The sequence below is a fragment of the Panthera pardus genome, unplaced genomic scaffold (assembly GCF_024362965.1).
Source record: "Panthera pardus isolate Hobbes unplaced genomic scaffold, ASM2436296v1 HiC_scaffold_24, whole genome shotgun sequence".
NCBI lineage: Eukaryota > Metazoa > Chordata > Mammalia > Carnivora > Felidae > Panthera > Panthera pardus.
Genome location: NW_026526810.1, coordinates 98,574,058 through 98,835,780, shown reverse-complemented (window position 1 = coordinate 98,835,780; position 261,723 = coordinate 98,574,058). Strand labels below are relative to the sequence as shown.

The 261,723-nt window shown below is 39.9% G+C and overlaps 1 protein-coding gene, 1 long non-coding RNA gene and 1 pseudogene across 3 annotated transcripts; 1 reads left to right on the top strand and 2 right to left on the bottom strand.

Moving 5' to 3' along the window:
• Window positions 1–21,030: 21,030 nt before the first annotated feature.
• On the top strand, window positions 21,031–248,196 carry RTN1 (reticulon 1). Of its 2 annotated transcripts, XM_019451653.2 has the most exons (9): window positions 21,031–21,450; window positions 142,632–143,405; window positions 151,377–152,105; window positions 237,787–237,994; window positions 240,652–240,790; window positions 242,237–242,306; window positions 243,062–243,108; window positions 243,194–243,252; window positions 247,371–248,196. In XM_019451653.2, exons 1-9 carry the CDS (start codon window positions 21,210–21,212, stop codon window positions 247,411–247,413), a joined length of 2,310 nt encoding a protein of 769 aa, XP_019307198.2. In that variant the 5' UTR covers window positions 21,031–21,209; the 3' UTR covers window positions 247,414–248,196. The 2 variants fall into 2 exon arrangements, with proteins under 2 accessions (XP_019307198.2, XP_019307199.1); XM_019451654.2 differs by lacking the exons at window positions 21,031–21,450; window positions 142,632–143,405; window positions 151,377–152,105 and adding an exon at window positions 222,565–222,765.
• LOC109268392 (uncharacterized) lies at window positions 205,618–218,064 on the bottom strand. The gene is made up of 2 exons (XR_002080626.2): window positions 217,952–218,064; window positions 205,618–205,777 (listed from the first exon to the last, which is right to left on the bottom strand). It is a non-coding gene; the product is annotated as an uncharacterized LOC109268392 (long non-coding RNA).
• Window positions 248,197–251,597: 3,401 nt separating the features above from the next.
• Window positions 251,598–253,335, bottom strand: LOC109268393 (phosphoglycerate kinase 1-like; annotated as a pseudogene).
• Window positions 253,336–261,723: the final 8,388 nt, after the last annotated feature.

Genomic DNA, 261,723 nt, shown 5'->3' with positions numbered 1-261,723 from the left:
AATTGGATTGTTTGGGGATTTTTTTCTATTCAGTTGAACGAGTACTTTAAATATTTTGTATATTAACCCCTTATCAGATATATGGTTTACAAATATTTTCTTTCATTCAATAAGTTGACTTATTTTGTTGATGGCTTCCTTTCCCGTGAAGGTGAAATCAAGTTTAATGATTTTTTTACCCAAAATATAAAAATATTTTCATTTCAACATGTAATATAAAAAGTCATTAATGGCTATTTTTATTCTTTTCATATGAAAATTTCAAAATTCAGAGTATATTTTATCCTTTCTGAACTCAGACCAGCCACATTTTAAGTGCCTGTGAATTGTGGCTACTGTATTCAATTGTATAGTTCTAAATGATTGTTTTTAATGTTTTCATTTAGAATTTGGATGCATACTAAACTTAGGCTTGGCTGCACTGAAAGAAAGCACAAAATAATCATAGCTTTATAAAGAAATTTATTTCTCTCTTATACAAAGTTTGGAGATAATGCTCTAGTGTTAGTAAGGTGTCAGGACCCAGCTTTTTCACCTTGTTTCTCTGTTGTGTATGGCCTTTATTAACAGGGTTGCCTCATGGTCTAAGATGCTTGCCTCATCTCCAGTCTTCACATCTGCTTGCCAGCCAGCAGATAGGAGGAGAGAGAAGGAGAAGTTTTATATAATAATCATATACCGTCAGCTTAGTCACAAGTCTACAGATAGCAGCAAGAGAGACTGGAAAATTTACTGTAAATTCAAGTTAGCCCTATGTCTAGCTTAAAATGGAACGTTCTTTTACTACAGAAGAAAAGGAAATGGGGAAGGAGGGGAAACTAGTAATCTTTGTTTCAAGAGGGTCTTTGAAAACTCAATGGGTTTCTGAAGAGATTGTCTTTTTCTTTTTTTTTTTTTAAATTTTTTTAACGTTTTATTTATTTTTGAGACAGGGAGAGACAGAGCATGAACGGGGGAGGGTCAGAGAGAGAGGGAGACACAGAATCTGAAACAGGCTCCAGGTTCTGAGCAGTCAGCACACAGCCCGACGCGGGGCTCGAACTCACGGACAGTGAGATCCTGACCTGAGCCAAAGTCGGACACTTAACCAACTGAGCCACCCAGGTGCCCCGAGATTGTCTTTTTCTTAATGTTTATTTTATTTTTGAGAGAGAAAGACAGAGCGCGAGCAGGGGAGGGGCAGAGAGAGAGAGGGAGACACAGAATCTGAAGCAGGCTCCAGGCTTGGAGCGGTCAGCACAGAGCCTACACGGGGCTGGAATTCACGAACCAGGAAATCATGACCTGAGCCAAAGTAGGAGGCTTAACCAACTGAGCCACCCTGGCACCCAGATACAGTAAAATTCTTAAAATGAGTTCATTTGTTTTTAATTTAGTAAGTGAACGCATTAGTAGACAGTTTGGGATTGTTTGAGAAGAGGAAGGACAGAGGAAACAATGAAGGGAAGTAAAATGTCATACAACCAGATAAATGGGAGAGATTCACTATGTCAGTTGGAGCCTCACTGTTATTTTCTTTACTAGACTGGGCCACTCTCAGGCAACAGGGTCGCTCTCTCTGTCTCTGTCTTCAGGTCTTAGAAGTGCACTTGCCACATCGTGGTTACTTGACAAGTGTGTGTTGTGAAGTAAAGGAGCACTCTTCCTCATTATAGAGACCCCAGGAATGTTGCCAATATTCTTTGACTAACCTAAGTTGGTTGAGTTAAAAAGATACTTGAGTAAAAGTGGTGATTTTAAAGAAATCACATCAAACTCTTTTAAGTTTAACCATGATTGCGATTCTCATTTACAACTATTTCAGCAGCCTCTCAACTGGGTTCAAAGAGGGAAAATAAACTGGAAAAGATATAAGCCCCTTCTGAAGTTGTAGATGAGAGAAGGGACACGAGAGAATAACTGAGATGCTTGCAGGTGAGATCTTTGTGTTTCACAGTCCTAGACATTTCTCCTTCCCTCGGGTGCACTTTATATTTTTAATTCTTCACGTAATCACTTTTACTTCTCATTCAGTTGAAGCGATTACTTAATTCATCTGCAATCATTGTTTTGAATGCCTCAATTCTTTAGATTGCCCTTAAGAATTTTCCAACTGGATATTCCATTTGAAGAAAAAAAATGTTCATTTCTTCAAGGATTTTCAAAATATTCTTAGATTTTTGTCACTAATCTTCTTCCCTTTGGTTTTATTTCTAAGTTCAGTTTAAGTGAGTTGCTAAGCATTAGGAGTGCTATATGAGCCAGAAATACAGGGACTCAAATGAGAGTCACCCTAGACATTGATGAACAGCTGTAATGAGTAACTGACAGGTACTTCAAATTATAAGCTTATCATGTTTCCTTTTTTTTTTTTTTTATAATAACAACACACTGTCCTAATTTGTAGAATATCTCAATCTTTCCCAGTGTTCTAGACTATCAAAGCATATCTACAAGGGAGGGCTTTAAATTTAGAATTTCATTACAAAAATCTCTTGATTAGAACAACTATTCTCAAGGTTTTGGTCTCCTTTATACTCTTAAAAATTATTGAGGACTCCCAAAAGCTTTTGTTTGTGTGAGTTATACTAACTGAGACTTACCATATTAGGAATTAAAACTCAGAAATTCAAAACATGTTTATTTTAAAAAGAATAAATAATTACATCTTAACATAAAAAGCATGTTTATACAAATAATTGTAGTTTCTGAAAGAAAAACTTTAATGAGAAACAGCATTGTTTTACATGTTTTGAAAGTCCTTTAGTGTCTGACCTAAGAGCATATGTTTTGATTCTTACATCTGCTTTTGTAGTCAGCTGTTGCAAAATCTCAGCTTACGGAGTTTCATACACTTATGAGAGAATGGGAGTATTACAGTGTAATATTATGAAACTGGTTTTGACTTCACAAACCCTGAAAGTCATTGGCCACATATTGTGAACCATTGGTCTTGAACAACATTTGGTGTATGAATAAAAAAGGTTTAATATTCATAATTGAGAGTAAAGAAGTTTATAATTCTAGGCCTAGAAGTTACTCCATTAGTCATTGGGACACAAGTTTTAAATATCTTTTTTTTAAAATTTTTTTTTTAACGTTTATTTATTTTTGAGACAGAGAGAGACAGAGCATGAACGGGGGAGGGTCAGAGAGAGAGGGAGACACAGAATCTGAAGCAGGCTCCAGGCTCTGAGCTGTCAGCACAGAGCCCGACGCGGGGCTCGAACTCACGGACTGTGAGATCATGACCTGAGCCGAAGTCGGACGCTTGACCGACTGAGCCACCCAGCGCCCCTTAAATATCTTTTAAAATAATTTCTTCACTATTTAGGTGTAGAGGTCAAGATAAGCTTTAAAATTCTGAAAAATTCCACATATGTGTTTGACATTATTCAGTGTTGACATTATTGACATAATATGAGGGTATATATACATATTGAGCAGAACTTTAAAAAGTCTTTAGAAGGGGTGCCTGGATGGCTCAGTTGGTTAGGCCTCCAACTTTTGATCTCAGCTCAGGTTCTGATCTTGGGGTCATGAGTGCAAGCCCTGTGTTGGTCTCTGAGCTGGGCTTGAAGACCACCTTAAAAACATGTCTTCAGAAGTTGTCACTTGTGATCTTGCCTTTTTAAGCAGTTAGCACCATCATATTGCCTGGCAGAGTCAGCATGGCACAGTAGAAATAGCTCAAGGTTCTGAATTCTAACTTCAGAATTGACTGACTTTATGAATGTAGATGAGTTACTTCACTCCTCTAAGCCTCAGTGTTCCCATTTGTGAAATGGGAATACAAGTACCTGCACTGGAGAACTGAAAGGACAAGGGCCGGCAAGTGTGGGATGCGGTTAAAGAGCTAATAGCTGTGACTATAAAGATTAAGTCTCAATCTCACAATGTAGCATGGATTTTGATGGACAGCCATGCTGAATTCCACCTGGAAACAGGTGGGGGCAGTGGTGAACTGTATGAGTAGGAAGGCTTTGGCACACCTTAGCTGCAGATAGACTGCAAAGACCCTACTGAAAGAACAAGAGACCCATCCAAGCAAGATGCAGCTGTGGCATCAGAGGAGCACGCAGATCAGAGTTAGCACGAGGTACAGAGACACGGAAGCCAGAAGCCAGAAACCAGGGTGAACCCAAGCATGAAAACCAAAGAGCAAGCCACCAGGTCACCAGAGAGGAGAATCAGATCAAGGTCAGGAATTAGGAACAATTAAGGACCTGGAGAGGGTGCAAAGAATATTGAGAGAGAAATTTCAGGGCCTGGTTGAGTCTAGTGAGGGATGAAATCCTTTGAGGTGGTAGCCTGGGCCAGTCACACTAGCCCAGCCTGATCCAAAAGACAACCTGCCCCAGTGTGGTCATAGAGAAGGGATGGAGGCTTTTACCATGATTCTACCCAGATACCAAATGGATCCAGCCTGAGTGAAGTGACTATTCCCCCTACTTCAGCCCCTCTTCCTCTTCATCTTGTAACAGAAGTGCTCTTTCCTGTGGGGAAAAAAGTAAGGTGACCAGTTTTCCTGGTTTGCCTGGAACCGAGGGGATTCCCCAGGACATAGATTTTTTTTTTCAGCTTTAAAACTGGAAGAATTCCAGGCAAACTGGGATGTGTTGGTCACTGTGTCCCACAGTACAACCAACCCCCCCCCCCCCCCCCCCCCGTAACGCAGTGCACGTATCACAAGTGAGGCTGATGGAAGTCCTCATGAGGGACATTCTTCTCAAAGCTATCAGTAAAGACAATGCTATTGCTCCTGGCTGGACTAAGTTAGTGGGATGGATGTTAGTGGGATGGATGTCATGATCTGCCAAAGGTCATTTCAACCACTACAGGGAGAATTTCTGTCTGAGAGATAAAGATAAATCCTCATCCCTGATGATCATCTTGATCCAGCTGAGCCTAAAGCAAGACTACTTAGGGACCTTTCAGTGACATGAACTTATAAACTTTTTCTTCTGCATAAGTTTGGATTTGGCTTCTAGCCTGGCTTAATATAGTGGGTACCTTGAATAGAAGGCAGCTTGTAAATCATGGCATACACTTAGCTACTAGAAACCTTTCTCATTTTGTGAGAAATTAGAGCTGACTAGGTTAAAAGCTGTAATACAGGACTCCTAAAATATAAATTGCTCTCCTCTGACCAATGTCATATGACTTCCTGTCTTACATTGGTTTGATGTGTCTGGTAACATGGCCTTTATTAGAATAGCCTGTTTCTTTTTTCTTTTCTTTTGTCTTTCTTTCTTTTGTATTGTCTTTCTTTCTTTCTTTCTTTCTTTTTTTCGATTAGCTTGTTTTTTGAATTCTTCTGGGTATTTGTCAGGGATATCTTCTTGCCATAACTGTGTTCAGTATCTCCTCGCCCCCTCTGTCTTAGCTCTTCTAGCACTATACCTTACTTTAAATATCCAACCACATTTCTTCCAGCTCCTTGCCAGTATTTAATGCTCTCAGCTCCACCAGTCTTTCTGGGTTCCTGGCTACCAACACTTCTCCTTGACCTACTTGACTACACCTTGGCCATGGTTTGCTCTAGTCCTTGTTTAACCTGGCCTGACCTTGGCACCAGAAGGGACTGAAAACCAGTGAATGGAACTTTGGCTTAATCTTTAGACACTTGAATGTTGATCTTGGTTGAAACAGCCTGTTTTTGTCATTATTGGAAACATGGTCTATTTCCAAATAATTCTTTTGGGCTTTATGCTGCTTTAGTGGTCAAGAACTTCCTCTCCCATATTATGTAACTTTGGGTGGATGGTTAGGGCAGGGGATGGAGAGTGGTAAACTTGCAGAATAGATTTTTGAAAATGATGACTCAGGGCTGAGTTAAGAAGGATGCTGCTACAGCTATAGTTTTCAGATTTTGTGGATATAAGAATAACTTCAGGGGCTTATTTAAATTGCATATTTCTGAGCCTGTTTCCAGTGACTCTGACTCAGTAGGTCTGGGGTAGGGCCTAGGATTAAGCATGTTAAGTAAAAATATCAAGTGATTCTGATGTAGTTAGTCTCTAGAGGATACTTTGGGAAATACTTCTCCACGGTGTGTTCAGAACATTTGCTTGGGGGAGGAAAGACCCTGATAGTCTGGGTATACTAGAATAGATATAGGGTATATCATCTTTGTGATTTTCAAATCCTTTTGGGTCTTTTATGATGCTTGGCTTGTTTTCCTTAAGCAGTCTGGAAAGTTGGAAGTCAGGATGGAGAAATATGGGTGTATATATATATAATATATATATATATATATATATATATATATATTATATATATATTAATCAGAATATGATACTGTAAATGTCAGTTCTCTAGAATCATCTCCCCTTAAGACATCAATGATGTACGTGCATTAGGCAGGTATCTGTCTCAGAGTCCCTACATCTGTATTCTGGGAGGGATGAACATAGCCCATTAGAACCAGGGCTCCCAGCACCAAGATGGCAGTTTCCATTGTACTACAAGTTCACTGGAAGTATTGATGCTTCTAGCATATCTCAAGAAGGCTTTGCTTGGCTGCTGGTTTCTGGACAGAGTCCAAGAAAACCATAGACCTCTCTAGGGGAGCAAAGTGCTAAGTCTAAGGTGGACCACAAATTCTGAGACCTATAGGGAAAAGAGGGATATATATTACATTAAGGGTTAGAGTTGTTTAGTAAAATTGAAGAGTTACCATGAGTAGCTGGTTTCTCAAGTTGGCCATCAATGGTTTCAATTTCAGTGGGGCAAAAAAGGCTGCAGCACTATTTGGTTTCTGAAGGTGTCATTCACATAGAATGCAATGGGCATGGAGCTCCATGGACTATTTTTAATATAGTAATACTGGGGACAACATTGTATAAAAATAGATGTGGTCTCTAGTTATCAGGCAAAGTTTATAGTTCCTGAAACTACTTAGGTTTGTAGACCTTTTGAAGCATGTAGATTGACAGATGTAGGTTCTGGGATTGTTCCATGATGATATTCATCCTTTAATAAGGGCCTCATTACTCCAGAGCTGATTGTTTTTCCACTCTCTCTCCACTGGGGGCTTGTAAATGGTATAGTGCCTCACCTGCCCAAGTGCAAAGAGGAAGAGAACGTTGGAGTCAGGTTAGCTTAAGTGCCTCAGTTTAAGATGATCCTTAAGGAAGCCACCAAGTTTGAGAATAGTGAAGATACCTGAGCTGGTATTTAAGGGGGCATTGAATCAGTTTCAGTCAGTAGGCACAGTAATCTGCACATAGTCACAACTATTTCCACTTCAGTGGCCCAAATGGACTGACTATTGAGAACTTCCTGAAACTCATTTAGAATGGCTTTATTCCAGACCAAACTGAGTAAACTAAATGAAATTAGCGATCTAGGCCAAGACTAAGATATAGCTCTGGTGATTACCATTGAAACTTCCAGACCCAGTCAACCACCTTTAGGCATCCTTCAAAATCCACCACAATTGAGCTGTGGATTATCCAAAATAGTCAAGCAGGAAACTGTAATTATTATCACTAGAGGCTTTTATCGCTAACCCTCTTGGATTGGAGGTTTATGAGGAAGTCTAAACTTTAAGGTAGCTGTGCTTACGTTTATAGGTTAAAGATTTTAGCTAAAACTAAAGCCATGCCAAGAGGCTGGACAGATTCTTGTTTCTTTCAAAGGTATTTGGAAGGCTAAGGAGAAAGATTTTAGGAGAAATAAGAGAATTAGGAGATGGACTTCAGTTTTCAAAATATTTAGGAATTCAATGGCCTTCAACGTGGCCTTGAGCTGGGGGTGGTATTCCTCCATGCATATTTGGGGGGTAATGGGCAGAGTAAGCACTACTGACAGAACCCATGAGGTTAACTTCAGAGCTTTCAGGTACCCGGAGTTGCATAAAAGCCTCTATCCCATGGGTAAGAGATGTAGAGAGCAGAAAGCCAAGAAGTGAAAACCAACGACTTGGGTTTAACTGGGAAGTGGGTGGAGACTTGCAAAGTAAAAGCAAGATGAAATGAAACTAGGAAAGGGCAAGTCACCAGAATTGAAGCCACATCTAAGGGAGAAACCAGGACAAGCAGGGACTGAAAGCTTAAATCTAAGCCAGTCCATCTCCATAAGGCAAATATTGGTCAAAGCCAGGACCCAGTATATTACAAGATCTCGAGGTGCCTGGTGGAGACATCTGAGAGTTGGGATGAAAGAGCAGTGTCCCTTGAAGGAGGTGACCCTGCTTAGTCCAAAGGATCCCCAATGTGTCTTCTACTGGGACTCCGCACTTCTTCCTTCATTTATACAGACATCATATATTAAGTACCTACTATGTGCTAGTCACTGCTATAAAATGTCCATATAAATCAGTGAGAAAAAAGACATCCAAGAAATCAGCGCTACCCTGTTCAACACAACATATAGGAAGAATTTCATTTTTACACAACCAAAATAACTCTTAGTCAACATGTATCCATCTTCCCAATGCTCTTTCACATTGGCACTCTTGGCAGCGGGCCCAGCTGGTCAGCCAGCACTGCTGTTTCCTAGCATTTCCTAACCAAGCAGGGGCATCATTGCCTGTGGCTCTGCATTCATTGATTTTTATGGTGTTTCTTCAACTAGAAATTATTTCACGTTTTTGTTCTTGTTAGAGCAGCTACTTCAAGTCTTGAGAGCATTCATGCTTTATATATGTATGCTCAGGTGCAGTGTTAAATGCATCCTTATTTCTAATATAATTTAATTTTCAAAGTCCAACTTCCTACAACTGTGTAAAAACATATTCCACTAGTGGTAGTTGGAATGCTGGCATTATCAGTTGGGCTTTAGGCAAACCAATGTTTATTATTGATCAGAATCATCTTGAAGAGACACTAAAAACATTCCTTTTAGAATAATTTGAAACCATTTATTGAGTGCTGACTATATGTCAGGCACTGTGCTGACTATATCATAATAATAGTGTTTATAAAGAGCTCACTATATGTCAGACACTATGTTAAGGGCCTTGTATTATCATGTCACTCAATATTCACAGCAGTCCTGTTGAAGAACAGACTATTATTCCCATTTTTGAGTTGAGAAAATGAAGACGCAGAGAGTAGCTCACCTAAAGTCTCACAGCTAGACTGTGGCAGAGCTGGTATCCAAACTCAAACAGCCTGATTGCAGAGCTCATGCTCTTAACCCTAAATATATGACCCACTTCATGTAATGTTCACAATAATCCTATGAGGTCTGTCTACATTGTGACTGCTCTTTTACAGGTTATAACATCAATATTATAGATATTAGAAATGGGGCTTGGGGTGCCTGGGTGGCTCAGTTGGTTAAGCATCCGGCTGCAGCTGAGGTCATGATGTCACCCTTGTGGGTTCAAGCCCCGTGTCGGGCTCTGTGCTGACAGCTCAGAGCCTGGAGCCTGCTTCAGATTCTTTGTGTGTGTCTCTCTCTGCTCCTTCCCTGCCTGCTCTCTCCCTCTCTCTCTCTCTCTCAAAAATAAATAAACATAAAAAAATTTTTAGTAAAAAGAAAAGAAACTGAGGCTTTATGGGAATCATTTGCCATCATTGAGTAGGTAGGTTTGGACCCAGGAAGTCTGATGCCACCATGCCCTTTTGCTTTCTTGCTATACTATACTGCCAGTATGTAATACAATTGGAATTCGAATCCCATCTGATTTCAGAATCCCTAACCAATCCAGTTCCAGTCAATCTCACACAGTTCTCTTTGTTTGTCTGTTTTGATTAATGATTTATACTAAGGTTTAGAAGCAGTGGGATAACTATTGTGCCATTTAACTCCACTGGAGTTATTGAGGAACTTTTAGAAACAGAATGTCTTAAGATGCTTTTTGTATGAAATCTTATGTTGATTATTCATTTGCCTTCCAGAGAGAGATATTAGAATGCCTTTGGTAAAGAGCAGTTAGAAAAGTCTTTGATAATATTGGAATTCTCCATTTGGAGAATTAGAGTCTAGTAGATCTGAGTAATAATGTGCTGTAATATTATAATAGAAATCAATTGGAAAAAGCGATACAAATTACAAATATTAGGCTTACATGCAACCTTTCCTATCCTTCAGAAACTCTGCTATTTCCACCTTCATGCTTTAAAGATGACTCTGCCTTCTACTTCACTGAAAAGTTACAAGCTCTCTGATATGAAGCCTCCCTCATCTCCAGCTCAAACTTTTTCTCAATATTCATCTCTCTTGTGTTCTCTTTTCTATTTCTGAAAAAGAAGTCAATTTCCTACATTCTAAATTTAATCCTTGCTCTGAAGGGCCTGTACCAGGTTGGGGTCTTATGGAGAGACTAGATTGGGTAGGGTGTTTTCCTACACTAGATGGGAGCTGGCTAAATTCTAGGGGTGCACATGAGCTGTAGACCAAGAAGAAGGCCAATATCAGTATTGGAGGTAAGTATCAAGCACCCACAGCAAGGAGAGACTTCAGGGCTACAGGGAAGCAGTCAAGATCCAAGAGAGGCAGGAAGAGACCAGAAAGTGGAGTTATGGTGGGTCCACCTAAAATGGTTTAAAACATAAGCAAGAACAATGGGAACTTCTTTGGGTGATGAGTATAGTAGGTGAAGAGAACCAGGTGCTCATTCTATCCTTATCCACTGGCTTCTTCAATATCTCCTCCTTTTCTTGAATCTACAATTTTTCTTTCTATATTTTATCTTTCCTCTTAGCCTATACACTTTTTCTCTCCCTTTCCAAAAGGCACATTCCCTTAATCTCTTTATTTTTTAAGCAAGTGTCATCTTTCCCCCCACTTCCTTTCCAGTGGGCAAATTCAATGGTGAAATTCAGTTGCCAATTGAGTTATCATCACCATCAGGCATTAAATATTGTTGAAGATGCCCATACTTGAAACTCCTCCCTCAACTGTGCTCTCTCCCTACCTCCTTGGATGCTGTTTTTTCTTCTTTGGGCTCTTAAATATGTATTTCTTTTTTTAATGTTTATTTCTTTATTTTGAGAGAGAGAGTAAGTGAGCAGGCGGGTGGGGGGGGGGAGGTGCAGAAAGAGGGAGAAAGAAAGAATCCTAAGCAGGCTCCATGCTGTCAGCTCAGAGTCCACTATAGGGATTAAACTCACAAACTGTGAGATGAGGACCTGAACAGAAACCCAGAGTCAGATGCTTAACCGACTGAGCCACCCAGACACCCCTAAATATGTTTTTCTTAAGGATATATTCTTTGCCTGTTTCTTAGCCCTCTACTATCTCCCCTGGTATACCTATCCAACTGTATGACTTAGATTATCCTCTCTACCCAGGTGACACCTCAATCTGAATCACCAGCTTTGACCTTGATTGACCTTTCACATTTCAGTATCCAGATGGATACCTTCACTTGTGTCTCATCTGCACATTAAATTCTGTGTGGCCAAACATTAACTAATTATTCTTCCACAACCAGCTACTCTTCCTGTGTTTTTAAAAATTCCTGTTAATGATATTTATGAACTCTACATTCCCCCAAATTCTAGACCTTTTGGTCAATCTTTACTCTTTCCATGTTTAATCAGCTATCAAATTCTGTTGATTGAAATATTTTTAATATATGTCCCCTAATTTCTATTTTTACTTCCTCTTTCTAGTGCTCTTCATCAAAACAACTTTAATAGCCTGATAGCTGACCTTTCTACCATTAATTTTCTTCCCTTCCAAACCCACTTGAGTTGCTACTATCTTTTCCTGAATAACATCTTTCATACCTCTCATTAAGACTCTTACCTTTAAAAAAAATCTAAGCATCTTAATATAGCATTCTAATTCCTTCACAATCTGAGACCAACCAATTTTTCTATTTTTATTTCTGACTTTGTCAAACCTTTGCTCTAGAAAAACACTTATTCTTCTCTGTAAGTGTCCTATAATTTCTCTCTTCCAGGCCCTTATTGTTTCTTAGACCAGAATGATCTCTAGTCATCAGCTCCTCATGTACAAATCCTACAACTTTCAAAGCCTACCTCAAATACTTATCCCATGTAGCTTTTTTGACCTCTCCAGATAGCAGTAATCTTTATGTCTTCTGATTTATCATATGACTTTATCTGTACCTTGTTCCTAGTGCTTATCACCTTCTGCTTTGGATTTTGATTATTCACATGCTCATTTTATTATCTCCATGATTTGATTGTACACGTATTGAAAAACGGATTCATCTTTGTATTCCCAAAGTGCCTGGTATAAACATTTGAACAAATTTGATTGGACTCACCGGATATTCCACGTACTTCTTTATATTTTCCAGGATCCTTTGCCATTAGACTTGGGGCATGTAACTAGTTCTGGCAAGTACTCTGTAAGGAGTTATGTGTAACACTTGGAGTTTGACATATTTGGGAACAGATGAGAATTCTCCACTCCTTCTCCCTTCTTATCCTTCTGTGACATTCTACAAGGCCATGTGTTCCAGCTACAACTTGGTGGAGTTTCTATGTCTGAGTCTCTGATAGTGTAGATCAGGGCTTCCTCTGAACTGTACTAGTTGTATGTCTAAGCCTCTGAGATTTCAGAATTAATACTTTACTGCAGCATAGCCTGTCTTAGCCTGACAAATAGAGGAAGTATTCAGTACATTTATGAATGAACAAATGAAGAAGGTGTCTATTGAATAAATTGTGTCGGTGGAATTGCTCAAGAAGCATGATCCACAGCCCGTAGGAGGTTCCAGTTTCATAGGTGTCTGCACAAAAAAGGCAATATCATCAGATTGTAAGTAGTCAACCATTTGATTCATTCTTCCTACAAATATCTTATAAACCTTTTGCTTTAAAAAATTCATTTTGTAGTTTACTTTGTATGTAGTTTCATGGTTTGTTTTCTTTTGGGGGGGTGTAGCAAAATTTGAAGTTAGGTATTAGACATGCTTGCTCATTGAAAGCTAACATGAAGTTTTCTTGATGCAGTCAAATGCATAATCCTTATCTTCCTCTGGTTTATCAACAGCCTATAGCACTCCTTTAATGAATTGATTTTTGATGCTTAAAACGACTTTACATGAAAAATTTATAAGCAAAACTTACTAGTATCCAAAGGATGCTGGTTGTTTACCTTTGAGATATTTAATATAACTTTTTTTTCTTAGAGTATTCAGAAAAGATGAAAAAAGTTTAGGAAGAAAATAAATGTTTTCACAATCCCAGAGATAACTTCGGTTACAATATTACAATCTGTAAGGCTTGGTGAGCAGGGTTATAGTTTGTTGAAATGAATTCATCCCCGAAGAAGTTAAGCATATTCCTCTGACGCTCAAGGGCATGCCATTGCAATTCTGTGGGCTGTCTTCCCTGGGCAGGCCCTTGACTTCTCTCCTTATCAAAATCTAAGCTAAGCTTAATTAGTAAAGCTGTCTGGTAATTGACTATGAGATGTCAGTACTATGAATGCCAAGTTATCATTTCTGGGGATACTGCCATTTACAACAGTGCTGACCTGACAAATTTATAAAGTCAAAATGTTGAATTTCCAATACCAATTACAGGCTAGAGTAGAAGCAACTTTTGGCAGAAAGATCTATCTAAATGCTCCACAGTTAAGCTGCATAACAAGTTATAATAATGTTAAAGAATAACATTATTTCATGCATCACCAGTTAGTTAACCTACAATGTGATATTAGTTTCAGGTATAGAATTTACTGATTCGGAGACACAGAGTTTTGTGTGGTCCCATCTGCTCTACGACACCAGTGGTCAAACTTGTGTTACAGTATATATGTAATCTTAAATATGGTCTGGCTCTGGGCACTTTTACATCAGTATTCCCCTCAACTCTTCTTGGAACTCTCATGTAAACTTAAGCCAAGTAATGTTTCAGGACCCCACTTACAGTGGAGTTCCTGGGAGTCCCTAACTTTGATGAAAAAGCAGCTTTAAGGATAAAGAGCTTCAAGCAAGGAGGGAGAGAAAACAATTTCTCCTCAGACTGACTAACCCCACGGAAGCCCCGGGGATCCGGGATTTCTTTCTTTCTTTCTTTTTTTTTTTTTTTTTTTTAACGTTTATTTATTTTTGAGACAGAGAGAGACAGAGCATGAACAGGGGAGGGGCAGAGAGAGAGGGAGACAGAGAATCAGAAGCAGGCTCCAGGCTCCGAGCCATCAGCCCAGAGCCCGACGTGGGGCTCGGACTCACGGACTCACAGACCGTGAGATCGTGACCTGAGCTGAAGTCGGACGCTTAACCGACTGAGCCACCCAGGCGCCCCCGGGATTTCTTAACGTATTTGTCAGGCTCAAAGATGAGGCCATGCCAGTTCATAAAGACTACAGACTCTTGGAAGATGGTATGACACTTTCCTCAGGATATGAATAAGACCAGTGCCCTTTAAACTGGAACTAACCCCATAACTGTGGCCGAACCATGAATCTGGAGTTTCAGTAATTACCGTTTAAAGTTAAAAGAAAACTGGTTTTGCCTAATGCTCCTGCTGAGCTGTCCAGGGTTCTGACTTCCACACAGGCCATCAGTACCTTTCTCATCCTGGTCTTCATGCTGATGATTTTGCTTCAGACTCAGAATACTTTGGATGTAGTCTGTAATTACTAATCTTGAATACCACTGTGGTCTATATTGAGCTGTATAGTGGCATAAGAGCTCTGCTGGACTCTTGTCAATGGCATACTATGTACATACTGAAAAATTGATTATACTATGTGAGGACTTTACATTTGGAGAGCTTAAGTCATAAAGTCAGAAGGCTTAGACTTCAGTAACAGCTGCTTTAGCCTTGTGACTTTGATAAAATCTCTGAAGTTTGTTCAGAACCTTAGTTTTCTCATTATCCCTGCACAATAAAATGTGATGAATATCTGCAACATAAATGACAAAAATACAAAACAAAGAGCATTTAAAAATAATTAAGGAAAAATACCTGATTGGAAAAGTAAACACTGGACACAAAAGGCAATTCACAAAATAAGAAAAACAAATTACCCACATGGTATAAAAGTTAACTCAAGGGGCGCCTGGGTGGCTCAGTCGGTTAAACATCCGACTTCAGCTCAGGTCACGATCTCACAGTCCGTGAGTTCGAGCCCCGCGTCAGGCTCTGGGCTGATGGCTCAGAGCCTGGAGCCTGCTTCCGATTCTGTGTCTCCCTCTCTCTCTGCCCCTCCCCCGTTCATGCTCTGTCTCTCTCTGTCCCAAAAATAAATAAACGTTAAAAAAAAAAAATTAAAAAAAAAAAAAAGTTAACTCAAAGTGGACCAAACACCTAAACATAAGATGTAAAACCATGAAAATCTTAGAAGAAAATTTAGCTGTAAATCTTTTGACCTAGGATTAGGCAATGGTTTCTTAGATATGACACCAGACCATAAGCAACAAAAGGGAAAATAGATGAATTGGACTTCATAAAAAGTAAACATATTTGTACTGCAAAGGATGCCATCAAGAAAGTAAAAAAGACAATTCACAGACTGGGAGAAAAAAAATTGCAAATCATATATCTGATAAAAGACTTATATCCAAAATTATAAAGAACTTTTACAACTAAATAATAAAAGACAAATAACCCAATTCAAAAAAAAGCATAGGAATGAGCGGACATTTCTCCACAGTCTGAAGCTATACCAATGACCAAGAAGCACATGAAAAGATGCTGAATGAATATCATTAGCTATCAGGGAAATGCAAATCAAAACCACAATGTGATATTACTTCACACCCACTAGGATGGCTGTAATAAAAACAAGAAGATAATGACAAGTGCTGAGAAGGAGGTGGACAAATTGAAACCCTTATACATTGCCAACAGGATTTTTAAATGGTGCAGTTAATTTGGAAAACAAAATTAAAAATTGACAATTCCTCAAACAATGAAACACAGAGACCCTATATGACCCAGCAATTCTAATCCTAGGTACCTATGCAAGATAAAAGAAAACATGCTCGCAAAAAAACTTGTACAAAAACATTTATAGCAGTAGAAACAACCTAAATGTCCATCAACTGATGAGTGGTTAAACAAATTATAGGGTATACATACAGTGTAGGAGAATCCATACAAAAAAAGGAATAAAGTACTGATCTGTGCTATAACGTAAGTGAACCTTGAAAACATTATACTAAGGAAAATAAGCCAGTCACAAAAGGGCACATATGGTATGATTTCATTCAAATGGAGTGTCCAGACTAGGCAAAGTTATGGAGTCAGAAAGTAGATTAGTGATTGCCTAGGACTGGATTTAGATTGTGGGGATGGAGGGTGACTGCTAATGGGCACAAAGTTTCTTTTTGGAGAGATGAAAATGTTTTCTAGTTGATTGTGATAATGGTTGCAGAACTATGTGGATATACTTAAAATCGTTGAATTAGACACTTTATATTGTATGCAAGTTATATCTCAATAAAGCTATTATTGAAACAAAAAAATACAAATTACGAAAAGCGCATTTGAAATCTCCTAATTCATTGGTCATCACATTAGTATAAAACTTACTGTGAAGATACCATATCTCTCATCAGATTTTGGAAATTAAAAGTATGCATGTGTGTGTACTCAATGAGATCTGTTTACAAACTGCAAAGAACTATTCAATTTACTTCCATAATGTATATTTTGGTTTTCTCCTCAAGCTCAGAATGTCTTAAAAGGTGTTTTGTGAGTCCAAAGCATGGAGAATTCATGTTACAGATCTCCTAATTCATAATTTCACCCAAAGAGAAAAAAAACTTTCCAGTTTTGTTCAAAGGCACAAATTCTATAAGGAAACCAAAACTGGGTTTAGTGAAAAGTGATCAAGTCTCTTCTTTCCATCCCTACTAGAGGACATTAGAAGCATCTATGTTTTATCCCCATGGATGGCAGAGTAACAGCAGCCACTTCCTATGGACAGAAGGAGGCCAGTGCATTCCAAATGCATTGTGAGACATTTGTGAGTGTTGTAGTGGAGAAAACACAGCGGTCTTGTGCACCAGCCTATGGTCTCTATAAATTAGTTTCAATCTAAGTATTCTTTCACTGCAGTAGGAAATGGAGAACTGTTTTCCATATAAAATTCAAGAGCTTCCACTCATTGGGGTAGAGTAAAACCCATGTTGCAAAATGAGCTAGATGCTATAGACAAAATAAGCTTTGAACCAACCCCACACACAATGATTTCAGAAAAATCTGAGGCTGCAGAATTAGTCTCATCTTGAGTGAAACACTTTATCTTACTAAATTAATGGGAGTGATTTCACAGTTGCATTCTTTTCTAAAAAGTTTCAAAAGTAGAGCCTTGGCTTGGGTGCTAATAAACATATATAATCCAGAGAAGGAAAATACTTGGTATGTGTTGCCATATCTCCTTCACTTGCCTGCATGTAGATATTATCTTTCTAGGCACTTTTTCCTACTGAATCTGAACATGGCCTAAGACTCTCAGCACAGTGCCCCAAGCACTCATTACTAATCAGTCAATGAATTGTATTTGCCATTCCTGATATAGGCTATTCCAAGTTGAGATGTATTTGTGTGTGTGTGTTACCCAACTACTTGAAAGAATCTTTGAAGGGGACACCTGGGTGACTCAGTTGGCTGAGGATCTGGCTCTTGATTCCAGCTCGGGTCATGATCCCAGGATTGTGGGACCAAGCCGTGCATCAGGCTCCACGCTGAGTGTGGCGTCTCCTTAAGATTCTCTCTCTCTCTCTCTCTCTCTCTCTCTCTCTCTCTCTTTCTCTCTCTCTCTCTCTCTCTCTCCCTCTGCCCCTCTCCCTCATGATCTCTCTCTCTCTCTCTCTAAAATAATAAGAACAGAAGCATTGAAATATATTTATTTTTATGTAAGGTTTGCCTTTCAGAATTATAGGACTTACAAGTAGAAACAGACCAATGGTCACTCAATATCGGGGAACATTTCTCATCTAATTTGATTTAAATGCCTTTAAATTTGTTTGAAATGAACTCTTTGATTCTTTGGCTTTGACTCTTTCATCTTTGCAAATATAAATACCCAGGCAGAGCTTTTACCATTATAAGCCATTCTCTGGAAGTAATTTGGCATGTGCTATTATACCTTAATAATATAACTACTTATGTAGTACCCATTTGGTGCGCCCCCCCCCCCAAACCCAGTGCAGAAGATACTATTAAAATATCTAGGTTACAGTTAAGGAAACTGAGGCACAGAACTCTTATGTAACTTTAATATTGAAGCTGGAAAGGGTTTCATATTGGTTAAAGTTTGTTACTTGTAGTGCTTTTTTTGCATACTCCATGCTCCCTTTCCCCATGATATAAGAGTTGGTCTAAGTTAAGAAGCTAGCGTTAAATAAATGCTCTTCACTAGATTCCTTCTTTTGAAATAATGAACAAAACTTCTTTTCCAGAAAACAATAGCAGGAGACAAAACCTGACAGTTCTTTTGTCTCGACTCTTCTTGCCCAGAATTCTTTAAAAGTGCCAACCTTATTATTATTATTTTTTTTTTGTATAAAAAGCATGTTAGAGCAATTCATAACTTAGAGCAACTATGCAAGCCCTGCAATTCCACAGTCGACTGTATCATGCCCATAAATCTTCAAAGTAGTCAAGCTTTGTCAGTCTGCAAGGGTGCAAATATAACATTGATAAACATTGGTAAATTCACACCAAAGCACAAGCCTGAGGGGCACCTGGGTGGCTCAGTCAGTTAAGTGTCCTACTCTTGGTTTGGCTCAGGTCATGATCTCATGGTTTGTGAGTTTGAGCCCCACATCGGGCTCTGTGCTGACAGTGTGGAGCCTGCTTGGGATTCTCTCTCTCCCTCTCTCTCTGCCCCTCCCCTGCTCATTCTCTCTCTCTCTCTCTCTCTCTCTCTCGCTCGCTCGCTCAAAAATAAACTTAAAAAAAAAAACCCAAAAACACAAACTTGAAGATTTCTTCACCCAAATAGACGATGATTTGTGTATATCCAGAGGAAGAACCTAAAACATAAAGATAGTTGTGAAAATTGCTACAACAGAAACAGCGAATGAACCTCTTTTCAGCAGGGCAAAATAGAATTATTTATTAAAATAAAATTTCCATCAAATTGGAAATGAAAATGGAAATTTTCAGTCACAATGGAAATTTTCAATTTCCTCTAGCAAGTAAAATCTAAATATACTTAACTGGCTATTTTCTCCTCACATTCTCAATTAGAGTACTGATCAGCATCTGATGAAATATGGAAAATAATTAGAATCATATTCCCAAATTATTTATCTATTTAGGCACAAGGAAGCTAAGAGGCTTGTGTTGCTATTGCAATTTTTTAATGATGACTTTCATGAGTGTTTCTCAGGGAAATAAAATAACATATTCTGTGTAATTCTGTATGAAACTGCCCTACCAGAACAATTCTCAAATATTCAGTACCCATTGATAACCACTTAATGTTATAGAGTTAGAGCTTTCTGTGTTCTTGGCATGTTATAATAAAACTGGGAAATTCCCTTCTGGTATCTCTGATGGCTTCAAGGGGTTCTAAACAATAGATTTGAAAAAAATCTCACAAGTGCCCCCTGATTACACAACAGGATTAAGCTACACAGAAAGACCGCAGCGGAATAGCTTTTTGTCTTAAAGATTTCTTAAACAGGCTTGTTTTACCCATGGAAAGATTTCAAAAACCACGATGATTCATGATAACCAAGAATTTTTTGGTTGTTGTTGTTGGAGGGGGTGATTTTTTATAGCTTTATTGAGGTAAAATAGATATCCATTAAATTGCACATATTTATAGTAAACAATTTGATGAGTTATGACATGTATACACCTATGAAGCTATCACCATAATCAAGATTATGAACATGTCCATCATAATTTTTGCAGATAACATTAATGTAAAATTTTCGTGATCATCATATCCCCAGGGACATCTGGCACTAGTAGGCCATATCTATGGTCTACTGAGTGAATACATTTTCTCTAATTTGTCACCGAACATCTTTTGAACAATAGTGTACTAGAAGAACAAAGAGTTGGACAGAATCCAGGCTTTTAATTTTCAGCATTTTTGAAGAGCATCTGAATAGCCTTTGAATATAAAAATCAACAAGTGGAGACCCTTGACAGGCCTATGGTGGCTTAGCAGTCCCACAAAGCCTCAAGTAGTTCTAGCCCTACCATTTTTAGAGAAAAAGCAGTGGATAAGCCTATTCCTCTACCCTGTGTGTTGGCTTGAACCTTATTTTTTTTCCAGCTTCATCATTTTATAGACCATTTATGAACCAATAGCGCACAAGTTTTGTTTGAAAAGATGGGTCAAAATATGGGAATGACACATTATAAGCCAACTCCTCTGACTTTTGGTTTTTCTCATGTATCGTTCCACCTTGTCAGAGACAGCTGTAAAAGAAAATAAAAAGAAGCAAGGTTCCTGAGATGTCCACATTCTCAAATGAAATAGACTGCGCAGACAGCTGGTAATCAGTATGGCTTTGGCTCAGTGTTTCTGAAAGGAAGCGTAGCTGCTTTTTGTCCTGCCTAGTGACATCCTATTTGCTTTCGTTGCTGGTACGGATGAGGTCTGGTAAGCTTTTTTCTGGGACTCTCCTCATAGTTCTTTCCTGCACTCCGCTGTGTTCAGCCCGGTTCTGGAAACAACAGTTTTTAAGAACGCAGTATTTAACTTCGGGGTTGCAGTTGCCTCCCTCTGCCAACACCCATCTTCACCCCTCCCCGCGCAGCCCCACATCCCTTCCACCGCTGAGACTGGTCACCCTCAGAACCGTGGCCTTGAGGTCTCTAAGCTTCCCTTCTTTGCCTCAGGTCCCAAGACGCCAGTCCCGGCTTAACTTTAGGAGTTGGGAGGGCAGCTTGCCTAATCAGTCACGCTTCAGCTGGGGACTGCTTCTACCTGCTCATCTTCTCCTTGGATTCAAGGAAGACTCGAGTGGATTTGGCACATCCCCTAATCTGGGCCTGCCACTAGCAGGCCGGGGGCTGGCGTGGGCCGAAGGAGCCCAGGACGAGACAGGCCATTTCCACCTGCGTAATAACAGGCTTAGGAGTAGCGAGGCGGCGGCGGCGGCGGCGGCTGGAGTAGGAGGAGGAGCGCAAGCAGCGGCCGCGGCGGGGCCGGGAGGAAGAGGAGGGGGAGGAGGAGGAGCTGAAGCGGGGAGAGCGGCAGCCAGCGGCTCCGCCGGAGTTGCAGCAGCAGCGGCGGCGGCGGCGGCGCTGACACCGCAGCCTCCCCGAGCCCCGAGTCCAGGCGGGGGCAGCAGCAGGGAGCGCCCGGCCGCCCCAGGCACCGCACCTCGGCCCCGCCACACCGCCGTCGCCGCGCCGGGGGCACCGCCAGCCATGGCCGCGCCGCCCGATCCCCAAGACGAGCTGCTGCCGCTGGCAGGCTCCGGGTCCCAGTGGTTCGGGGACCGGGGGGAGGGGGAGAACGAAGCCGTGACGCCGACAGGGGCCAAGCCGGCGCCGCAGGCGGGGGAGCCCGGCCGGGGGTTGGGCGCTGGGGCCGGGGACGCGGCGCCGCGGGAACTGGACTCGGGCCCCGCCCGGCCGCCGCCCGTTGCCATGGAAACTGCATCCACAGGTAAGGCGGGCGACGGGCGCCGCTGCCCCGCAAATGGCGTCGGGGACCCGGGTCCCCCAGCCGGTCCCTTGCTCCGCAGCTCGGCTCTGCACCTCGCTCGCGCTCTCTACCTGGAGCACCAACCTCAGCCCTGCTTCGTCGCCACGGGCGACTGAATATTGGCGGACTGTAGAAAACAGGATTTTTTTTTCTTCCAAATGCTCCGAAGAAGTCAAAATACTATTAATTCTTTTTATGTCGTTATCATTGTTATGTGGGCTTTAAAAATTGTCCTCAGGGGCAAACGGCAGCATCCTGGCTGCCGGCGCGCCCGCGTACAAGTTTCTTCCTTCCGCCAAGGGGTTGGGGGCCGGAGGGCCCGCCCGGCCAGTTGCGATGATTTTCTGGGGCGTGTTTGCGCTCCGCGTGCGCGCGGGCTCCCGGGGACGCTGACAACAAAGCGACGGGCAGGCCGGCTGCCGCTACACCGGGCTCGGTCCCGGGCAGGGATGTGGCTTAAGTCTTCCTTACCCCTTCCCTCCACACATCGCCACACCCTACTCCCTCCCAGTCCCCTCTCCCGGCCTCCACCTCCTCCTCCTCGCCACAGAAAACAGAAACCCCAAGGTGTGTGTGTCTCTTTCTGGAGGGGCAGCGTTGCTAGAGGGTTGGGAGTTGTGGCTGCCCCCGCCCACAACCTTTCCTTCCCAACTGCCCAGATGCCCCCATCTTGCAGGAAGCATTATTGAAACTTGGAACCCCTAAGAGCGGCCGGCCTGGCTGCGGTGTGAGAGGGCTTGAGTGGTGGTGGTGAGTGGACGAGGTACAGTTTACAGGCAGTATGGACGGCCCGGGCATTTGGAAATTGCCCTGGGCTCGGCCCCCCTCAGCCCGACTCCCCCTTTCGAGAACCGGAGCGCTTGGGTGCCCAGCTGGGACCAGGGCCTTGGAGCATCCCGGCCAAAGGATGCGGGAGGCGAGATTTGAGTAAGGGCTGCCGGCCTGGGCAGCCCTGTGTTTCCAGGCAGGAGGTTCGAGAGGGGCCGTGTTGTGTTGTTTTCTGAAAAAGCTTTGTTGTAGTGGAATGGGAGTTGTGTAGATTTGGACACGTAGCCCTCGAGGATCTGGGGTGATGGGTGCTTCCGGAGGAAGGAAAGGGGGTGGAATTGGCCTGCGTGCTTTTGGCAGCCGATTTAGGGGAACCCCTTTCTGAAACCAGCAGCTCTCTTAAGGGTCATGTGGAGTGCATTAGGTAGTCTTAACTCTGATCTAGTTAGTATAGAGATTTGAGCTGAGGAAAGGAGGTTTGGGGAATGCGTTAACTAAAACATAAACATTCGGATGGAAAGAGAAAAAATGGGGACCATAATCAGAAAAAAAAAAAAAAGAAAAGGAAGAAAATAAAACTCCATTTGTCCTATATTGATTGTTAACTCAGGCTGTGGGGGTGGGAAAGATTTAAGACTAGGAAAGACTGCCTTGCCTCTCTCAACTTCTTCATCTGAATGAAAAGAAAACAAAACTCTTTATAATTGCAAAGGAAGGTAGAAAAAGATAATAGACAAAGGGAGGCACCTTTTTTTTTTGTTGGTTTACCATTATCATTCTTTGTAACTCATAGTTCAGAACCTTTATCCACTGTCATCAAAGTTAATTATTTCTTTTTAAATATTGCCCACCTCCCATTAGTGTCACCAAGGTTAGGGAAACCGGGGAAAGGAAGCTAAGTGCCCCGTGTTCAGTAACTTACTATACACTAGAATGAGTTGCTATATATATGCTTAGGAGAACTCCTGTCACAAAGCAGGCAATTGTAATTTTTAACATTATTATTATAGAAATTTAGAGAAATATTTTGCTTTGTTGAATGTGTTGGGGGTTTCCTATCCTAGACCATAAATACACTAATAAAATAGAACATGATGATTCTAAGTTTGGATGGGAGGAGAATGAAGGGAGGGAAAAGGAGTACATACTTTGCGTATTTACATAGAAAATTTTTAGTTTATTATCACTGCTTGAAGGACTGTCTCATATAGTTGTTGATTGTTTAATGTTTTAAATCTTTATGTTTCATATTTCCTATACTGGAGAGACTACTGTAAGAGACCTAGATGCTAGAAATGATATCTAAATAAACAACTAGGTCTTGAAAAATCCAAACAAAATCTGGGCCAGCTTCCTTGTCTGTTATTATGACAGTTTTAACCTATAAGCAAAGTCAGTAAGTACATCTTTAACTTTATCAGAGACAAAATCTAGAAGAAGCCTATTACACTGATTTACTTTTTTGAAAGAATGGTGCTCTTTGGGACTCAAACTAAGAAGTAACTTAGACTGAGCATGAGGCACTGTAAACAGATTTTGTTTCTTTTACAGATAGAATTATAAAGTGTAAGACAGATACTGATATTTTAAAAGCTTTTTTTTTTTCTGAAAAACACCACTAATCATGCCATCTGGACAGAAATTCTGTTATTTATTTTTATACATTGATGGTAATTAAAGTTCCTAAAGAAACATTTCCAAAAATATTTCTTAGTAATGTCCTGCAATGAATGTGTTTAAACATCACTAAAACTGCACTGTAGTTTCTAGTATTCTCATTGCTTCCGTCCCTTTTGTGGATTGGACATGTTCTTAAAAAAAGTAACTCTTAAAGCTACAATTTTTCATGTCTAAAATTGATAATGGGCATGCAAAATGATGTCTGTTGCCAAGGGAACATTTAATACACCGTGTGTAGGCTACAACATGTTAGAGTTGTTAAATCATGAATCAGTGCCATCATCTAATAACTTTATACAAAGGATGGTAAGAGCAACTGTTTTGTTTTTTCATGATCAGTTATTTTATTCCTGGAAACCATTCAAAAGGAGCATACAATAACACAAGGATAGAAGAATGGCCCTTTGTTTAAAGGAAGAATTTAAAATAGAACATTTGAGCAAAATGCAGTGGTAAGAAGTTAACTCATGGTTGCTTTGGAAATTAACTCATTGACCGCTTCATGCATGCAAGGCAAAATGAAGAACAGAATGGAGAATGGTCCAGATAAATAAATATGATTTCCTTCTGTAATATTGACTTATAGATAATTTGACTTAAATTACTAGATGATTGGAGAGGGAGAGAAGAGAGAAAGATTTTTACTTTACTTGGATCACAGTGCTCATAAATTTACATTTTTCAAATGCTCAATGTGATACTCTATGGGAAAAACTATAAATTGTCTATCATGATTTAAATAACTTCAGAGTTTTTATATATCCTGTGTTCTGTTTAATATAGTAAATTACCATATACATTACTGATCATCTTCTAAAATTCACATGGAGGCTGGATTGACTGTCTTAACCTGTGGGTGTGTTTGATAGATGTGTGTACATTTTTTTATTTGGAGTCATTCCCAGTAATCCCCTTCAGAAGGTGTAAATTTCAGTTTTCTGTTTTCTTTCATCTTTTGAGAAAGCTACAGTTCTGTTGAAATGAGAAGAAACACTGCACATGCTTTTACAATATTTTACAGAACATGTAAGAAGAATAAAAGAATTTATTTTTTAGTTTTTATTAGCATTCTGGTTCAAATAAGAGTTTCTAATGTAATTTATTTCTCTGGACATAGTCTCTGGTTATAATCAATATTTCTGCTAGAAAGTATGTATATGTCCTTTCATATAGGGAATTCAAATCAGGTTACATTAAAATTTAGAAACACTTACATACCCTAAAAATACATTGATTATAAATTTTATCAAGGCAGGGTGCCTGGGTGGCTCAGTGGGTTAAGTGTCAGACTTTGGCTCAGGTCATGATCTCACAGTTCGTGGGTTTGGCCCTGTGTCGGGCTCTGTGCTGACAGCTCAGAGCCTGAAGCCTGTTTTGGATTCTGTGTCTCCCTCACTCTGCCCTCCCCCGCTTGTGCTCTGTTTCTCTCTGTCTCTCAAAAATAAATAAATGTTAAAAAAAAGAATATTATGATAAATTTTATCAAGGCTTCCAGCATAACTTCCTCTTCATGAGCTCACTGTTCTGGAAACCCATCCTGGTCATTGCCCCTCAAATCTTCCATAGGCCTTCTTGCCATCTTTTTTCTAGTGTTCATCTACTTCTTATTCTGATTCTAGTGTTCATCTACTTCTGATTCTGCAGGCGAGTTGTGTATTATCTTGCTCCTTATACTGTATCCTGAGTAGGATACAGATCACAAAAAGTTTTATTATCTACAAAGTGAGAAACCATTGCGGTTCAATCCAATTTAGTAAACATTCATTGAATGCCTACTTTTCTAAGTATCGTGGTTTCCTAGAATATGTACATCTTTCTGTGTCACATTAATATTTAGTTTAATGAAACAATTCCTTTGGTGTCATTTCTCATTTTCCTTATTCCCAAGTCATTGCTGGAAGCTTGTCTAGAAGAGGTTATGATCATCTACCCACATGGGCACAAGGGCATGAATTAGTTTTCCAAGGTCAACACAGGATCAATAAACATGAGCATGACTTGCTCAGACCACACAGCTGTGGGAAAACAAAACCTATGTGTCTTTGTGTCAATCTATGGGATTGAGGTCAAGAGAAGGGAAGGTTTTATTTATTTTCTTACTATGGGAGACTTTAAAGCATATTAGTAAAGTAATACGTGAGACACCTGGGTGGCTCAGTCTATTGAGCCATGATTTTGGCTCAGGTTATGATCCCACAGTTCATGAGTTTGAGCCCTGTGTCGGGCTCTGTGCTGGCAGCATGGAGCCTACTTGGGATTCTCTGTCTCCCTCTCTCTCTGCCCCTCCTTTGCTCTTGCTCTCACTCTCTTTCTCTCAAATATAAATATATAAATAAACATTAAAAAATAAAGTGATACAAATAATTCAGTAGGGATGGAAAGATGGATAAAGTAGGAGAGAGAGTGCATTTCTTGCAACTGAGTAGGTGAGGGGAAATGGATCCAACGCACAGTGGAGGGTTGATGTTAGATGGACTTTAGGACAGTTTGTGGATATAACTGGAGGAAAGACAGAGGAGGGGGGCACAGGTACAGGGATGGGTCTGAGAACAGGTTGGGGTTCTCTTCCAACTGCTTCTATTTTCGATGAAATAGGAAGCAAGGTCAAGAGCACATGAAGGCAGGAGTGGAGCTGGAAGTTTGAGGGGAGGGGAGAAAGTATGAAATGGTGTAAAATAGCAGAGTGAAAGGACTAGCGGAAGCTGGGAATTCTGAGAAGCCCTCAGGCTCACTTGGAATTTGTGGTCATGAGCTTGATGTGAGACTAGTTATCATACACGTTATCTTTTTTTTTTTTCAGCCATGTCCAGCTGTCTGGGCATTGGTTTGGATTAGGTGGATGGTTGAACTGGTTTTGATTTTGAGAAAAAGAGAGGGTCCATGGAGGAGGTGAGCTGTGTATAAGGCAGTGAGGATACTGATGGGTTATGGAATCCGGGGAGAAAGGAAGGAAGACAAGAGGGGGATGACGCACAGTGAGAAGATGATATAAATGGGTTGCATGTGCTGGCAGGGCAGAAGAACAGATGGGCCAGGGTTTCCCGAGTGAGGGAGCTGAAAGGATAAGAGGTGGTGCTTCCAGAGTGGGGTTGGAGACAGATTAAGGAGGGGGCACAGTTATTGAGGGGAGTAGGAGACTGAGCGGGAGTGGAAGACAAGGTCATTGGAGGAGTGGGGTCCAGAAGAACGGCAAGGGCAGGAGTGAAATAGTCATCTATATGATTACTGAAATCACAAGGAACCATGGCAGAGATTGGAGAAGGACGGTGAACTCAGTGCTGATATCTTTAGGAAAGGTCATAGTGGTCTCAGCTTCAGTGCTAGGGGTTTTTAGAGGAGAAGGAAGAGCAGTGTCCTATAAAATTATAAATGTAAAGTCCTTATTGTAGGTTCTGCAAACTCTACTTAATATGTACAGAACGTAGGAGATGCAACTTAAAATAGTTCATGGTGGGGGATGGGAACTTTGAGGGTTGTAATTAACTAAATATGAGCTAGTGGTACGGTGAAATTACTAAAATCTCTTATGTAATTTTAGATCATATTAATAGAAAGTCTTGGGTACACATTATATGAGGTACTAATTCCTCTAGATTCTGCTCTAGGCAGATTTGGAGTCCTGTACTAAACAAATGGATACTATGCTTTGAGAGACATTAATGGATTATAGAATAGTGATAGAAGGGTGACCAGATTGTGAGGCTTCTAGAAAAAATGCCACTTGAGAAACAGTTGAAGAAATTAGTAATTTTTAGCCATAATAAAGGAGGAATTAAAGGAGATCTGAATATTAAATTCGAATACTGGAAACACTCTTATGAAGCAGAGATGTGACCCAGGTGGTTTCACAGGGCAGAATTGGAATGGTGGGAAAATTAGAGAAGCAGATTTTTACTTAGTGAAGGAGAAAGTTCTAATAATTAGAACTACTTGGAAAAGAGATAGATTGCCCATCAGTTACTGATATTCAAGCAAAAGTGAGGTTGTTTATTGGGCGAAACTTTGAAAGGAAGGTATTATAGCTATACCAAGAACTTTATACCTTCCTAAAAGAAAACAATGTGCCTAACTTTACATTGTGGTTGTTAACAGGAACATATTTCTCAAAAGCAAACAGCACATTAATGAAACCAGAAACAGAGTCCATCTCAAAAACCATGGTTAACTCCAAATTAACTACCAAAATGCACTCTCCACAAAATTGTGGCCTTCTTGCAACTCTGTTGTTCTCCATTGTCCAGAAAAACTCCAGGGATGCCTGGGTGGCTCAGTCGGTTAAGTGCCAGACTTCAGCTCAGGTCATGATCTCATGGTTTGTGGGTTCGAGCCCCACATCGGGCTCTGTGTTGACAGCTCAGAGCCTGGAGCCTGCTTCAAATTCTGCGTCTCCCTCTCTCTCTTCTCCCCTCCCCCACTCACGCTGTATCTAGAGTCTCTCTCTCTCTCTCAAAAATAAATAAACATTAAAAATTTTTTTAAAAAGGAAAAACTTCATATTATAACATACTTGCTTAAGAACTACACACACACACACACACACACACACACACACACACACACACACACAAGAACTACTCAATTTTATCCATTTGGGGTTATTAACCTAAACATGAAGCATGATATTTGCAACCATCTCTTTTATTTATTCTTTTTCCTGGACTTTTTCATTTTTTGCTACCATATCTAATTCCATAAATATTTAGCATATTCTAAAATATTTTGGGAATTCACTAAATAATTCTGTGGTGCTAAAGCATCATATAAATCTCTCCTTAGTCCTCTGTATATTTTTGTGAGATTATTCATTGTAAAACCATGTTGGCTGGGTTTCTTAATGAATTACATTTTTAGTTAGAACAGTTCTGCATTCTGACTTCCACGTCCAATCCTCAAATGGATTTTCTAATTCATCTACTGCATGAGATTATTATAAAGCCAGTAATAGACCAAATTATTGCTTCTTGCATGTGAGGAATTTGTTGTATATCATATCTTTCAAAATACCTAGAATTTTGTTTTAGGCATAGCAAATCTTGATGCATTTTCAAATAGCAACCCTTGGATAACCAAAAATTATGTGTGTTCAAGTTATTGTTGATCTGGTTGATGAGCATAAGAATAAAAGCCAATGTCATGTCTATCTTTGGCATGAATTTTGCAACTGATCCTGAAAAATGAGAGGACTTCTCAAAATGTTGTCTGGAGGTTGTCTGTTTCAAGATCACAGGAGGTGATACATAGACCTCAAACCAGGGAAACAAGTCTGCCAGCTGCATATTAAAACTTCAAGAAGCACAGATTTATTGGAGCCCCTCCTTACGTTCAGCATTTTGTTAGGAGCTGTGAGCTCCCCATTCCCCATTCCTCTGAGCTTACTGTCTAGATGGGAGATAAGACTAACTCACACAAAACAAAGGTGAACAAGTCAGAGTACAGCCTGGTGCTTGGATGGATGGTACGAGCTTTAAGTGCTGTGCAAACTTCATGATTTTATGGGTCTTAGAGTTACTGGTCTTTTGAAAGAGGTGGGATGTGACTTTGACCTAAATTATAGATAGAATAGGAATAAGCAGAAGTGAGCAGAAAGGCAGTTGGGGTGAGGGGAGAAATATGGGCAATGGGCGATGACCTGGGGATGACCAATGACTAGGCTGGTTGAACCTGCCCAGCTGGGTGAGGGGAGACAGATTCTGGGGGGCTTGAAAGCTACTCACAGGACTCTAGACTCCTTGTATATGTATTCTGGGACCTTTGAAAGCTTGTGGATGGGGCATGTGATATTATAAAGCTGTGTTAAACTGTATAAAACTGTTGCACAGTGGCATAGAAGATGAACTTGGTGGGGAAGCCTGATCCACTGTCAGGGTCAGGGCCTTGAATAAATAGCCATGGGAAGGAAAAGGAAGAAAGATGAGCAACTCCCCAGGAACATTCCATAGGACTTTGGACTGACAGAATACAGGGGGTGAGGAAAGGAATAATTCAACTCTAAAGTTCCATGTCCTATGGCAGGGAGGATGTTGATATAGAGACATAGGAGGAGGAACTGGTTAGAGAGATGAGGGTAATTGATTCATTTTTAGTCATGTGGGGCTTGATATGATGACAGAGCACCTTGAGTTGAAGTCTCCCCTTGGTGCTGAAGATAAAAGAATGGATTTTAGAGATGAAAACAGGATTGTTGATATAGATATAGAAAGTCAGAAGAGAAGCCCTAGAATACGTTCAGTTTGTGAAAGAGAGTACATTGTATGGGAAGAACAAAGGGCCAAGAACAGAGCAAGAGCTCTTTGCCTCTTACTAGCTGAGTGGCATTAGGTAAATTTTTGAACCTCCCTGAGCCTCAGATTCCATAGCGATGTATATGGTACTAGGGGTTGTAGAGAGTCTGGCAATCAAATGGTAAGTATTCTTATTATGAGAGTATCACGAAAGCCAAGATGGCACGGTATAGAATGAGCTCTGACTGGGAAAGCAGATTTGTCTCCTCTTGGCTCTGGCACCTAATACCATGTCAATGTGGGCAGCTCTGCTTTACGACTCAGTTTCTTCATATGTAAAATGGGCATGATACTGGCTATCTTACAGAGCTGTGTGAAGGTAAAAGGAAGTAACACAGGGAGGTAAATGCAAATTGGAAAGAACTAATTATCTGTAAGGTGCTATTAATAGGAAGCCCGGTCAGCACTGTCAGATGCAGAAGAGAGGTCTAGGAGAACAAAGACGGAGAAAAAGTCATGTTACCTTAGCCTTAGGCTTTTTAATAGAAAATGCTTGCTGTGCTTACCTGGACCTCAGCCAAGTATCAGCAAGGAATGGCAGGAGAGCAAGGAAGAATGGGGGTGGGGAGAAGTGAGTTCTGGTGGAGCACATTGGAAGACATTTTGGCTACGGGGAGTGCATTTTGGCTCCATTCCTCCTGTCCTGATAAGTGATCTGTGACTGACCAGGGCTAAGGTGTGCTCATGGGGGCCTGCTGGAGTGAGTGAGGGCAGCAGACGGAAAGGCAATAAATGTAGGAAGCTGTCTTAGATGTGTGTGGGAGTGGGTCTGGAAGAGGCTGCTTCTCTCACCAAAGAGGGTATTAGAGTGAAAGCCAGCTCCTGCCACTACCTATCGCGCCCACCTCTTGCCCCCAAGGGCAAGACTAAATCAGCTGGTCCTGTGGACTTGTGGGTATCTGCAAGCAAGTCTCATAGCTCTGTAGGTTAAAGTCTTTTATAAATAGACTAATGCTTCTGGAAAGATGGAACAAATATGCTTTTCTTTATCTTTCCTGCTAAGTAGAGCTAAAAACCCTGAACACACACACACACACACACACACACACACACACACACACACACACAAAACATAAAAAGACTCTGAAAGGTGGAGAGAGGAAGGCAATCTTACTAGGGACTCTGGGACTGAGGATGACACAGCAGTGAGTTCTTTGGGTTTTCTTTTTTCCTTACGTACCTCAGACTGGGTATGGGAGAAGGCAGCAAGTGGGCAATGCCAATGGGCACAGAAAAAAGCACCCACAAGAAAGCCTGCTCTCATCAGATGACCAGGAAAGGGACAGCCTAACAAGACATAAAATGTTTTGACAATAACTTCTCTGCTCCAGCCAAACACCACAGAATAAACAGCTGCCCCCACCCCTATCCCACCAGCAAATGCTGAGTGGGGAGCCTAGACTTCCACCCATGAGAAGCTGTGAGAGGCACCCCAGCAGCCCTGCCCAACAATCCCAGTGCCAGAGGAGACCATGTGGGAGTCCTGGGCTTCCGCCTCCACCCAGGCAGGAGGCTGGGACCTAATAGGCCTGCCAGCTAGTGTGGTGACAGAGGAAGCCTAGAGGAGAGGTATGAGTTTTAACACTGCTCCCCAGTAATGAGATGGAGTGGAGAGCCTAAGCTTCCACCTTCCTCTGGCAGTGATATGGCAGTATACCCCTTCCCTATTAGTGTGGCATTTAAAAAGATCTTTGTCTCATAACAAAACACCTCAAATGTCCAGATTTTAACTGAAAATCACTTGTCATACCAGAACCCAGGAAGATCTGAATTTCAATGACAGAGGGATGATCAACACCAAGATGACACAGATATCTGAATTATCTGACGAGGATTTTAACTTATTTTTAATGTTTATTTTTGAGGGAGAGAGACAGACAGAGTGTGAGTGGGGGAGGGGGGCAGAGAGAGAGGGAGCCACAGAATCCAAAGCAGGCTCTGGGCTCTGAGTTTCAACACAGAGCCTGATGCAGGCCTCGAACTCATGAGCCATGAGATCATGACCTGAACTGAAGTCTGACGCTTAACCAACTGAACCACCTGGACACCCCTGTCTGGGGAGGATTTTAAAGCAGCCATCACAAAAATACTTCCATAAGCTATGATGGACACACGTGAAACAGTAATAAAATGGAAAGTCCCAGTAAGGAAATAAAAAGTTTCAGTGAAAAAATAGAAGATATCATGAAGAACCAAAGGGAAATTTTAGGAGTGACCAATACAGTAACTGAAAGAATTGAAGAAAAAGAAAAACCACAGAAATTCAGTGGATGTGCTAACAGTAGAACGGAGAGGATAATGGAAAGAATTGGCGAACTTGTAGATGAACAACAGAAATGACCAAGAACAACAGGGAGAATCAACTGACAATAATAAATAAATAATACATAATTATAAATGATAATAAATAATAAAATGCTTCCAACTGTGCAGCACAGGCATACTGACCGGGACTTGTTCCCTTTGTCAGATGTTCCCTCCGTGTTCATGTGAACAGACTTTAGTGAAAACAGACTGAGAGGTGTGTGCCTCACATTTGCTAAGTGCGTACAATCTAAGCTGTGTTGGTCTAGATGCGGGTTTTAGGGAGAATAACCGAATAGTACTGTTTTAAATCCTTGAGCCATCTTTTTACATTTACAGTACTCACTGATTTGTGACCCTCTAGTACTTAGGTATTTGTGACCCTCCAGTATTTAGGTAACTAAATATATGCACATATTAGCTAAAGTATTTATCTAACAGGCACTTATGTAGCATTTACAATGTGTTCTGAGGGCACTAGTTTTACAATTCAGTAAAATCTCACTGAATCATCCATTTATTTATCCAACAAATAGTTATTAAGCACTCTCTCTCTATGTGTGTATACAAGGTATGTACTAGGTATGAGTAGGTGACACTTAACTACATACCAGGATATAAAAATAAATGCAGTGGGAGAAAGAGTGTGTACTTAGAGGCACCATACTGGATTCTAGCCAAGCTCTTCCAAGGGCCAGTAGCTAGTCTCCACCTCCGTGGGAAGGGCTAAATGGTGGCTCTAGGTGGATCTTCAGTGTCCATGTAAATGAGGTAACATTTGTTCATTTGTTGCTTTTCTGTATGCTGTAACCTTCTGTGTATACTTCAGTCATTGCTAAAGTTTTTGGAACCAGTTTTACTTAAGGCAGCATCCCTTTAGTGTTATTATCAGGAGATGCTTGAAAGTAAGGTAGGAGAAGATGTTACTTCTCCCTCTAATATTTCCACGGGCCATCTAATGCCACAGTAAGGAAATAAATAAGCAAACAAACAAATAAATAACCTCTGATGTGGACAAGTAATGTGTCCTCAATTTTATGTAAAAAGTGCATATAATATTTTAAAAATTCTGTACTACTTTTATTTGTGTCTGGATACATCGTCAAAGTAAAAAACAGGGTTATTCTTGCACAAAGGCAGCTTCAGAAGACATCTTACCAGCCTCTGGCTCCTAAGCACTAGAATATAGGAAGTTTGGAGTGGCTCCTACTATGAGTTTTGTTTAACAGACCTTTTACTGTAGATAATACAAGGGTAAATTGTAACCCAGCATGTTTGCATTACCGGAACTGAACTCATATGAGTTTATTTTATTTACTCAAATCCATGGTGTTAGAGAAGTCTTTATATTTTATTTTACCAGAAATGTGAAAAAGAATGGACACCTAGTACTGTTCCCTAGAAACTGCATAATCTTTTAAAGGCCAAGCAGTTTATAATTTGGATGTTTGCACATTAGCAGTCCAGAAGTATCAGCTTCATTTCTATAAATAATGTGGAACAATCAAAATTTTTTGAAGAGAGGTAATATACTTCTTTCTAAAGAAATGAGCCCCAGAAATAACCTGTCTTGAAGGTAAGTAAATATGTATTAGGAGTAGGGAATAGTTTGCAGTGGGCTATCGGGCCCTTTGTGTTTGTTTGTTTGTTTGTTTTCCTTTTTAAGTATCATACTGTGCTTTGTGCTCAGTACTTATTTAACCATTATTATAACTTCCAGGAACATTGGTTCCTAAATGAAATCTCAATCAATTTGTTAACAAGAAAGCTCTGCCATTCTGTCAGACAGGAGACATCAAAGTCAACCTTTAACTGTATCACTTAACATGCAGTGATTTGGTTTCCCCTGTGATAGTTTGTGTGAAAATGTCTTTTGGGTATTGAATTGATATTGATATGTTCCATTGTATAATGAATCTTGTGAAGCAGAGTTTTCAGTTCATAAAAGGGAAAATTGGTACATAGGTTGAATATAAGAGCCCAGAACTTCTTTTCTTCTATGAAGGGCCCTGTCCTGCAGGGAAAGAAGATACCAGCAGATGACTGTGTATGAGTTAACTGGAATATAATTTAATTGATTTTTTAATGTTTATTTATTTATTTTGAGCAAAAGAGAGAGAGAGAGGGAGGGAGAGAGAGAGAGGGAGAGAGAGAATCCCAAGCAGGCTCTGTACTGACAGTACAGAGCCCGACTCAGAGCTCGATCTCACCAACCATGAGATCATGACCTGAGCTGAAATATAGCTTACGACACTTAACTGGCTGAGCCACCCAGGTGCCCCAATTTAGTTGATTTTCTTTGTCATGGAAGTATTTAATTCCACGGTCCTGTTTTAAAATTATAAAAACAATAGGGGCCCCCGGGTGGCTTAGTCGGTGTGGCATCTGACTTTGACTCAGGTCTGATCTCACTGTTTGTGAGTTCAAGCCCCACATCGGGCACTGTGCTGATAGCTTGGAGCCTGGAGCCTGCTTCAGATTCTGTGTCTCTCTCTCTCTGACACTTTCCCTCTCACACTCTGTGTCTCTCTCTCTCTCAAAAATAAATAAACATTAAAAAAATTTAAAATTATAGAAACAATAAATGTTTGCAAGAGAAAAAACTTACCATCTCACCCTCTTTGCACAATCCTTAGTGCCAACTCTGTATAGTAGTTTTAGGGTTCAATGAAATATTTGTAATGCTTGACACTTAGTATGGACCTTATAAATGTTTGCCATTCTTATTATTGTTTTAATTCCCTATTAATTTTTTCATTTGCACAATAATCATTAATCTTCCTTAAGTGCTTTGGAATGGATGGAGTGCTGATATCATTTATCTAGTGATCCTCATTTTACAAATGTGGAAGCTGAGAAAGGCCAAAGCTGCATCTCTGCCTGGGGTGATGGTGATAGAGGGAGAAAGCTTGATGCTTGGAATGGACCCAAATAGACTACAGGGATGGGAAGGTGGGGGAATATATTGGATGTGTAAAAAATCCAATATATATGTATATATGGATTTCTAAAAAAAAAAAAAAAAAGGTGGGGGGGGTGAAGAGAGATAGGTAACAAAGCTTTCCTAAAGTCTAGAATTAGGGTCTTGGCCTTACTTTCCTCTGCAGTTATAATTTGCATCTTTTTAATTGTTTAGATTAAACCTTGGCAGAGGTTTTCTAAGTGGGGTGACCTCAGTAGGCCCCAGGGCCTAGGGAAAGAAGCTTGGGGTGTTCTGTGCAGGGCCACCCAGAGCGTTCTCACCTTCAGGCTGAATGAAATCAAGTAGTGGGCTGAGTCAGGCCTGTGGGCCCAAGTGGTCCTTCTTCCATCTGGGGATTTTCCAAAGGATTCACAATTAGCCTGGTCTAAATGGAGAAAAAATTAGCTCAGAGTTTTCTTTCAGAAATAAAGGATTATTTGTAAACTTTTCTCCTCTGCACAAGTAGCCCTGAGATTCATAAATGCAGTGGTTTGGATAGCAGTATGAGAGAGTTACCTGGGTTTTCTTTACCGTGCTCAAATGTAAAGATGTACTCTATACCTTGACTGAGAAATGGGAGTAGTTAAGGAAAAGAGAGGAAAGAAAACAAAGTAAAGAAAGTTAACATTTATTTAGCACAGAGTGTTATGCAGGCAGCCCTTGATACCCATTTTATGTATCTTCTTAGGTTAGTTGTAGTATCCAGTGGCCTTTGAATGGGTGGCAGACAACAGCACAGTCATTTGGTTAATCTGAGTAGCGGTGACCACTAATTTTCATAATTCCCTTTATTTACTTCTAGCCAAGGCCGGAAATTAGACACATTTTCATAATTCCCTTTATTTACTTCTAGCCAAGGCCGGAAATTAGACACAGAACAGGAGTCTTCCAGTGAAATCCTGCTAGGCTGATTAGGAGGAGGGACGAGATATGGGGGTTTAAGTCCTAGCTGGTAACAGGTGTATATTTTCAGGGATGTTTATTTAAACCACATTCTTGGGGCGCCTGGGGTAGCTCAGTTAGTTAAGCATCTGACTTTGGCTCGGGTGATGATCTCAGGGTTCGTGAGCTCGAGCCCTGTATCAGGCTCTGTGCTGACAGCTCAGAGCTGTGTCTCCCCCTCTCTCTGCCCCTCCCCTGCTCACACCCTGTCTCTCTCTCCCAAAAATAAACAAACATTAAGCCACATTCTTTTTGGGGGGCCTACTGAAATAGCCAGCTAAGGATTTGGGATCCTCCCTATCCCTTCATCAATGATGATTTACGTACGAGTACGTGTTCTTATTGCATCAGATATATGCATGTTGTTTTTTCTTTGGATGAAAGTCCCTCGAGGTAAGTGTAAAGTCTCCAATAGTCTATAATCCCTAGCCGAAGGTCAAATATATCTGTGTCAGAATTTCATCATTCGATGATTTATTTCATTCTTTGATTACATAAAAAGATCTTAATATCATATTGGGATCATAGCACGTTTTCATAAGCTTTCAGAGTTCACAGAATCGATAACTATTCAAAGTATTTAGAAGTAGGATTTGGATTTTTTCAAAAACATTTTTTTAAGTTTATTTATTTATTTTGAGAAAGAGAGAGGGAGAGAGGGAGAGGAGAGCAGAGAGAGAGGGAGAGAGAGTCCCAGTCAGGCTCCGTGCTGTCAGCACAGAGCCCGATGTGGGACTCAAACTCACGAACTAGGAGATCATGACCTGAGCCAAAATCAAGAGTCAGATTGGCTTAACCGACAGAGCCACCCAGGCACCCCAGGATTTGGATCTTTTATGTATTACTCATGTGACCACTATTAAATCAATTACAGTGTAAATTCTTGCTCCTGTTTATATGAGTTATAAGACTAATCAGCAAAAAAATTTCACATGTCATACCACTTTGAATGTCTTTAAAACTCTAAAGTGCTAACTTAAAAAATAAGAATTCTTGTCAGTTATGATTAAAGATGATGATCAATGAATTCTGTTAATATTTTTTAAATTAACTAAGTGGGTGCCTTTGATAAGGTGTTCAATATTCCTGAGAATTTACATAATAAAATGCAGTAGTTTGCACTGAGATTAGTTTGGCACAATTGTCATTAAGAGCTCCTCCTCGGCCCCTGGCAGGCTCACCTGGCAGCCTTGTCTTCAAACAGGGGATGTGGCCTTGAGGTACTCACTGGTACAGGTTAGATCCTCATTTTCTATTCATAGGAATAATAATGGTGAATTTCGTAGGTAGCAAGACATTGCCGTCTCTTTCCAATTCAATTCTTGGCCTTTGAAATCTGGGCATTCACTTGAGATGAAGGAGGCTGCCCTGGAAGGCAGCTTGAGGACAGGTGTGGGTCTGCTCAAAAAAAAAAAAAACAAAAGTTTTCAGGTACCCCAGCAAAGATGGCCAGGCTAAAAGTCTTCACGTGGGATTTGTAAATCGGTTCGGGCCCTGGGCCCACTTCCTGACTGCCAGGTGGGGCGGCCCGTGCCAGCTTCCTCCATGGCTACTTGGCCTCTGTCTGCTGCTGTCTCTTCATGTGGCAGGAATAGTCTGTGGGTTCAGGAGTTAGACTTGTTCAAAAGCAAATGTAGCATGAAGTAGGGCACTCTCCGTCCCTGGAAGGTTTGAGCAGAGACTGTGTGATCTCTTTTCAGGGATGTTTAAAAGGAGGCTTATTTTCAACAGGGAAGTTGAACTAGATTACTCGCAATATTCTTTATATTCCTTTTGTCTTAGGATTCCATGATTTTACAGCAAAAACTGAGGTTTGTTATGTGCTAAGTCCTGTGAATGACTTTAAATTGACACATACGTTTTTAACATTGGGGTTGTATATCCTTAGCTAAAACTTACATGAACCCACATGAGCAAACCAGAAACCAACAATCTAAGTTATAACAAGTAATTTTAATACTGAGAAACATTTTTCACTTACGTTTATGGCATAGCCAGATAAAAGGTCTTTGATTAATAAAATGGAAACATTGGTTAATGGTTTTGTTCTTTAAAATGCTCATGGTAGGGACGCCTGGGTGGCTCAGTCAGTTAATCATCTGACTTCAGCTCAGGTCATGATCTCACAGCTCGTGAGTTCAAGCCCCATGTCAGGCTCTGTGCTGACAGCTCAGAACCTGGAGCCTGCTTCAGATTCTGTGCCTCCCTCTCTCTCTGCCCCAACCTACTCGCATTCTGTCTTTGTCTCTCTCAAAAATAAATAAACATTAAAAAAAATTTTTTTTAAACACTATTGGTAGACAATATTTTATAAGGTAGTGCCCATGAGGGACAGTGATGAAAAGATGGGCACTGATTATTTGTTATTATACACTTACATGCCAGGTGTTATGCTAAGTGTTGATAGAACATTTTTATTTATTTATGTTTTTAATGTTTATTTATTTTGAGAGAGAGAGAGAGAGAGAGAGCGAGCATGAGCTGGGGAGGGGCAGAAAGAGAGGGAGACACAGAATCCAAAGCAGGCTCCAGGCTCTGAGCTGTCAGCAGAGAGCCCAACATGGGGCTCAAACTCATGAACCATGAGATCACTACCTGAGTTATAGTTGGCTGTTTGACTGAGCCACCCAGGCACCCTAATAGAAGGTTTTTAAAAACCTCTTTTCTCAAGAAACTTATAGTCTAATAAAGGGGATATATAAAGCAACAATTACATTTTATAGTGGAAAAATATGATAGACCTATGTACATAATGCTATGTCAAGCATCTTAACAGAAGGGAAGGTTGGAAAATGCTTTTTCTTTCACTTTGACTGAAAGTGGTTCTGGAACTGAGTTTTAAAGAATGAGAAATTAGCAAGAGAAAGCATGGAGAAGACTATTCAGAACCTGCTTAAAACCATATTTCTTCCTTCTTGTTTTTCAAAAAGGAATCCTTTTTTTTTTTTTTTAGTCTCTCAGAGTCTAGGTTTCTAGAATGGTGATGAAGGGGTATAGAGCTCTTTATTCCCCTTTGTCTTTAAGCCTCTAGATTATAGCTGGTTCATAAGCAAAATCAGCCTCCTCAAAGTGGCTGCTTCTATGAAACTGCATATGGTTTTCAGAATTGGACAGACTATGCATCACAAACAGATGTGCAGGCACCTGGCTAAGGACCAAGGAAACTCAAATCCAGACTAGACCAAGTCAATTTTCTCCAGTAGTAAGCTTTTAAATCATTAGGTTTTATTACAAAATAAATGGATGCATTAGGGAGGAAATTCACATGCAGTTTTCAAATGTGAGACTTTAAGCTTCCTGCATCATGCATCTAGGTTACATTCACAGGCCCTTGGGATACAAACTTACTCTTCTTTATGATGCTTACTTAATTGGAAATATTTGAGAAACACTAGGCAGAAAAATGTCTGGGTAGGTGCTCCGGGTGAATACTGAGGACCTTGAGAACAAGGTGGCACAGAAGTGTGTAAGTGTGTGTGTCCTTGAGAACAAGGTGGCACAGAAGTGTGTAAGTGTGTGTGTGTGTGTGTGTGTGTGTGTGTGTGTGTGTGTACATGTGTATACCAACTTCTAGGTATGGGTGCTGGGATGAGAAGAATGGTGTGGAAAAGAATGCTGGGCTTGATGAGTGATGTCTGCCATGTATGAAAAATGAGAAGGGAGAGAAGCAAATTTGGGCCAGGATTTATCCCTGAGATCACTCTATTTCTCCTTCCTCGTAAAAGCACCCGTGAACCTGTAGCCAGGAAGGGGTAGGAGACATGTCACTATTCTAGTCCTGATTCTTTCCTTCCATCTTCCTCGTACTGTGATGTCACTGCCATTCTCTTATATCCCAACCTGGTTCATGGCCTTTAATGGCTCACCCCAGACTGATGGCTTACAGACATCAAAAGTATTATTACAGAGAGTTCTCAGCTATTTTGCAGTTGTTCTAAATTCAGAGTTTTATATAGAGAGCCTTGATCAACTCTATGTTTATCATTTCAACTACTGCTGTTCCTAATCTACGATAGTTCTGGCATGTGTATGATGCTGGAGTTCAGGGAATTTTTTTTTCTCCTCTAACATGTGCTCTATGGAGTTGTCCATGGCACCTGCATGAACTAGCTTCTTTCTCTGAGTCTAGAAGAATTTCACATGCTGGAAAATTGTGCGGGAGGATCTTCTAGGGAGAGGGTTCAGTGAGTGCAAATGAATACACTTGTAAAGCTGACATGAGGGGATACTGACAAGTGGTTCTGTGTGTGCTGAGACCCTCCTGGGAAAAGGGGAAGGACGAGGGAAAAGGTGGATAGGGGCTGGGCTGTGAAACACTCAAAGCTGCTGGGTGCCATACTGAGAACTTCAGCTTTTATTCTCTGTTGATAATGGAGAATCATTTGAGGTTTTCTTCATCAAGACAGGAGCTCTTTCAGATTGGTGTTAAGAAAGCACTCTGGCAAATGTGGAAGGTCAGAGTGGGGAGCAGGGTGATGGGTGGGAGGTAAGTTAGGGGGCTTCCACAGCAGTCCTTTGAGACATGGTGAGGCCAGACCTTTGGCCAGTGGGTAGCAAGAGGGGTTGGGATGCAGAGATTTTACAAAGTACAGTGGGTAGAACTTGGAGATGAAAAAGACTTCAAAATCATTTCTGTTTCTGGCTTGAACACGTGGGTGCATGGTGATGCTGTTAAGTGAAATGCGGATATAGAAAGAGACAATCAATGTAAAACACTTTCAGAGATAATAGCACTCCATTGCAAATGTAATGTATTAATATTAAAATCACATTTCACTGAACTTTTCTTTAAGGAAATGGTCATACACAGTATTGATTATACAGATGTAGAGAAACCATTAGGAATCACAAAGCTAGTGCTTTTGTAAAAACCGTACAAAAAGTGCAAACGATAAGCGCTTTTAATTTTTAATTGATGCAGGGAATCTGCAATGTCAAGTTCATGTATAAGGTGATTAAGTTTTATAGATTTTACTTTATTAGCAATTTATGATAGGGAGAAGCACTAACCAGTTCTGACTGAATATAGGTTGATTGCATAACTGCATCCTTATAATATCATTATTTAGCATCCATAAACGTTAATGAAGTTTTAAACCTTAGAGAACAAAATAAAAGCTTGACAAATTCTGATAAGATGTATCAAAAAGATCCTTGATAATATATTAACCTATTTGGTAATTTATTAAAGCAACAGGAGGATTTGCTATTTATTTAACTTTTACTCATGATTGTCTTTTTTAAATATTATTTTAAATTGTGGTAAGAAGCACATAATGTAATATTTACCATCTTAACCATTTTTAAATGTAGTTTAGTGATGTTAAGTGCATTCACCTTGTGCAACCATCACTGCCATCCATCTCAAGAACTCACTCTACCCATTAAACAATAGCTCCCCATTCTCCCTACTCCCAATCCCTGGCCACCACCAATCTCCTTTCTGTCCATGAATCTGAGTACTCTAGGAGGACTCATTATTTCTTCAGCAAGAGAAAATAATATAGTTTCCTATAACCTCTAATTGATGCTCTGTGTTGGCTAACATGTGACTGACTCATTGTCAGAATAACTTTTGAAAGGTTTTAAAGCAGCACAGTGCATTGGGCTTGGTAGAAAAGTAGCATATTCATGATCCTTGGAAAAGTCCTTGAGATGCTGTCCAGTTCAGATCAGGAGCTAACCAGCAGTGGCTGACAGGCAGTAGTCTGAGAGTATAGAATCTGGAGTTGCTTTGTGTTTGAACCATGGGCCACCATTTTCTAATTGTGCAGGGCTGAGCAAGTTGATTGAACTAGGCGAGTCTCAGTTTCTTCATCTGTAAATCAGTAGACCCTTCCTTACAGTGTTGTTATGAGGCTTCAATGAGTTATTATGTATGAAAGCACTTAGAACAGAGGCTAGCTTATACTATAAGCATTTAATCAATATTAAATACTATTATTTCTCAGGTAAGTTGCTTTCCTGATACCTTGTATTGTCAGTCTGAGCTGACCAGGGAGCACAATTGAACCATGGTTATAGAATATTTTAAGACATCGCTGCAGTCAATGTATTTGAAATCAGCTAGAACTGGTATATAAAATATGGTCATGGTTAGTAAAGTTTATGGAGTTCTACTTTGGGCCTATGTGTTTCTATAGTTTTGATAATGGAAATATGAAGTGTGAAAATTACTAAGGCTTTAACATGGTGACTCACAACCCTGACTACACTGTCTACTATTCAAAAAGATTGTGAATCAAAGCATCAAGGGTTGCCCAGGTTCCTCTGTATCACGACAGAATCTGGGCATGAGGTGGACTGTGGCTCCAGGTAGGGATTTTCTTCCTTTCCATTAGTTGGAATCCTCTTCCGCTTCCCCCAGGACATAGTGGAAGAAATTGATTGGTTCACTTGAAAACTCAAGAGGTTCCCCCCATTCAGCCCTATTCTTTAATAGTTTCCTTCCTATTATTCCACATTCACAGGCTAAAACAGGGTTGTTCTTTCTCTAAGGATAGAGGTTTTGTCACTTATTTACAATATTTTCTGATTGATATGGTAAGGCAAGAAGGATTATATCAGCAGCTCTGTATTCAGAAACCTGGTGATAGCAACTCACTTGTGAATACCTGGTTCATTTTTCTTGTTTGAAAACTTTGTGTTCTCTGAAGTCTGATTCTCACTGTTATGTCTCCATGGCCCATAACAATGCTTGGCACGAAAGAGTGTTCAAGGGGTGCCTGGATGGCTCAGTCGGTTAAACATTCAACTCTTGATTTTGGCTCAGGTCATGATCCCAAGGTTCTCGAGATAGAGTCCAGTGTCTGGCTGTGTGATGACAGCATAGTGCCTGTTTGGGATTCTCTTTCTCTCCCCCTCTCTCTCTCTGCCCCTTCCCCACTCACGTGCTTGTGCTCTCTCTCTCTCTCTCTCTCAACATGAGTAAACATGGAAAAAAAAACTTTAAAAAGAGTATTCAAAACATATTTTTTGAATGAAAGAATACATAAATGAATCAGTGAATAGCTAGTTTTCTCTGGTGGAGAAGTGAGGAGATCACAGGGAGACATCTAGAAGCAAAAAAGTCTAAGCCCTGTGTACTTGTGCCTGTGAGAACACGCACAAGTTTTCCTTGTTCTTTTGCCAGACAGGACTCCTCCATTGCTAAACCAGCCTGTATTCTTGCAGAGAGCCTGGGAGTAAGGGCATCCCAAGAGGATGCTGAGATTCCCAAAGCAGCTTTTTTCATGGAGCAAATTAAGGACAAATACAAATCATTGTGGGATTTTGACCTAAATCTTAACCCATTTATTTTCTTAAAATAAATCCCTTTTTTTTCTAGTGCCTTTAAAATGTTTGTAAAAAAAAAAGCACCATGCTATCATTGTTGCTTTCTAAATGGAAGACTTTGAAAATAAATGGTACGAGTGACAAAACTCCAATGGCTTGTAATTAATGAACATTTTATGAAGTTTATCTAACCATTTGTAAGACAATAGGCTCTACAAGTTTTGCATTTTTTTCCAGTGTCTCACTTTTGTGAAATTGCAACTCACAATTTTATTTCTTTTTAAATTTTTAATGTTTGTTTGTTTTTGAGAGAGAGAGAGAGAATGAGCAGGGGAGGGGCAGAGAGAGAGGGAGACACAAAATCTGAAGCAGGCTCCAGGCTCTGAGCTGTCAGCACAGACTTGATGTGGGGCTTAAACTCATGAACCATGAGATCATGACCTGAGATGAAGTTGGACGCTTAACCCACTGAGCCCCCCAGGGGCCCCTTCACAATTGCACTTCTTAAATCACATGTGCCTTCCTTTTTCAATTTGTTTTAGCTTATCTTTCCAAGTGCATACAGTTACACTTGCTTAGCAGATGTTAGTAGCAGGTATTTAAGTTCGTATAATAGTGATATGCATAATCTGTTAAACATCCTCCACATGTCAGGCTGACTTTTAATTTAATTTCATTATACTATTTAATTTTTTAAAAATACTGAGATGTAATTTACATATAGAAAAACAAACAAATCTTATTTGTACTGGCAGGTAGATGCACATCAGGTACCAATTCCCTAAATCAAGAAAGAACATTTCATGCAGGAAGGCTCATTCATACAACTGCTCCCAGTCAGTCCCCCATTTCCAGAGGCAATCGTTATTCTGGCTTCTATCACCACATAATAGTTGTACCTGTATGAAGGGAATATTTTTGTATCTGACTTTTTTTCCTTCTCTCCTTTTAAATTTTACTTTATTTTAATTCCAGTTAACATACAGTGTTATATTAGTTGCAGGTGTAAAATATAGTGATTCAGCACTTCCATACATCACCTGGTGCTCATCACAAGTGCACTCCTTCATCCCCATCACTTATTTCACCCATCCTCCCACCCACCTCCCCTCTGGTAGCCATCAGTTCCCTATAGTTCAAAATCTGTTTCTTGGTTTGTCTCTCTCACTCTTTTTCCTTCTCATTTGTTTTGTTTCTTAAATTCCACATATGAGTGAGATCATACAGTATTTGTCTTTCTCTGACCGACTCATTTTGCTTAGCATTAGACTCTTTAGCTCTAGCCATGCTATAGCAAATGGCGAGCTTTCATTCTTTTTTATGGCTGAGTAATATTCTCTGTGTGTGTGTGTGTGTGTGTGTGTGTGTGTGTGTGTGTGTATAAACACACACACCCCACATCCTCTTTTTCCATTTATTAATGGATACTTGGGCTGCTTCCATATCTTGGCTATCATAAATAATGTTGCTATAAACATAGGGGTGCATGTATCCTTTTGAATGAGTATTTCTGTATTTTTGGGGGTAAATACCTAGTGGTGAGGTTAAATTTCTGAGGATCCTCCATACTGTTTTCCATAGTGGCTGCACCAGTTTGCATTCCCATCAAAAATGTGAGAGGGTTTCTTTTTCTCCATATCCTGGCCAAAAATTGTTATTTTTTGGTGATTTGATTTTAGCCATTCTGACGGGTGTGACATGATATCTCACTGTAGTATTGATTTGCATTTCCCCAATGATGGGTGATGATCAGCATCTTTTCATGTGTCTGGCTTTTTTTTCTTAATACATGCTTTTGAGATTCATTCATGTCATTATATATATTAAGAGTTTGTTATTTTTGGGGCGCCTGGGTGGCGCAGTCGGTTAAGCGTCCGACTTCAGCCAGGTCACGATCTCGCGGTCCGTGAGTTCGAGCCCCGCGTCAGGCTCTGGGCTGATGGCTCGGAGCCTGGAGCCTGTTTCCGATTCTGTGTCTCCCTCTCTCTGCCCCTCCCCCGTTCATGCTCTGTCTCTCTCTGTCCCAAAAATAAATAAAAAACGTTGAAAAAAAAATTAAAAAAAAAAGAGTTTGTTATTTTTGTATTATTGTGAAATATTCTACAATGTGAATATACCACAATTAACATTTACTTGTTGATAAACATTTGGGTTCTACCCTTATTTTTTGGCTATGATGAGTAAAGCTGCTAGGCACATTATTGAACATACCATTTTGTGGACCTGTAGAAACATTTCTCTTAATTATGTACCTAGAAGTATAATGGAAAGGCATCGGGTAGGCCTCTTTTAGTTTTATTAGAATTCTAAACAGTTTTACAGTGTAGTTCTGTCATTTTGTACTCCTATCAACAACACATGAAAGTTGAAGTTTTCCATATCCTCACCATTACTTGCTATTGTTAGACTCTTTAATTTCAGACATTCTAATGGACTAATGGAACCTCCTAGTGCTTTTCCCCCCACTGAAGTGTATCAAAATATAATTTACATATAATAAAATGCGCTCATTTTAAGTGTACGAGTTGATGAGTGTCCAAAATTGTATAAAACCACGTAACCACCATCCCAATCCATTTTTAGGTATAAGTGTTCTGTAATTGCCAATTAGGTCACATTAATATCTTTTTTTCATATTTTCTATATCTGGGGTTCTGCGATAACTCATAATGCCTAATGCATGCATTTTATGGATGTGGAATGGTGCTAGTTATATATCATATTTGGAAAAATTGGAAAAAATAGTTATTCAAATCATTTTTTAAGTTAAATTTTTTTTTTCACAACTCTAGTTCAGGAAAGCTGTTCTATATCCTTACTGTTTTTCTGTTTTTTGTCTACTTATTTTAACTATTTTTTTTTAAGTTTATTTATTTATTTGAGAGAGACAGAGACAGCATGAATGGAGGAGGGACAGAGAGAGAGAGAATCCCAAGCAAGTTCTGTGCTGCCAGCATAAAGCCAGATGTGGGGCTCAAACTCACAAACTGTGAGATCACGACCTGAGCCAAAACCAAGAGTCAGACACTTAACCGATTGAGCCACCCAGGCACTCCTTAACCATTTCTGAAACAGGGATTAAAAACAATTTTTTTTAAACATTTATTTATTTTTAAGAGACAGAGAGAGATAGAGCATGAGCAGGGGAGGGGCAGAGAGAGAGGGAGACACAGAATTCAAAGCAGGCTCCAGGCTCTGAGCTGTCAGCACAGAGCCTGATGCAGGACTCAAACTCACAAACCGAGAGTTCATGACCTGAGCCAAAGTTGGATGCTTGCTCAACTGGCTGAGCCACCCACGTGCCCCTGAAAGAGGGATTTTTAAGTCTCCAATTATGAAAGTGGATTTTTTCTATTTATCCCTTTAGTTTTTTCAGGCTTTGCTTGATATAATTGAAGCTCTGTTATTTGTTGCATACACATTTATGAGTGTTATATCTTTGTGATAAATTGTCTCTCAAGTAATTATAAAAGTATGCTAATACTCCTTATTTTGAAGTGTACCTCATCTTCCTTTCTTATGTTTATTGTTTGCATGTATCTTTGTCTACTCCCCAGCTTTTAGTTTATCTAAATCTTTATAAAGCATGTCTTTTTTTTTTTAATTTTTTATTTATTTATTTTTTTCATGAAACTTATTGTCAAATTGGTTTCCATACAACACCCAGTGCTCATCCCAAAAGGTGCCCTCCTCAATACCCATCACCCACCCTCCCCTCCCTCCCACCCCCCATCAACCCTCAGTTTGTTCTCAGTTTTTAACAGTCTCTTATGCTTTGGCTCTCTCCCACTCTAACCTCTTTTTTTTTTTTTTTTTTCCTTCCCCTCCCCCATGGGTTTCTGTTACGTTTCTCAGGATCCACATAAGAGTGAAACCATATGGTATCTGTCTTTCTCTGTATGGCTTATTTCACTTAGCATCACACTCTCCAGTTCCATCCACGTTGCTACAAAAGGCCATATTTCATTTTTTCTCATTGCCACGTAGTACTCCATTGTGTATATAAACCACAATTTCTTTATCCATTCATCAGTTGATGGACATTTAGGCTCTTTCCATAATTTGGCTATTGTTGAGAGTGCTGCTGTAAACATTGGGGTACAAGTGCCCCTATGCATCAGTACTCCTGTATCCCTTGGGTAAATTCCTAGCAGTGCTATTGCTGGGTCATAGGGTAGGTCTATTTTTAATTTTCTGAGGAACCTCCACACTGCTTTCCAGAGCGGCTGCACCAATTTGCATTCCCACCAACAGTGCAAGAGGATTCCCGTTTCTCCACATCCTCTCCAGCATCTATAGTCTCCTGATTTGTTCATTCTGGCCACTCTGACTGGCGTGAGGTGATATCTGAGTGTGGTTTTGATTTGTATTTCCCTGATGAGGAGCGACGTTGAACATCTTTTCATGTGCCTGTTGGCCATCCGGATGTCTTCTTTAGAGAAGTGTCTATTCATGTTTTCTGCCCATTTCTTCACTGGGTTATTTGTTTTTCGGGTGTGGAGTTTGGTGAGCTCTTTATAGATTTTGGATACTAGCCCTTTGTCCGATAGGTCATTTGCAAATATCTTTTCCCATTCCGTTGGTTGCCTTTTAGTTTTGTTGGTTGTTTCCTTTGCTGTGCAGAAGCTTTTTATCTTCATAAGGTCCCAGTAGTTCACTTTTGCTTTTAATTCCCTTGCCTTTGGGGAGGTGTCGAGTAAGAGATTGCTACGGCTGAGGTCAGAGAGGTCTTTTCCTGCTTTCTCCTCTAAGGTTTTGATGGTTTCCTGTCTCACATTCAGGTCCTTTATCCATTTTGAGTTTATTTTTGTGAATGGTGTGAGAAAGTGGTCTAGTTTCAACCTTCTGCATGTTGCTGTCCAGTTCTCCCAGCACCATTTGTTAAAGAGACTGTCTTTTTTCCATTGGATGTTCTTTCCTACTTTGTCAAAGATGAGTTGGCCATACATTTGTGGGTCTAGTTCTGGGGTTTCTATTCTATTCCATTGGTCTATGTGTCTGTTTTTGTGCCAAAAGCATGTCTTGTATAGACTGCATACCTTTGAGTCTTGCTGTTTTATTCAGTCTAACAATCTCTTCTTTTTTCCTTCAATTTTATTTTTAAAATTAATTATTATTTTTTGTTGCATGTGTGTGTGTGTGTGAGAGAGAGAGAGAGAGAGCACATGCAAGTGGAAGAGGGGCAGAGAGAGAGAGAGAGAGTGAGAGAGGGAGAGAGAGAATCTTAAGCAGGCTCTATGCCCAGTGCAGGCTCTATGCCCAGTGCAAAGCCCAATGAGGGGCTTGATCTCAATACCAGGAGATCATGAAATGGTCTGTTATTTTTAATAGTTGCTATACAGCTAATATCCTTAATTTATCAAATTTTACTTGGAATTGAAATTTAGCATCTTTAACCACTTAATCTTTACATCTGCTCTATGAAGTATGTATTATTATCCAGACTTTGTAGACAGATGAATAAACATGCCCAAAGAGGGTACGTAAGTTGTTTAAAGTAATATATGGGAATATGTGGAACAAAGACATCATCTAAAGAATGGTAGGTACTCAAATGGCCCTGATGATATTTAGTTCAGTGTTTTTTTCCATATAGTCATTGCTTATGCAAATGACCTTTATGAATAGCATCAAAAAATATTTGCACTAAGGACTTGGTGAAATATCATCAATGCTTCTCATGAAAGAAATTGACATTTTGAGACTATAAGATTGAGTTGCTTTCTTGTTGAAAAATTCTTTAATTACATGGAAATATTATTGATAAGTTTCCCCAGGAGAGCAAGTCGAGGAATTACAGAGGGAAAATAATGAATGTTTTAAACTTTGGAGGTGGAAGAATATTTTAACTTTGGGTTTATTATGAGAATGAAAGGCTGAAGTGATATAAAATGAAGGTAGCCTACATTTATTGATCATATACTATGTATTAAGTGCTTTTCAAATATTATCACATTTTTTTTCTCTTTATTTCTTGGCATATGTTGACCAACCTCTTCCCAAACCCTCTACCTCCTAGCCCCTGGTAACCACTCTTCTACTCTTTGTTTCTATGAGGTCAACTTTTTTAGATTTCACATTGAAGTGAGATCATGAAGTATTTATCTTTCTGTATCTGGCTTATTTCACTTAGCATAATGTCCTTCAGATTCATTCATATTGTCGTGATTCGCAGGATTTTCTTCCTTTTTTTAAAGGCTGAGTAATATTCCTTTACATACATGTATATATGTCATTATATATTATGAGCATGGAAATGCAGATATGTCTTTGAGATATTTTCTTTGGATATGTACCCAGAACTGGGACTGCTGGATCCAAATATTAGCACATGTAATTCTTACAATAATCATATGTGGTGGATATGTTTTCATATCTAATTTGCAGATGAGGAAATTAAAGCACAGAAAGGATGCAACGTGCCCAGGATCACATACCTGGAAAAAGAGAACTAGTCAGGTCAACTTGAAAGTCTTTGTTCTTAACCACTATACAAGCTGAAGGTACAGAGGAGAGGATGGTTTTCAGTTTACAGCTCTTCTGGACTCTATTTTGTGTAAGCCTCACAACAACTTTCTGAAGTCAATAAATGTAGTTATGATTTTAATGATGGAAAGATGGAGGCAGTGGCTAGGCAATACATCTAGTATTGCCATCAGGAAAGGTCTGCTGTGTCCAAGACTCCTCCAAGTCACCAGATGGACCTATCCTGGAATGGAATAGAATCAGAAGGGGCAGAACCAGATCAAATGAAGTACAGAGCATGTAGTGGGTTCCAAAGGCTGAAAGTGGAAGAGTTTGAAAATGATTCTGGATACCTATTTTGAAAAGTTTGAGAGAACAACAAAAAAAGCAAAACATGGCAAGAAATTTCCATTCTAGAATACCGAGAAATCAGGTAATCTTAGAGTCTAGGAAAGGCTAAGTTTACAATGCAGAAAAGATCCAATTAAAATTTTTTTTCTCCTGCAAGTTTCACACCAAAAACAGATTTTCACTTGTTCTCTATATGAATGAGAATTCTGCAAAGGAAGTTCACTGTCTAAAATTAGTTATATGTATTAGAGAAAAAGCTGAGTTTTCCCTGTGGGTGAAGCTGAATTTGTTGGAATTTTTATCTTCATTTATGGAAAAAATTTCCTACTTCAGAATTGGACTTAGTAAAGGTTTTGAATCACTTTTGATATATTTCCATTGGTTTTCTTGTAAGTATATAGATTCATACTTTGCAAAACCACAGCACATTTTGCTAATGGCCTGAACTTTTTCTTTTTAAGCCTATAAAACTGAAGTAAAGTAAGTGCTTTAGAGAGTGCCAAAGGACAACAGCCAAACAGTTAACCTTGGTTCCTCACTAGAATGGATTTATTGAAAGAAGATTACCAGCTCTTTCTTTTGATTGCTCCAATTTGTTTGACAGGTTACAATAAGTAGGCATCACTTTGAAATAGCAATAATTATAGTAATAATGAAAGGAAATCATAGTATATTTTATGAGCTAATACTAAAGACAAGCTAATGTGTGTTTTGAGCTTCTGAGAGGAAGAACAGGGTTGCTTCCTGAAATCAGAAAGTATTTTTGTAGTCATAGATATATTGAACTTTGATTTCTAGTATAAACTGAGTTACATCTACATGTGTTTGTTAGGGACTTGAACAAAATAGTAGAAAGCAAAAAAAAAAATCTATTATCCATTCAAATGAATTTACTTGATAATCCAATTTTATTGATCATTTTCAGTCTTTCTCTTTGATTCATAATGAGGAATCAGTGAGAAATCTGAAGGATTTTGTTAGTAAAGTAGTCTGGAGAAAGCTTTTCTTTATTTTTGCCTGATGCTGTTTCCTTTTTAAGCTTTAATGATATATATTTCACTAGGGTCCATGAAAAGGGCTAAGTACACAAGACTGAACCATTCTAGAGAAAAATGGCAATATTTGAGATGAGCAGAGACAGATTTAGAGGAGATTTTATAGGTGAGAAACACAGCTGTATATCAATGATCTTAATATCCTGAATCACATATGTCTGTAACGGCCAAAATATAACATCAGGTTTTTTTGAGCCCACTCAGGTTTCACATGGAATTAAATCTTATGGTTGCAGTGCCCACCTGGAGAACTTCAGTAGATGAAATAAATTAGTATTTTGTTATATACACACAAATGTACATATATGCCAAAAATATTTGGGCTCGTCTTCTACATACTGTATACTGACTTGTTTTTTTTTTCACTTTACTGGATATTTTCGACATCTTCTAATATCACTGTTTTTTATCAACATGAAGTCTGTCTAGTATACCATTTTGTAGATGCCCTATAAGCATCAAGTTTTCCAGCACTGAAACTTTGTGGGGTTTTTTTTTTCCATTTTTTCACTACTGAAATACTCCTTGATTTTGAACATTTTTGTATTTGAGTCTTTGGTCACTTTTTTTTGTTATTTCCTTTGGATGAATTCTTTGAAGTGAAGTTCTGGGTCAAAAGATATGAATGTTCTTAAGACTTTTGATACAAATTCCTTTCAGAAAGGAAATTTCCTTTCAGAAGGATTGACCTAATATGTGTTTCCACTGTGTGAGATTGCCTGTTTATCCAAAAAAATTAGGTATTATCCCTAAAATAATTTTTATCAATTTTAGAAACAAAGACATACTTATTTAATTTTTTGAATACTAATGAAGCCAGTGTTTTTTTTGTTGTTATATTTGTTGCCATTTGCATTTACTTATGAATTCTTAGTTCAGATCTTTTACTTGGTTTTCTACTGTAATATTTCTCTTGGTAAAAAGTCTTTATGCAATAAAGATGGTAACTTTTTCTGTTACGTATATTTTATTAATATTTTTCAGCTTTTTATTTGATGTGTTTACTGGTGTTTTTGACATATAGAAGTGTTATTCTATGTGTGTGATCAAATCTATTACTAATTTCCTTTCTTTACTTTTATGCATAAAAAAGATTCCTTTACCTTGAGATTGAAAAATACTCATTTTTTTTCTATTCCTTGAATGTCATATTTTTTTATATTTCAACATTTAATCAGTTTTGAATTGGATATGGAAGCCCATCTTTATTTCCAACTTAACCAATCACTTTAGCATCATTTACTGATTATTTATTATCATCCTCTGATTTGAATTACTACCTTTACAATCTACTAAATATGTATTTTTACTTATATTGCTTCTGAACTTTCTGTTCTGTTACACTGATCTGCTTATTAGCATACTAGTTCTACTCTATTTTAATTATTGTAGCTTAGTAATATATTTTATTGTCAGGTAGTATGGTTTCCCCTTTATTTTTGTGTTTTTTTTAAACATGTACTTGGCCAGGGGCATCTGGCTGGCTCAGTTGGTAGAACATGTGATGCTTGATCTCAGGGTCATGAGTTCAAGTCCCACGTTGGGTGTAGCGCCTACTTAAAAAAAAAAAAAAGTAGCATTAAAAAAATGCACTTGGCCATTCTTTTGTCCTTATTCATGAACCTTAGCATTTTTTTCTTGGGCTACAAAAATAAAAGACAGCAAATATTTGGTTGAGATGGATATGCTCTCCATTTATTCAGGTATTCTTTTATGTTTTTTCAGAGGTGTTTGACAGTTTTTCTCACGTACTTTCTGTACACTTTTCCTTCTTCTTTGCTCCCTTTTTTCCCCAGTTAGTCTTCTGGACTAATTTGCCTGAAGCATTCCTAAGGTTGTTGTCATCTCTGCCTCTGTAATGGCGACTTTCCTCCTTGACATATCGAAGTGTTTACCTATATAAGTCCACCTTTACCTGTCTAAGTCCAAATCCTGATCCCTTTAAAATCCAGCTTCCACCCCCTCCCCTTTCCAATTTTATCTCCTGTTACTCCCCAACACATGCCTTTTGCCCAGAACAATTTGGCTTTTTTGCCTTCCCTCAATGAAGAATTTTAGTTTTCTTGCCTCTGCTCCTTTGTTCACATAATTTTCTCTGTCTGGGTTGTCATCCCTTCTGTTTTTCCTAATGGTAACAAGTATAGCAGGATGTCTACTGATGAGAACAAGAGACTAAAACCTCTGGAAACCATGTGTTATGAAGAGGAGTTGTGAGAACTGACAAAATTAGGCATATGGCCTGGGAAGGCCCTTAATGCCTCTGAGCCTTAATTAATCTCTCTGTAGAATGAGGACAAGAATAGGACCCACCTCATAGGATTGTTGGAGCGATAACATGGGGTGATGCAGGTAAAGCACTCGGCAGCATGCTTGAGGCATAGTGAATGCAGTGAATGCTAAAAAAAATTAACTGACGTGGGAGGTGAAATAAAGTGTTCTCCATCCAAAGATGTCCATGTACCAATCCCAGCAACCTGTGAATGTTACAGGGCAAAAAGGACTTTGCAGATGAGATAAATAAGGACCTTGAGATGGGGAGATTATCCTGGATTATCCAGGTGGGCCCAGTGTAATCACAATGGGCCTCATAAGAGAGGGACTGGAGGGTCAAAGTCAGAGAAGGAGATGTGATTACAGAAGCAGAGGTCAGAGTGATGGGAGGAAGGAATCGAGGCAAGGAAATGATTCTCCCCTCAGAACCTCCAGAACAAATGCAACCCTGACCACAACTTGATTTTAGCCCAGACTTCTCAGCTGCATAAATGTAGGCCGATAAATATGTGTTGTTTGAAGCCCTTAAGCGTGTGGTAATTTGTTATTGCACTAATAGGAAATGAATACAATGTTATAATTAATTTTACCATCATCATTAGAGTAATTATTAAACCTGGAAAAAAGAAGCCTTAGGATATGATCACAGTCTTCATACAATTAAGGAATTTTCATATGGAAGAGTGATTCTAGGTGGTCCAGGTGGCAGAACCAAGGTCAATGGTTGGAAGTTATAAGGAAAGACATTTTGAGTAATTAAAAAAAAATCACTTCCCGAAAGTACAATAAAAGTAAATTACTGCTATTTTGGAGTAGTTGAAGCAGCCACTGGATGACCTCTTATTGAATAAGTTGTTCATGCACCCTGTAGAGATTGGGACAAAATTTCAGTCTTTGAACCTAGCTTGCATGCCTTTCCTTTTGGTGTGTTTTCATTGTCATGCCAGCAAAAGTGATTGCTTATGCACATTCTCTCTGTGTTTTGTTCCCATTACTCTTGGATGTCCCACCTCCATGGTATTTATCACATATGACCTTATGTTAAATATTTAGATTCCAGGACTCTTGAGAACCTGGTCAGTGTCTTGCACAACTTAGTAACTTTCACATGGCTTGGCATGGTTTCTCGAGCTCACCAAAAATATGTTGAAGGAAAGATTAAATTCATCACAGTTCAAGTGTATAAAATATTCATATTTTCATCCATCTTCCTTTGGGTTGGTTCATGGAATGAGAGACTATTTCTGCAATTATTTTAATGTTGATTCGGATTTTTATTTTGATGAAGTTATGAAACCCAGGACATGTGGGTAATACCCGTTGAAAGGAATGTCTACTTCTCCGCCTTAAAATCTCTAAGATAATTAGTGTTGTTTTAAGACCCTAAGTTTGTAGGCTTCCTATTACTAAATGCTTTCCATTTGTCTTTTATACAATTTGCCTACAGGATTTTTGAAATCCATGCAGTCTCTTGGAAACTTGAATTCTATTCCTGATCTGTACCAACCTTAAACCCAGGCCAGAGGGAACTCTGTGACCTGGATCTTGTTCTTAAGAGGGCTCTGTGTATCACAAACACTGAGACCCAAAGATTTAAAGACTTAAAAACTCTCCCTTCTTGTAAAACTTATTTTTTTCCAAGTTCAGAAACCAATTGAGCAAATGAGACCAGGCAAGGACTCAGAGGTGAGATTGTGGGAGTCCACAAGGAAGAAGGAGAATATTACAGCTTCTGTCCTGGACTCCAAAGGGTGCTGAGGCTGCCCGGGCTCCCCAGGTAACTGCACTCCTGCTCTCTGCTCTGCTCAGGCAGGCTTGTTTTGGGAGGCCTCTGGAAATCCCAAGTCTGGGAATTGGGAGTTGCAGGAGAAGCTTGGTTCTGTGAGTCCTCTCAGGGTTCCCGGAGGCCCAGCTTCTGTCCTGCCCCCGCATTTTCATGCCCTCGTTCAGGCTTGCCAGGAGTAGGGAGGGCCCTGTAAGAGCGGCTCCTTAGCCTCTAGCTCTTGGGGCCCAGGAGAGAATGTGGGCTGGGAAGAGGCACAGTGTGATTTATTGCTTTTATATATGAAATTTGTGCTGTAAGCCTCTATTTGCACTCTTGCCTCAGGCCCAGCAAATGTTAGGGGAGGACCTTCTTCTGACTCTACCAGCTTTTAACTTTTATCTTGGACTTAAATAATTTTTTAAAATAAAAAAGAAGATAATATTTTTGTTTAGAGGTGACCACAGAATGGCTTTTTGTCTAATTTGTTCACTGTTATATCCTATACCTGTAGGGGTGCCTGGTACAGAGTGGGTGCTCAACACATTTTGGTGAGTAAATGCATAAAATTACTATTTTCTTCTTCAAAAAACAATTTTATTGAGGTATAATTGACATACAACAAACTGCACGTATTTAAAGGGTGTATTGAGTTTGACATGTATAAATCTGTGTAACCATCATGACAATCAAAATAATGAACATTCCCACACCCGAAAAAGTTTTTTGGTGCCCCTTTATATTCCATCCCTTCCACCCCTAGCCCCCAGTCTGATTTCTGTTACTATACTAGTTTTCATTTTTTAAGATTTTATATAGGGGCGCCTGGGTGGCTCAGTCGGTTAAAGCGTCCGACTTCGGCTCAGGTCACGATCTCGCGGTCCGTGAGTTCGAGCCCCGCGTCGGGCTCTGGGCTGATGGCTCAGAGCCTGGAGCCTGCTTCCGATTCTGTGTCTCCCTCTCTCTCTGCCCCTCCCCCGTTCATGCTCTGTCTCTCTCTGTCTCAAAAATAAATAAATAAATGTTAAAAAAAAAATTAAAAAAAAAAAGATTTTATATAAATGTAATTATATAATATGTACTCCTTTTTGGTTTAGCTTCTTTTATTCAGTATCATTATTATAAAATTCATCCATATTGTTGGGTGTGTCAATATTTCACTCCTTTTTTATTGCTAAGTCCACTGCATGGAAACACCATAATTTGTTTACCAATTTTATCTGTTGAGAACCACTTGAATTGTTTCTGATTTGGGGCTGCTACAAATGAAGCTGCCATGAACACTATGTACAAGTCTTCATATGGACATATGCTTTCATTTCTCTTGGGTAAATACCTGGGAGAGAATGGCTGGATCATAAGGTAGGTATAGTTTTAAGTTTGTAAGAAACCACCAAACTTTTTTTCAAAGTGCTTGTGCCATTTTATATTCCCACCACCTTGTGAGAGTTCCAGTTCCTTTGTATCCTCACTGACATGTCGTATTGTCAGTCTTTTTAAGTGTGGCCATTCTAATAGGTGTGTAGTGATTTTTCATTGCACTGTTAACTTGAACTTCCCTGATGACTCATAATGTTGAACATCTTTTCTGTTCATATTTGCCATCCACATATCTTCTTTGATGAAGTATCTGTTCAAATCTTTTGCCCATGTTATTATTACATTTTTTTCTTACTGAGTTTTGAGTGTACTTTATATATTCTGCACACAAATCCTTTCTCAGATATGATTTACAGATGTTTTCTCTCATTCTGTGGCTTGTCTCTTCATTCTCTTAACGGTCTCTTAGAAGAGAAGAAGACTTATTTTTTATTAAGTCCAATTAATCGATTTTCTCTGTTATGGATTACTGTCTTTTATGGATTTTCCTCTTGTATCTAAGATATCTTTGCCTAACACAAGGCTGACGAAGGTTTTCTCCTATTTTTTTTCTGGAACTTTTATAATTTCAAGTTTTGCATATAAGTCTAAGATCCATTTTGAGTTAGATTTGTATATGGTGTGAAATACGGCAAGAACTAACTTCCTTCCCCCTTTCCTCCCTCCCTCCCTCCCTCCTTTCTTTCCTTCCCTCCTTCCTTCCTTCCTCCCTCCTTAAGTGGATAGCTGTTTTTTCTGGTATTATTTGTGAAAAGACTCTCCCTTCTCTCCTGAATTGCCTTTTTTGAAAACAAGTTGTCCACAAACTCTCTTGCACTGTTAGTGGGAATGCAAACTGGTACAGCCACTCTGGAAAACAGTATGGAGGTTCCTCGGAAAGTTAAAAATAGAAGTACCCTATGAGCCAGCAATTGCACTACTAGGTATTTACCCAAAGAATGTAAAAATACTAATTCAAAGGGATACATGTACCTCTATGTTATAGCAGCATTATATATAATAGCCATATTAGGGAAGTGGCTCAAGTGTCCATTAATTGATGGATAAAGAAGATGTTATATATATATTACTTGTTATATATATATATATATATATATACACTTATATATTATATATATGTTATATATATATATTACTTGTTATATATATATATAACATATATATATAACATTATGCTAAGTGAAATAAGCTCAGAGAAAGACAAACACCATATGATTTCACTCATATGTGGAATTTAAGAAATAAACAAACAAAACTAGCAAAGAGAAAAAGAGAGGGAGAGAGGCAAACCAAGAAACAGACTCTTAACTATAGAGAACAAGCTGATGGTTATCAGAGGGGAGGGGATGGGGGATCGGTGAAGTAGGGGATGGGGATTAAGGAGTGCACTTGTCCTGATGAGCACTGGGTATTGTATGGAATTGTTGAATTGCTATATTGTACACCTGAAACTAATATAACACTTTATGTTAGCTAATCAGAATTAAAATAAAAACTTAAAAAAAAAAGTTGTCCATGTAAGTGTGGGGCCTATTTTTGGACTCTTTATTCTGTTCTATTGATCTGTCTTTAAGCCAGTACTATATTCTCTTGATTATTATAGTTTTACAATAAGTTTGGACATTAGGTAGTGTTTGCCTCCAACTTGAGTCTCCTTAAAGAAATGATTTTTGAATCAAAGGGAAATTCTGAAGTATTATTTAGAAGAATCTTCAGTGTTTCAGAGCTAGAATTTGTTTTGGGGAGCAAAGATGTCTATATGACCTTTGTTATTGTTTGTGCTCTGAAAAAAATGGAGTTACCATATTATTTACTGGAGCATGCACAATCTCTAAAGCTAATGTATAAATCATGTCACTAACTTTTTAACTATTATTTAATGTTTTCCGGCAGTTTAAAATTTTACATTACTAGTTTGAATATTTTCCAATCACAACGAGACAGTCAATATTTACTCTATTCTTTTTCAATCTTTCTCTACCCCTTAGATTTATATCACCCATGTGAATCCATGTGGATATAAATGTCTTGTTTTCAGATAAATCTTTGAGTTATGAGCTCTTTTTCTAGGTTTGTAAGCTCTGCATCTTGGAAAATATTTGTTCAAGCTTCAGTTTGGCAGTTACCCAGATGTGTCTTGTCATTTATTTTTCTCCTGAGGCCCTTTGTCGTACTCTCTTCCAGATGTGCTCTGTGTACCTCATTTATAAAGATGCTTCCTGATGTGTAATCTTTTTAGAGTGCGGTCTTGACTTGCTTTGCATAGTTTTTTTCTTGACTACCCCTGCTGTAAAGGGAATGAGGGGGAAAGTGACAAAGTGGGTTGATTGCCTATTAAAGATAAATGAGAAGAGAAAAGATAAATACATTGTCTATAACTTATTATAATTATAAAAAATTATTGTAAAGTGGAGAACAAATATAATTATAAAATATATCTTTATAAAAGATACTAATCTTTTTATCTTAAAAAAATCTAAATATAATTAATTATATTTATAGGTAAATATAATGACCCTGTTCTGATCCTTACAACCCTGATTTCAGGTTATAGTTTTTCCTGTCTCTGCTCTTTAGGTGCTTGGCATGAACTGTGACTCTCGGAAACCCATGGTTTCGAATCTAAGCCAGATTTGCCAGAGTTAAGGGGGATGATCTATGTGATGCCAGGGAAATGCTGCTTCAGAAGGCCTCAACTAGAGGGGCCATCTTCTGTTCTCGAGAGGGTGAGGCATGAACGGTGCAGAATGTTGGCTGTGTAAAGGCAGGTGGCCCTTCTTTAGAGTATAGTGGAAGGCAATTGGTGTTTTCTAATGTCAAGAAGCTAGCACAGTCATAATTTAACATTTTTTCTTTTGATTTATAACCTATAACTTTAACTTTTATCTTTAAACCCATACTTGCTGGGAAACTGATCTAAAACACCCTTGTATCTTCTTATGAACTTGTCCAGGACACAGAGCTGAGAATTCTAAGTGTTGCATCTGTGTCTTCCACCTTGATTAATAATAGTAATAACAATAATAATGGTAGGTAATAGTTATTTAGCCCTTACTACATGCCAGGCACTGTTCTAAGGGACTTACATATGTTAACTCATTCATTCATGACAACCACCCTGTGGATGAGGTCTATTTCTATCCTTATTTTACAGAAAATTGAGGCACAGAGAAGTTAAGCGCTCGCTGAGGTCACACAGTTAGGAACAGAGCTGTTACTTAAACACAAGTGATCTGCTTCTTAGTTGGGAGGGGACTCAATCCTCTGATTTTAAATGAAGAGAGGACTGAAGAGGGTAAATGATCTGCCTCAGAGGCACCCGCTGTCTAGGAGCCAGAGCAGGGATTTGTCCTCAGGTACTTGTCACTCCCTCGTGGGTGCTTTTCCACAGTGCTTTTTCCCTGCTACCCTCTGTTGCCTGACTATAATCCCCTTTCCCCTGGGCTACCCTTTCTTCAAGTCTCACAGAGCTCTCTTTCTGTTATCCCTGCCTGGGCTGGAGAACTCCCTAAGCTTCCTGACTTAATGAGCAGTGCTGGTGTTGCAGGCTCTGTGGGTGAGAGGGTTGGGTCGTCCCTTGTGGCTTGCTGTTTGATCATTTTCTTACAGCATGCACTTGAAGAGTCAGCACAAAGCATCTTTAATGCTGGCACTGAAGAAGTTTGGCTACTTTAATATTCAGACTCATATCCGATGAAGCTGGGATTGCTTTCCAGCAGGCATTACCCACATCGATCCAGATTCCCTATAATGCCTTCAGGAAGGCATCGTAACAGCTGTGTGCTGCTGGTGGGCAGACAGCTGACCATGCAGAGAGGGCTTCAGAGTTGCCCATTCTGTGGCTGACCTATTTGGGTGACTGTGTTCCAGTTAAAATCCTTTTAGAGTTTACTCTGCTGTCACAAGAAAATCATACGTAAGAGTAAACACATGCCAAAAATACTATTTTTGAGAGAAAACTCTTCAAAAACCAGTGCCCGATTGTACAGTTTGTGTATACAAGGTACAGTTGTGTACCTTGGGATACCATAGTCATTAGCGTTATTTGACAAGTATTTTTGGTTTTCCTCTGGGCACACTCCCATTCCCTGGAAATTAGGAATGGCCGTGTGATTTACTTTGGTCGATGGAACATGAATGGCAATGTCATGCACCTCACTGAGGTGAAAGTTTTAAGAGCTGTGTGCTTGGCCACATTCCCCTTGCCCTGCTTCCTATAGGTGGAGAGGTGGGGCCTTTCTCAGGCTGGTCGGCGTGTGAGGACTGTGGAGCCTGCCTGGACAGGCCGCACGAGCAAGAAATGAAACGTTCTGTACCCCTTTGCTTGCCTGTTTGTTTGTACTTTTCATATGACAGTAATTACAGATTTATAAGAAATTGCAAAAATAGTACAGAGAGGTCCCTTGTACCCTTCACTCAGTTTTCTCCAATGGTTCGATCTTACATAACCATAAAACGCTGTGTTAAGTCACTGAGATTTGGAGGTTATCTCAGCATTATCTATTCTATTTTGATTAATAGAGATGCTTTCCTTTTTAAAAGTACGTACCTTAATTGTAGGGACATGAAACTCTTTCAGACTCACATCATATTTTAATTTCCCCTCTTTTATCAAACAGTATATATATATATTTATATAAATATATATATTTATATACACACATATATTTATTCTCTTTCTGTCAGATCACAGGCTCCCTAAGAGAGCACATCTGATTTACCTTTGAATCCCTCCCAACACAGTAGTGTGTGTTGTGCACTCTAAAATGCGTATTAGTGAATGAATGATAGATTGCTGTGTAGTTGCTAGCTTCTTAGGTAGAAAGGATGGGAAATAAGAAGCTCATCTGGGGACCTAAAAGGTGCTAAATACCCTGAAATTCACCATCATCCAGCTGCTTCAATATTCAGCTATGAGATCAAGCAGAGATGTGGTGAAAGCCTAGGAGGTTGCATAATACAATATTTGGCAGAAGTGGGACTGGCAGAGAAGGCACTTACCATACAGCTTTATTCATTAGGCATAGAATTCTGTCTTGCACCATTTTTAGGCCACCTTGGTTCCTTATTGCCTATAACTTTTTAGTGGTTTAGAAATTTTATCTGTGAATGTATGTCTTTAAAAAAGTTTTTTTCATGTTATTTTTGAGAGAGAAAGGGAGAGAGAGGGAGGAGGGGTGGGGGAGGGGAAGAGAGAGAGGGGCAAACATAGAATCTGAAGCAGGCTCCAGGCTCTGAGCTGTCAGCACAGAGCCCGACGTGGGGCTCAAACTCACGAACCATGAGATCATGATCTGAGCCGAAGTCGGATGCTTAGCCGACTGAGCCACCCAGGTGCGCCGAACGTGTATATTTTTAGAGTCATGGTTTTCATACTGAAATCGTGATACCTCTCTCTTCCCCCACTATTAGATTTTTCCACCATCTACCTTTGGCCTATGGGACCCCAAAATCACACTGCCACTTATAGTTAGCAGTGCATTTACCCCTGTGGCATAGCAGGGAGGAGCTGGCCAGGTGTTATCAGAGAACCCTTCTGTAGGTGCATCTTAGCGAGCCATTGTCTGAGACAAGAGCTGGGACATATTTGGACCACTGGTGTCTGGATTAAGGCAGTTTGCAGTTCCTGTGCTGCTGGTATGCAAAAAGATGCTCTGCAGCCTTCACTGCAGGCCACAAAACACCCACTCATCCTCACCAATCTCTTCTTTCAGGCCTCTGTCATCTTCCCTCTGTGTTCCTATCTAGTGTCTTCCACAATCCTCTTAAGGTGGGTTTTGTCCAGCCCAGAAATGAGCACAGCTCTCCAGGGAGAGTCAGGCTTGTCGGAACATAATCCCTGGCTTCGGTTTAGGTATTACAGCCAGCCTCTCTCTCCCTTTTTTCCTCTTGCCCTCCCTCTTCCCCTGCACCCCCTCCATTATAATGGTTCTACTTAACCCAATACTTCAATACCGAGAAAATGATTCCATCATGGTGTAGACTTGATCACATTTAATTCTTCAGCTCTCCTTTTAGAATAAAAATGAAGGACAAATGTTTGAAGGCCTTCAGGAAATAATTGAAAAGATACACACCAAATGTCCACGTCAGGAGAGATGATTCTGAACTATCGTTAAAGATGTAAGGTTGCATTTGCCAAGCTACATTCCAATGCGAGACGAACGAAAGTAAACAAGCCTCCTGAACTCATTCCCAGGGAGGTAAGTAGGGTGATAACTTATTTTGGGCCTATATGGCTCATTAAACACCCAAACACCCTGTCCATTGGCTTGTATGGGAGAACTTAGAGCAGATACCAAGATGAGTGGAAACAAATCATACCTAGGCTGCAACTTCTGGAAGTATGTCTTAAAGAACTATTTGAGATCAAAATACTTGTCTCAAGTGAAAATATATCCAGAGGAAATCATAAGGAAGTTTGACACAGAGCAGAGGAGAGAAGGCATCAGACAGGGCTATTATGGGTTACTTGGGGTGGCTGACCTGAGCCTTTTGTTGAAAGCAAGGTAGAAACCGATTTGAGAAGGCTGAGCTTCTTATTTGTGAAGGACAGACAATGACTGAGGCTTTCTCCTGGGATGAGGCTGCCTGACTTATTTTCAGTTCCAGCCGGATAGTCCTTGGAGCGGATGTAAAGAGTTATGGAGTCTATTGTTTTCTCAATAATGTTTCCATGACTAGTTGCTAGGACTGCGTATGCAATGAGTGTGGGCTGGTGAATGACTGGGTGGGCAAAATAAAATGGTCTGCTCAGGTTGCTATGACAGCCAACAGGAGGGCAAGTCCGGTGAGAAAATGAACCCAACCGATGCAAAGGAGAAAAGTGCAGTAAGAATCACACATGTGCATGTCCTTTGTTGGCTGTAGATTCATTTAGTGCCCCCAGATCTTCATCTGGTTGCATGCTTCTTGCCATCCAGATACCAGCTGGAACGCTGCTTCCTCAGAAGGGCCCTCCTTGACCACCTGCTCTAAATACCACACCCCACGTCCCAGCACTCTCTGCCAGTCAAGTCTGTTTCTTTTCTTTGTACTCATCATTAGCTGATGTTGTGTTTTGGGTTATTTGTGTATTGTCACTAGCATGTAATTACCATGAAATCAGGTGCCTGTCCTTCCCCCATGGTATCCTCAGAGCCTTGCGTGGATCCTAGCACCGAGTAGGGGCTCAGTAAACATTTGCTAGACGAAAAACGCGTACTGCTTGTGGGGAAATCCTGTATGACTCATCTTTGAATTTTAAATTTCTGGCTCCAAAGCATTTTTTGAGCAAATGTAGGCTACTGTAAAGCAGGGAGATAATTCCTGTGACCTTTGTCTTCCTTCTCATTTGGTCCCAGGAGCTGTCAGCCAAAACAAAGTGTGGAAGGAACTCAGGGGCTTCCAGTGAGCTGCTCAAAATTATGGTTTTATGGTCAGACTGGGATTGGAAACGTGGCATTCTGAATATGGAGATGAAACAGACACAGCTTGCTAGAACATAGAACAATAATCACTAATAGTTATGAAGCACTTACTATGTGCCAGCTCTTGCACTGAGCTCTTTATATACACTGTGTCACTGAATCCTTACAACAGAATAAAGGAGTGAGTTCTATTATTGTACCCATTTTACAGATGAGGAAGCTGAGGCACAGAGCGTTCAAGTGACTTACCACACATCACCTAGGTTTTCAACGGTGGAGCCAGCACTCAAATGTACATCATCGGCTCATGCTGAGAAGTGAGATGGTTACTTGAAAGTGTACTTTCTGCTCATAAATGTGTGTTTTCTTCATCCCTCCTCTTTCTTTCTCTTTCTCTCTTCTTCTTGGTGCTTTTCTAATCCCTTGATATTGTGGTTTAATGCTTTTATATCAGCTTCCCTTTTTTTTCTGTCTGGTGGGGAAATATAAGTATACCGTGACATGTTCAATCGTTCAAAATGTGCAGGTGCCCATAGAAAAGCCAGTGCTGAAGAATGAACTGTGTGAGCCAGGCTACAGAGCCTGGCTACCACAAACTGGCGGGTGTTTAACTCCACCAGGCCTAGAACGAGCGGCACATGATGAGGTTACAGGCTTCTGGCCTGAATTCCGTGGCTAAATGGCTTGGTGACATTGTGTGTGCCCTTTAGCCTGTACAGCCTCTGTTTTGTTTTGTCTAAAACTGAGGGTAAGATGGGGCATCAAGGCAGGTTGAACTTAAACTTCTTTGTAAACGCTAAGAACACGTGATAACTTTTCTGCATGGCCTGTTGTGCTTTGTGTGGACTCAGTGGTCACGGCAGGCTGCGTAGTGGACAGCTCCCCCTCAGGCTGATAAAACTTTGAAAAATCAGAAAACGCATTTTAATGACTTAAGTATTATTTGACAGCAACTTACTCTGAGTTAAAGCACTTTTCCTGGACCCCCCTGCAGGCTTTCTAGGGGGAAGCTAGAAGGAGAACAAGAACAGTGTGCCTAAAACATTGTAGAGCGGCAGGCAAGGGTCAGAGGTCAGATAGCCCAGAGGTCAAGTTCAGGAGAGTTACATCACTTTCTCAGTAGGGGGAGCAGTTTTTCCCTCAGGGAACGTTTGGCAATGTCTGCAGGTAATTTTGATTGACATGACTCAGGAGTGCCATTGGCATCTAGTGGGTAGACGCCAGGGATGTTGCTAAACGTCCTACAGTGCATACGACAGCTGTCCACACAGAATTATCTGGCTCTAAATGTCAACAGTGCCAAGGTGAAGAAACCCTAAACTAAGGTGGGAGATCACACAAAGAGTCACATCCAGAAAAATCTGAGATCAGAGATCAGAACCCAGGTTAGAAGCAAACTGAATAACAGCAGGCAGGCAATGCAAAGTTGGAGGTTTGGGCCACAGAATGTTAGAAACCCAGCTAAGGATTAGGATTCAGGCCAGACATCTGGAAATAGGCACAGGCCACCAGCAGCATAAAACATCTAATGTGCCATCTGCTTTCTGAAACAGGAGCCTCTTTATGTTTGTAAGGACCCTCCTGATGCAAGCTTCTTGCTTTGGATCAAGTCTGGTGGGGGCGCCTGGGTGGCTCAGATGGTTAAGCGTCTGATTTAGGCTTAGGTCATGACCTCACGTGAGTTCAAACCCTTCGTCAGGCTCTGTGCGGACAGCTCAGAGCCTGGAGCCTGCTTGGATTCTGTCTCTCTCTCTCTCTCTCTCTCTCTCAACAATAAAAATTAAAAAAACAAAAAAAGGAAATAGGCAGGCATACTTGTAGCATCTGATCCTCACTACAGCTATTTGAGATAGGCATGGCCGTTATTATTTCCATTTTACTGCTGGGCCTTCTGAGGCTGTGAGGGGCTATGTGATTGCCGCTTATTACACAGTAATTAAGTAACAGAGTCGTCAGCCCCCAAGTCTTAGACTTGTTTGACTGAGAAGGGTGGAGGCCAAAGTCAGGTCACGTGGGCCAGAATAGGCAAGGCCCGGGGTTAGGATAAGGATAGTTCTCCAGAGTCTCCTTCATCAAAGCTGAAAGATGGAAAGGAAGTGGTCAGTGAAGGAGTGTGCGGTTTATGCTCAGATGTTAGCACATGGGAATTTGGGAGAATTTTGTCATCTTTCATTGAACAGACGTCATTAATGAAATCAGGAATTTCACATATTCTGACGATGTTAATTTTAATGATGCTTGAAGTTGAGGATCTAGACTTCTCAGGTGGTGAATAAAAAAATTATAAAGTAAAATACAAGCATAATGACTTTTTCATCTAGTTGCTGGCCAAAACTTCTTGTTGCTACAGTTCCTTGAACTATATTTTGAAAAAATTAGCTACCTCTTAAAGGGAAGGACTTCAGTATGGGAGCTGTCACCACATTTTCCTTCAGAACAGCATGGGGGCGGTGGGAGGGGGGAGGTATTTCCTAACAACAGATTTAAAGGATCACCACAAATACAAACATTTGCATGGTAAATACTATACAACATCTTATTTTTCTAGAAATCACATTTTGGGCAACTTTCGGAAATGTTTATGAACCAAAGAGTGAACTCTCTACCCTACCCTCAACACCCCCCCCCCCCATAAATTTAAACCATCAAAATAAGTGTCACAGCATCCAAAATAAAGCTGAAATATTAGCAGAGGTCCATGGGCTCTCCTTCAAAATGTATGTATTTTACGAAGGCTTTGCACGACAAAAACAAGCAACATTGAAATAATAAAGAAAATGTAGAATGGGAGAAAATATTTTCAATCATTTTGCCAGGTTAATGTTTATTGCACAGAATATAATGAGTATGTCCAAATGTAAAAGTACATCGTTAAATTGATAATGGATAAATAGACACAGCCATTATCTATTGAATGTTTGCTACATCCTAGATACTGGGTTTAGCATTTTAAGAACATAATTTCATTTGATTCTAAACAGCACTGCAGGGACAGGTACTATTATTATCCCTATTAGATACATAACGAAGGTTAAGCTTCGAGAAGGTAAGTAATTTGTTCAAATGACATAAAAGAAAGAAACCAGTTAATCAGCTTTTTGAAAGCTGTTGAACCTCACAGCAAAGAAGCAAGAATTAGGCATTGGTTTGTAGCTATGCAGCCAGCAAAAATAGAGAAGACACTGAAACAGGCTGCTGACAAAGCTGTGGGCCGTCAGGTGCACTCCACCATTGAGCGCTGCAGTGTCCTGGGCTGGCTGGGTATTCCAGGAGGCATGGAAGTGCGTATACGATTCACCAGCACTCCCACTCCACAGAATTTTTCTTAAAGAAAAAAAATGAAAGGGAGAATAAATATGTAGGTAGATAGATGTTTTAGTATGTTAGCAATCGCCCATTAATAAGGAAGTGGTGAAGAGCATTGTGGTGGGTTTATAAAGAGGGCCACATGACAGTCTCTATAAACAAGAAATGTGAAGAGTTTCTTCTTCAGGATACCCACTTTGTCAGGATCTTGGAAGGTGGGGTTATTTTTACAGACAGGTGGAGGAGATTATATGGCAACTTGATGGCTTTTTAAGAAACTGATGCAGATAGGCTTTTTTTCCCTGGCCGTTTGTTTTAGAAATGCAGTTTCCCACCTATGAAGCATCATCTTGGTTCTGTATAAAAGCTCATAGCAGCCTTTATTTTTTCTTTATAGCCCTTGACACCATTTGCAATTACATTTTTATTTTCTTTATTACTAGTTCATACGTAACCCTTTTCCCCACTGGCCTATAAGAGGTCCCTTAAGGATATGAACCATCACTCTTGTAACCCTAAGGTTTGGCTTGATGCATGTCACACATAGACCCTTAGTAACAATTTCCTGCATAAGGGAGTGCATATATATTAGAACTTGAGCTCTATGTTTGACTATTGCCTTCAAAACAGAAATATTTCTTAAGATGCTCTCTCCTGTTTTCTTGTAAGTTCACCATATACTGTTCATCGTACTGGGATTTGCCTTTATTTTTAAATTTTTTTTTAACATTTATTTGTTTTTGAGAGACAATGAGAAATAGAGCATGAATGGAGGAGCAGAGTGAGAGGGAGACACAAAATCCAAAGCAGGCCCCAGGCTCTGAGCTGTCAGCACAGATCCTGACGTGGGGCTCAAGCTCACGAACCGAACCGTAAGATCATGACCTGAGCTGAAGTCAGATGATTAGCTGAGCCACCCACATGCCCCTTGCCTTGAAAACGTACCTAAAACAACCTTTATTAGTTCTGGGTATTTTATAATTTGATCCTTCACAATATTATTATTTCACAGTTCCCCACCCCCAACTCCCGGCAGGTCTTAATTTTATCCTGGGTGCTGATAACAACCTGGTTTGTGTCCTCCGTCTCAAAATTCATTTCTACATGCAATAAATATTCATTAAGCCCCTGTTCTGTCTCAGGCAGTGTGTGAGGGCTGGAGATACAGAGCTCAATCTGATTCTGTTCTGGTTTCCTAGGAGGTACTTGGGGATCAGAGAAGGCAGACAGTGCACGCATTACCATGTGGTCGGCTCTGTAGGGGCAGGGAAATGGACAAGGTGCTAGTGGAGATGTGTGAGGGTGTACAGTGACTTCCCAGGGAATGGCTATTTCGTTCTTTGCAAAAAATCTGACTCACTTGTTAATGTTTGTATTTACGTTTATGTATGCGTGTATATTTACATACTTTAGTTTCTGAAATTATGCATGTCGTATTAAAGATAATCTTAAAAGAGGGGCGCCTGGGTGGCTCAGTCGGTTGGACGTCCGACTTCGGCTCAGGTCACGATCTCACAGTCCGTGAGTTCGAGCCCCGCGTCGGGCTCTGTGCTGACAGCTCAGAGCCTGGAGCCTGTTTCGGATTCTGTGTCTCCCTCTCTCTGACCCTCCGCCATTCATGCTCTGTCTCTCTCTGTTTCAAAAATAAATAAACGTTAAAAAAATTTAAAAAAAAATAAAGATAATCGTAAAAGAAATAGGAGACAAGAATCCTACACTCAAGCATCAGGGACAAAGCATCAGGGATGTTGAGTAAAATAACTGGTGGGAGGATTAATCAGGGAAGGCCACATGGTGGGAGTTAATGTCTCTAAGAACAGGTGGCACAAATGACTTCTCAGTGGCAAGGAGAAGCAGCACTGCTAATGGAAGTGGTACCCTGAGCAAAGGCATGAGGAGCTGGTAAGCAACACAGGAAATAGCAGATTAACTGGGTTACTGGAAAAGGGTGCAGATACAAAAAGGGCCCAAGTGGGGATGGGGGATGCTTCAAGTCTGGAAATCAGAATTATGGAAATGAGGTAGACAGGAAGACTCTAAGAAGGGAGGTTGGGTATTGAACAGGCTGACCCCAGGATTGGGAAGGATGGGTGAAGGGCTGAAGGATGGGGAACTGGAATGAAGAAGGAAAAACCACCAGGGAACGCCTTTCTGTCTCTGCGAGGCCACAGAGAAGGTAAGGGTCCATGGATACCTTCTGCAGAAGAGCCTGCCTTGCTCAGTAGGCACTAGTTGATGGACCTGGAGCTTTTGATGATTTGAGAAAGCAGGAGTTGAGAGGTTAAGACAGTATAGATGACCCACCATCTGAAATTGAGGTGAAGAGATGAGATAAGGAGCCCATGGCAACTTCAGGGGTTTGTAGGATTCAGGGGGCGGGGGGATTGTTAAAGTCAGGAGGGAGATTTCAGTATGAGAGACAGAGGATGAACAATGGAGTGATATCTTCAAGGAAGCAGCAGAGAGGGCTCCTATGGGCTGGGAGGAGACTTGGACTCTGTACTCAGGGCTCCAAATTCAAGTTCTTCCAGACCTATTGATGCGGTTTTGGAATGGGGGGGGGCGTCCAGAGCTGATGGCCAAGAGAGAATTCTTGGGACATCTTTGGTGCAGAAAGGTGATTTTGTTAAAGCATGGGGACAGGACCTATGGGCAGAAAGAGTTGCACTGGGTTTATAAGGAGTGACTGGTTATATACAGTGGAGTTGGGGGGAGGTAGAGGCAAAAGGGAGACCTCCAAAAGGACTTTCATATGCTAAAGAGGACTCCTAAAATATGGGAGGCCTAGCTATTGTCAAGCTAAGGTTGTTTTTTTCCACCTAGTAAAGCATTAACTTTAAGACAGTAGGGGGTTCCTGGAGAAAGGTTATACTCTGCCAGTCTCAAGTATTTGTCAATGAGCTGCAGGTTATAAGGAAATTTAATTTTACCTACCATTTCCTTCTTGTCTTTGTTGCCCACATCACTATGGAGGGGAGGGTGATGTTTAGGAAACTGAGTCTGTAGGTTTCTGGAGATTAGGCTACTGGTAAGATTGCCTTTTTCTTATAATTTACTGAGATACTTGTAAACTGATGGAGACTGAAGTCCTGCATAATTGATCTCTATCAGTTTACCATTGGTTTTCTCTTTCCTTCGTTCTTGGGCAGCCAGGAGTGCCTGAGTGCCCTGGATGGGGGGGGAGCAAGGGGGTTTGTGGGGTGTCAGCTTGCCTTACGCTCCTTCATCACTCATCACTATCACCGGCAGAGTGTAAAATCCAAAATTTGATTTCTGTTTCAAGTTCTAGAATGGAGCTTTACACAGTGCAGTATGCAGGAGGATAAATATTATTAGGAGGGTTGTCAGTGCCCATGACAGTGACCTTAAAGAAAAAAGCTCTTTGAGAAGAAATCACTTTTCAGAGTAAATATGAGCTATCTTGCTGTAAGTGGTAGCATCTCAGCCGTAGTATATTACACGCCTTGTTGGAAGTAAATGAATAATGCACAAGCCTTTTGGGTCTTGAGCAACGTAAGATAGCCAGGACACACTGAGCAAGAGATGCATAATCTTGACCTTAAATATTACTATTTCTGCTGTTTCAGCAGTCACTGATTCTATTACAGAGCAAAATCTCAAAAATACTGTATATGAGAAAATCAGGCAGAACACAAACCAGGATAACTTTTCCTTATCAGGATGAAATTATCCCAGAGAGAACGTGGCTGCCATTCTAAGCTGTGGACATTCCGTATTTATTTCTTTGTTTGGGCTGTCTGTCATAGCCTAAAATCATTGAGGCCGCTTTACAAGGGTGAATGAATGAGACCATTCATAGGTTAATTTTCAGCCACTTCCCATCAGGAAGAATATTTTGAAGTAGGCACCAGTCTGGCTTGTTAAAGCTGTAGATGCTCCAGTGCACTATTGTTTGCAAAAATAAGTCAATGGATTAAAAAGTGTGAGAGGGAGTAAGACTGAGAGGCTCATTTGGCTTTTCCTTCTCATAGTCTTCCTCTACTTTGAGCTGATGACTCTTTGCAGAGAAGTGCTGACTTTATGTGTTCAGAGCCTGCCTCTTCAGATGTAGAGCAGGCTCTAGGCTGTTGCTGGTGAGGACCCCATGCCCTGGCCCCACTCTAGGACAGGGCTTTCCTTGGCCCCTCCCTGCGCAGGTACAGGCAGCTAGCAATCGTGCCTTCTGCTCACTTCTCTGCAGTAACTCTTGTTGAACCCAATTTCAGCCTCTGGCTCTGTTGTCTGCCTTGATTTAGATAACAATACTGTAAGAGGCTTAGTTGACCCCCTGGGATTTTTTCCTCTGGTTGCCCAGCCCTGGGTTATCTGTCCAAGCCTTCGGCTAATGTGTGTATTCTGTCTTTTTTTTTTTTTTCCTTCACCTTTCCCTCTTCTTCTTGCCTGTAATGTGGACATGATTTCTAAGAGTCCAGCAGACATCTTGCGTGCATGAGGGCAAATCCCTATGTTAACTAAGTCTCTGTGGAAAGATAGGAGTCTGGGCCTTTCATGAGTCCCAACCTAGGACTGCCTACACCTGGGCTTCTTTTTAATGAGAAAATTAAACCTCTAAAGTAGGATTTCTGATAACATGCGGTCGAGTGCAGTCTAACTATAATCTTGCAGTGGTCCCCAAAACTTTTTTGATCATGATGTCTAGCAGTTAAAAAAAAAAAAGAAAATGTATTTCTATATATTGATGTGTATTCTTAATTTATAAACTACCTGCATGTGCTAGTATATTAGACATAGAGACAAAGAGATAAGTTAAAGGCAAAAAATATTTTAAAATAATTTCATATTCTATTCTGTTTATTAATGATACGAAATCTTTTTTACTCTCAATACTGAGCAAAATAGAGAGCAGTGTGACTATGATTAATATGCTTTCAATTTTGTTTTCAATTTTTTTGAAAATCTTAGCCTAGCACTTTTGTGATGGAATGATCTGGAGGTCTGTCCTCAAGAGTAGCTTAGCTCACTGCCTGCCTTTATTGGCTGTCAAATCTGAGAAAGATGTCTCACAAAGATACATATTTTCAAAAGGCATAAGTAGAGCATTGGTTGAGCTTATTAAATATAGATACTCATTGTTCAATTCCATCTGTCAATAATGCAAAGTTGTTTTTTTAAATTATTAAATTTGGCCAGTAAACCTCACTGTTCCCTGATGACTTTCCATGCAGGCTAATTGTGGGAGCAATGCTTTTTATACTTTCAACAATTGGTTTCAAAACCCACAGACAGGAATTCCTCATGTGGAAGATTTTTAGATAGATTGGGAAATGCAGTTTCCAATTTAATGTGTGTAGATATGAGAGTTTATTCATATATGACACACATTATTTTCAGCAAAAAAGCATGTGAGCCATACTTGTTCTCATCTGGTGTTACAACCGTCCATCTAATTTCATTACCACTTCACCTTTTTTTTTTTTTTTTTTAAATGTTTATTTACTTTTGAGAGAGCATGAGTGGGGGAGGAGCAGAGAGAGAAGGAGACACAGAATCCGAAGCAGGCTCCAGGCTCTGAGCTGTCAGCACACAGTCCAATGCGGGGCTCAAACCCACAAACCGTAAGATCATGACCTGAGCCGAAGTCAGACACTTAACCGACTGAGCCACCCAGGTGCCCCTACCACTTTACCTTCTTTATCACTTCTCATTAACCCACAAACTACAATCCTCCCATCACCTGTTTCCACAAACCTTCAGGCCTTTTTCAAACTACAGTGCCAAATTTTTTCCCTATATTTGTGTATTTCTTAGCTGTTTAACACATGTAAAGCTTCTGTGCTTCCGTTTTTATTAAATTTCTATCCTTTAAAAAAACAAATCTGCCACTGATGAGTTTTTGAGTGTTTGGGGCATTTTCTGAATAAGCCCTGTGGGTTTTATTGCAATTTTGCATGCTATAGTGCTGTGATTCTTAGGAATGTATATGTCATGTTACAGCAGACGTGACCGTACACTGATGACCTCCAGTAGCTGTTTGTACCATCCTGGCTTTAGCAGCTTTGCTTAATGGTTTGCTGGCGAATGATTCAAGTGAGATTCCATCACTGCAACTTCCTTCCTATTCTCCTTCCTAATGCAAGAAGTATTTACAGTGATTCTAATTTAATTGGTCTGGGAAGGGACCTGACTCGAGGCATTTTTTTTTTTTCAACGTTTTTTTATTTATTTTTGGGACAGAGAGAGACAGAGCATGAACGGGGGAGGGGCAGAGAGAGAAGGAGACACAGAATCGGAAAGAGGCTCCAGGTTCCGAGCTGTCAGCCCAGAGCCTGACGCGGGGCTCGAACTCACTGACCGCGAGATCGTGACCTGGCTGAAGTCGGACGCTTAACCGACTGCGCCACCCAGGCGCCCCTCGAGGCATTTTTAAAACGTACTCCGTTAATTCTAATGTGTAGTTAGGGTTGAGCATCACCGCTTCAGTACTTCATGCAAAGTAACTCTTTGTGTATTTTATCCTCGAAACAGAGTTTAATTACCGTAAGCTGAGACATGTTGAAACCCTAGTACTTGCATCCAACTGTGTAGCCAACCTCCCACATTGTATAATTTGTCCTAATACAACAAGTCTATTCAAATATGCAGAAATATTTTTAATGCACCTTCCAACAATATTTTCTGGGTTGAAGCAAGTATAATATTAAGCAACACTGAAAAAATTGTAATTGTTGACTCCCTGCTTAAGATGCTTGGTTTCTAAATGTCTTGTTAATTGTGATGACCTGACACTCGCATTAGCTAATATATCAAGAATCAACAGGCACTTACAGTGCAGTTAATCTTTATCCATAGCGGGTATAGATCCATATTTCTGTTAACAAGAAAACAAATTCCTGTGGTCAGATCTGATTAAATTGTCATTGATTACAGCTTGTAATGTGGCTGATGAAGAAATCAGACTAGAAACGGCAGTCCATGTTTAAGTCATTTGTTTGTGCTTGCGTTATTACTGCTATTGCCAGGCTGTAGTTTCTTCTCTGGAATCTCTTTAAGCCACTTGTCCATGTCGTGAAGGTTGGCTTAAAACTATGTAGCATCATCTTCACATATTGTTCACCCGGTATTCACAGACTGCATTGTCACAACGTGCTAAAAGGAGCTTCACACTCTTGGGAATCCCCTGTATATACTGTGTCATCCACAAGGTGAAAAATACAGATCAAGTGAGGGAGTCTATGTCAACCCATACATTTAATATTATAGGTGCTATAGTAGATTGCCTTGTGTGCCTTTCTTTGGAGACCACAGGGCTACAACTAAACTTTAGGCTCCTATGAAGAGATAGGAGGGCTTCTGCATACCATTCCAGCCATAGTCTGGGTCAATCCCGAGTTCACATTTGATGCTCCAGCATCAGTGAATGGTCTGGTCCCCTGCATACACCATGCTATTTTGCTGTCATGTCTTTGTGTATGCTCGCTCTCTTCTTCACTTGGCTGATTCCAACAAATACTAGAAGATACTGTTTCATGTATGACTGCCTCCCAAAAACCTTTGCTGACTGTCTCTCCTCCTTGATTTCACTTTGTACACATAACACCTGAAGGATAGTTCTATCACAATGTGTACACGTTTTTTTTTTTTTGGAATTTTTTGTTGTTGTTACTTCCCCAAGAGACCATGAGCTCCTGGATCTGAGGAATTGAATGTCAAGAATATAAATGGTTGGAGACTTTACCATGCTTACAAACCACAGCTTCATGGATGCTGATAGAGATTCTGGGTTAGAGATAGAGAACTCCATTACAGCATGGCAGGCAGCATGAACTTCCTGTTTGCATGAGTTTGCCTGTCCCCAAATCCCATGGGGGTGATGCAGAGCACCTCAGGTAGATGCTGCACACACAGTGGGCTCATGTCACAGCCAGTACTCTGAGCTTGGGAAAACCTCCAGTCTTCTAAGGGTCCACTAACAAACCTGTGCCACCTTTGCCCCCAGTCATATCCCGGTTGGGAAACAAACCTGCCCTCTGCATAGGGGGGAGATGCTCTCCCCATCTTCCAAGACCATATTATTTATTATGAGTAAAAACCACTTACTAATGTATTTTAGGCTGTATTGAAGTAATAGGGCTCATGGAGTCCAAACAAAAACAACTATACTCTTACCCCTCGCCCCCTTTCCTGTCTGATTTGTGAGGTGAGTTCTTCCTTGCTTTTTTGATAAATGCAAGAGTAGTTCCACAATTTAGTCACTGTTGTAAAACAAAACATCCTCAGTTACTTTGAATAGCAAAAAAACTATCACGTTGTACATGCCCTTGTAAATGTGACAAAATGTCATGTCCTTATAAAACTTCATGTCAATTCATTGAAAGTTAAAGCATTCCACTACCACGACCTTCAGGGCTACTCCATGCGGGAGGTTGCTTTGGAAAAGAGGGAGCCAGTCAGCTTTTCTGTGAACTCTGCCATGTCCTAGTACAGCCTGTGACTTTCCAGGGTTAAGGTGGCAGTGGGGAGAGAAAGCATCAGGAATGGTTTCACTTGAAAGGCACTGATGTAAAAGACTATTGACTTCCTCTGAGTGTGGTATGTGTTTAAAGCCTTTATGGGATACTAGGAATTATTTGCAGATTGTCCTCCTCCCTAAATATCTCTCATGTGCAATTACTTTGCGTCTCCAGTGGACTTTCACATCCTGAAGACCAACTCTGGCCTCATTTTTCGAAGGTCCCCTAACAGGTCCAGGCTGACCCCGGGGATGGATCTAAGATAATGCGGGTCAGGTCTCCTTTGGTTGTTAATAGGTAGAATGCATTTACTTCCCAAACTCAGCTCTCCAGTCTGCAACCACCTTTGTCCTCACTGGCCACCAGACCATAGTGCTTCCAGGCACTAGAATATATCCCAAACTTGGGTAGGTTCTCCTGGAAGGCACTTTCATTTGACTTGAAGCCTCACTGACACCTTCCTTCACTGAAATATTCATTTCAGTTGGTAACTCAGCCAGTTCAACTTTAACACCTTAATCACATCAAATGAGTTAGGGGCAAAGAGTTACAAATTTGATTTTCCCATTTCCTTTGGAATACAGGAGTGCTAGCCACCTAGTCTTTTGTTCTCAGCCTTTTGGGGCCTCAGCCAAATCTGAGATAAAGAATCCTATTTAAAAAATTTAGCTTTGAAAGGCAAAATACAAAATACATTGCAGGGGTGCCTAGGTGGCTCAGTCGGTTAAGTGTCCGACTCTTGATACCTGCTCAGGTCGTGATCTCATAATTGTGTGATCGAGCCCCACTTCAAACCCTGCATCAGGTGTGGTTCTCCCTCCTCCTCTCTCTCTTCCCTTCCCCCATGTGCACACGTGCCCTCTATCTCAAAATAAATAAATAAATAAACTTAAATATATATATATGTGCATATATATATATATATATATATACTGCAATCTATGTTTGTCAATTCAATTATTTTTGCTGGATTACAGTCAGACTTGGAAAAAATTCTATCTCCACAGATCAACATTGAAAAGAAAGATGTATAATGGGAAAGAAATATAATTTTATGGACTGTGGTTCATAAATTTATTAAATCAAACATATATAATTACTTATGTATGAAATTAATATAATCCATAGCAGATATCCTCTGGTCCCAATTTTATGTATGCCTCTCAAGTAGTAATGAGTTCAGTAAACAAAATGAAAGGCATTATACATTCTTTATCTTTGTTTTGTGCTCTTTCTTTTCTGGGTCTTCATAATGTAATTTGGGAAAGTACCAAATAACATAGAATTCATAATATTCCCTTTAATTGTAAAAATCAGGAGGAATCATCTAGGAAACCTAACTGATGAAGAATAAAGTCTTCTGTAGAAGAAACTTTTTGGTTAATTGAGGTGTAATTGACATGAAACATTATATTAGTTTCAGGTGTACAACATAATGATTCATTATTTGTGTATATTATGAAGTGATCACCACAATAAGTTAATGGTCATCACTACACATAGTTACAGAATTTTTTTTTTCTTAAAGTGATGAGCACTTTAAAGATCTACTCTCTTAGTGACTTTCAGAGATTCAATACGGTATTATTAACTACAATCACCATGCCATACATTACATCCCCATGACTTATTTTATAATTGGAAGTGTAGGTGCCTTTTGAAAGTTCCTAATTGGAAGTTAATTGTGCCTTTTGACTCCTTTTATCCATTTGGCCTACCCCCCACCCCCCAATCTCTGGCAACCATAAATCTGTTCTCTGTATCTATGAGCTTGGGGGTTTTTTTTGTTTTTTAGATTCCACATATAAGTATTCCACATACAGTATTGATCTTTCTCTGTCTGACTTATTTCACTTAGCATAATGCCCTCAAGGTCTATCCAGATTGTCACAAATGGCGACGATTTTTTTTGTTTTGTTTTGTTTTGTTTTGTTTTTTACAACTGAGTAATAGTCATTGTACATGTATACCACATTTTCCTTATCTAGTCATCCTTCAGTGGGCCTTAGATTGTTTCCATATCTTGGCTTTTTTTTTTTTTTTTTTTTTTTTTTGAGATGGGAGAGAGAGGCAGAGGGAGAGGAAGAGAGAATCTTAAGCAGGTTCCACACCCAGCATGGAGCACAATATGGGGCTTTATGTCATGACTGCAAGATCATGGTCTGAGCTGAAATCAAGAGTCAGACACTTAACCAACTGAGCCATCCAGGCACCCCTAGCTTTCTTTAGAGAAATACCCAGAAATGGAATTACTATATCATATAGTAGTTATAGTTTTTGATATTTTGAAGAACCTCCGTATTGATTTCAATAATAGCTGCACCAATTTACATTCCCTCTAACAGTGCACAAATGTTCTCTTTTCTCCACATTGCCAATATTTGTTATCTCTTGTCTTATCATCTTTTTTGATAGTCATTCTGACAGGTGTGAGATGATATCTCATTGTGATTTTGATTTGTATTTCCCTGATGATTAGTGATAGAAAAACTTTTTTGATAATAATTTTAGGTCAAACTTATTTATTTTGTTATAATCCAGGTTTATGACCCTATGTAGGCCTTCCAGGAAAGGCTCATTTGTGGGTGTAATTAATTTGAGCATTGGTGATTTTGAATCTAAGCTGTTATCTGATCCTAATGTTTCATTCTTTGATAAAAATGAGGCCTTATTGGGAGGCAGGGGGGAGGCCATGTCAGTGGTTCAGTCCCAGTCAGGATGTTCAGATTAGAGACTTGGCCAGACATAGCTAGGTTCTTTGGCATTCCAGGCTGGTGACCTCCCTGTCTTCCCCTACCTTGCTTAAGTCTATAAGCCTGTGTGACAGAAACTATTTTGGACTTTGGCAGTGAAGCAATGAACAAAGAAAAGTCCCTGCTATTATAGAATTTATATTCTAGTGGAGGTGGGGGGAGTACAATAAATAATGTCACAATGTGTTAAGTATCAAAAAGAAAAATGTCCAGAATAAAGAGACAGAGACTAGGGCTTGGGGGTGCCATTATAGGTAAGATTGTTAGGAAAGACCTCCCTCTGGACGGGACCTTTGAACAGATGACACTGTCCGTGAAGATATATCACACTACTTAAAGATAGATTGTGATGAATTCAGGTCTTCTATAATTAGAGAAAATTCCACTATTAGTGTTCTTCCCATACTATTCCATGGGATATCTCAGTAATTCATGGATAACACATGAAAAAAAGTATCCCATAATCAAATAGGTTTGGAGTCAGTCAGTGTTTAGCAAACTTCTGAGACATGTTAACATACTATTCCATCTTATGCAGCATTTGCTAAGTGTATGTGAATATGGAAACATCTCACGACTCACTTATGTCCCAAGACATGCAGTTGGGGCAATGGTGCCTAGTATAGCACATCATGGACAATTAAGTTTTTGAAGCAACTGGTAAAGTTACTAATGTTGAATGAAATCTGCAAAAAAAAAAAAAAAAAAAAAAAAAAAAGAGGGGCTCTTTTTTCTCACTGGCTCCATTTACTGACTAGTAAAAATAAAACCATGGAAAATGTAAGGATTGATTAATTAAAACCCAGATAAACAGAATTGTGAACTTTTCAGAAGCAGGGGCTAGAACATTTCTAGTCAAAGTGTGGTCCACGGCCTAGCATTACCTGGGAGCTTGTTTGAAATACAGAATTTCAGGCCAAGTCAAAGACCTCCTGGATCCCAATCTGTACCAGGCTAGAAAAATATGTGGCACTAGGCTGCATAGGAGTGGAATATGACTTCCCATATGTCATTTTACTCCTGGGGATACAATTCAAATCTATCTGAATCTGAGCTGTAGGAGCATCAGAGGAGTTTGCCTTTGCTTCAATGACTGGTAGAAAGAAACCCTTAATCCAAACTCTGGTTGTTCATGCACCTTCTTGACACTTAATGTTTATATGTAATTTCAGATGAAATAAGCATTTGGAATTCAGTCATCCACTTCAAACTTATGTATTTAACATCTGAGATTTTCCTTAGTTTCCATTTTCAATATTTAAGCAGCTACACCAGGAAGGAGGCTTCTGGATTGTCCATGAATTTCACCCCTGGGGAAGCTTCAGAAATTTTGCCCTCCCAATATCTAACCATAATCTAAACCAAAATCTCACTTGCTAAAATGGCAACTAATTTTAGTTGTATTAACAAATCTTTTTGCCTTTCCCCAGAATGACGTCACAATCTTGCTTAAGCCAGAGGCAGGCCAGGTACCATCTTTTTGCATGTCTCAGTGTAACAATAAAATGGAGATAGCCCTTTATAAAAGATTGCTTTTACAAAGAGGAGAGATAGAGTTGGGAATTTACAGGTGACATTTAATTCTTTCAGCTTTCACCACTTAAAAAAAAACCCACACGAAAAACCCACCACCCCTTTGATGAAACTGATAAAGACAACAACCTGTCATTTACTCTGGGATAAGCACACAGGCCAGGCAGAAAATAGCTGTCTGTCTAGATGAAATCACAAGGAAAGGATGCCTTCCTTCTCATTTGACTAAAAACAGCTGGTGCTAGGACACCTGTAATCAGAGCCCCCTGAAGCTGTGATTCTCGCTGGCTCGCCTGATGGCCTGATGAGGGGAGAGCAGAGTCGATTCTGTACAAGACACTGAGCTGTGTGTGACTCACCTCTTCTCCCAAGGAGTGTACAATTGAGTAAATGCCTGTACACGCTAATAAGTCAAGCCGGATGTGAATCATTTCCAGACCTGTCAGTAGTAAGTTTTCATCCTCCAGGAAGGGAATGAGTATCGTAGAGAATGGATGGCCTATTTCCCTCAAAGGCCAGGTCTCCACAGTCAAAGCAAAGAATTAGGGCAACTATCCAGATAATTCAGGCCACCCAAATCTACGTTGGCCTGAATTATTCAAGTTAAAAAGCAACCTTCTTTGCAAGATCTGGTCTCACATATATTGCAGGGGGGTTGAGATCCTCCAGTATTTTCTTAATTTGAGAAATTGGCATCATTTTCTGCCTCAGCCAAGAGAGGTAAGAGTATTAATGTAATCCACTTACATCTGTCCTGTGACTCTCTTTGCCTGGGTACATTACAGTTTGCTTTCCATTCTAAAAAAAATTTTTTTTAATCTTTATTTATTTTTGAGAGAGACAGACAGAGTGTGAGCAGGGGAGGAGCTGAGGGGAGGGAGACACAGAATCAGAAGCAGGCTCCAGGCCCTGAGCTGTCAGCACAGAGCCCGACGCAGGGCTGAACTCACGAACCGTGAGATCATGACCTAAGCCCAAGTTGGACGCTTAACCGACTGAACCACCCAGGCGCCCCAGTTTGCTTTCCATTCTAAACAGCACTTTCCTTTCCTGCGCTGCACTGTGACCTGAGGGAGAAACAGTAGTAAGTAGCAAAGGAGGCAGTAATCAGGTGGGTGGTTTAGGACCCTTGACTTGGAAGTTCAGAAATCGGAGGCCCCAGTATTCTATTATCTGTATGTGATAAAGACTCTGTTTCCACACCGAAGACTTTATTTATTATTTATTTATTTTAACAATTATTTATTTGCACATTATCCAGAATAGTTTTGGGTTTACAGAAAAATTGTGAAGATAGCCCAGAGTTCCCATATGCCCCCCCATCCAGTTTCCTCTCTCATTAACATCTTACCTTAGGAGGGTACAGTTGTTAAAATTAATGAATTAATATTGATATACTATAATTAGAGTCCATAATTCATATTTGCTTGGTTTTCCCCTAGTGTCATTTTTTTAGATCCCATCTAGGATGTCACATTATGTTTACTTGTCACATCTCCTTAGGCTCCTCTTGGCTGTCAGACTTCCCTTATTTTTGATGACCTTGACAATTTTGAGGAGTGCTGGTCAGATATTTTGTAGAATGCCCTCAGTTGGAATTTGTCTGATGTGTTGCTCCCGATTTTTCTGGGGTTATGGGTCTCTGGGATGAATACCATTGAGTACCGTGCCATTCTCAGCATATCAATCAGGAATGCAAGATATTGACATGACTTATCATTGGCCATGTTCATGTTGATTACCTGAGGTGGTATTGCTGGGTTTCTCTACTGTAAAGGTACTGATATAAACTGTTAATGCCACACTTATTATAAATCTATATTCATTTATATGTAAATACAAATATATTTTAAAAAATACTGGCCCTTAAACTAATTTGTTTTAAAAAGAATTACAGAACACTCGTCTGTATAGTAAATTCTAGAGTCTGAAGAAGTCACTGAGGGCATAAAAGATTATTCATATCCCAGGTTCAAAAAGTGTTTTCATAAATGTCTGGTATGAGCAGAGGTAATCAGAATTATTATGAAAAGCAAGTAAGAACTAGAAAGCCATCCCCTGGCAAAACTGGGTGGGAGGTGAATTTCCTCCTAGAAATTCAACCGTTTTTCAGGTGCCAATTCTCAGCCGCCATTCTCTTTTCAAATATTTTTCTGCCTTATTCTCTCTTTCTTCCCCTTCTGGGATTCTACTTAACTGTATGTTAATTATTTGATGTTGTCTCACAGATCTTGGATCCTCTGTTCTTTTTTCCCCCCTACTCTTTGTATGTTTTTCCCCCCTACTCTATGTATGTAAATTCTTTTTTTTATAGTGCCTGTTTTTGTAATTAAAAAAAATTCTACTTGCTTATCTGTAGTTTGCTTTCTTTTCTCAGATGTATTTAGTAACCTGATAAGCTTGTTGAAGGAACTTTTTACATCTTTTAATTTATTTCTAGTATTCACATTAGAATTTTTTTTTTATGTTTTCTGTATCTCTTTTTATTTTTTCTATTTCTCTGTTCATTTTTTTTTAACCTTTTATACTAGGCTGATATTACACTATATGCAACTAACTGGAATTTAAAAACTTAAAAAAGAAAAAAACCTTTTCTACTGGACCTTTTATCATGCAAATCAGTTAAAGTCACTGAATGGTATTTTTGACATCTGTAGAGGCTCTGAGTCTGATTCTGTTGATTGCTTTATCTCTTGACAATTAAGCAAATGTATTTTAAATTGTCTTTTTGTGTTTCCTACAAATTTTGAATACATGTCAAACATCATGTGCAGAAGAGCAATAGAGAATTAGGTAAACAGTATTTATGCCTAGAAGTAGGCATGCCCTTCTTCTGTAAGGCTGTTTGTGTCAGGGGATGAGTTGGTTGAATTAATCTTGGGTTGTTTTTTTTTTAATTTTTTAAATGTTTATTCATTTTTTAGAGACAGAGAGAGACCAAGGACGAGTGGGGGAGGGGCAGAGAGAGAGAGAGGGAGACACAGAATCTGAAGCAGGCTCCGGGCTTTGAGCTGTCAGCACAGGGCCCAACACGGGGCTCAAACTCATGAACTGTGAAATCATGACCTGAGCTGAAGTCGATGCTCAACCGACTGAGCCACCCAGGTGCCCCAGGTTTTGTTGTTTCTATACTTATTTTCACTGCCTCACACAGTCTTCAAATTCCTCTCACAGTGGGTTACTGTTATTTTGTGCTTACTGTGGTCATGTAGCGCCAAAGGGTTTTTCTTATTTTTCCTGCCTCACTCTCAGCTTGTAGTAGGCCCTACGTATCTACTCCACAGAAGGAATCAGTCTCTCTCTCTCTCTCTCTCTCTGCTTTTGTTTCTCCCCTACCTGTAGATTTATTTTGCTTATTACTTGGTGCAAGGCTTGTGGAGGTGGGAATTCTCCTGGTCCAGCTTTAGTTTTAGACAAGTCTTCTGTGTTTAGAGTTTGAAGGTAAGGCCTTCTCATTGCTCTTGTCTCTCTCCCCCTTTGGCTGTCAAACTTTGTCCTGTTATCTCTGGAAGCTCTTGAGAAGTATAGATTCCTCACCCCACCCACTCCGTACCCTGCCCAGTGAGACCAGATGTCTGCTCGGGATCCTGGCCCCAACAGGTTTTCCTTATAAGAGGGCTCTTGTATCTACCTTTCTAGAAGCAGTAGATTTCTTCTTGAGTCTTGGCAGTGAGAAGATTTCTTATCCCTTCCTCCAGTGGCTCAAAATACCTGCTTTGTAGGAGAGAAGAGTCTGTTGAAGTGCGGGTTAATTCATGTCTGTCCCGGGTTATTTCATGTCTGTTCCCAACTGGCAGCTGATCATTACCTGAAAGTCTATGCTACTCAAGTGGGGCTTTCCTGCTCTCTTGCCCTTTACACATCTTTCTTGTGAGCACCAAATAAGGTCCGTGGAGAAGAATATGAACTCTCTGTATTTGGGATTCCTAGTTATTCTAAACTTATGCACTAGCCCACATTTAGCCTCTACAAATTTGTTAGAACTTTAGCTGATGTTTTATGGTGACTATCTATTCCCTCTATGCTCTGGCAAAGGTGAGAGAGTTTGTGTGTCCCATATCTTCTTGGGGAAGATGTCTCTGAAATTTAGTTTACTGGTTGCTTTATAACCTCGTCTCTCTGATGGCCTTGAGAAAATTGATGATTTTGTAGTTTATCCAAATTTTCCTCAGTGTTAGAATGGGAGTGATGTTCTCTTGAAGCTGTCTTCTGAAGAAGAAGGAGAATTTCTTCCTTCATGGTTATTATGATGAGTGAAACTTGATGAGTGTGGCTCAGCAGCTTATTCTCATTCCATAGGTATTTTGTTTTCGTTCACACTGAGTGTACCATTGCCGGCCTGGTCTCTGAGTGGCAGTTTGAAAGGATTTTAAATACTTTTTTTCTTTTTCTTTTTTAAAGTTTATCTATTTGTTTTTGAGAAAGAGAGAGCACATGAGCAGGAGAAGGGTAGAGAGAGAAAGTGAGAGAGAATCCCAAGCAGGATCCACTGTCAGTGCAGAGCCTCACTCTGACACAGGGCTTAGTCTCGCTAACCATGAAATCATGACCTGAGCTGAAATCAAAAGTCAGATGCTTAACTGACTGAGCCACCCAGTTAACCCTAAATACTTTTTTTTCTCATCCCAAATTGTGAGGTACTACCCTGAGTTGTATAAAGCAAATCATACATTTAGAGTAACACAACACTTGTTTTTGAAGTCCAGTCATAATTTACCTGACCTCATTACAAAGAAAGGAATTATTACATTTTTAGAAAAGTCAGACATCAATTGCTTATGAAGTCTGGGAATTGTTTTTCAAGTGACCTTGGCAAATCACTGACTGTTACTGGAGACCTGAAAATCCTTTGCTTATTCTCATTTTAATAGTTGGAGTCACTTTTTAGGTCATCATTATTTGAAATGTTTTATTTATAAATTTATTAATCTCCATATGTTATAAACAAAATAATACACCCCCAAAGATGTCCATGTCCTAATCCCTGAATATGTTACCTTATATAGCAAACATGTGAATATGTTACCTTATATCACAAAAGGGACTTTGCAGATGTGTGCAGTTTACATTATGGACATTGAAATGGAGAGGTTATGTAGGTGGGCCCAATGTTATTACAAGTCCTGATAAAAGAGAGGCAAGAGAGTCCGAATCAAGAAAGATGTGATGATCGAAGCAAAGGTCATATCAGAGAGAGAGATCAGGAAATGCTACAATGTTGGCTACGAAGATGGGGATGGGACACTAGCTGAGGAATATGGGTAGCCACTTTGAGAGGGTAAAAAAGGCAGGGAAACTGATTGTCTCCTAGAGCCTCCAGAAAGAACCCATGCCTACACCTTGATTTTAGAAACTCTGACCTCCATAACGGTAGGGTAATAAATTTGTGTTGTTTAAGCCAATAGATTTGTGACAGTTTGTTATAGCAGTAATAGGAAACTAAACTTTGGAAAGTTCAAATCCTATTTCTTATGCCTTCATAGCATAAGAAAAGGAATTATCCAGCAGATGTGACCATTTTAAAGAACATTCAGGCAAATGAGCATTTAGTTGGTAATCCTAAAATGGGTACTTGATATTGTCACTTGAACTGCTTAATGCATTTTATCCTATGATTTTAGCAGATATAAATTCATGATAAATGATTCACTTTAATGAAGGAGAAGAGTCATGATTTTTAGTGGCCTCTTATTCTGGGAAAGTGGGTATTACACCCTTTATTCCAGAGATTTAATGTGATATCCTGTTGTAACATGGATAATAATAGACAACAACCTGTCTTTATAATGGGGAGCATATTATCTGGGTTTTTTTTCTGGCTCAATATATATGCATTTTCTCTTCACTGTAGAATTTGTGGCCATGATGAATTAAAGCTGTGCTATTATTATTTGTAACAGTAACAACAACAGCAATAATGAATTTCCATTTATTGTGAGCCATAAACTCTGTGAGCCACCTAACATTTATCTCATATAATCCTCATAGTTTTAGAAGTAAGTATTCTTTTCACTACTTTAGTAAAGCTCAGAAAGTTGATGTAACTTGCCCAAGGTCATACAACGAATCAGTGGAGGAGCTAGGTTTGTACTAAGAGACCTATGTCTCTAAATCTTATGATCCTCATTGCTATAATAAAACACTGCTCCTCAGTAGTGCTAACATAGATGGCACTAGGCAGAAGTAACAGAAAGGTAGATTTTTATCATTAATATGATTTGCATTCATATGTATTAATATGACTAAGCATTCAGACCTTTTGTTATATCTTTAATGTTGTGCCACGTAGGTAGCTGCTGCTAATCCTTGGGTTATGCTTTCTCAATAGTAGGTTCTGATTACTGGTTGCACAAGGGATGTTTTCTTAAGTTTTAGTTTAAATTCCTATTAGTTACCACACAGTGCAATAATAGTTTCAGGTGTACAATATAGTGATTCAGCACGTCCATACAACACCCAGTACTCATCATGAGAAGTGCAGTCCTTAATCACCATCCCCTATTTCCCCCACCACCCTCTACTTCCCTCCCTTGTGGTAACCATCATCTCTATAGTTAAGAGTCTGTTTCTTGGTTTTGTCTTTTCTTCCCCTTTGCTCATTTGTTTTGTTTCTTAAATTCCACGTATGAGTGAAGTCATATGGTATTCGTCTTTCTCTGACTGACTTATTTCACTTAGCATAATACTCTCCAGCTTTATCTATGACATTGCAAATGGCAATTTTCATACTTTTTGATGGCTGAGTAATATTCCATTGTGTGTGTGTGTGTGTGTGTGTGTGTGTGTGTGTACACACCACATCTTCTTTGTCATTCATTAGTCAATGGACACTTGGGTTGTTTCCATAATTTGGCTATTGTAGGTAATGCTGCTATAAACATCAGGGTACATGTATCCCTTTGAATTAGTATTTTTGTATTGTTTGGATAAATATGTAGTAGTGCAATTGCTGGATGATAGGGTAGTTCTATTTGTAACTTTTTGAGGAACCTCCATACTGTTTTCCAGAGTGGCTGCACCACTAACACCAAGAGTGTAACAGGGTTCCCCTTTCTCTGCCTCCTCGCCAACATCTGTTGTTTCCTGAGTTGTTAATTGTAGCCATTCTGACAGGTGTGAGATGGTTATCTCATTGTAGTTTTGATTTGTATTTCCCTGATGATGGGTGATGTTGAAGATCTTTTCATGTGTCTATTGGCCATCTGGGTGTCTTCTTTGGAAAAATGTCTATTCCTGTCTTCTGCCCATTTCTTAACTGGGTTATTTGGTTTTTGGGTGTTGAGTCTGATAAATTCTTTATAGATTTTGGATACTAGCCCTTTATCTGATACGTTATTTGCAAATATCTTCCCCCATTCCAGAGGTTGCCTTTTTGGTTCCGTTGATTGTTTCCTTTGCTGTGCAAAAGCTTTTTGATGAAGTCCCAGTAGTTTATTTTTGCTTTTGTTTTCCTTGCCTCGGGAGAAATATCTGGAAAGAAGTTGCTACTGATGTCACAGAGGCTGCTGCCTGTGTTCTCCTCTAGGATTTCGATGGTTTCCTATCTCACACTTAGGTCTTCCATCCATTTTGAATTTATTTTTGTCTATGGTGTGAGAAAGTGGTCCAGGGGCACCTGGGTGGCTCACTTGGTTAAGCCTCCAACTTTGGCTCAGGTCATGATTGGGCGGTTTGTAAATTTGAGCCCTGCATTGGGCTGTCTGCTGTCAGTGCAGAGCCTGCTTTGGATTCTCTGTCCCCCTCTCTCTCTGCCTCTCCCCCTTCATGTGCTGTCTCTCTCTCTCTCAAAAATAAATAAACATTTAAAAAAAAGAAAGTGGTCCAGTTTCATTCTTTTGCATGTTGCTGTCCAGTTTTCTCAACACATTTGTTGAGGAGACTATCTTTTTCCTATTGGATATTCTTTCCAGTTTTGTCAAAGGTCAACTGGCCATATAATTGTGGGTTCATTTCTGGGTTTTCTATTCTGTTCTAATGATTTCTCTATTTTTGTGCCAGTACCATAATGTTTTGATCACTAGAGTTTTGTAATATAACTTGAAGTTTGGAACTGTGATGCCTCCAGCTTTGCTTTTCTTTTTCAAGATTGCTTTGGCTATTCATGGCCTTTTATGTTTCCACACAAATTTTAGGATTGTTTTTTCTAGCTTTGTGAAAAATGCTGGTGGTATTTTGATAGGGATTGCATTAAATGTGTAGATTGCTTTGAGTAGTGTAGACATTTTAACATACTTGTTCTTCCAATCTATGAACATGAAATGTCTTTTCATTTCATTGTGTCATCTTCAATTTCTTTCATCAGTGTTTTATAGTTTTCAGATTACAGGCCTTTCACCTCTTTGGTTAGGTTTATTCCTAGGCATCTTATTGTTTTTGATGTAATTGTAAATGAGATTGATTCCTTAATTTCTCTTTCTGATGCTTTATTATTGGTGTATAGAAATGCAACAGATTTCTGTACGCTGATTTTGTATCCTGCAACTTTACTGAATTCATGTATCAGTTCTAGCATTTTTTGGATGGAGTCTTGGGTTTTCTATATAGAGTATGGTGTCATCTGCAACTAGTGAAAGTTTTACTTTTTCCTTGCTGATTTGGATGCCTTTTACTTCTTTTTTTTCGCCTAATTGCTATGACTAGGACTTCCTGTACTATGTTAAGTAACAGTGTTGAGAGTGGATATCCCTGTCTTATTCCTGACCTTAGAGGAAAAGCTCTCAGGTTTTCCCCACTGAGGATGATATTTGTTGTGTGTTTTTCATAGATGGCCTTTATTATGTTGAGGTATGTTCCCTCTACACCTATTTTGTGAAGGATTTTTTTTTTTATCATGGATGTTGTAATTGCTTTTTCTGCTTTTTCTGTGTCTATTGAAATGATCATATGATACTTATACTTTGTTTTATTAATATAGTGTATTGTGTTGATTGACTTGCAAATGTTGAACCACCTTTATGTCCCAGAAATAAATCCCGCTTGATTGTGGTCAATGATTTTTTTAATGTATTGTTCGATTCGGTTTGCCAGTATTTAATTGAGAATTTTTGCATCTGTGTTCATCAGGGATATTGGCCTGTAGTTCTCTTTTTTAGTGGAGTCTTTACCTTGTTTTGGTATCAGGGTAATGCTGGCCTCATAGAATGAGTTTGGAAGTTTTTCTTCCTTTTCTATTGTTTGGAATAGTTTGAGAATAGGTATTAATTCCTCTTTAAATGTTTAGTAGAATTTTCCTGTGAAGCTATCTGGCCCTGGACTTTTGTTTGTTGGGAGGTTTTTTTTTTTTGTTTTTTTTTTTACCATTAATTTCTTTGTTGGTTATTGGTCTATTCAAGTTTTCTATTTCTTTCTGTTTCAGTTTTAGTAATTTATGTTTCTAGGAATTTATCCATTTCTTCTAGGTTGTCCAATTTCTTGGCATATAGTTTTCCATAAAATTCTCTTATAAGTGTATTTTTGTGTTGGTGTTGGTTGCTATTTTTCTTCTCTGATTTGTGATTTTATTTATTTTGGTCCTTTCTCATTTCTTTTTGATTAGTCTGGCTGGAGGTTTATCAGTTTTATTAATTTTTTCAAAGAACATCCTCCTGGTTTCATTGATCTATTCTATTGTTTTGTTTGTTTGTTTTTGTTTTTGTTTTGTAGTCTCTATGTCATTCATTTCTGCTCTATCTTTATTATTTCCTTCCTTCTGCTGTCTTTGGTCTCATTTGTTGTTCTTTTTCTAGCTCCATGAGGTGTAGGGTTAGGTTGTTTATTTGAGAATTTTATTGCTTCTTGGGTTAAGCCTGTATTGCTATATACTTTCCTCTTAGGACTGCTTTTGCATCATCCCAAAGATTTTTGGACCATTGTGCTTTTATTTTCATTTGTTTCCATGTATTTTAAAATTTTTTTCTTTGATTTCCTGGCTGACTCACTCATTGTTTAGTAGCATGCTTTTTTAAACTCCATGTTTTTGTGGTCTTTCCAATTATTTTTTCTTGTGGTTGATTTCTAGTTTCATAACATTATGGCCGAAAAAGGTGCAAGGTATGATTCCAAACTTTTTGTATTTGTTGAGGTCTGATTTGTGACCTAATATGTGATCTATTCTGGAGAATGTCCCATGTGTACTTGAAAAGAATGTGTATTCTGCTGTTTTAGGATGGGCTGTTCTTAATATCTGCTAAGTGCATCTGGTCCAGTGTGACATTCAAAGCCATTGTTTCCTTGTTGATTTTCTGTTAAGAAGATTTGTCAATTGGTGTAAATAGGGTGTTAAAATCCCCTACTATTATTGTGTTATTATCAATTAGTTCCTTCATGTTTGTTATTAAATGCTTTATATATTTGGGCGCTTTCATGTTGGGTTCATAAATATTTACAATTGTTAGATATTCTTGTTGTATTGTCCCCTTTATTAAGATATAGTGCCCTTCTTTGTCTCTTGTTACAGTCTGTTTTAAAGTCTAGTTTGTTCAATAAAAGTGTTGCTACACTGGTTTTCTTTTGACATCTGTTTGCATGATAAATGTTTCTCCATTTCCTCACTTTCTTTTTTGTTTAAGTTTATTTATTTATTTTGAAAAAGAGAACAAGCAGGGGAGGGGCAGAGAGAGAGAGAGAGAGGGACAGATAGAAAATCCCAAGCAGGATCCACACTGTCAGTGCAGAGCCCAATGCAGGGCTTGAACCCATAAACAGTGAGATCATAACCTGAACCGAGATCAAGAGTCAGACACTTAACCAACTGAGCTCCCTAGGCACCTCCCCCCTTCCCCTCACTTGCAATCTTCAGGTGCCTTTGGGTCTAAAATGAATCTCTTGTAGGCAGCATATATATAGTTTTGTCTTTTTTTTCTTTTAATGCATTTTGGCACCCTACTTTTTTTTTGAGAGAGAGAGAGAGAGAGCAGGAGTGGAGGAGAGGGGCAGAGGGAGAGAAAGAGAATCTTAAGCAGACTCCACACTCACTGCGGAGCTTAACATGGAGCTTGATCCCACAACCCTGGGATCATGGCCTGAGCCAAAATCCAGTCGGACATTCAAACAACTCAGCCACCTAGGCACCTCCTCCCTATGTCCTTTGATTGGAGCATTTAGTCCATTTACATTAAAAATAATTATTGATACGTAAATCTGTAAAACTCATTGACATATACACTTAAAATGGGTACATTTTATTGTTTGCAAATTGTACCTCGGTAAGTTGACTTTACCAAAAAAAAAAAAAAAAAGCAAACTAATTATTGATAAATATGTATTTATTGCCATTGTTTCTGGAGATTTTCTCTGATCCTTTCTTGTCTTTGTCAGTTTTGGTCTCCCCTTTACACTCAGAGTTCCCTTTAATATTTCTTGAGGGCTGGTTTAGCAGTCATGAACTCCTTTGGTTTTTGTTTGTTTAGGAAACTCTTTATCTCTCCTCTTATTCTGAATGATAGCCTTGCTGGATAGAGTATTCTTGGCTGCAGATTTTCCCCATTCAGTACTTCAGACATATCATGGCACTCCCTTCAGGCTTGACAACTTTCTGTTGAGAAATCTCCAGTTAGCATTATGTGTCTTGCTTTGGAAGTTAAGGACTTCTTTTGTCTTACTGCTTTTAAGATGTTTCCTTTATCACTATATTTTGCCAATATAATTACAGTATGTCTTGATGTTGGCCTGCCTTTGTTGATTTTGATGGGAGTTCTCTGTGTTTCCTGGATCCGGATGTCTGTTTCCTTCCCCACATTAGGGAAGTTTTCTGCTATTATTTCCTGAAATAAATTTTCTGCCCCCTTTTCTCTCTCTTCTTCTTCTGGGACTCCTATAATATGAATGTTATTTTGTTTGATGGAGTCAGTGATTTTCCTAAGTCTATTCTCATGTTGCATAATTCTTTTTTCTCTCTTTTGTTCAGCTTCATTATTTTGCATTATTTTGTCTTCTAGGCCACTAATGTTTTCCTCTGCTTCTTCCAATCTGCTGTTCATTGTATCAAGCATGTTTCCAACCTCATTTATTACACCCTTCATCTGTAATTGATTCTAACTTAACTCTTATCTCTGTAGTAAGTGTCTCACTGATGTCTTCCATTCTTTTCTCAGGTCCAGTGTTGCTTTAAATTCTCCACTGGGCATGTTACTTATATCTGTTTCACTTAGATCTCTGGCCATGGCCTCATCTTGTTCTTTCATTTTGGAATAAGTTCCTCCATCTTGGCATTTTTGTCTAAATCTCCACATTCTTCTGTGTGTTAGAAAAGCCACCTTCTTCTGTGTGTTATGTCTCCTGCTCCTGAAAGTAAGGGCTTTATGAAGAAGAGGTCATGTAGTGTCCAGGGTCTCACACTTCAGGGAGTCTCCGGTGTGTGTTGTGTGTGCTCTGCTGTTGTGTTTTGCCTGGCTCTTCCTTCAGGCCCAGTCATCTGTAGAGGCTCTCCTTGCACAATGGACTTTTGGGTAGCTAAAAAGAAAGCTCTCTCCATAGCTTCACAGGAAAGAAAACTGCTGGATATTGCATGCCTTTCCAAATCAGAAGCTACTGCTTCCTGCTTTGACTCGTTCCAACTTTGATTTCTTTTTTTTTTAAGTAGGCTCCATACACAGCATGGAGCCCATCACACGGCTTGAAATCGTGACCCTGAGATCAAGACCTGAGCTGACATGAAGAGTCAGACACTTAACTGTCTGAGCCACCCAATCTCCCCAGTTCCAGTTTTGATTTTTAAATGGAACAGTAGGTTGCATTACAAATACAATTACAAACGCCTATTGATGTAGGGAACCCAACGTGCTTGCTGGACAAGGGGATTTTCCCTACAGTGTATCACTGTCTCATATTCTCTGTGCTTGTAGAAATTGCGCGGAAAATGGTGCAGAATGGTGATGATGATGATTTATGTAGTGCTTAGCAGTAGTTTGTTACAAAGAATAAGAAGTTCAAACTGCTTCATGTATAATAAATAATGAACCTTCCGAAAGAACCCTCCCTGAAAGCCGAAAGCTCATGTTATTCCAAACACTGTTGGGGGAAATGTTCAGAGAATTCAAGTAACTCCCTTAGAATTTGAAGAAGTTATCCATGAATTACAGTAATTTGCATTCAGTTCATTTACAAACTTAACACACCATATCTTTTATTCATTAACTCAACAAATATTTATTGAACTCTTATGTTGTACAAGGCACTATTCTAGGCACAGAAGGTATAAAGATGGACACGATAATATCACTGCCCTCCCAGGATCCCACAGTCTAGTGAATGAAAGAGGTCAGCAAATTAACAGTTAGAAATAATGCAGTGTATGCAATCAGAGAGAATGATTTGTTTGGATAGAATTAGAAAGAGTACCTAATACTATTTACAGTGGTTAAGGAAAATTTTCTTCCCAAAGATGATTAAACCTGAGCTGAATGTTAAAGAATGAGTAGCAAACAAGGAGACCAGGCTGAGGTAGGATTTTATATAAAGGCATGGAGGTATGAGACAGGATAGCATGTTCCTGCAGCCATAAATACTGATGTTAGGATAGGATATAGAGTGTTACAGGGAAGTGCTAAGTAAACAAGAGCCAGTACATTATTAAAGTCCTGTATATCTTGCCAAGAAGTAGGGGTGTTTTCCTGCAAGCAGAGGGAACATTGAAGGTTTTATACAACAACAACAAAAATGATATGAGCAGCGCTTTATTGATAACATGACATTGACTGTATTACCAGACTAAATATATCATGGTGGTGGGGACCTTGTCTCATTCTTTATCTGCCCCTGTACTCACACAGTATTTGGGACATAGTTGGTGATTAGTACGTGATTTTTGGATTGATTATTAGTAGATTATTTTAATGATCATATTTATTATAAAGCCCAGTTCTGGTCTTTTCCTCATCCCAAGTTCCTATTACACCCCAAGTTCCTATTAGATTGTTGGGATTCCAAAAAACCCTCATCTTCTGTGACATTAGTCAGCAACAATTACATGTATATACATCTAAATCTGTCAGTCTTCGTGTACCTGTGTGCTGCATAGGTACCAAATATCAGTGTCAAATTTTGGCCTTTATATCTTGGTAAATACCTTAAAGAGATGTTTGTTTAAAACATCTGTAAGTAGTGGGGCATCTGGCTTAGTTGGTTGAGTGTCTGACTTCGGTTCAGGTCATGATCTCACAGTTCATGGGTTTGAGCCCCACATCAGGCTTTGTGCTGACAGCGTGGAGCCTGCTTCAGATTCCATCTCCCTCTCTCTCTGTCCCTCTCCTGCTTACATGCTCTCTCTCTCTCTCTTTCTCTCAAAAATAAATAAATATTTAAAAAAGTAAGTGAGTAGAGGCTCCTGGGTGGCTTAGTTGGTTGAGCTAAGATTGATTAGCTCTTGATTCTGGCTCAGGTCATGATCCCAGGGTGGTGGGATCAAGCCCTGCATCGGGCTCTACACTGAGTGGGGAGCCTGCTTAGGATTCTCTCTCTCCCTCTGGCCCCTCTCCCCTATTCATGCACTCTATCTTTATATAAGATAAGATAAGATAAGATAAAAATAAAAACCTCTGTAAGTGAATGTAGGTTCCTAGGTACTGGGAAGTTATTTATAATAAACTATGTATAATGAACTAGGAACACTAACAGATAATATAAGCAAACATATTTTATGTACTAGAACAAGTTCAGAATTTTGGCTAAAGTTGCCATTATCCACAATATTTGACATTAACCTAGTTATTTTGAAATGGTTAAAAAACAAGCCATTCTCTTCCTAACGGACCTTAGAGAGTAAGTGCTGGCACTTGGTATACCACCATTCTTTAAAAATCTTTAATGTCATCAAGTGAAAACAATTTGGGCTAATTCCAGTTTTTCCTATCAAAGATTAAAAATTAGTCACAGATTATTGAAATTAGCCAGAATTTGAACTTTAGTTGGTATGCACACAAACATACACACAATATGGAATTATTTTCATGTGACACTCAGCAGATGGAGTTGAAATTCTGCTAAATTGGAGTGGATATTAAATAGGTTTAAAAGAACAAATAGAAATGAATTGGGAAATCATAGGGAATAGATTATTGCATCTATATGTGACAATCCGGGTAAAGGTCAGGGTGCAGAATGAGTAGTTTTCATCCAGTATTCATTTTTTTTTCTCCCATAGTGGAAGACTTTTTGTCTCAACCGATCGCTGACCAGATGATGATCACATATCTCAGCCTCCCCTATAGCTAAATGTGCCCATATAACCATCCTCTGGCCAATAGACTATGGCTACAAGCGGTATGTGCTGCTACTGAATTCTGCCCTTAAATGAAAAGAAGATGCATGCTCTTTCTTCTTCTTCTTCCCTTCTCATCTTTGAGCCAGGAACACAGACTTAGTGATGAGCCACCTTCAACCACAGAGATTACAGCATATCCAAGATGTGATGACAATAAGATATTAAGAACTCGGGCCCCAATTCCATAAAGCGCCATATTGGCCTTGGGCTAAGGTGTTGTTATTTTGGATAATAAATATTTTGGACAACCAAAACTTTATTCTAATATGGTTAGGAAGAAGGAGAAAGCTCTTGTGCTACGAATAACAGAAACTCAATCCAGACTGGTTAAAACAATTAGGAAATCTATTGGCCTCTGAATGAAAACTCTAGAGGTAGACAGGCTTCAGGGGTGATTTAATCCAGTGATTTATAATACCTTCAGGGCTCTGATACTTTTTGTCCACAATTCTTTCCATTTGTCTTCTTCTGTAAGTCAAAAAGATACTGCTGGCAGCTCCTAGGGCTACATGCATTTTTGTTAACACTCTGAGGGCAGGTGGTGGCCACTGAATGAAGAAATTGAGTTTCATTTCGAATGAAACAAATTTAGTTCTCGTGTCTACACCTGAATTCATTACTATGTCCAAGATAATGCTATATACTTACTGGCTTATCTCTGTGGTAAAGGGGATGTATCATCCCGAATAGCTTAAGCCAGTGAGCATCCCTGGGCCTAGAGGAAAGGCCAGACTCATTCAGGCTTCATGGCTGCTGCTCAGTGGCAGAGGAGCATAATGGATGCTGTGGTGTAGAGGCAATGTGTATAAGGTTGGGTGGGGCTGCTGAAGAAGGTGTTTGGAAGTCATAATCCACATTTTGCATGTAAGTTGGGCATTTGGGCTGTGGCTAGAGCAGGACTCGATGAAAGTGAATTTTGGTAGTAGCACAACAGTAAGTGTAAATTAATAGAATGACCCCTAAGAGAGTCCAAGGGAATATATGTTTGGATATAGCTTTTTGATCTTATTACTCTGTGTGCGTGGGTCTGAGACACACCTCAGAAGGCAATGGGATTCTTGTGAATTTCCTGTTAAAAGGCTCTGGGCACAGGGAATGAATTCTATACGGTTAAAAGCACACCCACACACCTACATACAGTAATCAGTCTCTTACTAGAATTCTAAGGGTATGAGTCGACTATTTGTTGTTGTCGTTGCTCTTGTTTTGATTTTGCCTAAATTATCCAGATGACTGACACAGTCGCCTGCTTTGACCTGGCTGAAAAGACTTGGGATGGAGCCTGGTGTTTCTTATGTTGCACTTATAATTTAGCACCACTTTCCATCCTATGAGTGGCTGAAAGTAAAGGCGCGACTATGGTTTACATATCCTGAATCCTCTGGCTGTGCCCAGCAGAGAGCTCTGCTTCTGTCACGTTGCAGGATGAATGAAACTGGGAAATCAAGTTTCTGTAGAAAAAAAAAATCTTAGTTTTATCTAGAACAGAGTAAAATACTGCATGTTGGTTTTCAAATGTGCACTCCAGGGGCACCTGGGTGGCCTGGTCGGTTAAGTGTCTGATTTCAGTCGAGGTCATGATCTCACAGTTTGTGAGTTTGAGCCCTGCGTTGGGCTCTGTGCTGACAGCTCAGAACCTGGAGCCTGGTTCAGGTTCTGTGTCTCCCTTTCTCTCTGCCTCTCCCCCACTCATGCCCTGTCTCTCTCTCTCTCTCTCTCTCTCTCTCTCTCAAAAATAAATAAACATTAAAAAATTTTTTAATGTGCATTCTGTGTTAATTATTAAAGGCAGCTCTGTTAAAGCCAAGTCTTTGTTTCTCAGAAGAATTATTATGATGTATGTTCTTCAGATTTTGCCAGTTTCAATAATTTCTCCTTAGGCTTGTCATGGCTTGACCTTGGAGCCAGAGCGGACCAATACTGTTTCAAACAGTATTTTTAGAGTTAAAAAAAATCAGGCTAAGATTGTCATATGATTTCAGGTAGGTTTTCATTGTCTTATTACCTTGCTATTGGCTTATGAAGTAATATAGATCATTTCAATTCAGCATGACAGAATGTAAAAGAAGCTTTTGTGTTCATTCTGGGGGCCACAAAAGAAAATCTCCATTTAACCATTCTCTTAACTGATAGAAAAATAATGACTAGAACTCCCAGGAAATCTGTAAAGTATTATTGACCATTTCTTTCTTCCTACTGGTACATTTTTGAAGGATTCTGCTTTTCAATTCTGTTTAGATATTCATTAAATATGGTGGGGTTGAAAATATGTTGACTATGCCTTGGCACTTCTGGTGAAATTGGAATGATAATAAATACAAAAAAAGTATGAAATGGAGGATTTTGACCCCCTTTTTCAGAACTGAGCCATAAAGAGTACTGTTGACCCTGGTTTTAATTCCCCAGTGATACTAAAACAGTTGTTATCATTTTTTATAAACACATTAAGCTTATCCAATTAAGTATGTCCCATTCTTTATTTGGCTTTCACATTTACTTACGGATACATACACGTGCATGAATGTATTTCAATAGATGTTACCTCAGAACCTTTTTTTCTCAGGCTAAATTGATATGTTTTATGTTTTCACTGTTGAAGAGCAAAATTTACTGAGTTACTTTTGGGAGGAGATATATAACCTTAACTCTGCTTCCAGGATGAGGTGGCAGAGTGAAGCCAAATCACAGAATCCCCTCTCCCAAAAAGTACACATGTGGCATGCCCAGAGACCAAATAAATTTAAAAACCAGCAAAAAGTATGCTGGCAGCCATCAAATAAAAGTACAGGCACAGCTTCCTGCAATGTTAACAGCCAGAAAGAAGCACAAGGCTGCAGGAACCTTGGTGGCTCCTAATTCCATTCCTTTACTTCCTGCCCCCCGATGCAATTGAGGGAATAGGATGTGAGTGGAAATGTCCTAAGGAGGCTCTCCATTATTCCTCAATTTAGATAAAAGCAGTCTGTGGAATGTGTGGGCAGGCCTGGGGAGGAATTTGAAAAGCTCTTTCTGTGCCCTCAGTGTCTCACCAAAGGAAGAAAAGCATCACGACTAACCTTTATGAAACTGACCAGGTGGAAAGAAAGCTGAGAGGGAATTGGGAGTGACTATAATTACCCTGAGCAAACGATCTCCAGCACTAATTGGCGATTTAGATGAATGAAGGATGAAGGGTAACGTGAAGGAGAGAGGTAGGAGCCTAGAGAAAGACGTACTCAGACGATCCAGTTGTTAGACCATAGCGGGATGTTTCTTTTCTTTGGTCTCTGTTGGCTGGGAAGAGAGTGAGATCCACTGCTGGTAGAGGAGGGGGATGCAGGGAAGGTAGACACGGCTCGGTCTAAATGACTTTTCCTCGGCTCGGCGTTTTTGGGAAATTGGGGAAATGAGGATAACACCCGTCCGCATAGGGAGAATTAGAAGGTGTGTGCCCAGGTACAGCATCTGTACTTATTAGGAGCAGAGATGCGAGCACAGCAGCAGGGTCTGCTGGCCATAGCTGCCCATAGTCCGAGCTGAGCTCCCCTCCAATAGAACTGGAAATTCCCAACTCTCACATGGGAAGTAAAAGAAGATGAAGGTGTCTGATCATATGGAAGAGCGCAATTTTATGGTCAGCTGTTCAGGTTAAACATGAGCAACGTGAAAAGAAAACACATAGAAGCTAGGCAAGAGTAAAGGGGCAAAGAGGAAAAACAAGAGAGAGGAGAATAGAATGTCAGTGAGAGAAAAAGAATTTGTTCTGTAAGAATACTAGCTGTGAAAAAGAAACATCTGAATGTTGCATTTTGCTATAAAGAACTTAAAAGGGCATGAATTCCATGAAAAGGGTACTTGAGACAAGATGATAAAGCTATAGAATGAGATAAAAAAAAAAGAAATGCCAGAGTCAAGAATATAAATGGGGGGCCCAAACAATATTGTTACCCCAGTGATAAATAAATTAGAAATAGGAGGAAGAGGATAGACACAGACAAAACCTGAAATAATGGCATAGAAGAGAGGTTCGAAAGAATCAGTGGGTGTAAAAGGGAAAGATAGAGATTTAAACATTAGAAGATAATAGTTATGGAGCTCAAAGATGATCACAGCAAAAGGAAATTGGTATGTCTGAGTTAGAAAATAGAACAAATGGGATAGAAAAAATATTAAAAGAAATGATCCCCCCAACTCTGAAATCGCTAATTCTCTAGATCAAAAGAACATAGTATGTTCCAGGAAAAATTGACATAGAAGTCTCAATACCAAGATACATATTCTCTGGTTAAACTTAGAAGCTAGAGAATTATTAATTCTTCGGGCATCTTCTTCATACATAAAAACAAATCACTTGCAAGCAGGAAAAATCAGGCTCACCTTAGAATTCTCTAAAACAATACTCCCAGCCAGAAGGCAAGAGAACAAAGTATACAAAATTCAAAAGAAAAAGAGTCACTCAAGAATTTCATATAATTATTAGTTTAAAATTTAAATAAAAATAAGGAAAAAAAGAAGAATACAAATCCCTATTCCTTGCTAAACAAAACAATGATGGCTACCACTCAGAAATAATTACTATTAATGTTTTGTCACATTCCTGCCACATTTTCCTAAGTGTGTCAATGTGTGTGTACGTGTGTATCAGACATAATGAATGAGTATATTGTTACCATTTAAAAAGTTACTTGATTACAGATAAGTTAAAATGTTCCAAGACACATACCTATTTTTTAATGTTTATTTCTTTTTGAGAGAGAGAGAGAGAGAGAGAGAGAGAGAGAGAGAGAGAGAGAGAGAGAAAGCGTGAGCAGGGGAGGAGCAGAGAGGGAGGGAGACACAGAATCCAAAGCAGGCTCCAGGCTCTGAGCTGTCAGCACAGAGCCCTATGTGGGGCTCGAACTCATGGACCGTGAGACCATGACCTGAGCCGAAGTCTGGTGCCAAACCAACTGAGCCACCCAGGCACCCCCAAGACACATATCTAGACTCTAAATTTAGTATGTTTATCATTCCAGTCTTCATGCTATACTTTTATACATCTGTACCTATCAAAACCATACAATGTTTTTACATGTTTTCTTTAATGTATATAAATGGTATTATGCTGTATACATCATTTTGCAACTTGGTTTATGTTTTAAAAAAAGTTTTACATCTGTCCTCATTGATACCCATTTAATGTTCCTTATTCCTTTTAACTTACGTACTTTGTTATATTGTATGTGGATATTTAGATTGTTTCTAATTTTGTTAGTTTTACAAATAAAGCTGCAATGGACATCCATAGGTGTTTATGCACAAATTTGAATGTCTAAGGTAAACATTAGAATTTCTAAGTTGCAGGATTTGTGCATTTTTTTTAGTTCATCCCAAGCATGTTATACCCAGCCAAATTGTTTGACATCTAAGAACAGCAGAATATTTTCAAATATGCAGGACCTTCAGGCATATTATTCCTAGAGAAGTGTTTATTTCAACTAGACTTTCAAGTTTATTTGCCTAAAAGTTTGCAAAGTGTTATCTCATAATTCATTTGTTTTTCTTTGTCAAAGGATAAAAAGCATAGTCATTTTAGTAGATGCCAAATAGGCACTTGATAAAATTCGGTTCTGAAAAGAGAACAAGTACCTTTTAGCAAAATAGGAATGGATGAAAGTTTTCTTACATTAGTTTAAAAAAATCAATCATACAGCCTTAAATGTTCTCCCATTAAAATCATGAACAAATGCCATCTATCTTTATTATTTACCATTTTTCGATATGGCAAATGAACTTAGACCAAAGAAAGAAATAGTGCTAGAAAGGTAGCAAAATACAGTATATTAAAAAAGCTGAGGGAATTTAACTGAAAATACTGCTCAACATGTTAACAGAATATGGCAAGGTGGCTCATTATGTAATTGGTAAGGAAATAAATATTAGGAAATGCAAAGGAAGAAGAGATCCTATTATAATAATAGCCAAATGATAAAAATATGTGGGAAGAATTTAACAATATTCCTCAATATGTGAAAGGCTAGTGTAAAATTAACATTAAAAAATCCACTGAGGGGGCACCTGGGTGGCTCATTTGGTTAAGCGTCTGACTCTTGATTTTGGCTCAGGTCATGTGTTGGGCTCTAGCTGACAGTGCAGAGCCTGCTTGGGATGCTCTCTCTCTTTCTCTCTCTGCCCCTCCCTTGCTAGTCCTCTCTTTATCTCTCATAGGTAAATAAACATTTTTTAAAAATCCACTGGGACACTTGGGAGGCTCAGTCGGTTAAGCATCCGACTTCCACTCAGGTTCCAAGTGGAGCCTGCTTGGGATTCTATCTCTGCCCCTCCCCTACTCACACCCACTTGTTCTCTCTCTCTCTCTCTCTCTCTCTCTCTCTCTCTCTCTCTCTCTCTCTCTCTTTCTCTATCAAAATAAATAAATAAACTTTAAAACAGCATTAAAACTCTACCAAAGGACATATGAGAAGACTTATGTAAATTTGTACTTTATTCTTGACTAGGAAAATTCTAAAAGATGTTGTTTTCCCCTAAATTAATCTCTAAGTAAATATCAATTAGAAGTCAAAGTATCCTTTTTGGAATTTGACAGAATGACTGTCAAGACCATGTGGAAAAATAAACTTGTAAGAACGGCCAGAAGATTACAGGGAGAGGAGAACAGTAATAAACAGTCAAGATTTAAAAATAAATTAAGAAGTTCTAATAACCAAAACTGAAAAAAAATTGATCAGCACAAGAGAATAAAGATTCTAGAAGTAAACTAAAATTCATGTAAACATTTGGTATTAAAAAATGAAGCATTCCAAATTAATATAAGAAAAGATGATAAAAGGCCAATCTACTTAGCCGACAAAGCACAAAACCTTTCAAAACAGAAAGCTGGACAAGGAGCATGAACAGGAATTTCATAGAAAAATAAATACAAGTGGCAAACAAACATGAAAAACAAATATGATAATTATATCACTTATAATCACAGAAAAGCCAAATAAAATGACATGTTATTTTTTGTGTACCTGATGCCAGTGTTTTCGGCACTTGCTAACACACTCTGTTGGCCAGGCTGAGCGGAAGCAGGAACTCTCACGCTGTGGGTAGGAGTGCAAATTAATGCATTATCTTTAAAGGAAAATATTTGGCAGTATTTCTCAACAGAAAAAAAAAAAAGCACACATACCCTCTAATTTAGCAGCTCTGTTACTGGAAATTTACCCTCTAGATAAGTTATGCAAAAATATGTAAAATTTATATGTACAAGGATGTTTACTGAAGTATTGTATTAAATGTAAATGTCCACTGATAGGGGTCAGATTAGAAAGAACTAAAGTACATTCATACAATGAAATACCTCTGAATCATTACTGAGAAAAGCCAGATGAATAATTGCACATGTGGAACGAGCTCTGGGATGTATTATTTAATGAAAAGAGGAAACAGGTGGGAAAGATCACATGTCAATGGCCCCTTTGTGTAAATAAAGAGGAAGAGGTTTTGACACAGGTGCAGGGCTTGAAAAAGTATCGAGATCGATTTAGGTTAATATAGGCGTAAAAGATTTCCTGAGGGACACAGAAAAATATGCAACACTAGGTATCAGAAGGTGAAGAAACACATGTCTTTCAATCTTCTGCCTTTTGTCCTGTTTGCATTTTTGACCATGTGCGCATATAAAGGTTATACATATCATCCAGTCTACGTGGGAACCCAGCCACAGCAGTTCTGCTGCCAGCCTCTTCTTTTTATCCCTATTAGCGGAGTACGCTTCTACCATGCTCAAGGGCTTTCTTTGGTGCTGACTTCACACTGGCAGGTAGAAGGTGCATAGAGGAAGATCATCAAGCCTGTACTTCTGTTACCAATATTAGTTGTCACTGATGTTTACTGAGTGCTGATTGTGTTGAGGGCTTCCCAGGTATGGTCTCAGTTCCTGTTCACAGGGACTCATGAGACTGGTACTATTTTCATGTCCATTTGACCAAAGAATCTTACCATTTAGCACCACATGGATGGACCTAGAAGGCATTATGTTCAGTCAGTCACAGAGGGACAAACACTACACGCTTCCTCTTATAGGAGGTGTCTAAAATACCAAAAGGTATAGAAGTACACAATAGAATGATGGTTACAAGGGCATGCGGTGGGTTATGGGAGTTGTTCAATGGGTATAAAGTTAAGGTTATACAAGATGAGCAAGTTCCAGATATCTGCTGTTTAACACAGTGCATATAATTAACAATAAGGTATTATGGACTTAAAAATTTGTTAGGAGTGTAGATCTCACATTAAGCGTTCTTGCCACAAAAGACAAAACAAAATAAATAGAAAAGGGACAGGAGGAAACTTTTGGAGGTGATGGATATGTTTATTACCTGGATTGTAGTGATGGTCACACAGTGTATACATATTTCCAAACTCATCAAATTGTTCACATTAATTATGTGCAGTTTTTTCTACTACAATTCTACATCAGTAAAGCTGGGAGGGCAGTGGGGAAGAGGTAGACTGAGGATTATCCAGATGTAAGTATTTTCCCAGGCCTTTACCTGTCTAATAAGAAGCAGGTCAAAACTTCAAACTGTGGTGCCCCCAACCCCAGCTAGAACTTTCAACACTATCACAGTACCACTGTGACACTCTTCAGCCCTGGGGGAGTCAAACAACGTTCCCTCGGCCGGGCAAACCATACTTATGACTTCTTTCTCTTGATGGGAATATGTGTCTCAGGTCCCAAATCCTGACTCAGATGGACTTGGGGAAATGTAAGTCCTTTATAAGCTGAGAACCATCTCAACTGAATGTTCTTTTCCCTTCAATAATACATATACAGCCAGAGTTCCTTAAGTACTTTTCTGACCCTTGACTGCTTTCCCCAAATAATTTCTGATTCCTCAATTTTATAGTTGTCAGGACTATTTTTGGTGCTTCAAAGGTGTATTTTCGGACTTACTCATTTCACTTCAGTTCACTTACTGCGTTCTGACAGGATGACTCTTAGGGCTAAACATTGTTTCAGGCAAGCTGCAATTTTTCTCTCAAAGGCTATATTGCTCTGACAAACCAGGGTAAAAACTTGGCCCAGCATGGTAGAGTTTTAGCCTATAAATTCATGAGACTCTTTGAACAGAAATTAAAGAGGAGTTTTCCTTAGGTTCTAAAAGTTTGCCTTTTCGTGTTCTTTCCTCCTAATCCCCATCCTCCCTCTTAAGCCTATACTCTTACCCTTTCTCATAACTCTTACTGCCCTTCCCTAAAATCCAGAAGCTGAAAGGGACCTTAACAAGGCTGGTTGTTATCTTCCCTACTATTACTAGTAGTAGTAGCAGTAACAGCAGCAGCAGCAGAAGCAGCAGTAATAATCATAATTAATAATAATAATAATAAAAACTATCACTGGGTGCCCATGATGAGCCAAGAATTTATTGCAGGTACTTTATGTTTAGTATCATTTATTTCTCTGCGTAGAAGAAAGACAGAAGGTCAAGCCTACACTTCTGCTACTAATAATCCTAATTTTAACTGCCATGTATGGAGTCTTATGAGGTGATTCTATTCACTCCATTTTATGGTTAAATACAGGCTCTAAAAAGTTGTACCCAAAGTCACAGAGTAGTAAATAGTGTCGCTAGAATTTAAACGTGGGCCTACCTGACTATAAATTCTTTGTTTTTTCCTATGAACTTCTGTTTGAAAGAGGGTTTCAAGCAGGCAATGTTAGACACATAGGTAAATTTAGTAATATCTAGCAAGAAAGACACCTGTCCCTTTTTCTACTCTAGGTTGCCTTCAATGGGCCCCTAAATTCTGTGAGTTATTGATGGTATTTTCCACCTTCTAAGTGGTATCCCTAAGCAGAGAACTTTCTATACCCTCCTGTTTGCTGATTGGAGGGAAATTTTCTTAGCCTTTGTGGCCAAAAAGAGGAAGCACAGGGAAGACTTTTGGAAGAAAGAGGAAAGGTCTGCCTCTTTGGGTGGCCCAGTGTTATCCATGCCTGCTGGGGTTTCAGCCCTTAAGACCCCTTTCAAATCTACCCTTTCTTAAGAGATACCGTTGAGAGTCCCAATGCTGGAGTGCCAAACAACACCATCGTGACCTTCATGGATGAGGGGAAGCATGGAAGTGTCATATATTGGAAAAGGCAGGGACAAGCTAGACAAGACTAGTTGAAATTCCAGGTAAACCACTTAAGAACTGTATGGCTTTAAACAACTTCCTTTACCTTTTTCATACTGTTTCTTTATATGTATAATGGAGATAATAATAGTTATAACACAAAGTGTGTGATGGGGACTAAATAATAAAGTATGCAGAGTTTCTTCAAATAAAGATATTTGCCATTTGATATGGCAGCCAGATTAATTCTGGGACAAATGTTAATTTGCTTAAATAAGTTTCCAAACAGATGGGAGAGAAACAAATGTACTTAGGTAGAGACAAAGCACCAGATGACAAAATTTATCTTGGCACTCAGATCTTATGTGTTTTACTTTTGTTATAATTTTTCATATGGGTTTTAGCAATGTACTTATATCATTAGGCACTAAGATTAACTCACGTAATGCAAAATGAGACTTTTAAGAAGAAGAAAAATGAAATCAGTATTGCAGGAAGAATTAAGATGAAACAACTTGAGCATTGATGAGTTTTATTAACTTGATTAACACAAGGATTGGAAAAAACATTGTAACTGGAAAAGTATAAGGGCAATTTCTGCTGCATTAGGGTTTGTAAAAAGCCATTTAGAACATGAACCATATCTTTAGTATTGTAAGATACAGACACCTCTCTGTTTGAAGCAGTCAGTGCAGGATTTATCCAGCAAGATAAATTCTGGATTAAGTTTTGCATTGTAATAATATCTGTGAAAACAGGTCAAACTGGAAACAAAAAGTGACAATTGGAAAGGTATTTAAATCTATCAGGAGATACAGGAAACCTTTCTCTTCTTAAAATGTATCAATTAAAAGATAGAACTATGCCTCCAAAAAGTTTACCAGTTCCCACTCTCATTTTCAATCTTATTTTCCCTGCAGTATATGCCCCAGTAATTACAGGAGCAAAAGTATCATTGCTTTCTCCTCAGCCACTAAGAGTCACTGAGCAATCCCAGCAATATGAATTTGCGTGTGGTATACAGTTTTTTTCTACCAAAATATTCAAGTTGAGAAAAACGGAATACCATGTTTCACAAAAGTGAATTGTGGTTATGAAAAAGAAACTTCTGAATTGCCTTTCTTTCCAAAATGCTCTCTCAGAGCATACTTCCAAGTGTACTCCAGCAGTATTTTCTGCACAATAGACACAACCCAAGAGTTGTCATCAGCAAAGATACACAGATTTGACCACAAATAAACTAAAACTTCTGTACAGCCAAAGATACCATTATTAAAGTTGAAAATAGTATGATGCGGATTTTTTTTGAAATATGTAAAGACAAAATCAAGAATCATGAAATGTAGAGTTTCAACAAAGTTACATAAAAAAGAAAAATGACCCAATAGAAAATAGGAAAAGGATATGAAGAGTCAGTGCACAGAAAAAGAAATAATAAATAGCCAATAAGCATTTGTAAAGATTCATACCGTTTCTTGAAACCAGGAAAAGCAAATTTAAACCATGAAACACAATTTTTTTTGGCCACCAGGTTAGAAAATTGTAAGAGAAGACTTTACTACCTACCTTTTTCATTATTTGTCTGTATTACACTGTTTTGTTTTTTTTTAAAGTAGATTGAAATCATACCAAGTATATTTTTCCAACCACAGTGGTACAAAACTAAAGATCAACAATAAAGCAAAGCTGAAGTATTTACAATGTAAATATTAAATATTTAATATGTAAATATTAAGCAACATACTGCACAAGCAATGGGCCAAATAAGAAATCAAATGGTAAATCAAAATTTATCTCAAGAGAAAAAGAAAACACAATATTCCAATACTTATGGTATAAAGCAAAATCAGATGCTAGAGTGAAATTTATGCTATAAATGCTTATACTGAGAAAAAAAGTTTAAGTAAACAACAACATACCACAAGGAACTAGAAGAAGAAGAAACTTAGCTGACATTAGTAGAGGAAGGAAATAACAAAGAAAAATCATAAATAAATAAAATAGAGACCAGAATAAACAATAACATAACATTGAAAATAATGACCAGTTTTAAAAAAATTGGCAATGCTTTAACAACATTAACTAAGAGAAAGAGAGAAGCCTCAAAAACTAAAATGAGAAATGAAAGAGAAAACAATACAATAGATAACCAGAGAAATACAGTTTGATAACAGATTACTGTAAACAAATACTAACAAATCAGATAACTTAAGAAAAAAACCCAGATAATTCCTGAAAACGCACATTACGGTGATTGAAACATGAATCTTGAAACCAAGAAATAGGAAATCATCTAAGACCAATAACAAGAATGAGATTTGAATTAGGAATCAAAAATCTCCCAGCACAGAAAAGCCCAAGACCACATGGTTTCATTGGTGAATTCTACTAAACATTAAAAAAAAATTAATGACAAACTTTATCAAAATGTTACAAATGATGGAATGGAAGGAACACATTCAAAATCATTCCATGAAGCCAGTATTACTCTGATACCAAAGCAGAATAAAAGCAATACAAGAACAAAAAGTCTAGTTTTTCTGCTATAAGTGTTGCTACTCTGACTTTCTGTTGACATCCATTTGCACGATCATTGTTTCTCCATCCCCTCACTTTCAATCTGCAGGTGTCTTTAGGTCTAAAATGAATCTCTTGTAGGGAGCATATAGTGTGGTCTTGTCTTTTTTTTTTTTTAATCTATTCTGACACCTTATGCCTTTTGATTGGAGCATTTAGTCCATTTACATTCAAAGTAATTATTGATAGATGTGTATTTATTGCCATTTCATTACTTGTTTTGTCATTGTTTCTGGAGATTTTCTCTGATCCTTGCTTGTCTTTGACACTTTAGGTCTCACCTTTGCGCTCAAAGAGTCCCCTTTAATATTTCTTGCAGGGCTGGTTTAGCAGTCATGAACTCCTTTGGTTTTTGTTTGTCTGGGAAACACATAAGTGTCCTATTCTGAATGATAGCCTTGCTGGATAGAGTATTCTTGGCTGCAGATTTTCCCCATTCAGCATTTCAAATATGCCATGCCATTCTCTTCTGGCCTGCCAAGTTTCTGTTGAGAAATCTCCAGCTAGCCTTATGGGTCTTCCTTTGTAAGTGAAGGACTTCTTTTGTCTTGCTGCTTTTAAGATGTTTCCTTTATCACTATATTTTGCAAATGTAATTACAATATGTCTTGATGTTGGCCTGCTTTTGTTGATTTTGATGGGAGTTCTCTGTGCTTCCTGGATCTGGATGTCTGTTTCCTTCCCCACATTAGGGAAGTTTTCTGCTATTATTTTCTGAAATAATTTTTCTGCCCCCTTTTCTCTCTCTTCTTCTTCTGGGACTCCTATAATATGAATGTTATTTTGTTTGATGGAGTCAATGATTTTCCTAAGTCTGTTCTCGTGTTGCATAATTCTTTTTTCTCTCTTTTGTGCAGCTTCATTATTTTGCATTATTTTGTCTTCTAGGCCACTAATGTTTTCCTCTGCTTCTTCCAATCTGCTGTTCATTGTATCAAGCCTATTTCTAATCTCATTTATTGCATTCTTCATCTCTGACTGACTCTTAACTCTTTTATCTCTGTGGTAAGAGTCTCACTAATGTCTTCTATTCTTTTCTCAAGCCCAGTGAATATCCTTATTATTGTTGCTTTAAATTCTCCATTAGGGATGTTACTTATGTCTGTTTAATTTAGAGCTCTGGCTGTGGCTGTATCTATCTTGTTCTTTCCTTTGGAATGAATTCCCCCATCTTGGCATTTTGTCTAAGTTTCTGCCTTCTTCTCTGTTAGCAAAGCCAGTTATGTCTCCTCCTGAAAGTAATGGCTTTATAAAGAAGATGTCATGTAGCGTCCAGGGCCTCACACTTCCGGGAGTCTCTGGTGTGTGTTGAGTGTGCTCTGCTATTGTGTTTTGGCCACTCTATCCTATAGGCCCAGTCATTTGCACACTGTTTTAATTACTCAAGGTATATAGTGCATGTTGCTAGCTGGTGAGGAAAATGCCCCTTAATTTTTTTTTCCTTTACATTTTCCCGAAGGAAGGAACAATACCCTCAATGTCTTGGTGATGACCTTCAGTGATACCCCCATGTTATTCATGTGTCACTGGCCCCACTCCCTTCCCCCTCTTTGCTATGGGGGAAAGCAGAAGGTTTGGTTTCACTGTTTCCATTACATGTGTGATTTGGAGTCTGGAGGCTGTTCTTCACTGCTCTCAATAAGGAATCCTAACACCTAGAGCATTTTGTGAGTTTAGTCTCTGCTGAAAATCAGGACTGTGGAGGAGGAATCCTATCCCATATCACACAGCTTTGACTACCCCACCTACTATTCCTGTCACCCTCCACCCCTTCTAAAATTCTGGTGAAAGTATTCTCTAGTGCACCAATCCTCCTGGGAATGTAATCCAGGCTCTACTCCAGTTGCTTCTCCTGTGGGTTATGGCCCCACCAGGGTAATTTTCTTACCTGGTTCCTTCTCTGCACCACACCTCATGTGGAATTTCCATGAGTATATTTTTCTCCATCTTATTGCACATACATTAGAAATTTGGAGATATTTGTGATTGACCCAAAATACAAATACATAGGCATGTAGGGAGGTAACACAGCATAGGGTTCAAGAAATACTCTAGACTAGAAATTTAGCCACTGTGTGTCCTTGGACAACTTTCTTAAACTTTCTGTCTTTCTTCATCTATACAGTCAGATCAACAGAGCTTCCCTTGTGCAGTTGTTGTAGGGCATAAATGAGATGATATATGCAAAATGCGCCAAGTGCTTAGCACAGAACAGAGGCTCAAGGTAAGCAGGGCCATTGCTGCCATCACCAAACAGTCACTGAATATAGCCCACTGGGTAAACTTGGCTTCCACCGTCTCCACTACTCCTCTTTGGGTGCTGATCAGACCATCATTCTGCTCAAAAAGAAAGAGAAACTCATGACTGAGACAAGAAAAGAAAAACTGCGCCGACACATGATTGCTGCAATTTAGCAACATTACATAGCAGACTTGGAAAAGGTATTGGTGAAGTGCATGCTTTTCCTGGTGTTAATAGGGCAGCTATAAACTAGGGCTTCATCCTGAAAAAAAAATTATAAAAAGTAATCATCACATATTATTCTACTTCATCCATTTGGCCACATTTTGCCTCTTTATTGGCTGTTAATAATTAATTTAGGTAAGAGACTTAGGATAAAAGGCTGACTTGACTCCTTTCCATTTCTGCAACCGTGTGCAGTGAAGTTTTATTGGTCCTTCAAGATGGTTCTAGTTCTGTCAACCCAGGGGAAAATTGCACTAGCTAAGTTGACAGAGAGTTATTTAGTCTTTTCAACTTGCATTCTTAGTCCCAGCTACTTTCATTGTAAAAGAAGCCCCAAACTAGAGTAGCCCAAAATGAGAGTATATTTTCCACTTCCTGTGCATAGATTTTGAGGGATAGATTTCTGGGTAGGTAAGTATCTTCCAATAACAGTGCCTGCATGACCCACCTTTCTGTGCTGAGTCTATGTACTCTTTCATCATATCTTTAAGAAATGTCTGTCTTTCAGTCCAGAGATTTTTTTTTCCTTAAAAAAATATTTTAATATATATTTATTTTGAGAGAGAGAGTGTGTGTGTGTGTGAACATGCATGCAAGTGGGGGAAGGACAAAGAGGGAATCCTAAGCAGGCTCCGTGCTCAGTGCAGAGCCTGATGCAGGGCTCAATCTCACGACCGTGAGATCATGATCTGAGTCGAAATCAAGAGTTAGATGCTTAACTAACTGAGCCACTCAGGTGCCCCCATCCCAGAGATGTTTTAAAAGCTATATGTTATTTTGTTTTTTAAAACTAATTCTTATCTAACCTACTCACTTCATTATATTTGTGATTTTAATCAAGTCATGTGTCCAGGGAACTCAATGCATAAGAAAAGTAAGGTTTAAATGACAGGCACTTTAGAAATTCTTATAATTTGTAAACATCTCAATAGCAATTAATAACAATGGGAATAGGAGGGAATGGATATATGAAATCTGTCTATGGTTATTTGAAAGAAAACAAAATAATGGCCAGAATATAATATTTTATAGCCTTAAAAATGACAAATGGTGTGAACCATATCAGAAGATGGGGCCAGATTTAAATAACATTGAGTAGAAAAAGCAGAGACTCAAAATTCTATCCTGATTACAGCTGAGTAGAACATTAGCATATATAGAAACAACAATTGGAATAGAATAGGAACAGGTACATAAACAGTTGATAACTAAAATTTAGAGATTTTTGTTTCTTTAAAGATGGTAAAGTCTACAGTGAAGTCATTAAGAGAAAGAAAGAATCATCCACGAGGTCTGCTCTGATCTTTGTTCTGGTCTGCTCTGAACAAGTAGAAAGGAGATGGCTGAGTGATGGAGAGACTTTCCTGGATTCAGATCCCAGTCCCATCCTGTCCATGTGACCTTGGTCCAAGCACTTCCATTTCCTTATTTGCATAGTGGGGATAAGACACCAGTTCCACAGAATTGCTTGGGGGGACTAAGTGAGGTGAAAGAAGTAAAAGACCATGCTTTGCAAGGTCCACTCATTATTATCATGTAATTAGAACATATTATTGTATACTAATAAAATGTAAATATTAGTATATGCAGATGGACGTAGAAGCTTTCATTCTGTTTCTAAGATAAATACCTCCACCTCTTGATATGATATCTTTTGCTGTTACAAGTTGCAAGTAAAGTGAATAAATATTTGTGGCAGTAATTGTTTTGCAGCACCTTCTTGTATTTACCTTGCTTTTTTCTATGATATAATTAGATTCACTGCTACTAAAATAAGCTTATGTTATGGTAATTCAGTCTTTTCAGTCCTTTATTTAAGTAGCAATGAGAAGAAACAAATAGAAATAGAGTTGCCTTTAAATAGTGAGAGTGAGACAGAGAGAGAGAGAGAGGGAGGGAGGGAGGGAGGGAGAGAGAGAGAAAGGCAAAGACAGAAGAGAGAAAGACAAATGAAAAACTGGCGAATTGTATGAGATCTGAGATCTGAGATCTGCACTAGACCTTGGCTCTCTACTTTCAATAGCTTCTTCATTCACTTAAAATGAGGCTGTTCCATATTCTCTCTCCGCTTTGATAACCACCAGCTTTGATCACCTCCTGGATGGTTGGCACTATTAGGTAACATTTGCTTGTTATGGTTTTTCTTCCTCCAAGCTTCCTCTTGGTTTCATGACAGTTGGATATAAATCCAAGATGATGTTAAGTTTTGTTAATATTGGTCATAGATTTTCCTTAATTTATTTGAATTTCTTTGCTTTTATGGTGATATTTACATGCTAAGGAAGTCAGGTTTCAGTACAAGCATTGAATCTCCTCTCCAGACCTTCAGATAGGATTCCACCCTCAATGTTACCTGCAAAGACCTCTTTCACAGCACGAATCATAGTGTTTTCTAAGTGTCAACCAGTCCAGCCTCCTGGAAGCTCCTTGAGGACAAAAATCACATTTTTCCATCTTTTATTCCTAGTACCTAAGCCGTGCCTGGCACAAGAGCGGTAAATGAAGGACTGAGGCCAGAATTTGCAGGAAATACCAAGTAGTAGGTTATCTATGGACTTTTTTTTTTTCTAGTCCTGGTAGAACTTAACTGTAGGAGGAAATGATTCTGGGTTTAAATTCCTGCTTTACTATTGACTAGTGATGTAATCCTTGCTAAATCATTTAACATCTTGGTGTTAATGTTCTCCTCTGAGATTACAGAGTGGAGGCAGGGGAAAGCAGAAAAGCAATGAGGTTATGAACAATAATGAAAGAACTGAGTAATATATGGGCATTTTAAATGTGTATGCACACAGCTGGATTAGGTTCTCCAAAAGAGGTCAGGCAGATTCTCAAAATCACTAAGTAACCTGGTCAGAATATGCCAAAACACCATGAAAATGCCCAGAAAAAAAAAAAAAAAAACATAATGTATTAGAAGGAGAGTATGATTTTCCTTATATGGTGGGAACCATTTTCTGTTCTTTATTGTTTAGAATAAAAATGTTGGGAATAACTGCCTCCGTTACTGGCCCCAGCTCATCAGTCCACACCACAAATGCAGGTTTGCTTCCTTGGGATTCTGGCTTCCCTCCCTGCAGCTTTCTCCATGACCTCATTCATATCCATGGCTTTACCTACCAACATTGAGCTGAGGTTTCCCACCTTCCTTCCTCTAGCGCAGTGAATAGCTCCACTCCCATGTTTCCCAGGCTGTTTAAATTCAGTGGACCTCCAAATAGAATTTGCTTTCTGTCTTCCCAAACCTCTTTCTGTCCTTCATATGTGGGAAACTTAAACTACCATTCACCTAATTAGTCATGCCCCTAACTCTAGGATCACCCCCAGACCCCTCCCTCCCTCTCTACTTTCATACCCAGTGGGTATCAGATCATGTTGATTTCTCTTTCGTTAGCGTCTCCTATATCTGTTCCCCTCCATGTCTCCTGCTACTGCCATAGTTGTGATCATTATTACTGCTACCCTGGACCACTGCTGGATCCTCTATTCTGATCTTCCAATTCCCAGACTCACCTGCGCCTAATCTGTCTGCCACTCTCCACTTCAGACTGACTTTTCTGAAATCTTGTCAGATATTCCTTGCTTAAGACCCTTCAGTGATTTCCCATAGCTATAGCATAACACCCAAGGTCTTTGTATGGTGTATGAAGCCCTCCCTGACCCGACTGCGCCCACTCATCCCAGCCTCATAATCTGTGTTCCTGCACCGCGAGTAGTTGCTCTATCTCAAGGGGCCCCACTGTCATGATATTCCATGCCTTTGCTTCCAGGGCTGCCTCGATCCTAAAGCCCTTACTCCTTGTCTGTTTGGTAAGCACTTGCTTATATTTCAGGATTCACTGCTCTTCTGGGAGACCAGTCTTCCCTCTCCTATGTATGCCTGGCATATGCTAGACAAACATCCTAACCTGCACAATATTTTATTTGACTTACTTGTTTGCAAACCTCTCTCGCTCAGAAAGACTAGGATCTCCTTAAAGAATTGTGGCTTACTTGTTATTTTATTTCACTGTCTGGCACAGAGCAAAGTAAGTAGTGAGCACTGAATAAATATTGGATGAATGCATGAATAAGTATGGTCTCAGGCTCTATCACTTATAGTGACTTGGACAAATCATTTAGCCCAGCAAACAGTGCTTCTTTATCTTAAAAAATTGGATTTAAAATATCTATAGCACAGGACTTTCTAGGAATTTATTAAAGCCACTTATTCATTAGAAGAATTCAAAATTCAAAACATGGCTTAAACTGCCATGATGAACAAAAACATATATGGTCCCTGCTGTCATGGAGCATACAATCTAGTTAGAGAAAATAAAATAATCACAGAAATAAATGCAAAATCACAACCGTGACTAGTACTTCAAAACAGAACCACATGGGGCCTGGTGAATCTCTTATAGACGTACTGACCTAGTCAGAAAAGTCTGGGAAGCCTTCCTGGAGGATGCAGTGAGTGAGCAGAGATCTGAAGGATGAGGAGTCAAGTAAAGAGGGAGGAAAGTATTTTCCAGATAGGACACATCAGAGTGCAGCACATCCAAGGAACTGAAAGAAAATCAATGTCCCTGGGACACCGAGGGCAAGGGGTGAATGCGGGGCAAGAAACAGAGGCAGGTGGAGGCTATATTGTGAAGCCCTTGACTTGGCACAAGAAAGACATGTAGCTATCCTTGTCTTGATTCTTTCTCATCTTTGATTTCTAAAGACTTAGAAAAAAAAAAACGGGGGAACAACTCATTCTGCTTTGCTGAAAATGTAGTGTCAATCTCATTAGACACCCACTCCTTCCCCAGGAAGGGTAGGATATAATACCTACCTAAGAGTGGTCCTAAAAAGGGGCTAAAGGGCTAGGATTCAGAGTCCAGCGTTAAAACGTCCTTAGCTGAGCCAAAGAAGCCATCGTTGACTTCCATTTTCCTCCACAAAGAGGTTATTTAGAAGAAGTGCCACCACGTTAATGACCAAAGTGAAGAAAGAGCCAGCAGTAGGTACCAGTCATAATAGAAGGGCATTTAGACAACAAAGTCACTGGATTGGCATAAGTTTAAAAGGAGATATTGCTAAGATGGGAAATGTAGCTTCAACAAGTATAAGTGTTCTACTTCCAGCTGACCAGTAACTATTACTGGGAGAAAAGGAAGCGCTGAGAGGTAAGAAGTCTATAGGCCATGTTGAAAGCCAAACAGGAAAAGCAAGCAGACACCCCAGAATTTTAGGATATGTCTCTAAACCAAGAGAAGAGGGATGGTCCATCACACCCACAACAATGATGGGTAGCATTTGCTCTCCTCCAGTAACATAGTGTCAGAGAAAGCAGAGTGCAAGGTGGAGAGCCTGCATGCTCTTCTGCGACGTGGGCAGAATTCCCATGCTGAGGTTCTCCATGCTGAGGGACTACATTTACTCCTGCTGACACATTCAGTCTTCTTAGGTAAGGGGCATGTCGCCCTGTGATGAACACTTGCACATAGTTGCCTGTCAGTAATGGCAGGTGGATTATTTCTAGTTTGGGAGCTATAACTCAATAAATAGTTTAGGATATCCACAGGAATTTCAGTTTGGATTAATTTCACGCCTTCTCCTCTGAGTTCTGAACCAATCCAGTCAGTCAAGCCTACATGATTGCTTTATTTATGGTAAACCTAGGGTGCCTGGGTGGCTCAGTCAGTTAAGCGTCCAACTTCAGCTCAGGTCATGATCTCACAGTTCCTGAGTTCGAGTCCCACGTCAGGCTCTGTGCTGACAGCTCGGAGCCTGGAGTCTGGTTCAGATTCTGTGTCTCCCTCTCTCTGCCCCTCTCCTATTCTCTCTGTCTCTCCCAAAAATAAATAAACGGTGTTTCTGGTAAACCTGGGTTGGAGGGCACAGCTCGGACCTGCAGTGGTAAAATGGGCTTCTTACTCCTCCAGAAATGAGTTTTCCATCCAATCCCCAGCATAGCTTCCTACTGATGACAGAAAAGAGGAGTGTCCAGTAACAAAGGAGAGTCAGAGAGGAGATGAGAGGCCTGGGGAGGCAGATTGAAGCTCCTTAGCTCCACCCAGCAGAGGAAGGCTCGGCCTCTTCTTTCCAACAGGGACGAATGAGGCAGAGAGCAGAACTAAATAGCTTTTCTCCCTAAAACACTCCAAGGCAAAGGAAGCTCCTATTTTATGAATCTTGTCAGAAATCAGGAGAAAGAAGAACAATGGCTGGGCAACTGATTTTTTTCTCACAAGTGTCAGCACAAAGTATTTATTCCCCAAGACATAGAATTTTGACTGCGGGATAAAAAGGACAATGATAGAATGGGGCTAAACTCAATTATAATATGGCATCTTATCAAATCACATTTTATTTAATTTTCTTATTGGACATTATTTATATTGATTGATCTCTGGTACCCTCAATTTAAAACTTTATATTCCTAGTTGTAAGAGTAACAGTTTCAGACTTCAACTGGCTTCTCCTCTTTATTTAAGTTATTAGAAACAACTTGCCATTCCAAGAATGAATAAACGGTCAGTTTAATAAACCAGGCTACCAGTCCACAATTTTTATTGCCTATTTGCAGAGTGTATTAAAATATATATTGAATCAGGGCGCCTGGGCGGCTCAGCTGGTTGAGCGTCCAACTGCAGCTCAGGTCATGATCTTGCGGTTCGTGAGTTGGAGTCCCACCTCGGACTCTGTGCTGACAGCTCAGAGCCTGGAGCCTGCTTTGGATTTTGTCTCTCCCCGTCTCTCTGCTCCTCCCCCACTGGCACTCTGTCTCTCTCTCTCTCTCTCAAAATAAAAAATTAAACAGAATTTTTTAAAAAATACATTAAATCAGAGGATTTTGGTATTTGTCATATAAAATATAGAGTACAAGTTGTCTTATTTTTGGTCTGGAGATGCATCATCTGGTATTTCAGTTCAATTTCTGTTACTGTGTGTTCTTAAACTCACTGTGCCTCAATTTTCTCATCTGTAAAATAGGAATAATGAATAGTACCTACCTCATGAAGCTGTTATAAGGATTGAGTTGATATCTGTAGAGGATTTAGAACATGTGTGATGCCCAGTTAACAATTTATAATTGTTAGATATCAGCATCATTATCAAGAAGCATCATGTTCAAAATGCTGTGATAGGCTTTGTCTGAGTTACAGTAATGCTAGCTGCCATTTTTTAAACAAATCAAAGATGTTTAATGCTCAAACACAATCGAGGTTTATTTCTCACTCACATGAAGTCTAATATGTGTGTCCCTAAGCAGCGTGCAGCTCTCCCTCAAATGGTGATTCAAGAACCCAGGCTCCCTCCGTATTTTGTTTCTGTCACCTTTAACATAAGGTTTTCAATGTTACACAGACAGGGACATTCAGCCAGTAGACAGAAGAGAGGAGCGAAGGTACTCCCTTTTTACCCACCTCAGGCCGCAGGTGACACACATCACTTCTGCTTACATCTTGTTGGCAAGAACTAGTCACATGGTCCCACCGAAGCAAACATCTTTGCCATACCCTTGAAGGAGGTTTCTGTTTATTATTATTATTTTTATGGAAGTATAGTTGACACACAATGTTGTATTAGTTTCAGGTGTACAACGTAGTGATTTGGTAACTCTTATAGTTTATGCTTTGCTCACCACAGGTGTAGCTGCCATCTGTCACCATATAGTACCATTGACTATATTCCCCATGCTGTACCTGTCATCCCTGTGACTTATTCATTCCATAACTGGACAGCTGTATCTCCCACTCCCCTTCACTCATTTGTATTTTTTGTTTATTCCATTGTTTTGTTTTTTAGATTCCACATATAAGTGAAATCATATGATTTTGTGTTTCTCTGACTTATTTCATGTAGCATAATGCCCTCTAGTTCCCTCCATATTGTCACAAATGATGAGATCTCATCCTTTTTTACGGCTGAGTAATATTCCATTGTATATGTATATACATCATCTTCTTTATCCATTCATCTATTGGCGGACACTTAGGTTGCTGCCGTATCTTGGCTATTGTAAATAATGCTGTATTTTTATAAATAAATACTGCAATATTTTAAATAAATATGGGGGTGCATATATCTTTCCAAATTTGTGTCTTCATTCTCGGAGGGTAAATGCCCAGTAGTGGAATTACTGAATTATATGGTATTTCTATTGTTACTTTTTCGAGGAACCTCCATACCATTTTCCACAATGGCTGCACCAATTTACATTCCCACCAACAGCGCACCAAGGTCCTTTTTTCTCCACATCTTCACCAACATTTGTTATTTATTTTAGCCATTTCTGACAGGTGTAATATGATGTCTCATTTTATTTTGATTTGCGTTTCTCTGATAGTTAGTGATGTTGAACATCTTTTCATGTGTCTATTGGCCATCTGAATGTCTACTTTGGAAAAATGTCTATTTAGGTCCTCTGCCCATTTTTTAACTGGATTACTTGGTTTTTTGGTGTTGAAGTGTGTGAGTTCTTTATGTATTTTGGATATTAATCCCTGTTGGATATATCATTTGCAAATATCTTCTCCCATTCGGTAAGTTGTCTTTTCGTTTTGTTGATACTTTCTTTTGCTGTGCTTTTTATTTTGGTGTAGTCCCAATAGTTTATTTTTGCTTTTGTTTTCCTTGCCTGAGGAGACGTATCTAGAAAAATGTTGCTAAGGCCAATGTCAAAGAGATTACAGCCTGTGTTTGCTTATTATTGCGACAGTTTCCCCCTGAAGTGCTAATTCAGTAAAGCAATATAAAAGTGGTTGCTTGGCCAGCGTTGCCTCTCCGATTAATGAGAAAAAGATGGTACTTTGATTATCAGGAAGATTTTTTTAGAGGGGTGACTTCCAATCATGCCGTCTCCCTGGGGGGATATTTGTGGATGTTTTATGAGTTGCCTATTGGCTGATTTTACTGTACCACTCCTCAGAGCTCAGCTCTTGGTGGGTGGTGAAATACTGTGACCAGATTTATCCACCTAGCTTGTGGTTTGTTCAGAAGGGAATATTAAGAACCTAGGCAAATATTAGATTCTGAGTGAAAATTACTTAAGTTTCATTGACTTCACAAGTTTTTATTTGAGCCTTCTTGAGGAAAAAAAAAGTAAAGAATTGGACTCTCATGAACTGAATTTATCCATGTAGAGAAAGACTGCCAAGTAGTTTATTTCTCCATCATATTTTTGGCCTGAATTATATTTGCCTAATTACTTCAGCTCTTAATCTTGCCCGTGTCGACACAGCTAAAACAGCAGGTGACACAGCTAAGATTGCAGAGGTGGAAAGAAACCAGCCCCTCGGAGCCAAATTACAATAATCTGTAGAACGTTGTATAGAGTATACATCACTTTGTACACTTTTTATTCAGAGTTGATTCCACATTCCACCAGGTGGGATGCAGAATGCTTTGGGAGGATAATCAGCAATTTTTAAAGTCAACTTAGTAAGAAAGTCCCAGTTTTTGTTATAGAACAGTAAAGAATTATGCTATCATTAACTCAGCAGTTGCATTAAGTTTTAATTCTGCTGCTTAAGGCACTTAAAATTTTCCTTTCACTTAAGTGGTGCTCACAGCTGACTATAGATACTCTGACCAACGTGTGTGTACTAGCCCAAGATTTGTGAACGTGACTTTCTGGTTAGCAAACCTGTGTGCAGGTTTATCCCAATCTTTTCAATGATGGAAAAATAGCAGTAACTGTTACGAACACAGAAGAAAGAAAGGTTTAGGTGGACAAAACTTCAGACGATTTAAAATCCTTATTTCATGATTACATTCCATCATCCTGGTATGATACCCCTTTCTGGATGTGCCAAAAATGAAGTACCAGAGGATGGACTGAATATTCATTTCTTTTCCTGCCTCTTGTCCTTTTCTTTCATCTTCTCTGGGGTGTGATAATTAATGGGATTGTCAAAAAGCAGGGTGGAAAGGAGAAGAAAGACAGTAAGTGAAAAGTCGAGATACATCATCCCCTGCGTACCTGAGAAATGGCACTGCTCCCACCTGCTTGTAATTTCATGTGCTTGTCCTTGCTGAGTCTTAGACATAGAGGGATGAGCTGGTAGCTCAGGTGGGGACACAGCAGTGCCTTCAGGAGACTCTTCATGTGATGGAACAACTATTTTTGATACTCGATGATGGAAAATTTAGTTTTCATGAGATATTTAAAGGTTCAATTCAAAATGAGAGTATTTATGCTCTCTAAATGAATATTGTTACTGGTTTAAAGTGAGTTCTCTTTTCCATGTTCGTTCTCTACCAGAAATTAGCTTTTGGCAGCAGAATATACATAATAGATATAGAATGCTTCCTCATTTATTCCTGGAACCACAACAGTAAATTATATGATATAATACTATCTTTAATTTTTCCTTAAGTAGACTTAATATGGTTTTGTTTACTGTAACAAGAAATAAATGATGAGAATGTTTCTTCCAATATAACCGACCAGGCATAGGAATAGTTCATAGCTAATGAGATAGAACACACTTTGAAATGTGTCTCACAGATTTGCACTTTATTGTCTTGGGGCTTTGACCTGAGAAGCCACTTACAATACTTAAGGAAAGGACAATGTAGTTAAGTCTTAATTTACGAACTATTTTATGGTAAGGAATGATATCCCTTATTAACAAACTTACTATTATACTAATTTATATCAAAGCATCTGAAATTCATTGCTCCAAAATTTTACTGTACCGGTGTTCATTAGAGATGGAATCCAGTGTAAATTGGACACAACTTGAACCTCATCCAAAGGAGCGTGATGACTGGCATACCGAAGAGCTTCACTACCTAGAGCTGGACCATTTACCTGGAATTCAGTCACAGGGATCCCACAGACTTAGCTACAGGGTTTTATAAATATTACATCCTTTAATCGTTTTCTAAGCCCTAAATACCCCCATATCTAAAATGGGGAAAAGTCGTTTATTGACCAATGAGGATATTATTAGTAGGTTGCCTACATGTTTGAGAACCTGAGCTATTAAATAATGAAGGACAAGAGCTGTGTCTCAGTCACATTCATCTTAGGGGATGAGTGTTTTTCACAGCTTAGGAGCTTCCTTGAGCGGAAAAGCAGGAACCTAAAAGATGCATAGTCATAGTTGCCCGATTTAGCATCGTGTTAGCAAAGGAATCAGCCAGAAGCAAAGATTTCCTCTTATTGGGCCTTCTTCTTCTTCTTCTTCTTCTTCTTTTTTTCTTAAATCATTGGTAAGGAAAGGAAGGAATTAGGCTGTCATGGAACTTAATTTAGAAAGGCATAAGCTGTTATTTCGACCTTCTTTTCCTTCTTTGGTAGCACTCAAATTTCCTAGTAAAATGCAGAGCGCATTGAAGGCAGCTAAATGTAATTGTGGATAAGTTGAACAATGGAATTGACATATACTGAGCACATTTGTAAATGAAAGTAACTAAGCAGTAAAAAAAAAAAAATCCCTGAGGATAGCATAACTCATTCAAATTTAAAAGTATCTCAGGATCGGTCTAAAAATGTGCAAACAACAGGTTAATACAGTTTAGTTTTTTAAAGCCAGTTAGATGATATAAAAACAATCAGATTTTTTTTTAATGTTCTGTAGATGAAACACCAGTTGATCGACTAAAAATCTTATTTTCCTAGCAATTATGTGCGTCCTCAGCCTCCAGATATAAAAAGTAATTTCGGTACTATTGTCTTCAAATGTTCTATTTGTTCAGCTTTTATGGAATTTTTTAGTCTATGTATTCTCAGAAGTGATTATAAAAGGCAATAGCAATAAATAATTAATAGTATACTCGAGTCTGAAATAAAATATTTCTTTGACAATTTAAATGTAGACATTCCTTCTCACTGTGTTTCTTGTGGTCTCATAATTTTAAAAAGCACAATGCAAAATGACAGGAATCCATACATGAGTAATTCTTCTGAGAATGCCTTGTCATATCCACAAGAAGCATAATTGGAGCTGCATATAAGCCTTTTATTTACTGATAAGGATAATTGAACATGAAGCACTTCAGTGAAGATTTCACCATATGGGAGAAGTTACTCCATTCCACTGTTTATTTGAAATTTATGGTGAGAAGATTCACAGTAGAAGAATAATCTTTATGGCCTCCAGCAGCAGTTTGGCATTTTATTATGAAGTATTTTCATGGCTTGAAGATACAGCATTCTTTTGCTAATGTGCCTCGAACACTGCCATGCCTGTGCAGTGTGTGGGCGTTTAATAAATACTATTTGATGATAAGACTTAAATTAGGCATGACATTTTATGAATGCTTATGATTCACACACCTCCATGGTGCTCACAGATGCACTTGGGTTTTAATTTTGTAAAAGTTAAGGAGCCAACTTGGCACCTTAAAAAGCAATGCCTGCACTTCTTGCATAGTTCAGACTGATGAGTTTACCGGCAATTCTTGGTTATTCTTAGCCTGTTTGGTGAGCAGCCCACTGAAGACCCCTGCAGAGGCCCATGATTTTGATAGATTCCATGGCTACAGTTGGCTCCCTCTGCCTACTCTGCCATTTTGTAAGTATGGAATCAAAATATCAGTTGGGGAATGAGAGTATAAAAGGGTCATCACAAATCCATCACAGCTTTTAGAGAAAAAATTTAAAATACAGATCCTGTCGGTGATGGGTGACTTTGATATGAGAGGAAGAGCTTGTGTCATTACATAATTCTTTAAATAAAATATTCAAGGCTGCCAAGGCTTCTGGGAAATAGACTTGGTTTGAAAATCTAAGTCTTTATTTTTATTTCTGAATATTTGTAGCTGATGCAATCACTGTTAATTCCCATGAATCTCTAGTTTATAAAAATGAAGATACATACATACATACATACATACATACATACATACATAGAGCTTAACCACATCATTAAGGTTTTCAATGATAAATTCTTAGACGCGAGTAGAGGTCTGAGAATATTGAATTGGCCTTAATGCAAACTAGATACATTTGCACACCCCAAGAATCTAAATAAAAGGAAACCATGCATTAATCCTTGAAATCCCAAGTGTTATATTGTTTTGGCTTTTGCTTTGTTTATTCTATTGTGTTCCACATAGCTAGTGTCAACTACATCAGACAGTCTTTTTCTTAAGACTTGGACTTTCCCATGGCTTTACTCATTCTGTGTTCTCTGTTTGGGGAGGGTGAGACTCCTATCTCCTCCTGTTGCCATCTTATCCATCCACCCAAAAACCAGCTCCTGTCGATGCTCCTCCATATCCCACAGGTCAGAAAGGATGGCTTTCTCCTCCCACATTCCCATAGTGCATTGTCCTGTATCTTCCGTTCATTACCTTTCATCCCAGCTGTCGCCAATGTACTGTAAACTCCTGAAGGGCAGCAGACTACCCCTTCCCTTGGTATCATAAGAAGTGCTTGTTGATGCAGTGGGTTTTCTCCCCCCGAACCAGCCAAGAGGTGCATAGGGCTTTGATGTTTACAGGGATTGTGTAGACTATTGTGTGATAAAGGCAAAGAGAAATAACCCTTTTTATCTAACTTCTGTTTAAATTTACTCTTAATGCAAAACAAGACCTGCATGGCTGATCTTACAAGACTGCATTTCAGCGTTCTCAGCTTCTTGCCCCCCTGGGACCGGTTCTGTAAGGAATGGGACCTAGGACAGTTCTCATCAGTAATTCTGGAATTCTTGAGGCAAAACAACTCATTGCTGGGGAAAGTGTTCACCAAAAATGTAATTCATTTCTAATGAGGTTTAGTAGTGAGTCTTTTCATATTCATGTTCATATTACACAGACTAAGGGAAATGCTTGCTATGTATCGATACTGAATTTATTCAGGTGGCAAATCAAAAAGCATGTTTCTTAAAGTACATGTGTTAATGGTGTTTTGAAAAACCCTATAATGGAGATTGCAGTGCATAATGTTATGACTTCATGAGAAAGGCTTTCCGGCTATCACTGTTTTCACTTAACATTTGCTAGATACCCCAGAGAGAATTTCCATTCTTTTGAGTAATTGTCTTCATCAGCTCAGACTGCTATAACAAAATACCCTAAAACAGGAGGCTTATAAACAACAAAAATGTATTTCTATTTCTCACAGTTGTGGAGGCTGGAAGTCTGAGGTAGGGTGCCAGTGTGGTCCAGTTCTGGTGAGGGTCATGTTCCGGACCACAGACTTCTCACCCTGTCCTCACGTGGTGGGGAGCGGACAGCAGCAAGCACTGTCACCACTAGGGGCGCTAATCCCATTCATGAGCGCTCTGCCCTCATGACCTCATCTAAATCTACCACCGCGAGTTCCACCTCCTAATACCATCACACTGGAGGGGTAGGGTCTCAATATGTGAATTTGGGGGGTTACATTCAGTCTATAACAATAATGAACACACAAAAAGTCAAGCAGGATAACATCAGAGTTAAAAGCAAGTGCTTTACAGGGCACCTGGGTGGCTCAGTTGGTTGAGCATCTGACTTTGACTCAGGTCATGATCGCACAGTTCATGAGTTCGAGCCCAGCATCAGGCTCACTGCTGTCAACACAGAGCCTGCTTCGGATCCTCTGTCCCCCACTCTCCCTGCCCCTCCCCACTTACATACTCTCTCTCAAAAATAAATAATACATTAATAACAACAACAAAAAAAGCAATTGGTTTAGAATCCAACTACCCAGGTTCAGATGCTTCAGCTACTGACAGGATGACTAGTTTGTCTCGGTTTGTCCAAGACACTCCCACTTTTAACACTGACAGGCCTAAGTCCTGGAAAACCCCATGGTCGTGGGCAAACCAAGATGATGCTCACCCTAGCATTATGTGATGCCTTGTTTAAGTCACTTACTTCCCCTCATTCTCAGTTTATTCATCTGTAAAATTGGCACAATAATAACACCTGCCTCACAGGGTTGTCACAGAGTTTAAATGAATTAATACACTGACAGCTGTCAGCACGGTGCTTAACACATAGGGAGGTTAAATAAATTGGTTATTGTTATTCTTTTTATTAGGCAATATAATTTTGTTTAACGGTGAGACACATGGAATTTCATGAAAGGAGGGAAGCAGGACTAGGTTAACATGTTAGTGGCAAAGTATAGTCATTTCATGGCTAAGACTGCCTCCCCCCCATCCTTGAGTCACTGATAGTAGAAACTGGGGCAGAGGAGTGAGTGTGGAGGAGATGTTTAGTTCTCTAAGTACAGTCCAGGGCCCTGTGGCATGTGGGCAAAGATGCCAAAACCAGACCAGATTGAGAGCCATGATACATCCACCGTTCTGAGGTACAGCGACCCCTCAGTTACCTCCAGTGATCCAGTCAAACTGAGGGCAAGATAGATGATATAAATTCTGATTGTAATCACTACACCATTACCAGGCCTTTGGAAAAGCTTGTCTTAGAATATACAGCTGCTTTGAGGTTTTATCTTTTTGCTGCCAAAGAAGAAGGAATTTCTTAAACATTTGGTGAGTCCTACCTTGTAAACGTAATCATTCGATAAAATTTATTGAACTCTTATTAAGTGCTAAGTACTGTGCTAGGGGTACAGAGACAATAGGACCGTGCTTGCCCTCAAATATCTCCCTGTCTAGTGTGACTATAAGACGAGGTAGACAACCATTCATATGGTTCGTCGCCAACTGGTTAACTGATGCATGTGGCTTTCTACATAAAGGGGATAACAATGGTACATCCAGAGAGATCAGGTACTCCAGGAAGGGACCTATCCCAAGACTTGATATAGGGGTATAGTAATTGCACCCTGGTATGTGGACAAGAGTAAGAAAAACAGTGCAGTCAAAATACAGGCAAGGAAAAAGAACTGAAAGCACAATAGGGAAATTTGAAAGCTACATATTGCCTCTTCTCATCTTTTGGTCTCCCCTCCTCAGAGTGGCCTGTGCATCTTCTTGAAAGTAATCCACCCCTCCCCACTGATAGCCTTTTATTTTTTCTCTTGTTTGTTTCCTTCAGACCACTTATTATAACTGTAAGTTGTTTTATTTATCTGCTTTGTTAGAGCACAACTTCAGCTGCTGTAGCAAAGAGATGCAAAAATAGAGTGGCTCAAACAAGCTAGAATTTTATTTCTCTTAACAGCCCAGAAGCAGGTGAGGGTCTGTCCCAGGAGGGCATCCAGGAGTTGATTCCTTCTGTCTTGAATGAGCATCTTCTTTGAAGACGTGAGCCAGAAGCAACACACATGGCTCTCATTCACATCCCAGTCATGTGGCCATATTGAGGTTGGGATCCTCCTAGATATGGCCACATGCTTCTGGACAGTTAAATAAGAGAAATGAAATATGAGTTTGTTTGAGTCACTCTGTTTAGTATTTAGCTGGGTGACCATATGGTAGATTCCTGGGGGCGGGGGGGGGTTATCTATTTCTAAAGGAGAGAAAGACAGAACAGACACAGGGGGACAATTAGCAGTCTCTGTCATGCCTGCATAGTTGTGGCTTTGTTGTTTGTTTCTGTCTTCTGTGGGGCTAGGGGGTATATATCCATCTCATTCACTGTTATTTCCCCAGAAACCAGGATAAGTGCTCATTAGCACATTATAGGCATTCAGTAAGTATCGAATGAATGAAGTTTTAAAACACTGGGAAATAGGGGCACCTGGGTGGCTCAGCCGGTTAAGTGTGATGGTCTTGATTTCTGCTCAGGTCATGATCTCACAGTTGTGAGACTGAGCCCTGTGTCGGGCTCTGCACTGGGTGTGGAGGCTGCTTAAGATTCTCTCTCTCTGTCTCTGCTCTTTCCCTGCTCACGTGTGTGCTCCCTCTCTCAAAAAGAAAAAAAAAAACACTGAAAAATAAACACTGATTTTTAAATACAAATCAAGTTTGTTATATCATTATCAGGTTTGGCTTTTTGGAATATTTATTGATTGGCATGATGGAAACCTTAAGCATTAACATGCTGACTGGCAGGTACACAGCAAATATTCAACAAGATAAATCACCTTCCATTTCTTTCAGTCAAGAAGAAAAGATTCATGTATAGACTATAAGGTATGTTAAGAAATAACTTTGAAAGTATTAATTTTGCCATTCACAGAGGAAATCTGAAGCATTAAAGAATTGAATTAAAGAATTCCCTTAAAGGGTATCATTTTCAAAAAATCAGGTCTCTGGGATCATCTGATGAACAATTAGCAGCAGCTAACTGGCAACTGTACAGCTGTTTTAATCCTTGGTTTCTTTCCAGAATGTAAGAGCATCTGCCTTACACACTTCCAAGTAAATAAAAAATACAGCTGACCCTTAAACAACATAGTTTTGAACTGCAAGGGTCCACTTACATGAGAATTTTGTGGATAAATACAGTACAGTACTGTAAATGTATTTTTTTCTCTTGATTTTCTTAAAATAACTTACTCTTTTCTTTTCTCTAGCTTACTTAGTTTAAGAATACAGTATATAATCCATATAGCACACAAAATGTGTGCTAACTGGCTGTTTATGTTACTGGTAAGGCTTCCAGTTAACAGTGGACTATTGGTAGTTGAGTTTTGGGGGAGTCAAAAGTTATATGTGGATTTTCACTGTGAAGGATGTTGGTGCCCCTAGCCCCCACTTTGTTGAAGAGTCAACTGCAATATGTTTGAATAATATGCATGAGTTTGGAGCAAAAATAATAAAACAAAGATAGAACAGAAGGTATACATCGACTCTTTCCTGTTTTCTACACACTTGAGGAAAGAGGAAACTTGATTCTCTGTTTTCTTTCCAACTGCTCTTTTCAAGAAATGTCTATTTCAAAAAAAAAAAACTACTTTGTCTTGAGAGGCAGATTAAAATTCCAGCTGTTAAGCAATTTTTAAAAAACACACCCTTAAATAGAATTGACTTTTGTTTGTGGCCCAATCTGTTAATTCGGTCCTTAACTAGAGCAAAGTACAATTCATAGGAGTCATGATTCGCGAAAGAGCTCTGAACACCAGATGCAGGAGATAATGTCCTGCAGATTATTTTAAAGAATTTTTAAAAACTATGAAAATTTAATGCTTATATTGAATTATTGACATAGTAATTGGTTGTTGGTTCCTCTTCCGGGACACATTTGATTGTGGCTTCTGCTCTCATGTCATGAAATCGTACAGAACAAAGAAATTCAGTATCCTCTGCAGGCTCTTATTTATATTTATGGTTTTACCCAGAATATTTTAACTGTTCACATACTAGCTTGCTTAGGGTTTAGTCAACTTTTTTACCTCAAACATGACAGATTCCTTTCAGACTATTCAAAGAAGATGACTGTGAGACGGTGTCCAAACTTTAGATGGAATATATGGAAATTCAAATAACTTTGTGAATGTATCTGACTGAACATCAAAGCAGCCACACTTCCATCCTTAGAAATTCTTTACCTATTTTTTAGCCTATTAGGAATCCTCCACATCCTTCAAGGTTGAGCTTCAATGCTTTCAATTCTGTGAAACTTTCCTAATCAGCCATTTCTGTACTAAAAAAGTCTTTCTTTTGAACCCACTTCCTCCAGTCTCTTTGACAGCGATTCTGTCTGAAGTCTGGAGCTCCAGGCTCTACTTAAATGCGAGTCCTGGTGGATGTTTACTCTTGTTTCATAGCATCTGCTGGAAACAGCCCTTTTCTTAGCCTCTGTATTGTTGAATCCTGCTCCTTCTTTGTTTTCTTCTAATTCTTCCAGTTTGACATACAGGTTTGGCACAAAGAAGAATGTTTTACTAGGCCATTTTCAAATAGCTATGTAGTAAAGTTCAAAATAGTTACATTCTTGAACTTCAGTGGTCTCATAAAAAAGTCATGTACTCAAGGGATGTTTACTGCAGCATATTTTTTAAAAATGTTTATTTATTTATTTTGAGAGAGAGACAGAGAGAGACAGAGAACGAGCGGGAAGGGATAGAGAGAGACGAAGACACAGAATCCGAAGCAGGCTCCAGGCTCCGAGCTGTCAGCACGGAACAGGACACGGGCTCGAACCTACAAACCGTGAGATCATGACCTGAGCTGAAGTTGGACGCTTAACCAATTGAGGCGCCCAGGCGCCCCTACAGCATAATTTTTAATAGCAAAAGAATGGTGGCATCATAAATGTCCAACAGAAGGGGAGTGCCTGAATGAGAACATTCATTCTATGGAATACTGACTTTTAAAATATAAAGCAGATCTCTCTCTCTGTCTCTCTCTCTCTCAGAGAGAGACTAGGAAGTAGGGATAGGGACTGTAACTTTTTAAGTTATGTATGTTTATATTTTTAAAAAATTTTTATACTGATCATGTATTATTACGTTTATAATTTTAAAAATCACACATTTATTTGACATGACCCCAAATGTATATGCTGCCATTGTGGAAGCTATTTTTGGACTAGAACAATCACGGTCCTTGTTTCCCACCACTTTTTAAAGTCCTCATGCTGGCTCCATCTTCCCAGCTATCCCTTCTGGCCTGAATTCCCTCTGCTTCCCAAGCAATCCCTCCTGTTGGAGTCGGGATTCTTTCCAACTCATTATTTTGCCTTTGACTTTGCTATTATTTCTGCCCCGGAGATAACCTCTAACTGCTTCCCTCTGCCTCTCTAAAATCATACCTATTTTCAAAGCCCCGGAGCAAGTCTTGCTATCCTTTCAGTAGCGGTCCTTCTCCAAATTCCTAAAAAACAAAGTATTTTTATGATCATCATTTAGGTAGTTTGTACTAGAAAAATGCAATATTCTAGTTACCCCTTAGAATGTTCAGGTGATTGAAATTTTGGATGAATGTCAGAAATTATGCGTGTTTTTTTTTAATTGATTGCTTATTGTTTATTGTCCTTTTCTTCCTGGGGTTAAAAGGGAAGAAAGTGGGAAGAAAAGAAATGTTGATAGAGTTTCCTGACTTAGCACTGAGAGCCACTTGGATCAATACCCCCAAACTTTGGCACCTCAATGGCTGAGTTATTGTCTTGCTCTAAACACACAGTTTACCTCAGCCCATAGATCAGATAGCTCAGGGGAGCAAAATGAACGCTGTTGTTGATAAAGGACATTAATCTTTCTTGTCACTTCCCTTGGTTAGTACGGCTACCTCTGGGGTCTATTTTCTGTACACCTAGTAGAATACATTTTCTCTATATATTTTGATCTTGACTCTGTGTGTGTTTGTGTACTTGTGTACACATGTGCATGTATGTGTGTGTGTGTGTGTGTGTGTGTGTGTAAAAGGCAAAAGATTTGCCTTTGAGTCTACCAAGTGATGTGCCCCAAATTCCAGTTTGAAGCTAATTTGCCCCAAGATGTCATTCACCTATTTCTGTTTTATAAGATGCATTCCAATATTAGATTATATTTGAAATCAACAATGCTCAAAACACAAAATTACATTTCAAATATTCCATGACTACCAAAATATAGGAGTTAGATTTTGAAAACTCGAGGAAGAAGAAATGCTGTATAAAGGCAAAATGACAAGTAATGATAATATTGAAAAGAAAATATTTCAAAATATTAACATTTCAAAATAGAAGTCTTCCTTCTACCCAGGTACCTCAAAAAGGCAGTCAGTTTAAGAGTTTTTAAAATCCACTTTGATACAGTCTCAGTTAAATCATAAGTTCTCGAACACACACTTTCTTGCCACAACCACTTAACAATTTATGTAAGAAACGAACATCGATCAGCCATTGAAGTCTACTTTGTGCAGGTTGTGCAAGACAGGTTCTTCCCACTTTACTGCATTATTAGCTATGATGTGACTCCAAATCAGATCCATCTAGCTTTGCTTAAGCAGCCAGCCACAAACTGTTTAGTCTACTTTAATCCTTGCAGCAATTCTGAGAATAGTGCTAATAGCATCCGCTTTGCAGTCCGATTGCCCTAAATCCAACTTTTGGTCCTGCCATTTCTGGTTGTGTTCCTCAGAGCAAGTTCCGTAACCTCTCGAAGTTTCGATATCTTCTTCAATAGCATGAGTGTGATTTAAAAAAATGTGTCATAAACTGTTGAAGCTGGAAATGAGATAATCTGTGTAACTATCTTGTTTGGAGCATAGTAAGCATGTAACTTACATGTTCGTCGTTGTTGTGACCTTCCTCTTTTCCTGAGAGTTTAATGACATTAAAGATCAGTAACTCGACAAAAATGGAGCTCCAGGTCCTCTTGACGCCTGTGATTTTTCTGTCACAAAACGCCATACCCTGAAGCCCACCACACCACATGCCATGTCCTGTCTTGTCGTCATGTCACACCGCCGTGTACCACAGCACAGCACTGCGCACCACACCATACCGTGGCATAACAGACTTCCTACCGCGTCATGACTCATCACATGCCACGTCATCTTTCTAACAGAATTATCCCTCCGTTGTCATCCTCATTTGTCCTTCCTTATGTACCACTCAAAGCGGTACATGACGTTGTCTTAGATCCCAGTGACCTATGCGACCTATGATCAGTTCTCCACACTGGCACAAAACCCAAGACCTTCAGCAGAGGATGCAAGCCTGCGGCACAGGTCTGTGTCCACCAGAAGAAGGATATCTTTTTTTTTTTCCATCAAGACACAGTATGGACTGGTGGCAGGCAGCCCTACAGGGACGGCCCTATGCTTTGTGGCTGTACATTTCCCTTTATGAAACATATTCTAATGTGAAGTCCCTAATGCCAGCATTAGCTTGATTTTGTGGATTATGCCAAACTGAGGTAAATTCCATTCCTAGGGTCTTCTTCAGTGTGTTCTAAATGGTAGATGCAGATGAGAAAGAATGAAATCCTGCCATTTGCAGCAACAGGGATAGAACTGGAGGGTATTATGCCAAGTGAAATAAGTCAGAGAAAGACAGATATCCTGTGTTTTCCCTCATATCTAGAACTTTAGAAACTTAACAGAAGACCATGGGGGAATGGAAAGGGAAAAAAATAGTTACAAACAGAGAGGGAGGGAGGCAAACCATAAGAGACTCTTACTACAGAAAACAAACTGAGGGTTGATGGAGGGGCGGGGGGAGAGGGGAAAGTGGGTGATGGGCATTGAGGAGGGCACTTGTTGGGATGAACACTGGGTGTTGTATGTAGGTGATGAATCATGGGAATCTACCCCAAAACCAAGAGCACACTGTACACATTGTATGTTAGCCAACTTGGCAATAAATTATATTTTTAAAAAATGATAGATGCAGGTCATAGGCAATTATCATGAAAATTCTTTGCATCTGAATTTGATGTCTTTCAAGCTTATGAAAAACACCCAGTGCTATGGGTTAAGTGTGTTTTGAAATTATGCAGTTATTTAGAAACAAAAGAACAACTTCTATGCCCACAGGTTTTGGTTAGCTTGCAGATGCAACATGAGCCAACAGTGCAGGGCAGCAGGTGTAAAAGTTTGTGAATCAAGAAACAGACTCTTATCTGTAGAGAACAAATTAACGGTTACCAGAGGGGTGGAGGGTGGCGGGATGGGTGAAATAGGGGATGGGGATGAAGGAGTGCACTTGTGATGAGCACCGAGTGATGTATGGAATTTCTGAATCACTCTATTGTACACCTGAAACTAATATAACACTGTATGGTAACTATACTGAGATTAAAATTAAATTAAATTAAATGAAAAAGTTTGTGAGTAAAAATAGAAAGTTTAAGTCATGGGAATCAAAACTGGTAGGGGAATTATCTCACTGTCCCACCCTGTATTCATCAGCTTATGGTCAGGTCCAGCTCAGGTTTTAGAGGGAAAAGGACATATTGCAGTGCATTCCCCAATGGAAACCACCAGTGTGATGAACCTGGAAACATATTTATTCACTCCATAAGTATTTACCAAGTAAAATCTATTTGCTGGCTAGCAAGTGTGCACAGCATGAGGGAAGCAATGAGGCACAAGGTGCAGTCTGTAGCTCCTAGGAACTCAGTGTGCAGAGAACAGAACACGTGAAGGAGAGAATGAAGAAAGTTAGCCTGAGCCAGGAGAACCTCAGAGAGGACATATTTGTCTTCACACCTTTGAGCATCTGTCATGTGGAAGAAGGAAGCTGGGGTGGGGCTTCCCATCAGAGCTTGTGCAATCCTGTTGTTTTTCGTTTTCTTTGTTTTAAAATGAAATTAAAACTTTAAATAGTATACATTCATTTTGTGGAAAAAGGAAAATGGTTTTTAAAAAGAAGGACACGATGAAAAGTCTTCCTTCTACTTCTGTTACTCTCTGTCCTGTCCCAACCCCATGGTTAATAAATAATTTCTCATGAATTCTTCCAGTGTTTCTTTATGCAAAATATATGCTTGTAATGCAAATATATATTCTTATTTTCGCCTTTTCTTATAAAAGACTTATCATTCTGTATATCCATAGTTATTTCTAGACCATATTTTCTGCACCTTACTTTTCACTTAGCAATATTTATCTGGAAATCTTTCCGTATCAGTGCATGCATAGTGTCTTCATTACTTCATACAACCACACAGCATTCTATGTGTAGAAGCATATAATTTGTTTGACCCAGCCCTGCTCATGAATATTTGACTTAATTCCAATTTTTGTTACTTTAAACTATGCTGTGATGAACAGCTTTGTTCATATTTATTTTACACATGTGCAAATATGTCTATAGACTAGCTTCTGTAAGTAAGAGTGCTGGTTCAAAGAGTAAATGAATTTATAATATGGATAGACACTCCAAATTGCCCTCCTTAGAGGTATATCATATTCTAATCCTACCAGCCTCCATTCAGTATGAGAATGCCTGTTTCTCCCAGCCTCACTAGAGTGTATTGCCAAACTTTTTTGAGTGTTTCCCAATCTGAAAATGGAGAAATGTTATTTTAAGTTTGTTTTAATTTGTATTTTTATGTTCCGGGGTCACTTATATTGATTTTCCCCTGCAAAGTGTTTATTCTTGTCCTTTGTCTATTATTAAGTAAATGGATTGGTGGCTTTTTCTTCTTGATTCCTAGGAACTCATTATATATTAGGGAGATTAGCTCTTTTTATGCCGTATTGTTTACTGATTATTTCAGATGTCTGTTTCCACAAACCTGGGACTAGAGGTGGGGGATGGAAGATGTGAGGGCAGAAGCCAGACACTTAGGAACTGGCCACAGTCATTCAAGTGGAAGGTGATTAGAGTCTCACTGAGGAGGTGGCCATGGAGGGGGAAGGAAGGGAGAAAGATCATGTAAGAGGAATTATGGGGATTAGCTAGATGATTCTATGTGGGGGGAGGGAGCAAATGAACCACTAATGTACAAGGTTAGAGTATACCTTTCTTTTTTCTTTTTTAAATGTTTATTTTTTGAGAGAGAAAGAACATGAGCACGGGAGGGTCAGAGAGAGGGGGACAGAGGATCCAAAGCAGGCTCTGCGCTGATAGCAGAGAGCCCGATGTGGGTCTCAAACTCACGAACCGTTACTATCATGACCTGAGCTGAAGTCAGTCCTTCAACTGACTGAGCCACCCAGGTGCCCCTACCTTTTTTTTTCCTATTACCTGTGTGTACATAGCATTGGAGTAATGTGACCCAAAACAATTATTTTCCTCCTTGGGAATCAAAGAGCAATATTCTATCAACAAACGGTAAATAGGATAGGATAGTTCTTTTTTATGTTCCAAAGAGAATTCTTTACATGGCAGGGGTAACTTAGAGCTTTCTCTGTATTGATAGCATTAAGAGGAGAATGCATCTGAACTGGGTGGGTAGATTAGATAGTGATAATGGTTGTATAACTCAGTGAATATATAAAAACTGCTGATTGTACACTTCAAGAGGGAATTTTATGGTTTGTGAATTATGAATCAATAAAGCTGTTTAAAAAAAAGGCAAGGGTAAGTCTATGTAGGGTTTTAAGGACCTTTTCTGAAGATCTAAGTAAATTAGAAATATTTACCTCCTCTCTCCCTCCAAAAATGATTGCCCCCCAAGGAAGGTCACAGAATTGCATTTTTACCTTGGATGGCAAGCAAAAATGTATCTCACACCCCAAGCTCTTCAGAATTTCTAGTCCCATTTTATCTCCATGCTCTGCAGCTTTGTGTTTTCCAAGGCGCTGCTGAGAACTGTCAGAGAAACTTAGACAGTGGTTTGTCTGCCAGGCCAGGATTTTTCCTCTAACAGAATTTTCTGCTAAAGTGAAAACTCACAGGCAGTACATACCCTGGCTCTTCATACAGGAAGATGACAAAAAAAAAAAAAAAAAAGAATGTAACAACCCCCACCCAAACCAAAAACTTGCTGAATCATTTTTTATTAAACATTAATTTTGCAGTCTCAACAGCTAAATCTATTATCCTGACAAGCAAGCTTTCAATAAGTCAGCAAATTGGGGAAGAAAGAGTAGTTACTCATATTCTTGAACCCCCAAACTTGCCATCAGCTTTGGCTTAGAGTCTTTTGCTAGAGAATGCAGGCTCATTTTTCTTCTTTTTTCACTCTATTAACTAATCACCTAGATAAATTTTTAAAGAATGGTGTACCTGGATTTTTCAGCACCCATTTTTCATGTTAAATCACAGGCCATTTAACTTCAGAGGGAGAATATTTTCTAGGTGACATAGAGGCTCCTATAGCCTCCCTGGTATATTCATCCTTCTTAAATGGCTCTGTTGTCAAATGTGTCACAGCCTCCGTGCTGTGGGCCTGCTGATATCTCCGCACTCAGAAAAGATGAGTGGGAGTTTCAGGGAAAAAACCTTACAGCCTAAACTCGGTGCAGGCTACTGCCATCCATCACACGGGCAGCCTAAGGGCAGACAACTGTGGGCAGAGGGAATGCAGATTTACTTTGGGTCAGTGCTTCTGGCCTTTAAGTCTTGAATTTTAATGTGTATCTCTCTCTCCACCCCCACTGTCATTACAATTTTTTAATTATACCCCCCTTTTAAAAATATACTTCTCAATTAATGGGGCTAATGTCCCCAAACTCTGTTAAGCATTGGCTCTATTCAAACAATAATTGGTGTTTTCTGTTTTGTTTTGTTTTGTTTTGTTTTGTTTTGTTTTGTTTGTTTTGTTTTGTTTTGTGTTGTTTTTTATCCAGGGAGAAGGGTAAACCAGATGTTTCTCTAATAGAGCACATCTACCTCTGTGCTCAGAAAACCTTTTTGGTATAATCAGTCTTTCTTTCTGGCACTCTCTGTTTCCATTCAAAGCAGTAAGGGGGGGGGGGCTTTATTGAATATAATAAGTATTACGTTAAACCATAAACGCCTTCTCTTCACCCTGAGGAGTCAGAATGAGCTCTAGTCACAAGGGAGAAAGCTCATCCTTGGACACTGAATTCTTCTGTTCCTTTACTGTCTATTGTCTTGTAAGTTTCAGCTTTTCACCTTCAAGTTGGTCATCACCACATCCATGAAAGGATCTATGTCATTTGCATCACTAGAAAGTACATAAGGAACAACTACCTGCTCCTGATGCTGTGCGGACAGCCTTGGCCTTGCACTCTGGGGACTTCAGCATCTAAGGCAGACCCCAGAGTGCAACACAAGGGTGATTTGGCTATACTTAACTCTTAGCCCGTAAGACCTTGATCACACCTCGTTACAGATAAAGTACCAAACTAACAAATAGATGGGAGTGTGTTGCAAATGGCTAGTATCCTCTTTGGAAAATAGAGGTAGTAATCAAATCTACAGCTCTCATTTATTGAGTGTGTGCTCCGTGCCACGCACAGAGCTAAGTGCATTATGTCCTCTAATCCTCGTAACAGCCTGATACAAAAGGAACTATTAACTGCCTCCATTTTCAAAATGAATGAACTGACACACAGAGAGGCGTCCACAGAGTCTCCCAACAGACAGTAGTAGAGCCACAATACAAAACTAAGCTGTAGGCCACCAGTCCCTTAAGCTCAATTCTGTGAGGAGGAGTCAGAGTTTAGGAGCTGAAGGATTTTAGGATTGAAACTTTCCTCAGGAAATGTAAAAACCACCTTCCACAAGCCATCTTTACTACCTCATTCCTTAGTATCGCCAGAGGATTAAGAATATAAAATAAAACAAAACAAAACACCCACCCTTTATGCAGTTACTGAATTTGGCTAACTCATGATTAGTATTTCTGACCTAGGACATGGACGGATGCAAAAGCCTGATTTGATTCCCACATGTGCTTTAATGACAATAGTTTTAGCTTATTTTCATTCTTCTTCCTCTTAGCTTTTGGCTAGAAATAGTGGCCTGTGAATCCTTTGGTTTTTTTATTGTGAGCCCGTTCCTGAAAAGTTGCTTGTAAATTGAAAATTTTAATGTCAATCCCATTTAAATGCATCCAAGTCGTGAATTTGCTGTGCCTTCCTGTATAGCTGCCTCCCGAGACAGCATCTGCGGGTCCGCACATTGACTCTCGAAGTGCATCTGCCTCCACGCAAGTCAGACTTCTAGATGGCCAGGGAAACAGCTGGAGAGAATGAGGAAGTCAGACGTTCCAAGGAGTCTTTGGTTATATAAAGAAAGTAGTAATTTCTAGCCCAGACAAGGAAAGCACTTTTATTTGGTGGATTTGTATTTAACAGTGTTCCTACTGAGGGCAACTGGCTTTTGCTCTCTGCCTCAGTTCTCACATCTGCCAGCTCTACAGGAAGTGCTGACAAGAATTAATTGGCTTTCCTGAGCCTTGAGGCTCAGTTCAACTTCTCAGATCTATAGTCCCACAGGACTCTGCCCTCACATAATTTACTGTCTAGAAGGACTTTCGGTTTTCAAGAGTTCTGTCTGATAGGCACTATATAATGCATATACATTTCAGTAAGTTAGACCTTAGAGAAACTTTCGGGGTATTTAGCTCAGTTTAAGAAAAGGGGACATTATTTGTTGTTTTTACAAGGGTCCTGACCTGTTCGCACCTAAAACGTGTGGTTTATATAAATGCCTTTATTCTTCCTCCTCTTGTTGGTGTGGCAAAGGGGTCCTTCCAATTTGATGTCAGGCTCTTTAAGCAAGACAGAGCTGGTAGGCCAGGAATTTCAGGGGTGGGAGTTCTTCCTAACTGTTGATTCTGTTTATAGACTGGCAGATGATGTAAATGCACTCTAGATCCTATTCCCTTAATTACCAACGTACATCTGGGAAGCCCCTATTCTTTGTGGCATCACCTCAGGGAAAATTATATTGATTCTCTTTTACAGGTAAGGAAGAAGTAGAGGAGGGGCACCTGGGTGGCTCAGTCTGTTGGGTGGCTCAGGTCAGGACCTCGCAGTCGGTGAGTTCAAGCCCCGCATAAGGCTCTGTGCTGACAGCTCGGAGCCTGGAGCCTGCTTCAGATTCTGTGTGTACCCCCCTCTCTGCCCCTCCAATGCTCGCACTCTGTCTCTCTTTCTCAAAAATATAAATAAAGAGTAAAAATAAATAAATAAAAAAGAAGTAGAGGAGGTTGTGTCTGATGACAGGGGCAGCCAGTCAGTATAAATAATCATAGAAAGGTGGAAGGGACTTCTGCACTTGTCTCAGCAACTTCCACCCACATGCTTGCTCCTGCCTAGACAGATGCCGGGCCTCTCTCTATCTGGGTGCCCACAGGGATCCAAACACTCTTGTTCCCAAGATGCAGGACCATACCCTTGTTGAGTAACTGGAATTCTAGACCGTTCTTTCACATGATAGATTAAAAACATCCTCTTTGTAACTTGCATCAGTTCTAATTTGTTCTGAGGAGCTGCATAGAATAAGTCTACTCATTGATCGATTGGTCCGTTTATTCATTTTGTATCAGACACTTACTATGTGCAGTATAGTGTGCAAGACATGAGCCTCAAATTCCAGGAGGTGACAGGTTAGTAGGACATAACATGGACACATGCCATAGGAGCAGAATAAATTAGCTGCAACAGGAAAGAGGAGGGAGGAATATAGGAAGGGGTCAGGTCCTGACAGTATGGTCAGCAAATTCATCATGGAGGATGAAGCATTTAAAAGCTACTTATCTTTAATGGCTTGAGGCTAAAAGGCAGAGATTTGGACGTGAAGATTGGAAGGATGAAGTGTTGGAGAAGTGATAGGTACGTTATAAGAACCAGAGCTCAGAGTTTGAATTGGTGCGTGGAAGGTAGGTCTAGAAAAGCCGGTGGAGTAAGTGTGAGACTGTGAGGGGTTTTGTGTGCCTGGAGTGGAGGGTCAGCGAGAGGAGCAGTAGAGATAGGGCTGTGAGCGAGGCCATGTGGCGTTCACCTCATCGCAAATGCCAGCCTGCAGAGTTTAAGGATTATCCAGTGATTCAGGGCAAAGCCCTGGGGCCAGTGGCTGAGCTGTTGACAGCTGTGTGTAGTACGATAACTGATGGCAGGAGACTGTGGGCAACATGCCAGGTATAGACGTTATGGGCCAGGAGCCCTGAGGTGGCCCCTGCAGTGACAGTGTCAAGTGGGAGTTGAATGACAATGACTGTGCCACAGCCCTGGAAACCACCTACTGCATATTCTCCAGGGGAGCATCCTTGTCCCCACGGCCCACACCTCCACACTGTTTATATCCATGGGCAAGCCCCTCCTTACTTTCAGGCAAACAATTACTTAGTAATGCATGGAAGTGCTTCCAGAGAATTGTGGTAGACAATCCCCAGATCCAGATGTCTGTAGTGAAATACCTCAGGTTTGATTTCCTGCCTCTGGTGAGGTCTACATGTAGGCTGAACCCATATAATGAAAGAAGCTTTGAAATACTTCAGGGTAGAGGTTATGTGCGCACATATGGATTTAACTTTAACAGCTTTTTCTTTAATGGTGTATGTATGCTTCGGTAATAAAGTCCATCATTACCATTATTCCTTCTGTAATTGAGCTTGTTGTTGTTGTTGTTGTTGTTGTTGTTGTTGTCGTCTAACTTGAAAAGAGGAGCTGCCTTGGGTAAAGGAAGTACAATTAGAAGCTTTGCCAAAATATACAGATTTGAACTGGTCTGTTTTTCACAAAATTCTGCCACTTGCTCAATAGAGGATCATTATCAACTTTGGGGGATCTTCCAACGTGTCTTCTCACACAATCCTGTTATTTGTGTTTTATTCTAAACTTCAGATTACCTTCTTTTACTTTGCAAGTATTTATTGAGTACTTACTATGTGCCAGGCCCTCTTCTAGGTGTTGGACTGCCTCAATGAATCGAATATTCAAAGATTCCTGCTCTCATAGAGCATATTTCAACAATCGATAAATAGGTAATAAATAAATAGGTTAATTAAGTGGTATTTTAGAAGGAGGCAAGTGTTACAGGAGAAAGAAAAGGTAGAGAGAAAGGTAGGAAGGTACAGGATCACCAGGGAGTTGGGACGTGAGGGCTGGTTGCAATTTGAGAGAGAGTGGTTGGAGTCATCTTCCTTACGAAGGTGACCTTTGAGCAGACTCGGTGGTGAAGGGGTCAGGTAGGCAGGTATCTGGGGGAAGAGAGCTCCAAGGAAGGAAAACAGCAAGTGCAGAGGCAGGGGGGTGCTAGAGACGTTGTGTTTTTCCATTCCCCAAGCAGTGGCTTAAGCAACCAAGAAGAGAGCTAGGAGAAGACAGAAGCCAAGTTTGTTTGTGATAAAACTGGCTCAAAATTACTTCAAAGAAAATTCTACAAATCGATTTAAGGTGGTAAAAAGGGTGTTAGGGGATGTTCCCTCACTTTGAGACTTACTGGATTTGAATCCTGGCTGGGCCACCTTCTCTTTGTGAGATCTTAGGTGAGTTATTTGGCCACTCTGTTCCTCTGTTTCCTCATCTGTAAAATGTAGTTAATGATAGTACCTATCTTCTAGGATTGCTTTAATGATTAAGTGAATCAATATTAATTAAAAGCTTGGAACTCTCTCTGACGCATAGCAAGCGTTCAGATATTAGCTATTAGTATTATTGTATCACTGCTACTACTTTGTTTACTTTTATGAGTTGGTGCCCTGGAATATTCTTCCAGTGTGTCCTAAGGGCTTAGTGTATATTTGTGCATATGTATGTGTGTGATGTGTTGGGAATGTGGGGCTTAGTTTATAAAGGAGTTGTGAGAATTAAGTAAAATCACACTGCTTAACACATGATAAGCCCTCAATAAATGTTAGGTTTTCCCCCCTCTGGCAGCATTTTACAGCAAAGAAAAATTACAGAGGTTTCCCCTCTTCTCGCTATTAGTGAAGTTTTGGGCTGGTTTATGGGCATGAAATCCAGGTGAAACCATTGCATTGAGTCAAACTTTAGAAATTTGCTTTGTTCTTAGCACCACCAGTGGAACCAATAAATTCCCAGTGGGTCACTTTGAATATCACTGGGAGGTAGAAGATGGGCAGTAGGCGGGTGAGTAAGGAGGGAAACAAAATGAGGGGAAAACCGAAGAAATAGGGAAGTGCTTATTAAGGTGATACTGCTTTGGGATGAGGCTATTGGAAAACTGGGAGTCCCTTTCTCTGAAGACCTTTAAAAAGAGAAGGGACAGCATAAATCCAGGTGGAGCAGGTGGCCCTGACTGAAAGGGCCAGGCCAGAGGGTCTCTTGTGGCCTCTCCCAGCTCGCTGAGTCTCCAAGAACAGCCCCTCTCCCCACTTGGCTATCCCATTGTTGGATTTACAAACTCGAATCAGCCTACATTTCCAGCTCTATTTGGAGTCATTAACACTTGAGATCCTAAGAGGGCCAAGAAGGACCAAGTCACTGTATATTGAGATAGTAGATGTTGAAAATCAGCTTTCTAGTCCTCTGGGATCTGTCCCCAACTTCTCTTGGTGTGGCAGCTTCTGTGAACCTGTGTGATCTGCCACCCGGAAAACAGCAGTGCTGAGGGCTGTGAGGGAGACCAGGAAAATGAACATGAGCGTGCTCCGAGGGGACTCTGAGGGCTTCAGGAGAAAGGATACCATGTCTCCACAGGACGGGGTGGGTGATGGGTTAGGCAGGAGAGAGAAATGAAGCCAGACACCCACTCCTTGTCTGCTGCTGTTTTGATTCATAGGTGCGGCAGATGTCTCCAGTGCCACGGATCATACCTTTTCAACAGCATCAAAAGATGGAGAAGGATCGTGTTACACATCTCTGATTTCCAACATCTGTTACCCACCTCGGGAGGATTCTACATATTTCACTGGAATTCTTCAGAAGGAAAATGGCCATGTCACCACTTCAGAGAGCCCTGAGGAGTTGAGTACCCCTGGGCCCTCCTTACCAGATGTGCCTGGGACAGAGCCTCGTGGCTTATTTAGTTCTGATTCTGGAATAGAGATGACTCCTGCAGAGTCCACTGAAGTGAACAAGATCTTAGCAGACCCCCTAGACCAGATGAAAGCAGAAGCCTATAAGTACATTGACATAACCAGGCCAGAGGAAGTGAAGTATCAGGAGCAGTGTCACCCCAACTTGGAAGAGAAAGGCTTGGACTTTAAGAATAAGGACATTGAAATCGCAACAAAATCTGAAGAGGCCCGTGAACCGGAGAAACCAGCTCCTGTGGAGGGAAAAATCCTCAAGGACCATTTATTTGAAGAACCAACATTTGCACCTTACGTAGATGATCTCTCTGAAGAGCAGCACAGTGCTCCTCTGATCACTGCCCCCGTCAAAATCACACTCACTGAGATCGAACCTTCTGTTGAAACTGCGACCCAAGAGAAGACCCCCGAGAAGCAAGATATCTGTCTGAAACCAAGTCCTGATACAGTCCCCACAGTCACCGTCTCAGAGCCTGAAGATGACAGCCCAGGATCTGTCACTCCCCCATCTTCTGGAACAGGTAAGGGAACTAGTGTTCCTTGCCTTGGGAAAACCCAGGATTTGGAAATCTGAATTTTAAAGGGATGTAAATCTGCATTCAAAATATTTTACTATAAGGGTCCCTTTAAGTCTCAGTTTAACTAATTTAATTAAACATACAACTTTTTCAATCTTTTTTTAGTGTTTATTTATTTGGAGGGGTGGGGGGCAGAGAGAGAATCCCAAGCAGGCTCCACACTGTCAGTGCAGAGCCCAACACGGGCCTCAATCTCATGAACTGTGAGATCATGACCCAAGCTGAAATCAAGAGTTGGACGCTTAACTGACTGAGCCACCCAGGCCCCCTAACACAACTTTTTCAGTCTTGTGCCCATGGTACAAAGTTTGAGATCTGGGATTTTCCTTAAAGTCCTATCAGATTTGCCTTATAAAGTGTTTCTTTCCTCATTTGAAGACAGAGGTAAAGATCACTGAAACATGACAATCCTCATGTGGCTCCACTATTCAGAGCAGAGAGGGAGGTGCTGCTTTGCAGCTGGAACTCCAGGTCACCTGGAGGCATCCCAGAGAGAGCACCTTAGCTGTCCTCCCCAGACCAGCCAGGCCACCTGGGACAGGGCATTTCACATTCCTCAGCCCAGCTCCATGTCTGTACAATGGAGGAGGGCTGGGGTGGACTTCAGGGTCTTCAGAGGGACATGAACAGTGAGAGGAAACCTAAAAACAGGATACTCTTCCCCTCCCTTCAATCTCAGCAGGATCATTTTGGTCTTTTTACTTCGTTGAAGTGCTGCATACAGTTTTACTTCTTAAACTTAAAGGATTCATTTGATTAGAGTAAAAAAGTTCCAAATTCACTAAACTATGATCTTTTTCATCTTGAACATTCTCCTACTGTGACCTAAGGCTGGGTGTTAAACCATACTCAGTATATCCTCTCAAACACAAAGGGGTCTCCTATACACGGGTGAAAGGCCAGAGTGGTAGCAGGAGTGTCCCCACCCCACCCTGGGAACCTAGTCCCAGGTGGCAAAAGTGGAGCCTTTGTATCTCTACTTCTTTTGAATGTTCACAAGGTATCAGGATAGAGAGAACCATGAGATGTCTTTGGATCTTCTCCTGCCTCCAGTGTCTGGCATTCTTACCTGACTCAAGAGTGATTTACAAACCTTTCTGATTAAAAAAAAAAATGATTTTCAGTATGTCAGGAAGGAGCTTTGACTGAAGTCTTAAAACAGATCCAAAGCCTATTAGGAGCAATTGCTCTAAATCCTGATAATGCAGTAAGTCCAAGTGTTAGAGAGGACTTAATGTAAGTCTCTCCTGCCCTGTTTCTCTAAAGATTTTATCATCAATTCCTCTCCTTCCCCAACCTGATCTCAGACTCATTCAACTAAAAAGCTCCAAGGGTCTTAAAGATCCACTGTGCCACCTCCCTGATTTTCAAATTCATTCATTCACTCAACAAACACGTTCCACATACTTTCTTTTGGTCAGGCACTCTGCTAGGCACTGGTGAGGTTAGAACTGAAAAAACAAAAACCAGTTTCTACCTTCCAGTGGGATAGATGACCAAGGAAATAGTCACACTAGTGTGATCTGTGTTCTGAGAGAGGGAAACATAGCATGCTGAGGAACATCGGAGTCCAGCAGCTCCCCAGGTGAACAGAGCAGGAGGAAATAAAGGTGAAGGGGAGGGGTGGCCTTCCAGTCCGAGAAGGCTCAAGGACATGGAGGTGTGAGGTCACAGTGAATTTCCATGTGACATAAATTGAGGTTTGGATAGTGATGACAAATAAGAAAACTGAGGCTCCAAGTGAATTAGATATGACTTGTCCCAGATTACAGGATAAGGTAGGGACATGTCCAAGTCTCAAAGCCTCCTTGTGGTCTTTGTGACAATGCATCGTAAAATCCTTCTGTTATCCGATGAGTTGAAGATACTGATGCTTGGAAGATGTAAGCTATAGTATCAGCTGTGCTTTCTCAAGCTCCAGGGTTGTCTGGGGATCAGTTGAGAAGAACTTCAGCCCAGTTTCATGAAGAGTGAAATGCTCCAGCAATACAGGTCCATTTACATGGCACCTGCCTCATGTAAAAACTACGGTTTACAGAGGTGATGAGAAAGACCTGATATGATGTAGGGTTTATGAATTATTAAGGAATTTCCTTTTTTTTTTCTTTTAGTGGCCATAGCCCGTTGGGGTTTGGAGCAACTTCAAGATAAGACAAAGACAGATCTGGCTGACATGATCTTGGAGTTTTATAACCTTGGGTTGTCCACTTGACAGCACAGGATTAGGACAATGTTTTCTCTTCAGTTGCTCCAAATAAAAATTCTAACCAAAGCTTATTGAAGAAAAAGAAAGTCCCCAGACCCAGTACACAGTCCTCTCCCATGTTCAGCTGCTCCTCTCTCCACAGACACCTCACCTCATAACACTGGAGTCCAATGACAACAGATAAGAATAAAACTAACAGGAAAGATAGGAGGAATTAACTTGCCACTGAGGCCTTTCTCCTTGTTCTTTTTATCCTAAGAGGTTACCAAAACTCCCTTCCCTGTCTTGAGAGCCCCTGGCACTCCAGGCATGTGACACTCTGATAATAATAATGATTCTAATAATTATTAGTAGTATTCTAATTATCTGTCCAATTCTAATAATTCTAATTATGTGAATTACGAATCAGGAGAAATTCTCATTTAGAACAATTTTAGCCACACACCCTGAAGCTTAAGCAAGGAGTCTAATATATTACCTTCACTTCCAATAAATTATTCCATTTTGTAAGTTTCTCCAAAGTACTGAGCTATTTTCATCATGTTAAATAATATATTCTGAGGTACAGAGGCAAAAATTCTTACAGCTTACATATTGGAAATGTCTTCTCAGCAAAGACCAGTCATGAACACAAGTAAAGCATTCTAGGAAAACGTACTAAGGGCCCTGACACATGCCAGACCATTGGCCTACTGGCACCACAGTGTTTCTGACACAGTGCCTAAGAGTATGTTATGGAGGTCATGGATGTTCTTCAAGATGTTGGCCTCAGAAAGGACAGCAATCGAGAGGTCATTGTTAAACCATCCCAGCTTCCCTTAGTAAAAAAAATAAGCAATAAAAAGTAAATCAGTTTCATAGCATCTGAAATTTCACAGAGTCTGATTACAATAATGAGTGATAGAGTGTTGGGCGTGAAGGGGTCAAGGATGGCCTCTTTGAGGAGGTGACATGTGATCAGAGATCTGAATGAGGAGAAGGAGCTTACAATTCAAAGGAGGGGGTTAAATGGGGACCCCAGGTACAGAGGAAAGCAAGTGCACAGGCCCCAAGGCTGTATTATTTGGGAACTGAAAGATGATGCAAAGAACTGTTAACCTTAAAAATAGCTATTTTGCCAGAAAACATTGATTTATTCAGGAATGGCAGAGCATTACAATTCAGGACATGCTATCTATGGTAAAACCATAGGCAAGTCCAACAGAGGAGAAGAACATTATTTTATGGGTAAGACCAAGGAAGTTGGGAGGGGTTGTTCTGAATGAAAGTCCATCAGAGAAAAGCAGGCGTTCAGAGTGATGATGGTTTCTCATTGGCCAAATTGCAGGGGTAATCAATTTCTTCTAGAAGAGCCAATGTACATCTTTTTCTGTTGGGGCCTGTAAGTGATCATTCTTTCCTGTTGATGGTTCTTCTGTTGAGGTCTGCAATTGACAATTCTTCCTGTAATTGACATTGAGTGGAATAGCACCCCCCTTCTAGCCTCTCAGTTGTTAGTGAGGTTTCCCTTTATTAGTTTTTACAGGGACAAAGGAAAAGTATGGCATAGATCAGAGTCAGAGGTGGGGGCGGGGGGCAGGGCCCAGATTGTTCAGGGATTCACATGCTAGGATGAAGAATTTGGATTTTGTTCCAAATGCAATGGGAAACTGCTGGAGGGTTTTGATGTGGGAAGTGACATCACTCATTCACTCATCCATTCACTTAACAAATATGTGTTGACCATTTATGGTCATGCATGCCAGGCATTGTCCCATCACCACTGGGAAAGCAGTGCTGAAACCTAACAAGGTTTCTGCCTGCACAGAACTTATATTCTATTGGGAAGACTTACATACAAATAAATAAATGTGTAACATAATATTAGGTATTTATAATGGTAATGAAGAAAAATAAAGCAAGATATAGAGTGAAAGAGTGATGGGGTGGTTGTGAGGAAAGTCTTCTCCTTGCTGATGCCTCTGAGCAGAGACCTGAAGTGGGGTAGGGAAGGAGCAAATCATGATGACACGTGAGGAGGAGGTACCAGGCCTGGAGCTGGGAATGTTTTGTGTGTTCAAGGAGCAGCTGCAAGGTCAGTGTGGCCAGACTGGGGAGAAGGAAGGGAAGAGGGGCAGAATCAGATGTGTGTTCTCAAACGATTCTCTGGAGGGTGACTGAAGAATGAGCCAGGGGCAAAGGGGAGACCTGAATGGCAACATCATTCACAGTTGGATGGTGGCATCTGTGACTTGGTAAACTGGCCCATGTTCACCTTTCCTTTTATCATTCTAAATTATATTGTCATAATTAGCAGCAGCAGCAAACACATCTCCCCAGGCAGGGCAGTTCTAACCTTCCCAGTTTTTATAATCTGTTCAGTTTTTTTTTTTTTTTTTCTATTTATTTTTGGGACAGAGAGAGACAAAGCATGAACGGGGGAGGGGCAGAGAGAGAGGGAGACACAGAATCGGAAACAGGCTCCAGGCTCCAAGCCATCAGCCCAGAGCCTGACGCGGGGCTCGAACTCACGGACCGCGAGATCGTGACCTGGCTGAAGTCGGACGCTTAACCGACTGCGCCACCCAGGCGCCCCTGTTCAGTTATTTTTGCTGACTCTTTCTAGATTTGCTGGGTCAGTTGTGACACATACTAACCAGTATCTCAGCTACAGGTCCATAAATTTTAAAAGCAAGAGTACAAAAAACTTCTATTTTGTTTTAGTTTTTTTCCCTGATTCCTCTTAGTACTTTGTTAAACTTTTGGTTCCTATTAAGAACAAAGGATAGCATCTATAATTTCTACTGAGGTTCTTTTAACTCATATTAAGGATGGATTCTTTTCAGGGTAGTACCTTCACCTGCCCAAGATGAAAGGCATTAGGGCCTTTCATCCCACACCCCACAGCTGTCTGATACCATCCTATTCTTGAGTAAATAAAGCAAGATCCTTGAGCCTTTTCTGAGTGCTGTACCTCAGTGGTTTTCAACTGGAGATAGGGTTGCCAAATAAAACACTCATATTTCATAGGATATCCTTACACTTAAAAAATTCAAAGCTTAGCACAGACTCAAATGTGACTGGATGTCCTGTGTTTTTATTTGCTAAATCTGCCAACCCTAACTGGAGGTGACTTTAGAATTGCCCTTGGAGTGGGGCACCTGGCTGACTCAGTCGGTTAAGTGTCCGACTCTTGATTTTGGCTCAGGTCATGATTTCATGGTTGTGAGTTTGAGCCCCAAGTCCAGCTCTGAACTGACAGTGTGGAGCCTGCTTGGGATTCTCTCTCCCTCCCTCTCTCTCTCTCTGCCCCTTCCTCACTTGCGTTTCCTCTCCCTCAAAAATAAATAAAAATTAAAAAAAAAATTACCCTTGGAGATACAAAATGCAGATGGTTAGGCCGCTCCAGACTTATTTCTACTAAAGTCAGAATTTCTGAGAGCTGTTCTGAGCCATACATGTGATTAAGAACCACCGTTCTAAAGATGTGAGCTAGTCCTCACATCAGCTCTTCTTTATCGAGGACCTCCTGGGCACAAGACATTGCACTAGGTGCTGGAGATATGACAGCAAATGAAAAGATGTTGGTTGCCCTTTGCGGTCCTGGTGCTTTCGGTCTGGGGTCGGAGAAAGCAGGGGAGCGTATGGAGACAGACATGAACGAAGTCATCACATAAACAAATACAAAGCCACCCAGGGCTCTTAGTTGTGGAAAATGAGTGGACACTAGCCAGTCTCCTGAACCATCCAGCACCAGGTCGGCTTGCACACAGGGCAGGCTGCCTTACAGGACACTTGTAGCCTTTGAGCCCCAGGCCCTGCCTGCCTGTTTCGTGGTTTCCTAGGAATGGTGTACAAGCAGTGGTGATGTTGGTCAGACCCCTTGGGCCTCCTTGTGATACCTAGAAATCATTGCAGCTCCTACCTCTGCGCCTTTGTACTATCTGTTCCCTTTGTTTGGCATGCTTTTTCCTCTAATTATCCTCATGAGTCACTCTCTTACCTCCTTGAGTGTTGAATATAGGTTACCTTCCAGATGAGGTCTATCTTGACTATCCTATTTAAAATTGCAAATTCACCCCACCCTGTCCCAGCACTCCTGATCCCTAAACCCTACTCTACTTTTTTTTTTCATAGCACTCAACATCTTCTTATATACTATATACTTTACTCATTTATTATATATAGTTGATGTACTGTGTTCTCCCACTAAAATATAAGCAGAAATTTTGTTACCTGTTTCATTCATTAATATATCCTAAATACCTATGAAAAAATTTTTTAATGTTTATTTTTGAGAAAGAGAGAGAGAGAGAGCACTGGCGAGTGTGGGGGGAGGGGGAGAGAGAGAAGGAGACAGAATTCCAAACAGGCTCCAGGCTCTGAGCTGTGAGCACAGAGCCCTATATGGGGCTTGGACTCACAAACTGTGAGATCATGACCTGAGCCAAAGTCAGACACTTAACCAACTGAGCCACCCAGGTGCCCCCCAAACACCTATAAGAAAGCCTAACCTGTAATAGATGAGTGAATACTGTCAGGTTAAAGGATAAAATCAATCCTGCTCTATAAAGAATTAGACAAATCTAAAATGTTTGATCCATTGAGGTTCTCCCACAGTCCTAAAGCAACAGATGACCTAGCCATAGTCTGCTCTCCTTACCACCCTCCCAAATCAGCGACCTCAAAGCTTTGGAGAAATGACGAGTATTTCTTGCTTATAAAAGGGCCAGAGACTACTGTCTGAGATATTCTGAAATAAGGACCTGCTGTATGGCAAGGGAAAAACCAAGCTCCTGAAAACTGTTGTCATGGTGTTCCCAGGTAGTCTCGTCTAAGGGAGAGAAATATCAGCAAGATTGCTGGTGAAGTTTTCAGGCCATCTGGATAAACATCAGGCAGAAGGCAGGCATTCACCCAGGGGACTGGGGGTGATTCTCAGGTTTTGTTCTTCTCAAGAGGAGGGGAGGAGAGGAAAAAGAATGATGGTGGGCTCCACCATCCATTAGAAGCCCAGGGGGGATTGTGCATTATGGTAATCTTCACAGCCTGCTTAGTAGAACTGGCAAAACCTTTCTCTTATATTGCCCTACTTTGTTACACGTTTCACTAAAAATGAGTAAAAGTATTGATTCTTATGGCAAATGTAAAGCTCAGAAGTCATTGTGTCCAGACTAAGGGGCTAAGGGACTTAGGGTCCAGACTAAGCTTTCTTTGCTCACTGAAGGAGGCAACATGAAAAGCAATGGACAAGGAGTAATGGATGATGTTCAGATTTGTTGATATTGGTGGGCCACATTAGAGAGTTATATACGTCAGATTACCTGATGAAATTTGTGAACTTGGAACACTTCCCTGAGAGAAGGTATCAGAAATTAAAACCATGACTTCCAGGATGTTTGCCACATTGAAAGAGAAAAACCAACCGAGGTGCTGTTGCTAAGAAATTGCTTTGTCATTTTTTTTTAAGTAGCTAGATTAAGATAGATAGGTATGTAAAGCGCTGATTAATTGGGCCATAACAGTAATTAGCCTTCTCCTTCAGGTGGCCTGCCTTTTCAGCATAGCCCTGCAAACAGACTATTTTTGTGCTAATGAGATAAATGTGTTTCTCCAGCAACAAGAAAACATCTTCCCTAATGGAATTTTGTTTTATTTCTTCTCTCTATGTCCATCTGTCTGTCCGTGTGCGTGCCTCTCTGGCTCTTTTTTGCTTTGTGGGACCACAGAACCATCTGCTGCAGAATCCCAGGGAAAATGCAGCATCTCCGAGGACGAGCTGATCACTGCCATTAAAGAAGCAAAGGGGTTATCCTATGAAACGGCGGAGAGCCCACGGCCGGTAGGCCAGGTGGCCAGCAGGCCCGAGGCCAAGGCCAGGTCCGGGCTGCCGGCCATCCCCAGCCCCCTGGACCACGAGGCCAGCAGCGCCGAGTCGGGGGACTCGGAGATCGAGCTGGTGTCCGAGGACCCGCTGGCCGCCGAGGACGCGCTGCCCTCGGGCTACGTGACCTTCGGACACGTGGGCGGCCCGCCGCCGTCGCCCGCGTCGCCGTCCATCCAGTACAGCATCCTGAGGGAGGAGCGCGAGGCCGAGCTGGACAGCGAGCTCATCATCGAGTCATGCGACGCGTCCTCTGCCTCGGAGGAGAGCCCCAAACGGGAGCAGGACTCGCCCCCGATGAAGCCCGGAGCCCTGGACGCCATCCGGGAGGAGCCCGGCGCCCGGGCCGAGGAGGGCGCGCCCGGCCCCTTCCCCAAGTTCCCCTCGGCCGCCCCCCAGACCGGCCCCGAGCTGCCTTCCGGGGACCGGGCTCCGGCGCCCGACGGGCCCGCGGCGCAGCAGCGCAAACCTGCGGAAGCCACGAGCTCCGGTCCAAGCCCGGCGGCCGCCCAGGGCCCTGAGCCGCGGGGTCCCGGCGTCGCGCCTCCTCTGCTGTTCTTCAGTAAGCAACAAGGTAAAGTGACGCTTTCCTCATTGAAGCGACTTGTCTGCGCAGTAGTGTTCTTCCCCTGGGTGCTCCTAGGTACTCAGCCTGGCCTGGCTGGTCGACCAGTTGCCCAGAGAACAGCCAGGGGAGAAGGGTGAGGAGATGACGAAGAGAGCGGGCTTCCCAGCTGGGACTTGCGTGGGAGGCACGTGCTCCAGGGGGCCGCGCTGCGCTGGCTCAATCCCCGCCCCTCCCCAGTGATGAGCACTTTTGTGGACGCGCCTGGATATCCTGAATGAAGGGAATGTGTCCTTGCTTTCATCCCGGGGTTGGATTTCCTCACTTGGGAAGGGTGGGTGTTTTGTGATTGTCAAGGCTCATTTCCAATCTCCCACCCCTCAGTGATGGAGAGTGGCTGCATCGACCCATCATTAGCACATCTATTTCGCACCCAAATTCGCACCCATTTAAATGGCCCCGGTAGCATCTCAGCACCTTCCTCTCTCTTACCCAGGGAACAAGGCATTTGGACCTTGATAAAGGTTTTTGTGTCCCAACTAGTCAGGAAAGACAGGGACCAAAGTTAACGCCAGAATTTCTCTTGTTCTTCGAGCAAGACCTAAGTTGATTTTTAAAGTCACATATAATTGAGGATGATTTTAATTTGGTCGTTATAATCTTCCTGTGAGAAATTTTCCTGTGAGTTGAAGACTTCAAACGGGCGAGAAATGGAAGTCGTTTTGTGTTACAGATATTTGTACGTGAAGAGCGTGTAGCATTCTTCTTCCCAAATCATCGACTACACCTGACTGCAGTTGTGTTACAGAATTCAGAAAGGAATCAAAGAGTCAGTGAATAAATTAAGCCCTGTGCCTTCTAGTTCATGGGCTGCATTGAGGGAAAGGAGGGAACCTCTCTCCAGCTCCTGGGTGGAGAACACCCAGGTAGAACTTTAAAACAAACCCTAAAAGCACAGCTTTATTCAAAGTCCCCTTCCACCCATCTCCTCTGCTTGTCACTTCTTTAGGAGTATTTTGCCTTTGCGGGTAAATGATTTCAAGAGTACACCCTCCTTCCTGTGTATATGCTAACCCAGTGATCTTGGTGGTGATTAAAGTGCTTCATATAAAAATAGAGGGCAAAATCTTTCCCATTATAGATTGAAAGCTAGCTTCTAAATTCTTTAAAATTAACACATTGGAACAGGGGAATCTAGAGGGATGTAATAAAAAGATAACCCTGCTTCATGGTTACTGGTGGCTTAGACACATGGCATTATCATGTAGGGGCTGATATAACTGACTTTCAATTTCCCAAATAACTCTTCCCTGAGAGTTTAAAGTATATTTAGTGTGTGCAATAGTGAGGATATTTGATGACATTTAACAGTGGCAGTGTGTGTTTGTTGGGTGAATATTGAAACCAATTTGGATTCTTTTCCTACCACTCTGACCGTGATGGGGATGGACCCTGAAACTTGCAGGGAGCCCTGGGGAATAGCATAAGCACACACCCTGTGCCATCCCTTCCGGTCCTGAAGCAGTTGAGCTTGAGTCTTGCTGAACCTGAGTTCCTATCACTGTACTTCAACAGACCCGTGTTTCCATTTTATCCCCTAAATAGCATCCCTGAAATAGTCACCATGTGTGCAGCGCTGTTCAAGTATATATATTCTCAAAAGCAAATAAATTGGGAAGCTAATAAGGAGAAAATTGAATTGTGCAGGCCCATTTCTCTCCCTAGTAAATCTGAGAGATAAGTGTGACAGCTGGGACTGACTGAGTGACCAGACGTCTCATGAAGAGCTAAGGCGATGGACAACCGCAGCTGTGAATGCAAAGGCTTCCGAGCCAATTCTAGTGTCATTCTAATCTCTGTGCAAGTTGCCCCATATGGCTTGGACCCTCTGCTGCCAAGTTCAGACATTAGAGAGAAGAGAGTGGCAGTCTTTTCAAATGATTCAGGCATGCCAGGGTGAATAACCTCTGCTCTCTGCACCGAGGGGTCCTTTGAAATCCAGTCTCCTGCTGAAACTTACCGCTCAGCTGCATTATGTATAAAGAGAGTCTAAAAGGCCTTTCTGGGGCAGCCAAGCACCCGAGGTCTTGGGCGGATGACTCAGCGCTGCCAGCATGTTATCTGAGCTCTGAGGTTCCGCCTTGTCTCACCTGCTCCATCTCAGCAGGTGAGAGGATCAGTGCTGCCCAGCATCCCCCAGGCCGTTCTTAATCACTGTCAGTGGACAGTAGGATTGTGCTCACGTCAAGCAGGACTCTGTCAGCAGTAAAGTCAGGTCAGCTTCTGTGGTTTCCTGCTCTTGCCCACTGAAGCCTCTGGCCGAATGAGTGCATTCAAGTTCAAGTATTCACAGCATGCTCATCTCCCTGGCTTTGGAGCCATGTTGCTGAGGCTGAACTAAGTTGCAGAAAGGTCCAGAAATATTTATTTAGAATAAGGTTTGGCAAATACCTGATGGCATCGTAATATGTACTGTCAAGGAGTTTCAGGGTTTACTGGTGCACACGCCGTGATAAGGTTTATTTTTGGATCTTTTTGCCCTTCAGAGGCCTCTAGAGCTATTGCACCGGAGGCGAAATACAGTTTGTCATATTCCAGTTCCCTTCCTCTGTGCACCCTTGAACTTCTGCTGCCCTATAATTCTGCTCTCCCACGCCTTCCAGGAAGGTCTGTGAGGAACATCAGAATCTGAGAACATGGATAAGTTTTCATTGCCGCAAGGTTGACCCTGACTGTTAGGAACATCTGAGTGAAAAGCCAATGAAGAGATTCTCAATAAAACACTGATACCCAATGTGACTCATCAGGATGTATGTGTGGTATTTACCAAACCTGTAGATTTTTTTTTTTATCAGTGTTCCTCATGGTTCACCTTCTAGGGAACACATTTTTGGGAAATAGTGTTCTCTTCCTACTCACGAACTCCCTACATTCTGATTTCTTTACCTTGCAACTCAAAAGTAGGGTGCTTGGACTAGCCATGTGAGTCTTATGTGACAGCTATTAGAAATGTCACTCCATCCCAGACCTACAGAATCAGAATCTGCGTTCTGACAAGATCCCCTAGTAATTCCTAGGTATGGCAGAGCTGGAGAAGCAGTGTTTTAGACTGTGGCAGCCAGCTTTCACATTCCTACCTGTAACCATCCTGATGAAAGTCACCAGTGATACCTTCTTGCCCCTAAAATGGCCTCTTTTGAATCTCATCTTTTTGTCCTCTCTGGTAATTTAATATCATCCTGCTGGCCAGTCCTGAAAACACTAGAGAGAAAGTGGTGTATGTTCAAAATAATACATTTAAACTGCACAAAATAGTGCAAAATAAAAGTTACAGTCCCCCTTCTCCACCATCCTGATCTAATTCTCAGAGATAATCATAGGATTTTGGTTTGGTTTTGCCATTCCTGTTCCTTTCAGAAACTTTCTTGACGTATTTGGGCACATACAATTTGTTACCGCACAAGTGCTATCACATTGAACTGACTGCTTTGTAACTTACTTCCTGTAACAGTAAATTCCACGACAATCCCCACTCTCGTGAACATTGTTCTCTCCTTCTCGGAACTTTTTCCTCCTTATTTCCCTGATGTTTCCCCTTCCTGCTCCACCCCTTACTCTCTGACCTCTTTTCTGATCTTTTTTGCCACCTTCCTTCCAGGTCCTGTCTTGCCTCTGAGTTCTGTCCCTGTCTTTCTTTGTCCCTCATTTCCTTGCTGTCCCCCACACAGGTTTTTAGCCACTGCCTTTGGTGCCCCACCTCACAGATCTCTGGCTTTGGCGAATTCTCCTTAGCTCCACGCCCATTTCCCCACTGTTGGCTGGACATCCCATAGACCCTCCAAATGTAATATGTTGATGTTATTTGTCAAACTCTGCTCCTTTCCTTCCTCTGTGCCCTTCCTGAGCTGATGACAGGTTATCATTTGGGCTTCACGTTGGCTTGAACATTCAGATCGGGTCTAGATCTAAATAAAGACTCCCTAGCCTGAGACAAGGTTAAAAGTGCAACCTGAATGTAAACACTTCAGTGGAAGTCTTGTGGTAGTGTTTGGTTATAAAATTATCATCCAGATGATCCAGAATGTTCTTAATAGTTGAACGATTATCAAAATAAAAACTACAAAATGTAAAAATCCTCTTTGTGGCACTCTTAAGAAGGCATCCAGTGATACCAGTTTGAGAAATACCAGGTTAAGCCAATGGTCCTCAAAGTGTTGCCTGAGCACCAGGTTTCTCAGAATCTCCTAGAGTACCAATTAAAAAATGCAGGTTCCCACTCTGCCCATACCCCAGAACTACAGAATCAGAATACGCCAGGGCATAAACCTGTACTTTTAATGAGCGTGCTGAAGAGCATTCTGGTTATAAGAAGATGAGCCGGGCAGCCCAGACCCGTAGTAAAAAAACACCTTGGTGAATGTGCCCCTAGGTATATGTTGCTTTTTAATTAGAGAGACTGAGGGGGCTCTCAGCTGCTTCCATCCCTTCTCATGCCCCGGGAAGCAGGCCTCTGCACCTTTTCTCTCTGTGGACACCAGCTGCAGCAGCTGGAGCTTGCCGGGCTCTGCCCCTCATGGTAGGGAAACGCTTCTCTCTTCCCTGGGGGAGTGATTTGCAGGAAGGCTACCAGATGGAGGTCTTCTAAATAGACCTAACATTTATGATGTTTATTATTGCTTCTCATTATTAGGCCAGATATTGCTTCTGTCCTAAAACATTTGAAGAGAACCAAAATAAGTGTGACCCACTTACTTTTCTTCCCGTAATTCTAAGCAAAAAAAAAAAAAAAAACCATCTTCTAGTCCCATATTTTATTTGCTTTCATGAGACTGAATTCATAAGTCAGGCTGTCAAGATTCCTGGAGAGTCGCTACCTTTCACAGCGCACATTTCAGAATCATTCTGAGGACTTAGGCCCCTTCCCTTGTAGCGGCTGCCCCCGGCACCAGCTTTCAACAAGACGGACCTGGTAGCTGCTGGATAAAGTTTGGCTTCTGTGAGGATGAATGCAATGTAATACTTAGATGGAGACACTGAGCCTTCCATCTCAGACTATTCACAACAATTAAGCTACTTTTATGAGACTTTGCCCCGCGATAGAAGGTGCTGTCCTGGCCTAGGCATCCCAAACGAGACTGCCTGTAAGCCGCTCACCTCACTGCCTTTACCTTCTGAAGTAGTCACAAGGCAAGCATTGGCCCAGATTGCATATTGATCTATGATTTTTTTTTTTAATTTTTTTTTTAACGTTTATTTTATTTTTGAGACAGAGAGAGACAGAGCATGAACGGGGGAGGGGCAGAGAGAGAGGGAGACACAGAATCGGAAGCAGGCTCCAGGCTCCGGGCCATCAGCCCAGAGCCCGACGCGGGGCTCGAACTCACAGACCGCGAGATCGTGACCTGAGCTGAAGTCGGACGCTTAACCGACTTAGCCACCCAGGCGCCCCTTGATCTATGATTTTTAAATGGTGACTTCAGAACACTGGGGAGATTTTTTTTCAGGCTTGGATGGAATTGCTCCACCCCTTGGTGGCCCCAGAGCCTATTCTTTCTAGTGACAGATATTCTTTGATACTTCAGTAGGGTGTGTATAATAAAGATCTGATATTCTGATTACATCTCTGTTATATTTCAGTGTCATTTTTGGGGACGTAGTAAACCCCAACTCCCTAGTAAATTTTGCCTGGGCACAGAGTGGAGCATAGATTCGCTCCTAAGATGGATTCAGGTCAACCTTGAACTTGCCTGTAGAGACAGAGTTCACAGATGGCAAGCATTATGGTGCCTCTAAGAAATAATGACCCTGTTAGATGGTGATTCTGATTCATCATCCAGCTCTTTTACCACTCACGTAAATCATCCTTTCTTGCTGATGTAATCATGCAGCTTGGAGGATATAACTCACATACTTCTAATTCTCAGAGCCAAGACCTGCTCCAGGGTATTCCCCGCCCCTTTTAAATGCTAACCTCACCTTCCACTGAAGTCTGGATGAGATACTCACAGATATAGTCTCTGCATTTCTGGATTCTATCTTTGCAACCCCACAAAACACTCTAATACAGAATGAAATAAATTTTACTGAATGTATGCCAGCCTTGCAAAAGCAAGACGTTACCAATTCATTTATCCTTCTTTTGAGTCAACCAATAAGGTATACTACATGCCTGATGCTGTCCATATAATGGTGACTAAGGCAGACATGAATCCACCTTTGTGGGCTTACACTGGTGGGGAGGAAGGGTTTCGATGAAAAAGGAAATCAATAGAATGATGTGTATGAGAGTGAGAGTTTCCTGGTGGTAGTGACACTTAGATAGGAAGGTCAGAGAAGGAGGAAATTGCGTAGTCCACTATCGTAGGAGATTATTCAAGAGGGGCTTCTGGGTGGCTCAGTTGGTTAAGTGTCTGACTCTTGATTTTGGTTCAGATCATGATCTCATGGTTGTGAGATCCAGCCCCACATCAGGCTCTGAGCTGACAGTGCAGAGCCTGCTTGGGATTCTCTCTCTTAGTCTCTCTCTGCCCCTCCCCTGCTCACGTGTGCTTGCTCACTCTCTTTCAAAATAAATACACATTTAAAAAAAAGAGAGAGAAATAATTAAAATTCCAAATAACAGAAAATACCAAGCCCAGAGGCAAGAAAGTTCTGGGGTCATTCTAGAAACTGAAAAAAAATGTCTGTGTAGATAGAGTATGGGAGGCAAAGGGGACAGTGACAAGAAGTGGGATTGGAAGGTTGGCAGTGCCCTTTCATACCCAGACCAAGGTGCAGAGTTTGGTCTTTATATCAAACATTGCAGGAAGCCACCAAAAGATTTTGAAACTTGGAAGTAACATGACCTGCTTTCCATTTTTTTGAGGTCACATTGGCTGTTGTAGGGGGGAAAGATTGGAGGAGGACACGTATGGAAGCAGGAAGGCTGATTAGGAAGGTATTGCAGTAGTGGGGGCATGGGATGATGGTGACTGGGAGAGAGTGGTAGCAATGCAGGTGGAGAGGAATGGATGGATTTGAGGTGGATTTTGGAGACTGACTTCATAGGACTTACTGATGCATTGGATGGGTGGTTGCAGTGATCTTATTGCCAACACCTCTCAGTTCCATTTCAGTTTTCCGTCACCATAATGATTACAAGTAGATGCAAAAAGATTTACAAAGGGAAAAATACCCTAAACTTTGATGCTGTCATTGAATCTGTGTTTTTGTGTCCGCTGCTAGAAACCATCCATTTGGCTGATGATGGCACTGAAATACTCTCACAGTTTGAGCTGTATATCTAGTATATTTCCATGGCCAAGCAGCTGAGGGCCTAATGGTCATCAGTGTGTTTAGATGACAGGGATGTTTGGGTGGCTGGGGCTGGAACTGAAATGAGGGTCAAATATGGTACCTGTGGAGATTAAATAAGGCATGTAGTTAGGTGGGCAGGGATTGTGGACAAGCAAATCAGTTATTTAAATAGAATTAGATAAGAGGCACCTGGGCAGCTTGGTTGGTTGAGCGTCTGACTCTTGATTTCAGCTCAGGTCATAATCCTAGGGTCGTGGCATCAAGCCTTGCATCAGGCTCGGCACTGAGTGTGGAGCCTGCTTCAGAATCTGTCTCTCTGTCTCTCTCTTTCTCCCTCTGCCCCTCTCCCCTCCTCATACTCTTCCCCACCCCCTGACTTCTCTCTAAAATAAAAATAATTAAAAAAATAGAATTAGATACAAGGTTGGGTAGAGGCTGGAACTCATAAAAGCTTCAGAAATCCTGAAGTACAGTCCTAAATATGAATAAAAATTATACTAACAAGCAAACTTGTTATACTAACTAGCAAAGAAAAGATAGTACCCTGGCAGAGAGCAGAGGTTAAAGTCAGAGGAAAGGTAGCTTTAAGGTAAACCCTCAAATTGGGTCTGAAGGAGGGACAAGCATTCCACTGGGTGTAGTTACCTCAGCCCAAGGCTATGGCTGACTGTGGGCTTTGTCTGTGATTACTCAGTGCTTCGGAGTCAGTAGGCTCTGTAATAGTCCTTCTGAGTTTTAAATGACCTACGCTTGAGGCAGTAGTCCTCCTGTGCCTGGTGAAGTATTGATACAGGAACTTTCTCTCTCCTTGTGGAAATTTGGGACACTTGGTAGGGAGAAAGGATTAGGTGCTCAGTGGAACTGTTTGCTTCTTGTCGACAGTGTTTCTCAAAGTGTTGTTGGTAGGCCATTTATGTCAGAAACAAATTTGTTTTTTAAAATACAAATTCCTAGGCTCACCCCACGGTCTCCTAGTGAGGGGCTTGAGGAATCTGCTTCATTAAGTAGCTTCCAGTGAATCCTAGGCACACCAGAATTGGAGAATGATGAGGGAATTTTGAGGAATTATGAGGCTGAACTTTCAGAACACTCAGAGTAATCTTTGGCAATTTTTTTCCTGTAGTGCCCCAACTTCTTCAGGGCTTGAGCCAGAATCCTCAAAGTTGGCTTTTCTGTTTGGGCTTAGAGATTAATTAAAATGGTTCTTGTATGGAGTTTAGAATGAAGATAATACTGTTAACTCTGAGACTTCCACCTCCTCATGGGAGAAGGGGAGGGGAGGTCATGTGAGTCTTACCAGCTCACTCTGGAGGATGCTTCTAACATCTCCCGACCTCACAAAGCCTCCAGAACAAAGACCCCAGAAGGACATGGTGGGAACACAGACAGCTAACCATTCACATTCCCAGTAGTGTAGGGCCTCCTCAGTCAGAAGAGTCCCCCAGGTGGCCTCTGTTTATAGCTTGGAAAATTCATGGAAGAGAAAAAAGGCCTGAGGGTGGAGTTGGGCTGTATACTACCAGGCACAGTGAGGAGTTACAAGCTTGATCTCATACAAGATAAAAGATTTCACTACCACTAATGATTCAGTTCAAAGCTGCATATTCTGGTAAATATAGCATTCTGGCTTAAGTCTTCCCTTCTGGCAGTTATTTTCTTACAACTCTTGGCTGAGCACTGAAAGCATGGGGGATTTTTCTACACACAAACTAGTAGCAAAAGCAGATTATGTGTTCCCAAACTAATTCTTTTACTTCCAAACTCACTTTTTTTTTTTTTTTTTACCAGCCCCTAACGTCTCAAGGAGATTTGATTCTACACCTTAAAAATGCAGAGGAAATTAAGTAAAGCAGAAGAGTGGTTTTTGTATTCATTATCTCAACTGAGTGTTAATGTCTGTTGCCATCCAGTGGTTGTGATGAAAATATCCAACCTTTACTTTTTAGCCTCATCTCAAACTGCCAGGATTTCAAATTTACAGATCTCTTGGGATATGATGTAAGAAAATATGTCTTTGATTGATTTTACAGTGGCCACTAAATGGCTAAATGGCTGGGCCATTTATGAGGTGATTGATCAGTTAAATTATTATCCATATTGGGGGGGGGGGGGGGAACCAGCACAAGGACAGTGTTTCAAAAGATATTCCTAAATGGGTAACCTAGTTTTTATCAGAATTAATTTTAAGCTATACCATTTGGCCTGTAACAAACACAAAATATAACATGATGTAGAATTTATGAACCATAGTTTCCTACTAATTGGAGTTTTTGGATCAATGCCCTCATTTTAAATTGAAGTCAAAAACTTAGGTATAGTCAGTTGTTCCAAATGATATTTCAGGGGGAGAAGAACCAGGATTTGAAATAATATCTGATTGATTCGCATCTAGTGCCCTTTTCCAAATAAATTGATTTCCAAGTAGTTTAGTTGTTTTTAAGAAAATCTAAAAGTTTCTCTATGCCAAGTTACTTTAGAATATAAAGATGTAAGATTTATTATCATAAATGTATATGTACATAAATAGGACTTTTATAATAGTACACGATATGTGCGGCTAGGTCAAGTGTTATCTTTATCAGTCAGCTGGAAATTCAGTCCAGTACCCTGGAAAGGATTTAATTTTTCTTTAATTTTAGGCTAGCCAACTGATAATGAATCAATTTTACATAAAGTCATAGTTTTCTCTAAAGTTGGAAATAAATCATATCATAAGTAATTTGATTCTAGATAATTTTGATATGGGTAAAATGGCCTCATTGTCAATTTGTCCCTTTTATTTTCTTACTCTTCCCCTTTGTTTGAGTCCACATTTTTATGCCCTTTTATATTCCTCTGAACAGAATCTTGAAATTCAGGGTAGATTTTTTTATATTCTGCAAAGATGTGCTCTAATTTCAAAGCCAAAAATCCTGGCTTTGACTTTGATTTCTAAAACTTTTCATGGTTCACATTCTCATTCTTGTGGACACCACACCTTTCCCTCAGATCCCATTAGTGTGTCTAAGAACACAAAAGGACTCCTTGATTGAGAAATCCCCGAGCCAAACCCTAGAAGCTGAGGGCAAAATCCTCTTGAAGAGACACTTTTTGGATTTCAGTGTTACTGTTCATGGGTCACATCTGGACTGTTATGCCTCTAGGATGATACAGATCATTCACTTGAATTGTAAGTTTTATACCTCCAACTGTACATAATATTTGCCCTTATAATTTATATGATGACTATTTTGTGATAGGTAAAGACAGATTTTCTACCACGTTGATACATCCTCTTCCGTAGTACAGTCATTGCTGGGAAGTGGCTTCTCAGTTCGGCATTGCATTTCCCAGCCTTCCTTGCATCTAGGTGAAGCTATGAGCCTCATTCATATCAATAGAGTGTGAGTGGAAGTGAGATGGGTCACATCTGGGGCAATGTTGAAGACACAGTTGTACCTTGTCCTTGAAGGCTCTACAGCTAGGGAATGACAAAGGGAAAAGAAGCGAGGTCCTGGACCAGCTACCTGGAGGAAATCTGCTTGCTAATGCACTCCATGTTGATCGATTACATTAGCTCAAAATAAATTTCTCCCATGGTGAGCCACTGAAATTTTGGGGTTGTTACTATAGCTAGCCTCATCCTGACTGATATGATAACATGGAACATGAGGTTGAGAAAAGCCTACAGTTAGAACATATGTTGGAACACGTGTCCCATAGCTGCACAATTTTATGTCTTGCTTCTCCTTCTCTATACCTATTTTGTACTCTCCTCTACTGATGTTGGTCAGTCCTTCTGCCAGAATTACTGGTAGCATAATTCTGATCCTGTTTGAAAAAGACAATCCTGTCCTCAAGACATTGTGTTGCAACTTAGTGAAATATTGTCAGAAAAATGGAAGAGATCTTTAATAACCGCAGGATGAGTAGCTGGTGCCCTCTGGAATTGTGCAAAGTAAGAAGTAGCCCTCGTGGTGACCATCAGGTTCACCAGAGCAAAAGCATATAAAGTTTTTGTGAGATAAACTGCTGGGAGAACTAGAAAAGTCCCTCTGCCTAGCGCTAGCCCCAGGCAAAATTGGGACATAAACACAGTATCTTGGGGTCCTCTACCTCCCACCACTCTCGCATCCTTCACCTCAACACTGTCCTTCAGCTACTTGAAGGCTCCCAGTGCTCCTGAGGTCTCCTTGCTTCCCTTTCAAAACATGCATTCCCTATATTCCTTATCCTCAGAGTCCTTCATGCTTCCCATTTCTTAGGGTGTACTATACAGGTTTAATTTGATAAACCAATTCTTTTTCATGTGTTAGTGAGCTAGTGTATGATTCCTCCTATGCAGCAGATCTCCAGAAGGCTCTGAAGGAAGGAGCCACCTTAGGGTAAGTCTAGTCCACTGTTTTAGGGAGTAGTTTCCTCAGTCCAAGACTCCATTCCCAGTAGTATATGTTCTGAAACACAAGCATATTAGACTCTGGAATAAACTAGGATGCCTTTTCTAAATTTGCACTGCATATGTACCAGGAGAACTACATCCTAGTGTGGAGATCAGTTCATTGTTGCCTGAGTGTGTGATCTCCATCCTAGTGTGGAGATCAGTTCATTGTTGTCCTCTAAGAATTGGGATCCTCAATTAGAATTAGAGCAGGATCCCTGAGCCAGGCCTAAGGTCCTTCCCTCTCCAGTGGCCCCTTGTCTGGATTCCCCTTCTCTGGATTCTGTATGATTTTGGTTGTATATCCTTGTCTTCACTGGGACAAGGACTCAGGGGCCAGCTGGGTTTGGATCCTGTTCCACCACTTACTACTAGCTGTGTAATTTGGGGCAATTTAACCTGTCCGCACTTCAATTTTTTTCATCTGTTCAAAGGGGAGAATAGTACATGCATCACAGGATTCTTGTGAGGGTTAATTGAAATCATAGGTTAAGTAATTACTCTCTCATTTTATTACTATTTAAATATTTATGTTAATAATAATTATACAATGAGATAGGACTTTGGAAGAATCTAGCCCAGTTACTAATTTAATGCAGGAATTCTTTCTACAACATATTCTTTCATAAAATTTCAATTAATAAGTTTATAGGTTTTCTTCATATGTCACAGTTTGATTGGCTGCTTTCCAGTGATTTATAGGAAGTTGACTTGATCTCACTAATAAGCTCCTTCCCAAGCATATTGTGGGACAGGTTGCTTCTGGGAAGGCTTTTTAAATCCAGCTGGCCCAATTTATCTTCTTCTGTTAAGTGTTGATTTTTTTACCCAAAATATATATGCTTAGGTCCCACCCTAAATATCCCAGAGTATAATCTTTGCGTGTAACATCCGTATATCAGAATTTTTTAGAATCCCCCAGGGTGATCTAAAATGCCCATGTAAGGTTTGAAGCCACTGAGTTGACCCCAACTGTGGTATGCAGTTCCCTGAATCTTCAGTCCCATTTGTTTTTTCCCCCCAGGCTTCGGCATTTATAGTTTTCTGACTCTGTCAGGCCATATTGGAGTAACAAACCGCCAAATCTCAATGGCTTAGCTCAACAAATATTTACTTCTAGCTCCTACAGAATCTGCTGCTAGTTGGTGGGGACTCTTCTTTGTCCAACTACAAAGAGATCCAAGCTTCTTCTCTTCTATGCTACCGAATATCAACGTATGGTTTCCCAGGTCACCATGGTCACCATGACAGAAGAGAAAGCTGGAGGGGCACGCTCGTTCTTCACAGCTTCCTCCTGGAAATGATACATTTAAGTTTTGCTACCATCCATTGGCCAGAATTAGTGACATGACTCTCTACTGATGCATGGGACACACTAGAAATTCAATGAGCATGAAGTGCTTATCACAGACCTCTTGAACAAATATCTCTTGTTTTAGAACTTCATAGCACTTACCATTACTTACTATATTATACAGATATTTGTTTGTTTATTTATTGCTTGTTGCTACCATGTAGATTTTAAGTTCTTTAACATCACACACTTTGATTTGCTGCTGTGTCTCCAGTGCCTACAATGGTGTCTGGTAAATAGTAGGGACACACCAAACATTTGGTGAATAAATGAATAGTGACACCAGACACATAGGTGAAGACACTGGAGTATATTATGGGATTTTGTTGTATGTCAGTGTGTTTTATAGCTGTGCTCTTTCCCAAGAGCTCATTTAAATGTTATTGAGTCCAGTGAAAGGTTAAAGAATAATAGGCCAATTAAGTAGAGAATACTGTGTGTGGATCCCCTACTGTTATTCATGAAGAGCATTTACCTCTTGGCTGTGCACTCCTGGAGTGATCAGCTCAGGAAAGGGCAAACGGAGTCAGCAGAGAAAGATGCTTTTCTGCGGTTCAGCTGACATAGCCAATAACAGATTTGAGTTGACAAAGCAGAAGGTGACGACATCACTGTAGGCCTGTGTGCAGCCTTTCTTTGCTGAGCCTATGGAATTTGTACAAGTCCGGTCTATTGAAACTTTATAACCCCCATAAAATGGGAAAACTTTCTGTGGTGAATGCTTCTTGTTATTTTGAACGCAGCAGAACCCAATTTAAAAGCAGGACTTGTTATTAAGGTTGGTGTGGAGACAGGCAGTATTATGGGGTGACTAAGGCATGAGCTCTGGAATAAGACAGATATGGGTTTGAACCCCAGTCTACCAGTTGCTGACCTAAAATTTCCCAAGCCTCATCTGTAAAATGTGGCCAATAATTCCTACTCTTAGAGTTGGAATGAGATTCAAATTGAATTCATTAAATGATGTTTTAAGGGGCTTAGGTTAGTAGAAGACCGGCACATTGTAAATGGCAGCAGTTATTACCACGTTCCATGGCTGGATCATGTTTTCTATACTAGATAAGGCTGTACACCCCAGCTATAGTCAGTAATGGGAGTTGCCAAGGATACGAGAAAATGTGAGGCAGTGGGGATGGGCTCCCCTCAGTGAATCAGCCTCCTAGTCTTGGAGGCTGGCAGTATGGCAAGCCTCTCTAGCACAGTGGTGGCAGCCCAGCCATGCACCTGAGCTCCATCAGCAGCCCATCCATCTTCCTTCTACACAGTCAACATTACTGTTCCCCAGGATGGGGAGGATCTGAGTGGGCTGCTTCATCACCATCTGATGCTCACCTGTCACAGCCCCTTCTCAGGGACATTACTCCCCTTCATCAACGTTTAGTTCAAGCCACCAGCACAGGCTAGCAGGATGGATTCCTCCCAACACAGAAGAGTGACCAAGGTGGTAGCAGCTTTAGCAGAACCATTAAGGCTACTTTCCTTTAAAAGGGACTGAATTCACAGCAAGCTTAGAATTGCAGATTCTTCTTTCCCAATTCCCCAAGCGTAACTATGCACACAAAGACGATTCATCCCTATGATTTATTTTTATGGAAAGCTACTTTCTGAACAATCAGATTCTTTAGGAATATTTGAAATATTGTTTGGGGAAAAGGTTTAGCTATGTTGTCACGATGATAAACGTGGAATAACCTCTTTAAAATGGATAGGCATATCCTTGAGGGTGTGTTGCTTACATAAAATGCTTCAAATGACTGCCATTTCTCTCAAAAATCTCTTCCACTTCTGTTATATGCTCTCGGCAGTCCTAAGTAGGATGTAAGCTGGGCCTCCAATTCAGGGCAGTCTCTTCTTGTCTGCCTGGTCCCATATAGGCAGGTGGACTGGCACCCGGCAGATGGGATTTACACAGAAGTTCTGTCTCCGTCTCTGGAGTTTTCTTGTAATATCTTCCTTGGTTAATGCATTTTGCTTCATCTTTCTTTTCCACCAATTTCATACTTTCAAAAATAATTATGTATTAACTCCCAAAATCCATACAGGGTATTTCATAGGCACTGACAAAGACTTGTCATCCATAACCTAGTATGTATTTTAATTATCCTTTAGAGAAGACAGGGTTATGGTCAGCTCTTCAAACACTTAACTCTTATCTATGATTTGGAAATGAGTACTCCTGGTTCTTTTCAAAAAGCTATTTAAAAGAGGTTATTATAGAAAGTTGCATACAGATTGGAGAAAATACTATTATGAACTACCACATAAAGATAAACAAAATTTAACAGTCATTACCATTTTTGCACACTTGTTTCAATTGCTTTTGAGGGAAGCATTTTAAAATGAAGTTACAGCCATCAAGATATTTTACCTCTATATACTTTAGTGTACATCTCTAAAAATAGGAATTTTTACTTAGGTAACCATGGGACCATTGTTACATCTAATAAAACAAATACCTTCCATTATCTAATGCCCAGTTCGTATTCAAATTCTCTCAAGATTCCTCCAATTGTTTTTTCAGTTGGTCACTTTTTTTGAAAGATTTTATTTTTTAAGTCATCTCTACCCCCAATATGAGGCTCAAACCCATGACCCCAAGATCAAGAGTCACATGCTTTACTGACTGAGCCAGCCAGGCACCCCTTCAGTTGGTCACTTTTAATTAGCCAATGAGCAAATATCTCTCAGCTTTTATTTTTCCACTACGTTGCCTGTAATAACATGGAACAATGGAGAGTTCCTTTGGGTTGTATGTTATATGATGATCAGATGTATTTCCTTTCTTCCCAATATTTTATTATAAAAATTTTCAAACGTATGGAATAGTTGCAAGAGTTCTTCAGTGCACCTCTGTTTACATGGTACTATTTTTAATTCCTTCTCTGACTTGCTGAGGTGACTGAGACTGGATAGTGTCTATACCTCGGATTCAGTTAGACAGTGAATATTCTACGGCTTCTTTTTAGGTAGAAGCTTTAAATAATATTTGCAAAGCAGATAGATAGTGTACTTATTACTTTGCACGGTTTATAAATCTTGAGAGTATCTTCTTCTCCAACTGGCAGCCTGTAAATATTATTAAGCCTGACTTTCAGTTGACAGTACTTTCCTGGGGTATCCCCGGAGAGCCAGGTGCTGCACTGTGACAGTGGCACCACCATTGTGGGTTAAGTGAGAAAAATGACAAGCCACCCTAATACTGGAGCAATTGGAACAGGCAGTGTGTTTACACCTTATGCAATGTCAGTTGTATTTCAACATTATCCAAAAATATCATGCAAAGGTACTTGGAAAAGAGAAAAACAAATCTGGTTTCTAAAGCGTCTGTCTGAGGGTTGCTACTGTTGCTATGGAGATCAGAGAAGCAGATTTTCATGGCTTTACCACACTGAGCTTGTTTTTGAACAGATTCATGAGACTGTGGGCTTTTTTTCTCTCTCCTATTCTGGGTGGTTTTGTTAGACGTAACCTTGCCTGAATAATATTAACATATCACTTGTGTGAAAGCACATTAGATGCTAATGCTTGGAGTTGTTTTTAGCAGAGTGATTTAACAGTACAGGATTCGTTTTTTCATTTGAATGTTTTAAAATAGACTGACTCTCCTAATCAGCATTAACATAGAGCTCAGCTTGGAGCATAAGGAAATGCTAGTTTAATATTTTAGTGCCATCTGCTGTAAGTTTCATGGCATTCTACCCCATCTGGCTTATTTGCAGCAATCCCCACCACCACCTCCCGCCGCCACTTTCTTTTTTAGTCTTAGTAGAACGCAGCAAATCTCCTTCCAAATGTTTTATAATGATTGGCCCTGTTTCTTCCTACTGGTCACTGGATGAGGCTTCTGTCAGAGAAATATATTCCCTTGGCTCTAGGTGTCCATTTCCTGACGACTTCTGCTTCAGCCTAGTGGCTGCACGCATGCACGCGTGTGATAATTATCAAGCAGTTAACACATTCCTAGACCTCTCTGCTTTATCTCAAACGAATGCCTGACTCTTCGTGAGTGAACATTTGTAAATTCAGCAACATCACTAAATAAATAATTCTGGAGAACCTATCATGTGCTAGGCTCTTTCCTAGGCAGGGTGGGTGGTGGGAGGAGAGGAGAACAAAGCAGAGGCCCTGCTTGCATGGACCATGGAGTTCCGTTACAGGGAAGACTAGCAGTATCCAAGTGAACACATATATTACAGTGTCATGCAGTGGTAAGGGCTGTGAATTAAAAAATGAGGGTGGCAAAGCTACTTTAAATAAGATGGTTAAAGATGGATGATAGGATTAAAATATTGCAATGGACATCTCTAATGTATTACGGTTGCTAACAAGGACAACAGATGTGTCCTCCAAGCCTGTGCCTTGAGGCTCTTATTAAAGACAGATACTTATTGTTAGTCAATTATTTTTGAACATTAACCAGCAACATTGCACAGATGAAAAACAAATCTATTCTTTGAAAGCTGTCAGATTCTGCTATTGTGATGGAACTAGGTAAACTTTGGACTTGACTCAGGTTGACAGTTCTTTAATTCAGCGTACAGTTATAGCTTCTATATGTTGTCTAGTTCTTTGCTGGGTTCCATGGGGGACCATGGGCGGTTTTAAGCCAGGACCTGCTCTCCAGCAGTTGCTTTTCACTGAATACTTCAGCAACTCTCAACCTATCCAGGGGATAGAATAAATGCATACGGAACATTTAAGTAAAAATTCCAGGCACTGTTAAAATTAACTCTCTCTAGAAATGCTACCAATCTTAAGTGCAATCATGTTGGACGTCAGAGAAGAGAGAAGTGTTAAAATGTCCCATGCATCTCTCTTCACCTACCCTCTTTAAATGTCAATTTGAGCTGAACATTGAGCCCCATGGAAATTTCTAATATTCTGTAATTAGAAACAAAGGAGATTCTGAGGTAATTAGAACCTTGAGCAACCGATTGGATTCCTCTGTATGTGCGTGTGTGTGTGTGTGTACTCACATGGGCATTCATTCATTCAGGAATCAAGTCTCAGACACCTTATTACATGTGAGTGACTGGGCTGTGGCTGAGGGAGCTAAGATAAATAATGCCTACAGGTATTTGTAGGGACAAGGATACAGATAAATTAGTGCAATAAAGAGTTACAGGAACAACGAAGCTATACTTGTCCTAGCCCTGTCTGTGTTATTGATTTATGCTGCATTGGCTGAGATGCTATATGAGTATTCTGACCTTTCTGTGCCTCTTTTCTCATTTCTTAAAAAATCTGGGGCAGAGAGAAGTGTTAGCAGAATGATTCCTATCCCTTTCTTACCTTAAGGAGGAAGGTTGAATTGTTCCAAAGAGGTGAGAGTATTTGTTTTAGTTTACTGAAAAATAAGCCATATAAATAAAATCAGTTTTTAAAAATAGTTTATTTATTTATTTTGAGAGATTGTGGGGGAGGGACGGAGACAGAGAGAGAGAGGGAGAGAGGGAGAGAGGGGGAGAGAGGGAGAGAGGGAGAGAGAGGGAGAGAGGGAGAGAGGGGGAGAGAGAGAGAGAGAGAGAGAGAATCCCAAACAGGCTCCGTGCTGTCAGCACATGTCAGCACAGAGTCCAGCACGGGGCTCGATCTTATGAACTGTGAGATCATGATCATGACCTAAGCCAAAATCAAGAGCTGAATGCTTCACTGATTGAGCCACCCAGGTGCCCTTAGAATTCGTTTTTTATTAGCGGGAGTACCATTATCAGATGCTAAAGTGCTAGCACATCAGTGGGAGAGAAGCGAATGGTGAGAATGTTTTGTCTCCCTGTTTTCCTCTTTATACAATGTACATGGAGTTACTGGCTAACTTTAGAGACTCATTAGCCCTCTGTACTGTTAAATGTAAATGCCCACCTCAGTAGAGGCTGATGGCAGGGTAGCTGCAAATTGAGAGGCACGGGTGCTGTATGTACTCCCTCCTAAGTATGCAGTCTCTCCTGCCATGTGCCTGGGAGCCAGCGGTAGCCTGTGTGGAAGCAAGAGTAAAACTGAGTTTGGGAATAGGAGGAGGCTGTTAAGTGTCTTATTTATTTCCTACTCTCTGGAGTACTTTTAGTGTGATTTTTCTGGGCATAAAGGAGAGATTTAAGTCTGCCATATTACCCTTACTGTATATAAAATTTCCATCAGTTGAGTACCACTTTTCAAGGCCAGGAATATATTTGCTGGGCTAACTAAAAGCTGTAAATATGGCTTTTTGCTGAGTGTTTATATCGATGATCCAGCCCTCTGGTTATCCACTTCTCCTCCTTTTCCCCAATCCAATATGCTTGGTTGGCATCAGAATGACATCTCTCTGGTCTCTGGCACAGCCTTTGTGAGAGATGGATTTCCCTCCTAATCACAGCGTTGGGGAAGATCAGTGGAGGCAGCAGCAAGTCAAACTCCAGGACCAACAAGGGCTCTCCCCAGACGGTTTTATTGTCATTTCTATATCTTCTCTCCTCTCTTTCAGTAGCTGGCAGCTTGATTATTTCTCCATATTCCTTTACTTCTGTACTGTCTGCACAGGACAATGCTGCATTCAAAACAGAAGAACCCAGCCATCACTTTATTCCATCACAGGGACACCCTGTCATTGCAAACAAGGACTAGCGTGTAGATTCTAGTGACTCCCTGCCTTTGGAACTCTGAAAGCTGACTCTTTAAGTGCCAGCAGATTTTCAAAGCTCTATTTCTGTTTCTCCTTTTCCTGATGGCAGACCATATTGTACTCACTGCTCTTTCATTCTATCCTCACAAAGACATAAGGAGTAGTTTGCTAAGAGGGAACATTGTTAAATATTGGATGGGATTTCTGAGCAATGCCAAATAATTTTCTAAGTAGATCTTTGAAGCTGACAGAGATTTAACTATTTTAAGGGGATTCCTAAAGGGATTAGAATTCAGAGATTCTTATGCTGGACCCTTCCTGCGGTGTGAAAGTTGTATCCCCCCCGCCAAATTCATATGTTGAAATCTTAATCCCCAAAGATGATGGTATTAAGAGGTGGGGTCTTTGGGAGGTGCTTAAGAAACCATTGCCCAACCCAAGGTCACAAAGATACACTCCTACGTTTTCTTCTGAGTTTTATACGTTAACTCTTATACTTAGGTCTTTGGTTTCTTTTGAGTTAATTGTTATATTTAGCATGAGATAGGAATCTAACTTCATTCTTTAGTATGTGGATATATAGTTGTCCTAGAATCATTTGTTAAAAAGATTGTTTATTTCCCATTGAAGCATCTTGTCATCCTGCTCAAACAACAATCGACCAAGTGTTAGGACTTATTTCTATACTCTTAGTTCTATTCCATTGGTCAGTATGTCTAGCCTTATGTTAGTACCACAGTATTTTGATTGTGCAGCTCTGTAGTAAGGGAAATCTGGAAGTATAAGTCCTCCAAACTTGTTCTTCTTTTTCAATATTATTTTGGCTATTCTGGGTCCCTTGCACTTCCATATGAATTTTAGAATCAACTTGTCAGTTTCTGAAAAACAGAACTTGATAGGGATTGCTTAGACCTTGGTAGAGATCCATTGTTAGGGATTGCACTGAATCTGTAATTTGCAGAATATTGCCATCTTAACAATATTATGTTTTCCAATCCATGATCATGGCAGATCTTTCCATTTATTTAGGTCATATTTCATTTCTTTCAACAATGTTTTGTAGTTATCATTGTACAAGTCTTGTCCTTCTTTTATTAAATTTATTCCTAATTACTTTATTCTCTGTGATAATATTGTACCACCACCTGCTTTTTAAAATACAATTTTATTGGAACACAGCCACACTTATTTGCTTAGACATTGTCTTTGGCTTTTGTATTGCAAGGACATAGTTGAGTAGTTGCAACTGAGACTATATGGCCCACAAAGCTTAAAGTATTTACTGTCTGGCCCTTCACAGAAACAGTTTGCTAATCAACATAATGTATTCTCAGACAGTGCTGATTCTCTTCTTTTTCTCCCTCAGAAATTCTGTGGGGTAAGATGGAAGAGGAATCAGAATCATTTATTTGATGGTGAGAAATACAAATAATGTTGGATAGGGTGAGTTTTGGAGTTAGCGAGACCTAGGTTCAAATCCTAGACTATCACTTTTTCCATTGGATCTCTCTGATACTCTGTTCCTGTTCCTTGAAATTTTAGTATCCTTTTCTTATGAGGGAAGAAAGTGACTTGCTAAAGTCATATGTAAGAGCCACTGTCAATAACTGGGCCCAGAACTCAGCCCAGAATTCCAGAGCTTCTACCTTTTTGTCCATTTTCATTTCCACAGCTTAGAAGTTAAGTCTCTGGGAGATATAATTTAAAAGTTGCTCCTTCCCTACTTCCTACACTAAATTCTTTTCTTTCCTTTTCTTTTTTTTGAGAGAGAGGGTACAAGTGAATGAGGGGCAGAGAGAGAGAGAGAGAGAGAGAATCCACAAGAGGCAGGGGAGCAGGACAGAGAAAGAGAGAAACAGGGCTTATCTGAAGTAGGGCTCGTGCTCACCCAATGCGGGGCTCATGCTCACCCGATGTGGGACTCAAACTCATGAACCATGAGATCATGATCTGAGCTGAAGTCATATGCTTAACAACTGAGCACCCATGTACCCCCTGCCACGCTAAATTCTTAACATCAGCTTGCTAGATGTGCCTTTCTTAATTATTTATACCATTTGCTTCTTTTCCACAAAAATTTAAGTGCTAAAAAATATGTTGGTTACTCAATATTAGGTGATATTGGAATAAGTTTTGTTTGGTTTTGCTGTCCCCTTACAGAAAAGATGTTACCTCCGTTTCTTAGTAATGATGTTCTGGTTTGGCTCATGAACATATAGGACATATTTACATTAGATGTGATGAAATGGAACACATAGCAGTTTCAGCCACCAAAAGCCTTTCTCTGCAGTATCTATTTTGTTGGTATAGATGACAACAGACTTCCAGCTGGAATATATTCAAATGGGTTTCCTCTTGCTCCTTTTTTGAATCTACTCCAGAAGAATGTTGACTATACCAAAACGGATTAAAATGTTCCTCAACAACTCCAGTTGTACACATAAAAGTCAGACTTCCAGTCACAACTAAAAGTTTCAAAAGCCTTTAGAAGTGTAACCCTATGGTTATCCGAAATCTAGTGCTTACAGAAAGGCCTTTCTCAGTCACCATATTTTTTTTGCCTTGATTCTTAATGCTTTACAAAAAAAAAAAAAAAAATAGCTGTTGTAATCTTTTAATAAAACAGCAGGCTATTATGACTACTCATTCTTTCCAGTGGGGCATAATATTAGAAATGACCAAGTGTTGGGGTGCCTGGGTGGCTCAGTTGGTTGAGTGTCTGACTTTGGCTCAGGTCATGATCTCGCGGTTTGTGGGTTCGAGCCCTGCATCGGGCTCTATGCTGACAGCTCAGAGCCTGGAGCCTGCTTCAGATTCTGCGTCTCCCTCTCTGTCTCTCCTCTGCTCACACAGTCTGTCTCTTTCTCAAAATAAATAAATAAATATTTAAAAAGAAAGAAAGAGATGTTAAGATAATGTTATCTTTTTCTGGAAATCAGGGAACTTCTTTAAAAAAAAACAAAAACAAAAACAAAAAAACAAAAACCTGACTGATCAAAGAGCTCAGAATCAGAGAACTTCTGGGTTGGAAGGAACCTGTACAAAAGACCTTATAAACATTCTCATTGACAGGGAACTCACTGCCTGTTAAACTGACTTTCCATCCTTGGTCACTTCTGAAGTTTATCTCATATGTTGATGCCACATATCCACTAAATCTATTGTATCATATGGGACCATAAATAAAACGATAACTGTCATAATAACCTTGCATTTTTGCTTTTCTAGACTCTAAATTTCCATTGCTATCAACCAACATTTGTTGGTTGGTTTCAAGTCTTTTGTAGCCTTTTGGTTCCTCCAAACCCCTTTTCTGAGCATCATACCCCAAGAAGAACATCATTCTGAGTAATGTGTGAGCAAGTTAGTACATTCCACAGCAAAGCCATGGCTTCTCACTGCGGACACCCAATTTCTACCAATCCAACCTATGGGCACATTACCTGTTTGTCAGCTCTGTTACACTATTGGCTTGTGTTGAGTTTACATCATCTAATAGTCTTAAGATTTTATCTGTATGGGCTATCAATAAGTTATATTTCTTCTATCTCACATTATTATAGTTGGCACTTTGGAAGGAAGTACTAGACCTTGCATTTTATCTCTGTTAAACTTAATCTTGTTAGGTTAATTCCATTTTCGTAGTCTGCCAAGATTTGAGAGGATTCTGTTACTCAATACATTTGCTATCTCTGCTAACTTTTACATTATTTATGGGCATGATCACTTGCTTTTTATGTATCATTGATGAAAGGTTTGAGAGCCCAAATCCTGTGATTGGCTATTAGAAACTTCTCTCCAGATTTAAACTTAATTCCGTAAACATTTATTCAGCATGTGCTTGGTAATGAACTATAGTCAGAGTTGGGAATTCGGCGATGAACAAGGTAAGATGTCGCAACCAAATCAGTAGTCTATATAAAGAGGAAGACATCCAAACAAATAACTATAGTATAAAATAAGGAGCACAGTAACAAAGATGTGAACAAGGAACGCAGAGGAGAGGTCAATAATTGCCCAGGGAGGTAAATGATGTGTATCAAGACAAAGTGATATTTGAGCCGAGTCATTTTTTTTTAATATTTTTAATGTTTATTTATTTTGGGGAGAGAGACAGACAAAGTGCGAGCAGGGGAGGAGCAGAGAGAGGAGACACAGAATCCAAAGCAGGCTCCAGGCTCTGAGCTGTTAGCACAGAGCCCAACATGGGGCTTGAACCCACGAACTCTAAGAGTATGACCTGAGGTGAAGTCAGATGCTTAACCAACTGAGCCACCCAGGTGCCCCTAGTCTTTTTTTTTTTTTTAAGTTTATTTATTTTTGAGAGAGACAGAGACAGTGCGAGTGGGGGAGGGGCAGAGAGAGAAGGAAGGAGAGAATCCCAAGCAGGCCCCTAGCTGTCAGCACAGAGCTTGATGTGGGGCTCAAACCCCAAAATGATGAAATCATGTCCTGAGTTGAAACCAAGAGTCAGACACTTAACCAACTGAGCCACCCAGGTACCTTTGAGCCAAGTCTTGAAAGAGGAGGAAGTATTTGTGAGAGAAAAGGAGAGTCTGATTATCATTTGTTAATCATTATGTATTCATAGGAAAACAAAATGTTAATTTCCTGAGAGTTCTTCTGTTGAGAAGCAAGTAGACCAAAAAGTTGAGACTCTACCACTATAGACGATGATAGACAACCTAACCTATAAACTCCAGAGTATCCAGTGGTTCCTTCACAATGATACTGCAATTACATTCTATCAAAATGGGAAATTCCATTTTGAGATTTTCTAGATCATGTGTTTTCCTGTTTTTTTGTCTCTTGAGGGTGGTTAGGAAGCTCTTACTAATTAATGTTCCTTAGATTTAGGCTCTATGAGCCAAGAATAGGAAATCCTGAAAAATTGTTTCTTGACAGCTTATCTTTATTGTCCCAAGTCTCTCCTTTGTGACAGACTCATCCATCGTGGAGGAAAACTCTTATCTAGATTAGATCCTCCAACAGCTAGATTATAGTATCTTCCAACTTCTTCAAAGTATTTGGGACCCCTGAGACTCACAGTGGACTCCATACCATCATTGAAATTCAGAAATTTGTTGCTGACAATAAATGGATTTGTCACTAGGCCTGCGAGCCCAAAAGCCAGGACCGGCTCGTGCAGCTATAGTGAATAACATTTTTTATTTAGTATCTCTACAAGGACAATAAATTTAACAAGAGATTGTCTCCTTTAAAAACTGTAACAAAATTAAAGCTGTCTCTCTTCTTTCACAACAAGACTTGAGAATATAAAAAGTACTTGTCCTTTTATTAAGTTAAGCTGCTGACCTTTTAAGTGATGTCTTGGCCCTGGGAATGATGAGTGACTCAGGCAGAAAGCCAGCTGAAGACCAAGGTAATTCTGCTGCAGGCCAAGTCATTCGTTTAGTCCAAAGTGTCCAAGCCATTTAGCAATGATCCTGCATTTTTTAAAAGCAAAGTCATTCTACCTGCTGCCTCAGCGTAAAGGCACATGACCTCGTCCACTGCCAGGCAGGTAAATGCAGGCATTAAATTGGTGTTGACAGAAGGTAAGTGGAGAAGTTTAAAACTTAGCTGAATTGTTGGAAACTTAGTTGAATAGTTGCTCTGACTTCAACAAAGTTACCTGTTAAATCTGTCTAAATCTCCAGGGAAGCCAAGAATAATATAAGGGCCCTAAAAAAGTAAAACTTTCAAAACTACATTAAATTTCTGGTAGTTTGCTATTCTTTGTAGCTTTTATCATGGTTTTTAAACACAGATTTGTCCCTGTATTCATTCATTAATGATTGTGTTCCCACTAGAGTGTACGCTCCAGGAGGGCATGGATTGTGTTTTGTCATTGTTGAAAGGCTGACTACCTAGCACAGTCTTCTTTGATGTGAAGCAACTGAGAATTCAGTGGAAGACAAGTGACAGTTACTAGTCCTCCTGCCTCTGCCTCTCAAGCTCTCAGCCTGGCTTCCTTATTGGTTTTGCACATATCAGCCTAGAGCTGAATGTTTCTAAAGAATAGTACCACTGGGTGAAGGTTCTTAAGGCAAAGTGAGTACCAGAGAAGAATCTTCCTTGGCAATCTCTTTCCTTCTGGTCAAAGGCACAAGCGGAAGCAGCACTTACAGACATGTGTCTAAGATGAGAAATAGTGAATGTAACTCACACGTGTTTTCTCTCAGCCTCTTTTTTGCCTGTAGTTTAAACCATCAATAGGGGATTCCATCATGTATATATTTCTTCTTTCACTCATCCAGTAAACATTATTAATTGCCTATTATTTGCAAGCCCCATACTAGACCCTACATGAAAATAAAGAATAAAAAATAAATAAAAATATGAAAATCACATCAGCATTTCCCTCTGGTGGTTCCCTACAAGGCTGGGGGAATAATGTACTGGCGAATATCAAACCAGAAGGTTGACCAGGGTGACTCGAAGGATTTGCTCGAAGGAGGTGTACATGATGACATATACCTTCAGGTACTTGTTGGTTCTGGTTTACCACTCGTCTGCCGCCTTTGGTTCTTCTGCATAAAGTCTGCTCGAGATTACCATCCCTACACCCCCATCATTATGATGCATGGGCAACATATATAGTGTAAGATTTGGGGCCAAATAAACATATTATTTGAGAATTTTTCTATAGACTCCCATCAGTATGGTGCTAGAATTTTTTTGAGATAGTTTGATGGCTGGATGGGTGGATGGATGAATGGATGAATGGATAGATAGATAGATAGATAGATAGGTAGATAATATCAGGATATATGAAAATAGTGCTGAAATAATCAAAGGTGTTTTTAGGGATCAATAATTAAAATCAGATAATATTCCTCAGAGGGAAAAATAAAGAATGATCTTTAATTTGTATGGATAAAACAGATGAGAAATCCTTTTGTCACCCACTAAGTCAGTAAGTTTTCACCTTTTACTGTTTTATAACAAGTAAGCCCCAGATCTCAGTGACTTACAACAAGAAATAGTTTTTCCTCCACACATTGTATCAGCATTTGACTCCACTAAACTCTGTTGGGCTCTGCTGTTGTTGTTGTGTTTTGATTGTGGAAGCCAAGCTAAAGGAGCAGCCTCTATCTAGGACATGTTGTTCTTTCTTCTGGTGCAAGGATGAGCAAGAGGGCCCCCACCAAGCCATATGGCCACATTAAGTTTCTGCTCAGAGATGGCAAATGTCATGTTCCCTCACATCCCATTAGCCAAAGCATGCCACAGAGCCAAGCTCAAAGTCAATGGATGGGTAAGTAAGCTGAAAGAAAGGAGGGAGAAAATAATGTGAACAAATAATTACACAGTGTAGCACATCAACATTAGAATTGTAGTCATATTTGTTGGCCTTCCTGGCATCCAGCTACATTGCTATAAAAAGTGATGTCCCGTATTGAAAATGATCTAACTGAAAATAAAAGCCTTTTAGTTCAGTGTACATTGGGGAGATTTGTGAGGCTTTACTTAGGTAGTACTGTACTTGGAACCTTGAAAACATGACATTACTGTAATCAGATCCTTTTAATCCACACAGCAGAGCTTCTGGGGTGTTTAGGTTCCTCCGCAATTACTGGGGTTGATTGTTTTGTAACAAAGCAGAACCCTTCTGATGGGCTTCTAGGGAAATCTGGGATAACCATCCCAAGTTGTAATAGGCAGTTTGAGTAAACATCCAAGCTGGAAAACGTCAGCATTGCCCAAAACGAGTACAAATGGAAATGACCCAAAAACCATTTGTGTTTTGAGCATTATTTAAATAATGTCCACATTGCAGTGGCTATTGTTGATATTAGGGTTAAATCCTTTCTTGAGACGTAAAATTCACAAATTTAATAGAAGTCAGCACTGATCGAAGTATCTTTCTGACCATGATGGATATTATCTATGAAATGCAGAAATACCCCATTTTCAAACTATACTTTGATGTTGCGGAGAAATCAGCTATGAGTTATTGGAACAATTGCATCAATAATATAGTCATTGCAAATGAAGGGTAATTCAAACTCTGAGAAAATACATTGCCAATCAGAGTATGTCGTATTATTTAAGACATTTGTATTATGCTGCTGTTATGTCAGAGTGACCAGTTGGAGGAGCTTAATCTGACTAGGTCTTGAACATGAGACACTTCCCAATCAACAGTGCTAAATGTTGATTAAGCCTGAGGGTCCACAAAAAGACATAAAAAAGTGGATTTAATTATACCTATGACTGTGAATAAGTGAAATCTTTTAATCTTGAAACTTCAGTTTCTGCTTGGGCACATAGATAAAATGGTTGGCTGTTGTTTTTTATTCACGGTGAGTGGAGGGAAGATATTTCTCAAATGCAGAGATATAAGTTAATCATGCTCTTTACTATAGTGAAATGTATTTCATTGAAGTCCTAGCTCTCATTTTATGTTATTTGCCTTTAGCCCTTCTTTCTGCTTATTCCCACCCCTCTCTCCTTCCCATCACCCACTTTAACGGGATTGATCTACATCCTTGGATTTGTATGTATGAACCAAACGTTTGGTGTATTTTTAATTTTAAAAAGTGGCATTGTGCTACAATTCTAATTTTGTTTCTTATATTTTCTGCTTCAAATATGTTCTATGTGCACCTAGTTCATTGCTTCCAACTACTACATAATATTTCATTGAATGCATCCATCAGATTTCACTTACCCATTCCCTAATCCCCAGTGATGGACTCCTAGCTGGCTTTCCATCCGTATACATAACTGTCATAAAAATCCTATATGTGTCATTTTATTAACCTGTGGCAGAATATCTATGGTCTACTCATCATATGATGGGGTTGCTACCTCATTAGGTATTTGAATTTATTTAACTAAATATTACCAGATTTTTTCCCCAGATTTCTTAGTTTACTTTCCTACCAGCCAGAGTAGTTGAGCATCTTTTCAAATACTTGTTAGCTATTGAGGCCTCTTATATGTAAATTGACTAATTATAGTTGATCTTCCATCTTTTTTTGTTTTTTATTCTCCTATTGGTTTAGAACTTCTAGTTTGTCACCCATTTGTTGACTGCTGTGCTGTTGAACAGAAATCCTTATTTCGATGTAGTCAGATACATAAATTTTTACCTTGTGGTTTGTGCTTTTTAGTTCAGGTTTAAAAACAACAAACATTTGGGGTACTTGAGTGGCTCAGCCAGTTAAGCGCCTGACTCTTGGTTTTGGTTCAGGTCATGATCTCGTGGTTCTGGGTTCAAGCCCTGTGTAGGGCTGTGCACTGGTGGTGTGGAGCCTGCTTGGGATTCTCTCTCAATCTCTCTCTCTCTCTCTCTCTCTCTCTCTTTCCCACTCTCTCTCTCTCTCTGCCCCCACCTCAAAATAAAAATAAATAAATAAAAATAAAAACAACAAACATTTTTGAGGTAAAAAGTTTTATTTTCTTACATTATCTTCTAATATCTAGACTTGCCTCTACAAATACTTAAGCCATTTGTAGTTTACTCTTGAATATACTTGTAAGTTGGGAAGCTAGCATCTTTCCTTCATATAATTATAGAGTTGATTTTCTCAACAGAATTTATTGAATAATTTATCTTTTCCCCACAGAACTGTGGTACCACTTTTATCATATATCAAGTCTCAATCTCTGTGGTTCTATTTCTGAGCTCTGGTTTCTCTTCCATTGCTTTAATTTTCTCTTTTTGTGTCAGAGCCACATTTGTTTTTGTTAACTATTATACTTTAGTTATCTGTCTTAATAGTTGCTAGGGTGAATCTACTCTCTCTTTTCTCCAAAATTGACTTTTTTTTGCCTGTTTTTTTTATTCTTCCATGTAAGTTTTAGAAAAAATTTTTGCATTCTCAAAAAATCATATTGGAATTTTTATTAGAATTGCATTGCATTTGTATATTTAACTAGGAGAAAATTACCATTTGTTAACTTTTTCATTCATGCAAGCAGTATATACCTCCACTTACTGGAGTCAGTTATTTATTTGTATGATTATTTAATAAAGTTTAAACTTTTTCCTCATAAAGTTCTTTTACCTTTTCAGGTTAATTCCAATAGTTTCCATTGCTATTGTAAAGGCAACATATTTTTGTTGGTTATTACTAATACAGAGGAATACTGTGTGTGTGTGTGTGTGTGTGTGTGTGTGTGTGCGCGTGCGTGCATACATGTGTACATATACATTTTATATCTGAAAAGTTTGCCAAACTTGTGTATTAGTTCCATATCATGTCTGCTGAACCTCTGGAGTTTCTATATAGATGATCATACTTGTCTTATGCCTGATCATAAAGGAATGCATTTAAACTTCCTCGACTAAGTATGATGTCTATAATTTGATTTTGACATATATCCTTTATGAAGGGAGTTTCTTTATATTCCCAGTTCTCTAATATTTTTAGTCATAAAATAGAAATTTAACTTTAAACAATTTATTATGATAATCATGTGATTTTTCTCTCTTGGTCAATCAATGTGGTGAATTAAACTGGTAGACTTTCTAAAGCTAGATAGTCTTACATTCCTAAAATAAACTCTGGTTTGATTAACTGCTATTTTATGTAGCATTTTAATATCTGTTGGTTAGCTAATATTTATTTACAACTTTGATATTCATATCAATATTAATAATTACTAACAATTAGAGAACATTTACTCCATGCCAGACACTGGCCCAGGACTTTACATATATTAACTCATTTAATCCTCCCAACAATCTATGACATGTATACTAATATTTGTCATTCTCATTTTACTGATGAGGAGGCTGGGGCACCAAAAAAGTAACATTCCCAAGATCACACAGCTAGTCAATGGTGGAGCTGCACCTTGAACTCAGAGAATTTGGCTCTGGAATCTATATTTCTACATACTGTGCTTTACTGCCTCTTATAAATGAATGGAGCCTACAATCATTTTTCCTCATACTGCCCTCATCCCATTTTGGAATCAAGATTATACTTGCAACATAAAATTATGTGGATAGTTTTTCCTTTTTGTCTCTTTCTGGAACAACTTGCATAAAATATGCATCATTGAGTCTTTGAAAGTGTGGTAGAAGTGAAATGTAGAATCATCTAGAACCTATGGGTTTCTTTTGTGGAAGAAGTCTTTGATTACTATTTCAGTTTCTTTGAAGATTATTGTTTAGTGTAAGATTTCTATTTTTCTTTATACTAATTTGTACAAAATTTTCCCAAAACATATCCATTTTGTTCCAGTTTTTAAATTATTGATGTAGAGTTGCCCACAATATTATTTTGTAATCTCTGTTGTGTCTATAGCTAATTCTTCTTGGTCATGTTGCATTCCGTTTGCTGCTCCTTTCTCTTTTTCTTGATCAGTCCTGTCCGTCATTAATCTTTTCAAAGAAGCAGACTTTTCTTTTCCTTTGTTCTGTTTCATGTTTAAATAGGTTCCACACCCAATGTGGGGTTTGAACTCATGACCCTGAGATTGAGAATTGCATGTTGCACTGACTGAGCCAGCCAAGTGCCCCAGAAGGTTTTTTTCTTTTTAACTTCCATTTTCATTGTTTTCTTGTCTCATTCATGGATTTCTTTTCATACGGATATTATTTCCTAATTTCTTGTGTCTTTGGATTTACTCTGTTGCTTTACTAACACTTGAGACAAAAATATAGCTTGTTTGCTTTTGCCTTCTTATTTTCTGACTGATATATTTAAAACTTACAAATTTGGACATGAATTTTCACTGTCATTCAGATCTAAATTTTTAAAATTTCCTCCATGGCTTATTTTATTTTATTTATTTTTTAACGTTTATTTATTATTGAAACAAAGAGAGAGTCAGAGCGTGAGCAGGGGAGTGGCAGAGGGAGAAGGAGACACAGAATCTGAAGCAGGCTCCAGGCTCTGAGCTGTCAGCACAGAGCCGGATGCAGGGCTTGAATTCACAAACTGCAAGATCATGACCTGAGCCGAAGTCAGACGCTTAACCAACTGAGCCACCCAGGCACCCCTCCATGGCTTTTTTTAAATGTTTATTTATTTTTGAGAGAGAGAGAGTGCATGTGAGCAGGAGTGGGGAAGGGGCAGAGAGAGGGAGAGAGACAGTCCCAAGCAGGCACTGTGCTGTCAGATTAGAGCCCGATGCAGGGCTTGATCTCATGAACTAACTGTGGGATCATGACCTGAGCCGAAATCAAGAGTCTGATGCTTAACTGACTGAGCCACCCAGGAGCCCTTCTCGTATGGCTTTTAATTTTATCACATTTTGGTTAGTTTAAATGTCTATAATGTTGATTTTCTAGGATTTACGAAGGTTTTGAACACTCCCTAGCAAGTAGTTGATTTTTGTGAATATTTCTTATATTCATAAGAAAGCAAAATACATCTTTTCTATTGGATGTAAAGTTCTCTATGAATTTGAGTTTATTAATTATGATATTTAAATCTTATATATCTTTGACAACATCTGTGTGCTTGATCTCTGAATTTCTGTGCAGGGTTTGTTAAACTTTCAATTTGTGATGAATTTCTTTCGCCTCATAGTTCGATCAGTTATACTTCATATATTTTGAGCCTCTAGCTGAGTCCCACATAGTAAGCCTGGGGAATGGCAGAGAGAATGTTCTTCAGAGTACAAAGCCTCTCCTGTTATGATCTGGGTTTGACTTCCCCCTGCTCCTGCTCTGTCTCCTCACTACCTACCACCCCACGTCACTCAACTTGTAACACCACCAAGAGACCTTGTCTTTCTGGAACCTCTTTGTTATCCTCCCCTGGGAGGAGGAGGGAATGCTCTGCCACTCTGGGAAGCTAGTATTGCTGTTTTTCTGCTTCCAGTGACCAGTGGCCAGAGTAATAAAAGGGGGGAAAAAACCCTAAGAAGCTCCATTCCCTTCTTAATTCTGTGAGTGCCTACTCTCTCCCACTCTGGACTGTGTCTGCTGTCCACACTGGAACCAGCCACTACTGTCCCCTGAGAGTTTCCCCATTTATGCCTGAGTTTCTGAGATGTGTCAGCCTCTTCTTCCTTTCTGTGACATCTCCAGGGTTAGACTGGGGATGGGGAGAAGGAGGGAGAAGCAACTGATGTAAATTCCCAGTCTTATCGGGCTACTTTGTGTTGTGTAACCAGTAATTTGCATATCCTAACTACAAATTGATCCATAATGTTGGGAGGTTGCCAATCAATTTTGAATATCATATTAGGTTTAAAGTTACCAGGGAAATTTTCTTTTCAACCTGAATTTTTCAGGTTCTGAGACGCCATATGGCATTTTCTCAGTTTTGTAATTGATGTACCTTAATGTTTTTGCACCGTGCAAATTTTCAGAATTATTTTCAGAAACCTGTAATTAACATTTCTTTAAAAAGATATTTCATTATCCTTGCCCTATGAAATATATTTTGACGAGCTTCTGAAGAAGAGTGCACATACATTCACACATGTTATATCTTCCTTCCATTCTTGTAGTGTTGCCAATCATTTATGCCCATTGGGAGTGATTTTCCACTCACTCCCTCCCTCCCAGTCCTGAACTGTGGCTCTGCTTGTTTCTAGATGGATAATCTGCTGCATTTAACTGTCATGCTGGCATTACTTTTATTGAGAACTATGATCAATACTTTATTGAAATTAAAAAGCCCTGATTTTAAAAAACAAAATAATGACTGCAACGGAGGAGTAAGAGCTGAGTAACAAAACACCTGGCTGAAGACAGTGAACACATTGAAGACCTTATGCTGAAAGATGGTATTTAGAATTAAAGTAAGGTTCCAGAACCTAAATGGACCATTTTCTATGAGATGCATCTCCTTTAAACCAAATCGAGGTATGGACAAAGGTGTAAAGGGAACTGAAAAATGTCATCCTGGTTCTGAGCATGTTGAGTCTGGTAGCAATCATCTTTAGATGTGTTGCCATGGAATAGGCCAATTTCCTTTTTTGGCTGAACTCATGTACCTGTTGTAGTATAGACTAGCCTTTGTTTGGATTCTCTGGCACTCTGACTGCATACATTTTTCTCTACTAGCATTGTCTGAGTGTGTTCTAAGCGAAAGTAAGGCACAAAGAGAAAAACAACTTTGGACAGTGGTATCCATGTTGAATTGGACTATAGAGTTAAACTAAACTGCACAAAACAGTCAAAACGAGGAGCCATGTTCAATGAGATGAACATACAGATGTTCGTTAATATTCTAGTAAATGCTGCAAAAGATGAATTGTGCAAAAATTGATCTTCACGGTTGCTCATTATTTCTTACTGGTCTTTTGCTTCCACTCTGGCCCCATACAGGCTGTTCTCCACATGGCAACCCGAGAAGCTTGATTCAGAGGATGTCAACTACTAGTTAAAAACCATTCATTGTCTTCCCAGTGTGGACTGAGCTCCTTAATGTGACTTAAAAAGCCCTGAAAGATCTCATTCCTGTCTCACTCACTGACCTTACTTCCCACCACTTTCCTTCTCATGCACTTACCTTCTTCACATTTCTGTAACACACCAAGTTTGTTCCTGCCTCAGGGCATTTGCATTAGCCATTCTCTTTGCCCAGCATTCTCTCCTTTTCTGATTTTTCTATGGCTATGTCTAGCTTGTTATTCTGTTCTCAACCTGCATGATACCTCCTCAGAAAAACATCCCATGACCACTAAATCTAAAGTACCTACCAGTTAGTTAGTTGTTTGTACATGATCGTATTTTAATTTTCTCTCTGAAGTAGCTAATTAAACTCGGGGATCTACAGGGTTCTAGTTATATAATACATGCAGGACCTACCCTTCACGTTTAAGAGGTATTAGACATTTTGTGCAGACACTCTGCTTTTCAAATATTGGCAGAATCCTGTGATACTAAAGAAAAGTTTAGAATGCTTAAATATTAATGCTGGAAAGAAATTTAGGAAGTCCTTATTAGCCTGCTTCACTTAAAAATGAGGGAAACTCCATAGGATTCTACCCCAAAAACCAAGAGAACACTTTACACACTGTATGTTAGCCAATTTGACAATAAATTATGTTAAAAAAATAAAAATAAAAATGAAGGAAACTGACACAAAGATGTTCAGTGACTTCCCCGATAATTATAATTGATTTATAGCAAAGCCAGGAACAGGTATGTATTAATAAAACAATGATTACATTTTCAGAGCAAAATATGTCAACAGACTTAAGCTTTTACTAGTCTCAAGAAGATGTCTAGAATGGCCTGAGGATCTTTTGGTTCAAGATGACAAAACAAGCAGTTGTGTCCACCTCTCCTCCCTCCCATTTTCCCATTGAAATGACAGAAAATACTTTTTTAAATCGTAAATTTATATATAGGCACTGGAAAATATGATCTAATGAAATTAGTGAACAAGAAGTTTTGAAGATGTTTCTGAAAAACGGAAAGCAGATGGGATTGGACTGGCAGAGGAAAGTGTAGTCCAGACATCAGCTCCTGGTGCAGTTCACCCCAGGAAAACCAGAGACGCACCCAGCTTAACAAATACCATGGCCAAGTGGGCTAGGGGACCCCTCTGCATGAGTTTGTATATATGAAACAGGGTTCACTACCCTCCTTAACTAGGGGCTGGTAATGGGACTTGAGCCCCTCGGCTAAAACTAGAGAACCCTTTCCAAAGAAAGCCATCTTTCCTACTGGGGAGCACACCTCACGAACAAGAAGGGTGAGTGAAAGAAGAATATAGGTTGAGGGCATGGGAATCAGTCAGGTATTATATTTCTGAACGGCACCACACATAAGACAGAGGAGCAACGATTTAAGATTTGTGTGGAGAAATGATTTTGAACCTAGACTTCTATACTCACCCAAACTCTTATTCACATAAAACAGCAAAATCAAGATATTTTCTGACTTGCAGACTCTGAAAGGTTCTCTCTGCACTCAAGTACCCCTTATGAAAATAAAATTCTCAAGGAGATAACCCTAACAAAATACAAGTAAATTCAAGGAAAGGGTGGAGTAAAATGTGAGAAAGACTAGTAACTGAATATGACCTATGAGAGCAAAGACAGGTGGAAAGAAATTGCTAGAAAATGTATTGGATCTCAACGTTTAAGGCTTTTTTTTTTTCTGTTGAGCTGTGGCAGCTTTGGTGGTAGATGATTAATTCCCCCTTTTTGAGTCTAAACTCACTATTTATTTCTGTGGTAATTAATATTTAAATAGCTATACTGTTATAACTATAAATACCATAAGTTTTAGAATCACCTCCTTGGACAAGGCAGAGAAGTCCCAATTAAAACTCTTTAAAGGAATGTACATTTTATAAACATTGGCACTAAAAATAAAGTGAAAAATTAGTAACAGGAAAGGAAATGAATGGTAGTGAAAGTGTACTGAGCTTTTTAAAAATTTTTGTATAGTAGATATTGCCTAAAATTAATAAATCAAGAACTGGTTGCAAAATAGATTCATTTAAATAAATCATAGTAACTAGTATACATAAAAAACAGAAACTAAGAAGAATGGGGTGGAGTTGAGGAAGACTTTTAAAAAAAAAGCCTGTTCTAATTAAAATTCACAGAATCTTTTGCAGTTATATTATCACACCATTGCAAACTAAATATGCACTCTGTCTGTTTTGCTTGATTCATTACAAAACTTTAAATGCAGTAGCTTTCTGAGCCTGTGAAAGTCAATCACTTAAATTACTTTTAAGAAACTTACTCAAAGCACGGTACTTGATAAGAAGAATGACACAAAGACATCAAAACACTAGGGTACTATTCACAGTGAAAGGAGTTGGCTTTGACAAGAATAGAAAACCAAAGACCAAATCAGATGGGTCATCAGTTTTCTTTCATGGCAGACAAAAGCCAAAAACACTTTTCTGACTAATAAGGTCAACTACCTGAAACCAAAGAGGAAATAAAGAGTAATTCTAAAGCAAGAGAAAGGAGCCCTTCAAGGGACCTGCTATTGAGCTAGAGTATCTAATCTTTCAGGAAATAGAATGAATAAACAGATTTGTAACTTGGCTCACCTGGTTTGAGGAACAAAGAAAGTTTTTAGAAGCTGTGGTAAAATCCATCATTTGTGACATTCAATCCTACAATGAATGGATCTTAGGAAAGTACTGCAAAGTGTTCTAGGACTGGCCAGAGACATACTCTCGCCAAGATTTTTTTAATTTTCTAAAATAAATTAAAAAAAAAATTTTTTTTTAACGTTTATTTATTTTTGAGACAGAGAGAGACAGAGCATGAACGGGGGAGGGTCAGAGAGAGGGAGACACAGAATCTGAAACAGGCTCCAGGCTCTGAGCTGTCAGCACAGAGCCCGACGCGGGGCTTGAACTCACGGACCGTGAGATCATGACCTGAGCCGAAGTCGGCCGCTTAACCGACTGAGCCATCCAGGCACCCCTCTAAAATAAATTTTTAAAAAAAGAAAGAAAAAGAAACCCTAGTCTTTAATGCTTCATAAGATGATAAAGATTTATATTAAATGCATAGCATTTCAAATATGCAAAATACATTTGCCATCTCAACTGTATTGCAAATGTGCAATTTTTTTTTTACTTACCCAATCCTAGAATGATTTGGAAATATTTAGATAAATAAGTTGTGGTATGAATTCATGAAAATTAATACCACTTCTGTACATTTCTATTTATTATTTTATTTTTTTAATGTTATTCACTTTTGAGAGAGAGAGAGAGAGAGAGAGAGTGCAAGCAGGGGAGGGGCAGAGAGAGAGGGAGACAGAATCCAAAGCAGGCTCCAGGCTCCAAGCTGTCAGCATGGAGCCTGACAGAGGGCTCGAACTCACAAACCATAAGATCATGACCTGAGCTCAAGTCAGTCAGCTCAGTCAGTTAGTGCAATTTTTTGACTGACTGAACCTAACTGACTGAGCCACAGGCACCCCTATATATTTTTAAACTGATTAATTAATGTATTTGTTCAGGGAAAAAAAGCAAAAGGTGGATGCCAATTAGTGATTTCCAATAGAAACAGAACATGAAATTGAGTTTGGAATAAACCTCTCTGCAAAACCAAAAGAATGCATTAGAAAAGAGAGACTGGCATTAACAGATTCATATATCAACCACAGAATAAATATCAAATATTTTGTGTCATTAGACTTTTAAAATGTTAATCAGGAACCAAAATGTCACAACCTACTGAATGAGAGAAGATTTTTGCAAATGACATATTCAATAAAGGATTAGTATCCAAAATATATAAAGAACTCATACAACTCAACACCAAAAAAACTCCCAAAAATCCAATTTAATAATAGGCAGAAGACACAAACAGACATTTCTCCAAAGACATAAAGATGGCCAAAAGACACATGAAAAGATGCTCAACATCACTCATCATCAGTGAAATACAAGTCAAAATTATAATGAGATATCACCTCACACCTGTCAGAATGGCTAAAATCAACAACACAAGAAACAACAGGTGTTGGCAAGGAAGTGGAGAAAAGGGAACACTGATGCACCGTTGGTGGGAATGCAAGCTGGTGCAGCCACTCTGGAAAACTGTATGGAGGTTCCTCAAAAAGTTAAAAATAGAACTACCCTATAATGTATTAATTGCACTACTGGGTATTTACCCAAAAAATACAAAAACATTAATTCAAAGTGATACACGCTCCCCTATGTTTATTGCAGCATTATTTACAATAGCCAAGATATGGAAGCACCCCAAGTGTCCATTGATAGATGAGTGGATAAAGAAGTGGTGTATATATACAATGAAATATTATTCGGCCATAAAAAAGAATTAAACTTTGCCATTTCCAACAACTAGGATAGAGATAAAGAATATAAAGCTAAATGAAATGTCAGTCAGATAAAGGCAAATAGTATATGATTTCACTCACATGTGGAATTTTAGACAAAACAAATGAACAAAGGGGAAGAGAGAGAGAGAGAAACCAAGAAATAGGCTCTTAACTATAGAGAACAAACTTATGGTTACCAGAAGGGAAGTGGGTGGGGGATGGGTGAAGTAGATGATGGGGATTAAGGAGTGCATTTATCATCATGAGACTGAGTAATGTGTAGAATCATTGAATCACTGTATTGTACACCTGACACTAATATAACACTGTATGTTAACTATACTGGAATTAAATTTTAAAACTTAATATAAATAAATAAATAAACAAATAAATAAATGTATGTATGTAACTCAGTGGAAACCACTCCCCCAGCCCAAAGAAAGAACCAAAATGTCACTTCCCTAGCTACAAATCAGATTTCTACTTCTTTCTCTTACCTGTAGCCTTAACTGCTTGAATAATCCTACAAGTAAGATTTCTATCAGGCAAATCAGTGCAGTGTGTATTAGAAATCACAATTTCTGGAAGTGGACTACAGTAGATCTAAATATAGTTCTCACTCTCAGTCGATTTTAATCATAAGATTATGAGGGAGCTTAGAAATTATCCACTCATATCCTAAAGCATTTCTAAGGACTCCTGAATCGTGTGCTTTCTAAATGCAGTTCATTTTGCTCCCTGGAAACATAGAATTGTTGTGTTTCTCTCTTATGAAGTATCAAAGACTACTCTTTGAAAATTATGAGTTCCTTTTACAGTTGTAAAATGTCATCATTCTGATGGTATAGTCAAAACAATGCAGTTGCAGTTTGTTCAACACACATTTATTAAGGACCTATTTTTGCTGGAGCACCTGGCTGGCTCAATCGGAAGAGCATGTGATTCTTGATCTTGGGGTCATAAGTTCGAGTCCCATGTTGAGTGCAGATTACTTAAAAAATAAATAGATAAACTTTGTTAAAAAGAAAAAGAACCTACTTTGGCTATGTTCTGGGTATACAAGAATGATTATGATCTACTCCCAGCCCTCTAGAAGTTAAGGGGAGAAAAGGTATAATTAGGAAGGGCAGTAAAGGCAATGTGAGTCCCTCTGTGGGAGTAGACATGTCTGTACATCCAGTAGCCAGCACAGTGCATGGCATAATATTGAATCCATAGTAAATTTTGATTGAATAAATAAAATATCATGAGAACATTTATAAGAAGTAGTAATGCCATAAGGAAAGGGACACAAGAGGATTTGAACCTTGAACTAAATCTTGGAAAAAAAAGAGATGGGACAGATGAGAGGATTCCAGTTGAAGAGAAGAGTATCTGTCCTCAAAGAAGGAAATAGCTTGTGGGTTCAGGGAACCAGGATGGTTCTGTTTGCTTGAGATGTTGGATGTCAGTGGTAAGGCCATGGCGGATGAAGTAGGGCAGATGGGAAGTAGCCAGATCAGATAGGGCATGCTAAGGAGATCTACATTTTAGAAAGATTTCTCTATGTGAAGGATAGATTGGCAACCAAGAGGATTGTTAGACGATCATAACAAAAATCCAGTGAGGAGTGATGAGAGTATACACTCTAAAGCAGTAGCAGATAAGGGGATGAATTTGAGAAAGATTTGGGAAGTAGAAATGAAGGTGTGAAAGTGGGCATGAAGGAGACAGTGGGAAAAAACAAAGAATCTAAGGTGATCTTTGTGTTCTCATTTGATTGACTGCACACTGGAGTGTTAGTTTCCAGAACAGTCTAAGGAGAAGGTAGTGCAGGCAGGATGAGTTCATAGATGCCTATGAGACATTCAGGGAGAGCTGTCTAGTAACCTGAGTCTAGAACTCAGAAGCAAGATCCAGGCTAGAGATAAAGACTTGGTGGTACCTATGTCTGGTGGTAACCATGAATGTAACTGAGATAGGGGGAGGATATAGAATGAATAGCCCAGGTTCATTATTTCCCAGTGCCTATTGCAATGTATGTTCACCATTTGAGGATGGAATTGATATGGTTCTCATTGTCTATAATCAGCATTGGAGCTAGAAAAAACAGTTGGAGGAAAGTAGGATGGAGAAAATTTTGATATTATCAAATTACCATTTTTCAGGTGATAGACATACCATTACTATTCAGTAATGTATAGAGGACAAAAAAAATTCTCATCCACAATGTAATCACAGAGGGTAACCATCACCAATTTCAACATTTTCCAGGTTTTTTTTTTACATATTGTACATACTTTATATATATCATGCTATATATATAATCTTGTGTGTTTTTTTACTTATATGGTAATAATTTTCCTAAATTGTTAAGAACTTTCTTTAAACTTGATTTTTAATGACATCGTAAGATACCAGTCATCTTCTAGTTATTTGCTTACACATTCTTTATTGTTCAACATATAGGTTTTTGTTTTTTCTATTTTATTTATTCATTTTTAAATGTATGTATTTTGTGAGAGAGAGAGAGAGAAAGAGAAAGAGAGAGAGAGAATTCCAAGCAGGCTCCCAGCTATCAGTGCCCAGCCTAACGCAGGGCTCCAACTCACAAACTGTGAGATCACGACTGAGCCAAAATCGAGTCAAATGCTTAAGTGACTGAGCCACCCAGGCGCCCCAATGTTTTTTCTATTTTATTTATTTTATTTTTTTAGAGTGAATGAAATTTCAGCAACACTTTATTAATTTAATTAATTAATTTATTTTTCTGTTGGTACAGTGTATTTTTTTTCAGGAATAGAATTTAAGGATCTTTTTTTTTTTTCCTATTTTAAATACCACTCCAATGAGCATCTTTTTTATAAAGCTTTGTGTCTATTTAAAATAATTTCTATGCATGGGTTCCTCAAAAATGGAAAATATAGAATTACCATATTAAAAGATGCTATGGTCTGAATATTTGTGCCTGGCACCACCCCTCCGCATCCTGCCCTACCCTCCTCCCCCGCCACCGGCGGCAAGTTCATATATTGAAATCCTATTGCTGGATGTGATGATCTTACATGGGGGTGGAGTCCTCATGAATGGGATTAATGTTCTCATAAATTAAGCCCATAGAGATCTTCACCCCTTTCACCATGTGAGAACACAGCAAGAAGGCACAGGCTATGAACCAGTATGAGGGCCTTCACCAGAATGTGACCATGCTGGTGCCTTGATCTTGGGTTTCCAAACTCCAGAACTATGAGAAGTAAGTTTCTGTTATTTATAAGCTACCAAGGCTGTGATATTTTATAATAGTAGCCCAAAAGGAGTAAGCTAAAAGGTATGAACATTTTCACATTCCTTTTGCCAAGTTGTTTTTGGAAAAGATAGGATTGGTTTACACTTCAGTCAGCTTTATATGGCAAGTGCCATGAAGCATATTATAAAGCCTGTGTTTGGGATCATTGGGAAATTGGGAATTGGCACTATCCTTGTGCTTTATTGACTTAATGAATACACTGAGCAGTTCAAATTAGTGTAAAGGTGGTCTTATTTTAAACAATCACTGCTGCCTCTTTTGTTAGCTAACCTTTATGCAAAACAGTCTTAAAAATGTAGGTCAGGGGCGTGTGGTCATGGGTTCGAGCCCCACATTGGGCTCTGTGCTGACAGCTCAGAGCCTAGAGCCTGCTTCAGATTCTGTCTCCCTCTCTGTCTCTGCCCCTCCTCCACCTGTGCTCTCTCCCTCTCTCAAAAATAAATAAATAAATTTTTTTTTTGAAGTGTAGTTCAAAGCACAGTACATTCTGTATGTTTTGTATGGTCAAGAAACTTGGAAATGCTTCTCTAAATGAAAGAGAGAGGAAATGTTTCTTTAACTGGTATCCAGGGGAAGAGGGATTTATTATTTTATTTTTAGTAAAATTAAGCTGTATTTAGCAACAATTTTGGAGGGGTTTTGTGGCTTCTTGAAGACAGACAGACAGTGTCCCATTTATTTATTCAGGAGCAAAGCTTTTAGGAGGCAGTAGCTAAGGGCTATATTACCGATCGTTCCAGGAGTGCTGCTCAGCTACCATGGTGATAGGTACCATGGTAATAGACACACTTTGTCAGATGTATTGTAAATGCTTTTCAGTATGAGGGCAGCAATTGCCGCAAACATTTTGTTATCGCTGTGTTGTAGAGGTTGTACAACATACCAAAGCTTATTTAGATTCTCGTGATAGGTTTGACCTAGATTAAAAAGAAAGTTTCTTTAAAAATAAAAAAAAAAGAAGGAAAAACAAACTTAACCTATGAGACCTAAAATGAAATGAGAGCGATTTTCAAGGCTCACAGCCATCTTTTAAGAGAATAAGCAGGTCTGTGTGGAAGCTCTAGAAAATTATATAGTATTCCAAAGAACTGTGAACTTTGAAGTGTTGCAGTAGGTGATAGGCAGCATGTGAATAATTGAAATCCATAAGTAATCCTCAGACTTTAGTTAAACAGATCAGCTTCTTCTCATTGTTAATTTTTAGTGACTGTGTGAAATTATTAGCAGTGGTTACTGGTGTTAATACCGATTTTGTGCCCTGCTTTTTTCACTGGTCAGCCCTCTTTAACAACCCTGAAAGGTGCATATGACTGGTACTATAAGCATGCCTATTCTATAATGGAGGAAATGAAGGTATAAAGAAGAAATAAAGACCTCGCAGTCTCAGCTGAGATGGGTGGAGTTTGAACCGATAAAAGTGAAAGCCCTGAGCACCAGCCTTATTTTACAAACTGATACAATGGCAGAGATGAAACCTAAGTCATAGGATATATGGGGTTATCGTCGTGGCTCTGATTAATAGATAATGCAATTTAGCAGAGAGCGCTGTGCTGTTGTTTAATTTGGGAGCACCACCATGACTCTTAGCACTAAAGAGGGAAACACAGACTACTTCCCGAATTGATACCCAAGCTACTCTAACAGTTACACTAACACATGATACTGGATAAGTCATCGATTATGCTGGTCTTTTTTAGTAGGTTTCTACCTGTGCCTACTTCTTCCTAAATACCATTATCCCTCACAATCCAGTCTCTCACTTTCTAAATGCCAGGAACAAACAAGACCCAGATACTGTCCCTTGCTTTTGAATTCACTATTGAACTCAAGAGCCAAGCAGATTAGAGACTAAGACTTTATACCTACGGTTGTGATTCTTTTCTGTCTATATCTATATATCTATATATCTATATATATCTATATCTGTATCTGTATCTATCTGTGTCATCTGTATCTATATCTATCTATGTTCATTTTGAGAGAGAGAGAGAGAGCAAGCAGGGGAGGGGCAGAGAGAGAGAGAGAGATCAGGGAAGAGAGAGAGAATCCCAAGCAGGCTCCACACTGTCAGCACAGAGCCTGACTTGGAGCTCAGTCTCACCAACCATGAGATCATGACCTGAGCCGAAATCAAAAGTCTGATGCCTAACAGACTAAGCCACCCAGGCGCCCCCACTATGGTCTTGACTCTTAAACTGACCTGTGTATAAGAATTACCTGGGAACATGTTAAAAACACAGATTCCCAACTCTCCATTCTGACTCATTAGGCCTGGGGTAGGCCCATGAAGCCGCATTTTAATGCACTCTTCTGATGGTTTTGAGGCAAGTGGTCTGTGGGTCTCACTTTCAAACACCTGAGAGGCAGCTTTTCAGTCTGTTACAGCCTCATCCATGCCTGTGGTCATGGGGACGGTGGGGACAGTGGGGAGTTTGAGGAAGTGGTACCAGGGAGAAGGGAGGCCTGTGCCTTTCTGCCTAGGGGCCCAGCAAGGATCCTTCTGCCCTGAGGTCTCAGCATGTGCTGTGATCAGACTGGATCTGTCTGTGCATGAAAAAACAACAAGCCTCCAGTATTTACAAAGAGGCACAAGGTGAAACAAAAACAGGAATATGGTGATCCGCAATCTGAGTCAGTGAGAGTTATCTGTAGTTACGTAAGTGTTCAAGGCAATTTTTTTCCCCCAGATAGTGGAAACCAGAACATACATTAAACAAAGACTAGGCCCCAGCCTTTTAGAGAAATGAAAAGTTTTGTGACTCATTGGTGGCTTCTTTCTTGCTGATAGGAAGGCCTTGCCGGAGTAGCTAAAGTAATTGAGCTGGGCCACTTTAGTGTTAACATGCAATCCTAAGAAAAAACTTTGGAGAAAGGCCCTTTTCTTATTCCCCACATGCACCCCCCCACACACACACACTGCCTAAGCTTTGTCAGACTTCCAAATCTTCTCAGAGCCTGAAGCAGGACTTGTCCCCTTGGCTTGTTTTCCAAGGCTTATGTGACACCTTTGTTCCCTTCTTGGCAATCCAAGTGAAGCTGTCTATCTCTGGCCACGACAGTGTAGTTATTGTTGTAAATAACTTTGACTAATTTATCTTTCTAAAATGCTTAGAATAGCATTTAGATGCCAAGATACTGGGAGTGGGAAAAGAATGTTATTTTTGTAAGAAATACTATTTTAGGGGATTGTTCTAACATTAAAAGACAGAAATGGGCCAAATGGTTTGTTAGGAAACTTCCTTGCAAATAAAATCCATGTTACTGCCTTATATGAGTGGGGTGGTTAGTCACTTTCTCACATTCTCTTAAATGAGGTCCTGATTCCTGACTTAGGGCCACCTCTCAAAGCTAAAAGGTACGAGTCTGGCCAAATGCTTTGAATTGACTTAAGAGAAAGCCAACATAGGCTTTATTGATTTCCATCTACCTGTGGAAGCCAGGTCCTTATCTTCCTTTGGCAGAGTAATTATGACCACCTGTATCATCTCCCTCCCCAGGGCCAGATTTTTTTGTTCTATTGTTTTGGTGATTAAAAGTCTCCAGTATTAATATCAGTCTTTTGTTTCATTTCCTATTACATCATATTCTATCCATTTAATGCAGTATTTGATCCCTTGGGCTACCCATCAAATTATAAATCTCTCTTCGTGCCTCCTAAAAAAGGAGGATTTTTCTTGTGTCTTTATGTATTGCCTTTGTCTTAAGATAATAACCAGTGTTACCCCATTGACCAGAGCAGTGAGGTACCATCATCCTTGCAAAAAGATGTCCTGAATAATCTACAATGAAAATCAAATGGAGAGGGACACCTGGGTGGCTCAATTGAGCGTCCGACTTTGGCTCAGGTCACGATCTTACAGTTTGTGAGTTTAAGCCCCGCATGGGGCTTGTTGCTGCCAGTGCAAGGCCTGCTTTGGATTCTCTGTCCCCTTCTCAAGCCCCTTCCCCGCTTGTGCTCTCTCTCTCTTTCTCTCAAAAATAAATTTAAAAAAAACATTAAAAAATCAGATGGAGAGATCCTTTGCCTGTTAGAAGCTCAAAATAGGAGAAAAACCAAACTGTTGTTGTTTTTTAAATTCAGAATGCATGAATACATTGAATCAACCTATCAACACCTATGGGTATGCTCTTTATAGAAGACCCCAAAGACTGGAATTATGGAGGAAGGGGTTCAGAAGGCACGTTGGAAGGAAGAAGGAGCCCCAGAGACAGCCCTGAGGTGACTGCCAGTGCCTCACATTTGGGGAGACCTGAACAGAGAGCAGTAGAGTGGGTGTACAGGTAGAGTTGTGGTGAGAACTGCTTCCTAAGTAGGGTGTGGTGAATATGACAAATCTGTTCTCATCATCTGAATTCATAAGGCCTTTCTCAAAAAAGAAATCCCTTTGGGGTGCTCATCTTGCCTCCTAGAGAATAAGCATATCTGGACCTCATTGCTTTCTGTGCTGTGGTTATTATTTTTTTTAATGTTTATTATTTTGGGGAGAGAGAGAGAGACAGAGACAGAGACAGAGAGCAAGCAGGGGAGGGGCAGAGAGAGAGGGAGACACAGAATCCGAAGCAGCTCCAGGCTTTGAGCTGTCAGCCCAGAGCTGGACGCGGGGCTCAAACTCAGAGACCACGAGATCAGGACCTGAGTTGAAGTCAGCTGCTTAACCGACTGAGCCACCCAGGCTCCCTGTGCTGTGGTTATTTATCGTGCTTCATGGATTTAAGAACTAGTGGGTCATTTTTTTTTCCAGTTCTTAATAATGACCCCCAAATCCTGTTAAAATGCAAATTCTAGGGCTTCAGCCCCAGTGATTCTGGTTTGCTGACTTGAGGATGGATACAGAAATTTTTTTTTTTCATGAATATACCGAGTGATTTTTTAAAACTGATAGAACAGAGGTACACTACCCTACTGTCTTCTTCCCTTTTCCTCCATCTTTCATACTGTCCTGCCTCCTTTTTTGGCATTCTTCCACCACACACCATGTTTGTGTATGTGCCCTTTGCCCTCAGAAGTCCTTTCCAGTCATTAGTCAGCTAGGTACCCATTAAGCTTTAGCTTATCTCTTGGGGGCTTCTCACAGAATTCCATTAATTTTTCTTTGCATCAAACTCTGACTTCTCTCTCAGGCCATAAAACTACCAGTATTAATTGAACCTGTTCCCTGGTTGCCGCCACTGCAGTTACAAATAATGATGATGATATTCTCAAGGTCATGTATATGTATATAGCATTTGCTATATGTACAGAACCTTCTGAGGACCTGGTATACAGGTGTCCCCTGCTATCTGAAAGTAGAGCGTTCTAATGAAACCTTTCGTGAGCTAAAATGGCACAGTGAAGAAGCAATTAACATTTTGTGAAAGTGAAAAGTCTCTTTGGATTTCTTTCAGCTAGCAAAAACAGGTATTAATGTAGGTCTTTCGTAGAAGCAAAATGGCATAAAGCAAACCTTAGATAGAGAGAGAAACCTGTGTACAGAAGGCATTGACTTATTAATCTGCACAATTTCTGTGCAAAAACTAGCTAACATTACTTTTCCCACTTGCCAATTGAAGATAATTGGTCATAAATGTACATTCCAATGTTAATTTTTTCCTATTAATCTTGATTTAGAAAATTCATTTAATGGATGCTTTATTTTTTTAATGTTTATTTATTTATTTTGATGGAATCGGGCACGTTCAGGGTGGTATGGCCTTAGACTATTTATTTATTTTGAAAGAGAGATCAAGAGCATGTGGGGGAGGGGCAGAGAGAAGGAGACAGAGAATCCCAAGACTCAAGTTCCCAAGCTCAAGAATCCCAAGTTCAAGACATGGGCTTGAACTCACAAACTGTGAGATCATGACCTGAGCTGAAACCAAGAGTCAGATGCTTAACTGACTGAGCCACCCAGGTGCCCCCATTTAATGGATATTTATTTTAAAACTAACTGCCATATGTCAGGCACTGTACTAGGTGCTAATGACACAGTGATGAACCTACCCTCATGAAAGCTTATAGTCTATTTGGGGAGCAGACAAGAAGACAATCGTGAATTTTGAGCACATACATGGAAGCATCTAACCCAGTATTAGAGGGGGCAGGGCTCTCAGGGAGGTGCCTTGAAGGACTGAAAGTTAAGTAGGACCAAACGTCTGAATGGAGGCTGAATATATTGACCCTAGATCATGTCCTTGATGATTGGTTTCATTGAAAACAAAATTCCAGGATTTATTTTCTTATAATTTATATATTAATTATAAAATTGCAGTAGAGGACAGATAATAAAAAATAACGCAGTTAACTGAGGGCCCCTGAGTTTGAATCCAAGCTCTACCACTTATACATGGTATGACTTTGGACAAGTTACTTAACCCCTCCAAATCTTAGGCTTCTTATCTGTAAAGCAGAATTAATCATCCCTAAATCAGAGGGTTGTTGTGAGAATTAACGTGAAATGACACATGAAAAGCATCTAGTGCAGTGTCTGGAATAGTAAATGCTCAATAAATTTTAATGCTCTTCCCTCCCCAACTGCTGTCATCCTCAAGTAATTAAATTTTGTACTTTAATTAGTCTCTTGACCCCCAAATCAGCACTCTGGCTTCCTGATGAGCGTTCTGACTTTTGCCTCCAATTCTCCCCGCCCCCCGCCCACCTCAAGAACTTTGCATGTGCACGCCCATATTTTCTTTCCTCTCTGCCCCACCTCTTGCCCGTATGCACACATTCTTTGTGTGACTTAGTTTACTCATCCTTCAAGACTCTGCTTAGACACCGCTTCCTCCTGGAAACCCTTAATGGCCCTCTTCACCATATCTTGGTTAGCCATTCCTCTCACGAGCCCTGTGATTGACTGTCCTGCCCCTTAATGGTGCCTCTCCCACTGTGTAATTGTGTGTGTGCTCATCTGCGTGGCCTGCCAGGCTCCCTGGCCTCATATGTGACTTGCTCACCTTTTTATGTCCAGCACCGAGAAGGAAGCCCAGCCTGTGGTAGGTTCTCAATGAATGAATGAATAACTATATCAATTTCCCCCTAATTTCAGGTGAAGAAAATATTTACTTTATTTGGCTTCCCATTATAGTTCTTTACAACTCTCTTGTCTTTTCACTCTTTACCATTTGCAATTTTTAAAATATTAATTTACCTCTTTCGCTGCTTCTGCCTTTTAGCCCAAGTATGTTCTGTTGTTTGCATGGTTCATTTTAGAGTTATTCATGTTCCGTTGCTTTCTTTTCACAGTGTGAAGCTGTAAACTTCTTTCCGTTTGTAAAGAACTTCTTTCAGTATAAAAGATGAAGATCTTTCAGTGTGTTGAATACCACACACACACACACACACACACACACACACTCTTTATGTTTGGGTTAGTTTTGGAATGCCATTTGTTAAATAGCTCCTTTAGTAGTAACCCTCCCTCGTTTAAGTAAAACCATTGTTCAAAGCATTTTTACTAATTGGTCATTTTTAGCTATCATTAAAATAGCTCTTTATTTCTCCAACTCTGAATTCCTTAATCTGCACTGGAAACCAAATATTTGAAAGAAATTGTGGTATCGCCTGCATTGCAATTACTCTTTACATTTCCACCTCCCAATTATTGATGAACACATGTATTTTATCCATCTTTGTTTCTCCAGCACCCAGCGTATGCCTGAAACACTGGGCAATCAACAACTGCTTGTTAAATTAAAAACTCAAGAGTGCTTGCCCCAAGTGTTTCCTCACTGCCAGGAAAGCTGCCATACTGGTAACACATAGAGACATCATCACCTTGCTCTCTGGCCAAGCTATCCAACGTAGCCAACAAGGCTGTGATGAGGTATAACCTTGTTTTCAAAATATTTATTCATTCTTACTTATCTCCTGTGGACTTCTAAGACATGTAGGAAATAGGCCTGTTAAAAACAGAATTAAATGCGGGAGGATTGTACAAGGGGAGTGTGGTTAAAAAAAGGGCATCGGGAGGGATTTTTTGTGGTATGGGAACTGTTCAGTGTCTCTACTGTGATGATGGATATACATACCTAAACAAGTGATATATTTGTAGAGAACTTAATACACACACACACACACACACACACACACACACACACACATACCCCAGTACAAGTAAAACAAGAAATCCGAAGAAAGTCAGGGGATTGAATCAATGTTCACACCCTGATTATGCTGCTGTATTTACCGTATTGTTGTTTTGCAAAATGTTACCATTGGAGGAGACTGTACAAAGTGCACAGGGTCTCTTTGTGTTATTTATTGAAACCGAAAGTGAATCTACAAGTGCCTTAATAAAAATTTCAGTTAAAAAAACTGAAAGTTGGGGGCACTTGGGTAGCTCACTCAGTTAAGTGTCTGACTTTGGCTGAGGTCGTAATCTCATAATTCATGAGTTCGAGTCCGCATTAGGCTCTCTGCTATCGGAGTGGAGCCCACTTTGGATCTTCTGTCCCCGGCTCTCTTTGCCCCTTCCCTGGTTGTGTATTTTCTCTCTCTCTCTTTCTCTCAAAAATAAATAAACATTAAAAAAAAACCCTGAAAGTTGGGGTGCCTGGCTGGCTCAGTCAATAGAGCATGCAACTCTTGATCTTGGGTTTTGAGTTCAAGTCCTACAAGTTCAAGAACTTACTTAAAAATAAATAAGAAAAAACTTTAAATGAAAGTAAAAAAGAAATAGGAAACTAAATCCATAAAGAAAAATGAATGAAGTAATTGTGCTATGATAAATGTTAGTATAGTTCCTCTGATTTTATATTACATTTGGCTTTGAACTTCCTGGTCGAGCAAAAAAAAGTCAAGACGAAAAAAGAATGCTTTGTATTCATTCATTCAACACAAAATTATTTGTTAAGTAACTGCCATTATCTAACAAAACATAATTTATTTTATAAAAGTAACACCTCCCTTGATACTAATTTAGAAAATAACTTGCCACACGATACATCCTTTGTGTGGATTATATGAAACTCAAAACACCATGGTAGAAAAATAGTAATTCTCCTTGGAATATAATAGGGTTTTAAAGTAACATCCTTCAAGGGGTGCCTGGGTGGCTCAGTCGGTTAAGCATCTGACTTTGGCTCAGGTCATGATCTCACAGTTCGTGAGTCCAAGCCCCGCGTCGGGCTCTGTGCTGACAACTCATAGTCTGGAGTCTGCTTTGGATTCTGTCTCCCTCTCTCTCTGCCCCTCCCCTGCTCGTGTTCTGTCTCTGTCTCTTAAAAATAAATCAACACTAAAAAAAAATTAAAGTAACATCCTTCAAGGTTCCGAGGTAACTTACTAGTGCTTTACTTACTACTGTGGAATGGCTTTTTACGTTGAGGTGCACTGTCCAATTTTGCCCTCTTCTGAACTGGCACCAGCTGCTATGTACTCAACATGTGGCCTAGTTACCTGTGTGTGGTAAGCATTCTCTTCTTTTTCCTGCTGATAAACCCAAGCACAGGGAAGTCAAACTGTATCTGAGGGAGTGAGACTAGCGAATGGCTGAGCCAGAAATCTTTCTTCTGCCATTGCTGCATCTTAACCAGACTGGACTCACATCCCAAAGTCCAGAGAGAAAGCAAGGCTGACTTTGGAGACTCCCAGCATTTGCATATCCAACTGATCACTTCCTAATCACTATGGCATCAAGTTGTATGGTGTCCATTTCAAGAAAGAGAAAGGCAAGAACTAGAGGTCAGAAATGTAATATCTGAGCTTTCCTGTCTTCATTTTGTGGGCAGTAGCCAATGACTAGGCAAAACACACAATATCCTCTCCCTTCATTGAATTTGGAGCCCAAGTCCAGCTCCACAGAGGCTTGGAGCTGTCCTCCACCTTGGGATTGGCCTTTTTGGGTTTAGAAGCTTTAGACCCTTTGTTTGCCCAGCCCCTGGCTTCTCTGGTACAGACAGTGGGTGGTTGTTAGGAAATGTCAGTTGGCAGTAAAGTGCCCTGGATCACAGCCGGAGTTCTGAAGCAGGAGAAACCTAGGTCTGAACCTGATTCTGCCTCTGAGGGACTTTGGGGGTGGGATCAAGTTACCTAACCTAATCTGAGCCTCAGATTCCTCTCCCCTCTGCACCTTCCATCCCCATAAATGGAAGTATTAGCAGCCCTTCCTTATAAATTTGTTGTATTAAATGAGAGCACCCGTGTAAAACATTTAGCCCAGTGTTTGTCACTTGGTATATATGTTAATGAATGTGTGCTATTATTGGTATTACTCTTATTCTTCTGGGAGTGGAATGTTTCTCTGCTCTTTGATTTATGTACGAGTTATGCATAATCTTGATTCTGTGTTATCTGACAGTTGCAAAAGGAGGAATAAGAAGGACTTTTTTTCCCACAAACTCCTGATGGTTTGTCTTTAACAATGGTTAAAAATAGGAAGTAAGAATCCTCCACAAATCTGTATACTATATAAAGAAGGATGTGCAAAGAGGGGCAACTTTGACGTTGGGCATTGTCTCCTTTTCTTTTCAAAAATTTGACTCTTTGACATGTGTCTTTGCAGGACAAACATCTCTTTAAAAACTTAAATAACAGGAGCGCCTGGATTGCCCAGTTGGTTAGGCTTCCGACTTCAGCTCAGGTCGTGATCTCACCGGCTTGTGAGTTCAAGCCCCATGTCGAGCTTGGTGCTGACAGCTCAGAGCCTGGAGCCTGCTTCAGATTCTGTCCCCCTCCCTCTGTGCCCCTCCCCTGCTCATGCACTGTCTCTCTCTTAAATATAAATTTACATTTAAAAAACTAAAAATTAAAAAAAAAGTAAAAACTTAAATAGCAGCCTTCTCTCCACCCCATGTACACTTCCACGCGTATCAACCCCAGGCTGAGTCAGTATGTAGTGCTGCAGGCGTGGTAGGAGGAGGGGTGTGCATTCACTGTGCCAGCACTGCTGCTGGTTTTGTGGTGGCTTAGGCAGAAAAGTCCACATAAAGGATATTGTGCAAGCATAACTTGCCCAACTGGCCTGTATTTTAATGACAATCACTTAGGAAGACTTGGTTAATAACCATATTGATATTTAGGAGTATTCCAGGGAAACTACTTGATTACAGTCAACACCTTTTAACATGGCTCAAAATACCTTGCAAATGGGGCGCCTGGGTGGCTCGGTCGGTTAAGTGTCTGACTTCGGCTCAGGTCATGATCTCGCGGTCTGTGAGTTCGAGCCCCGCGTCGGGCTCTGGGCTGACAGCTCAGAGCCTGGAGCCTGTTTCGGATTCTCTGTCTCCCTCTCTCTCTGCCCCTCCCCTGCTCACGCACTGTCTCTCTGTGTCTCAAAAATAAATAAACATTAAAAAAAAAATTAAAAAAAAAAAAAAAACCTTGCAAATAGGGGCACCTGGGTGGCTCCGACAGTTAAGTGTCCAACTTCGGCTCGGGTCATGATCTCACAGTTCGTGGGTTTGAGCCCCGCATCAGGCTCTGTGCTGACAGTGTGGAGCCTGATTGGGATTCTCTCTCTTTCCCTCTCTGTCTGTCCCTCTCCCACTCGTGATTTCTCTCTCTCTCTCTCTCTCTCTCTCTCTCTCTCTCTCTCTCAAAAATAAATAAACTTAAAAAAATAGATTGCAAAAATACACTAGACATTATTTATGATAATTGGATGTCATTTACTTTCTTTGAGCATAATGACTTAGTATACACGCACTTATTCAGCCTATACCAGCACATATTTTTCATCCTCAAGCACATGAATGGGCTGAAAGACCACTGTCCTCCCAGGGAGCTGCTGAAACATGTGGTTGAAGGAGATTGATCAACACATGCCCGATCTCTTTTAACTTCAAGTTTTACATCAGATGTCAGTTTTGCTGAATTACTTTTAAGTCAGTATCTCTAACCTTCAAGGCTCTTAAAAACCATCATCAGTTAGGTTAAAGGAAAAATAAGAACATAATTGGAGCACGGCTCTATATTTTATACCACAAAAGTAAGTCTATGCTAAGAACACTGAAGTTGATTGAAGAAGTGTCTCCAAGTGTATTTCTGAGATCAGTAGACCTTTGAGAAGTAGATCTGTGTATCTCTTCAGTTAACCAACTTCAGGAGCATTCCTGCAAAGGTCAACAACAACAACAGAGTCACTATTATAAGCATCTTTTAAAATTCACCTCACATGAGTTTTTTGCCCGGGACCTGCCGTGGCTATTCTGAAAGAAAGAATACCTCTTTGGTCCCTAAAACTTCTAGACTTACTATAACACAGATACCACCCAACACGTTAGAGGTTACATGATTGTTAGGTTAGCTAAGGGAGAAGAGATGGTCACATTTTAGGAAGCATATTGTTTCAGTCTTTGTGGTTTTATTCCTTTGAGCTCCTATGGCTGTGTGCTACAGAACTTTGCAGTGGGTTTTTTCTAGTACCTATTCCCCCACAATAATCAATTATTCTTGTGCTTTGTCTATTTTTTCCCTAACACAGAGCCCTCCTCTGAAATTCCAAACCTTAAGCAGTGAGACTCCGGTTTTGTGGATCCAGGTTGCCTCTTGCTGAGAAAAACTTTCAGTGCTGCCCCAGCAGCTTCCTAGGCTAGTATTTTTAAAAATTCCCTTCTAGATATGTTAGGGGTGGTTTGAAAAGCTGTAACTGTTCGCAAAAACTTACTGCTGTGCTGTAAATGTTTAATGGCATCTTTTTTTTAATCTAGTTTCTGGTCTTTGTTCATTAATGCATGTTCAGCAGAGGGAAACTTTTTGTGTGTGGTGACTTTATACTAATAAGGTACTTTTGCAAAATCATCAGAATCTCCCTCTATGACATATAGTTAATTGAAAATGTTTATTTTACATTGATGTACAAGGCAAATTTTTTGCAATAGCAACCCATTTATTTAGTTATTCTGTTTTCTGTAGCTTTCTGTCAAACTGGTCCATGATGACCTTCAAAGAGCATAGTTGAAAATGCTAACTCATTCATGGTAAGAGGAAAGTGCAGAAAATGGAGAGACTGGAGAAAGTGCAGAAAATGGAGAAGGTTTTGTTCCTCCTCACTGAAACAAGGAGTCCATATAATAAAGTCTCTATGTAAAGAAAAAAAAACCCACAACACTGTTAAGTAACCCTTTTATAGAACCTCAGTCAGTGATTTGTCAGTAGGAATGCTTCTGGCTGCAAGTGACAGAAAAATCCGAATTAGTATCAGTGTGAACCATAAGGACACTGGGTGTGCACTTACTAAGAAGCTTAGAAGTAGGAGATTCCAGAGACACTGATGGCACAACACATCCACAATATTAGGGCACTATACTCTTGACAGTTATTATGGCCTTCTCCTCATGATCACAAGATCGCTGCAACAGTTCCAAGCATCACATCCTCAAAGAAAGCTGGGGGAAGCCAGAGTGAGAAAAGAGTTCTACCTGCTTTTTAATGAGGAAAACAATCTTTCCCAGAAGCCCTCCAGCAGATTTTTCCTTTATATCTCATTGGCTAAAACCTGGCCTTATTGCCACTGCTATGTGCAAGGCATTCTGGAAAAGCTATTTTGTGTGTGTGTGCATGATAACATTATTTTTTTAACTTGTTTTATTATTTTTTTTAAATTTACATCCAAATTAGTTAGCATATAGCGCAACAATGGTTTCAGGAGTAGATTCCTTAGTGCCCCTTCCCCATTTAGCCCATCCCCTCCTGCCACAACCCCTCCAGTAACCCTCGGTTTGTTCTCCATATTTATGAATCTCTTCTGTTTTGTCCCCCTCCCTGTTTTTATATTATGTTTGTTTCCCTTCCCTTATGTTCATCTGTTTTGTCTCTTAAAGTCCTCATATGAGTGAAGTCATGTGATTTTTGTCTTTCTATGACTGACTAATTTCACTTAGCATAATACCCTCCAGTTCCATCCACGTAGTTGCAAATGGCAAGATTTCATTCTTTTTGATTGCTGAGTAATACTCTATTGTATATATATACCACACTTTCTTTATCCATTCATCCATCAATGGACATTTGGGCTCTTTCCATACTTTGGCTATTGTTGATAGTGCTGCTATAAACATGGGGGTGCATGTGTCCCTTCAAAACAGCACACCTGTATCCCTTGGATAAATGCCTAGGAATACAATTGCTGGGTTGTAGGGTAGTTCTGTTTTTAGTTTCTTGAGGAACCTCCATACTGCTTTCCAGAGTGGCCGCACCAGCTTGCATTCCCGTGCATGATAACATTATTATATATACAGTTAGCCACTGACCAACAGGTAGCAAGAAAAGAAAAATAAAATCTGGAGCCACCCATAGTTAGAGGGCAGGGATGTACAAAAAGCAAATCTGAACAACCGAATCCCTAGTAAAGAAAAAAAATCTGCAAATACAGTCATGCCCCAGGTCTGGTGGAAATGTGTAGACTGGAGAAACCAATTCAAGTTATGTCCAACAATAGAAATTCTAAGACATGTGATGGGAAGAGAGGACCAGGAAAGGGACAGCAATAAACTCAGGTTGTCAAGGAACTCCAGACAGCGATTTTGGCTGGAGCCAGAGTTGTGTTGTCAGTAGAGGCTGAGACAGAACAAGGCTGGCTTGGAGGGTGGGCCGAGTAGCAATCCAAGCTGCCATGCAAAGTTGCCAGGTTGTGCCCTTTGTAAGAATGCCTGGCCAACATGGCGAATGAGGCTCGATTCCAGCTCACACTCTGTTCACCAGGCCTCATGCCGAGATGCAGCATCGTAGCCATCTGGAGGAGGAATCTTTTTTTTAAAGCATATATAATCTCTTTTTTTTAATTCTAGTATAGTTAACATACAGTATTGTATTAACTTCAAGTGTACAATACAGTGATTAAACAATTCTATACATTACTCAATACTCATCATGACAAATACACTCTTTTTTTAAAGTTTAAATTCAAGTTAACATACAGTGGAGTATTGGTTTCAGGAGTAGAACCCAGTGATTCATGACTTGTATATAACACCCAGTGCTCATCACAAGTGCTCTCTTTTTTTTTTTTTTTTTTTTAATTTTTTTTTAACGTTTATTTATTTTTGAGACAGAGAGAGAGACAGAGCATGAACGGGGGAGGGGCAGAGAGAGAGGGAGACACAGAATCGGAAGCAGGCTCCAGGCTCTGAGCCATCAGCCCAGAGCCCGACGTGGGGTTCGAACTCACGGACCGCGAGATCATGACCTGAGCTGAAGTCGGATGCTTAACCGACTGAGCCACCCAGGCGCCCCCACAAGTGCTCTCTTTAATGCCCATCACCCATTTAGCCCACCCCCCATCAGCCTCCCCTCTAGCAACCCTCAGCTCATTCTCTGTATTTAAGATTCTCTTATGGTTTGCCTCCCTCTCTGTTTTTCTTATTTTTCCTTCCCTTCCTCTATGTTCATCTGTTGTGTTTCTTAAATTCCATGTATGAGTGAAATCATACGATATTTGTCTTTCTCTTACTATTTTGCTTAGCGTAATACACTCTAGTTCCATCCATGTTGTTGCAAATGGCAAGATTTCATTCTTTTTGGTTGCCAAGTAATATTCCATTGTGGATATATGGTTGCATGTGCCCCTTCGAATCAGCATTTTGGTATCCTTTGAATAGATATCTATTAGTGTCATTGCTGGATCATAGGGTAATTCTATTATTAAGTTTTTGAGGAATCTCGATACCTTTTTTCAGAGTAGCTGCACCAATTTGCATTCCCACCAACAGTGCAAAAGTGTTCCCCTTTCTCCACATCCTTGCCAACATCTGTTTTTTTCCTGAGTTGTTAATGTTAGCCATTCTGATAAGTGTGAGGTGGTATCTCATTGTGGTTTTGATTTGTATTTCCCTGATGAGGAGTGATGTTGAGTATCTTTTCATGTGTCTGTTAGCCATCTGGATGTCTTCTTTGGAAAAGTGTCTATTCATGTCTTCTGCCCATTTCTGCCCAGTGGTCTTCTGCCCACTGGATTATTTGGTTTTGGGTGTTGAGTTTGACAAATTCTTTATAGATTTTGGATACTAACTCTTTATCCAATATGTCATTTGCAGATATTTTCTCCCATTCTGTTGGCTGCCTTTTAGTTTTGCTGTTTCCTTCACTGTGGAGAAGCTTTTTATCTTGGTGAGGTCCCAATAGTTCATTTTTAAGTGTACTCTTCATCTATTTTAAGTGTACTCATCATCTATTTCACCCATCCTGCCACCTCCCTTCCAGTCACCATCAGTTTGTTCTCTGTAGTTAAGAGTCCTTTTTTTGATTTGTCTCTTTTTTTTTCTTTGCTTGTTAGTTTTGTTTCTTAAATTACATATATAAATGAAATCATGTGGTATTTGTCTTTCTCTGATTAACTTATTTCACTTAGCATTATATTCTCTAGATCCATCCCTGTTGTTGCAAATGACAAGATTTCATTCTTTTTTATGACTTAATAATATTCCGTTGTATATGTATACACCACATCTCCATCCATTCATCTATCAGTGCATACTTGGGCTGCTTCCATATCTTGGCCTTATAAATAATGCTACAATAAACATAGGAGCACATATATGTTTTTGAATTAATGTTTTTGTATTCTTTGGGTAAATACCCAGTTGTGGAATTACTGGATCATATGGTAATTCTATTTTTAGAGGACCATCCATACTGTTTTCCACAGGCTGCACTAGTTTGCATTTCCACCAACAGTGCATAAGGTTCCTTTTTATCCACATCCTTGCCAACACTTGGCGTTTCTTGTGTGTGTGTTTTTTTAAGTTTTATTTATTTATTTTAAAGTAATCTCTACACTCAATGTGAGGCTCAAGTCACATGCTCTTCTGACCAAGCCAGCCAAGCATCACTGTTTCTTGTTTGTTTGTTTTTTTAATTTTAACTATTCTAACAGGTATGAGGTAATACTGTTTTTTCACTCTCTTGACAGTATCCTTTGATGCACAAAAGTGGTTTTTTCCTAAGTCAAAAAAACTTGTTCAAAATTTGAATTTATCTGTTTTCTTTTGTTCCTTGGGCATTAAAAACCTCTGCTCAATCCAAGGTTGTGACAATTTATGCCTGTTTTCTTCTAAGAGATTTCTAGTTTTATCTCTTACATTAAGTCTTGAATCTATTATGAGTTAATTTTTGTATATGATGTAAGTTAGGGGTCCAGCTTTGTTCTTTTGTATAGCAAGTTGTCCCAGCGCTATTGTTGAAAATATTGTTCTTATCCCCATTGCATGGTCTTGGCACACTTAATCAATTGACTATATATATAAGGGTTTATTTCTGGACTCTCAATTTTATTTCATTGACCTACATGTCTAGCCTTATGCCAGTACCACAGTGTCATAATCAGTGTAGCTTTGTAGTAGGTTTTGAAATCAGGATGTGTGAGACCCACAACTCTGTTCTGTTTCAAGATTGTGTTGTATGTTATGGGTTCCTTGCATTTCCATATGAATTTTAGGATCAATTTGTTGATTTCTGAAAGAAAAAAAAACTTAGCTTGGATTTTGACAGTTTATATTAAATCTGTAGATTAATTTGGGGAATATTGCCATCTTAACAATATTAAGCCTTTTGATCTATGAGCAAAAATGTCTCTCCGTTTAATTAAGTCTTCTTTAATTTCATTCAACAATGTTTTATAGTTTTCAAGTATAAACTTTACACTTCTTCTGTTCAAATTATTCCTAAGTATTTTTTTATGCTATTGTAAATGTAACTGTTTTCTTAACCTTATCTTTGTTGCTCACTGCTAGTGTGTAGAAATGCAGTTTCTTTTTAAATATTTATTTATTTTTTAAAGAGAGAAAGTCCAACCAGGGGAGGGGCAGAGAAAGGGAGGGAGACAGAGAGTCCAAAGCAGCTCCAAGCTGCCAGCACAGAGCCCAATGCAGAGCTTGAACCCATGAACTGAGAGATCATGACCTGAGCTGAAATCAGATGCTTAACTGACTGAGCCACCCGGGCTCTCCTTGTGGAGATAGTTTTACTTCATTTCCAATCTGGATAGTTTTACTTCATTTCCAATTTTCTTTCTTTTCCTTGTTATATTCTAGAATCTCCAGTGCAATACTGAATAGAAATTGTCAGAGCAAACTTCCTTGTCTTGTTCCAGATCTTAGGGGGAAAGCTTTCAATCTTTTGCCATTAAGTTTCATGTTAGCTATGAGTTTTTTCGAGATTCCTTTTTAGCAGATTAAGGAAGTTTCCTTCTTTTCCTAGTTTCTTGGGTGTTTTTTATCATGAAAGGTGATCAATTTCTCAAATGTTTTTTCTGCATTGAGATGATCACGTGGGTCTTGTTCTTTATTCTATTAATATGATGTATTACATTGGTTGGTGTTTTACACTGGCTTAAATTTCACTGAGTTGTGATGTATCCTTTCTATATATTGCTGGTTTCAGTTTGGCAGTATTTTATTGAGGAATTTTGCATCTGTATTCATAAGGAATATTGATCTGTAATTCTCTTTTCTTATAATACTCTTGTTGGGTTTTGGTATCAGGGTGGTAGTGACCTCATAGAGTGTGATGGAAAGTTTTCTCAATTCCTCTTCTTTTTGGAAGAGTTGTGAAGGATTGGTGTTAAGTATTCTTTAAATGTTTGGTAGATCCTCACTAGTGAAACCATCTGGGCCTGGGCGTTTCTTCATGGGAAGCTTTAATACTACTAATTCAATGTCTTTTCATTTCAATCTATTCATATTTTCTATCTCTTCTTGAGTCAGTTTTGGTAGTTTATGTTTTTCTAAAGATCTGTTCATTTTCAGCCAGGTTACCTAATTTGTTTGTCTGTAGTTATTCATAGTATTTCCCTAGAATCTTTTTAATTCTATAAGGTTGGCAGCAGTGTCCCCTCTTTCATTGCTGGTTATAGTAATTTGAGTCTTTGTTTTTTCTCAGTCATTCTAGCTAAAGGTTTGTCAATTTTGTTGATCCTTTTAAAGAACCAACTTTTGGCTTCATTGATTTTCTATAATTTTTCTATTTTATTAATTTCCACTCTCATCTCCATTACTTCTTCCATCTGCTTGCTTTGGGTTTAAGTTGTGTTTCTTTTCTGTTCTCTTAAGGCAGGAGTTTAGGTTACTCATTTCTTTTTTTTCTGTCCTGAGTGTTTACAGCTATACATGTCCCTCTAAGCATGTACATTACTTTGGCTGTACCCTCTGATTGTTTCATTTTCATGTATTTTGAAACATTTTTAAATTTCCCTTGTGATTTATTCTTTGACCCATTGTTTATTTACAAGTCTATTGATTAAATTTCACGGACTTGTGAATTTACAAATTTCCTTATTGATTGTTAATTTTATTCTAAGTGGTTGAAGAACACATTTTGTATGATTTCTATTCTTTTAAAATGTATTGAGTCTTGTTTTATGGTCTGTCATATAATTGAAGTGATGTGATCAGCCCCTCACCATAGCTGCTAAACAGACGAAGGGGTGAGCCCTTTCTGTGGGAAAATAGCATCAACTGCCTGTCTTTATAGTTCTTGAATACACAATATCTATTATGCTATAAAAAATTACTAGACATGTAAAAGAGGCAAGAACATGTGACTGAGAAACATAAAAAAGAGACAATGGGAATGGATCTAAAGAGTATAATGCTACATGAAATAAGTCAGAGAAAGACAGATACCATGTGACTTCATGCATATGGGGAATTTAAGAAGCAAACAAATGAGCAAAGAAAAAAAGAGATAAACCAAAAAACAGACTCTTAACTATAGAGAATAAACTGATGGTTACCAGAGGGAAGGTGGGTAAGGGGATGGCTAATATAGGTATAGGAGATTAAGAGTACACTTAGTATGATAAGCACTGAGTACTGTATAGAATTGTTGCATCACTATATTGTACACCTGAAATGAATATAACAATATGTATTAGCTATGCTGGAATTTAAAAAGACAGAAGACAATAGAAGCTGACCCATAGATGATCTGGATGCTGACATTAAATAAAATCTTTTAAACAACTATTATAAATATGTGAAAGAAAATGGATAAAAAGATGGAGAATTTCAACAGAGAAAGGGTATTTATAAAATTAAATTCAAGTGAGCTCTCGAGAACTGAAAAATAAAATTTCTGAAGTTAAAACTTAATTAGATACATTTAATAGCTCTTTGGACACAGAAGAAGATAAAATTAGTGAACTCAGAGATAGCTCAATAGGAAAAATCCAAAATGGTGAAAAAACTGAATAAAAATATGAAAAGAAGAGAGTATAAGAAACTTGTCAGAAGGGCTAACCTATGAATAATAGGATTTGTAGGAAAGAAGAGAGAAAATGAGGCAGAAGGGATACTTGAAGAAATATGGCTGACATTTTTTTTTCAAAATTGGTAAAAGGCATCAATCAGTATACAGATTTAAGAAGTTCAGTAGACACCATAGGAAATATGAACTTATCATAATCAAACTGCATAAAACCAAAGCTAAAGATACAAATTTTAAGAACAGCCATAAAAATGAGAAACATTATTTTCAAAGAAACAAGGAGATCAACTGCTGACTTTTCAACCAAAACTAGGAGTGATCAATGGTCAATAGGATTAATTCTTTAAATTGTTGAAAGAAAAAAAAAAAACAAAAAAACCTGCCAAATTAGAGCTCTTTAACCAGTGAAACTAACATTCAAAAATGAAAGTGAAATAAAGTAAGAAAAACAAAACTGAGAGAATCGGTTGCCATGACCAGAACTGAAAGATAGTAAAGAAAATTCTTTGGACTGAAATAAAATGATCCCAGATGGAAATATAGTAATGCAGGATGAGATGAAGAACACTGAAAAAGGTATATATGTTAGAAGATGTAAAATACTATTGACTTTTTTAGAACAACAAAAATTATTACATTGTTTGGTATTTATAACATGATAACCTGAGCTTAAAAGTGGCAGGCAGTAATTGGAGTTTACACTTGTAAAATTATTTTATTGCATAGGAAATTGTAAAAGTACTATATAAGATAGACTCCAGTAAGTTAAGGATGAACATTATCACTGTAAGCTAATCACCAAAGTATTTAAAAAGTATAACTAGAAAATTATTGTAGCAAATAAATGGATTAATTAATAAAAACTAGGCTTGATTATTTTGAAAGAAGGCAAGAAAGGAGAAATAAAGGAGCAAGGAAAAGATCGTGATAAATAAGAAATAAATAGCAGATTGATGGACTTAAATCCAACAATATCAAAGATTACATTAAATGTAAATTGACTTAACACTGAATTTAAAAAAACAAAGATTACTATCCTGAATTAAAAATAAGACCCAAGGGGTGCCTGGGTGGCTCAGTCGGCTAAGCGTCTGACTTTGCCTCAGGTCATGATCTTGCAGATCATGAGTTCGAGCCCCGCATGGGGCTCTGTGCTAACAGCTCAGAGCCTGGAGCCTGCTTGGGATTCTGTTTTTCCCCCCTCTCTCTGCTCCTCCCCTGCTCAATGTCTGTCTCTTTCTCTCTCAAATAAATAAATAAACATTAAAAAATAAAAAATGCCCAAGAATATACTGTCTTTAAGAAAATAAAAAGATACAGATAGTTTGAAAATGGAGGACAGAAAAAGACATATCATACAAGCACCAACCAAAAGAAAGCTGTTGTGTATATATCTATATCAGCCAAACTACACTTGAAGTCAAGGAGTATTACTAGAGATAAAGAGGAACATTTCATAATATGATAAACAGGTTAACTCAACAGTAAGACGTGATAATTCTAAATTTATAAGTGCTCAATATATATAAAGATTTATATATATTTATAGCATTTATTATGTAAAGTTATGTATATATAGAGAGAATTGAAAGGAAAATAGATCAATCAACATGAAAGTTAGATGTTGTTATATACTTACTTCAATATCTGGCAGACATACAGCTAAAAAATTAGTAGGAAGATAGATTATTTGAATAATGCTATTAACCACTATGACCAAACTACATTTATAGAACACTCTTAACATTTCAGAATATACATCCATGTCCACTTAACACATGTATCAAAATAGATCATATTCCAGGCTCTAGTGCAAGTTTCAAGAAATTTTCAATGGATTAAAATTGTACAGAGTTTGTTGTCTGACTACAGATGAATTAAACTGAAAATAAACAATAGGATAATTACAACAATCATCCAAAGTTTATAATTCTATATAATTAATGGACAAAAGGAAAAAAGTCACAGACGACTGTTAGAAAGTATTTTGAACTGGACAAATAGCATGAATATAATGTTTCAAAACTTGTAGGATGCAGTTAAAACAGTACTTAGAGGGAATTTTATACTTTTAAGTGAATATGAATATATTAGCAAAGAAGAAAGGCTGAAAATAATCTAAGCCTCTATCTTGTGGAGGTAAGAAAAGAAAAACAAAAGTAAAAGAAGGAAATAATAATTATAAAAATAGGAGTACAATGAAATAGCATATACAAAGATATACAAAAGAAAAAAAAATTATTCTTTGAAATTCATTCATAATATTGATCGACCTCCAATAAGATGATCAAGAAATGAGAGAAAAATAAAACTTAGCAATATCATAAATGAAAAAGTAGACATGGCTATAGCCTCTCAGATTATTACAATCATAACATTATGATATTATGAATAATTTATACCAATAAATTTGACAATATATTTTAAATGAATGAATTGATTTGAGGAAAATAAAAATTACTAAAACTGACACAAGCAGAAGTTAAAAATTAGAATAATCCAGTATCTACTAAGGAAATCTATAATTAAAAAGCATCTCACAGGGGTGCCTGGGTGGCTCAGTCGGTTAAGCGGCCAACTTCAGCTCAGGTCACGATCTCACGGTCTGTGAGTTCGAGCCCCGCGTCGGGCTGTGTGCTGACAGCTCAGAGCCTGGAGCCTGCTTCCGATTCTGTGTCTCCCTCTCTCTCTGCCCCTCCCCCGTTCATGCTCTGTCTCTCTCTGTCTCAAAAATAAATAAACGTTAAAAAAAAAAAATTAAAAAAAAAAAAAAAGCATCTCACAAAAAAACCCTCCAGGTCTAGATGGGTTCACTGGTGAATTCTTCCAAACATTCCAAAAAGAAATAATACCACCTTACATAAACTCTTTTAGAAAATATGGGAGGGAGTAACACTCTTCAGCTTCTTTTGTGAGGCCAGCATAAGAAGGATATTACAAAAACTCAAGAAGGATATTACAAGAAAAGAAAGGTAGAGGATAGAGCTCATGAATATATATAGGAAAAGTCTACACAAATCATTAGAAAATTGAATCCAAATTGAGTAGCAATATGTAAAAAGAATGTCACATCAGAGCCATATGGGGTATATCCTAGGAATGCAAGGTTGGTTTAACATTCAAAATGCTATCTGTTTTATTTATGTATTAGCTGAATTAAGGACAAAAATCTCTGATCATTTCAGTAACTTCAGTAGAAGCATTTGATAGGATTCAATACCTGTTCAAGACAAAAACTGAAAAAAAACTAGGGATAGAAGGAACTTGCCTTAATCTGATAAAAGACAGCTAAAATATTCACAGCCAACATCATATTTAATGTAAAATTCTGAGCACACTTTTCCCCTAAATTCAAGAGTAAAACAGAGAATATATAACCTTTACCACTTCTACATAACATTGTATGTGAAAGTCCTAGACAGCGCAGTAAGTCAAAGTAAAGAGTTAAAAGTATAAAGATAGGAAGGGAAGAAATAACACCATATTTGTTCAGAGAGAATATGATTATGTACATAGAAAATTCAAGAGAATACACAATTAGAATTAATACGAGTTTAGCAAAATCACTATGCAAAAATTTATTAACCTGATGTAGTTCTTTACATTACTGTGTCAGTATGTTTTAGGATTTTCTTTTTATAAACATCCTTAAACTAGATTTTTTTCATCTAATCTGAGAGTTTCCATCTTTTTAGCTGGCATTATTTGGATATATTTAGATACCTTCTAATACTTTATTTTATGCTTTCTATTTACCAGTTCTTCTTTGTTTCTCATGGTTTCCTTTCCTGACCTCAATGTGATTTAATATATTGATTGCCTTGTTTATACCTTTTACTCATTTAGTAGTTATATGTTTTAGTTATTTCTAGTGGTGACCCTTAAATATTTAACACACAAATTTGACTTTTCATAGTCTAAAATTAAGGTCTCAAAGAAAATTTAAAGATCTCTACTGTCCTCCTGAATAGTACTAGAAAGTTAGGATGCTTTCACTTTCATCACTCCTTCCTACCTTATGTTCTATTTTTTGTCTACTACTTTAATTTCACCTTTCTTTTATAAACCCCCAAATTAGCCATTACCAGTTTTTACACGTAGCATTCTTTCATGCATTTCGCTTCTTCTAAGTTCAGTTTTCTTCTTCCAGAAGAATGAACGTTGGTAGCTTTTTCTGCAGGGCTTGCAGTTGGGAAATTCATTTCTTACATAGTTGAAAATGCCTGTGGTAGTCTTGCTGGGTACAAAATTCTAGATGACAGTTATTTCCCCCCCACTCCTTTGAGGACATTATTCTGTTGTCTTCTGGCTTCAGTTAATTAACAGACTGCAGCTGGCCCAACAGTTTCTCTGAGACAAGGTATCTTTTACTTATGCCTGCTTTTAGGATTTTCTCTTGTCTTTGATGCCCTGCAGTTTCACTATGATGTGGGTCAGGGTATCGATTTTTTCTTGTCTTGCTCAGTGCTATAATGTGTGGCTTTTATCAATTCTGGGAAATCTTAAGCCAAATTTGGATAAATTATTCAACTTCTCAAGGTGTTATTCCTCCCCTTGAAACTCTGCAATGTTTCCTTCATTTTCTGACAGTATTATTCCTTGAATCTGTCTCACTGTCCCTTGCACCTGTCCATGATTCAGTTTCCATATCTGTCTGCTCAAACTGGTGATCCTCTTTTTTTCATAACTCAACCTAATTATCATCTATTCTCTGAAGCTTTTCCTGAAACCTCTTCTTCCCCCAGTCACTGTGTATCCACTCTTTCCTGCTCATACATCTATCAGTTGATTGCATTTACCTATTTACGTGTAAATCTCCCCCTACTAAACTCAAGTTTCTAGTGGGTAGCTCTCTTTGTATTTACAATGACAGGCACTTAGTATGGACTGTGTAAATGTTTGGAGATTGGATGAATGAATGAATCAAGAAAATGAATGTAAACACTATCTACCTCTTAGGGGTCCTGTAACAACTAAATATATACCATATGAGAAAGCACCTGGCAAATAACAAGTGCTAATCTGTTGTTTGAACTGAATGCAATTCATGCATTATTTTGGTACCGTGGGTTATGTACCAAATTGGTTGTTACTTTAAATTTCCTTATTCCATATGGCATAAAGCAGAGTTCTTAGTGTTCTTTGATCATAATGAAGTACTTTTTTGGTTTTGTGCCTTTCCTTCCAATTGCTATACTTCTCAAAGCATTAACACACACACACACACACACACACACACACACACACACACACACACTATACAAGGAGTTCTATGAGCTTCATATAGTTTACCAGCTATTACATTCTGTCCTGAAAACTCAGTGCATTTATAAATGCTACTCTCCCATATAGCTTAATGGCTTTCTCCTTCTCTCTCCTTTAGTGTCTGCCCTAATTTTACCTTATGAGGTAGGCCTTTGCTAACTCTCCTCATAAAATAGAAAACTTCTACCCCACTCCCATTCTCGATCCCCTTTACCTGCTTTATTTCCCTCTGTACACTTGTCCACAAGTGAAATATATATTTACCTCTTTTATTATTAGCTGCCCATCCCACACGTAGTAGCATATAAACCTCCTAAAAGTAGCAATTTTGCTTTATGCCTAGAACAGTGTCTGGAATACAATAGGTGCTGAATAATATTTATCGAATAAATGTATCAGCGTAGGTGCCACTGATTCTCATCGGTAAAATCCTAGGGCTACAAAAACAGACACCATGCAGCCATTCTGAGCATTGTAGTCTTCAACACTTCTCTTGATCTGGGATGCGATTTCAAAACTTGACTATTTTGTTTTTCCTTAGAACTGAATGCCTACAGCATGATTTCATCCTGAAAACTAAAGAAATCACTTCCTCTCCTGGCAGGCACCTAAACCAAGTTCTGAGCTGGCTGTGTACAAAGCCCGTCTGTTCTCTCCTGGTTTAAAGACAGTGGCCGTTCCTGCCCACATTTAGCAAGCTTGATTTTGCTTTCTGTTTTCTTTCACCCCTCAAGGAAAATTTACATATCTTTTCTACCCATTTTATCATTTTGATCTTGGCAAGAGCTTTCAATTCATACTGTGTGGGTACTTGTGCAGAGGAAGTACCCACTTACAGTGTCTACAAGAAATAAATTATTATTTCACAAAAACAAAGATCTAAAGCTGTAATTCATCTGTATGAGAGGAAGGTCGGAAAGTGATAAAGGTGATAACTTGCCGAAGGCCACATAACTAACCTTTGCAACATAAGTGGGTCTAATGCCCACATCCTCCAATTCTCAGTCAAGTTCTTCATACTTTTCTGCCTGACTTTTCTTTAATAAGTTCATTCCTGTTTCACCTACTACCTCTGCCCCTCAATTCTTATTTCATTTGTGTGTATCTCTGTGGCATCAGATGCCTCACCTCAACCTTCAGCTGTCAAACTGCTATCTTGATTTTTTGGGTGTCATCAAGCTTCCGTCTTCACATTCAGCATGACTACACACAATGTGGCCTTTCAGCTAAGCTGACATTCCAAGGTCAACTCTGTAGCCAATGGAAACCCATGGCCCAAGAAGTCTGACACCCTCCCCTTCACTTGTGGGAGAGCTTGCCTCTGCCTGCTTTCCCTCACCGGGGATGTTGCTGCCCTCAGCTTGCTGAACCATACAGTCAGATTACCAATGAACAGTGGCTCTGGTAACTCAGTGGACACTTAATACTCGCCACTAAAGGTAACTGGTGGGGGGCACCTTCTGGACTTAGGTCTGAAGACTGGGGCTATCATTGGACTGGCAGTGCCTCCTAGTGGCCAAGGCTCCAAAGGGTTCCAACAGAAAAGTGGCCAGTGTGGCAGCAGCCCACAATGGCAACCCCTTTCTTCTCCTTCCTCTGAGTCTTGTCCCCCAACCTGTTTTTAGTTCGTCCAGCCTTGCCTCATACAGTGAGCATTCACTGCTGGTCAAATCATCCAGTACCTGTCTTTTCAGTATTTTGCTGACTGAATTCCCAAACATGACCGTGATGTTGAAAAAAAAAATTGGGAGGGGGCATGGAAATAGAAATATTACAAAGTCACCACTGTCACTGGAGCAGGTCAATTTGAAAAGTGCTTTGTAATAACTTTTTTCCTTCCTGTAAGCTCCGTGGTAGCTCTGACACTCCTCCTCTTGTAGGAGACTTCAGCTGCCCAGGAGTGCCAAATCATCCTCCCGATCTCATTCTTATTAAGCTTCATGAGTAGTTTCAGTTATGTTACAGAGATACGGAGAGAGGCTCGGTTTCTCTGGAAGCTCGCATCCTAAAAAGAATACGCATCATCTCAAAGATCCCATTTTAAAGTGTATAATCTTCATAAAATGAAAGATAAATCATATCTACAGCATAACCTTGAGACTCCTGTCTTTAAGTCCTCGCTGGTACAGGATGTGCAAATGTAGATTTGGGTCTGGCAAGGAATGTCTCTGGGAACTGTGGAAGAATCGTGAAGGCTCCATTTGTCCCCAAGGGAGAGAGAGGAATCCTGTGTCATGGATAATGCCATGCCACAACAAATAAAATGGGAACTCTTCCTTCTGTATGCCCCTGTGGTTCCCAAGGTGCCCTCTGTCCCCATGTTATGTTTTGTCTCCTCAAGGGTTCCTTCCACCAGGACTGTCTTTCCCCAGATAATGCCCAAATTCAAGGCCTTCCTCTATGCCATCTCTCTTTTCTTCATCAAAATGTACCTATCCCCTGTCCATTCTCTCAAAGCCTTGGTGTTTAATCTGATGAAGTATTTCATGGTAGGGTTTAAATAGTAGGACACCTCCCATTGGCATCTGCATTGTGACTGGGGACTTGAATTTTGATTCACTGGGATTGGAAACCAGCTTTGTATCTCCCAAATGATACACACTGCCCACCTCCATCTCCCCCCAACACTCAATCCCAAAGATGATGTTGTTGAGGCAGAATGCCCTTTTCTTCCCTGGCTTCTTTCTGGTGCCCCCACAACTGACCTCTCTTGGAATATCAGTGCAGTGACAAATAACTCCATGTGGGGAAGTCCAAAGGCTTTGAACCAGAGCCTACAGGCACCACATTCTGACTGATATGTATTCGTTCAAACCACAAACTGAGCTGGAGAAGAGGGGCAACAGGAGAAATACACAAGACCTACTGAGCAGCAGGATTTCTTTACTGATTGTGGCTTGCCAACAAAGGTTTTGGATAGCCGTGGAATATTCCAGAAAGAGGAAAAGATCTGGCGATTGCTTGGAAGATGCCAGGCAATTAAAATAAACCGTGGCTGGAATGTAAAGAATTGGGGAAGAGAGAGGTGAATGAGCAACGGGGACAATTAGGGGGCATTATGCTGAAAGCCTGCCATCTGTGCTGACATCAACTGCGTCTTACCCAACAGGTTTCTTGGGTGTCTAAGAAATTTCTAGAATATGCACCCCGTGTCAGGAACTCCCAGGAACAGCCTGAGTGCCGCACTCTGATCCCCGCCCTTGGCCCTTTTCCCCTCCTCTTCTCCCACGCCTCCCACACCTGGCCTGCTTTTGTGCCTCCCGGGTCAGAGCCGCCTCAGCCGTCTCCAGGGCAGGCCCCCAGGACGGACGCCGAGCCCGCGCTCTCGCATCGAGCGGCGCCCGCATCCCTGTGCGCGCAGGCAGCCCCGGGGCCGCGCCGCGCTGATTCGCTGCCGCGGAGACTGCGGCGCCCGCGACGCGCCCGCCCCTTGCCGCGCGCCGGCTGGTGCAGCCTCAGTCAGTCTGCAGCCGCGCGGCCACGGTGAGCCCTGCCGCTGCAGCCGGGGCGCAGACCCTGAGTGCCAGCTCCGCGCCCCGAGGAGAGCAACGGCGAGCCTCCAAAACCCGCACGATGCAGGCCACTGCCGATTCCACCAAGATGGACTGTGTGTGGAGCAACTGGAAAAGTCAGGGTATTCTCTTTATTTCGGTAGTGCATGCCTGCGGTGCACGGGAACCCCGGGACCCGGACTCGGCCATTGTGCATCATTTCACCTGTGGGACCTATGCATGCTTTATACCCGAGAGCTTTGTGTTGGGGGGAGTAAACTTGTCATGTCAAAAATCAAAATGGATGGTGTTTGCATTCTTTTTCTTTTTTTTTTTTTTAACCCCCCCCCCGCCCCCACCCCTTTGTTTTCTTGTTGTAATGCTAGAAATTTAAATAATGCATCAGTTGCCTCTTCGGGGAGCTCTTTCGGGATCCATTGATCATTCAGTACTTGTTTAATCTGTTCTCCTCCCCGGAGTTGAAATGCTTTCTTATTGTTCCATGAATCCCGTTGCATTTAATTTCTGCAGAAAGGTTGAAATCTCCTGGTAGAAGCATTAAGTGAGAGGGCTCTAGTGCATCCTTTTAAGAGGGACACACCCATTTCAGGGTGGTTATTTGTGGTCACACAAAGGAGCCTGGAAATGCAGTCTGGCTCTCGAAATCCTGAAAATATGATGGCGTAGCCACATATTAGGATGGCTCACTTTGAAATATTTCAGGGTTTTTTGTCTGTCATTGGAGTAACCTGTAACTACTATTTATTAATAATGGGTATCTGTGGAACAAGTAGAGGGGAAATAAAAGCAGTGCCCAGTACCCTCTGGCATAGCAGATTTATTTTGAAACAGTCCATATTAGCACTGGGTGTGGCCACCCTCCAGCCTCGCTTGGATTGCTTTTCAGCCATTTTTATTCAGCCTCATACTTCACACATCCATCTCCTTTGTTACATTAAGATTCTCTCCTTCACCTTGCTCAGTGTGAGATTATGAGGAGAAAGAGAGAATTTGGAAGAATGAATTATGTGTTGTAAACTCTGGTGTTTGTGAGATGAAGTGTCTTTTAATATTTAACAAATAAGGTTCTGAAGAAGGCGCTTTTGACTTAACCTGAAGGGTTGCAGCGTCCCTCAGGGGACCAAAAATACTCTGGAGCAGAAGCTGGTGTGTTTTGTTTTTTTTTTTAAACCTGGCATCTTCCCCTTGTCATTTTATATCACAGAAGGAATAGGATGGCTTTTCATCTTTAGAGCCCCTGTAGGATTTTTTTCAGTAAATTTTTTAAGCAAAGAAAAAGTAAAGACCAATCTCAGAATTAAGAACACTTTGGCTGTCTCTTATTTGTTGGTTCGGGTGGCGGTGACATAAAACAGAATTGTCGAGTTCAAATTATGTAGGTCTATTGGAAATAACAACTGTCAAAAGTAAATAAATGGGCCTAATAAATTTAAAAGCTAGGAAGTAAGAAATCTCCAGCAGTTCAGGGGCATAATTTTAGAGAATGATGCCAATGACATGAAATAGCATGTTTTATACAGAAGGCAGTTGTGAAAATTCTTGGTGACATTTCATTCTTACGCGTTAAACTCCTCTGGTTTATTTGATACACACTTAAACAACTATAGATTGACATAATATCAAGTTTAGTTGAACACGAGGACATAAAAAAGTTGGCTTTTAGACTATTATGGGTTTTCTTCTATTCTGACCAAAAGTAGATGCCAAAACATGCAGATTTTCTTTTTTCTTTGTATACGATAGGAGATGCTATTTCATTACAGTCCTGTGGGTTTTCCTCACTTGACCTTCTCACTGCAGGGGTTAAAAAGGTACATGGCTGTTGATAATCAGAAAATAAGGCAAATGTCATCATTTGTCTATTGAAAACCATCATTTTCATTTTCAATATAAGGCCACTTGTGAAGATTAATGCAAGATCGTTGAAGGTCTTTTACACTCCGTGACCTTTAGTAGTTTTCGGTACCATTGATTTCCTTTTGTCAGATAGAACAAAGCCATTATCTTGAAAATTGACTGATAACTGGGCGGGTGGGTTTATAGGCATGAGAGAGGAATAGTAAGAAGTGAATTATTCCTTTTTCTTTCCACTAGGAGAACTTTGCATTTAAACTAAATCTACAATAAGATTTTTGTTTAGCATTTTCAATGCATCTTCTTAGTTCCCTCATTATCAAAAACAGTTCTTAACCCTGGCTACACATTAGTATCATCTGGGGAGCTTTTAAAAATACAAAGGATGCCCACCCCTAGGGGTTCTGATTCAATTGGGTCAAGTATCAGTATTTTTTAAAAGATCCTCAAGTGAGTTTAATACATAATCAGGGTTGAAGTCACTGGTGCGTAGTGATTCTTAGTGAGCCCAGTCCATAGACCTGCAGAGCAGGGTCGAGTATACAAATGATGAAATGGGTGTGATCCAGGAGCATCTGTGAATTACCGTTGCAGGAGGCAGTGTAACATTGTTGAGAAGGTCCTCCACAAGTATTATGGGTGAAAGTGTTGCTTATAAAAAGAAATAAAGGAAGTGAGCTTCAGGTTTTTTACATATTCTTAAACATTCCGTGGAGAAATTGCAGCCCATTGAACATTTCATGAAGACTCTACTGAAACTAATACAATTGTCATAAGAACTGCAGTACACATGCAAAAGGAACCTTATATTTACTTTATTAATATGCATGATTTCAGCTAGAGACAAGAACATTTAAGGAGACTAAAAAGTTCACATTATGCTAGGACAAAGATTTTGTAATACATATAAAATGTATACATGACTATATACATTACAGTACATTAGTACATTAATGTATACCTTACAAAGATTTTGCTTCCAATTAAAAAACATGATACAACTACCCCTATATTGGTTAATAAAACAAAGCCCACCCAACTCAGTGAAAGTAAAAGGAGAATAAAACAATCGCCTAATAAAACACCTCTGTAGATAGTAATCTTACAGATCACAACAATACTAATATTTATCGGGCACTTTTACTGAATGCTTTACTTGGATCATTGCACTTAATCCTCACAAATCCTATGATGTGTAAGTTCTATTATTGTCTCATCTTATAGGTGATGAGCTAAGGCTTCCACCAAGGCACATGGCTGGTAATGCCAGAGGAGACTAGATTCGGGCCTAGGCTATCTGACCACAGATCCCCTCGCTTCTCACTGCTCTGCCATCTGCCTCAATGGTAGATGGCTTTTTCCTCAGTGGTTTTTCTAAGAATATGAATTATGTAGGTGATGGTGATTTTGTGGGCCTAGTAACTCATCACATTTACATAGTTTTCATTTGCCACATATCTTCTCATTTGAACTTTCAGTTTACTCTTGGACATCGTGAGGCTCAAAGAGGATAAGTGATTTATCCAAGGTTTTTTGATAAGTGGTGAATTGAGTGGTGAAAAGGTGACTGCTTCAAATCCAGAACTCTTCCCGTGACAGCACTCCACCTCTTTTTCTCATGCTGAGTTATAGAGTGAACTTTCATGTACTCCTGCTGAGATATTTTCACATAGTTTCTCCCTTTACAGACAGCAAAATTTCAGTGATCTTGACCAATTTATGCTATTATGGTAATCCTCACCATCATCATCAACTCATCATCCACATTTCTCTGTAAATATTAGCTATGTCCCAGTAACTATCCTAAATGCTTGTTACATGTATGACTCCCATTTTACAGAGGAAGAAACTGAGGGTTTTGAGGCAGAGAGGGCTTGGGCTTGCCCTTGGGCTTAACTGGGTCCCAAACACAAGGCAGTCTGATTCTGAAACCTGTGCTTTTAATGACTTTACTATACTGCCTAAATCCAAATGGTACTATGGCAGGGGAATAAAGTTTGAGCAAAATCCTTCATCCATATTATTCCATTCGTGCTCTAAAGATAATTTTTTCCAGATATCATTGTACTCAACAAATTCATCTGGCAGGATGCTTGGTAATACAGTGGGGTTAATACTTGTCACCTGTTTGGGGCTCCTGCTCAACTCCCACTTGACTCTGTGTTGCAGCATTCTGTAATTAAAGCTTTCCCAGCATGTAAAATATTAATAAAGGGTGAAACACTAAAAGTGTTTCTGGTTTTTTATAAAATAAAATATTTTATGCTGGTCTGCAGTGTTCTGGGGAAATGCTATTCATGGTGGTCCATTCTGAAAGATGCTAGTTCAGAACAGCCAAGCATCCCAGAATACACAGAAAAAAAATATCTGTTTTAGCTACAGTAATTGAAAGAAGTGCTTGTATTTTGAAAAGGGCATTTGGTAAAGATAATACATACATAAAGGCAGATCATTAGCACCTTTTATCAAATACCTTCTATTTGGGCTCAATGTCATTAGAATCCTGTACAAATATTACAACATAAGCATTACACTTGCACACTCCCTCTCTGCAGATTGTAATGAGATCCAGTGGGGAAACTGGCTTAGCTGGGGATCTGGGGATTTTTTTTTTTAATGAAAGAAAACTCATTATACAGATAATATACCAAATATGGGTAGTTACTACTCCATTGCAAAATAAAACTCTACTTTGTCACAGTGTATGATTATTTTCAAGAGAGTCTTTATAAGGGAATATTCCAAAGTTTGAGGAGAGAATGATGGCTTTATTTTTCTCTAAAAGTGATACATGCACATTATGAAAATTTCCATTTGTACAAAGAAAGGTTCAAATCAAAGCCGCAAATCACCCAAAGTCCTACCACCTACAGTTAATCAGTGTTAATATTTTGCTGAATATTGCCCAGTATCTCCATACCGTGTAACGTGAAGCTAGAGGACTGGGTTGGCAACAAAAACAGCTTTTATGAAACAAGATTATATGTGTCTCAAAAAATACTTGAAGTAATCTAATGGAAGAAACTGACACAAAACTCGGAGAATTGCTGAACTTCAGATACATGTTTCTTTACTGTATGAGCTATTCCTTCCTAAAATTAAGAAAAAGTCTATGAGATACATCAATAGATTAGGATAATTTTTTACTTTCATGTTTGGGTTTTAGACTGTACTGATGGACTCCGTGCAGTGTCTAACTTTGTTTTTAGAGGAAGACCCATCACAAGTGAGAAAAACTTGACAAAAATGGTGATCTAAATCCACATCTCCAAATCTATTATTTTTCTCAGATTTCCCTGAATTAATATTTAGTTCATTAAAAGAACACAGGTGCTGGGTGGCTCAGTCAGTCGATTTGGGCTCAGGTCATGATCCCAAGGTCTTGGGACTGAGCCGCACATCAGGCTCTACACTGAGCACGAAGCCTGTTTAAGAGTCTCTCTCTGTCTCCCTCTGCCCGTCTCTCGCGCTTGCATGTGCTCTCTCTTTCTCTAAAATAAAATAAAATAATTAAAAAACAAAAATATTCCTGATACTCTATGAGTAAAGCATTAGGATTATGATTGCAGATTCCTAGTCGATCCTTAATGAGCAGGCCCCTTTCTTAATCATTTTTAAAAGGTTTCTCTCTTCCTCTCTCTCCCTCTCCCTCTCTCTCCCTCTTTCTCTCCCTCTGTTTCTCTCCCTCCCTCCCTATCCCTGCCTCCTTCTCTCCCACTTTCTCCTTATGTTTGAAATGATATTCTTTACTCATTTCTCTTTCATATTTAGACTAGTTAATACGTTTTGGGAACAGAATCTATGAAGTAATTGATACATTTTAAATCACCTTACAATAGAATTAAATCCTAAAATTCACTGAATCCAGCAAACAAAAGCTAACATAGGTGGATAACTCCCAGGATATCACCTTTCTTTTTGGAAATAAATGTACATCACCACAAAATTTCCCATCCTTCTCAACTTGATTTCCTAAGTTGTGTACGCATTTGGCCACGTATTAACATTTACATATTGTCACCTCTCCATTTCTTATGAAAGTACACACAACCGTTCAAAGAAACAGGATTGCCTTATAATTAAGCTCACAGTTTGAAAGTCAAGAATTAGACATTAATAATCCTTTAAAAGCCATCTTTTGTCGAGATGACAATTAATTACATTAAAACCTTGGTCATTGTAAATGTATTCCAAATTTATAGCATATATTCCAAATAAGAAATTTGCTAGAGGTTTTAGAACTTAGAAGTAGAGTTCTGTTTAAGCTATTTGTTTAGCTATATGTTTAAGCTCTATTTTTAAGTTAAATCTGAGTGAAGTTGTCTTATAATTCAAGCACTCCTTACAAGCTCTTTGCCCAAACTGATGTTAATTTTGAACAGATGAAAAGTACAAATGTAACAAGCTTTAATTTTTAGAATTTATTAACAGTTCCGCCCATTTTGCAATGAGTATGTCTCGCTTTCAAGATCAAATATAGTGGTAACAAGTATTAAGGTGGACATAATGTTTTATCGACTGGAACAGAGGTACCATGAGAGAGCATACCTTTGCCTTATCTTTTTAGTTCAAAAAACATTTTGCCATTATGGTTTTGGTCAAAAATTTTAAATATAGTGCGTGTCTATAAAGAAGCAATAGCTGTCTACCTCCATGGTTCTTTCTATTCCAATACAATGAAGGATTTTAAGATGTGGCCCAGACAAGGGCCCAGACAATTGTGACTGATTACCACCAACCAAATGAACAGTTTTGTATTTTGATCAAGTCAGAAAGCTTAAAGAAAGGAAAAGCACATGAGGACATCCATTACTTACTACCTTGCAAATCTTTCTGTGTGCTTCCCTCAGCTACCGTGTGCCCAAAGCCTATCTTTCTCTCCATATGGTCATCTCTTCTTTTGATGCCAGTTGCCCTGTTGAGACCCCTCCAAATGAGTCCATTTGCTAAAAGATTTAGCAGGAGGATCTGGCCACACTGTCTTCAATACTGGCCCCTGCTGTTTCATTTCCTGGCCAATTCTACCCCATCCAGGTGACAACGGGCCTGAGCACCACTGTGTTCATTTCCAAGCACAGGGAGAATGTGGTCCTACTGGTTAGAAGTAGCATGGGGATTAAATGCTCTGTTCTTTTACTGTCTACACAGAATGCCAGGTGTAATGTATCTACTCATTCAAAACATCTGCTGAATTATTTAAACATCCAGAAATAATAGTATTGGCATTTTTCTCTTCACAGTCATATTGACTGCATTTAAGCAGTGACAGGGAAGAGCCTGGAAAATGGAATCACTGCAGGTGTTTTTATCAGCAAAGGTCTCTTCCAGCAGTTTCCCTCTGGATTACCATTTAAAGTTTAAATATATGTAGGAGCCTATTTCATAGCAAAGGAAACTCATGGAGTAGTTGACTAGGAGATGTCATCTTTGAAGGTCACCGTGCATGTTTAATGTCTTGTATGACATCAGTTCCCATTATGTTTCTCTGGTTTGATGGCAAACGAGGGAAAGTTAAAGTAGGGAAAGTTACTGCTGTTTCTTTTTGTTAGCTCTTTATGGTGTGATATTTTGTTGGCCTGAAAAAGGAGGTGAAAATCAGAGAAACTGGCTGTCACTGCTTTGGACACTGGGTTGTAAAGAAGTGAGGTTTTTTGAGCCTCTAATCCTTTTCAGAAGGTGGTCAAGTATTGTAGTCAATTATTGGAAGCTTACTAAAATGTAAAGTCAACAGCATGTAATTTTTCAACAGTCCTTTCAATGAAATGCTGATACTATCTATATACAGGATTTTCTCCCTTGGCCTTTTATAAAGTAGCACTTACTTATCACATAGCAAGTGGTGCAGTGCTGCCTGAAATCTTTACTGGACCAAGATGGACTATAAATAAACACATTTAAGAATATGGTGCAATAATGCAGATAATTGTGCACAATTTATTGCCATTTCATTGTTATCCATTTATACCACATTTTGCCTTATAAATAAAATATGAGTAGCTGCACCACTGCCTTTCATTTCGTACATTTTTAATAAACTTTCTGAATACTGTACTGCTATTGGATCATATAATTGACTACACTTAAAATGGTTTCCTCAACCAAAACATTTTGGGCAGCAGCTAAGGGCTCTCTCTCTAGAAGTTTGACATAGCATTTTATTTCCATTTAGCTATTAACTCAAACCTTGGATCACTTCTATTTTTTCTTTTCTGTTCTTGATTGGATTATGGAAATTAAGGATAGCTCTGATTTCTGCATTCGAAATCAGGAATCTTCAAATTTGCCAAATCTGCCAGTTCACCCTTGACTGAATTAGTTCTAGGTGAGCCCCAGGCAAGCTGCAGTGGGTTCTCCCACATGTGGTTTGGGGACTAAGATGAGATCACCAAGCCCAGTCCATTTATCAATTGATAGGATGTACTGATCTCTCATTTCAAAGCCAATGCATTGCTCCTTGGTTTTTAGCAAAGTGACTTTGGTTTTTGCAATTGACAAAGCAATACAGTAATTTACCAAAAACTATGGGGGTTAATTTGTTGCAGTTATAGAGTTACTTATATTTTTTTTACTTTGGTTTTATGGAAAATTTATTCAAATACCCATTTTTTCTGGATCAGCTGCTATAACCTTCCTACACAAGTTTACATCACTCTGAGCAGAATTAAAATGTGAAAAATCATCATTTACACAGCAGATTGGAACACAGAAATTCTCTTCTCTGATCACACTTCACCACTTCCTACCCTTCCTACTGAATCATCACAGGCCATTTGCTGTCACTCTGACCACACACAGCCATTGCCATTCCCCCAGCGCATCAGTTTCCAACAGTCTTGGCTGCTTGTCATTCACTAGAGATCCTTGACTTTAGCCAAACCCTCTTTACTTTCTGGCAGTCCTTTTATTGATTCCTTTCTGAATTTAGACTGTATTTTTCTAGATCAGCACTGTCCGATACAAATATAATGTGAGTCATTACCTAGAAATTTTAAATTTTCTAGTAGCTTCTTCATTAAAAAGTAAAAAGAGGGGCACCTGGGTGGCTCAGTCGGTTAAGCATTCGATTCTTGATTTCAGCTCAGGTCATGATCTCATGGTTCATGAGTTTGAAACCCATGTCAGTCTCTGTGCTGACAGTGTGGAGCCTGCTTGGGATTTTCTCTCTCCTCTCTCTGCCCCTTCCACTTTCTCTCTCTCTCAAAATAAATAAAATTAATAATAGTAATAATAAAGTAAAAAAGAAACAGATAAAGTTAATTTTGATAATATATTTAATCCAACATATCCAGAGTACTAGTCTTTCAACAACAAAATCAATATAAAAAGTATTATATGTATAATCTACATCCTTGTTTTGGATTAAGTCTGAAATCCGATAGGTAGTTTACAGCACGTCTCATTTGGGACTAGTCACATTTAAGGTGCTCAGTAGCCACATGTGGCTCATCACTACTGTATTAAACAAGGCAGGTTTGGACTTTTCCTAAATTCTTCAAGCCCCATCCTTATCCTCCTCCGTCTCAAGAAGACCTCATAACTCATTTTCCAGGATTTGAGTAAATCTACCTCAAGCCACTTTACGTCACTCTATGTTGTTCCCTTCCCACCTCAACACATATTTGTAGCCACACCCATACATTCCCCAAATGTCTCTCCCTCTTTGCCCATTCTTTTCATTCTTCTCCCTTCTTTGAAAACAAAGAGCTATGGCTAATCCCATCCTTTTGCCCCTTCTCTGAGACTTTGCTCAGCCAAATCTCCCCTCTTTCCAGGATCCTCACTCCTCCCTTTCTATTAATATCCCCAGGCTTTGCTCAACCTAAAGGTTTGCGTTTGCTGGTACTTGCCCAAACTACCATTGTATTTGCCATCTTCTTCATTACTTTGAACTTCCCACCATTTATCCAACCCTTTACAATATGGCTTCCATCCTCACTACTGCTGATACTCCCTGCCAAGTTATGAGTGACCTTCCAGTCTCCAAATCCAGGGTCCTTTCTCGGTTATCATTTCCCTTGTTAGGTCATCAGCACCCCTCACTGTAGTCTACCCTTTTGTCCTGGGAAGTTTCCTTCTTCTTGACTGCCATAACCTACACTGTTGGGGTACCCATTCTGACACTCAGACAGGACTCCTTTGATATGCTCCATTTATTTCTTTGAATCTTAAATTATGGTTTCATTCTCAGTTGCATTTGTTAGTCTCTCCTGTCATGGGGGCTTCCTCCACTCTCGTGGCCTCAATCGTGCTTTCTACTCATATTCAGCCCTCCTTACTAAATTTCAGTCTTGCGTTTCCAGTTTCCTACTGTGCATATTCATCTCAATATCATTGGAATATGATATTACTGACCATTTAACTCAGGGCTTCTGTGACAAAGCCTATAGAAAACACAAATTATTTGGTTTTTAAGCTTTATGAAATTTAGGAAGTATTGTAACTGTCAGCTTCATCTCACCTGTGATCCCTATCCCATCTCTGCCCTAGACTGTGTCAAAATGCCCTTTTTTGATGTCATCGTGTTAGAACCTGGAGGTTTAAAAGCAAGTGTCCACTTTATCCCAAACCAGCTCCCACTCCGATTTCCTGTTTTTGTCAGTGATATTAATCACTCAGTCACCCAGCTTTGAAATGTTGCCTTCACCCTTAATTAGCTCTTCCTCCTTTCTCCCACAGCTAATTAGTCACCCTTCTTGTTGACTAATCCTTCATAATATTTCCCTTTATCCACTCCATCTCCTTAACAAATTGTTCACTACATTCACAAACCATCCCACGTCCTCTTTCATCAATTCCAGCACCGTCCCTTCCCTGAACTCAACTTTTGCCACTTCCAACAGCACAAAATGTATTGGTACTGATTCAGCATTTTGTAAATGAGCATCAGTCTTCCCAGCTAGATCTTAAGTCCCTTAAAAGCAGGAACGGAATTGTATGATCTCTTCGTTCTTGGTTTCACTAGATGAATAGATGGCCAATAACTATTTACTGTTGATAATGACATGTTGTCACCTAAAAGTTTTTTTTCACATTCAATATCTAGCCCTGGAAGCAGATTTAAATAAATCAGGTTGCTCAAATTAATTTTGCATACTTTGGGGAATGTTTAACCTATAACCATATAATGCGAGAGAGGCAACTGTTTTCTTCTGGAAAAAGCATCAAACTTAGGGTTTGAACTCATAAACTAGTCAGTACACAAGTTTCTTAACTTTTAGCTTCTTTATCTGTTATACGTAGACCTATCCAGCAGAGTTGACTATGAGGTGTAAATGAGATAGTATCAGAGGATGCTTTGAACATTTCAGAATCTACGTAAATAGCTTATGATATCAGAAAAGCACTCAGAATAAACATCCCATTGATGTTGTAAGATGAATCTTTTGCTAACCTCCTAATTAGAAACCTCTAGCAATCTTTTTGTTTGTTTTATTTTTATTTTTTATTTTTTTGAGAGAGAGAGAGAGAGAGAGAGAGTAGGGGGAGAGGCAGAGAGAGAGGGAGATACAGAATCCAAAGCAGGCTCCAGGCTCTGAGCTGTCAGCACAGAGCCCGACACGGGCCTTGAACCCATGAACCATGAGATCATGACCTAAGCCGAAGTCGGACGCTCAACCGACTGAGCCACCCAGATACCCCAGAAATCTCCAACAATCTTAACACGTTGATGGAAAGACCTGCTGTGTAATGACTACACCAAACTAATTTAGTTGATAGTTCACACTCTCTGCCCATAGTCTCTTCACATAAAGCCCTTACCTGGTGCCTGCCATTCTTGGCTATTTACACAGGTATCCAGAGATTGAGAAGGCTTTTCTAGAAGGGTACACCATTTTTAACAAGTGTTAAGTGACTTATCAAGTGGGGGTTCACTTGATAATACCAAACTTTATATTTTCTTTGCCTGAAAGTTTCTCGCAGGGTCTCCCATGCCACTTCACATCATCTCAGAGGTAGGTAAGCCCACCTTCTCTAGTACTAAGGAGTGCCCCCTTTAGCACAAATCATTCTGTCTTATAATGTATTTGTTTCTAAACGTGTCTGCCATGTGAGTCTAGGGGTGTCATGAAATAGAAGATTACGACTTATTTGTGGGTGGGTTTTCTTTCTTTCTTTTTTTTTTTTTTTTTAACAATTCATTGATTTTTATATCCCTGGGACTTAGCACAAAGCCTGGCACTTAAAATAAAGTTCTTACTCAATAAATACTGAATAAATGAATAAAACGTAAAAGAGGCAACCCTGCAGATAATGGTGATGTTTTAGTCTTTTTGTTCTCCTTCCCTCCCCCCACCTCCCCAACAGAATAAATGCTAGGAGGCTTCAGTTCCCTAGGGACCTTTAGCCCTGCTGGTCTGGACTTCCCTCAATGTGTTAGTCCAGATCCATTCAGCAACAGGGGGGCGCTAGGCTTCTGGGAACATCCCTTCTCCCACTTCTATCACCTGCCCTCAGAGGCCCAGGGGTTTCTTGTTGTCATGTCTTCCAAAAGATCGGTCCCTCTTCTCTGTCTGAAAAGGAGTATTACTTTGGTGCTCTTGTCTCAACAAACTCGTCTAAAACAAAACACAATTGGTAAACTCATTTGAATTTTGTTGTTAACGGTGAGCTCATCTTCAGTGTATTATCCCCTTCTTTAAAAAAAAAAAAAAGATAAAAAGTATTAACCTAAAGCAGTGAATTTCTAATAGTAGAATGTCAGTCCATGTGACTGGTGCTTGGGCCTGGGAGAAGAGAGGGGCTTTAGAGCAGCAGTGCTTTTCCTTTGCCCCTGGAACTCTACTTGTAGAACCAGCCCCACTCAAGAGAAGAAAAATCTTTTGTTTCACACCAAAACATGCTTGTGATTCTCTCCTCTACTTCCTACATCACAAAAGTGTTGTAAGAACAAATTCTTGCCCAACAAAATGGCAGACTACTCTAATCTTGTGTGTTAATGTCATTGGTGGACCAGGTCATGGTGGATATGGAGTCGGTGGAGATGGATGACAGATCAGCTCAAAAGGAAGTTCTCTCGGGGCGCCTGGGTGGCTGAGTCGGTTAAGCATCCAACTCTTGATTTTGGCTCAGGTCATGATCTCACGGTTTATGAGATCGAGCCCCACATCGAGCTCTGCAATGTGGAGCCTGTCTGGGATTCTCTATCTCTCCCTCTCTTTCTGTCCCTCCCCCCCCCCCCCATCAAAATAAATAAACTTTTAAAAAAGTAAATTCTCCTCCAGCTTCACACTGCTGAGGTATCCTCAGCCTGTTATAAAAGAGCCCCCACCCCACCCCTTAAGTCCTTGATTTCCTCTCCAGCCAGCCTGAGGTAAAACTGTTGCGGAGGGTTAAAACTTGGCTCCGCAACACTCCTTATATCCCCTCTAGAACGTCAGAGAGTTGTCACAGGCTATGTGACCTTTTCAGTACTGTTCCTTCAGCTAGCTGCATACCTGTGTATGATGGGAGCAGCTCCTGCTCTCTTCAACCTGGTCACTTCCATTTTCCTCTGAGCAAATGACTGATATCTAATCCTTTAGTAAACCAGCTGCCTTTGGGTATACCGCACATGAAGCTGGAGGTATAAGCAACTGCCATTTTCATTCGGGTGTGAGATGGGGATTTTGTGTCTCATTTTCTCTTTCTGAAAATGTATTCATGTAACATTCGATAAAAACCATTTGTTGCAACAACATGGATGGACCTTGAGGCCATTATGCTAAGTGAAATACGTCAGACAGAGAAAGACAAATATGATTTAATCTCATTTATATGTGGAATCTAAAATAGCCTAACTTGTAGAAACAGTAGAATGGTGGTTACCAGGGTTAGGGGGTCGGGGGACTGGAGAGATGTTGTTGATTGGTGGGTACAAACTCACAACTAGAAGGTAAGTAAATTCTGGAGATCTAACGCACAACATAGTGATTGTAGCCAACAATACTGTATTATAAACGTCAAAATTGATGAGAGACTAGATCCTAAATGTTCTCACCACAAAAGAAATGATAATTATGTGCCATTATAGAGGTGTTTAATGTTCTGGTTGCAATCTTATTCTAATATTTAAATGTATCCAATCAACATGTTGTACACCTTAAACTTATGCCATGTTATTTGTCAATTATATCTCAATGTATTTATTTAGAAAAAATTTCTTAATGTTTATTTTTGAGAGAGAGAGAGAGAGAGAGAGAGAGAGAGAGAGAGCTTGAGCAGAGAAGGGGCAGAGAGAGGAAGACACAGAATCTGAAGCAGGCTCCAGGCTCTAAGCTGTCAGCACAGAGCCCGATGTGGGGCTTGAACTCACAAACCTCAAGATCAGGACCTGAGCTGAAGTCGGATGTTCAACTGACCGAGCCACCCAGGCGTCCCAATTGTATCTCAATTCAAAAAAACATTTGTAACTTGCCTAATTGGAGAATAAATTTGCATGCATTCTCCAGCAAGGCTTCTTTGTTTTTTCATAATCTGGTGACCGGAATATGGAAAATATTTACATTTTGTACCATATTTGAAGCACTGTGGCTTTGTTCTTTTGAACTCAGTTTTTTGTTTGTAAGCGAAAGAGGGAAATAACTGAGTGAGAGATGTGATCTAGATTTTTACAGCTGTATTCCGTATTTTTAAATCATATAATAGGAGTGAATAAATTATGTTGTACAAAATGGTTTAATCCAAGTGTCAGCTTCAAGGATTCTTGAGATAGCTACTAACTTTTCAGTTTTGCTGGCTTTGGTGGCAGGCCGTGTCTTTACTCAGAAAACTTTGCCATTGGCTGGGGTCTCTGGACCTGTCGCCATGCTTCTGAAGGTACCACTTCTCTGAAACCTCCCTTTTCATTGTTCCTGCCCTTTCTGAGCAGCAGGAACAGTCACATGTCTGCTGTGCACATCTCCAGGCCACCATTAAGACATAACCTTGTCAGCAGGGTATCAAGATGCATGCAGTCAGTACCTTCCAGAGAGGCGGAGCAGGTACTTTAGAGTCCTCTGTACTTTGAGGTTTGTTTCAGAGTCACAGATGGTGTGGCCCCGCGAGATGCACTCATAGAGGTATGGTCGCTGGAGACTCACCAGCCTTTTCTTACGTGCAATTTATAAACTGTCCTCAGGGACGGAAAAGAGTCTTCCAAAGCAAAACACAATGGCAGCCAGTGCCCTGGCCAAAGCCCTGTGTCTGCTCGCTGGTGTTTGGGAATCCTGAGTCGAGGTGAGGACCTGCGGCCACCACGGCTCCGCGGAATGAGTCCCGCGGCAGTTCTGCCAGTGCTAAGTGTGTGTGTGGCTTTGGTCTCCTCCCCACAGCTATTGACCTGCTCTACTGGCGGGACATCAAGCAGACTGGGATCGTGTTCGGGAGCTTCCTGCTACTGCTCTTCTCCCTGACCCAGTTCAGCGTTGTGAGTGTCGTGGCCTACCTGGCTCTTGCCGCGCTCTCAGCCACCATCAGTTTCCGCATCTACAAGTCTGTGTTACAAGCGGTGCAGAAAACCGACGAGGGCCACCCTTTCAAGTGAGTACCCCAGCTGGGCCAGTCCTTGCCCAGTCTCTCACGGGGCTCCTTCCCTCTGACTCTGTTTCAGCTCCTGGGCATTTGGGTGATAAGTCTCTGGGACCTGACAGATGTCTCCGAGTCTCTTTAATGCCCTGGCTTCTAATAGCTAATATTTCTGGTGAATTTCTAAGGCAAACTCAGTTATCCCTATTGTAACACTTACTTGCTGTATTGAGCTTTTATATTTAATTATTACTAATGAATTAAGATGCATATTTAATATAAATTTATAGAGCATACACATATTTCATATTTTATATTTAATTATTACTAATAGTGATCATAATCCATTATATGTGCACAATGTTTTATAATTTAAGGAGTAAGCAACAATTAATCCTCCCTACCCTGTGAAGAAGGCAGAGCAGTGTAATTAATCTCTACGTACAGGTGGGAAAACTGAGGTTCTAAGACGTAAAGTGACTTGCCCAAGGTCATATGGCCAGTAAATAGCACAGAGTCAGGGCTAGGGCGTTTGGATTTTTATTTCTACGGTCTCTGGAAGCTTCATACCAAAGGGCCAACTTTCTGAGGGGTACAAGTTCATGAATAGTCTTATAACGTGCCCTCCTCTGCATTTTTATACTAGGGAAATCTGACTAGAATGAACATTAAAGAGGAGGAGTTGTTTTTAAAGCCATGTACTAAGGATGAATGAAACAGGGCAGAGGGAGGCAATAGTCCTGCCAGCTGCATGCCACCCAACTCCACCCCAATCTGTCTCCTTGACTCTGGCTTGTGAGCCCGGGGGATTTCAGCACTGACTGTCAGAGTCACCCCCTCCCCTGCTGTTGGCCCCGGAGTGCAAGCTGTACTATAGGTGTCCTCAGTTCCTGTAACGGAGGGGACAGTTCTGAGTCCTGGATGAGCCTTGTAGATGCTGCTGCAGGTGGCTTCTGGGCCAGACCCAGTAAATCCTCCCTGGCTCACCCACACCAGTAAGCTGAATGAAGACCTTAGGGCACCGGGCCCTTAAAAGGTGAAAAGATGCCTGTGTTTTGGGGACAGGAGGGAAAAGGCTGCACATCCAACCTCCCTTCCCAGCCTCTGGTTCCTGGCCTCGGTGTCAGTTACAGTCTGAGCACTCTTGCCCTTGGGATGTATTGGGCTTTCTTCTTTTTTTAAAAAAAAAAATTTTTTTTAACGTTTATTTATTTTTGAGACAGAGAGAGACAGAGCATGAACGGGGGAGGGTCAGAGAGAGGGAGACACAGAATCCGAAACAGGCTCCGGGCTCTGAGCTGTCAGCACAGAGCCTGACGCGGGGCTCGAACTCGCGGACCGCGAGATCGTGACCTGAGCCGAAGTCGGCTGCCTAACCGACTGAGCCACCCAGGCGCCCCGTATTGGGCTTTCTTCTAATGCAGTTAATGGGTCTTCTGGGCTATAACTTGTCTCTACAAATCCCTGTCCCAAAGGGGGGAAAGCGTAGAAGTGCAGTGTCTTCACATCAGGGTTATACCATGCCTATCAGCCTGTGACCAGAGTTCACATCTTCAGAGTCCTGCTCTGCCTCAGCCTCTGCCCTCAGCCATCCAAGAAAGGCTAGTTTCTTTCACATTCTTGGCCCCCCAAGACTGTCATGTTCAATTAGTTCAACTAATTTTTCTTCCTTTAGGAAAGAGATTAAAAAAAAAAAACAAAAACAAAACAAAACTTCCCTGTGGTTGAGTTGTTTTTATCAGTAAATAGAATACCTGACTAGGAGCACATTTTGGGATCAAAGCTTAACTAGAAAAATCAGTATTTTTCTGTATTTTTTCCTAAAGAGTAGGAAAGCCATAAGATTTCATTGTAAGCTCTCTAAATTCAAACCAAATGCTACTTTATTTTTTCCCTCTCAATTCTCAGAATTAGATAAGCACTGTAAGAACTCTAGAAATATCCTCTGGGTAGATAACGTAGTGCTGTCTTAAAACAGAACGGAAGGAGGGGAGGAGGTAGAGAGGATGGGCCCTCAGTGGGGGAGCATGGCCAAACAGGAGGATGGACTACATGGGGAGCCTGGTTTATCTGCCCATAGTTACACTTCATCGTTTGAACAAATGAAAAATGCAGTCACTAAAAATATTGCTCTTAGTAGAAACTGAGCTTTTGAATAGGGGCCAGGTCTCTTGAGCTTTCAGAGCTCTCTAGATAAAACCTGAGAGTATTTTCCAAAATGCAAACATGAAATATTAAAGTTGAGGTGATGAGCAATAATTGGCAGCTAGGATTTTCAGATACCTCTGTTATTTAAAAAAACAAACCATCTCCATGCAGCCAAGAAGAAATGAGGACTTTCACAACTACCTGGCAGACCAGGGATTTATGGAGAATTCAGTGAATGAGCTGATTCTGGACTGACTTCTCCCTGGTCCAAGCCAGTTGCTCTGAACCATCGGCTCACACTGTCATGCTGTCTTGGGGACACAGAAACAGTCATAGCACACCATTAACGGCCATAATTCCCGGGTTCTCCAGTATACTGGAAGTGGGTGTGTGTGGTCCCTGCAGCCCACTGGCTGGCGTAAAGCCCCCAGAGATGGCCTGGCTGTCCTCAGAGTGGGAGGAGGAAAACTCAGCTGTTTCATGGTTACCTCTGATGGAGCTCTCTGTGGATGGTTTGTTGACAGGACCTACTTGGAGCTCGAGATCACCCTTTCTCAGGAGCAGATCCAGAAGTACACAGACTGTCTGCAGTTCTATGTGAACAACACACTTAAAGAACTGAGGAGGCTCTTCCTTGTCCAGGACCTGGTGGATTCCTTAAAAGTACGGTTGCTTAAGCCATTCACTTGACAATCTTGAGTTTTGTTTTCCCTAATGGTATAACGTAAACCACCACATAATGGGGAATAAGAAGCAAGTGCTAATTACATTTTAGAGTGAGAAAACCTCCAGCTGTGTGGTACCATGGAGTGCATCCAGTCCAATCCTCTCATTTTACAGATGCCACAACTGTGGTTCAGAGAGGCTAAGTCACTTGCCTGAGGTGGCCCAGCGAGTCACTGGCTGGGATCAAACCGAGGGTCACATGACTTCTAATTCTATACTTTTCACAACACACCAGGTTGTTTCTTCTTATCGTTTTCAGTCCCTTGGCCAATTTCCTAAAATTAGCTCTTTAAAAACTCTAGTTTTGGAAATGTGAAAATATATATATATGCTTTTTTCATTGAAAGAAACTCTGTGGACTCCTAATGGTGAGATGTCCCTGTGTCCTTACCTGGTATGTGCTGTGAGACTGAGCCTCGGAAGCATGGAGGACCTTGGCACCTGTGTGTGATTCCTGGCACTCTCACTGAACTTACTAGGTTTCTTTGAACAAGCTGCTCAGCCCACCCTGTGGTGTATGTGTAAGACTGAAGTCAACGGGGCATGATTCAGCAGGGCCTGAGCGAGGTTGTTGTGAGTTCCCTGTGCTCCCAGAGTGCTTTGTACGTACACTGGGCAGGGGTCTTGTCGCCGGGGCTGCCCAACAACTGTTTGAGGAAGGGCAGAAGGAAAAGTGAATGATGTGGCCTTGGAAGATGCTCTCCTGGAATAATACTACTTTCCAAGTAATGACTGAAGAGAGATACCAGGGAGATGACAATTACTGACCCAAGGGCTTTTAGGTTGATGTTTCTATTTGTATTTGTAATGTAAAAATACAGGCTAGAGCAGAGGTCATCAAACCTTATCTGTAAAGGGCCAGATAGTAAATCTGTTAGGCTTTGCATGCCACATAATCTCTGTCACAGCTACTCAGCTTTGCCATCATAGTAGGAAAGCTGCCAAACACGATGCATAAATGAATGGCTATGGCTGTGTGCCAATAAAACTTTATTTATGAATACCGAAAGTTGCATTTCATATCATTTCTACATATCACAAAATGTTGTTCTTGCTTTGGTTTTCTTCAACCATTTAAAAATATGAAATTTATTCTTAACTCATGGGCCCATAAAAAAACAGGCCAAGGGCCATAGTTTGCTGACCCCTCCCTTATTATTTCATGGAGTCCTTCAGATCTTCTGACAAAGATGTCCAAAAGGTTCTAAGAGAAGTAAAGGCTAGGTTCTCTTTCAGTAATTCTGTGATGAACTTTAAATGCTTACATTTCTTATTGAAATGGTGTATTTTCCCTCCATTTTTAATCTAAAAAAAGTCAGTGAAATAAGACGCTCATCTGTCACAAATGGTTTTAGAAGCTCTGATAAAGATTCCATTCTTCAGTTTGCAGTCCTGATGTGGCTCCTGACTTACGTTGGCGCTCTTTTCAACGGGCTGACCCTGCTGCTCATGGGTAAGGACAGATGAGCATGTTATGTCTTCCTTCACACTCTCCACGAGCATAAAGCTTCCTATGCTGTTAGCTGTGAGCTTGCTGTGGTAGAGTCCTAGAAACAACACCATAGTACAGGGCATTTCCCTGACCATCATAGTTCAATTTAAGAGTGTATATTATACATTAATAATGAATCTCTTAGTTTGAAGGATTTTTTCTCTTGAATCACAATTGGTTTTATTTGGTTTCTAATATATATTTGTTTGCAGTAGGCAATTATGGATAGAAATTAATTTTCATTGTGGGAAGGCACAATCCATCCCTCATTCCTGGAATGAGTCTGGGAATAATGGCTCAATATCTGTAAAGGGCTCAACATCCCTTTGTTTTCCTTATGGACTGTCCTGCCATCTTTTTAAATTTTTTTTAATGTTTATTTTTTTGAGAGGGAGAGAGAGAGAGCCGGAGGTGCTGGGGGAAAGACAGAGAGAGGGAGACACGGAACCTGAAGCAGGATCCAGGCTCTGAGCTGTCAGCACAGAGCCCAACACGGGGCTCAAACACACAAACCATGAGATCATGACATGAGCCGAAGTCGGACATTTAACCAGCTGAGCCACCCAGGTGCCCCCAGTCCTGCCATCTTTTAGCTAGAATGCTAGCTACCATAAAATAATGCTATAAGATTACATAATTATATAAAGATGTATCTAAAAGCTTATTCTCACTGATAACTCTCAGAATTTTAATACTGTATTTGTTTTTCATCCCAGCTGTGGTTTCAATGTTTACTCTACCTGTAGTGTATGTTAAGCACCAGGTAAGTCCTGTGTGATGTCAGATAGTCACCTTAAATTTTGACCTTGTGACCTTTGGATGTGCTCATGATTTCTTCTTCTTTGTAGGCACAGATTGACCAATATCTGGGACTTGTGAGGACTCACATAAACGCTGTTGTGGCAAAGTAAGTTACACAGTGCAGTTCCTAAAAAAGAGAGACTATCTTTTTTTTAATTTTTTTTTTTACGTTTACTTATTTTTGAGACAGAGAGAGACAGAGCATGAATGGGGGAGGGTCAGAGAGAGGGAGACACAGAATCTGAAACAGGCTCTGAGCTGTCAGCACAGAGCCTGACACAGGGCTTGAACTCACGGAGTGCAAGATCATGACCTGAGCCGAAGTCGGCCGCTTAACCGACTGAGCCACCCAGGCGCCCCAAAAGGAGAGACTATCTTAGGCAGGCATTTGTGTGGATTAGATATGGGTAATAAAAGGACAATAAAATAGTAAGTTCATTTATGATCATTCACTTACTGGAGTCAGGCATTTACACCTTTCCCAATCATATGATTTCAGAAAATTAATTATACACTTTAAAATGCTTAATCAAGTAAAACTTCAGTGGCTTAATTCAGGTATGATGATGAATGAGTTCTAATGAATGAATGATATTATGCTTTATCTGGAGACTGGCTCATGTCCAAGAACAAGATGGGTTGGAGGAAAGAAGGAAGCCTGATTCAGAAAACTAAAATTAATTTACAACAGTTTGATTGAAATAAAAACCATCAAATTAACATACATTTTCAATCTTTCAAACAATAAAGAGCACTGATTTTTTTAAATATAATTTATCGTCAAATCGGCTAACCTACAGTGTGCTCAGTGTGCTCTTGGTTTTGGGGGTAGATTCCCATGATTCATTGCTTACATACAACACTCACTGTAAAGAGCACTGATTTTTAAACCATTGAAATTATTTTTCCAACTTGAAAAAATGTTTAAATCTGTAATATTTGTTATATTTTCTGTTACACCATTTTGACTCAACAAGGGTGTGTGTTTGCTTATTTAATTAACACCATTGCTTTTTATTTTTTCTTCTTTTTAATGTTTATTTTTGAGAGAGGGAGAGAGCTTGAGCAGGGGAGGGGTGGAGAGAGGGAAACAGAGGATCTGAAGTGGGCTCTGCACTGACAGCAGCGAGCCCATTCACGAACCGCAAGTTCATGACCTGAGCCGAAGTCGGACACTCAACAGACCGAGCCACCCAGGAGCCCTTTAAACAGACTCTACGTTATGGTTCCTTTGTATATTAGCAAATAAAGATTCCAGTTATAAGTATCCACAGCTAGTATGGACATTAAACTTAGTTCTTCATAATTTTTAAATAAATTAGTGTTTGTAAATTTATGTCAGTCTAAACCACCTGGAATGATAGTTTTTATATTATCATTTTGTTACTGATTTTGTTTTAATCAAAAGCTGACCTAGGCTCCAACTGGAAATACATGTCACAAAAGGGCTAGACTATGTTGAGATTGAACTCCCTCTCCTAATCTTAAGATCATGGGGCTAGACCTCAGTGGTGGTCAGAATTAGAGGGAAATATGTTAGACAGCCAATGATGTATCAACAACACCAACAGATAAGAGAAAGCAACCATTTTAAAGTTCCTCTGCTATTTGATTTGTGCATCATCAGTTATGATTCTCTCCTAAACTATAGGAAGCGTTTTGTCTTGTTTTCTTTTGTTTTGTTTTATTGTGTACTGCTCATAATTCTTCCTCCTAAATTCATGGTGAATTTGGATCTAGATCAGATCTGTGGCACATTTCAAAATGTCTGAAATTATCTCCTTGGACCCAAATGCAACTAAAACCTCATGAAAATCAACAAACTGAGGATAAAGTATTCATTATTTCGTATTAAGGGATAGCCCCATGGTATAGTGTTAAAGTCAGTGGTTGCCAAAACCTGGGAAACTGTCAAAGACACCAGTTCCCAGATTCTTAAAACAGACCTAGAGAATTCGAATTTCTAGGATTGGGGACCTGGAATCCGTATTTTAATGAACTCTCCAGGTAACTTTTTGGCAATTAAGAGCTGTGTTTTGGGGAACTGTAGCAACACCGGAATAGGAAGGAGAACACCAGAATAGGAGCTTAGAAATCAGAAGCTAGACATTCTAGTCCTAAGTTATCCAATACTTAGTTGGGGGATCTTGAACAAATCACATCTATTAATTTTTTATTTGGTCAATAGGTTGGTTGGCTCCAAAAAGAGACATGCCTGTTATGCCCCAGGTACTGCGTGGAACAGGCACGGAGGGTAAAAAGATGAATGAGCTGATCCCCACTCTAGTAGAGCTCTCAGCCTCTCTGTGCAGATAAAACTGTAAAGAGATAAATAAGTATAAGACAATATAAGAACTACAATGGAGTTGTATAAAATGTTAAGGTCAGGGAGATAAGGAAATAACTGTTCCTACCTGGAGGGGTAATGGAAATGGCATTAAATCCTTACTAAAATGAAGGCCTTTGTCTTAGTTCAGGCCACTGTACTAAGTACCATAGACTTGGTGGCTTATAAACAACAGAAATTTATGTCTCGCCATTCTGGAGGCTGGATGTCCAAGATCAGAGTGCCAGCACGGTCAGGCTCTAATTAGGGCCTTCTTTCAGGTTACAGACTTCTTGCTCTGTCCTCACATGGTGGAAGTGGAAGGGAGCTCTCTGGGGTTTCTTTTATAGGGCACTAATCCTACTCATGAAAGTTCTACCCTCATGACCTAATCATTACCTCTGAAAGGCCTCATCCCCTAATACCAACACAATGCGGGTTAATTTCAACATATGAATTTGAGCAAGGGGCAGGGGGCTGGGGTGGGGGACACAAATATTCAGTCTATGGCAACCTTGAAGGATGGGTAAACATTCATCATGTGGGTGATGAGGGGAAAGACATTGCAGGAAGAAGAGATAACGTAAGCAAAGGGAGAAGCATGAAAATGTGGGTCATGTAGGAAATAATGAGTCCACCAGTGTGTCTAAAGCTTAAATGAGTGGAAAGATCAACTGCCAAGACTCTAGAAAGAGAGGCTGAGGTCAAGTATTGAACGCTGTAAGGAATGGTGACTCTGGCCCAACAGGAAATGGACAGCCCCTGATGTTTTTATGCGGGAGTGATATGCACCGTATGTGCACACAGATGTGCATACTGTGACAATCTAGTGAGAGGAGAACTGAACAGGGGAGTGGAAACGTAATCAGGTCAGCTAGGAGACTATGGTAATTCACAAAAGGTGATAAGAGTCTAGGCCTGTTAAAGTGGAAAGGAGAAAAGACAAAGAATGTACGATGTATGAACCTACATGTGCAATGTAATTGTTAATTAACATTGGAAATCAAGGCTGGGAAAAGAAATAGAAAGAAAACATTACCCGTAAGGACTAATGTGGTTTCTATAATTGAGCTTCATTCAGATTTGGATCTGAGCTTCTCGGTAGCTAGCAAAAAGAGAAACTACGTAAGTTAGATCGGTCTTGCTATCAGAAAGGAAGGAACAGCAGTTTTTGAAGAGAACCTGTTTTGCCTGACACTAAATCTTGAAGGAAATTTCTTGGTGGGGGTCTTACCTCTAAGGCTCCTTCGCCTCTGAAATTCTGATCCCATGTCAGAATAATTCCCAGCAGAAGAACCGACATCATTTTAGTAAAACAGTTAAGAACACGATCTTTGGAATCAGACTACTTGGAGTCCATTTCTGGTATTTTTAGCTACATGAGTTCATCATAAATGTTATTTGACTCTCGGAGCTGGTTTCCTTATCTGCACATTAGTAATGTTAAATACTTAACTCATATGGTTGTTGGGGATTAAATGAGATAATGTCTATAAAGTACTTTTACTTGGATTGGACGTAAGACACAATAAATATTAGACATCAGCACGATCATCGCCATCAGCACCGTCATCCTATTACTGCCTAGAGATTGGTTAAGAGGAGTGTGGAGAAAGTCCTAGACCTGGTGCAGTAGACCTCAGTGCCACTCCCTTCTCTATGTGGACTAGATGGATAGAGCCTGTCCCAGTCATTTCTGGGTCTCAGGTAGATGCACAGAAATAGGTCTCTATTGTTGCATAGAAATGTGTTCACAGACACTCACATACTTTAGTATCTTTTGGAATATTAGCCTATTTGGTCAGCTAGCTAATTACGGCAACAGCACATGATGAAGTCACAAAATGATTTTATTAATAACACTTGTGACTTACTGTTTTTTGATATTGTCTTTTTAGGATTCAGGCTAAAATCCCAGGCGCTAAAAGGCATGCTGAGTAAATCGATATCCCACCAGGGACTGGACACAAACCAGAATGTCTGGAGTGGTAACAACTCTGTTCTTACATGTTACTGCAAATTGATTGTTTCTCCCCCCAGTACCATAATCTTAGAGACAAACTTTAAAACAGCTGTTTTTAGGCTGTTCCTGTACTCTTAGGATATTTGAGTCACTTGTGTCAAGCACTAAAGTATAGAGAAAAGTGTATTAGATGTGGTTTTAATTTTGTGTTGCTAAAAAAAAAAAAAAAAGTGCATGATGGTGAGAGCCCAGCTTATTTTGTCTTCTTCGGTGTTCTCCTCCTCCTCTCTGCAATGCTTCTGTAGCTTCTGACGTTCCCCGTGGCTAGGCCCTTCCTGCCGAGTGCACTGATGCAGTAGTGGAAATCGCTTATATGTCCTTGGGTTGCTGGTTGGATTAATCTTTAATAACAATATATAGAATTGTAGACTGATGTTTTAGTGTTTTTCCAACACACAACATAAAAATAAAAACAGTCGACCGTACTTATGGTAATCAGTTTTGTATAACTTAAAATAATTAAATAAATGAATAACCCCTCCTCCCTGCCCTCCCCCCCCAAAAAAAACATGCAGTACTTTTGTTGTGTGGGACTGACAGGCTGATTTACATGTATGGTAAAAAAAAGTACCAGCATGTTAACTTTATTACGATTTGTATTACTTTCTCTGTAGTTCCTAATGGACCTAATTATGGACTCTGGATATTTGCACTTATGTACTTGATACTGAATGCATAAATAAATGTTACTAAATGTAAAACCTTCTCCCTCTCTTCTTGTGGTCTTACCAGAAAATGCAAAAGTTCTAAGAGCTAGAATCTTCTGAGGACAGGCTGGGAAGCCTGAGACCAAGAGCTCACTTTATTCCTGTCTTCAGGACTGCATGGTCCAACTTCAACTTAGTATATGGCTCCTTTGGGGTCTTTATAGAAGTCACTACAAAGTAGTAAAAACTGGAAAATACTCTTCATGTTGTACTCTGTGGGATTGATGTAGATATCTTAAGCAGATATATATATATATATAGGTATATATATATATATATGTCCTTCTATAGACTTCTTATAATAATATGCAATAATTATATTTGCTAGGAAGCCACTCTTTTGTTAACTATTTCTTGAGGACCTACTGGGTGCCAAGCACAGAGAAGAGGGCTGTGAGTAAGAGAGATGACAGTTCCTGCCATCATCAAGACAAATCTTCTAAGGATTGCTTGCTGCTTTTCATAAAAATCCAATTGCATATTTTATTTCACTGTTAAGATCAAAAGTCAAAGATGATGAGGAAGAAGTGGATGAAAATAGTAGCAGTGGGAAAAATAAAAGTAGTAGGAGAAAAAAGGAATAGTAACTTACAAAACGCTGCCTTTGACCAGTTTTACGCTTGGGCTCCATAAGCACTTATGGAGGTACCCTTGTGTACAAAGTGGTGTGACCACCATAAGGGCAACTGGACATTGTGCCAACGGCCAGTATGGCGGGAGATGGGAGTTGGCTATGTGAAAACTAAATAAACTAACTAAATAAAAGGCAGCAGGAAATACGAGCTGGCTTACAAGACTAGAGCAACAGAGAAGGATTCTCAGAGGAGGTGAACTTTGCGGCTGGGTTTTCCAGATGGAGAAGGTGGTTCATCCCAGTACGAAGAGAGAACATCACCTAAGATGCTAAGTCACAGAAATACATGGCATCCACTGAGAATGGTGAGTGACAAGTTGAAATGGGTTGTAAGATGCTTGGGCTGAAGATGTGGTGCCAGGTGAGGCTGAAAGGCTGGGTTGAGACCACTAGGAAGAAACTTGAATGCTAAGGAGTTTGAGCTCCAAGCACCCACTGTGCCCAGAGGAGCCTCTAGGAGATGATGTGGAAGGAGATGGGATCGGACTTGGTGATGGACTAGATGTGGGGTTTCAACACCAAGGCTGACCTTGGCCCTCCTCAAATTTCACGCCCTTGGCAGTTCGCGTGCCTCGCCTTAGCCCAGCTCCGTCTGAGACTGGCTGTTCAGGAGAACGCAATACCATTTTTCAGGGTAGAAATCCCAGAAGACCTGGTATGGGGGAGGAAGATATTAAGCTGGGTTTGGTGCCTGCCATTCTTTATGGTTAGTAGGTACAGAAGAGGATCTTTTTTCTCTATGTGTGCTTTCCAGTCTCCAACCCTTTGAGATGAAGTTTCCTCCAAAAGCTTTACTGTGTAGAATTAACCTCCCCCCCACATCTGCATTCGCAGCATCTTCCTCCCTCCTGTTAGCCCAGAATTCCTTTCATAAGCAGCCGTGCATCAGGAGGATCTAAGGAGAAATTTCCATTTGCTGGCAGTGGTGGAGAACGTTTCCTGAGGAAACCCCTGTCTTTACAAAATGATAGGTACGGACATAGAATTTTACCAAAGGGAGCATGGGGCACATAATATCAGTCAACATGGTATTCTGGGCGATGGATATAATGTGAGGACTCTATGAACAGGTAAGAAGAGGACCAAGAACAGGATCTCCCAGGGGCCCAGAGTGAGTGAGGTCATCCTGAAAGCTGTGCACAGTACAAAAATGTTACGGCCTATGGATGAGCCAGACAAACACAGGGTAGGGAGACACAGAAGCTGTGGTATGCCTTATGGCTCATTTCAGGAGTAAAGGTGCTCTTTCCCCACCTGTGTTAGTTTTCTGGGGTTGCCCTAACAAAATGCCAAAAACTGGATGACTTAAAGCAATAGAACTTTACTCCCTCACAGTTCTGGGGGCTAGAAGTCTGAAGTGAAGGTGTTGGCAAGGCCATGTTCTCTCTGATAGCTCTAGGGGAGAGTCCTTCCTTACCTCTGCCAGCATTGCATGGTGCTCTTTGGCTTGTAGATACATCACTCCAGGCACATGGCCATCTCCTCCCTGTGTGTCTTCCCACGGTCTTCTCTCTGTATCCAGATTTCCTCTTTTCAGAAGGTTAGCAATCATGGTGGATCAGGGCACACCTTTGTGACCTCACTTGAATTTGATTGTCTCTGTAAAAGACCCTATTTCCAAATAAGGTCGTATTCTGAGGTACTGGGTTAGGGACTTCAAGGTCTCTTTTTGGCAGGATGCAATTCAACCCATCACACCACCCCAGGCCTCACAATGGCCCTTAGGCCATTTTGAAGACTTTGCCTCCTGTGTAGAGCCCAGACCTATTTCTCCCCTTGTTCCCCACTAGGGAAGTACTGCGGAAAAGAAGTGAACTGGCTCCTTTCTTACTCAAAGGTACTTGAGTGTGGCCGAATGCTGGACCTCACTTCACTACTACAGGGTTCTAGTAATCACCACACTGTCCTTGAAGAGAGCTCCCAGCACCCAAACTTTAGCACTCTCATTAGAGTACAGAGAAGAGGTAGGGGACATGAAAGAGCCACCGCTGGTGTTTTGGTGTTAGCCATTGTAGTAGTGGTTTAGTGCTCTGCTGATCCAGGCAAAAGGGCCATTTGCCTTCAGATTCCAACCTGCTTCTCTACTGCTTTATACTGGGCACCATATTTAAGCTCCTCAAAATGATTTTTTTCTTTTTGATACATTCAACATTACAGAATTAGTTCACTTTTTCTTTGATGAATAAATTGAAATGAATTCTTTTGTATCCTAGGCCACAGTTTCCTTCTAAAGGGATTCTACTGGTATGAGCTCCTTCTGGCTTTTAAAGTGTGGGGGGGGGGGGTTCAAGTAGATATGAAAGGACACTAAACAGCAACACAAGAGACTCAAGTATGAAACTGGTTGGTAAAGTAGATTTTAGGTCAAAAACTGTATTTAGAGACAAAGAAGGTCATTATATAATGATGAAAGGGTCAGTTTAACAGGGACATATAACAGTTGTAAAAATATATGCATCCAATATCAGAATATCTAAATATGTAAGACAAATATTGACAGATATGAAAGTATACATTGACAATAAACAATAATAGTAGGAGACTTCAACACCCTACATTCAATAATGGGCAGAACACCCAGACAGAAAGATTGAAAGAAACAAGGGACTTGAACAACACTAGAAACCAAATAGACCCAACAGACATACACAGAACTTTTCACCCAACAGCAGAAGAATACACAATCTTCTCAAGTGCACATGGAACATTCTCCATGATGGGTCACGTGTTAGGTGACAAAACAAGTCTTTTTTTTTTCCAGTTTCAATGGATACTTTTATTATTTATTGAATAGATCACCAACTTTGTCTCCCTACCCACCCACAGTTAGAATTTCATCTTATTTCCATGCTGAGCAGTGAAACAACGCCAAAGCTAATCAGAATAAGCTACTTCAAACAGGGAAGCTAACACAGCTCATTTTCTTTTAACAGGCAAAATATAAATATATGCAATCTAGAATGCACAACGGGTTAGTCACTAAGAAATTCAGATGGTATCTTGGTGCGGTAAAGAAGAGCTGAGATACCGTGCAACTGTTTTAAGGGTTCCTGGCATTACGTCTCTTAGCCACTAGCTGAATCTTGACATGGGGGAAGATTTTAGCTAATGCCAAGTAGAGATGCAACAGGTGCTAAGTTGACTTAGGGGCTGTGCACAGGAACCAAAAGGCAGGAAAGTACTAAACACTGCTGAGAGCATCCACCCCAGGAAGGATTTTACCTTTCAGGAGCTCTAAACTGGCACCACCCCCAGGGCTCACATGGCTGACTTTATCCTCTGTGTTCCATTTGGCACAGCAAGTGGCCGTGTCTCCACCACCTATGATGGTGATGCAGCCCCTGGAAGTGGCTTTCACCACCACATCCATGAGGGCTTTGGTTCCTTGGGCAAAAGCTTCCCATTCAAATACGCCCACAGGGCCATTCCACAGAATCTGCTTAGCCCGAGCGACTGCCTCAGCATACTTCTTGCTGCTCTCAGGACCACAATCCAAGCCCATCTAGCCAGCAGTTATGCCAGAGGCCACAGTGGCTTGCCCTGTCTTGGCATTCTCATCAAACTTTTCAGCAGTGACAAAGTCAACAGGCAAGGTAATTTCCACACCATTCTTCTCAGCTTTGGACATCAGATCTTTGACGATCTTGGCTTCCTCTTCATCAGAGAAGTGCCAATCTCCATGTTGTTGAGCACCTTAAGGAAGAAGGTAAAAGCTATTCCACCACCAATAATCATCTCATCGACTTTGTCCAGCATATTATTGATCAGCTGGATCTTGTCTACAACTTTAGCTCTGCCCAGGATGGCCAGGAAGGGTCGCTCTGGGATCTCCAAGGCCTTGGCAAAGTAGTTCAGCTCCTTCTTCATCAAGAAAAGCTCCAGCCTTTTGTGGCAGATTGACTCCCACCATGGAGCTGTGGGTTCGGTGAGCAGTGCCGAAAGCATCATTGACATAGACATCTCCTAGCTTGGAAAGTGAAGCTTGGAAGGATTCTATTTTGGCTGGCTCAGCTTTAACCTTATTCCCAGAAGCATCTTTTCCCTTCCCCTCTTCCTCCACATGAAAGCAGAGGCTCTCCAACAGGATGACAGACCCAGCAGCTGGGTCAGCACAAGCTTTCTCCACTTCTGGGCCCACACAGTCCTTTAAGAATAAAACATCCTTGCCAAGCAGAGATTTGAGTTCTACAGCAACTGGCTCCAAAGAGTACTTGTCAGGCGTGGGGGCACCATCAGGCCAGCCCAGATGGCTCATAAGAACAACTGACTTAGCTCCATTGTCCAAGCAGAATTTGATGCCTGGGATGGAAGCCTTGATTCTCTGGTTGTTTGTTATCTGGTTGTTCTTCATTGGAACGTTGAAGTCCACTCTCATGATGACCCACTTCGCCTTCACGTTCAGCTTGTCCAGAGTCAGCTTATTAGAAAGCGACATCTTGGCAATTCAATGGCAGCAAGGCTGAAGGCTTAAACAGCGGAGAAGAAGGCGGCCAACATGTGCTCTAATCTCACGCAGAATCACTGACAAAACAAGTCTTAACAAATTTAAGAAGATAAAATTATACCATGTATCATTTCTGACCACAATGGAATGAAACTAGAAATCATTAAAAACAAGAAAATGGGAAAACTCACATAATATGTGGAAATTAAACAATACAATCTTAAACAATCACTGGGTCAAAAAGGAAATCAAAAGGGAATTTAAAGGGCGCTGGGTGGCTCAGTTAAGCATCCGACTTCAGCTCAGGTCATGACCTCACGGTTTGTGGGTTTGAGCCCTGCATCATGGGAATCTATTCCTCTATAATCTCTTGATGGCAAATTGATACCGTCTTCCTTTTTGCTTAATGGAATGTAGCCCGTGGCTTTTTGTTTCCCCTCAGTGAGAGAGAACACCCAGATGCTGGCTACCACAAAATATATTCCTAACAGAATAGATGGAGCTTTCTTCAGGGACTCTATTATGTTCTGTTAGGTTATCTGCGTGAACCCATGTGGGTGCCTAGTTTATGGCAGAGTCTTTAATCTCCCTACCTACATTGGGAAGAACAGTGCTAAACCAAGAGCCTTTCCTCCTGGGCTTCTAGGGTTTCTTATTAGGTAAAGTACATTTAACTTTTTTCATTTTTACAAACATTTACCTTAGTTTTATTTGCATGCTTTAAATTCCAAGTTGGTTATTATATTAAATGTTTTGAGCCAATTGACTAATATATATGTAATTTAGCTATCTGATTTATTAGTTAATAGATCATTTTAAAACAATTATTTTAAGGCTATTAAATGACACCTTTTAGCAATGATATAGCATCATTGAGTCAGACACTATGCTGGGCTCTTTACAAACATCGTTTCTAATCCTCAGAATTTCAAAATCCTACATGATTAATATTTTTATATGTATTGTCCAAATGAGTAAATTGTAACTAAAGATGTTTAAATAACTGACACAAGTTTACACAACTACCAAGTGATAAAGCAAGGACTTGGAACCCTGTTTGTCTGGGCTCTTACCATTGAGTGACACTGTCTTTCCTGTGTTTCTCTGCCCCTCTTCCTACAGTCTCTAGCTCAGAAGCAGTGCTGACTCAGCAAGACTATTTGGTTGCTAGTAAAGAAAATCACTAAAGTATATGAACCATAAATGGGCATTTATTGGAAGAACATACAAATTCCAAAGGCTTAACCGCAGAGGATGGAGTATTTTCCTAAACACACAATTTTGCTGCTTTGACCTTTGTGATTAAAGAAGAAGGTACTTATTCAGGCATTACCTAACAACCCTGCCATCAACAGGGGCAAAAAAGAAAGTGCACAAACCTTAAGGAGCTCTATACCATGACTTAATTTTACACACACATTCATCCTAAACCGTAACACGCATCCACATTGCAACAGAAAAAGAAATCGTAATAGCTCAAGCCGCTGTGACAATTCATTTTTCAACTTCAGAAGCTCATTCATCTGGCAAAACTGAGAATTCAGAAATCTCATTAACTGTGAAATCATGGTTAAGTAAGAGTTACCATTTTTTCTTTAAATGTTTATTTATTTTTGAGAGAGAGACAGAGCTCAAGTGGGGAGGGTTAGAGAGACACAGAATCCGAAGCAGGCTCCAGGCTCCGAGCTGTCAGCACAGAGCCTGACGCGGGGCTCGAACTCACGAACCGTGAGATCATGACCTGAGCTGAAGTCAGAAGCTTAACCAACTGAGCCACGCAGGCGCCTCAAGTTACCATTTTTAAATAAAAATTGAATAATAATTCAGGTATAATAAAATTAACTTGGAACCAATCTTAGAACCAATTGACTTAGAATCTGGTGATTCAAAATGTCCTTCAGGGTCTTGTAATAGCAATGATCATTAATGTCTTCATGAATGTCAGTTCTTGCCATACTGGCCTGGTTACAAAAGTGGTATGAGACCCTGAGGAAGTTGCCTTTTTCCTCTAGTATTTTTTTCTAATAAATGCTGAACTGCGGAAGATTTTGAATTATATATATATATTTTTTTTTTTTTAATTTTTAACGTTTATTCATTTATGAGAGACAGCACAAGCCGGGTAGGGGCAGAGAGAGAGGGAAACACAGAATTGAAGCAGGCTCCAGGCTCTGAGCTGTCAGCACAGAGCCCGACGCGGGGCTCGAACTCACAAGCTGTGAGATCATGACCTGAGCCGAAGTCGGAAGCCCAACCAACTGAGCCACCCAGGTGCCCCTGAATTATATATTTTTAAAAATTCTGAATACATGGCTCTTTTCCTATTATCCATTTCAGTAATATCTTAAGCATCTGTTATGTGTGAATTGCTATGCTGGGTGCTACAAGAGATTCAAAGAGTTGTAAAACACAGTCCTCTCTTTTAAAGAGTTCTTAGTATAGAGATAATAGCAACAACTAAATTTATGGAGTGGCTCATTTTGTTTCAGGCATTGTTTTAAACACTTTATATTAATTTGCTTAATTCTCGTGAGTACGTTACAATGAAGGCCCCATTTTACAGATGAGAAAATTAAGGCAGAAAGGTTACCAAGCTATTTAGTAATAAATTCTACAGAAAAACTACACAGAAAACTATAAGACCACTCAGTCTAGGATAATTGCCATCCATGAAAAGTTTGAACAAAGTGCTTTGGAGACTCTGAGATTATTGGGATCAAGGAAGAATTTATGAATGAGACAGCTCTGAGATGGGCTGGCATCTCAGTAGGCAGAGAAACCACCTTCAATGCAGACTTTGATCTTGAACAGGTTGACTTCGACATGCTGCAGCACAGCCGGATGAAGATGTTTAGTCTACAAGGCCAGTAGTTTTGGGAGAGGTTGGGCAAGAGATACACCCTGAGAGTTATTTGTGTAGACTCATTTCTGTAGAGGGAGGAGTTTAGAGAGCATGAAGAGAAGACCAAGGATGGAGCCCAGGCAGATTACCCCCTTGTAACAAACAGGAGGAAGAAGACGAGAAGCCAGAGAGAGGGGAAGTGAAGGGGGAATAGTCAGAACCAATGAGGAATGAATTTCTAGAGAAGGTCTGGGGAAAGTGGGTAATGATATTGAATCCTTCAGGAAAGAAGATGGGTGGGAATGGGGCTTGAGGAAAGGCTGTTAGAAGATGAGGAGGCAATTCAGAATTCATGGTGAAGGGATGCACGACTGCCCAGATGTAGACCACACTTAAGAAGTTTGGTAATGACGGGAAACAGAGAGGGAGGGTGGCAGAAGGGTTTAGTAAGATGCCTGGGCAAGAGTTCTGACTAACACATGAGGTGAGGGGGAGCTGATTGAGAAAGGTCCTTGAGGGGGTGGGAAGGAATGGGATTGAAAGCTGGAATGATTTACTTATATTTTTATTTTCCAAATGAATCTGGAAAATCTCAACTGCAGCCATATATGGAAAGAACAGTCAGCCAGTGTTATCTGACATTTTCTAAATTTGCTAAAGACAAAAAAGAGAGAGAGGACAGATTTTTAAATCAAATGGAGAGCTTACCTACTCCAGTGATCTTTACTGAATCATCTTCAGATGAATCATCATATCTAAAACACTTTTTAAAAATAATTACATTGGGGCATCTGGGTGGCTCAGTCAGTTAAGCGACCGACTTTGGCTCAGGTCATGATTTCATGATCTGTGAGTTCAAGGCCGTGTCCGGCTCTGTGCTGACAGCTCAGAGCCCGAGTCTGCTTGGGATTCTGTGTCTCCCTCACTCTGCCCCTCCCCAGCTTGTGCTCTCTCTCCCTCAAAAATAAATAAACATTAAAAATTTTTTTTCTAAAAATTAAATAGATTAAAATAAGGAAAATAAGAATACTACTTAAAGATCTTGAGTGTTGGAAATATCTAGAAAAAATGCTAAGTGTTATCTTCATTGCTATATTCATACCATCATCGCTGCCTTTCTAAGATTTTTTTAATGTTTACTTATTTTTAAGACAGAGAGAGTGGGGGAGGAGCAGAGACAGAGGGAGAGAGAATCTGAAGCAGGCTTCACACTGTCGACAAAGAGCCTGACATGGGGCTTGAACCCACAAACCATGAGATCATGACCTGAGCTGAAATCAAGAGTTAGTTGTTTAATGGACTGAGATACCGAGGTGCCCCAATCATTGCTAACTTTCTAAATAAGGATGCCACCTGAAACATCAGTAACTTCAGAGAAGAATGGCGTTCTTGCTAAATATGGCATTGTTGTTTCAGGCCCAATTTAATTTCTAATTACTCTTCAGATGCTCACTTGAAAATATCATAATGCCTGTAATTAATAATGACATTCTGTATACCATAAAATGTTACCTTAGGCAAAAATAAACAACTACCAAGCAGCTGCCAGCAGGGAGCAGCTTAATCTGTTCTCCATCAACATTCTCACAGCAGCATGGCCGGAAGCATAAAATCCAAACTCCTGAGCTTAGAATTCAAGGCCCTTTACGGTGAAATCACCACCCAAATTTCTGGTGGGCTCCTGCTTCTCTCCATGCACCCCATGCTCATTGGCCACACTCCGTGACTCTGCTGACATCCCCACCCCAGCCCCAGCTCCCTGCCCTGGTTGGGGAGTCACAAAACAGCTCTGGTAGAGCTGAATGTGTCTCAGACTTGGAGTCAGAAGGATTGTTCTGTCATTGTCCCAAGGTTATCCCCAAGATGATTGACTCTCATCTTGGTGTGATTTTCTGAAAAATAAGATAATCATAATAATTGCCCTGGAGAATGATGATAAAGACTACATAACTCATGGCAGCAGTTATAAAATGCACATGTTGTAAAAGCACAAAATGCTCTGGGGGTGTGATACCACCCTATACCATACAGGAATTACACTTGGTTGTGAACTGTACTTCAGAAGCTACCCTTTTCCCCTAACTTCTGGGCCATTTTCTTAAGAACAGAGGACAGATCTTATCCATGTGTTTAGTCAAAGCACTGATTAGAGTGTTAGGATGTGACAAAGCCAGATCCAATTGATCTGGATTCATCAGAGAAAGTAAACCTCTAGGCATAACAAGAAGAAAGGAGGATCTTGTGAGATTGACAAGCTGACATCTCCAGATTCCTACCTCTACTCTCTCACCTTCCTCTTCTTTCACTGTACTCTTTTTGTGTTCTCTCTCTCCGAACCCTGATTTTCCTTCGCTAAGAGAGTAACAAGAGAAATCCGGCTCCTTCTCATGGCTCAGGTGTCCGTTCCTCAGAGAGGCCTTCCCCGATACCACTATAGGCCTCTGTTGTATGTGCTCAGTGCTCGCACAATGTTCAGCACACAGCAAGCACCCAATCAACACGTGAACCAATAAGTCAGATGTTGGCTCATGTGCAGCCATGGCTTTCTCTGGTGCCTGGCAGGCTCTTTCCCTTTGTGCCAATGTTTGCCCTCAAAACGCTCCCTAACTGAGCACGCTAGGCAGTCCCTGCCATCCAATAGACAGGACATGGAAACAAAACCAACTTCCCACCTCTGGGACAGCAACTTTTGATTTAATTACAACAATTTTTACTAATGTTTGAATGACCGAGAGGTTTAGGGAAGGTGAGGGGCACAGAAAGGACATTAGCATTTGTATTTCAGAAGAAATGTTTTTTTTTTAATTTTTTTTAATGTTTATTTTATTTATTTTTGAGAGAGAGAGACAGCGTGAGCAGGAGAGGGCAGAGAGAGAGAGAGGGAAACCCAGAATATGAAGCAGGCTCCAGGCTCCGAGCTGTCAGCACAGAGCCTGACACGGGGCTCGAACTCACGAGCCGTGAGATCGTGACCTGAGCCGAAGTCGGACACTCAACCGACTGAGCCACCCAGGCACCCCCAGAAGAAATGTTTTTTATTTTCCATTTAGTGGAAGGAAAAGATAGGAAATAGCATGGGGTCTGTGGTAAGGACATCATTATTCTGCTTAAGCTTCAGAATCCCAGTGTGTAAAATCCCATTTTTCAAATGAAGAATGGAGATTAAGAGGTTAAACTACCCAAACCAATCTAAAATCACTAGCAAATGATGCCATCACTATTTGATCCAAATCTGTCTAGCCCTAAGAAATTGCCGATGATGGATGAAAACAAGTAGTCAAGAGACAAAGTCGAAAAGAACTCTTTTTAAAAAAAAAAAAAAATATTTGTTAGAGTGAATGCAAATGCAAGTGGGGGAGGAGCAGAGAGAGAGAGGGAGAGAGAGAATCCCAAGCATCTCTGATGTTAGCACACAGCCAAAGGTGAGGCTTGATGCAGTGAACCACAAGATCATGACCTGAGCCAAAATCAAGAGTTGGATATTTAACCAACTAAGCCACCCAGGTGCCCCTGAAAAGGAGAACTCTTAATCACGTGCTGCTCCAAACACCAACATAGTCTACCCTTCTTTGGTAATGCCTTGTTTTCCTGGTTTGGCATAACTCCCATCAGGGGGCACTAATCCATCTGTTTGCTTCTCTAACAATCTGGCATTAACTAGGGGACTTGCTCTTCCTACCATTTTGCCACAAATGACTGTGTGATGGAGTCACGGAAGCTGAGAATTATAGCCTAATTTTGAGATAAGCACTTTAGAAGCTGCGAGAAGTCCAAGGGGTAGGGAATCTTTGTTTAATGTATAACCATCTTGCTTACCTAGGCATAAAATCAATGTGAAGGCTTAAATGGGGGAGATCTTACCAATATAGGGGAGAACCAAGACATGCTTTCTTTTTTTATTTTTTTTAACGCTTACTTATTTTTGAAAGAAAGAGATAGCACAAGTAGAGGAAGGGCAGAGAGAGAGAGGGAGACACAGAATCTGAAGCAGGCTCCAGGCTCTGAGCTGTCAGCACAGAGCCTGATGTGGGGCTTGAACTCACAAACCGCGAGATCATGACCTGAGCCAAAATCGGACGCTTAACCTACTGAGCCACCCAGGTGCCCCCAAGACATCCTTTCTATTCAATCCTAGAAGCTTCACTGATTCCCTTACAACCCCTAAGAAAGGCCCACCCAACCAACTGGTTTGGCCCTGATGTTGCAGATGATAAATATTAGTCTGGAGAACACATGTGTGGGTGACATTCCATTGGCAATCCTCTAGCTATTTGGAAGCCTCTTCTCTTGCCAACTCCACAGAAGCTGGAAATCCAGACACTCACGGTTGTAAATGTCCCTTTTGTGGGTGACCTTGTGACCCAGCTCTGGCTATTGAGACATAAGTGTGTTGGAAGGACTCTGGGAAGATTTCCTTCCCTGATGAAAGGGAGGAGGGGCTTCTACATGTGGCCCCTTTCCACTTCTTCCTGATTTGTACAAGGGCATGATGTCTGGGGTTACAATAGCCATCTGTGACCATGAAGCAACAAGCCTGACGATGAAAGACAACATGCTAACAATGGCATGATCATTAGCTGATAAAGAGATAAACTGATAAAGAGATCCTATTGACCAACCACTGATGGGGAGGCAAGGCCATGTGCCAGATATTAGGCCCTGCATTTGGCACTGGTAACATTAAGAGTGAGGACGACAGAGACTCGGTTTGCTAGAAGTCTCACTTCTCAAGGATTTGAGCATGGTCCAGTACTGAACCATCAAGGATCTTGATAGACTAAACATACAACGCTTTCCAGATGTGAGATGTTGCATGCAAGCCCTACAACATGCAACCACTTTCCAAATGTGAGATGCTTGAGACATCTACCAAGAATGGTATGTGGGCCAGGTCTAACCCAGGGTCTAGAAACACAATTAAGAATTTGAGGTATCATCCTCAAAGAGCATGTAAACATCAGATACTGCAGAAACTGCAACGAGCCTAAATACAGGGGGATATATATTCCTATGCAACTGAGGGGTCAAACTCCAGGCAGCAGTTGGGTTCTCTTGGCCCTGTTAGCAGTGAAAGGTAAACCAAAACAACTTGTTAGCCATAAATAAAAATCCATTTCAGCATAGGACTGGGGAATTCTAATATGTGGTCCTGGCTACCGAGCAAAAGTCTGCCTTAAAAATATTAACTGGATTAGTATTTCCCTGATGGTGAGTGATGGGGAGCATCTTTTCATGTGTCTGTTAGCCACAATGAGATACCACCTGACACCTGTCAGAATGGCTAAAATTAACAACACAGGAAACAACAGATGTTGGTGAGGGTGCAGAGAAAGGGCAACTGTCTTACACTGTTGTTGGGAAGGCAAACTGGTGCAGCCACTCTGGAGAACAGTATGGAAGTTCCTCAAAAAGTTAAAAATAGAACTACCCTACAACCCAGCAACTGCACTACCAGGTATTAATCCAAAGGATACAAAAATACAGATTAAAAGGGGCACATGTACTCCAATGTTTATAGAAACATTATCAACAACAGCCAAACTATGGAAAGAACCCAAATGTCCAGCAACCGATAAATGGATAAAGATGTGGTTTATATAT

Coding starts and splice junctions, on each gene's coding strand:
- RTN1 (XM_019451653.2), top strand. CDS start 21,210: ATGGCCGCGCCGCCCGATCCCCAAGACGAGCTGCTGCCGCTGGCAGGC. Junction 143,406..151,376: donor TCCCCCATCTTCTGGAACAG/GTAAGGGAACTA, acceptor GTGGGACCACAG/AACCATCTGCTGCAGAATCC. Junction 243,109..243,193: donor TAGTGTATGTTAAGCACCAG/GTAAGTCCTGTG, acceptor TCTTCTTTGTAG/GCACAGATTGACCAATATCT.